Below are 237679 nucleotides of genomic sequence, written 5' to 3' on the forward strand. Positions count from 1 at the left end.
CCATCATACATCACTTGATCAACTGTCCCACCTGCAAACACTGACTTTGGGGCTGCTTTTAGTTTTTAGTTTTTGTGCTGCACACTTGCAACAATTTACAAAATGCATTAACACAATTGTACCTGTAAATCAATTTAAAACCATGATTATAAAGTAGTCCACTTTTTTGTGTATTTATTTTGTTACCTCATAGAGAAGAATTATATAGCATGTAGCATTTTTTTGTTTGGTAAATATGAATTGCCTCACATCTGTTTAGTTAGATCTGACAAGCACACAATATTCATAATGTAACAGTTAACGTTAGACTAGTTAAAGATCTAAAACTTAATCAACTTTTATTTCTATCAAGTGACACCAGCTGATCATGGATGCATCATATAGGATCAGGCCCTATGATGTTTTAATTAAGCATTTCTGATAAAGAGTAATGATGTGAAGGTCTGTATTGTCTGACGATTGAATATAAGACTATTGCATGCAATGGCCATGTTTACAACGGAAAAAACGATAATCCTGAACATATACTTGGGACAATGCCAAATTCAAGTAAGCCCTCACAGATGTCCCACTACAGTGATGCAGAAGTTTGTAGAGACACAGATCGAAAACTCCAAAAGCATTCCATTTTAGCAAAATACCAAAATGTACTGGATTTACAAAAGAAGCCAGGCAGTGTAAAACTGAGTGCAAATTAGCCTGGGAATTTAAAGCCCCATTCTCAGAAATTTTAGCATTCAATACCAACCTGTGCATTTCTTTCCATATAGTCTATTTTCTATAGCATTTAGACTATTTAAATTGTGGGAGAAAAACAGTGGATAGATAGATGGATGGAATGAAGAAGAATGTGAAGGTCTTGCTAGCGCCAGATGCTAGCTATCTAACCAACTAAACAGTCCCAAAAACTCCTTGACTAAGTTGCTGATTTTATTAGACTTTGTCTTGTGAAAAGACATTGCTTTAGCATGAAGGAATGCAAAGAATTAAGTCCAAATATGAAGCTACTGACCACGCTAAGTGAAGAGAACTATAATACTTGTGAACACCACAAGATGGCACCATAAATAAGGCAAATATTCATACACCAATTACACTTTTCAGGGCACAACAAAGAATATAGAATTATATCAGTCTTATCCTTTAAGAGGAAATAAAATGGGGAAACTATATGTTAAAGGGTTTTATAGTAACATAACAAAAACAAACTACATACACACAGTGCATTTACCAGCTTTTTAAGGGCAATCATGTATAAGGCCAAGAAAATTATGAAAAAATATTGCAGTATTTGCTTTACCCTAACACCTACTTGGACAGAATCAAATTTTTACATTGGACAACAATGCAGGAAATGATCTCTTAGGACATCATGTTCTCTGTTATTGATATATATCTATATCAATTCAGAACTCAGCATTGTTAAAAAGGCAGCACAGGCAAGCTTATTGCTGTGTGGCAAAAAAGAGAAAGTGAACTTTAAACTCTCCCTGTCAGCTGACTAGAGATAAAACTACTGTATGGGGCCCAGGCTCAACATGGACAGAAACGTTACACTAATTACTTTCATGCACAGTTCTACACAGGGAAATAACATATTGCCTGAAAAATGCCTGCTGCATTTTTGGAATTTCGTCTCTACTTCAACATGAATAATTTAACCTTTACCTGTGTAAGAAAGTCCAACAGCAAGAGATCTGAGGAACTCTGAAAGCAGAGGGAACTGAACAGGCAATTATTTGTCATGGGTGGCTTTTCAGGTTCCACAACACAGAGAGTTTTATTGCAGAGAGACAGAGAGGCTTGGTAAGGCCAGGTTGAGTTCAGGAATGTCAGCACATAACAGGGTGGTGTAAAGAGAAGGAGGGAGGGAGGGAGGGAGAGAGCCAAACAGAGGAGGGACAAAAATGTGCTTGGGCGGAAATAAGTGAAGTGACTTTCCTGGTTCCACAGGCTGGTTCCACAGGCTGCCTATGTAGCTAACAACACAGCTGTCCCTCTGACAGGAGGAGGAGAGGGCCCAGGAACCACTTCTCTGTTGTCTGAGTTGTTGTTTGTACTCACTCTTGGAATTTATTTGTCACCAGAATTTTTCATTTTTAGGCATGGATTTGCTCCTGGATTCTGGCTAGTAATAATTACTTCTCCCAGTTTCAACATCAAACAGAATTTAACTCACTGACTCACTACCAACGGAAAAAAAGGAAGGGAATTATTTATCATGTCTGTGAGTGCCCTATTTAGGGGCAAGTGGGGCCAGAAGTCACAGGAAACCTCAGAGAAGCATCTAGCAGAGGTGGTTCAACCCAGCCAGGAGGAGGACGATGATGAGGATGAATCTAAAGTTGGATTCAGTAGAGAGCCTATCCGCAGGAACTCACGCTTTTACCGGTCAATGAGGAAGAAAAGGCTGGTCTCATCTGAGCAGTCTGAAAGTAAGAGAACATCAGGCCTCTGCTGTGCTTGCAATTCAACATTGTATTTCTATCTTGTATCTCTACTGTGCCTTTCTACTGTACCTGTGTTCATGTAAGACATGTGAGACATGAACACAGGGAACCCGTGTCTATGGTGTTTGACCGTAGACTTTGCCCAGCATCAAAGGGAGGGGTCAAAGTGATTACTTAATACATAACTAGACACTCAGCATCAGCGTCTTTCCAAATACAAGATGTAAAGTAAAATGAAGTAATAAAACAATAAGGCCTGTTGTCACAAAATCCAATCACCTGAGTATTGGTGACCTGAGATAAAAATTTGATAAAAAAACTGTAATGTGAGTTCCAAATACAATTGAGATATGAAAAATAGAATTAAACACAGGGAACCTGTGTTCATGTCTAACAATTTACATTTAAAATGACTTTTCTGGCCCTAAAGAACAGCAGCATGGTTAGTTCTATGCCTTGGAAATTGAGTTTGTTGTACCTTCTTTATATTATTGCTCTATATTGTTGTCCCATTGACAGTTGTTCTTGAAAGTAGAACAAAGGCTTGGTAGTCCTATCCTTCAGTAGAAATCTACATGAATACATCCTGTGAAACTAGTTCTGCTAGAAAGCACAATAGCCTGAATAATATTTTCTGTGAGAGTGATGTTTCTCTCTTGAATTGTTTTGAGTCCGGACATACTGTGGATGTAATGTGTGCTGATGTACTGTGGGAGTGTTGTGGAGGGTGAGGTGGATAATTGGTTTGAGTTGGGAGTTTCTGGTGAAGTTGGAACACTGTGTAAAACGTAGATAAAAACAGATTGCAATTATTCACAAACAAAATGTGTTTACCGAAAGTGGTTTTACAAAGTGTTCCTGAGACCATGAAGTACTATCCTTTATACGATCATTAGTTACAAAGTGGTGAACCTTGTCCCATCTTTGCATTGGATCGACTGAATCAATGATAATGTCATCTGTTACCAATTAACCTTTTTACCCGTGTATCTTTCCAAACAGGTATTTTTTGAGCATTCCACAACTGTATTTACTAACAACAGTTTTACAAAGTGTCCCATGTAGCCGATGTAGAGCCTGTGTAGAAATATATTTTGCCGCTTGAGAGGTCAAAGGTCATGGGCATTCAATGTCCGCAACTTTCCCAGTCTTTTGTTGTCCCCGTCCCAACTTGTTCAAAACTGGCATCAAATTTAGAATAAGTTTAACAAATAAGCATTTACAGAAAATTAATGAGGTTGATGAGGTAAAACATTAAAAGTCTTTGCACTGAGTATATGTCAAAAAAGATTAGGAAAGTATTACATTCAGTTTTATTTATGTTTTGGGGCGCATCGCAATTTGTTTGGAATGGGTTGTGATTCTCCACAAGTTGGACTAGATTTGTATTGTAATGATGCATGTTTGGAGTTCTTTGTCAGCAATTGGAATTGATTTGGAGTGAATCCCAGCAGAACAAGCATATATAAGGCCACATATAAATGTGGGGTCTTTGATTATGCAAATGATCAGTTCATGAATGTACAATTTTACAACAAATTTATGTACTTAAGAGAGTTACAGAAGAAAAACTATGAGAAGTTATGATAATATTACAACAATAGTCTACATTTCAGTAAGCACAATTAGCTGTTTTTGTGGGCAGAAAGCCAGTGAAGGTTCATATACTTGTCACTGCGTTTGCTGCCCTTGCTGGTTGGTCCATGTGCCTTGACATTGGAGGGTGGAACTCGGGGGAAAATGGGACACATCCATGCATTACGGCTTTCCACTTACAGGCAGGTAAAAAGAAGTGACTGTTGACATCATAAGGCCTCAAAGGTAGCACATGTTTGTCATCAACAGTTAATTTATCAGTGTCAGTGAAGGAGTGAAGCAGGACTGTGACTTTCAAGGTATTTTTTCAAGGTAATTAGTAAAACTAGGTAGAGTAGAAATCTGTAGAAATGTGAAATGAAATAGAAAATATTCTATAGTATAATTAAAACATACATCTTTTCATCAACTCATCTATGTGCATGTTTGTTGGAGATTAAATGCAACCCCTACAGGGTTTCATCCTTGTCTATCTGAAAACAAAGGAAAAGTCAAGAACATGTCAGGGTTTGCAAGGGTTTTCCCTCTAATATAGTCGGTGACCATTATATTCAAATTATTTGGTATCTGGGTGACAGGAAAACAACAGCATTTAAAGATCTGTAGGTTTGCCAGTAGGCCACGGGTGAGAAATCATAGTCAAGTCATGAGCCATTTTTGACATTTGGGATCTCTTAATGCCAAATATTAATATAAGGATTGCAAAGACTCTCTCCCCTCTCTCTCTTTCTCTCCAGATTCTTCGAGGTCTGGTTTGGACCACAGTCCATCCAACAGAGCAAGATCAGTGTCCTCCCCTAATGCTCCATTACCATACAAATCACCTTTGTTGCCCGGGGCTAGACGGTGAGTCTGCATGCCTTCACTGCCCAACCCTACCAAACACACCCAGAACATAATCAAGCACATACAGTGCTTGTTTAAACACTGCACAAGCACCACTTTCATTCTTCATATTTTGTACTCTTAATGGCTTATCATATTTGTGATAAGCACACAAGTTTCTCCAGTCTCTGTGAAGGTTAATTCATCAATTCAGTCATTGCAGCTCAAACAGCAGTTCTGCTCAGAAGACTGCGATTGCAGAAACAATGCACCAATATGTGACAAGTGTATTTTTGATGGATGACGCATCAATCTGCAAAAAGCAGATCAAGCCAGTCAGGAACTCAGACACAAGAATTAAGTAAATTTTCAAAATAAAACATCCTGTGCAGACTCCTGATCATACAGTACATCAACAATAAACCCAAGTAAAACAGACAAAAAAAAAAAAGAAATAACTTAAATATGAAACCTATTTATCCATGGTGGAAGCACAAATATGAAAAAAAAATGAACAAATCAGAAAATCTGAGTGAGTTAACAAAATCAGGCAGGCAAAACTATCTGCTTCTGAAACGGGCCTGCTGGGGTTTGCAGCCAGCTTCAAAATCAAGTGGTTACTTATTTTTAACCGAGTGGTTGTGATCCTAATCCTAATGAGACTATAGCGGCTACAAAAGGCCGCTGACAGGCTGAGCAGGCTCTTACCTGTGACGCGTAGCTTACGAATAATACACATTGAGATCCAGATACACTTTCCAACTTTCTATTTATTTCAAACAATGATGATAAACAAAAGCGTTCCGAATACCTATAAACAAAATGAGTTGTGACGGTCAACAGAAAATATTGAAGCCACACTCACCCTCTTTGTCTCAAAAATTCCGCCCTGCCAGTGAACAGGTGAATATATGAATGAAAACCACACCCCTCACCATCACCAGAAACGACCATAATCACAAGAATGTGCACAACCAAAACATAAATAAATGTGCAATCTAATACTCACTTTGGCTCCTACAGAGACCTTGACCACAGTATTGTCACAATGTAAAATTGAAAATTGAAATGGAAAGTCTGAATGTATGTCCATGGTTTGCAGAAATGTATGATGCCAACAATTATAGTACTGATTGGGTTGCAACCTTCATATAAATGGTTAGGAACCTCCATCTATTGTAGCTGTAACATGATAAAGCCAACTTTCAAAATATTTCAAGACAAATGGACAATTGGTAAATGGACTGTATCTATATAGCGCTTTTCTAGTCTTAATGACCACTCAAAGTGCTTTTACAACACAAGTCAGCTTTCACCCATTTACACACATTTGCTCACTGCTGTCTATGTGTAAGCAACCACAGTCACATACCAATGACACAGCTTTAGGAGCAACGTAGGGTTCAGTGTCTCACCCAAGGATACTATACATGTAGACTGCACTACAAACTTGACATGGAAACTCAGTGATAGCAAATGTCTGTGTGATCTGGCCTTCATCGTGGACTTTACCAAGTACTTCTCAGAGCTGATTAGGAAGTTCCAGCCATCTTCTCATCACCATGCTTTCAAATGGGAAATCATTTGAAGCAAAATAGATGTGGCAATTGCAACTGGACAGGATACAATTTTTTTCAGGATTTTCGTAGACTCTGTTATGCTTGATTGCTTCAGAGGCACTAAGATGCTGTCTGCCATATGGATTTCAGTGTATTACAGGAAGGGAAAAATACCAAATATATGTGTGCCCAGGAGGCACAGAAACATGCTCTGACAATGACTGTATTTATAGAGTCATTGTCTCACTCGCCAGTAGCCTCTCTCAAAGTCATATTAAAAACATTATGGGTAAGTAAAGCGTACATATACTAAGTGAACTGAATTTATATGCCTTTTTGTGATTTCATTTATTCAATGCAGGGATGTTTACATGTAACTTTCAACCAGGTATCTAATTCTGACCACCTGACTGTAGTCATTTACTTAATATCGGAATTATTTAACTTTGTTCATGTTGCTCTCATATTTTATACATGGTTTGCCTAGCTTTGATTTTAGGATTAACTGTATGTACCCTTGGTTTCATTGTGTATATCCTTGTCTAAATGTAAAGGGTATGTAGTGGTGGGACACCCCAGGATGGGGCACTGGAAGATTTTCTGTATTTTCAAATCTTAATGTTGACAGGTATAGCCATTGGCCAGATCAGACAATGATCACAGGGACTGTTTCAGAAGGCAATGACAAAGGAAAAGGTTGGACAACTCAGAATCAGGATCTGCTTTATTGGCCAACTATGCTTACACATACAAGGATTTTATTTTAATTGCTCTGAGTGCACTAAGACTGGGAATAGGCATTACACCTCAAAACTAGGACAACGAAGATGAACAAATAAAGGTAAATAATAGACAGAACTATTATGTACAGTATGTGAAAAAATAGTTGTATATATATGTATGTATATATATATACAGTCAAGTGTTTCTGTAAGTTGTAAACAATACAAATAGTACAAATAAATAATGAACGGATATGCATTGAATGGATGGTCATGTCCAGTATATGCTTATACTGTACACATGTCTACATACAGTATATACAGCATGCAGGGTTTATAGTGACAGTGACAGTGCATGATAATACTGCATATCAGCCCAGTCTCATGCTACAGTGTAATAGACAACTCCACTAGATCCACTAGAAGTGTCAATGTGCCGGTTTGCCTCACCTGTGTGTGAAAAGTACTGCAGTGGGCAATAGCAACCATACTGAAGGAAGGGTGTAATATATAAGGCAACAAAGACGATCTCAGGGTGTTGGTCAGGGTAGTGGAACTTGGTGTAGACTGACCACATGCACAACTTTCATATGGGAGACTAGAGTTTGATTTTTGTGCCCAAACCTAACCAGGTAGTTTTTGTGCCTAACCTTACCCAAACAGTTTTTGTGATGATGATGATTTTCTCTATAGTCCTGACTGTCCGTGGTGGACTATTCCTGTCCTGTTTGGTGGCCGATCCAAACCAGACTGTGACAGATGTGCGGAGAACAGACTGGTGTTCGTTTTTAAGTAAAACTGGATCAGGAGCTCAAGAGGCATGTTGAAATATATCCTATACTGGGCCTTTTTGATGACAGAGTCTATGTTGGATACCCACTTCACATCCGATTGTGGATCCCAGAAATCTAAGGATTCCATAGCAGACATAGTGTTGTCAAGTATGGTGACAGGGAGCAGAAGTACAATCAATATTAAGGCTTTTAGTGTTGTATACTGGGAATTACCTTTGTTCAAGAGGTAGCAACAGCCCTTAGTCAAATCAGTTTTACCCTTCTATCCATCTGCCAAAAAGAGTCTGAGTCTGAGTGAAAAAAACATTCCACACGTGAACCGGTTAATTGGTAAGAGGTGATAGTATCATGAATGAGAATGAAAGGGGCATCCTCAGGAGAGGCTCAGTCCTACACAAACAAGAATGGGGTGGGGACATCTGTTGATGAAGAAAAGCATAAAATGCGCTCAACTTTAAACACATTAATTTACAACAATAAAAATGATACGGTACACAACATATGGCCTTATTATCCTGAGAAAATATGCCTTTCAGCAATTTGAAGAATTTCCCCTCCTAGGTAAAGAAGACTGCTGTAGATGTGTAGTGTTTTTTTTTTGTTTTGTTTTTTTTGCTGTCAAATGTAGCCCTCAGCGTTCACCACAATTCCATCATTTCAGAACTGTGTTGCCAAGCAATGGTGAGACCAGCAGCAGGCACGCTCTGTACAACAGGGATGCTGCGGATAGGACAAGAGGAGGAGTGGGAGGAGGGAGGAGTGTGGACATATTTGCTGCCTCCAACAACCAGCATAGAGATTTTACAGCTGACATGATCGCTTACCGGAGTCACAGCGTTCATAGCAGAGACATAAAAATGCTGTCTGAACAAACAGCTGCAGCTTGCACTGTACAGGAGATCAGAGGGAAAACCATGAGCTCACAACGGCCCAGTTCTAGTGGAGCAGACCAGGAGAACATCAACCTCAGGTCAGTCCAAATTACATGGAAACATGTAGATATAAAGGACAGAAATTAAAAATGATTATTTTTATAAAGCTTAAAGTGAGGGACTTGGCCAACAGTAAATAGATGTGAAACAAGCAAACAAAAATGATTAATGATTTTAGCTGGCTACTTTTACTTGTGAACAGAAAAATACAAATATCAATACACTGGAAATAAAGATGGAAAGACTGGAATGATCGAGGAGGGACTCATTGTGTAGTTAGAGTGAATGTGAATGATGCTCAGATGGATTGCATAAAATCATGTAAAGAATAATTCCATTGCTTGGGTTTACTCTGTTGGTTTTGATGGAGAAAATTGTATAGAGAATTCATAATTCATAATCATGTCTTTGTGCTGAAACAAATAAACAGTACTGCTGAATCAGTTTTAAATAGTAAAATAAAGCATAAAATTAATATATTCTTCCACATGCTTGCCTGCCCAAACAAGTATTTTACTTTTTCTTTCTTTTCAGTTTGCTGAGCAATCGTGATAGCTCCCAGACAATCTGCCACAGCCTCAGCATCATCAAAAACATTGGTGAGGAAAGACTTGTCAAAGGGTGAGGGTAGCTTATATATTCCACCCACTTTTACCACCTCCAAAGCGGCTGCTACAAAATTATCTCCAATTTGTGAATATATTGTATGACTGAGACCAGGCATTAGCAAGACAAATCCACATATGCAAAAAATACAGTTTTCTGAGGAACAATTTATTAACCCTACAATAGGCTTTATGAGGCTTCAGCACTGCCACTGAGCTGTAAGTTACTGCCTATCTCTGACTCTCTAAGATGATACTGTATATCTTGACCCACCATGGTGAGTAGTCTTATGTACACATTATCCAGGAAGTACACAGGATAATGGTTATTTGCAAGGATGAGTCAAAATGTACTCAAGCAGCAAAACTGTAGAGCTCAACAAATGAGTAGAAACACCTCGAAAAATATCGTCCATGGTTTTCATATATAAGTACAGGTACTGTTTCTCTCTTTGTGCATTTCTTTGGCTGTGCGTGCTTGTTTCACTCTCTCTTATGTAATCCTCAGGCCAGTTCTACGCCCACCAAAGCAATCTGCAGTATATGAGGGAGATTATGCAACAAGCCCCCGTTGTTCAAAGTCACCTTCCCTCTTAATATACACATAGCCAATGTTCCCAGAAAAGAGCATCTGCTCTTCTCAGCAAACTTTAGTTTTAGTTGAATAAGCTTTAACCAAACATACCAGTCACAAACACGTTGCCACACATAATGGTAAAGAAATATAGAATTGCAGATATGTCTAATGTCAGACCTATTCTGCAACCTCAATGAGGGCAGCATTATTGACCTTATGCAGCTCACCACTGTTATGGATTTTACTGATCCAGTTTTGTTTCTTAGGTTCTGGTTGCTATTGCTGGCTACAGTGAATACGAATTAAAAAAAAACACTGTCCTGATTGGTTCAAACAGTCACCTATAAATTTCTCAAAGCTGGATGCACACTGTACTTGCAACCAGTTCAATTAACTTACATTAGCTTGGCTTACAAACTTTGGTTGTTAGCATTACTTGCAGTTGTCATGAGCAATCACTAACCAGCTGATTTTTACTTTACTGATCTGGAAGTTATTTTATAAATATTAAATAAACAAATATGAAACTTCACACTCAACTACATAATATGCAATACATATGTATTAATAATATTAATATGAATAATCAGGAAAATTTAACTGTGACTTTGTGTTTTAGATGAAAGAAATGCTGTATTATCACACATCTAATGCTATGCTAATGCTAATACCGGCGGCTAAAGTAGAAGTCAAGCTCTGTCAGTCATTGCACACTGCACATTCCTTTATAAATCAGGACAGGTATTTGCTAAAATGTAGGTACAAGGTGTCGAGAAGCAGCAGATGTCAATTTATAGAAAGCAAGACATTCCAACTGCTGAAACGCAAGATCATTGCAATTGTGTAGGCTGGTGGCACAGAAGCTAGTCCAGAAGTATTGAAGGACCTCTCTACAACAGTTTGTAATTATGACTTGAAAATGTCAATTAGGCATAGTCTGCAAATCCAGACCTTTGCAAAAAGCAAAAAGAAATTCTACATGTGCACCTATTTTGTTTCGACCCTCCAGCCTTCCTGTACCAGGAATACCGGGACACCTCCAAGCAGCAAGAGATTGAGCAACGGCGGCAGCGTGAAAACCTTTCTCACGAGGTCACAGTAGGGACTATGGTGGCAGGGTCTGGTGTCACTTCCCCTCCAGTGATACAGCTGCAACTGAGGAACAGTGCTCGCTCACTGAGCTTGTGGCAGAATCTGGAAGCTGTGCAGGCCAGTGGCCTACTCACCCAGCTACCACAGAAAGAAATCATAATGCAAGAGGTAAGAATTTTTATGAGGGTGTAATTTGGATAGATACAAACATCATTAATAAATTTTGCATTAAAGAGGTAAGCATTGCCAGAAAGGTTTCACTCGGTCACTGTTAAAGAAATCATCTCAGCTGCACCAGAGAGGAGGATTGCACAGTCAGTACAAACAGAGTGGAGTGGCAATGTGGATATGTAATTTTGGATCGCAATATTGATATACACTTAGTTGCCAGTATATTACACGTCACTAAAACTATTCCAAGCTAATAGAAGACGTATGCAATAAATCAGAAAAGGACCCGGCTGCAGACAAGTTGGCAGAGGTCAACCACAATGGTCATGCATATACAGGAAATCAAAAATCAAAATCAAAATTCAGTTCTAATATTCAGGTTTTACATCAACAAGGTAGCAAAAACGTATTTTCTCCACTTCAGAAACATAACTAAAGTGTGACCATTTATCAAGGAAAGAGATGCCAAAAAACTGATTCATGCCTTTATTTCAAGTTGATCCAATTACTGTAATGCAGTAGTTACTCGCCTCCTGAAAAAAACAATGAGAGACTTCAGCTCATTCAAAGCACTACCGCTTGGCTGTAGATACATAAGTGCATTCTCTTGACTCAATTTTCAGCTTGTCAAATGGGATTTCATTCTCCATCTTATTTTACATTAATTTTCTATCCCTGTTATGTTCATTCTGTGTTTTTTTTATGTGAAGCACTTGATTGGTGCATGTGATTTCTTTGTCGTAACGCACCCTAACCCTTTATTTTTGACTAACCCTTTATTTTAACCTAACCCTTTTATTTTACTTTGGCTGAAGCCCTCACAGGTCTTTAGGTCACACTTTTCGTTGTATAAGGGGTGTTCGATGTTAATCAAGAAGTGTTGAGAACCAGTTCGAAATTCTCCAATCCTTTGAATTTTAACAATACTGGGATGTTTTTCTGACAGATGCGCATTGCAAAACAGTGACATCACACTCAACCTTCTGTACATGGATGGCATGTGACTCTATTGTCTGCCATCTTGTCTGCAGCCAGACTCTCTTGCCATATCGAATCTTCATGAAGTTTCTAGTGTTGTTATGTTTGTCAGGTAAACAAAGTAACCAAGCGTAAGAGTTAACTTTTTAAAACTGTCAACCATCCTACTTGAGCAACTCTTGAGCTGGATAGAGCTGTCTCAGTTGTCGTCGACAGATGGTCATGCTGTATATCGGGGGGAGTGGTTTTAGTGTGGTGTTAAGAGACAACTGATGACCTGGTGTTTCTGGTGTGAGGTCATTTGAACATCAGCAACATTTGAACAGAGATGGATTTTGATCTCTACATTTTTATACAACTACCCGTTCCACACACGTAGATCATCTGTAACACGTAAACCAGTTAGCGGACGAAAACCATATAATGTGGCTAAATGTCCGAACTGGTAAATGGACCTTTGAAATTTGATCATCTTGTTAAACAACTTCCATGATCAAATGGACTATTATGTTAGTATTCCTCACACACTGTTTAGTGCATCCATCATTTAAATCTGGTAATTTGGTAGTTTTTCAGTGAATATCAGTAAAATGAAAACAATAAGCCTTACATACATACTGTATGTGACTTAGACAGCTATACCAGCAGGACATCATACTTCGTCAGAATTTCATCATATCATATACTCACTCAATGTAGGGATCCCCAGTCCATGTTCATGTGGCCCTTTTATTTGCTTTTCTGTCTAGGCCATGTTTGAGCTTGTTACCTCGGAAGCATCCTACTACAAAAGTTTGGAAATTTTAGAGACTCACTTCCTACGTAACCCTGTTTTAATCAACACTCTCAGCCAATCCGACATGCATTTTCTGTTCTCCAACATCGAGGAAGTCATGAAAGCCAGTGAAAGGTAGGACAAGGTCTTCATTAATACAAATCAGTTTATAAAGGGAGGACTTGAGAACTGCAAAGTTCCAGAAAATAAGGTTTTGCAACACATTCCTGGATAATGGTCCTGTAATATTTTCAGGTTCCTGATGGATCTTGAGCATCGAATTGAGAAGTCTATTTTGATTTCTGATGTGTGTGACATTGTTTACTACCACGCTGTGGAACACTTCAGCGTCTTCATCAAGTACGTCATTAACCAGGTGTACCAGGAGAAAAACTACAGACGCATTTTGTGAGTACCTATTTTATTAATACATCTGTTACAATGTGGACTATGCTTTCTCCATACACTACTGGTTTAATTGTTGAGTGGGAGGGACTGTGAGAGAGAATTATAAGCCTCATCCAGTCTATGAATGTTGTCAGCCTGTCTCTTTTCAGTAGAGAACAGGTTTCTTTTCGATCATGACAAATGTGATGTGCTGGGTGTGGCTGACTTTGAATATAATGCATCCCTCTTCATTAACCGCATACCTGAGTGAGAGTGTGACATTCCCACATACTTCAGAGGGCAGGTATCTTCAATGGCATAGAATAAATGGGATCTTTGCCAGCTACTGGAAAGACCTGTTGGTTAATACAAGTGAAATACGAAATGGGTTCTGAAAATCACAAGGCCTGTGACCAGTTTATGAATTAACATTTGGAGATGCAGCATTAAGAAAGTCCATATTAGATGCCATCTGTTGTGTTGATGAAAATTATATTATACTAAGTCTATTCATAAGGTTTGGTGTAACAGTCATACTTATAAGGGTGTAAGGAGTAATGTAGAAATGTTAGTTGTATCATCTTAGGAAGAACATGACAGAACTGTACAAAAAAACAATGACTAATTATTTGACACTTGGGAAAAGAAGAGCTGTTTTCCTTCTCTCTCAATTATAAAGCATGTTTCTTCCTTATGCAGGCTGGTACTGTAGATAGTGGTAGAGTTTTTCACTGCCACTCATTCCAGGGCAGATATTTTCCAGGCTGATATCAAAAGCAAAGCAAAGGTGATTTGCAATTTTTGTACATTCTCAAAACTTTTTTCCCATAAAACCTCAGATGCATACTAGATCCACCATGTTCAGGCCAGTTACCTAAGATAGTATAACAAAATGTCATCAGTGTTGATTTTTGGTGAAGGACTTCACTCTTGGATCACAGTTTGTACTTTGAAATATAAGGCTGGTGATTTACTATGTTTTCCTTATTGTTAAAAAAGTCCCATCAAAAGACAAAAAACAATAATGAATCCAAGTATTGCCACAGTCAGTGCAATAGACCTCAATTGTTGTCAATTGACAATTACAGGTACTGCAAAATCAAAATATTGGAATATGTTGCTGGTGTTGTGCCATATATATTTTTCACTTTTATCATCTCAGTTTCTGCTTCTGGCAGGGTTAGTAGGGTTTCCTCATGGGAAAATAATGTTCCAAATAAGGAACAATGATCTTCACTGGACATTACTGTTAATGTGTGATTGACAGTCATTAGTACAATTTGTGTTAAGAGAACACCAACATGTATCTTACAACTGTAGCTTTGGGCAGGATGTGGCTCTCTTTTTCTCTGTCTCATGAAAATATGGTACCCATACAGTGTAATACAGAGTCAGTTTGGTTTATGTGATGAATAGGTTTTTCACAACTTTTCATTTGAGTTGAAAGTGATGATGCTTTGTGTTTTTTTTTGTTTTTTTTTTTGCTGTTTAGGTTCAGGTTGACACACTAAATAAAGGTTTAATAATAGTAAAAAAATAAATAAATAAAAAGCCTTGTTTTTGCCACCTGGATTTGTATGTAATTGAAACCCACATACCTAATTGGGGCCAGATGTGTAAATTACACATGTCCAAAAACAATGCATTTCCCACATAAGGTGGAAATGAAATAGGCTATAAGGTGAGAAATATAGCCTTTGAGTAAGGTTTAGCTTGTTTGCCAATTTTGTTTTAGTCTACACAGCATTCTGTAAAATGGCAATAAAAGGCCAAGTTATTGACCAAGTCAATGAAAATCCAATGTTCCTGATCCTGAATTGTGAAGCACTTTGTAAAGTATGTTTCAGTATGGCCACTCTAAGTTAACTATTGATCATCTCTCTGATGTTAAATAATGTTGTCAGAGATATCACTACCAATTGATTACTGGCACATGTGATAAATTATTAGTACAGGCGCTATAAATAGCCACAGTCATATGTAGCTGTCATGTGGAATGACAGCTGTTCTGACATTGTTGAATAACCTCTGATATGACACAATCTTTCAAATTGTGGAGCGGGCATAAGTATAGACATGCAAGCAAGTGATTCAGGGTGTATCTACATTGATTTATAACTAACTGTGGGAGTGGAAATGAGGCTCATGCAAATGCTGTCAGTTCCACAGATTTATGACACAGAACCAACTGTTCCAATCTAGTCATTTAAAGGACCCAAAATGCCACACTCGAACAGAGAGAGCAGGAGACCAGAGAGAGTCAATAGATTTTTAATGAATCTTCAGAGAATGTGCAAACAGACGCATCTAGTTGAATCACAGAACTTGGAGATCTCAGGGAAGGAAAGCCAGAGAAGTGTTGAATCCATTCCTTTACTGAAGACACCAACTGAGCAGGTCATGAACGGAGACAGGTGGTGGTTAGACACCTAAGATAACCTAAGGAGCAAATCTCCTCCTTTATTCTCACTACATTTCAAGCATTTCGGACATCTAATTTGGAGAAGTGGCTGAAGTGACCTGAATGTAGAGGAGATAAGTGACAGAGGGCATTTATTTTATTTTTTTTACAGTAATTGAATTCAAGTCTCAGAAATCAATACATGGATGGAGTGACTTGTTTTTTGAAATGACGAAAAACCCCATAACAACAGGAGAGGAAGAGGGATGGATAATACCTGCAGCAAGTGAATCCTGGATGTAATTTTCCATGGCCTCCCTCTTCGGGCATAAAAGGTTTTACAAACAACTGGTACGCAGAGGAGCTCCAGGAAGGAGGTCAATGGCGATATCATGTGGGCAGGGGGGGTAAACAGACGGCTGGGCAGGGGAGGTAAACAGACGACCAGCAACTGGTCGCGAGACCAGTTGCTGGCCCCTTTTTTCTTATTTTTTTCGTTTTTCTATCGTAAATAGGCATTTTTGTTTAGCTTTCTTTAAAGTGGATGAAGCATTGTTCAATTGTGCATGTGGGAAACACACTTTCTTTACACTTTTATTTTGTTTGGCACTGTTTTTTGCACATTTTGGAACCGCTCTGGGACCCCTTTTGGATTTAGCCACAGCTCTGGGCTCCTTTGTCTGCACGACCCTTCTTTGTTGTAGGCGGACAAGCCCGATGTCCCCGCGAAGAAACAGAGGAAGAGGACAGGCTGCAGAGGCGGACGAAAGAAGCGGAGGACTTATATTCCCTCTGTCATCATCGGAAACGTCCACTCCATCTCTAACAAGATGGGGGAGCTGGCTGCGCTAACTAGGCAGCAGAGGGAGTGCAGCCTCATGTGTTTCTCAGAGACTTGAGGTGAATGTGAATGAGCAACCCGGCGAATGTGTGTGTGAAGGAACAGCTGTGCACACGGGACCTAAAGCTGCTTGTTGTGGCCATACTATCTACCGAGGGCAAAACACGTGATTGTGTTTTGCATGTACATTCCTCCTTTGGCAGAGGCTTCGGCCGCATGTGAGCAGCTCCACAGCGCTGTCAGCCAGATCCAGACGTGCCATCCCCGGGCCCTGTTGCTGATCAGTGTGGACTTCAATCACGCTTCTCTCTCCGCCTCTCTCCCAACATTCACACAGTACATTAAGTGTCATAAAGAGGGACAATACCACACTTAACCATTGTGAAGGACCTTTACCCCCTCCTCCCCCCTCCACCACTTTGGGCGGTCTGATCACAACCTTGTTCATCTGCTCCCCCAATACACACCCAGGGTGTGAAAGGAACCTGCGCAGAAGAGGACTGTGAAAGTGTGGACTGAGGAGGCTAATGAGAGACAGAGGGACTGTTTCCAGACCACAGACTGGAGCATGCTCTGCAGCTCTTATGGAAATGACCTGACGGCCTCACGCACTACATCACGGACGGTACGGTACGGTACTTCTCCAACAACCATCCCTGGGTCACCCCTGAGCTTAAAGTCCTCCTGAGCCAGAAGAAAGGGGCTTTTAACTCAGGGGACAGAGAGGAGGAGAAGAGAGTCCAGTGCGAGCTCCAATAGAGGATCAGGCGGGCCAAGAAGGATTATGGGAAGAAGCTGGAGGAGAAGCTGGCCCAGAACAACGCGTGGGACGTGTGGAGAGGACTGAAGAACATCTCTGGATTTGGAGTGCCAGAGGGACTGCTGATGGAGACCAGCGCTGGGCAGATGGATTAAACTGTTATTTCAACAGATTTGATTCTCCCCCCACCCCTATGCCCCCCTTCCTGCTCCCCCCTTTCACATGTCTCCAGCCCAGTGGGCACTCCCCCCACTCCCCAGACCACCTTCACCTGCCCCTGCTTCCCCACACCCACACAGACTGTTCCCAACACCAGCACCCCCTCACCCCCCACCCTCTGCAGCACACCCCAATAGACACCTGAACACAAAAACCAAAAAGTCAGGAAGGCAAAACATAGGCCCACCAAAGTACTAAGGCTATCGGTCATTACCACACAGATGAACTGACGATTCAATGAATACTGGGTGAGGCACCAGTGCTTAAATACTGTGGCAGCAGGTGAGTCTTGATTGCTCTGATAAAGAGCAGCTTTGCTCAGGAGGAGAGGAGGCTGGACCCAAACTGTCAGCCACACCCTGCGGTGTGGCAAACTCAAACATGACAGACAGGTGAGAGACAGACCAGAGACAGAAGGAAGGAGAGAAACACAAATACACAATTGGGAAAGGGCAGGGGAAACTGCGAATCCCTACACCGACCAGGTGTTTGTGTTGCTTTATACATCTGCTGTAAAGAGGCAATTCAAAGAACTTTATCTATCCCCAGTTAAAAAGTACAGTATATGCAGCAGAGTATTACATATGCACAAACACACATATCTCAATCACACAGGGCTAAACTAGTCAGGTACTCAGGTAAGTAGGCAAGTATGCAACTCTCTCAGTCACTTCAGTAAAGCAAAATCCTCAGCATAGGAAGACATGGGACAGGCATGTTTCACTTTTTGAAATGCTAGCAGTAAGACATTACACAGAGCTTGCCATTGTTCAACATTCAACTACCACCTTTGTGTGCTTCTTACTCTTTATCACAAAATGGATGATTGAAATTCTTGCAGCCTGTATAAAATGCATGTGTTTTGTCTGCTAGATGTGGATGCAAACAACATATCTTGCACCACATTGCAATCATCGTTTGCTTCTCTGATGAGAAGCAAACGAGCTCAGCTCAGGTTTGGTTTGATGTTTCACCAAAGTAGCTGCCAAATGTCTGCATTCGTCCTTGCAGCTCATTCAATTTAGCATCTTTTGAGCTGTAATGACAAGCCCGGAGGCACAAGGTTTCAGGACTCAGAATGCAGACCACAGTCAAAATAAAGGAAATTTATTAACTCAAAGCGCTCAGGATGAATGGCAAAATACAAACTAAGAAATGTAACAAAGTGCAACAGAAAACGCTAAGGATAACTAGACTAGAAAAAGAACAAAACTATCAAAGGCTCAAAGATGGCTCGATAACAAAGTAGCAAACAAAAGGTACAGAGCTGGACTAATCACCAAAACTAGATACAAAGTAGCAAACAAAAGACTCAAGGCTGGACTAAAAACTAGACTTACAGGGACACAGAAGACAAGGATCATGGAACGCTAGATGGCAAGGCAAGTACAGGACAAGGCCCGAGACAATCTGGCACAGGACAAAGGGAGACGCAGACTATATATACACGAGGTAACAATGAACAGGTGGAGACAATTAGGGCGGGGTAGACAATCAGACAGGCGGGAAACACAACGGGAAGTCAAGGGCCTGAAACGAGAGGAGAGTTAGGTTTCACAATAAAACAGGAAGTGCAAGACAAGACATGACGCTCGTGAACAAAACACATTAACACATTGGCGAGACATGACAGTACCCCCCCCCCCCCCCCCAGGGCCGACTCCTGACGGCCCAAGAACATCAGGGTGTCGTCTGTTGAAGTCCTCTATAAGAGTCTTATCCATAATAAAGCTTGCGGGGATCCAGGATCTCTCCTCAGGGCCATACCCCTCCCAATAGATACTGGAATCCCCGTCCTCGCACAGCGAGCAGTTTTTTCACCGTGTAGACAGGACCTCCATCTACCAGGCGAAGAGGAGGGGGTGGTTCGGTGGGGGGTACCAAGTTGCTTTCCCAGACAGGTTTGAGTTTTGACACATGGAAGGTGGGGTGGACTTTCATGGACCTGGGGAGTTTCAGACGGACAGATACTGGATTAATAACTTTAGATACAGCAAAGGGGCCCACAAACCTGGGTGCCAGCTTTCGGGAATGCACATGGAGAGGGAGATCCTTTGTGGACAGCCAAACCCTCTGGCCCTGAGCATACTGAGGTGCTGCTTTGCGATGTCGATCAGCCGCTGCCTTCATCCGTGTTTCATTTCTTCACAGCATGCTCTGTGCTGCTGCCCGGAGTCCTGTGACAAAGTCCAGAGCGAGGTGTGTCCATGGTCTCTGAGGGATGGGCAGAGGTTGAAGAAGTCCGGTCGGGTTCTGACGGAGAGTCTTGTTCCTGGAACAAATTTCACAAGCCTGTACATATTCCAGTATATCTTGTTTCATAGTGGGCCACCAGAATCTTTGCTTGATCACAAACTGTCCTTTTTACCCCCGGATGGCATGTAAGCAAGGATGTATGTGCCCATTGGATCACCTGCGACCTCAGATGAGCCGGTACGCACAACCGGTCGCTGGGACAGCCTGCAGGGATTTCATCACCCTCAGTAGCTTGTTGCACATCCTTTTCTATCTGCCAGGAGACCCATCCGACCACACAGTTCAGTGGTAGGATGGTTTCGGGTTCCTTGGCGGCCGGTTCCGGTTCGTACAGACGTGACAAGGCGTCCGGTTTAGTGTTCTGAGAACCGGGCCTGTATGACAAGGTGAACCGGAACCGGCTGAAAAACAGCGCCCATCGGGCCTGTCTGGCATTAAGTCTTTTGGCAGTCTTGATATATTCTAAATTTTTGTGGTCAGTCCACACTAGGAACAGCTGTTCTGCTCCTTCCAGCCAGTGCCGCCACTCTTTGAGAGCGGTCTTTACTGCTAATAGCTCCCTATTGCCCACATCATATTTCCTTTCTGCCGGGTTTAGCTTACGTGACAAGTAGGCGCATGGGTGAATCTTATTATCTTTAGCAGATCGTTGGGATAAAACTGCCCCTACCCCCTCGTTCGATGCGTCTACCTCAACCACGAACTGACGTTGTGGATCAGGTACCGTGGGGACAGGAGCGGAGATGAAGGCCGTCTTCAGACGCTGGAAGGCTGTCTCAGCACCGGGAGACCACTGAAACACTGATTTGGCAGATGTGAGAGCATGGAGAGGAGCAGCAACAGAGCTAAAGTTTCTGAAAAATTTTCTATAAAGTTAGCAAACCCCAAGAACTGCTGTAATTTCTTACGGTTTGTCGGGACTGGCCATTTAGCCACCGCACTCACTTTCTCTGGGTCCATCTCAATCTGATTCTTGGTTATGACATAGCCTAAGAATGAAACCTGATTAGTGCGAAACTCACATTTTTCGGCTTTGACATACAGGTGGTGTTCGAGTAGGCGAGACAGTATTTGGCGGACATGACGCTGATGGGAATCCAAGTCAGGCAAGAATATCAGGATATTATCCAGATATACAAAAACAAAGTCATTCAGATATTCTCTCAAAACAGGGTCGGATTATCCCTGACTTAAGTGAAGCTTGGATGTACTCATCCATCACTTTACGCTCAGGTACCGAAAGCGAGTAGAGTCTCCCCTTGGGAAAGGGAGCTCCGGAGAGCAGCTCGATGGCGCAGTCTGAGGACCTGTGAAGAGGTAACGATGTAGCTTTGTTTTTGTTGAAAACTTCCTTGAGATCCCAATAACACCGCGGCACCCGCGCCAAATCCGGATACTGCTCACTCTCCTCCTTCGAGATCCCGATAGCAGCTTTGCTCTGGGTGTTTATGCTGTGGACAGATAAGCATGGAGAGTTCGTCATGCAATCCCTTCCCCACCCCAGGATTTTCCCAGTTTCCCAGTCTAAGTGGGGGTTATTTTTGCAGAGCCACGGAAAACCCAGAATGAGAGAGTGTTGTGCATGACATGTAATGACTTTTGACATTGGCCTTTTGTCATCATTGCAAGCATGTCACTCATTTCTGATTTTAGTCAGACATGCGTACTTGCATACCAGTGATGTGCACCCCAAAAAATACCAGAATAATCAGAATGATTAAAAAAATATAGAAAAGTAAAGTGCATAACTAAAAGTGAAAAAGTCAGCAGCGGTATGTTTTACAGAGGGGATGGGGCAGGTTCAAGTGAGAGGCCAAGTTCTGTGTATGCATACTTTTGTCTTTGTCTGCACGCAGTTTTAGCCATGAATCTACCAAGAGTTTTATGCGTCTGGCTCTTGGCATCTGGACTTTCATGAGGAAAGTTAGAAAAAACTAAACCTAGTTGATTTTTAGCTGTTATTTGATGTTTTAACATATGTATTAGCATATAGCTTTATTTTTTTGTTTTAAACTTGACATTCACAACTACTGTGCATACTGGTAAGAAAAAATACAATTCAATATCAAGTTTCCTATGTTTATAAACACATCAGTGAGCTGCACTATTGCACTGGTTGTCATGTTCCACCATCAACACACTGTACTTTATTTTGATTCAGTCCCATATGCACAGTCCTGCTGCTGGAAAGACTCATTATAGCAGAAAATGTGTATTAATTCACTGTTGAAAATGCCCCCAACGCAGTATTTTCTCCTAATGTTTGCTAAAAACTATGATGGCTTAGTCTTAAAAAACAAACAAATTATTGAGAGATATACTAACGCATTAGTATTGTGCTGCAAATAAGAAATGCATATACCTATACCTATCATTTAACTGAAGTAAGATCTGAAGAAATTCTTTAATAAAATGAAATCACTGAACTCTCAACATAGCCAGTGTGATCTTTCTCCATGGATAATCAGCAGAAACCTAATGATCATTGTAAGTGTCTTTTTCTCTTTCTTTCTCTGTCTCTAATCACTGCATTGAAGAGAGGAGAGAATGTGTGTCTCTGTGTGTGAGTGAGCTTGCATGCTTGCATGTGTGCGCAATGGAGCTATATGGTCAACTAAACATTGTGCTGCCTTAACATGACTGTGCAGAGAGGGAAACCAGCCATTTCGAGAGGCCATGGCTTTACTGGAGAACCATCCACGTGTCAGGGGCCTGTCCTTCACCTCATTCCTAATCCTTCCTTTCCAGAGAATCACAAGGCTCAAGCTGCTAGTACAAGTGAGTTTGCCAACATAAGTTAAAACTTAATAGATATAAAAAGAAACGTTCAGAAAAGAAAAGTTCAGCTTTATATATTTTGAACATGTGTCAAGTAGCAAGTAGCAGTAATAAATAGGTGTTTTGTTGAGGCTTTTTGTTGTTTTTATCTGACTTTGTTTGTCTACACAGAATATCCTGAAAAAAGCAGAGGAAAACTCAGAGAGGGAAGCAAATGCTATAAAAGCACATCAACAACTGGAGCAGGTGAGCATCTCTAAAAAGAGTGGCCCCAGGTTGGGTTCAGAAAGGTAGTTGTAAGGATGATGACTTATCATTTAGAGTATGTACCCACTGCATTGGCTAATCAGAATTATGTGATAAGATAAGATAAGACTGTGACGTTTGGACACCACAGAAGATGGCTGCCTAAACTTGTGCTCCCAGCGTTGTCGCCGCTAATTTTGTTTTCATCTGTTTTATTCGCTTTGTTTTAATTTGGTTAATCAGTCATTGAACTCTTTACATATTGTGGTTGCAAGCAAAATGCCGAATCCGCGAAAGAACGACGTTAATGCAGCTCAACAGCGAAATGGCTCCAAGGCTAATGCTAACTCCAGGACTGGGCAGACTACTTCAAACACCTCGGATACTACTGTAGCCGAGCCGTCCTCCAAGCCGTGATACTCGAGCTTCTTCAGAAGTTATTCGAGGACCAATCGAGGTATTTTACAGAACTACAAAGAGAGCTGTTGGAGACGAGGAGAGCCGTTTCTGCAGTTGAGGAGAAATTAGCCGACGTGCTAACCCGAATGTCCAGTGCGGAGGCTCAGCTAGACATGCTTGAAGATGTGGAGGTGCAACGTCGTGACTGTCCCCTGGCTTTAGCCTCTGATGTCGAGAAGCTGGATGCCAAATTGGTTGAGTATGAGGACAGCGAAAGACGAGGGAACTTACACATTTACAGATTTCCAGAGCATGTCGAGGATAAACCGCCGAGGCCATTCGTGCGTTTTTTGAATTCCAACAGAAGGAGCGGGTGAGAAGTCTGGCTAGGGAGATGGGAGATGTCTGCTGGCAGGGACACAAAATAAGCTTCTATCAGGATTTTTCTAAGGCCACACAGGACCGACGACACTCGTTTTTGGACTGCAAAAGTTTACTTCACTCTGCCAAAATCCCGTTCAGCATTGGATACCCTGCTGTCCTGCAGTGCATTAAAAACTTTTAGACTTTGCTGCGAGAAATGGTATGCTGTCATGGTCACAGTAAGCCTGACTCTCTTTTGCTTCTGCCGAACTCCAGCCCCGGGTAAGATAACCTGAACAATGTTATGTACATTTCTCAGCATGATGGTCGCAGCATTGAATCAAGCTTAGAGCCTCCCCAGCACGTTTCTTTCCTTGTTTTTGCCACAGAACGCTGAGGCAGGGGCTTCAGGAGGTTTGTCCTGAAAAGTGTTTCTGGACTTTAGTCTGATATGCTCATACAGGAATGTATTTGTGCATTTGTGGTTCTTCCTTGTTTATTTTTTAACTCTTCCGTTGCAGCATTATGTAGCTGTACAGTGTTGCTCTTGTTTTTCCCTTTCTGCAACCGGAGTTGATGTGCCTTAATATAGTTTTCAGGCAGTCCCTTTACATGTACAGAAATGCAGGGGCATAAAAATGAACGTTTGTGCGCATGCACATCCTTAAAGCTACTATGCAACCAATTGCATTGGCAGGATATAATATGCAAAGTTATGCAGGTCATTTGTGACTGTGTATTTCTGTTAGTTTTAATTAATTTACTTTCACTGTTGTGATAGTGGAGGCAGATCCACTTTGGTTATTGTGTATTTGTGTTCATTTTATTTAAATTACATTATGGCTTCATTGTTTTTATAGTCATGCCATGATTATAACTGTTATCCTTATAACATGCCTTTTTTTATTTTAATTTATTTATTTATTTTTCTTTTTTTTCCCTCGCATGTTAGTGTGTAGAGAACAGGGATCAACGTCTAGCTTCTGATGCGCTGCGTCAATTGGCGGCTCATGTTGGCGTGGTGGATGTTTGGCGAATGATGAACCCCTCTTTAAAAGATTAGCATTCTCAAGGTTAGACTACATCTTTGCATCCAAAGATCTATTTCAGAGTGTGCAAAATGCCTTTTATATTCCTGTTACTTGGTCTGATCATAAACCCATTTACTGCTCAGCCAGCGTCAGGGTTACCCCTGCAAGGGCTCCCAGATGGCGCTTTAACTCCTCACTACTATGCGATGAAGCATACAAGACTCAGTTTGAAGCCAATTTTAGAGAGTTTTTGGACGTCAATTAAGGTTCTGTGAATGACCCAAGGATTATGTGGGAGGCGGTGAAGGGTTTTATAAGAAGCAACACCCCTTTGTATGTGTCAAACAGGAATAAAGAACGCAGAGCTACGTTGGAAGCACTAAGCCCTTGATGCTACTTTGCAATGTAATTATAGTGACTGTGTTTCTCTCCAAAAAGAGCTAGTTAAGAAAGAAATTAACTCTTTACTCAGGCGCCATTCAGAATTTCTTATGCATAGAACCAGGCAGACTTATTACTTCCATTCCTCCAGACCTAGCCACCTGCTGGCCATGAGGCTCCGAACAAATGAGCACTTTGCTGACATTTTCTGTGTTAAATCCAAGGATGGAACAGTTTTGAGAGATCCTAAAAAGGTCAATGACGTCTTTGCTTCTTTTTATAAAGATTTGTACAGCTCTGTTAATTGCTTTGATAAATTGGAAAGTCTCTCCACTAATGAATCTGAACAGCTAAATGCCTCTATAACCGCACATGAAATTGAGACAGCTGCAAAAGCCATGCATAAAGGTAAATCACCGGGCCCAGATGGGATCCCGCCTGAGTTTTATGTTACCTTCTGGCCCTTAATTGGTCCCTTACTTGTTGACATGATACAGTTTTCGCTTGGAATTGGTTCTTTTTTTAGAGATGTTAACACTGCTTTAATCACCTTGCTTCTTAAAAAAGACAAGGACCCGGTGGAATGTGCTAGTTGTAGGCCTATATCGCTTTTAAATGCAGACTTAAAAAGTGTTGGCTTCGCGACTTCAGGGTCACATGACCAAACTTATACACAGTGATCAGACAGGATTCATTAAATCTAGATTAGCCTCAGACAATGTCAGGAGACTCCTACATGTCATGGATGTTGCCCAAGGCCTCAGCAACCCAGCAGCAGTCCTTTCGCTCGATGCAATGAAGGCCTTTTACCGCCTAGAGTGGCCTTTTTTGTGGTCCGTGTTGGAGGCAATGGGTTTTGGTGCTCCATTTATGAAACTTATTAAGGTAGTGCTTACGGGCAAGAATTGCTCTTCCCCCTTTGTTATCTCAAGAGGCTTAAGACAGGGCTGTCCCCTAAGCCCAATGCTGTTTGCGCTTTCCCTTAAGCCACTGGCACAGACCATCCATCAGTCACCTGATCTATCACCAATCGCAATCAATGGATGTCATCATATTTCATTATATGCTGATGATGTCTTATTGTATCTCAATAACGCTGTGCAAGGTCTCTCACATATTTTGTCCATTTTTGATCGGTATGGTAAATTATCTGGTTTTAAAATAAACTGGCTTAAATCAGCTTTGTTACCGCTAAATCAGGCAATGGTTAATGTCTCCATCCCTGCAACTATTCCAGTTGTCAAAAACTTTACATATTTGGGGATAGAAATTTTTCCTTCAATTCCAGCGACAGCCAAAAACAATTATAACAGTTTACTGTAAAATTACTTCTGACGTAGACAGGTGGTCTACATTGCCAAGCTCACTTCGGAGTAGGTTGTCAATTATTAAAATGAACATTCTTCCTAGAGTACATTTTTTCAGTTCCATGTTACCTGTCAAACCGCCTTCCCAGTATTGGAGTAAATTGCAGACAGTAGTAAAAAAAATTTATGTCTTTCTACAGTGCAGAGGGAGAGACAGGCTGGGGGTCTGTCTCTTCCAGATTTTAAATTTTACAGTTGGGCATTTACACTTAGACCATTATTAAATTGGCTACGGCCTGAGGTGCCAGTGTCTTGGCGTGTGCTGGAGGAGAGCTTGGTGAGCCCTCGTTCTCTCCCAGATCTTTTGTTTTCAATCATATCCATAGCTCAATGTCATCGGGAGTTCGCCCCTATTGTCTCACAAACGTTATCGGTATGGAGATCAGCAGAGAAGCTATGTGGATGCCCCTCTGCATGGAACCCCGGTTCCCCGCTGTATAATAATACTAGACTTTTGATTGGTGGCCATCCTATTCGGTTTCCTTGGTGGAAAGACAGGGGTGTGCGTGTGCTGGGGGACATTTATGGGAATGAGGGCTTACATTCCTTTCAAGAATTATGCTCAAAATTTTATTTGCCACGTTCTTCTTTTTTCTTTTATTTGCAACTGCGATCAGCTCTAAAGGCTAGTGGAGTTCCATTACACAGTCCTCTCACACCACACTCATTGCATAAAATTCTACTCAGCACAAGAAGCACAAGTGCACAATCGGTTAATGTTACAGCATGCACAACATCCCTTGGCATTAGATGCTTTACATCCTTGATCTGGACCCAGCTTTTGATTGGAACAAAGTCTGGTCCAACATAGTATTAGCATCCAGGAATCCTGATCACCAGCAAATACATTATAACTTTGTCTACCCAGTGTACTTGACACCGAGGAAACTTTACTGTTTCAATCCTCAAATGATTGCTGACTCTAATTGTACTCTGTGCTCCATGAAAGCTACTGGTACTTTCTTTCATATGTTTTGGGAATGCTCCCCGGTGGCCAGATTCTGGGGGATTGTAGCCTCCAAACTTTCAAAGATATTTGGGATTGATTGTCCATGCATATTGCTCTTGTTCAGAGGCACTGGATCTCATCTTTTTCTGTATTGCTGCATGTGCATCTGTCAATAAAGTAACAATTTGATCACAAAAAAAGATAAGATAAGACTTTATTGATCTCACAATGGAGAAATGCACTCTTACAGAAGCTCTTCAGAACACACAAGGGGGTGCAAATAGCAAATGGAGGTGCAAATAAGAACAATAGGAACAATGAGGTGCAAAATAAGAACAATAAGGGTGCTAATAAGAACAATAGGAAGAACAAGAACAAGGTGCAAATACGAACAAAAAAACTTTACTTTTCTAAATTAAAAAAATTACACTTTAAACTATAAGAGTTTCAAGTGACCTTTTCCCTGCAGTAGTGGATCTGGATGTTTATAATCAGAGAAGAACAAATAAGAACAAACAGAGCAAACAGTACACATTCCTGTTATATTAGTTGCATTATGAATGCCACAATTTACACTGATTGTTAAGATGAAGGATAAAGTGATGTTGCCATTATAACTTTATGAAGTTGTAAAAAAGAAATGTTGGTGTCTGACAACCTCTTTGGTTTGTATCATCATCTCACCAGTATTTGAAGCAATACACCCCCACAATTTATTGCTGTTTTTTTCAGCAATATATTCATATGGAGGTCAGGTGTGATTGACAACCATACCATGATTTTGTACCCTGTCCAGGTCACAGTTAACTTATGAGAACTTGTGCTTGGTTGTGTTTTGTGATGTTGAAGCTGTGGCTCCACATAGCCATGTTCATTGTGTCTTTACTCTGGATTATTAATTAAATTAAATTATCGATTTGAATTTTTATTCACACATACATGTGCAACATGAGGCCACAATCAAAGATTCACTGGGTCCCACTGTAATTGCAAAAACTCAATTGTGTTAGCAGAGTCAGCAACTGATATCAAAACAGTTTCACTGCACAGCAGTGTACATAGCCCTGCTGGACCAGACCATACACTCATAAACGCAACAAAAGTACACTAATGTTGAACAGTGACAGGTAAGGGAGACCGATTCCTACAAAAACTAATTTTCTATGGCAGCATCACACTAGAGCAATCAAAAAAGGATTTTTAGCCTAACAAAACTGAAATTACTTGATATTATTAATATCTACCATATCATACATGTTTTATTATTACATGCCTGATGTCTTTTCATGCCAGTCGTTGTTGTGGGTGGTGTTGCAATGGACCATGTTGACCTCCACCATCAGCTGCCTTTTGCACTTTATTTTGGACAATCTGAGATAAGTCTGAACTGGCTAGAAAAAGCAACCAATGTTCCCTAGGAACTGAGTAGCCCCGTTTTTATTGAAGAATAAGAAAGTAAATAAGAACGCAGCAAATGAGACTACTACAACATGAATTCAGATTTTCTTCTTCTTTTTACAACTTTAGTGTTTACCAAAATCATATTTTTTTACATTCCATAACAAGAATCAAACATAGATATATGGAAGAAAAAACAATATCATTTGATTTTCCAAGGTTATGGACTGATGGTGTACATTTGTGTCTTCCTCAGATTGTGAAAGAGTGTAATGAGGGGGTGCGAAAAATGAGTCGTACTGAGGAGCTCATCAGCATTGAGAAAACACTGGAGTTTAAATCCAAGGTAAATTCCTATTGTCTTGCATTTCCTTTTGTAATGAACTCAACCAGTTCTGTTTTCATGATGGCACATTGCAGATTTTTGGGTGTTTGTGCCCAGGGACCACTCGAAAGAAATGTGTTAGTCTCTTATTTAATATTAATTTTAAAAATGTTATTTTCTTCTTTCTACTGCTGAAAAAAGTAATTGCTTTTTTTTATTTATGAATTGTCTTGTGAGCCGGATCAGACAGTCTCACAGTCCATTACAAATCCTCTCAATCCAGCAGATTAAGGGGATTAGGGGATTAGTTCAGACTATAACTGTGTCTCAATTTAGAGACCACTTTCTTCATATCTGGGGTCCAAGACTGGATACGTCATAAGTAAATAAAGCTGTCCCATTCCAAAGGTCTGAAAAATATGGCTCTCTTTTGCCCTGTTATGGACACAGGGTTTATCCTTTACAGTCATTTGTATCCTACAGTCTATTAGCTGCCATGATTATTTACAGGTGTGAAGATTAAGTATTGCATGATTACATCATACTTCCCTGCTATTTTACAACATACTTCCTAGTATTTGCAATCAGATGGTGATTAGTCAATGGTACAGTAATCCTTACTTTATACCCCTTTATATCTTTTTTATCTCTGTTAACCCATATAGTCTGTGCCCATCATTTCCCACTCACGCTGGTTGCTAAAGAAGGGTGAAGTGCAGTTAATGGCCGGGCCCAAGAGCACAAGGACCATGAGGAGTCGCAAGCTCTACCAACCAGTCTACTTGTTTCTTTTTAACAATCTGCTGCTGGTGACCAAGCGCAGCTCTAGGTAAGCATTTGTTCAGCTATTCTTTGAAATCCTTGTGTTTTAACAAATGGCTTGTTTTGTCAGACTCTTTACATTCAGCTGCCAGTTAATTAAGTATGCCTAAAGTTTTTGGAGATTCAACTTTATTTTGGAGGATGTTGTTTGTGGTGCTGTTGAACTGTATTGTGTTATACAGAGTGGTGTTTCTCTTATTTAGCTATTCTCATTGACAGAAAAGGTTGTGGAGAAAAAAATAGTGTATATTTACATTCAAAATCAAATTAGTCGATCGCTGCACTGAAAGTGGGCAATATTAATTCAGTAAACATGTTATCAGTGGGGACAAGTTCCAGGTACTTGATTCATGCACACGGGCCATGTTGAGGACTGAAGATCTTGAAGACCAAGGCCAGTTGCTGGCCAATGTCTTTAATCTTAAGCTGCTGGAGAACCAAGAGGAGCGCCCAGTCAGCTACATGCTCAAGACCTCCAGCATGTGAGTATCTCAATCAGAATTAATTTAGGATTCCATTACACGGTTTTGAATGAGATGTGGGTCAGAGAAGTGACAGAAAATGAAGAGGCTGTTTAGGCAATGTATATGTTCATACAAATTATTTGGTAACTATGATAATACGTATGGTGGTGCAGATGCATCAGCATTTTGTTTGTGGGTCAGAAGCTCTGTCAAAGATTCATTTATTTATATCCAATTGAAACACACATTTTTACACTGCACTTCCAGTTCTTGGCTGTTTTTGTCCACATGTTTTAACATCGTAAAATATTTTATTGGATGAGCAGATCTTAAATTTGAAGTCTCCTGGCCAGGCTTGCCATGAGTGGATGTTATTGCAGACCAAGCTTTTTTTTTAGCATGGGAGCTAACTAATGTCAGCCACCACCAACATCACCAAGGGGAACCACAACTAACTAATGTGCTTATCAGATCAATTGCAGCAGGCCCACTCTTTGGGCCTGAGTCTCATCCTACTCCAAGTAGGACCGCCTGTGTACAACGTTCCAAGTCTAATTTCCACTGTGGGCTCACACTGTTGGCCCTTGTGTATCGCCCTGTGCATTGCTCAAGTTACTACACCAAACACCGTTTACTGGCCATAGCTGTTTCTCTTTCCCCAGTGACCACCACAAGTACAAATCATGCCTCCACTCATCTGACTATCCAGATGCAACAGCTGTCTCTGCCTGCCTGAACCATAAAATCTCAGAGCTGGAAGGGAGAATATCCATCCTGTACCAGATTAGGGATAGAGTAGATCCTCGACTCATTGGTCACCAAGGGCCCCCCTGTCACCACCACAGATGCTGGAGAACTGTACTTAACTGTCACATGCCTGGGACATGCACCTAAAGTTAGAGTTCTTGGTTCTCAGCAAAAATTTTAATCTGGGCAAGGCTAGGCTCTTGCCAGATGTACCGGGGACCCTGGTCCCTGACTTGCTTTTAGGCAGCATAGAAACAAATGCACATCTGCAATAAGAAAAGCTAAATCTCATTGTTGTTTATTTTGAATTCCCAAATTGTTTTCGGATTCAGCAAAATTCTGGAAAGCAGCGAATTCTGTAAAACATAGGTCTTTCCTCTTGTCTGTGAATATTCTCATTCATCCAGGTCATTGTAAGCTTTAGGGCATTCAATCGTTCGCAACTGGACCTCGTCAGTTTGTCTTAGAAGACGTTTCGCCTCTCATCCGAGCAGGCTTCATCAGTTCGTACGCAACCAGACTAGATAGGACAGCTCTAGTCCAATGCAATGATGTTAGGTTCAAGTATTTATCCCCTGAGTGAGACCAACCCACAAAAACAAGAATGGTATCACTCTATTGTGAGGCAAACGATCCCCCCATTAAGGCGGGGTGGGGTGCAACCCTTTGGTGTCAACGACAGTCATTAGCCTCGTTAGTGTCCCATTGTTGTCATTGGGAGGCTCCTTGAGCCATGTGTGAATGGCTTTGTTGTTTGTTTTCAGAGGCTAAATCTTTGAATCTCTTAGGGAGAGATGAAAGGACAGCATTGTATGTGGAAGATAGGTGGTGTCTAAGACCTCCCCCTCTTTTCAGAGATGGTTTTTCAACCTTGACATAGATAGCTTCTCTTACCCCTCTTTCAAACCATCTGTCTTCTCTGTCCAGAATATGCACATTTTTATCCTCAAAGGAGTGTGCTTTCTCCTTGAGATGCAGGTAAACAGCTGAGTCCAGCCCTGAAGAGTTAGCCCTTCTGTGTTGTGCCATGCGTCTGCTCAGTGGCTGTTTAGTTTCCCCAATATACAAGTCTATGCATTCCTCACTGCACTGGACTGCATACACCAGATTGTTCTTCTGAGTGTGAGGTGTCCGGTCTTTAGGGTGCACCAGCCTTTGTCTGAGAGTGTTCCCAGGTTTGAAATGTACCGGGATGTTGTGTTTGTTGAAGATTCGCCTGAGCTTCTCTGATACACCAGACACATATGGAATGACGATGTTATGTCGTCTGTCCCTCTTTTCTTCCTCTGTCACCCTGTTCTTTCTGGAAGCAGCTGAACTTTTCAGCTGGGACCAGCTGGGATAACCACAGGTTTTGAGGGCCCCTCTCAGGTGTTTGTGTTCCTTGTCCCTTGCCTGTTGGCTGGTTCGAACATTATCAGCTGTGTTGTAGAGTTCTGATAACACCTAGTTTGTGTTCCAGTGGGTGATGTGAGTCAAAAAGGAGGTATTGGTCTGTGTGAGTAGGTTTTCTGTAAACCCCAATATGGGGTTATTTACTGCTCAGCCACAGTTTAGGGGTGTTCACTGTGAAATCATATAAAGAGATTTGTTTAGATTTTAATAAACATTTTGAATCTGCTGGTAACTTATACAGGACCCTTTCTGTCCACTCTGATCCCGATGGCCAGGTAATGCCAAGGTCTCATTTTACATTACAGCTGTTCTTTTCTGGTGACATGGCCAGTGCAGTATTGGCCATAGACAAAGACTTGACAACGACAATGAATGAAGGGGTGAATAAGATAGGGAGTCATTCTTAAGAGTATTATGCTCTATAAAGATGATAATGCTTTCAGTAACACACTAGTTTGGTCCCACAAAAGAATTCAGTTGATGAGGATAAACTTGATCCCTACTTTTTAAAGCTTACTGCACCAATTATAGTCTGCTGCGTAACAATTTTGAACCGTTATCAGTTTTAATTGGTACGTTTCCTAAGGCCTAGAAGACTGCTTTTGTAACCCCATAAAATAAATGCAGTGGAACAGCCAAACTTAACAATAGGTCTATTTCTAAATTATCATGCAAAAACACTATCATCTCTATTATTAATTAACTTAAATCATTCCTCTCAGCACATTCTATTCTAAGCATCCACCAATTAGGTTATAGAGAAAGCACAGCACTTTCACAGGTTCCACTTTTGTTGAAGATCAGCTTGCAGCTCTTTTTATTGATCTTTCATAGGGATTTCATATAGCCACTCATGCTTGGCTTTTAAAAACGCTTCACAATATTGGATTTAATGACGTTGCTCATAGAATTCAGAATTCATAGAGTTACCTCATAGACAGAAATCATTGCATGCTCCAAACCACAGAAAAAGTCCAATGAAAGGGACAGCTCCCCGAGGTGGGTGGAGGGAGGTCTGGAGGAGGGACTTAGGGGCAAGAGGTCAAGGAGCTGAAGACTGAACTTCACAGGGAATCTCAGGCAGGCAGCCTGGTGACTGGGCAGGGGCAGAGCAGGGAACCTCAGGCTGTTGTTTGAAGGCCAGAGACCAAGGCGAAACCCCTCTGGAGGTCTAGCAGGTGGCCGAGGATGAGAAGGAGGCCAGTGAGAGCGGAACTTCGCAGGAGAACATCGGCAAAGGCAGAACCTCTCAGGGGGACGAGCAGGAGGTTGGCGAAGGCAGGACCTGTCAGGAGGATGGTGGCAAAGACAGAACCTCTCTGGAGGACAAGCAGGAGATCAGCGAGGACGGAACCCCTCCGGAGGTGAGCTGCGGAGGTGGGGTCCCTCTGGATGTCGGCACCGAAGGCAGAGTTCTTTTGGAGACTGGCCTGGAGACTGACAGCAAAGACTGAACCCAACTGGAAATCGGGCTAGAGGCCAACGTGAGGTGTGCCAGGGACAACAACCAGTGGCTGGGAACCCAAGCAGCAAGCTGGCGGGAAGGCAACAGGACAGGAGGCCGCCGACTGGATAGCAGGACTGGAGGCCGGCGACTGGGCAGCACTAAACAGAACGCTGCAGCTCTCCAGCCAAATCGGGAACGGAACAGGGTTGCAGGCCAGAAGGCTGTTGACTAGCTGACTCAGGAACTTGAGCCAGCAGCTGTGAGGATGAGGAGCAGGTTAGCAGTGTGGCATGACGTCATCGGGAACCCTGCTTCCTCATTGTGGGTTCCATCTTAGTCAGCCGTGTCCCACAGAATGGAGACCACAGAAAAATCACAGAATCTCAGAGGAAAAACTCACAGTGACAGGAATGTTTGACATAAAAGGAACGAAGACAAGACTGGGGGGGTAACACGGGGTACATCCCATTTCTTTCAATTGCATCCATGTTTCCCTCACTTGCGTCTTTTCCTCGCAAGGAGAGAAGAAACGAGGAAATACGTTTTAGGGGAGACCTCCTTTCCTCTGAAGCGTCACGTGAAGCAACGTCTGTTTCTGATGACGCGACACAGCTGGATCTGCTGCATTTACCGTTATATTCACACCCCCACCTCCCCCTGCCCTCAATACTCCATTTAGACACATTCACTTATTAGAAAAAAGTCTCCAGCACTAGCAAATTAGTATGTAACACTTTTAATAACGCACATGAGAATTAATTTTTCTGACTTTTCTGACCTGAACTTATCAGCCTCACTGTGTCTTCTATCCCTGTTCAATAAGACACTTCAGAGCTGTCAGTGAAGCCATGAAACACATTATTTCACTCAGATAACACGTAGAGCAAGTGTTTGGTTTATATATCAGTGACAGTTCTGGAAACATAACGTGGCCACGTGAAGGCTTAATCATAATGTCACAGTTTCCGACATGTGAAGTTTGATAAATAACAGAGTGCTGTCGTCTATATGATCAAATATGTTCCACACATGCTTGGAGGCTGCTGTTAGTGAGATTAATAACACAACTAAACAGGTTGTGGATGCAATAAATTTAACTGAAACATGACGGATCCTCATGTTCTTGTATTATTGCTCTTTGGCCCTTACTGTGTTTTTTTACCCCCTACATGACTTTTTTGCTGTCTTTTAGTGTGGGTCCTTACCAAACACACTAAAAAGATTCAATTACATACTTTTACTGAACTTGGAAAATCCAGCCTTTTCTCATTATGCACCTGTAACCTGGAATGACATGCAGAAAAATCTTAAGCTTATCTTATTCCATTGTCCTTGTTCTTGTTTCACTTTCAGCTTTTCTTGTTTTAGTTGATTCATTTGATTTAAAATTAGCTTTAATCAATGTCTATTCTTCCTAATGTTTTATTATGTATGCTTTTTGGTGCCATTTTAACTAAACTTTCTATATGTGTTTGTTAGTGTCTGGGATTTTTGGACTGTTTTTTTTTTTTTAAATTCAGATATATTGTAAATGAAGTCTCTACCTCAGTTTATTTCTGAGTTAATATAAAGGTTAAATAATTGCATGGTACCCTGCTAGTTAAATTTCAAGAGCAGCTAAAACTGCACTATTTTCTCCTACTAATATTTCTACTTCATGAATATTGGCAGTTCATTAAGCCCATTATTTCACTACCGTGACATAGGACTCATGTGATAATTTTATACAAGATGCATCTTTTTTTGTGTGTCTATCAGTTTGTCGTTAATATCAGTTATTTTTTAGTTATTTATTCATAAGCTTTTTGTGACACCAGAGAAGATAAATATACACATAACAGGCATAGCTGTTACCCATTTAACCATTTTAATAATAACATAATTTTTTGTTCTGGCCCAATGTATTTAGGCTTTTGTGACAGGCAGAACAGAAGGGGGCAAAAAATTTTGATATATCAATGACCAGTTTTGCATGGAGAGCACCACTTCTGAAGAACAGGTGTAAAAATACCACAAATGTAAAAAGTGGGGAAAATAAATATGAATGAACATTAATTTCATATAAATCTTAATGACAGCAGGCACAAAGTGAACAAAATAAATATATGAAGAGTTGCACTGCAAAAGGAAACCATGATAAATAAACTCACATAACTAGATATATACAACCCTATTCTCAGATCATTATTATTATTAATGAAAATTATATCTGATTAATTTAAGACAGCAGATAAACAAGTCATTACTGTTTTCGTAAGACGTGCACATTACACTCCACCTCCACCTGCTGTCAAACTCTCTTGCTGTAACTGATAAAAGTTAGTTAAAAAGTTAAAATTAGAATGGACATTTCAGGATTGTTCAGTTTCATACTCACTTGCAAATTAGTGGAGAATAAAGACAAGGCTGATGTCATTCAATGTTTTTGTTTTTGTAAGCAAACCTCATAAAAAGACCAAGCTTAACAATGTCTTTGGCGACAGCCTCGATGCTGTCTGGCTTCCTTACCCTGTTTGTCGCACACTAAGCCCATTGGTTCCTACTGTAGACATAAATCTCAAATCATGGCTCATTGATGTGATTTTAAAGGTACAACAAACTTGATGTACAAATGCAATTGTTCATCATCAATACAATATGTAGGCAAATGTGATGTCCTGCACAATGCATTTGGAATTACAGAAAACCTCAAATAACAGCTGAAAAAAAATTGTTGATTTCTTCTCACAAAAGTCCAGTCAGACTAGAGAGGTTTGGGCCTTTCAATTAAATACAAAGAAAATACAAAGACAGAAAAAAAACGAGGCATAGGTTTGGTGCACTGGTGTCTAATGAATGTTCTAATGACTCAATTCAGCATGTTGGACTGAGTCAAAATAAACTACAAAACAAAATAAACTACTGAGTGTTCATAGTAATGACCGACCGTAACCTACTACAACAGTGTAGTGAGTTTAGTAGTTTTTGGACAACAGTGGAGATTTATGGAATAGAAGAATATGATATATCAGGCAGACAAAACTTCTTAGTAGGATCACTTCATTGTTGGTTTGGTCTTTTCATGTGATTTGTTGATTGTTTATTTTCATTATGCAACCTGTTGATCTAAATAGTTCACTTTATTGGAACATACCAAACATGAATTAATTTTTATTTAACTGATTATTAATCAATGGCATCCTGTGGACAGGAGTGATAAGCTTCGATGGATGTGTGCTCTCACTCCTAACCGACGCACACGCTTTATGTCTACCAGTGCCCATCAACCAGGTGAGACAGAATATCATGCCAACACTGAGTACAGTCCATGACATGGAGGTCTGAATTTAAAACTATTTGTATATATATCAGACTCCCCACAGGTGCAGTGTATTCAGTCATACTCATCTCAGGAGCCAGATGAACTTTCTATTGAGATGGCTGATGTTTTGAACCTCCTAGAGAGAACAGACGATGGTGGGTAGAGGTGTAAATCTGCTTTTAAATCCCCTTTGAAAAATAACTAATCAGAATTTTAGAGTTTAAATATGGCTGTGTCTAGGTTTTTCTCTTATCACCGTCATGTCACCTCTGGGCTTCTGTGTATTCTGTCTTCTAGGCTGGATGATGGGTGAAAGACTTCATGATGGTGAAAGGGGCTGGTTTCCTAGTCGAGTAGTAGAGGAGATCCAGAGCAAGGAGGTCCGAGCTCAGAACCTGAGAGAGGCCTTCAGGATTCAGCAGGCCCAGGAAAGTGGAGGAGGCCCACAAACTGGGGCCAGGATTGGTTTAAGGGTGGGGAGACGCACCCCAAAAACCTCCAACTTCTCCAATCCATAGATCAATAGGGGAGAGCAGTACTGTAAAGTAGGGAATCAGTAACAGTGATAAATGTCACCATTCAGAGCCATATGCACTAAAAGAAAAATAGTCAGACACATGTGACTTAATTCCCACACTCTGACAACTTGTCACTTTGATTTTAGCAGTTTGTGTGGTTTTAGAAATCCCTAGTGGGGTCTCAGTGATCTGGGACAAACTATCAAAGAGAATTATAACTTTGCGCAAGCGATGCTGCATGCCTAATATACACGTGTGTTGAAGGTGTTTTGTAGGCCCACACACTGTGGTGTGAAATGCATGGAGCAAAATTCTGTGTTTGATTAAGAGCTATGTACGGGGATGGCAAGAACCTTGAAAGTTATTGTAAACAGTACTGTAAACATCCCTCAGATGCATGGGCAAGTTTAAATGTCTTTTAATGTGTTCATTTCATTGTAAAATACTTTTAGAACTGAATTATACCCTACACCTACAACACAAACAGTCAAGCATCTAATAAAAAAAAATACAGAAAATCAAATTGTATGCAAATCACTAATGGTTGTTTAAAATGTCTATAAATATTTAAATAAGTACCTCAGTAGAGTGATACTCCACCCAAAATGTTTCTTATGAGTATGAAACTCCGGACTATAGCCAGACTGAATTGCTGGCTGTAAAAAGTTGCTTCATTATGGAGCTGCACACACAATCATGCCAACACACACACACACAGACACACAGAGCTAATAGATAGCTAACATATTCTCCTTATGACCATGGAAAATTGCATATTTCACGTATGAAATTATACATACTGTGCAAGCAGCAAAATATAACTGTCATATGATGAAACACTAGACATTAGACAATAGTATTTACATGTAATTACTGCGTATGGTAAAGTATATCAAAAACAATATCCCATAATAATTAATCTGAACAATTTACAGGGTTAATTTGTTCATAAGGCATAAATATATATACACATACAGACATCAGAATATATGATCACAGTTTTACAGTGATGGCAACCTGTGACACCACTGACATAAATGGCTAGACCACTATGAAGCTTGATCCACTCCTCTGCTGTCCATCATTATGCTCAGTATGTCTGAAATGTGTGGGTCAAATGCAGGTGGTCCCTGACCCCTTACTTAACACCCTGAAAACCTCAAAATGCATTTTCAGGAAGACAATGTTATTATTTTCCATTTATTTACTCTGTAAATTTTAAGGAGCATAATTGTGCTGTTAATTTAACTACATTTCATCTTTGTACTTCTGCTCCTATGCTGCATATTAGAAAAGCCTCATTAAAGTCTATGTGCAAAATGGAAATTCCATGTTATTAGAAAAAATATTTCAAGTCATCCTATAATATTTATGTCTTATACTTATGACAAATAAATAAATACACAAATATAAAATATTTATATATTAAAATATCTAAACATAAAAAGAAATTATAGACAAAGTGGGCTGAGACTACATGCACTTTTAGTCAGTGGATAATTTCAGATAAAGTCCTCACATTTTTTAAACTTCTTCGAATGGTTTTTATTTCTTTTTTTTTTTGGTGAACAATGGGTTATTATCTTCTCTTTTTGGAAATACTGTACCATTCATTTGCACTCACCTTTAAGCCTACAGCGGTTAATACTGATAAATAAATAGATAGATAAAGTGATAAATGTCACTTTTTAAACATGTCAATTCAAGGTGTGCACGCACACACACACATACACACAAGGAATAAATCCTGGAATAGCAATTTAATGCCAAATAACTGCAGTATGTTGTAGTGTATCAACAACTATAGATAAGCATGATTGTAAAGCCTGTGTGTCTAAATACAATGTACAGTAATGCAAACATGTGATGTTTCAAGTAATAATTGCTAAATAAGTGCTATTTCAATTTGTAAGAAGTTAATTATTGTTCATAAAAAGACATTAATCAGAGATGTTGCCTGACCTGCTGATTTAATTATTAATCAATGTCTCTCCCAGAATTTATATGCTTAGCTGTTCTTTTCCCTTTTAACTTCACTGTTTGGGATAGACCACAATTTGGGGCGTGTGGGGGGTTATAGTTAAAGGGTACCTGCAACCTCAAATCCCGCCAAGCATATTGAAAAATGTGGTAGAGTGAGAGAGCAAATACTATATATTTTAATATGATATTTTTTGGAAGGGGTTGGGGGAGGAGGGATATTTTAATTTTATGTGTTACCAAAGAACCAAGGTGATATGATAAGTGGTATAAGAAAAAGAAGCGATAGATAGATAGATAGATAGATAGATAGATAGATAGATAGATAGATAGATAGATAGATAGATAGACAGATAGATAGATAGACAGATAGATAGATATGTGTTATTTGAGAAGAGAATGACCTGATAATTAATGATTTGTTAATGAGTTCCTGAATAACTATGATTCAATGAGCACATTCAAGACAACAGACTGGGAGATACTATATCGATGAATCGTTATGTAATTATAAGTTAATAAATATCTGTGAATCAACATACTGACCACTTTATTCATGACTCTCTCCTGATTAAATATGAGCAGGCCATTACTTCATATTTACTCATGCTTTTTGTGCCACCTCACTTAGTGCTACATCAGACTAAATAGTTTTTAAGTAGTCCCTCATTACTTCATGACTATGACAAGTAGCTACTGAGTTTGTGTGAACTCCCAGAAAAACTCTGCAGCTACTTGTCATAATCATGAAATAATGACAGACAACCTATAACAACCCTGATTCAATTCTAGCCAGAGACCTTTGTTGCATGTCATAACCCTCTCTGTTGATGTTTCCATAGTCACAGCAGTGACATTAGCATTGATTTTTTGTTTTTGAGCTGATGAAAAAACAAAAAAATAAATCTTGACTGTTGTCAGGATTTTGGTGGTTCAAAAGAAAAAAATGAACCGAGCTGTGTCACTTTACAGTTCCTAAAAGTAGTCTAGTCCACGCCAGTTATTCACAGTTTAAACTGTCATAGTTTAACTGCGGTAGACAATGGATGAGTGGATGGATGACTCTATGAATGGATGGATGGACTGAAAGGTAGATGGATGGATAAAAACTGAAAAGGTTTTTAAACACATTAAGAACTGACAATTTCTCACCCATAACTAAATACTAACTAATAACTAAACACATTTATAAATACAAAACTGAATATAATATGTCTGTCAATAATAAGGATATTCCAACATGTAGACTGCGACCACTCTACCTCCTGAGACACAGTCGCCCCATTATCCAAACAACAAAAACCAAGCGGCAACATGTCAGACATTTGCTGTGCAAACAGATACAGTGTAAACATTATTATAAGTGGAAACTAATTTATCAGGTAACTTGCTCGTGGCCTGCACACACATAATCTTAAAAGGAAACCCAAAAATGGAGTAAAAAAAACTATTTAAATGTAGCCAGGCCAAACAATGACATAGTTCACTATGTCGTTTTTTGTTTAGATAGATAAACATCTGGCAGTTAAATATGGGCATAGTAGTGCAGTTGTGCAAAATGACAGTGTGCAACAGTTGGTTTGCCCACACTTGGGTCCAGCATATAGTTGTGTGTGTGATAAAGTGCGTGTGTCCATGGTGTGTGGTGTGAGTGTGTAGTGAGTCCAGAGTTGTTGTGTTGATTACCTCCCCCGAGAGGTGTTGAAGAGCTGGGTGGGGGAGGAACTATCTCTTCAGAGTGTCTGTAGAGCACTGTCACTGAGCTGCTCCTCTGCCTGGAGATGTTGCAGTGCAGTGGGTGATCAGGATTGTCTATTATGGACAGGAGCTTGTTCAGTGTCCGTCGCTCTGCCACAGATGTCAGACTGTCCAGCTCTGTGCCAACGACAGAGCCTGCCTTCCTCACCAGTTTGTACTGGTGAGGAAGGCAGGCTGGAGGAGTGCCCTCCTGTACGCAGTACAGGAGGGCACTCGTGACCACAGACTGGTAAAAGATCTATAGCAGCTTTTTGCATATGTTAAAGGACACCAGCCTTCTGAGGAAGTACAGGTGGCTCTGTCCTTTCCTGCAAAGAGCGTCTGTGTTGGCAGTCCAGGCTGTATTTTCGCTGAAGGGGGTGTACCAGCTCCCTCGCACAGGCCTTCAATAGTCGTGGTGATACTCCATCTGGACCTGCAGCTTTGCTGGGGTGCAGCCTCTTCAGCTCACTACAGACCTGAGCTGCTGTGATTGTTGTGGGTGGTGTGAGGGTAGGAGGGGAGATGTCCTGGTGATGGCTTAGGAGTAGGAGGGTGGGGCCTGCTGTGCTCAGAGGTGTGAATGGGTTGGGGTGATCAAACCTGTTGAAGAAGTGCCTGTGAATATTCTCATTCATCCAGGTCATTGTAAGCTTTAGGGCATTCAATCGTTCGCGACTGGACCTCATCAGTTTGTCTTAGAAGACGTTTCGCCTCTCATCCGAGCAGGCTTCATCAGTTCGTACGCAACCAGACTAGACAGGACAGCTCTAGTCCAATGCAATGGTGTTAGGTTCAAGTATTTATCCCCTTAGTGAGACCAACCCACAAAAACAAGAATGGTATCACTCTATTGTGAGGCAAACGATCCCCCCATTAAGGCGGGGTGGGGTGCAACCCTTTGGTGTCAACGACAGTCGTAAGCCTCGTTAGTGTCCCATTGTTGTCATTGGGAGGCTCCTTGAGCCATGTGTGAATGGCTTTGTTGTTTGTTTTCAGAGGCTAAATCTTTGAATCTCTTAGGGAGAGATGAAAGGACAGCATTGTATGTGAGAGATAGGTAGTGTCTCAGACCTCCCCCTCTTTTCAGAGATGGTATTTCAACCTTGACATAGATGGCTTCTCTTACCCCTCTTTCAAACCATCTGTCTTCTCTGTCCAGAATATGCACATTTTTATCCTCAAAGGAGTGTGCTTTCTCCTTGAGATGCAGGTAAACAGCTGAGTCCAGCCCTGAAGAGTTAGCCCTTCTGTGTTGTGCCATGCGTCTGCTCAGTGGCTGTTTGGTTTCCCCAATATACAAGTCTGTGCATTCCTCACTGCACTGGACTGCTTACACCAGATTGTTTTTCTGAGTGTGAGGTGTCCGGTCTTTGGGGTGCACCAGCCTTTGTCTGAGAGTGTTCACGGGTTTGAAATGTACTGGGATGTTGTGTTTGTTAAAGATATGCCTGAGCTTCTCTGATGTGTATCAGTGCATCTAAAGGAGAAAGCACACTCTTTGAGGATAAAAATGTGCATATTCTGGACAGAGAAGACAGATGGTTTGAAAGAGGGGTAAGAGAAGCCATCTATGTCAAGGTTGAAAAACCATCTCTGAACAGAAGTTTGCCCTTCCCACATTCCCCTCAATGGGGGCACCCTTCTTGGAGCTGCTTTCTTCTTCTGGTTCAGAAGGCCTTTGATGTCATTAGTTATCCAGGGCTTGTTGTTGGCAAAGCAGCGTACAGATTTTACTGGAACAACAGTGTCCATACAGAAGTTAATATAGTCTGTGGTGCAGTCGACCATCTCCTCCATGTTCTCGTTGTGAGAGCCCCGCAATGCCTCTCAGTCTGTGGTCTCAGAGCAGTCTTTCAGAGCCTGCTCGGCTACAGGAGACCACTTCCTGAATGAGCTGTTGGTTGTTGGTAGTCTCCTCACACTTGGTGTGTAGTGAGATTTGAGCGGGACCAGATTGTGATCTGCTTTCCCCAGTGCAGGCCGGGGGTGGCTCTGTATGTATTCTTCACATTTGCATACATCAGATCTATAGTCCTGTTCCCCCCCTGGTGTTACAGCCCATGTAACAGTCCACGGTGAAAAGCAGCCAGTGTATTGTCCAAAGTGACTTGGTTAAAGTCCCCAGAGATTAGCACAAGGGCCTCAGGATGCTGTGTTTGAAGTTTGGCCACAGTGCTGTGGATGATGTCACACGCAGCCTCCGCGTCGGCGCGCGGCGGAATGTAAACAATGAGAACAATGGCGTGGCTGAACTCCCTGGGCAAGTAATGGGACGCAAACTTACAGCAATGAGTTCAATATCCCTGCAGCAGCTGGAGATTTTAATGTTCACATGCCCAGAATTGCACCACCGTTTGTTCACATACAGTGCGAGTCCCCCTCCTTTGCGCTTCCCACAGGCGCTTGTGTCTCTGTCCGCTCTGACTGTGCTGAAGTCCGGTAGCTCCACATTAGCATCTGGGATGCTAGCTGTTAGCCACGTCTCAGTAAGACACAGTAAACTGCACTCCCTGAAGGTTTTTAGGTTCTTCGTCAGCGCAGCCAGTTTGTTGATCTTATTCAGTAAAGAGTTCACGTTTCCTATGATCTTTGAAGGCACCGTAGGTTTGAATCTCCACTTCTTTGCTAGCTTTTAGCATAGCGCCAGCGCTGCAGCCCCGGTACGGCTTCCTTATGTCCACAGGTAAACATGGGACCACAATGAAGCGGGACTTGGCTCTCAAGGCGTATAAAAAGTTCCTTGAATAAACAAGTGTCAGCGTTGAAGTTGAAGAGTCCATATCCATAGGATAGAGTAGTACTTTCCAAGAAACCCAGAAAGAGGAAGAAAAGAAAAACAAAAGAGTGCGAAGATCACATGGAGCAGCTGGAGAGGCTGTCACTCGCGTCAGCGCCGGAAGTTGAAGCATTTAGTGTATAAATTGGCTAGAAATGTGCATTTGGTTTGTCTGGACATCGAAGGAGTTACTTAAAGGAGGCATTGAGCTGAAGTCTGCCTACCTGCACCATTGTTAGTAATACTGTGAGCAGTTTGGAGCTGAGAGCCAAGATGGGGTCAAAGTTTTTCAGGAAAGGTTTTCTCAAGGAGACACTTTGGCTTCACTTTTGATAATTCTGATGTTTTTACAAAAAGAGAGAGAGGGAAAAATTGTTAATAAAAATAATAAAAAGGGTTTAGTTTGGTTATCATCGTTATTATCTTAAAGTTACAGTATTAATGTTGTTCTCACTGAGTGCAGTTGGGGATTAAAGTAACCACAAGTTTGCCCAGTGCCCTGTTCAATTCATTTAGAACACTAGCGCTTCCTTGCAAACTGGTCTCTCCTCTTGGTTGCTCGTCATTTTCTACAGGGCCACAATTGAAAGCATCCTCTACCTTAATGTGACAGTGTGGTATGGTAGCTGCACGGCACAGGAGAGGAAACAACTGGCACGGGTGGTTAAAACTGCACAGGGCATCGTGGGCTGCCCCCTTCCTGACCTAGACTCTATACATGAAGGCCGGGTCAGGAAGAGGGCGAGATCCATCACCACGGACCCCAGCCATCCAGGCCACAGACAGCACACTGCACTTTACACCTCCACCTCCACCTCCACCTCCATCTGCACCTTCTGTGTACTTAACTTTTAGGTACACACATATACTTAACTAAATTATATACATTTTAGTATATTGGCACATTTCATTTTCATTGGTATTTCATTTCATTAGTATATTTTATTGTTTACTGTTTATATACATTTCAGTATATTTCAGCTGCTGTTGGTACAGTTCACTGTGTATATTTTACTTTGCTTGTATATTTCATTCTGTTGGCACATTTCACTTCCATATTTTATTGTTTATTGTTTAGTATATTTTATTGCCTTAGTATATTTTCATTCTTGTATATTTTTAATTGCTTTTATGAATATTTTTATTGCATGTTGGTTTATTTTATTGTAGTTATCTTAATTTTATTCTTTCTAATCTTTCTTATCTTTCTTGTTATTCTGCATGTTTTTTCTTCCCATTTTTCATCTTCCGCCAGAATTTCGGCACGTAACTAGTCCCGCAGCTTTGAGAAAACCCTCGCAAACTATATATCAAAACCTGCGGCTCGATCGGGAATGGTGTGCTACAACTTTTATAGCTCTTTCGTCAATAATTCGCAAAGTTATATGCAAAAAACTGCGAAGAATTTCCCATAAGAAATTAATAGGAAATTTCCTCAAATTTCAGCCGTTTTCTTCGCCATACTTTCTCCTAGAGACTTCATTCAAACTTTAAAGCGTAGATAATTTTGTCAGGTCGAAATGAAACGTGGCACATTTTTTGATATCTCTTACGGTTTTTGAGCTATGACCATCTGGATGACATCATCACTTAGAGTGAAAGAGCCAGTGGGAAATCGACTGAATTTTTTTTCTAAAATTGCCGTATGTGTAACAGTGAGTAGGAGACACATAACTTTTGGATCTTTTTGTAGACAAACCTTTCTTCTCTCATCAAAGTTCAATTTTAAAGGGTTAGCCCCCACCAAATTTAAATAAAGAGGGATCTTGCACCAGCTGCCCTGCTCTGCTGCTCCATTTAAACCCATACAATCTCCTGTTTTCTGAGTCGCAGCCCGCCGGAGTGTGTCTGTTTAAATCAACCATTTAGTCATTTTTCTAAAGAATATCTGGACATAAAACACACGTACATCTGGCCCTCTCACAGTGTAATCGTTTTTTTGATAGCAGCTACCGTTTTGTCACAATCACAAGTTGTTCAGAAGAAACGACAGCAAAAAAGTAGCTGTTCAAGGGGAGAATTGTCAACAGGTGCAACTGTTATTTACACACACATGCCGGCATGTGTCAATAACCCACGCACACACATCTCCAGGACAACCAGCCTGAGAATAGCTGCGTTTCCATTACAGTTGTTCGCAAAATAAAAGCGATATTTCTGAAATTTCGGCAAAGTTCGAATGCGACTTGCAGGTTTCCATTGAACAGTGTTTTGCGAACCAGCCGAAATTCTCGTAAGTTCTCGGATGTCCCGCAAGATGTGTGTGTGTGCTGTGCGTTGGTAAAACTTAACACAAAGCCCTATAATTAAAAAGCACCTGCTGAAGGTGAAATAAAGAAATGATCTGTTGACTTAGAGTGATCACTGATTTTAATGGCCTATTATTGATCACTTTGTTATTACGCGAGCCTCGCTCTGACAGCGTCAGCTCGCGCCGGCGGAGCAGCAGCAGAATACAGGACTGTGAATTACTGAAGTGTCCTTTGAACATATTTTCTATCAGCAATTATGTGTAAATATTAAAGTTAATGGCGTGCACGCGTGTCTCCCACATAGCTGAGGTGCACACACTCATCACAAGTTCATCTCACGATTCATGAAAACGGAATGATTAGATTTTGCAAAGTGCGCACAGGACGAGATCACAGCTGTCGGATTGTCTTTAACAGATCAGCCAGCGTGACAGCTGGAACAGCTGTAATGTTTTTGTCTGCTACTTATTGAGATCCAGAAAACATACAAACACTACAAAATTAACAAGACGTTATATCTGACTGCATGCGGCCGGCCCGAAACGGGGAGTCCGCTGACCTCGGAGACGTGCAAATTCGAAAAAAGTGTTTCCATTACACTTTTGCGATACACCTAAATATCGACACGGCTGAACAACCACCTCATGAGAGCGTAAAAATGTTTTTGCGATATTTGAGAGGATTTTCGAAATTTAGGTGTTTCCATTACCGTTTTTTTATTGCGATATTTAGGATTTGCGCAATTCTAGGGGCAATGGAAACGGAGCTATTGACTAAATCCATTAAGATCAAAGTTGTCCTCTTAACGAGCTCAGTCAAAACAATTGCATTGTTTGAAAACAATCTCCGTCCAACAAGCAGTTAAACTCAGCTTCAGAAAGCGCTTTCCCAAAAACGTTGAGACAGTAGTCACACAAACGCACACACAAACAGGGCTAACCAACAGCTAAAAAGCGATTAAAAACAAGCACGTCAAAACTGAACAGGAACAGGTAAAAAGTGGGAGAGGTAGAGAGGTAATTATCAGCAGGTGGGGCAGAAGTTACACACGCACACACACATTCAGACACACGTATACCAGACACATCTCCATGTAGGAACTGGTTGGGCTGCTTGTTCAAAATAATTGGGACAATTTGAAAAATGTGTAGTTCAAGCAGACACACACACACAAACAGACGAAGACACACACATACGCAGTCACACACAATGACAGATACATACACACACACACAGACACAAAAAATGCTCAGAATTTCTCCCCCTAGAGTGGATGACATCATCACTTAGAGTGAAAGAGCCAGTGAGAAATCGCCTGAATTTTTTTCTAAAATTGCCATAAAATCCAAACAGTGAATAGGAGACACATAATTTTTGGACCTTTTTGTAGACAAACCTTTATTCTCTCGTCAAAGTTCAATTTTAAAGGGTAAGCCCCCACCAAATTTAAATAAAGAGGACTCTTGCACCAGCTGCCCTGCTCTGCTGCTCCATGTAAGCCAATACTCCATGCTCCATGTAAGGTGTGCTCCAACACACCTGATTCAAATGCTCAGCTCGTTACTGGCCTCTGCTGAGGCCTGTTAACGAGCCATTCATTTGAATCAGGTGTGCTGGAGCAGGGATACATCTAAAACATGCAGGGCAGTGGTACTCCAGGACCAGGCTTGAGAAACAGTGGTATAGATAACACCAGCAGCCCCCTTGTGCCACTGTCAAATTTTCGGCGGTGCCGGAATTGTCTAGTTTATTTTGTAATTGCTACTTTATACTTTATAATCCACTACATTTGCTTGACAGGTGTACTACTAGTTACTGTTCAGATCAAGGTTTTGCATAAACAACATAATGAAGACATCCATCACCTGCCTGAATGATTACCAGCCTGTTGCTCTGACCCCGGTAATCATGAAGTGCTTTGAGCGGATTATTCTCAGGTACATCAGAGGCTTCATCCCCTCGGACCTAGACAGCCTTCAGTTCGCCTACAGAGGGAATCGGTCCACAGAGGATGCTGTCTCCATCACCCTGCACACAGCCCTGATCCACCTGCAGCAGCCCAACACCTATGTCAGGATGCTATTTGTAGACTTTAGCTCAGCTTTTAACACCGTCATCCCAGACAAGCTGGCGCTGAAGCTACACGCAGTGGGTCTGCCTGCGTCTCTGTGCCACTGGAACAGAGACTTTCTCACCAACAGGCCTCAGGTGGTGAGAATAGGGAATTCTACATCATCCCCTCTGGTCTTAATTTAATATCTTAATTTTATTCTTTCTAATCTTTCTTATCTTTCTTATTATCTGTTTCTAACATGGGGGTTGCAATGAAAATTTCATTGACATGTCATGCTCCATGACAATAAAGAATCTTGAATCTTGAATCTTGAATAATAGCATGTAGGCTTATAAAGTTAACTTGGTCAAAAAAACATGTTGTTAAAGATTGAAATAAAGCAGTTGGTTTACTTTATATCTGAATCTCATATCTAAATTACATATGATGTTCTATATTATTTGTTAATAGTTCCATCAAAGAAACATTTCCCCTCAAAATGTCTCAGATTGTTGAGAAACTGTTTGAGGCCCATACAGGCCTACAATCCGATAGTTCTCAAGAAAATGATTTTTACTGGTCAACCTAGATAAAACTGAATTGGTTACCTGTCCGTTTATATTGATTTATGTTTAAATCACCTCTTGGTATTGTACCAGCCGACTTGTCTCACATGCAGTTAAAGGGATTATTTAAATAAAAAAATGCATTTTATTTATAGGTTTAGGAAAAATCAAAGGACCATTACAGCACCTTTGACCCTGGTAAATTACATTACCTTGGCATTACATAAAAAACCCCTCTCTTTTTCTTCTTGGATTAGTCGGACAGGAATGCATACAGACAGAGAGGGAGAGAAGAACAGAGGAGCTCTGTGTGTAACTGGAAGTCCCCCGACAGCCTAATCCTATGCCAGCATAACTAAGGGCTTGTCCAAGGCAAGCCTAAACCAGCCTAACTGTAAGATTTATCAAATAGGAAAATGTTAAACCTACTCTTAAATATAGGAAGGGTGTCTGCCTCTGGAACCACATCCTGTGGAACCACTGGAAGATGGTTCCACAGGAGAGGAGCTTGATAACTAAAGGCTCTGGGTCCCGTTCTGCGTTTAGAGACTTTAGGAACCACCAGTAAGTCTGCATTCTGGGTTCACAGTGTTCTACTTACAGATAAACAAATTGAAGCCCTGTAAAATGAACTGAAGAGCTCTGGCTCCCGTTCTGCGTTTAGAGACTTTAGGAACCACCAGTAAGTCTGCATTCTGGGTTCACAGTGTTCTACTTACAGATAAACAAATTGAAGCCCTGTAAAATGAACTGAAAACAGACCCAGAAAACACCAAGGAGGAAATCACGATTCAAATGAGAAACAAACACAAAGAAGACACTGACCAGAAATTAGTAAAAATAAATAAATAAATCAGAGAGCAAATGAGACAGATGTCTCTTTGGTACATGAAGAAATCTAGTCATGGAATCATGAAACAAATTGTGTACTGCAGGAAATCATTAAAGAGCAGAAAATGATGACAAGCCAGAAGATTTGGAAACTTGGAGAAATTTGGAGACAGAGCTGCAAGGACTAGTATGGGTGTCATTACTACATGGGGCCCCACTCTTTATGTGAGGCTTTCCCCCTCAAAAAAGAGCAAGTCAACATTAAATGAGGATTGTTGACAACTGTAGCTGTGTCAATTTGTACTGTTGTTCTATTGAATCAAGAAAATATTCAACATTATATATTTAAGCTAAATGGGAAAGAGAGTTGAACAAAGAGATCCCAGAAAAGTGGTATGATATATGGAAAACACACCACAATCACTGAGATGGAGAGAATAATTTTATCATTACTACATCAAGATGAATTATTAATTATTATTACATTATTGCTACTTTGTTGAGATAACATTATTCCATCACACCCAAAATTAAAGGTAGACAGATGAATGTTCAACATGCATGCTGGAGACTATGTAACCACACAGACTCACATTTTCTGGAAATGCTTGAAAACACAGCCTTTCTGGAATGATACACATTCAGCTCACTGTGGGGTATTGGGTTGTGTAATCCCTAGACCTTGTCTTGTTTTATACCCGGGACATTTGGAAGGAGCTGTGCATGTAGGAGATGAATACCTGATCAAGCTCCTCCTTACAGCTGGAAAGAAAACCATTACTGAGAAGCGGCTCAAGACTGAAGCACAAAGCAATGGCTCTTTATCATAGGTGATATTCTTTTAATGGAGACTGTCTCATATAGGTTTAAGATGAACGAATAATGTTTTTAAAAAGTCTGGGGGAAATGGTTGATTTACTGTATGTCAACTCTTGCTGAAGCAGTTGTCAATTTGCAAAGTGATTTGTCCAGAACACCCTGTCTAAATTGAAACATACTCTCAATGCTGATAAGACAAGCTTGTGACACTTTCTAATGCCAACAGTAGGTCAAAGAAAATCCTTTCTGTGGTTTATTGATCACCACTGCAAGTTCTACTTCCAGGTAAGACCACCTGCTCTGGTAACTCGCAGGCACACACATTGGTTTATTGTTTACAAGGCAACTCTTTGGCTGCTCTCATCCCATTTCACTTTTATATGATGTGTTTTGTCTGTGAAAAATGTTTGTACAGAGAGTGGGGAAAGGGCTTTTAGCTACACCATTCAGAATATGCTGCAGAATGTTTAAAAACTTTCATTTCACATTTCATTTCTTTGAATGTGTTTAAATCCATTTTGTAAAGACCTGGAGACAGAATTGCTGTGGCATTTTTTTGGACGCATTGCTTGTACTGCACTTTGTGTGTGTGTGTGTCTGTCTGTCTGTCTGTCTGTTTCCAGTTACTTATTTTATTTTGTGCTGCCGTCTGTCTTGGTTGGGACTCCCATGAAAAAGTTTTTTTTTAAATCTCAATAGGGCCTCTTCTGCTAAAGTAAAAATTAAAAAAGGATAAGGATAAGAATGATGGCCTCTCAGGTCTTCTGGCACAAGGCCTTAAGTTGTTCCAAAGAGCAGGACAAAAACTGTGAGCAGTTGGAACACTCAGCTGAGCAGCTGAAAGTTTTATCTTTTAACGCAAACCTGAAAACTCTTTAATGTGGAAGTGTTTCATATTGGAAAAGGCAGCCTCCTTGTGCCTTCATATCATCCGCACTTGGTTGAAGTTTCCTCCCTCCCGCTTGGTGTTATGACAAACTGAAAGCAGTATTCATACAAGACAGGATAAAATAACAGTCTGAATCCTGTTTAGGTTCAAACCTCTAATATAAAACTATATGAGCATATGAGCTCTGTAGCAGCCCTTGGCATCAATAATCACAGCGTTGAGTTCGACTGGTACGACTTTATTCTTCCTTTAGGATACCGTGAAACTAACACCACATAGCAAACGAAAAAAAAACTAAATCAATTCCATAATACATCAACATTCAATTCCTTAAAAATCACACACACTGCAATTGGTACAAAAAAAAACCATCTCTAATAATAATACAAAACCCCCCAGCAGCCCATTAATACAAAGATAACACATACCTCTCTTCGCCTATCAAGGGTGCAAACTAGATACAATAGCCTTGTTGAAATGGTCAAATACCGGCGTCGGACCAACTGCACTCAATGATAAACAAAAGAAACACATTCACATAAATGTTGGGCTTATTGTCAAACATCACGAAATCCTAATTTTACTTCTATTTGTTTTAATTTTCAACTTACTTTGTACGATTCACTCTCCCGACCACCTGCTCAGAAACATGCAAACCTGGTGTGTGACGTCACTATTTGATTTTCCCTTTAAACTTTCTGGGGAGCGCCAACCCGGGAACATGAATAATACACAAAAACTCAGGCTCCGCTGGCCACTTACAAGCTCTGTCCTTTTATTTGAAACTTGGTTAGTGCTATAAACCTGCTCTGTAAAACTATTTGTATTCATTATTAAATAATACAAAGTCAAGTTTGTCTCATCATCATCATCCTCACCATTAGGTGAGGAGAGAGCTGAGGTGACTGAAACAGAGGAAATCTGCAGGACCAGACAGCATCAGCCCCAGGCTGCTGAGGACCTGTGCGCACCAGCTCTGTGACTGCAACATGAGCCTCAGCCTGGAGAAGGTCCCTGTCCTGTGGAAGACCTCCTGTGTGGTCCCGGTTCCTAAAATAACTCACGCCAAGGAACCGGCCCACTACAGACCTGTCGCCCTGACTTCCCACTTCATGTAGGCCATGGAGAGGCTCCTCCTCAGCCACCTCCGCTCCGTGGTGAGCTCCACCCTGGACCCGCTGCAGTTTGCCTACAGGCCCAACATCTGGGTAGAGGACGCCATCATCTACTTGCAGGAATGGGCGCTCACCCACCTGGGGCTGCGCTTTGAGGGTCACGTTCTTTGACTTCTCCAGCGCTTTCAACACCATCAGACCAGCACTGCTGGAGGGGAAGCTGGAGGACATGGGAGTGGATGGACAACTGGCTCCCTGGACCATCGACTAACTCACTGACCGTCCACAGTACGTGCGAATGTGCAGCCGTGAGTCTGCAGCACGGGAGCACCCCAGGGCACCGTCCTCTCACCTTTCCTCTTCACAATCTACACCTTGGACTTCACCTACAACACAGAGAGCTGCCATCTTCAGAAGTTATCTGATGACTCCGCCATTGTGGGCTGTGTGTCAGAGGGGAATGAGCTGGAGCACCAGTCAGTCATTATGGACTTTGCGGACTGGTGTGAGTGCAACCACCTGTGCTTGAACACCAGTAAGACAAACATCTGGGGGGAATTGAGACAGTTGACAGTTTCAAGTACCTGGGTGTTCACCTCAACAATAAACTGGACTGGTCCCACAACACTGTCGCCTCCACCTCCTGAGGAGACTGAGGTCCTTCAGAGTGTGCAGACCCCTGCTCAGGACTTTTTATGACTCTGCAGTAGCCTCTGCTATCCTCTACACTGCAGGTTTTCATTCCAACCAAAGAGGCGCACACCAGGCCAACCAATCAACATCAAGGGATCATTAGTTATCAGCTGAAGACTGAAATCAGTCTTATTAATTGATTCCAGCCTGGTGTGCTCCTCCTTGGTTGGAACGAAAACCTGCAGCCACAAGGCCCTTTATGGGATCAGTTTGGCATGCCTGCTCTACGCTGTCGTCTGCTGGGCCCCGGCCAGCACAGAGCAGGACAGGAAGAGACTAAACAAGCTGGTCTGGAGGGCCAGCTCCGTCCTGGGCTACCCACTGGACTCTGTGGAGGAGGTGGGTGAGAGGAGGCTGTTGGCCAAGTGGTCGACTGAGGCACCCGCAGCGCAGGTCCTTCATCCCCACTGCTGTCAGACTGTACAACTTCAATGTATAGTTATCATGGGCAATAACCTCTGTTCCTCTCTGATTACAAACATCCAAACATCCAAATCCACTATTGCTGGGCAAAATACACTTTCTATATTTTTTCTTAAACTTACTGTCCAAAGGATACCTTATTTTTTAATTTTCTTTAAATTTCTCAATTCTTTTTGTGGTTTGCACAGTTGAAATTTATTGTTCTTATTGTTCTTATTTGCACCTTTATTGTTCTTTTTTGCACCTCCATTTGCTGTTTGCACCCCCCTTGTGTGTTCAGAAGTGTTTTGAAGAGCTTCTGTAAGAGTAAATTTCTCCATTGTGGGATTAATAAAGTCTTATCTACCTACCTACCATCTTTTGCAGAAAGGTTTCTCACAGGAAATAAGATAATTTCCACCACAATTCTAAACCATTTCTTAATTAAATTTATATAATATCTTTAATACTGTATCATGATACCGTGATGGAAGATTTTGTCGATATTGCCTACCCCAGGTAGGAATGTGACTCATTGCTGCCCTCTGGTGGTTGGGAGTATTAATAACAACCAGTATAGTGAACCAATTAGTATAGTGATAATGAGTAAAATGATAGATAAAATTGGTCAGTTGTCTAGTTCTACACAGCTAGGATACATACTGTATATACATACACACATACTATAATACAATACTATAGCTATGTGTGCATTAATGAGAGGCTTGCAGCAGACATTTAAAAGTAATGCACAAGCTACTTTCCCTAGTAACTAATGACCCTTAAATACAGTAAATGGTAAAGCAGCTGAATTACTTTTGAGAGCAGTAACTGGTAACAGTAACTAATTCTATTTTTTTATTAACCACAACACTGGTAATCAGTAAATGATACGTTATATAGATAGAGACTGGCCTTTGATCTATGGTTTGCTGTGAGAAGTCACTTTGTTTCAGTGTGTGTCCTCCTGCCTAATGTGTAACTACATTAACAGTCCAGGGTCAATCATAAACCTGATCACAGTTCATGTGCACACTGAGCACAGAGCTTTGTGCAGGTGTTTTAGCTGCTGGTAGATTTCCATTCAGCTGATTCAGCAGGATCCCTGAAAGCTATCACGTACTTTCACGATTCCTGCTGTCACAGCTGCCACAGACTGCTGGAGCTTTACAATATTTGTCTAGATACCACTGTTTCCCTACCAGTCATTGTAAATCTCTGTGGCACTTCAGTTCCCAAAGCAATGTTAATTTCTATATTTTAAAAAAAATTTAAGTGCAAATTCCTATTTCATCTTATTAACGTAATGTAAGCGAGGGATTTTTAGGAAAGGTAGGTCATTTATATTTGGAAGTATTCTTTAACCATCAAATCACAAGTAGCACCTGTTGTTATGATCTGACTGATTTAGATTTAGTTCTGTCATTTTATTTTATGTTGAAGGTTTACCTCATGTGTCATCTTTTGTTTTACTTCCTGTGTTTCCCTGCCCTTGTGATTGTTTGATTTGTTCCACCTGTGTCTCATCAGTCAGTTTGTCTTTGTTACTTTGGTGTAGAGTGTTCCTGTCACTGTGAGGTTTTCCTCTGAGATTCTGTGATTTTGGATTTAGATTGTGAGATGAACAGACTGACAGCCCCTGTCATATAATACTTTCTTCTGCCAGTAAGCCAGAAGTGGCAGACATACAGGCTGGCATTACCTACTCTAGAGCCACAGATATAGCATCTCTAATTATCAAATTATCCTACAATATCTATGATATTTTTAAATTCATTATATTTCACCTTTTAAAAAAAAAAGACACAGGGCTCTTTCCCCACAAGAACCCATGCTTACACAGAAAGTGTTATGAGAATGTATAGAAGCTCCAGCCAACACAGAAACACTTGCCATTGGGCTCAAACTGCATCAAAATATTATATCAAATAGAGAATACAGAGAATGGGACATGACATGACTTAACAAAACCACATCATAATATGGCAACAAGAATAACCCATACAGCAGAAAAACATAACGGCTCGTGTGTGTTGCAAATTCATGCACTTTCATTCATAGTTAAAAGCATGTGGCCCAAGGAAATACAGGAAGTCAGCAAAACTTTACATCAATTCTGAAGGCTCATTGCCAGCTTTTATATTAATAGTCACCATTATTTTGTCAAAAAGCCTTTATTGAAACTACACAAGCACAATTACAAGACATTTGCAGGAATTTTATACATTCATATATATTTGATATATTTACTGCTTTATACTGCATCTCACTGAGGCAGGACTGTGTTTTTCCAATCACAATGGTTACAGGTATAGAAACATCATGTAACGAAAATCACTGTTAAGGTTGTGTATGGACAAAAGGACTGCCATCCATTCATGAGACAAGCTTTCAGCAGAAAATTATTAAAACAACCCAACCATTTGAATAAACTATCTGAACCTTTGAAAAACTTTGGCACCGACACTGTCAGACATTGCCATGAATGACTGACAGCTGCTCTGCACCCACCTTCCTACTGAAACACAAGCAAGACAAACAGTAAAAGCTCACTTTCCCTTCTTCACATCTCTTCTCACTGACGTAACAACTGAAAATGACAATCAAGAAATAGAAGATTCTGAAAATGCTGCACCTTAAAGAGTCATTTTGGATTATCATGTGCATATAGTTCAGAGAGCATGAAAGTTATAAAATACCACACAACCAAGGCTGGCAAGTGATTGGTTTGTTGCTTTGGATTGCTTTCAAGGTTGCTGGAATTGCTTATTGTAATTTCTATTTACAGCAAAAATGTGACAGGGCACAAATTGAACCACCACTGCCAGGCTAAATCTGACCAGTAAAGAAATGTAATACGCCTATCATTGTAGGTTTTAGCAATAAGACATGTAGTTATTTGTAGAGTTTTTCACATTTGTAAAGGAGAACAAAACAAACAAAATAAAAACAAGACTAATATTAATGACGGATAAAAAAAAAAGGTTAAAACTTTGATATGTTTATAGGCATTATACAATTTTGTACATACATACATATCACATGGAAATCTGTATACAGGTTTCTGTACAAGTTCAAATATAGATAGCAATCTAGATAGCAGTTAAGCGGCAGATGTGCCTTGGTATTGTGTGAAATCATCAAACATTTGTCTCATGTCTTTATACTTCCCTGCAGGGCAGGGCACAGACGCATACAGACACAGACAGACTTCTCTGCACCTCTGATGAACTAACTAAATAGACACTGTGACATACCACAACCAATACCGGATCTTTCAGGACGTGTTGTTGATATTTGACAGTTTAAAAATCTGATAATCAAATATCGGCTGATATTAGTTTACTTTGCATGTTTTGTTATGACTTGATAAGGTTCCCTAAAATGTATTTTCCTAATGAGAAATGTACTGGGCAGGATAATTTGCAGTTGAAAAAAAATCTATATCACTACTTTCTGGTGGACAAACTATAGAATCGTGACACCATTTCAAAAAATATCTTTGGCATTTCTGTGCATCAATTTTGTATTTATTGGCGTCATTTATTTGTTTTGTTGCAGAGCAGGTAGCATGTGCTAGCTCACTGGCTAGTGAAGCATCTAGCATCTGCTGTTGCCTATAATTTAAACAACGTGAAAAATTCGCAATCTGCCCATTTCAGGTAGGTGTAAGTGGGTGACTGTGCCATGGTGGTGTAAATACTGTTTCAGAGAAATACAACTGCAAAATTTTGTTTTTCTTCTGAGCCATGAAAATAATGCAATGTAAAGATACTGTATTTCCACAGCATCAGTTTCATAGATCTGCATATTGGCCTTCAAAAACATGCATCCTTTAAACCTCCCATGTGTCTCTTTCCTTTAGCTCACCCACTTGCAAACAGAAAACCTGACATTTAGAGCAAATACCACTGCAAAGCTTCTCACATTAAGTGCAACAGCCATTTCAAGTCAGAGGAAAAGATGAAGGGTTTACTGAACCTGGTGGAGAGATGGCGCAGCTGGAAGAGGAACTGAACACTTATGCCATTGTTCAACTGCATGGTACAGCTCTACCAACTTGCTCTTTTTTGGTGTTCTATTGTCAAATAATAGTTTTGTAGTTACTACCTGGTATTGTTTTTCATATAACCTCTGTCCAGGGCAAGTGAGCTGAACCAATACTAAATGGTGGAGTGAAAACACTGACCAATCGTCACTTGTGAGCAACCACAGTTGTGTGACTGAGCTCTGATGTTGCATTCCCCAAACTCACCACTTTTCAGTGGTCTTTTGTCTTGCTGTAATTAGCCTTTTCTGAAACAAAGTTTGACTCCTAGCTGTGACAAACGGTCATCCCTCTGATAGCCTACATAGTTCCTGTGTTTGTGTCACATTGAAGATAATATCACAGTAATTTCACATGGGCTTGCTATAACGATCGGCTAACAATGCCACTTATGTTGAGGTGATGGTATCTGCAATGAAAAATTAAACCCAGGTACCAGGTATCAAGTTGAGTCATGCTGAGCTGAGCCGTAGCAGGCAGCAGGAATATGGCTAGCACCACTGCATAGCTTCTCACATTAAGTGCAAGAGCCATTTCAAGTCAGAAGAAAAGAATGTGGTAAAGAGAAGCCAGCTGGAAGAGGAACACTTACAGGTACCACATTGATATGACAGAGGGGATGGCAGGCCCCAGAAAAACTTGATCTGGTATAGATGATGCACTGGCTCCAGTACAGTAATTTACTAAAGCACTTACAAAACCAAGTATGTACAAGATAACACAATATCCTGCTGATAGTGGCCGTCCTGGGGGTTTGAGAGGAGGACATGGCTCTGGCGTTTCAGCAAAACTTAACTCTTTTCTTCCTTTCCTGATGAGTTCTATGAAAAACTGTTCCTTTTTCAGATTAATTGGTTCTCCAGCATGCTGCTGCGGCAGATGCAGTTGCATTCGATGGTGCTGGGCTGGTGATTGGGGGCAATTAGATGATTTTGTAGGTCAGGTAGTCACGAAGCGGCGTGGGAATGGCCAGGGCCTCCACCTGCTGAGTGGTCATCACCCGGCGAAGGGCCATCCTGCACATGTGCTGCAGACTGGCAATGCTACGAGGACACTCCCAGAAGTGCACACTACCATCACAAGTCCTTGAACCCCCACCATCCCCCGGAAAAAGAATGATGACAAATCAAAAAGGATGAGGTAGTATAACTCTTGAGCTCAAAACACTGCACTGGTAATTACAAATGAGTTCAGTCTGACATTTCCAAACAAAAATAACCAAAGCTAAGAATGAAAACTGCCTGCCCATAAAGACATTAAGATGAGATAAAACACTGACAACTGTGATCTGTGTGTTCAGGATTGTGTGTGTCTGACGTGCTTACCCAGCAGCAAGGACACTTCCTTCAGCAGAGAAGGCACAGCAGAGGCCATTAGAGAGAGAGGCGATGGCCTGAGGAGCCCTTTCCTCTATGCTCCAGAAACGAACCAGCCTGAGCAGGGACAGAAAAAAAGCAACACAAGGACACTGCTGTCAGAAATCAAACTTCATGCAAGAAACTGGACTAACTTTGTGTTTTTATGGTTAAAACAAACTGTACTGAGTGACACAGACAGGTTAATTTATTCCTCATGGTCATCAAAAAAAGTTTTTCGAAAAAAAAGACATGCCCCAAAACTTTTGTAAGTCACTCCAATAAAATATTTGCAAGGAATTAGAATATTGTTCTGTGTTGGATATTATATGTGGCTTGGATTACAAATTATGTGTCTTTTTGGAAGCCAGAATATCACTGTCACAGACTGTTGGTTCGGTCTGTTTTAGGAACTGGGAGCAACATTAGGTTAACAGTGATTATAGCTGTTTTGTACATGCTATGTATTTTTGGTGTCTGTTATTCTCAATGTCTGACTGACTTTCAGATGAAATTGTAAAGAGTTTAAATGCATTTCCATTTTGGGTGAGTCACTGTGATTGGTGATCTTGTTCACCCGTCAACTCTATGTGATTACATTCTAGGTGAAATCACAGTGATTGCTGATTTCATTCACTTGTTAGCTTACCTCACGCCGTTAAGTGAAAACTGTATCCCTGCATTTGTACACACTGTCGAAGGCCAGATGGCCAAAAAGTTTGAGCAAACATATTAAATGGTACACTACTGAATAAGACCCTCCCTTCTTCATATATGGACACAGACATTTTGAATAACCCAACATATAGTTAGAGCACAGTGGCAACCTTAAATATCACAGAGACAATTAAGTAATTCCCCAAATATCCAAAACTCTACCTAGAGCTAAAAGAGTTGTGTTTCAGTCAGTCAATAAGGAAGCACACAACACCAACAGAGCAAGACTGAAAACTGACCTCAAAAAGCAGAGACATCAACAACACCTAAGATATCACATACTATAAAAGCAGTAGTGTCATGTGAGAGCCCACATTGCCAGATGAGCTTAACACATGTTATGCTGATCTTCTCAATAAGAGTCAGCTGTCAAGTCAACTCTGCCTCCAGAGGACCTGACTGTCCGTCTTCACAAAAGATGTGAGAAGAATCCTGCTGAGCGTGAAGATGAGTAAAGCTGCTGGGCCTGACAATGTCCCTGCAGTCTGCAGTGTCTAGTCTAAATGACTATTGTCCTGTGACACTCACCCTCATTCTGCTGAAGTGCTTTGACAAACTGGTTCTCCAGCACATTAAAGACAACATCCCAGCCAGACAGGACCCTCACCAGTTTGCATTGAAAGCCAACAGATAACAGCATCTCTGCTGCCTTTGAAACATCTACATGAGAATGCTGTGTGTTGATTTCAGCTCAGCATTTGACAAAATCAAACCCATGAAACATCTCTCACAACATATCATGCACTCTGGGCTTGAGGCCGCAGCCCCCAGGGCTGTGTGCTCAGCCCCCTCCTGCTCACACCGTATACCCACAAATGCGATCTCTGGCATGGAGAAAACTCTGTTGTGAAGTTTGTAGACGACACCGCCACCAGCCAGATTTCAAACAACAATGAGAATACATATTCAGAAGAAATTAACAATCTTGCAGGGTAGTCGGGGGAGAACAACGTACTGCTAAACGTTGCACATATTGCACATACTTTCTGGGTGTACACATGTATAGGTACAGTATATATATGTGTATATGAGTAAGTATTATTTTATTTATTCTTTTAAATAGAATAAATAATAGTCAGTATTTTCCTTAAGAGTTTAAATTTTAGCTCGAGTAAAATTGTCTACTTTACTATTTTTCACATGCAACAACTCCAAAGTGTTTGGCCAGACAGCGATCACAATAATATAACTACCTTGTGACAGTCATGTGACCTATCCAAACAGATCTACATACAGAAGTTATGTTCTATTAACACTCATGACTCCCTGTAGGATATAAAAACAAACTGCAGCAAACAGTGAAGCTTTTCTGCTGTACTGCTGTTTACATTTCAGCCCACGTGCATGGCACGGGTTTCAGGTTTTAGTGAACAAACACATCCACTCAAGGGGGGCACAGCAGAACACATGTGATTTTGTCATGGTTCACACTGAAATCACTGCCCATTCAGGATTTGAAGACTTTGAAATATGAATGTTGCAAACGTGTTGATACAGCTAACCTCCTAGAACAGACACCATGAGACACACAATATCCCAGAACAAAAAAAAAAAAACATCTTGGTTTTAAAGAATTCTTCCTGAGGGTACTGGAATGTCAGCATTTTAACATTTTAATTTTAAAAGATACCCCCAAATGCCCCAAGTTTGAAAAACAAAACAAAAAAATCAGTTGTTCTTATAAAAGCAATGGGGAAAGCAATGAAAACCACAAACACAGTAAACACAAAACTGGACACTGAGATAAATGTTATTGAAAAAAGATTTAAGAAACTACATAATGGAATATAACTTTAAATCTGATATCTTTCATTGTCTTACCTGTCATCAGTAATGCTGGCAATGTGGCGGCCGTCAGGGCAGAAGCTCAGACAGCGAACCCAGCGGTCATTTGCCCCTCCAGCAAAAATAGGTGAAGGAGGAGGAAAAAGATGGCTAGAGAAAGATGAGAAAAAGAGTTTAATGAACAATGAACATTCACTGTTTCCTTAAGAGATTAAATATTTTCCTCATGAAAGAACATAGCCTATTGCTTAAATTTTTACATGCCGTTACACACTACTGGTTAAAAAAAGAAAATGGCAGGTAAACAAAATTGAGTGGCTAGTATGTTTTGGAATCCACCTACCACAATGACAGGTGGACAAAAAAAGTCATTAAATTATAAGACTTGTATTTTAATACAAATAGTCAGGATACTCTATAATCATCTATAATAAGATAAGATATACTTTTATTGTCCCCGTGGGGAAATTTTTCCTGGACTCTGTCCGCTGCAGTTTACAGGTGTAAACAGAAAAGAGAGAACTAAACAAGAAAGTGCAGCAGCGACATACTTCACAGAAGTAAAAAAATATATATTTATATATATGTATATAAACAAAAGTATATTAAAAATATATAAATACACACACATGTATATATACATATATACACATTATGTATATACATACAAACATATACTCACCTATATACAAGAGAGATATAAACAGATTATATTGTACGGATAGGAATTTATTGCACCATGTATCTTATTGCACTAAGAGATACTGTTGGTTGTTTAGCAATCTGATGGATGTTGGCAGGAATGAGTTTTTATAGCGGTTCAGCCTGGTTCTGGGGACCCTGAGTCTCCTGCCGGAAGGTAGAAGCTGGAACTCATAGTGTAAAATGTGAGTCGGGTCAGACACAATTTTCTGTGCCAGTCTGGAGACGGACTGCTCATAAAGCAACTGGAGGGGAGGATGATTCCTGACCCCTATAATCTTCATGGCAGTCCGCACCAGACTGGCAATCTGTGACCTTGACTGCACAGTCAGGTTGCCGTACCAGGTTGCAATGCCGTGTCTGATGATACTTTCCAGTGCAGTAGAAGAGCAACATGATCCTCTGCTCCACTCCATAGACCCTTAGTCTGCGTAGAAAGTAGAGACGCTGTTGGAGTTCGGAGCAGAGGCTTCCAACATGTACCTTCCAGCTGAGTGTGTTGTCAATGTGGACTCCTAGATACCTGTATGAACCCACCTGACTGATGTGTTGGTTCTTAATGACGACTGGCCTGTGGTCCCCGACGGACTTTGGGTCAAATATCATCTCCTCAGTCTTTCCCACATTCAGCACAAGATGATTTTGGTCCCACCACTGGACAAATTACTCTATTTCTGAGAAATAGTCCAGTAGGCTACCGTCAGCATGCAGCAAGCTGACGATAGCTGTGTCGTCAGAGAACTTATTACACAGTCATTTGTGTACAATGTGAAGACGACTGCGGAGCTGACACAGCCCTGTGGGGCTCCTGTGCTTATCAATCTTGGTTCCGAGAGGGCGCTGTTGACCCTGACTTGCTGTTTGCGCTGTGTCAGGAAAGAGTGATACCACCTCAGAATATAAGAATTCACATTCATCTCCCTCAGTTTTCCCATAAGCAGGTGCGGCTGCATGGTGTTGAACGCTGAGCTGAAATCAACGAACAACACACGTGCATAAGCTCTGGGGTCCTCGAGGTGTTTGCTGACCAGATGAATGATGCTGTTAATAGCATCATCAGTGCCTCAACCCTGCTTATAGGCAAACTGAAAGGAGTCCAAGTGTGTATCTACTTCCCTCCTGAGCAGAGTCACCATCATCCTCTCGAAGCACTTCATGACTATGGAGGTTAGAGCCACAGGCCTGAAGTCATTGTTGGCCACAGGACATAGTTTTTTAGCAACCGGAGTGATTACTGATTTTTTCCAGAGACTGAGGATGATGTGTGAATCCATAGATCTCTGGAAGATGGGGTACCAAGCTGTTGTAAGCTCCACTGCACAGGATTTGTGCAGAAAAGCAGATATCCCATCTGGTCCTGTGGCCTTTTTGGTGCAAACAGACCTGAACATGGATTGGACCCTATGAGGATGAATCACCAGCTTTGGGTCCTGCTCAGTTCCTGAAATCGACCTCAGGACCTCCTCACATTCAGAGGAGAAGTCCTGGGTTTCAAATCTTAAATAAAAATCCATCAGCTCTGTTGCCCTCTGCTGGTCATTCAGCGTGCTGAGACGTTTTAAAGCAGGAGTCATGTTGATTCTCCTCATAGAGTCCCACATTTGACTGGAGTTGTTTGCAACAAAGTCTTTTCCTATTGTCTCTCTGTTTCTTTTTAGCTTCCTTGAGCATGTGATTCATAATGTGTAGCTCCAAATAATAAGGCATCTGAGGGCAGCAAAGGCCTGGCCTGCATATTGTACCCCAGTTCCAGCAAGATGGTGGCCTTGTGGTGGTCCCACACAATGACCCGGGTGTCATATGAGGCAGTGGCCAATAACGCCCCATCTGGTGAGAACTCACAAGACACCACATCATTGTGGTGCCCTTCCAGCTTCCGGATCAATGTGTACTTATCCATGTTCCATAGGAACACCTGCAACGTGAGGAGAGAACTGTTATAGCCCATGAAATGACTGGGTACAGTTTAGTACAGATGTGCAATTTTACACTAATAATTACTTTATGTACATAAAGCATTCGAAAGTTAAATTAAGCAACATAAATTAAAACAGAATTGAACAGAGTTATGCTCAACTTATGTCATCGTAAAGCTTTGTAACCTTTAACCAGGCCGAACAAACAAAACAGCACATGCTACACAAGCAGCAAGGCTATGTCAAAATACAACACTTTCGCTACATTGACAATTACCATTAACTTTGCAACATTGTTGTATAATAGTCTTAAACTACAGCATCATAATTTAAATGCATACATCTTTCAATATATTATTAAATGTACCACATAAATATTTATGTAAAATTTATAAATATTTTCATAATTTTAACATAAAAAGTCTACACAAAAAAAAAAGAGAAAATAAAACAAGTAGTAACTTAAGGTAACATAATGTTACTCCACTGGTTTCCCCTTTCAGAGTTTTAGTTCACTGTGTTTACAATAGGCTCGCACCTCCGGCAGAAGCCTACAAAGAGAGACAGATACTGCAAGAGAAAAGAATATTTTATGGCCAAAGGGTTGATACCTCTGGCAAGTACATACACACACATACATACATACTGTACACACACATACACTGGTTGAAAAGAGATCATCTGTGGAAGCCTTTTGCTTTTAAAAGTCAGACAGGGTCTCATTTCTTTTTAATATAAACATCTATCTATGTATCATCTGAGAACTAAGCAATTGTGTAACTTCTACACCTTATCACTCTTTGGTAAAAATTCAAAATGCTCAAAAGTGCTGCAAATGGTGCTTGTGAACACCAGCAATATGAGCTACGAGCTAATGGTTGAGATTCTTAACCATGTTTCCTCCTCTTTGTACTCCCCAGTTTTCTTATTTTGTCATTCCCCAATTCAAATTTAAAACATATAAACATAATTTTCTGTTGGATTTTCATCACAAGTATTTTGGAGGAGAAAAGTGGATAAAATACAGTATAATTTACTGTTGTTCCACCGTTGCTGCTGACAGCAGAAACACTCTCTACAAAAGCAGAAAAAGACAGAACAACAGCAAATGGAAAAGTTACCACATAACCAGACAATTTGCTGACTGTTTTTCTACATGGTTTTAAGGCAACAGCTGACATCTGTCAGATACAAGTGCCCTGCAAAGCCACAAAACATTTTCATTTCTATATATCAATAATAATCTCAAACCAATAATTCAATGACATGGGGTTGGTGTAACATTTGTAAAGCACTGGCAACTTGCTGACTAACACTGAAAGTGAAGGGAGGGGACAGGTTGGTTGTTAAACTGTTGTGGCTGGCTGAATAGTTTTCTGTAACTTTCCACTGGCAGCATTATAGTGTTACACTGTATACTTCGAGGGATACATTTAAACTGACAATAGCAGAAATTCTAGAAATAAAAGAGGAGCTAGCATGCGCAGTCTGTTGACAAAGCTATTTAAAGATAAGGGGGGAGGTGTTGAAGTGGTTTTGGGAGATAGGTAGTAGGTGAGGGGGATGGATGGAGGATTTAATAATCCGTTTAATGACAGTTTTAAACTGAAATTAAAATAAATAGAGGAACTGCGACAGCAGAGGTAGACAGACATGGAGCAGCACCTACGTACAGATTGACCTTGCAGGTCAGGTGCCAGACTGCCCCTGGCCAGGCCTTTGGGCATTGTGCACTGTGCGTCCCCAGTTTACACCGGCTGCTCAAAATGTCAGCGCGGCCCTCCGTTCAAAACCAATCACACACTGAGCTCTGCCACCACCTGTGACAGGGAGAGCAAGACACACACTGTAGGGACACACACAGCCTGACAAAGCTACTACCATGTGTACCATTACCACCATGTTCACAACGATCTAGGGCTGCAACACTGTAGTTAAGGTGAACTAATGGTGGCCAGTCTATGAAATCAATATCCAGAAACATGTCGGCTTGAAGGGCTGCAGAAATATGGAAAATCAATTCAACATGTAATAAAATAAGGTAATATTTTTCTTGTATGAACTGATTGACAATATGGAGGCTTTCATAAAGCCAAAATCGTTTTCAAAACTGCAAAAGAATATTTTTTGGAAGCTACATTAATTTCTTTTCAAATTCCCCTGCTGTAATGAATTAAAGGTGTAGTCCGGAAACAAATGTACTTAACATAACAACAGTGAAAACAGTCTGCTCTGCATGCAAACTTCAGAACATGAAAAGCCTTTTTTCCACTGCAAACAAAAACCAAACAGAATCTACGTGCAGGTAGCTCAACTTATTATCACACTGAGCACAGTTTTTTCTAATGTGGAAATGGGAGGGCAGGGCAGATATGGTTGTTTTTTTTTTTTTTATTTGTAGGCTGATTAAGCATAACTGGTCACAAGCAATTGCACACAGATTAGCTAGCAAATCAACAAAATAACTAAGAAAAACTTGTATACATACTGCTTTGCTGGCACCGACAGAGCACAGGATGGAGGAGTTAGGGGAGAAGGCGCTGCAGTACACCCAGTTCTGATGCCCCCGCAAAACCTTCATCATATTACCTACAAGACACACACAACATTATCTCATCTGAAGCAGTACACCATGTTCTTTAGTGTCAAAGCCCACTGCTGTCACATGTCAAACACAATGAGTCAAACGTTTTGTGAAGAGTTTTTTTGGTATTTCTACCTTACAGAGAAAGAAATAACTCAATGTATAGTACTTGTCGAGATTAGTACCAGAAGGCCCATATATTTAAGAATTTGTCATAGACAAAGTTAATAAATTTTACATAGTTTCTACTAACTCAACAACTAGCAAAAAACTGCACAATTTTTTAAGGGAGTCTGGGGACTTGCTACAGGGTCGACAAAGAAGTAGCCTACATTGGTTACAATTTACTGTATTTGTAAAATCTGACGTTTGCCATCAATAAAATGTTGTCTTCTTTCATGAATCTAGTGTAAATGGTGAAATAAGTTGTAACAGTGTGTTCGAACAGCTGCTAAATGTGAAATGATAATAAATGTTAAACACAAGTAGCTGACAGGTCGTAAAGCAATCCCGCGGCAAAGTGACAGAATGTATTTTTAAAGGAAAGAAACAACTTAATGTGTTGCATTTAATGGCTAATTTACAAGCAGGCACAGATGATTAAGAATTTGCTGAAGCGGTTACACTTAGTTAATTTAAACACAAGATACTTGTGCTCAAAAAGAGGATTCATTCTCAGTGAAGAACCTTGGAGCTCTAATCTGCCTCTATACCTGCCAAAGAGCAGTGATTCCTAACACGTCTCTGGGGGTCATCAGGTGGAAACCTCCCTTCAACAGTGTTTCGCCTACTTAGTCCCACTACACCTCCAGGGGTCCGTTTCACAAAGCAGGTTCAACAAACTCTGAGTGTAACCCTGAACTCTGAGTTGATCTACTCTGAGATAGGAAACTCTGAGTTTTCGATTCCACAACAGCAGATTTGAGTTAGTTTGATTAACTCAGAGTAGGTTCACCTCGAGTTAAGCGTGTGCACCGCAACTTTAAAAAGACAGCATCAATGGAACCCCGATTTAAGGATTCACCATGGCAACGGGGAAGCGGAAGGCTGCGTACTTCACGCCACTGGAAATTAGACATTTTAATGCGCTCATACAGCGAATATGAACACGTTTTTAGACGGAAGTCCAACACCGCTGCAGCTGCGAAGGAGAGGGAGACGGCGTGGGAGAACCTTGCTGCTCGGGTCAATGCGTGAGTATAAATGTAGTCCTTTGAAATCACAATAATATTACAGGGCAAAACTGCTTGAATGGTTGCCTATTAATTTATTTCATTTAGGTGCAATCCCGCGGGGGAGAAGCGCACTTGGCAGCAGCTTAAATTCAAATATAAAAACATGGTTCAAACAGGTACGACCTCTGCATGATCTCATGGAGGTAGCTACCTCATTTTGATCATGTTTTACATTGTAAAGTAAATATTAAGTGGCTCCCTTTCATTGTAAAATTGGTTATATTGTGTTCATATAATGTTTTGTTTTTTGTTAACGAATGAAATAAAATTTAAAAATGAAAAAAGTGTTCTCATCTATATCATGTTATGTTAAATAATTAAGCCTATATTTAAAATAACACAGACTTTTACTCAGCCAACAGAAAGAAGGCAGATTCACGAAGAACGGGTGGTGGCCGATAATCAATAACTGTCTGGAAAAGCAAGAACATCATGGTCTGATAACTATCTCCCGACGAATATTTCATTCTCTGCGCAGTATCGCTGCACCTTCATCCACGGGATCATGATCAAAAGACGTTAACATGCCATGTTAACGAAAAAAGTCACCACCTACTGTGCCTAATGGACTTCTCACTGACTGATATTTTTAATGATTTTTTTTAATAACAGACGGCAGAACTATGCCAAAACTCGTCTGCCGACTGAATGAATGAATGAGGAAATGAATGCGGTGTGCGGTTGAAAGAGGGCGGAGACACAGAGAAACTCGAGGTTCCTTGAGTAAAACCTGGTCCCGACCAGGTTAGGTTCATAGAGTCAGTTACTGCGGTAACTGACTCGGAGTTTAACTTACCTCTGTCTGTGAAACAGGCTTGAGTTACCCCTCTTTCTCTGGTTTGACTTACCTTCCTATGTGAAACGGAAAACTCAGAGTTTCCCTCATTTCAGGGTTAACATACTCGGAGTTTTCAGTAAACCTGCTTTGTGAAACGGACCTCAGGAGGTTAGGCAGTGAACTCCGGCGTCCCAGAGTCACCCCCCTAGTGCCAGTTCACACTGCTCCTACACAATCCAAACAGCACCGCCACGTTCAACTGACCCAGAGATGCTCCAGGTAGTGGCCAGTACCGATGCTACCATTTAACTATTGCTAATGCTACTGCTAACCGCTAGGAAGAACAGAAGAAGACAATACAGTTCCGATGCTACCATTTAGCTAATGTTATGTGCTAACCGCTACCTGCTAAGAGGAACAGAAGAAGACAATAACGCTAGATTCACCTATACTGTTAATGTTAATTGCTAGCTACCAATACTAACTGCTAAGATACTATCATACTCTCACTGCTTTAGCTATTGTTAGCTGCTACAATGCTACCACAGGCCTAGATGCCACATGTAACTGCCGATTGCCACACTACCATCATCTACCCCTGCCTCTCACCAACTGCACCAAGAAAAAGCGGGGTGGGAATACAAACCCTGGTTCGGGTAGGGGATAGAAAATTTAGAAGGTGCTGAAGGTGGAGGCCTAAACCACAGACTAGATTTAACAGCCTCTTCTAACATTTCCTTCAAGAAGCAGCAAACCCTACCATTTCCTTCAAAAAGCAAACAGAGCAGGAAAACAAACCCTAACATTTCCTTCAAGAAGCAGACAAAACAGGAAAACAACCAAAAAGATCAAAAAACAAGCCAACTCTGTGTCTTACCACGCAAACTCACCTGAACAGGCCGCATGGTCCCAAAGAGAGACTCTAGCTGGCCACACCCCCACCTTATCTAAACTTCCTGGTTCTCTTCCTATTGGCAGAGCGAGAAGATGGGGCGGGGAAAGCAGAGCAGAGGAGAGGTGTCTTGTTCAGACTTTAACCTCTTCTCTTGCCGGGTTAGGCATGCATGTCCTCTGCCTGCCCCCCCACTGTCCCCATTTCACCCCCCAACTACTATTATTTCTCCTGATCCATATCCACTGACTAGACCTAGCAGCCTCATCTGACATCTCCCTCACTGTCTTTCTTAAATTTTGCCCATGCACTCCCAGCTCCCTCAACAGTGAAACAGCTGACCCTGCAACAAAACCTCTACACCCCACTTCAACCGGACAGACCCTGGTCTTCCATCCCCTCTGCTCAGATTCTGTCTTTAAATCTGCATACTTAGTCTTCTTCCTTTCATAAGCTGCCTCCACTGAATTTTCCCAAGGGACTGTTAACTCAATAAAATACACAGTCTTTTTACTCATGGACCATAAGACAATGTCTGGCCTCAGATTACTATAAACTATTTCCTGGGGCACAACTAGCTGTCCTCCCAAGTCGACCTGCATTTGCCAATCATCAGCCCCTACCAGGCAGCCACCTCCCTGCTTTCTCCCTGACTTAGCAGCTCTATTTTTCTCCCCCTCTCGAACAAACTGCACATCTAACCTCTCCTTTCTAGAACTTCCAGAATTCACCTGCTTCCTTCTCTCCTCAATGCCTGCGGCTAAGCTTCTCAGCACCTGATTATGCCGCCATGTATACCGGCCTTGTGATAAGCTAATTCTACAACCTGACAAAATGTGCTTTAAACTTGCTGTACCTGAGCAGAGTGGGCACGATTGATCGCCCTGTACCCAGAGACTTAGGTTCTGCGGGGTTGGCAACACATCGTATGTCGCCCCTATCAGAAATTTAATACGGCCTTCCTCCATATTCCACAGGTCCCTCCAACTAAGTTTCCTCTTCTCAACACCTTCCCAATTCAACCATTGTCCCTGTTTGGCTTGACCAACTGCTTTTGCCCCTCTTAACAACTCCTCCTGCCTACGCACCTGTTCCACTACAAGCTTTCTTTTCTCCTTTAGACCTGCTTTATTCCACACTGGTTTGCCTGGGCCAAGCCCCAAGCCTCCCCGGCCAAATTGAACATTTCCTACTATTTCTGCATGCCTAAGAGCTGCCTCTGCCTCCTGCACTGCTGCCCTTGGGTTCCATTTCCTCCCCCCAGAAGGATTCGGAACCACATTGCTAACTAACATGTCCTTACTCCCAGATAATAAAAGTTCTGTCCTAACCTTAGTGCATTTAAACTCCTCTGTTAGACTGGATACTGGCAGCTGAAGCATTCCTTTCCCATACAAAGCTACATTGCTTAAGCACCTGGGAGCACCCAACCATTTTCTAATATAAGAGCTAACTAGCCTTTCCATTCTCTCTGCTACAGATAATGGGACTTCATATACTGACATTGGCCACATTAACCTAGGATACAAGCCAAACTGCAAGCACCACAACCTCAGTTTTCCTGGGAGCCCTGATTTATCTATTCTCTCCAGCCCTTCTGCAACATCCTTTCTAAATTGCACAACCTGTTCAACATCATTCAGGTCCACATTGTACCACCGTCCTAGACTCTTAACTGATTTCTCCCTAATTGTTGGGATTTCCTCACCATCTATAGCAAACTTTCTATCACTTACTTTCCCTCTGTATATTGAAATACTCCTTGACTTACTAGGCTTAATCTTCATACTAGCCCACTTGAGATTCTGATTGACTTTATCTAACAACCTCCTTGTACATGGCACTGTTGAAGTTAGCAGTGTCATATCATCCATATAAGCCCTAATTGGTGGAAGACGCATTCCATTCTGCCGTCTCTCTCCACCTACGACCCACTTGGAAGCCCTAATAATTACCTCCATAGCCATTGTGAAAGCTAGCGGGGACACTGTACATCCTGCCATAATACCAACCTCCAATCTTTGCCAGCCTGTTGTGAGCTCTGCGATACTTGCACACAGTCTGATGTCTTGGAAATATGCTTTCACCAAGTTAACAACTATCTCCGGCACTTTAAAGTAGTCAAAGGAACTCCAAATAAGGTTATGTGGCACTGACCCAAACGCATTAGCCAGATCTAAAAATACAACATTCAAGTCTCTTTTCTCCCTCTTAGCTGTCTGAATCTGATGCCAAATCATGCTAGTATGCTCTAAGCATCCCGCAAATCCTGGTATCCCTGCTTTTTGCACTGTCGTATCTATCATACCATTCCTTTCTAAGTATTTAGCCAGCCTCTGTGCTACGATACTAAAGAAAATCTTTCCCTCAACATTTAGGAGAGAAATCATCCGAAACTGGCTAAGGTCCGATGACTCCTTCTCCTTAGGGATGAAGACACCTCCTGCCCTGCGCCATGCTCTTGGAATACTTTGTTTCTCCCAAACTATTCTCAGGTATCTCCATAGTGTCCTTAAGATGCCAGGTGCACTCTTATAGGCACGGTAGGGGACTCCATTAGGCCCTGGGGCCGAAGAAGCCTTTGCACGCCTAACCACCTCCACCACTTCTCTCCACCTAGGTGGGCTCACATCCATCTCCTGCTCCACTTCCCCTAATGGTGGCATGTCAGGTGGAAGACCTATGTTCCTATTCTCCTTTGAATCTGAATACGTCGACTTCAAATACTGTTCAATCTCTGATTTCGTTGCCTTAAGTTGCCCTCCTTTTTCTTGATTAAACAAGCCTTTCACAAAATTAAAGGGGTTCCTAAAAAATGCTGACCTTGCACGTTCCTTCTTCTTTCTCTTCTCCCTAAGGTGTTCTGCCCTTCTGAGTACTGCTAACCTGCTTCTCAGTTCCTCCTGCAACACCTTAATTCCCTCCCTTTCTTCTTCTGTCGCCTTCCTCCACTGCTTTCTTAACTGCCTCCTTTCCTTTACTAACTTCTCTATTTCTCTTTGCCGCCTAGACTTGCCGACCTGCACCCTCTCGCCTTTCCTTTTGACAAGCACCCCAAATCTCTCTCGACCATAGGAGTAGATCACATCTCCAATTTTATCCAATTTCTCCACTACATCTCCTCTAAGCCTGCTTAATATGACTGATAAATCTCTATCAACTGCCTCCCACTCTTTGCTATCATTAGCCCTCGGCCACTTAACTCTAGCTTTCTGCTCCATGCTTCTCTCCTTGGCTGGCCTGTTGCCCTCAACACCAACTGCATCCCCTCTCCGTACCTCCTCCTCTCCAGGGATAGTGTTACTGATATCCTGCGAACTGTGGTTTTCTACCTGTCGCTGGACTTCATCCGACTGATTCGACTGACTTCTCAAGAAATACTGGTCGATGCGGCCACTCTGCCCTTCCACCGCTAAACACTTCCTCCTTCCCTGATGAGTTCTAAGGCCTCGGATTGATGTTATTTTCTGCCAGCCACATGGGCAAACTTGAAGCTTCTTATCCTCTGCTGCACAACTTTTGCTCTCCTTAGTTGCCTTCCCTGTCACCTGAGTACTGCTACCTCTGGCCCTAAGAGATGGGTCCGTGCCCCCATCCCTCACTGAGTCATGTATCCAAGGCATAGTCATATCCGTTATCCTGTTCGTTACCATGCAATCCACCTGTGAGTCATCTTCCACCCCTGCTCTCGCTGACTCTTGGGGTATTTTCCTTATATTGGTTGTAGCTAAGTCTGGTTGTAGCAAGGTTAAGGCTTGCCACTGCTGCCATGGGTTGCTAGCCCATACCAGCACCTGTGGGGTCTTTTCCCTCCTGTCAGCTGTCTTTCCAAGCAGTCACATGGTCTTTCCCATGTTGTCAGCTGCTCTATTCACAACAGTCACTAGCCAAGCTAGTTGTGAGTTAATTTAAACACAAGATACTTGTGCTCAAAAAGAGGATTCATTCTCAGTGAAGAACCTTGGAGCTCTAATCTGCCTCTATACCTGCCAAAGAGCAGTGATTCCTAACACGTCTCTGGGGGTCATCAGGTGGAAACCTCCCTTCAACAGTGTTTCGCCTACTTAGTCCCACTACACCTCCAGGAGGTTAGGCAGTGAACTCCGGCGTCCCAGAGTCACCCCCCCTAGTGCCAGTTCACACTGCTCCTACACAATCCAAACAGCATCGCCACGTTCAACTGACCCAGAGATGCTCCAGGTAGTGGCCAGTACCGATGCTACCATTTAACTATTGCTAATGCTACTGCTAACCGCTAGGAAGAACAGAAGAAGACAATACAGTTCCGATGCTACCATTTAGCTAATGTTATGTGCTAACCGCTACCTGCTAAGAGGAACAGAAGAAGACAATAACGCTAGATTCACCTATACTGTTAATGTTAATTGCTAGCTACCAATACTAACTGCTAAGATACTATCATACTCTCACCGCTTTAGCTATTGTTAGCTGCTACAATGCTACCACAGGCCTAGATGCCACATGTAACTGCCGATTGCCACACTACCATCATCTACCCCTGCCTCTCACCAACTGCACCAAGAAAAAGCGGGGTGGGAATACAAACCCTGGTTCGGGTAGGGGATAGAAAATAAAGAGGTAGAGTCAAAAGATGAAAGTAGGGATTGGATACAGACCCTTGTTCGGGTAGGGGGTGGAAAATTTAGAAGGTGCTGAAGGTGGAGGCCTAAACCACAGACTAGATTTAACAGCCTCTTCTAACATTTCCTTCAAGAAGCAGCAAACCCTACCATTTCCTTCAAAAAGCAAACAGAGCAGGAAAACAAACCCTAACATTTCCTTCAAGAAGCAGACAAAACAGGAAAACAACCAAAAAGATCAAAAAACAAGCCAACTCTGTGTCTTACCACGCAAACTCACCTGAACAGGCCGCATGGTCCCAAAGAGAGACTCTAGCTGGCCACACCCCCACCTTATCTAAACTTCCTGGTTCTCTTCCTATTGGCAGAGCGAGAAGATGGGGCGGGGAAAGTTTCTCCTCACTCAACTCACGAAATTGCATAATTTTTAAGGGCGTGTGGGGAAATAGCAGTTGCTAATTCAATGGTGAAATCCAAAGAAACAGACACTGTGATCACAAACATCTGCTGCTTTCCTTTGCGGATAAGAGAGCCCAAATACAGTGCCGTGAAAAAGTATTTGCCTCCTTCCCGATTTCTGTGTTTTTTGCATATTTATAACACACAAAGGTTTCAGATCATCAAACCAATTTTAATATCACACAGAGACAACCCAAGGATATATAAAATGCAGTTTCTAAATGATGATTCAATTTATTAAGGCACAACAAAAATCCAAACCTGTCTGGACCTCTGAACCTAATAGCGAGTTGTGCCACCTTTGGCAGCAATAACTGAAATCAAGCGTTTGCAATAATTGGTGATGAGTCTTTCACACCGCTGTGGAGGAATTTTGGCCCACTCTTCTTTGCAAAATTGTTTCACCTCTGCCATATTGGAGGGTTTTCTGTCATGAACTGCCCGTTTAAGGTCACACCACAGCATCTCAATTGGATTTAAATCCGGACTTTGACTTGGCCACTCCAAAACCTTAATTTTGTTTTTTTTTTTGAGCCATTCAGAGGTGGACTTGCTGGTGTGTTTAGGATCGTTGTCCTGCTGCATGATCCAAGAGTGCTTGAGTTTGAGGGCACAAACTGATGGCCGGACGTTCTCCTTCAGGATCGTCTGGTAAACAGCAGAATTCATTTTTCCGTCAATCACAGCAAGTTGTCCTGGTCCCGAGGCAGCAAAGCAGCCCCAGACCATCACACTGCCACCACCATGCTTTACTGTTGGCATCATGTTCTTTTTATCAAATGCTGTGCCATTTTTACGTCAGATGTAACAGGCTGCACACCTTCCAAAAAGTTAAATTTTTGACTTATCAGTCCACAGAATGTTTCTCCAAAAGTCTTGAGGATCATCAAGATGCTTTTTGGCAAATGTGAGACGAGCCTTTGTGTTCTTTTGTGACAGCAGTGGTTTTCGCCTGGGAACTCTCCCATGGATGCCATTTTTGGCCAGTGTCTTTCTTATGGTGGAGTCGTGAACACTGGCCTTAACTGAGGCCAGAGAGGCCTGCAGTTCTTTGGATGTTTTTCTGGGTTCTTTTGTGACCTCCTGGATGAGTTGTCCTCGCACTCTTGGAGTAATCTTTGTTGGTCGACCACTCCTGGGAAGGTTTGCCACTGTTCCCAGTTTTCTCCATTTGTGGATAATGGCTCTGACAGTGGTTCGCTGGAGCCCCAGAGCCTTGGAAATGGCTTTGTAACCTTTTCCAGACTGATAGATTTCAGTCACTTTTTTTCTCATTTCTTCTTGAATTTCTTTGGATCGTGGCATGATGCGTTTGTTCTTGAGATTTTGTAGCCTACTTCACTTTGTCTAACAGATTCTATTTAGGTGATTTCTTGATTCGACAAAGGTTTGGGTGTGGCCTGTGAAATTGAACTCAGCTTTCCCAAAACTGTGGTTAGTCACAGTTACTTTGTGAGTTAACAAGGGGGGGGGGGGTTAATGACTTTTTCACTTAGGGTCAGAGGTTTGTATTTTTCCCCCCCTTGGTAAACAAAATCATCATTTAGAAACTGCATTTTATATATCCTTGGGTTGTCTCTGTGTGATATTAAAATTGGCTTGATGAACTGAAACCTTTGATATGCAAAAAACACAGAAATCAGGAAGGGGGCAAATACTTTTTCATAGCACTGTACATAATTTGCATTACAGTGAACCAAAATCAGACAGCGTTCTTCGTGTACATGTACAGGGTGTCAGTTGAGTAGGCAATCCTCATGTGTAGCCCAGGACACATTTGCATACACAATGCTAAAAGAACGTGGTCATATGTGTCACAGACCAGCTGAGAATGTGGTCAGACCGATCGGTTCTCAACAGTAGCAACTCACATTTACTGTTTGCATATGTTGGAGTGGCTGTGGCTCAGGAGGTGGAGCAGTAGTACACTTATCAGAAGGTCAGTGGTTCAATTACAGGCCCCTGGTCTATATGTCAAAGTATCCTTGGGCAAAATGTGTCAGTGTGGTGTGTGTGTGTGAATGGTTAGTGCTAATAACAAGCAGGTGGCACATAGTCACCAGTGTAACTGTGTGTGAAGGTGTCAATGCTGACTCGTGTAACAGCGCTTTAAGTAGTCGTAGTTAAAACAAGAAAAGCATTATATAAATATACAGTCCATTTACCATTTGGGCTATGACCTCCTTAACAATTACAGTAACTGTGGCTCAGGAGGTCTGCTGTCATCTCATTAAAACTGAAGTGAAAGAAAGAAAATGAAAAAAGCACAGGAAAGCAAGTTGAGGTAAATGAAAGGACAGCTCATCTACATACCATCATCTTTGAGGTCCCATACACGGAGGGTTTTATCTCTGGATGAAGAGACCAACACGAGGCTGCCATCAGGAGCAAAGGTCAAGTCTCGCACGACATCAGTATGGTCCATCAGATTTAATAACAGTTTTCCTACAACAAGCCATTCAGTAAAACAGAGGATTAATGAAAAGCTCATCCATAGTGAAGTGCAACAAATCTTAAGTCAAGTTTGAGAACTTGTACTAAAACAAGTGACACAATTTTTAAAGGCACAGAAAGAACTCTGTTCCTGCTACAAAAGTCTCACATAGCGACAAAAATAGAACTACAAGTATAAGCTGGGATGAACTTTTTGAGCTTTTTTTAAAAGTAGCATTAGTGCTGACAGTGCAATGACAAAAAGAACTGTCTGCAGATATATTAGCCTACTGAATCCTAGGCTCTTTTCTGGACATAACCCAGTGTCTACACAGGAGGCATAGCATGAGGAGCATGTTTGCAGAGCAGCAGCAGCTTTAGTACTTTGCCACTTCAGTGAATTCCACCCATGTCCATCCATTGTTGGTCAGTGTCAGTGTCTTAGCCTTCAGTGTGTATGTGCTTTGACATTGTAGTGGCACTTGAATTTTAATATTGTGGCTACAGTTGTCATTCTGCTGAAAGAATGCCAATATGCCACATAGAGCTGCACATAAATCGAGCTCCCTTATTGGTGACTGCCTTTTTATGAGCTTCTGGCAAGTGCCCTGAGGATGGATGTGGTGAAAAGTAGTCTGAGGAGGTTGACATTGCTCATTGTTCCACTTGATTCTGGTGCCTCAGTTGTATCCGTTGCCTCACCTTCACTCACAGGTGGGGTCTGAGAGCAAGTCAGCTGATTTTTCAAAGTCGGCAAACTTCATTCCAAATTTTGGCATCCTCTGCTTAAAATCTACAATACTTTAACACAGCATCTCAGACATTCCGGTGCTGTGATTATCAGAGCAGTACGGCTTTGATCACTAATGTCCTGCTTCTTATTATATTAGTTTATTGATAGGTCAATCATTTTGAGAATGCCTTCTGTACAAAGAAAAGTTGTTTTCTTTATATGAAAGCTCCAAAGAAAAGAAGAAAATAATACTTGATAATCAAGTATGACACAGTATGGTTATTTTAAACTATTTCTTTAACAATTACTATGTTGTGATATATACCGTTACCGTGACATAAAATTACATATACTGTGACAGATGATTTTGGCCACATTGCCCACCCCAATTTGTGTATCAGACTGTGATTTTACATCTTTTTCATGTGGTTGCCAGATAATGACATTCAATATCCAACAAAAGCCTGATTTTGTTGCAACAAAACCTTTCAATACCATGGTTAGCTCATAGCATACCATCACTTTAAACTTCAAATTGCATAATGTTGTTATTTATTACCTCATCTGATAACCAGCTACTTAAGCAGGGAAACTACTTCTAATTAATGACAATGTGTCCTCACCAGTGTAAACATCCCAGATCTTGATGCGACCATTGTTGAGGCCTGTTGCCAGTAGCAGTTGGTCCTGGCCAAACTTGAAGCGGTGCCACTCAATATTAACACAGCGACTCTCCTTCTCTGGCACTGAGGAGCCGAAGGCTAAGCCCCAAACGATGTCACCACAGTCAATGGTGTGTTCGCGGGGCTCACCAGCTGCTGGGATTATTTGGCCTGGTATTACTTGCCGGGGGCTTGAGGCATTGGTGTCCTCTCCACCATGGCCGACTAAACTAAAGCAACAGAGAATGGAAAAGATACAAGAAGAGGTGAACAAAAGACATCCCTGTTCAGCAATTGAGCCTGACTGGCACAGGGATTCTCTACTACATCAAGCCAAGTGCTTGCTCATGAGGGAATTGTTGGGTCTCTGTAGAGTTTGCTTTGTACCTGCTCTGTATGGAAAGTGTCCTGAGACAACTTCTTTTGTGATTTGGCACAATATAAATAAAACTGAATTGAAAATTGAATCACACAGTAAGATAAAATTGTTTACCTTAGTAATTTGTTGCAGGTATTATTATTATAATATTTACAAATCATAGATGAAGATCAATGAACACACATACACACACACACGATTATCAATGATAGGTTCAGTGAAGTACTTCCGCTGAGAGAGGCAGACAAAGAGAGGGAGCCTGAGCGAGAGAGCAAAGGAAAAGAAGGATAGAGAGGAAAAACCAAGGTCAAAGAAGAGGAGTGAGCTGACTGGACAAGTTAACCACCTGATTGCCCCTGTATTGCTCACATTTGAACACATGCACAGCTTCCTACACAGCTGAAACTAACAGTGGTGAATGCATCTGATTTTCATTAACTGTTTCTTTTTTTGACTCATCGGCCCAGCTTTGTGTCGCCATTGATCCCCTATGAAAATGCTCCCAGATCTTACAGAGGGAGCTGATTTGTTATGGATTACCAGTTAAAGCTTTTGACCAAGCCTTCCTTCCCCATAACACCCCTTCCAGAGAAAACCACTCAAGTGCCCCAAATGCCACCAGGGATAGGGCGAACCCCAGTCCCAACAGTTGATTATGTTACTTGATAGTAATATTATCGTGGTGGAGGAGTATTATAGAGGGAGAGAAAGAAAATAAATAAACAAACATTTAAGAGACAATGAAATTATTTGAGAAAGTTAGTCTTACTTGAAAGTTGTTCTTTTTTGCATGCCCTTGTGTTTCCACCCTTTGAGCTGCTGGAACTGTAAATTTCTCTTTGGAGATTAATAAAGTATCTATCTATCTATCTATCTATCTATCTTTAAAAAAAGAATGTTGAAGATGGGGAATATAATGCAAAGAAAAATAATTAACAGGAGTTAATAGATTGGTAGGCAGCAATATAAATAAATGGAGATAAATGAAATACCGTATTTTCCGCACTATAAGGCGCCTTATAATCCGATGCCCCTTTCATATTGATCAATATTGGTTAATTATGGCTATCGTAGTCAGGGGGAGTAGCCGAAGTAAAGGCGGTAAAAGTGTAAAGGGCATTCCACTCTCTGCGTGCCGTCATCCTTTTACTGGCGCGTGCAGTCAGCTGTCAACCTGAATAATAAAATGACTACTTCACTGAACAATGAAAAAATATGAATATATGCTAAATAATAGGCAATTAAAATATTAATCAAACGTGGTTAATGTGATTTCTGCTCCTGAACCTCAGCGCACAGCGTCTGCACATCAGCGCTGTGCGCCGTCACCTGCATCTTTACGCAGGATAAGCTGTCAACTGTGAGCGAGCACAATGTTTGTTTCAAAACAAACAAAAATAAAATACATTTCAATTAAATGCTCATTAATTATTTTAAAGAGCCGCATCAGAGGGATGAAGGAGCCGCATGCGACCCCTGATCTAGTGAATGCATAACGCAACCCCAGACACCACAGTACGGTAGCTTCTTTCTATGAGCCTTATAATGAGGTGCGCCTTATATATGAAAAAAGTTTTAAAATAGGCCATTCATTGAAGGTGCGCCTTATAATCCGGTGCTCCTTATAGTGCGGAAAATACGGTAATTAAATAAGTATCAAGAGGGATGGAATCAGGTTTAGAAACTAGAAAATGAATGAGTGAGGGGTAACCAGATGGAGTGGGGTTCTCTGTGTATTTGATGGAGGTGTGTACATTTTCCATAGAAACATAATCCTAACGTAATTTTTTCCAGTGTAAAATATGTTTAATTTGGTCAGGTTGATTGTTGAAATGTCTCCTAGACAGCAGAGTGACATAAGCATAATGGGATGTGGCAGCCCAGGAAGACAGACGGTGATTCTGTAATTTCTTTCCATTAACGGGTGTACAGTGACAGGTGGCATGAATATAGCTATGTGGGCTATTTTGTGTGTAGGCTGAGTGTGTAACAGAAAATCCCATTTTAAACAGATTTTACCCAGTGAAATTAATTCTGTGGAGTATCTTATATTGTATGAGTTGGAGGTTGGCATTTTCTGTCATAAGGTAGATGTTCCTGCATATCTGGTTTCAGAAGTTGGCATCAGGAGTGATGGATAGGACTCATTTCCATTTTACTGAAGGTATGGACAGAGTTTTGTCGGGACTGTGATATTATTCCATATATTTTGGAAAGGAGTTTTTTTATTGGAGGTGATGTTAATTAACTCTGAGCTTGGGAGAGGCAGGTCAAGGTTGGTGATGGTTACGTTACATTTTGTTCGAAAGCATGATTTAAGTTGTAGATATTCCTGAAATTGATGGCTCCAATTGCCGTAATCCTGGATCAAGTGGGGGAACAAAACCAGCGCATTGTTGTGGAAGATTTTCAGACCATGTGTGGAAATTAAGTGGCTTTCTATTAATTACAAAATCAAGGTTGTTCCAGATTGAAGTGAAATTAGAAAATTTGTAGTGTTTAAGTAGTCTGATTTTGTGGAATTTCCATTAGGCTGTATGCGATGCTGCTATCGTTGATGTTTTGAAGGATGGCATTTAATAGACTGACAGAGAAATGGTAAATTGAAATTTGAATATTTTTACAAACTGTTTGTTCTATATCTTGCTATGTGTGATCTGACTGATTTAACATTCATATACAGTATGTTGTCCTTTCCGTTACCTCATTCAATCTGTTAAAGGCGCCACACATTATAAAGGTAACACCATAGACCTGGTACTCTCTTCTGGTTTCTCTCTAAAATATCTTAATTTGGTAGAAATGTTAGTTTGTCATCACTGACCAGAAATTAATCCTTCATTAATTCATCCATCTCATCTTATTTGTTGCCTACTGCTCAGCATTCAACACCATCATCCCAGGAGTCGTCCACTCAACACAAGCCTCCACAGACAGGAGCAACAAGTGAGGCTAGGCAAAACCACATCCAGCACCCAGACCATCAGCACTCGAGCCCCCCAGGGATGACAGAGACCTCAGAATGACTGCAAACCTTAGCTTTTTTTTTCAGAGTTTAACAGACTACATGGTACAGAGTCCGCATACAGATGGGAGGTCGAACAGCTGGTCATCTGGTGCAGTCAGAACATCCTGGAGCTGAACACACTCAAAACTGTAGATATGACAGGGGACGTCAGGAGAAGCACCTGAACAATGTCCCCTTATCACCATTCTCAACAAAATTGTTTCCACTGTGGAAAACTTCATGTTTCTGACTACCACTACCTCCCAGGGCCTAAGGTGGACCTCAAACATTTTCATTTATCATCAAGAAGGCGTAACAGAGGTACTTCCTCTGTGCGCTCAGGAAGTTAAACCTAGGTCAACAGCTGCTGATCAAGTCCTACACAGGAATAATCCAGTCTTTTCTATGCACATCCATTATCAGTCAATCTAGTTTGGGTCTGCCAACAAACAGGACAAGAACAGACTGCAACTGACTATAAGGACTGCTGAGAAAATGATTCGTGCCAACCAGCCCTCCATTTAGGACTTTAGGACCTCTAGACAGAGGAAACGGGCAAGAAGCATCACTGCAGACCCCTCACATCCCAGACAAAACCTGTTCCAATTTATCCTCTCTGGTAGGATCAGATCACTGAACGAAAAACAACCAGACACAAAAACAGTTTCTTCCTACAAGCTGTTAAGAGTTACCTAGTAATACAGTGTCACTAACCCTCTGACACCACTGACTGGCCATTTCTCATCCATTCATTAACAGTTTTTAACATGTACATTCATCACTCACCGTCAACAAAAATATCTGCACATTGTAAATTTCATTGAATATATTACATTATATGTATATATTTATTACTTATTATTTTGTTTTGTTTTGTTCTCTGGCTTATCTGTGGAGATTCTCATTGACTTGCTTGTTTTCATTTTTTTTGTCCTCGTTGCGTTGTATTGTCCGTATTTTCCTATGCAAGTACAATAAGTGTAAGATTTAAATGGCCTCTCAATCCAAATGCACTGTTAATTAATATTAATTAAAATTAATTTAACAATTAGTGCTGATCCATGCTTGACTAAATTGTACCATTTAAGATCACTAAAATCAAATACCCTTCCCCGGCTGAAAAATATCACTTGAGCCCTTAAGAGACTGCAGACAATCTGAACGTCAATGGTCAAAAAACAAAAAAAAGTCCCTCGAAAAATGTCTTGCTCATTTTGTAAAGACGGTGGAGGATATCAGGTTTCAAATCTGGCCATTCCATTCCCCATGTCAATTCCGCTGCTCTAACCCAGTTTAAACCTATTACAATGTCAATGTTAATACAATACAGTCTCACACTAATCTTTCTGCACCCTACATATTATCCCCACAACACTGCTCAAGGAGGTATTCCCCACTGTTGGCCCTGTTATTTTGCAGATTTTAACAGTTCTTTTGCAGGCAGTTTTCAGCATGTCATTGCTCACCCTCTCCTACAAAAACTAATTTGGACTAACTGTCTCCAATTAAAAACAGATCAATCTCCAAACTGTCTTTTTCTAGAGGTTTTTTTTTCAAAAATTTCTAGACAAAGTAATTCTATCCCATCTGATATCTTTTATGAATAGCAATAATAGTGTTTTCAACAGTTTCCAGTCTGGTTTTAGACCACTTCATAGTACCAGGACAGCACTTATTAATGTTACTAATGACCTACTTCTAACTGCAGACAGAACTTGATTTTAGTTCTGTTAGTTCTGTTAGATTCAAATGCTGCTTTTGACACTGTCGATCGCAGTGTCCTCTTCCATCATTTGGAGATCTTCTTTCTTGATGGCTCAGCTGAATTGTGGTGTCCCTCAAAGTTCAGTTCTTGCCCTCTTCTATTTTCTGTCTTTATTTTGCTACCTCTTGGCAAGGTTATTCAAAACCATGATGTGTTGAGTGTCAATTGAGTGTCATCAGCCATTTTTATGCTGATGACACTCAATTAAATGTGCCTCTAAAACACAGATCTTCATCCTAGCTAATCTCACAACCTGCCACTCTGATATCAAATCCTGGATGTCCCACAATTTCCTTAAATTTAATGATGTTAAATCTGGAATCATTCTGTTCGTTCCCCTAAATTCCAGCAGCTACTTCAGCGCTAATCTTGATGGTCTCTAAAATAATATTATGCAGGCTGCTAGGAATCTAGGGTTAATATTTGAGGCTAAGATCTGTTTTGACAACTCAAGTGTTGTTCAGTCATGTTTCTTCCAGCTCCAGTTAATCTCTAAAATTAGCTAATTTTTATCAATTGCTAATCTACAAAAAGTATGTGCTTTTATCTATTCTCGGCTTGATTACAACAGTGCACTTTACTCAGGTATCAGCCAGGGCTCCCTTCACCATCTCAAGTTGGTACAAAAAGCTGCTGCTCGGCTAATAACTGAAACTGCAGTGAGGAATGCACAGACTTGTATATTGGGGAAACCAAACAGCCACTGAGCAGATGCATGGCACAACACAGAAGGGCAAACTCTTCAGGGCTGGACTCAGCTGTTTACCTGCATCTCAAGGAGAAAGCACACTCCTTTGAGGATAAAAATGTGCATATTCTGGACAGAGAAGACAGATGGTTTGAAAGAGGAGTACGAGAAGCCATCTATGTCAAGGTTGAAAAACCATCTCTGAACAGAGGGGGAGGTCTGAGACACCACCTCTCTCCCACATACAATGCTGTCTTTTCATCTCTCCCAAAAAGATTCAAAGATTTAGCCTCTGAGGATAAACAACAAAGCCATTCACACATGGCTCCAGGAGCCTCCCAATGACAACAATGGGACACTAATAAGCCAAACGACTGTCGTTGACATCCAAGGGTTGCACCCCACCCCGCCTTAATGGGGGGATCGTTTGCCTCACAATAGAGTGATACCATTCTTGATTTTGGGGGTTGGCCTCACTCAGGGGATAAATACTTGAACCTAACACCATTGCATTGGACTAGAGCTGTCCTATCTAGTCTGGTTGCGTACGAACTGATGAAGCCTGCTCGGATGAGAGGCGAAACGTCTTCTAAGACAAACTGACGAGGTCCAGTTGCGAACGATTGAATGCCCTAAAGCTATCCCATTACAGAGACTGGAACACTCCATTGGCATTAAGGGAACGGTATTACGCTGGTTTAAATCCTACTTTTCAGAACAATTTCAGTTTGTACAGGTTAATAATGACTACGCTGTGTACACTAAAGTCAGTCACAGAGTTCTGAGTTTAGATGCCATTTCAAGTGTGCTATTTGTATTTGGAATCTGTTGCTGACAACTCTCAATATGAGATCAAAAGAGCTGTCACTATCAGTGAAACAAGCCATCATTAGGCTAAAAAATCAAAACAAACCCATCAGAAAAATAACATAAAAACATTAGTTGTGGCCAAATCAACTGTTTGGAACATTCTTAAAAAGAACGAACATACCAGTAGGCTCAGCAACACCAAAAGACCCAGAAGATCACGGAAAACAACTGTGCTGGATGACAGAAGAATTCATTCCCTGGTGAACAGAACCCCTTCACAACAGTTGGCCAGATCCAGAACACTCTCCAGCAGGTAGGTGTATATGTGTCAAAGTCAACAATCAAGAAAAGACTTAGTACTTAATACAGAGGCTTCACCACAAGATGTAAACCATTGGTGAGCCTCAAAAACAGGAAGGCCAGATTATAGTTTGTCAAACGACATCTAAAAAAGCCTTCACATTAAATGGTACGGCACCATCTTATTTAAAAGAGCTCATAGTATCCTAATACGCCAGTAGAACACTGCGTTCCCAGAATATAGGCTTACTGGTGGTTCCTTAAGTCCCTGAAAGTAGAATGGGAGCCAGAGCCTTTACCTATCAAGCTCCTCTCCTGTGGAACCATCTTCCAGTCTTTGTCCGGGAGGCAGACACCATCTCTACACTTAAGAGCAGGCTTAAAACTTTCCTTTTTGAGAAAACTTACAGTTAGGGCTGGCTTAGGCTTGCCTTGAACCAGCCCCTAGTTATGCTCCTATAGGATTTAACCATGTGGGGAATTCCAATGACACACAGAGCTCCTCTGTTCTTCTCTCCCTCTCCATCGGTACGTGTTCCTGTCCTACCAACGCATGTTAGTGACTTGGCTTCTTCCCCGGAGTCTTTGTGCTTTCTCATCTCGCAGGTCCCCATGGAGAGTGGTTGAACCTGGACTGTGGATATTTGCTATCAGAGCCCCAACACTTTGGAACTTCCAGCCTTCTGGACCCTGACACTCTTGAGTTTCTAGCCTCTTTTCAACCTAATTGTAAAACATTTCTTTTTGAGAAGGCTTTTGGAAATGCTTGACATCAATTTATTTTGACTGTTTTTGTTCCTATTTATTTTAATATAATTTACTTTTTTACATCACTGTCTTTATTTTTCCGTGTTAATGTCCTTGACCTTTTTCTTATCAACTGATGTGCCTCATCTGGTTTAATTTTTATTTTATTTTTTAAAAGCAGTTTGTAACATTGTTCAGTGCCACATAAATGATGTTTATTATTATCATTATTATTATCATTATTACGAGTAGCTAGCTTTTAACAGTCTCAGAGAGCTAACTAAGTGCTGTGAAAAGGTGTGCTATAGGGTGAGTTTGTGCTATTACTATTAGCACTATGGATGTCAAAAAAAGAGACATTAAGTCTTCTTTCTTGGTAAATGTAAGTAAATGTGAGTTACTGTTGCCTTTCTATCAGCTTGAACCAGTCTAGCCATTCTCCTCTGACCTCTGGCATCAACAAGGCATTTTCACCCACAGAACTGCCACTCACTAGATATTTTCTCTTTTTCTGACCATTCTCTGTAAACCCTAGAGATGGTTGTGCATGAAAATCCCAGTAGATCAGCAGCTTCTGAAATACTCAGACCAGCCCGTCTGGCACCAACAACCATGTCACGTTCAAAGTCACTTAAATCACCTTTCTTCCCCATTGTGATGCTCGGTTTGAACTGCAGCAGATCATATTAACCATGCCTAAATGCATTGAGTTGCTGCCATGTGATTGGCTGATTAGAAATTTGTGTTAACAAGCAGTTGGACAGGTGTACCTAATAAGGAGTTAGGAGTTCCATTCATTTTCATTTGGCTTTGTTGCCAATACAGACCTCAGAGAGACAGAAAAAGAAAGAGAGAAAGCCCAGGTTAGACGGGGAAAGAAAAGAGGAGTGAAGGGGTAAGAATTGGGACTATGAGGTTTGAGCATATCCTTCTGATTTGAGCACAGTTTTATTAATTCATTAATGATTTCATTCATTTCTCCCATCGGTTGTCCTAAAACCACGAACAAAGTGCCCTTTCTGTTTTTGTTTCTTTTAGTAAAGCTGTATTACTTAGTGGTTGCCAGCAGAGAAGAGAGACACATCTGTGCACTGTAATGCTATCTTATTGACCACATCCTTCTTTTGTAATTGCTAAAGAACAGTTTATACCACCTACAAGACGAAAACTAGACAATGTGGTTGTCAGTGACAGTGTATTACATTGTGGTTGTCCATACAGGCATCAGAGAGAGAGACAGAGGCAGACACAGAGAAAAAGCAAAGAATTATACCTTCTGAAAAAACACACTGGTTCAAATAACTAGAATATCTATTTTTGTGTCTCACGCCCTTACAAAGGGAAACCAATACAATGAGAGACATACTACTGGTATAAGTATATTCATTTCAACATAAACCTTCTAGATCCTTCAAGATCTACGCAGCAACAGCTTACAGCAGGTATCGTGCCAGTCCACATGTCCTGGAAGATTTTAATGAAGATTTCAACAGCAGACCAGTCAACTACTATCTGTAAATATAGACCCTATTTTCCCATGTTTTTGTGTGTAAGTGACTATAGGGAAAAACAATTTTTGAAATTTTTCCAGTACTCAGCAAGAATGCTACAGCTGACAGCCACAAAACAGGCTGCAATGTCTGACATTATGGAACAGATTCCTGCAGAGATAGACCTTTTTGTCAAGTGTAAAATGTTTTTGCTTAACCAGGAACAGCCACAAAATTGCTTTCGCCACCTAACTCCATTTAGAGAAACTGTAATTTTATCATTGTAAAACGCACTTCCTTCAAACTCGACCAAAGCAAATCAAAACTCACCAGAACCTTCTTGGTTCATCTTTCACTGTTCCATCAACCACCAGCAATTATTTACGTGTCAAAATAAACCCTTAATTCACAGAATCAGGAGAGGAGCAAGAGAGAGGGCAGACATCAGAAAAACAGCAAAAAAGAGCATGTAGCAGCAAAGTATTTTTAGGTCTAACTGTGGAATTACATTCACTGGACATTGAGATTTAAGTATGTCGGAATTCAACAGATTGTGGCGGTAAAAAAAAAATCAGTAATTACTGGATAACGGAAATTCTGGTTGTGTGACACCTGTCCATGATGCATTGCAGTCAGTGCAGCAGCCCGGCCTTACACAAGAACAGCCACGTTTCTTGTCGTAAGTGTCTGATGACCACAAACAGCTGTTATATGCTCTGGTCAAAGCCAACAGACTCTATTCATAGAAACAGCGATGATATCATCAAAAAACAGAATTCATTCAAATGCAAAAAACTAAATAAAACTCACCAAAACCTTTTTGGTTTGTCTTTCCACTGTTTCTGCAATCGTCGCTAACTCTGGTTTGGTTGAAATAAACTCTTAATTCACAAAGATGAGCAAGAAAGCAAGCGGACATCAAAGAAACAGCGAGGGAAACAGCATGTGGTGTGGACCCGGAATATTCCATATTTTCACAAATACTCATGGACTATTTTCACAAGACATAATAGGAGAGACTGAAAAACATCGGACTTCAACACACTGTGCAGGTGAAAAATACATTTAAAAAACTTGTAATTATTTGACAAACTCAAACAGTAAAAACTGGCTTTATACCCCCTGTCCATCATGCAGTACTGTTAATGCAACTGCCATGGTGGTGCAAATTCATGTCCCGACCACTTTCCAAACAACCCTGCACACTTGCTACCGGTAAGTTTAGGCCAAAGTGTAGAGTTTGTGTTACAGTGCCACCATCTGACCAATTGGTATCATTTTTTTGCTTGAACTCCTAATAAGAATAGTAGTTATAATATAATTTTGAAGAGGGTTCCAGTACCTGCAGTCCTTGGACTTCTATATATTACATGAATGACACAAGAAAGGTGAATTCCATAATAAAATGCTAAAACCCTTAAGGTCCTAACCTAAAGAGATAAGTCATAACATGCTCAGTTTACAATTTAAGGGTTTCAGATTTTTGAAACTATTGAACTAAATCATGAGTATGTATGTTATTGTTTTATTAATCATGGTTCCTAAATTAAAATACTGGTAGCAACTGAGTGTATTTCAGTTTCAAATGATACTTACAAGTTCTTCAGGCATTTCGTCCAGGGAATGAGCCTAACAATTCGATGCCCCTGAGACCAAGCAAAGTAGGAACCATTGGGTGCAAAGGCTACTGTCCAAGCCTCGCGCCCAGACTTCTGGTCAAAGGGAGCAACAGGCACCAGGAGCTCACCAATGAACTTAGCCTTACCTGCAAAAACAACAATACTGTTACTTAAGCTACACCCAATGGAATCACTGATTAACATGTTACAACCTCTCTTCTTATTCAGGCCTGGCCACAGGAATTCCAATCATACCCAAGAAACCTCTTCACTCACAAACAGTGGGCTTCTCACTAATGCAGGCATCTGAGGCCAACTGTGCTAGCCAAACTATTAATACAAAAACAGTGGATGGGGAACATTACAAGATAAACAAGTTGGATGCTCCGTTATATATTGGGTTCTAATAATTACTGAAATGCACACATACATATTAGTAATTTTTTTAATTTGTTAGATGGTTATGAAACTTTCTACAAAACAAACTAAGAGGGATAAACTCTATACATTCAGATTCTTAATCCATGCTTAATTTATGGACCTATACTCAACCCAAGTCAATTTGTAAAGGATAGTCTGATTAACTTTTGTTCTGATGAACAGCAACCATTGGCTTACATCTCCCATGCAAATCTTATAAATTCCATAAACACAGCTAATAGATTGATGGAAACAACTTCACAATGACTGTCTAGAACACACAAGCAGCATTAAGTTTGCTGAGATTATTAACAGCAACTGACTCTTATCTGCTTATCACGCTATACTTAACCCCCTTTACAAGTACCATTAAGTAGAGTTTTTAACAAGGCTAACCACACCCACTATGAGCTACCAAGGCTTAACATTTCACATGTTATGGGTCCATTTCATATTTAATGTGTTTGAAGAGACAATGATAGCAAAGTTAACAAAACTGATGTTAGCAAGCATTCAGCCAGTGTTTGACTCACAGGCAGTTGGGATCCCATTCATTGTTTTAAACCCAGCCTCCCATTCATTATTACCAAACTGTTTCAGCAATGTCCAATACATATTTGCCTAATTTTTTTAAGAGTATTCGTCCAGATCCACTGTCTGTGTGGTTGAATATGCTATAAAAGTGAACCTTTTGTAAACAATGACATTTGTTGTCAAAAAATAGCCTGTAAAAAAATCAATTATTTATAAGCGACCATGATTGCAATTCACATGACAGCTTCTCCTCAGAAGGGAGAATTAGAAAAAAACAGATGGTGACACAAGCAAGTTTATCTCTAAAAAAAATGCAACAGCTCCAGTTTGGCAGCATTTTGGACTGAGATGAAGATCCCCTTCTCTGGTGGAAATCAAACCCCAGCCACATTCCACTGATGTCGAGGGTGGCCTGGAAGTACTTATGCACGTGTGACACAAGCACACCATCAGAGCAAATGATCTGCATCACAGGCGGAAAATTAATGTCACATCCTTGAACCATATTTCCGTTACCTTAGGCTACCCCTTGCTGTTCCGTTTCTGATGTTGCTCAGAGAATAACACTGGAACATGTATCACAGTTTTGTCATTGTTTGAAATAATAATAATAGCAATAGACTTTACTTGTATTGCACCCTTCATACAAGAAATACATCTCAGGATGATTGACAACAAAGAAATTACATGCACTGAAGTGCTTCACATAAAAATAGATATAAAACGAACATAAAAATGGCTATGCAACATAAAATGGAAAATCACAGTTGAACTGTTAAGTGAGTGAAACAGTAACCACCTTGTGGCAAGAATTCAGAACAGCAGGAATTGGAGGCTCCCTCAAAGTCCTGTTATGGCATTTCTAATGAGCTGGTAATATGGTACATTGCGGTCAAAAGTTGGTACAAAAAACCTTTCACTACTGAATTCTTTATACTGTATGTATGTCATAGAATTTTTTCATTCTGAAGACACAAGTTTGCATCTCTGTTTGGGACAACCTCCTAGCGTGAGCAGTTCTTTTCAAAAGTGACTTTTCAAAGGACTTCCTATCTCTCAAGAGACCTTTGTGTCTGTCAACTAACCCAAACCTAGAAAATAAGCTGCAAATAGCATCATCATCACTACCAACTGACATGAGATGCCTCACCAAAGAAAAGCAGTTCCAACCATAGCAGAGTGTGACACATAGCAAACGCCAGGTTGCAAATGTTTGCAACTGAATGTTTGGGGCACGACTCACAACGCTTCAATCAACACTCTGCCATCTTCAATTACAATGCTGTGTAGGGGGTAGGCTTGACTCGATTCTCTATTCACCATTACTCCACAATGTCTTAACATAGCAAACCGTTCTATGCTGCTATTGTTCAAAATCTCATACAGTATAACCTTTAAACCTTTGCAGGCAAAACAAGCTAGCATGCATATCAACTTTAGCAACTTAACCAAACACGCTAACCACTTTAACATTATTTAACTGTTTAAAACAAGTGAGGAAAGCAATGTTACTATGTAAACCTGATAAAAACTACAACAGTTACCAGCCAACAGTGACTAATATTTACATTTGAAAGATATTGTACCTTAGATTATTCAAAGTTTCGGCCAAATAAATTGGAAAGTCATCCAGCCTGCATGTGATACCATGTGACAAGGAGGCTGTGTTTGCAGCATTTCCAGAGCAGCCTACTCAAAATACTCTCATCCATAAACTAGTCTACAATTTGAATATGATCCTAAACATAACTTAGCCCTTTCATATGGTAATTTTCTTTGGGTTGGGGAGCTCTGGTTGACTGCCAAGTAGTTCATTCTCATCTCAAGAACAATAGGAGAATGTTTAAATTATTTTCCAGGACAACACAAGATTTTCAAGGACATTTGACTATTTCTGTCATTTTCATCTCTTTTCCTTGACTGAAAAATTGGTTAACTGTTTTCCAAGTATTCCAGAACGTACAAGAACCATGCTAAGTGTTTTGCTACAGAAAAAGTTCAATGCAATGTAAGTACCTAACTGACATGACAGAAACACCACATGACACCCAAGTAATATAGCTGAAACTTTATACATACATTAAAGGCCAGCACAGTATATAGCCACGTAAAGTTTAGTGTGTGGGCACCCGTGTGACCGACAGTGTTTGTTTGGTACAGACAACAAACTAATGTAACATCATTATTATTCTAATAGTGTTTTTCTAATTTTGGTGAAAACATGATCATCATTCCCACTAATCCTGAAGCATATCGCAATCATACTGCCTTTCAAAATAATCACAATATGCTTTTATTACCATATCGCGCAGCCCTAGCGGTGTGTGATGCGCCATTATTTGCAAATCTTGTTGAGTGTGCTTGTTTGAGATTAAAGAGAACATCTGTGAAACTTTTCCGTAACTGCGTGACGCAACCCTATTTCAAAATAGGTTAGGATTCTAAAACTTCTGCCCAGCTTCAGCTGAAACTGCCTATACAATTTATCAGACATACCGCCACAGACGATGAAACAGACCAACGTTAAACTGTGACGCTAGCTGTTGTGCTAAACCCCGAGGTAACGCTAAACTGCACGCACATACAGAATACACACTGTTGCATAAAAACAATGGCTCGGTGAAGGTTTCCTCAAACTGATTAAAAAAGCTGTGTAGTAGTGAAAGACTGATTACGATAACTGGTATGTTATACATCGGGTTATGTTGTTGTTGTCTGGCCTGTATATTAGTAATATTTTTCAGTTTATAAAGCACCGTTACTCAGAGGCTAACTTCAAAATGTATGGGGACGATGTCATTTAGCATCGTAAATACGTTACCCCGCTGATCCCAGAACATATCCACAGAGAATTTATAAACGTTAGCATTGCTAAGTTAGCTACTTACAAAGAAATGACAAACGTTAGCATATCTAAGTTACTTACCTATATCATTTTCGTTTACAGAGTCTGGGAAGCTTGCCATCTAAATAAGGGCACAGACCTAAGAGAAAAGCCAAGAACAGACTGTAAAACAAAGATATCTAGAGGAAATAAACAGTTGGCGAAGTAAGACGCAGTTTTTCCTCTTCTGATGCCTACTAATGTCGGTTGAATCCCTCCGCCAAGATTAAGGTCCCAGGTGGAAAATACAGTCGTCGTGTGCCTTCCGTAAATAAATGTCGTTTTTCTTTACGTCCTCGACAGTAGCGTTTATTTTGCTGTTCTAAACTATATTTATGATGCTTGGGTGTCACCACCCTCTCGGATTAAAACAGTTTAACACGAAATTTGAGGATCTGATTTTCCAGGCCTGTGTACGAGCCTTAAGAGCTCAATGGCTGCTCACTGTGTGGAACCAAGCTATTTTTCAGCTGAGGGTTGGCCATAAAAGCTTGGGAGGGTTTTCATTACACGTCAGCACAGTTACCCCGGTAACTTCATACTATTAAGCCCTCCCCCTGCCGTTTTTTTTTTTGGTCTGTCTCGCAGGCTGCTTCGAGGCATTGTAGTAGTAGGTTTGTCCTGCAGCTGTGTGTCAGCAAATAGACCTGCTTGTTCTTCTCTCCTATCTTCGTCATGTCTTCGTCATCCTTTGGCAAACAAGGAGGAACATTGTGCATTAAAGCCCATGAGTGGTACAGACTGTGGATATTCGTACTGAAGCATTTTCTACATACTCACACACATATCATACCAAACATATTATTTTAAAAATCGAACTATAAACCTACAACTAAAAGTAAAACATTCTTGTAAATCACCTCTACTTTGGCATATCAGTGCCATTAAGCTGCTAGGCTCAAATCCCCCTTCCCCTCACTCTGCACTGTGTACGTGTAACACTTCGTGGTCCAAGAATTGCCATACAGTAATCTGACTAAACAAAAATAGGAAAAGGCACCATAAATGCACAATATCATCTGAAACAGGCTCATAAAGGTCTGACACATTTAATGAAAGGGCCTCAAGGAAAGGTAATAAGGACCCACCTTAAAGCAGTTATTATTTCAGGTGGTATTGTGCTTTGGCGGTGTATCTTTACAACACAGCCAAGCTGATGCAGGATTTTCAGACTGATACATATATTCTAAAGATTAAAAATAAGGATGCATTACTAAAAACAACATAATCAAACATTTCTGTAAGTATCTTAGAAAATTCGTTATTGAGTTGTGACCAAGATATGCACTGCATGGTACATTTTCAGTAACAGCAAATACAGCAGTACATTTTGAATAGAATATGCCACTGCAAAATAAAATAGTAGTAAAAAAATAACAACAAAAAATGAACCAAAAGTACAAAAACAAACAAATATATACAAATACAGCCAATACAACTTAAAATCAGAACTATAATAAACTATACTGACATGATAAACATAGAATGAAACACTGTATGATGTATGTAACACCACACTATGAACATTCATAATGACATTCATGTTGTCTGAGAATCTGACAGTTCTCAAGTTATTAGTTCATGCATTGATTCTTATGCCATATGGTAAAAAAAAAAAAACATGAATAGACTGATGAAATAAACACAAATACATAATCATAGTCTCCCAACCATATGTGGGCATATATTGTTTCTTTCTCTTCATAATAATTAATAGACTAGAATTAATAATTCCCTTTATGGATGGTGAGATTACTTTTGGTTATCACACCTGTCTCGTATGCACTCAGTATATGATATGTGATGAAAAAGGGATTGTGTTTTATTGATTTGTGTTGTTTTCAAAGAGTATCCAATTCAATAAGGTCCACCTTAGCTTTCTAACCCGTGCTCTATTTAGTGTACAATATGTACTGTACATTCCCTGCTGTCTTCAGTAATTTTTTTTAGATATATTTATTCTGTAAACTCAATATCCAAACTATGTTGAAGATGAAGTCTGCAAAAAACTATTTATGTGATTTATCAGGGGTGACAGTTGAGATCCAAGAGCTTAAGCTGAATATTTATCCCATGTCTGTCTTAGCCTATAATCTTCTGATATGCTAATTTCTTAGAGATGATGTTTGAGGAAAAAACCAGGAGATATCATCACTGGAAGATGTTGAAGCAGAGTTTTGTTGCTTCCCCGAGTTGGTTGATGCAGAAAAGAGTACTCAGAAGACGATGGTTGAATCAAAAGCCTTTAATACGTTGTTTGCAAAGAGCGGAGATCACTCCTTACAGAGAATATCAAAGTATTACACTGCTCAGAGGATCTGAATCTAAACAGCAAATACAATCATTTTATACCGTCCTGGTGTGCCTTCCCTGCTCTGGCTGCTCACCACCTTATAAGGATTTGTTTTGATATATTGATCATCTTTCTTATGCTCTAAGAATACATCTTTGTTCTATCACACACATCCCATTTTACACATGTTGCCAGTTTCACTCCTACCTGTACTTCTGTTGTCCTTCAAATCAGGAAATCTGTTATTACCGCATCCGTGTCTGCTATGTCTGATAAGCTATCTGCCCTTCTAACTCGTTCAAACATGTTTTTCCCTTTTTCAGCAACCCTACAGTAGAACTTAATATCCTTCAAAAATAACCATCTTTTTAAAAATAATATCTGCAAAATAATAACCCTCAATATTTACTCTAAAGTGAATGCTGTATTTTGTAAAAACTATTCTGGAAAGTAATGAAAATGTTGTTTTGTACACTACACATGACTAACTGATAGCATACTGGACTGGAGAAGAACTGTGTGAAGTGTTTTGTTTTGATGGATACACTTGTAGTTCCATCTCAAATTAGAGAGAGGACCTGATCTTATTCCTCAAATGCAGATGCAAAATGTGCTGTTTCTCCGACACAGCTGTACGTCAGCTCGTTCTGCTGGGGAAAGGCAGTCATCAGTTGTGTAGAGTTCTGGGAACACGTACTTAACTCTGGGGAGGAAATGCGTACTCTGTCATTCTTTGATGGTCTAATGCAGCCATGTCCAAACTATTCCATAAAGGGCCGTGTGGCTGCAGGTTTTCGTTCCAACCAAGGAGGAGCGCACCAGACTGGACTCATTTAATCAGCTGATCTCACTTTTCAGCTGATAACTAAGAGATCCCTTGATGTTGATTGGTTGGCCTGGTGTGCTCCTCCTTGGTTGGAACGAAAACCTGCAGCCACACGGCCCTTTATGGAATAGTTTGGACATGCCTGGTCTAATGACATGTGTATCCCACACATAGGTGGTCTCATCTAACTCGTCCTGGAAAAACAGTATATGAGAAATTAAGAAAACAAGTTAACTGATATCAGTAATACAATCTGATATTGTCATGTAGGCCTTAGATAAGTTATGAGATGGCTTGAAATAAAACAATTTCTGATAAGCAAAAAGGCCAGCAAGCTGATTCATGGATTATATGAAACAACCCCATTTTCACTAACATGAAACAATGAGTAACCTTTAAATGTCTCTTTTCTACCATAGTAATCCCACATGACCTATATTTAAATTTATAATTCATGATTTTGAGTGATGGATGGGATCTGTATCAGTGTGTTCTCTACTGATCACAACTTAACAATAGTATAAAATCAACTGAAGTTGCAAAGTGTTTTAATGACCTGTAATGCTGCCTTATTTATTGACCACACACATACAGACTCATCATTGATTATTTGTTCTGTGGCACACCACCTAATGAGCCATAGGGCTCTGTGATCTTATTTTGTAGCAGCTGACTTTGAACAGAATTTACTTCAGGTTGGCCTGTTCAAAATAGACCATCACACAATTATTAATTGTGGGTCCCTTGATAGATCATGAATAAGCAAGATCAACTTCTGCCAAAAAGCAGTAGGAATAATCTTTGGCCCAGTAATTATTGTGCACAATTACTGTGAATTATAGTTATTCAGCCATATTCATATCAGTCATAATGCAATGTCTGCTAATAGGTGAATGTAAACACCAAGTGATTTGTGATGTGTTATGTGGGCTACAGTTTCAGACAGAAGTAGGTTGAAAATAACAATGTCACAGGGTGTGTGTGTGACTGAACCTTTTTCTATTTTGTTTTGCATAAGTCTGTACACTTCCCCCTTCCCCTGGGTGTACATCTTAATTCCTGACGTGGAACACCTGTGGCACTAGGAGAGCACGCCTGCTGCTTGCACTTTGGTTGGGGTTTTTTCCCTCTGAAGGGGGGCGGGGCAATTAAACACAGGTGCGCAGAGAGGAACAAGCTGAGAGGACTCAGAGGAAGCACGAGGGGTGAGCCAGAGACGCTGGAAGAGGACCATAGAGAGAGAGAGAGAGGACGAGAAGGTGAAGCAGCAGCAGCAGGAATGGCAACGGAGGGGCCAACGACACATAGCCCTGTGAGGAAGATCAGGAGGTGTACCAGCAAGGGGGTCCGAAGAAGAGAGAGGCACGGAGAGGAGGCGCACTGAGACACGTGGAGAGGTGAAGCATGGTTCAAAGGTTTAAAGGTCCCAGACTGAGACAATGCTAACGTTTCAGCCAATAAGAGACTCTCAGAAAGCAGACTTTGTTTTGGGCTTATTAGAAGGAGAGGCCAAATGGGAAATTTTGACTCTAGAAAAATCAGATATAGAAAATCAAATTTTCATTTTTATTGTCTGAGTTGTATGGTGATAACACCCATGCCTCCACCTTAAGAACCCAGTTTTTCAACTGTAGGCAAGAACCTAATCAGTAACTTAGGTCCTTCTCTTTACGCCTATGTGAGTTGTTTTTTAGGTTGAGACCAAAAGATGCCATGGGCTTGGAGCAAGGACATGGACTGTTGAGAGACCAGTTCATCATGCGCCTGAGAGAGGGCCCCATCCGTCAAGAGTTACGGCGACAGGTCAGAAAAACCCCACGGTTAACCTTCGACGAGATCAAAATGGAGGCAATGGCCTTAGAGGAGGAACAGGAGGAACAATGGATGCCCTCTGGCTGCCTGGCGGTGAGTAGGCCTGCCTATAGCATTACTAAGCCTGTGGTGGATTGGAAGCAAGAACTTTGCTCTGAAATACTGGGTGACGTGAAAGAACAAATGACTGCTATGAGTAAGTCTATTTTGGATGAACTGAGAGAACTTAAAACACAGACTGTCCCAGTTCCCCAGGCTAACTTTAGAATGTCTGACAATCGAATGCAGAAACCCAGAGCCCCACGTAACACAGCAAAATATAAGTGGGACCCCCAAGGCCGCCCTGTGTGCAACATGTGTGATAAAGTAGGCCATATCAGTCGTTATTGCCCCACCAAAAACTCAAATCAGGATTTTTAAGTGTCCCAGCCACTGCGGGTCAAGTGTCTGGAACCCCTCAAAGCGACCCCACTGGCAAAGATTCATTTGTAAAAATGACTGGAGACTGCCCCTTAGCTGACATTGAAGTAGACAACATTAAAATTAGGTGCTTAGTGGATACTGGCTCCCAGGTGACCTTGTTTAGTGAAAGTGTCTGCAGAGAGTTCTTTGAACATAAACAGCTTAGGGGTAATGAACATTTATCATGGCTAACTTTGAGGGCTGCCAATGGTCTTAACATTCCGTATGTAGGTTACATGGTCGCAGATTTCCAAGTCTGTGGGGTCAGGGTCCCAGCACGTGGCATAGTTGTAGTGAAGGATGATTGTATTGGGGCCAACAAAGCTATCTTAGGGATGAATGTAATTGCTGAGTGTTGGAAAGAACTCTTTAACCATACCAATCCTTCCTCATCCAAGTCACCCCAGTTTCCTAAGGAATGGAATGATGCATTTGTAGACTGTCAGCGAATCTGGGTAGCTTCACAAAGAGACAATTGGCAAGCTTCTGTTAGACTGGCCAGCCGCTATCCAGTAACAGTCCCTGCTCAAAGTGAAACCATTGTATGGGCCAGCATTCCCCCACAACCTTCAGGGCAGTCGTGCTATGGCTTGGTTGAATCCCTGGGGGAAGGAGGATGTGTGGAGGTAGCTAGGGCCCTGGTTAGGGGGGAGACAAATTCCTTTAAAGGTCAGAAATGCGCACCCCTACACCGTTCATCTTAGCAGGTTCCAGAGACTGGCCACAATCTCTGCAGTCGACCCTGAGAGAGAGACGGCAAGGAGCTCTCCATGGTGGAAATCAGTCCAGGCGTGGTGGAGGTTGGCCTCATCGACGTGGGCCAGCAGCTACAGGTAATGCTGAGCCCATTAGAGAGATATTCAGATCAGTGCCGCCTACCCTCTACAAAGAGATACACAGCTTGTTAAAAGATATGCTGAAAGTATTAAGGAAAGCTGTAGCCCCTGGGCAGCTCCTATTGTGTTGGTGTGAAAGAAATGTGGAGCTTGGAGGTTTTGTGTAGATTACCGGAAACTGAACAGTGTCACACACAAAGACCCTTTCCCTTTACCTAGAATCGAATACTTGCTCACAAGCCTCACCAAAGCAGAGTGGTACTCCACACTAGACCCAGCTAGTGGCTACTGGCAGGTAGAGGTTGAGGAAAGTGACAAAGAAAAGACTGCTTTCACAACACCTTTCGGGTTTTTCAGTTTGAAAAAATGGCTTTTGGCCTCTGTAACACACCCGCCATCTTTCAGCGGTTAATGCAAAGGTGTTTGGGGGACCAACTCACAGAATCTGCTATGGTGTATTTAGATGATGTGATTGTGTTTTCCAGGAACTTCTCAGATCATCTCAAACATCTGGAAGCAGTGTTCCAGGCCTTAGGACGCTATGGCCTCAAACTCTGCCCAGACAAATGCCAGATCTTTCAAATGCAGGTGAAGTTCCTAGGACATGTGGTTAGTGGCCAGGGAGTCTCACCCGACCCAGAAAAAGTGGCAGCTGTTGCAGATTGGTAGCCAACAACCACAGTAAGGCAAGTTCGTGCATTTCTTGGTTTTGTGGGATACTACAGGCGCTTCATTAAAGACTTTTCTTTCTTTTTTTTAACTTTGGTTTTTATTAGATTTTTTGCATCCAAATACAATGTCATCCATGCATAAAAACAGAAACCAACAACATGGAAGTATAGTTATAGTAATTATAAAACAATAATAATAATAATAATAATAATAAAACAGCTTGTGGGTCCTTTCATTCATTCTTTCATAAATTCAAACAATCAAGTCTGTCAAGTTATCCTTCAGTCAATGGTATCATCTTCCTCCTTGTACCAAAACCATTTCTCCCATTTCTTTTCAAATTGTTCCTCTCGCATTTTCAAAATGTGTGATAACTTTTCCATGTCATAAATCTCTTCTACAATACTAAGCCACTGCTCTGAAGTTGGGGGGTCTACCTTATACCATGCTCTTGTAATTGCTTTTCGGCTGGCTGCAAGTAGTACTTTAAGCAGATATGTATCTTCTCCTTGAACCTCATCCTATGGTACATATCCCAAATACAGCACCAAAGGTGTTTTTTGTATATCATCCCAATATTTTTTTTAGTGCACTCCACACTCCCTCCCAATACTCCTCTATTTTTTGGCATTTCCAGAACACATGTGCATGGTAGCCTCCAACATAAGCTTTTATCTGGTGTATATCTCCCAGTCATCTTTGGTGTTATGAAAAACCTTATAATGTTCTTCCACCCAAATTCTCCCATATTCTTGAACCTGTAGCTGATTGTTGAGCTTTGCACACATTATCCCAGTTCTCTTCCGTTATTTCTATGCCCAGCTCTTTTTCCCATTTTTCTTTAATATATATAGTTGAATTACCCCCCGCTGGCACCAATAGCTTGATATAGAGCAGAGATAACTCTACATGTTCTTCCTTCGTATGCATTTATGATTATTTTAATGATCCCATTTTGTTCTCTGGGTTCCTTTACTTTAATTTCTTTTAAATAATAATCCCTTACCTGAAAATATCTAAAAAGTTCCCTTGCCTCCAACCCGAAATTTTCCCTTAAAGCTTGAAAGCTCTGCATTTCGCCTCTCTCAACAAGTGTGCATATAGCTGTAATACCCCTTTGTGCCCACCTCTCAAAGCCCTGATCACTTATCCCTGGTTTAAATCTCTTATCATGGGATATCCACCTCAGAATCTTTGTTTCAGCCTGTAATGCATATTTTTTTATTACCAAATGCCAAATCTCCAATGTGAATTTACTTATTGAGCCCAACAGTACTTCTTCTTGCTTGAATAGTTTCCTATTCATCAGTGCAAGGAAAGACCTATTGGGTTGTTCCAAATAGGCCACCACATCATCTGCAAACAGTCCTATCTTGTGTTCCCTACCTTTTACCTCGACCCCTCTGATGTCCTGGTTTTGCCTAATTGCCTGTGCTAATGGCTCTATGAATATAGCAAAGAGGGTTGGGGAGAGACTGCACCCTTGTCTCGTAGACCTTCCCAGGTAGAAGGTTTTTGTGAGACTACCATTCATCTTAATTCTAGGAGATGGTTCTTGATATAATGCTTTAATACATCTGACAGATTTCTTATTAAAACCAAATCTTTCTAACACCATACATAAATAAGTCCAATTTACGCTGTCAAAAGCTTTCTCTGCGTCTACACGAACTAAAATGGCACCTTTTTTTGTACGTTGGGTCTCTTCTACAATGTGTATCATCCTCCTGATATTGTCCTGTGTCTGTCTTCCTTTAATAAAGCCAGTCTGGTCTACATCTATAATATTAGTCATGAATGTCTCAAACCTTTTAGAGATTATTGAGGTGTACATCTTGTAGTCTACATTTAGTACTGAAATTGGTCTATAGCTACTGCATTGCTCTTTATCCTTACCCTCTTTTGGTATAGTTGTGATGATGGCCTCCTTCCATGAAAGTGGGACCTTCCCTTCTTTAATTGTGTATCTAAATGAGGCCAGCAGTATTGGGGTTAATTCTTGTCTAAATGTTTTATAAAATTCTGATTGGAATCCATCATTTCCGGGAGATTTATTATTCTTCATCCTAGAAATTGCCCCTTCCATTTCTTTCTCTGTGATTTCTGCAGTCAATAGTTTATTTTGCTCCTCTCCTATTGAGAGTTTGAGAGTTTCTCATTTCTTGTTCACCTGCCATTGCTGGTTGTGTATATAAATTTTGATAATAATCCCTAAATACTCTTTCTATTCCACCTGGTTCAGTTATCAAGTCATTCGTTTGGGGGTCTCTAATTTTGTATATTGTGTTCAATGCTTGTTGTTTCCTTATACGCCTAGCCAGTAATCTGCTGGCTTTAGCGCCTCCCTCACAGTAAGTTTAATAAATCCTGCCTTCTTTTCCACTTCTGTCAACAATATATTATCAATTTTTGTCTTCCTACGTCCCTCATTTCTTTTCGATTCTCCTCCCTGTTGGACCCTATTTGCTTAGCCACGCTGTCGAAGCCAGCCTTCATGCTAGCTAGCATGTCGTCAATATTTGTCCTGTCTTCGACGTTGTCTTCCTTTTTATCTCCCATTTTTCCTCGCTCTTTTTGTTTCTTGTCCGCTTCTTTCTTAGTCTTATTCATCCCCTCTTTGGTTGTTAACTTGAATTTTCGGCTTTTAAAAGTATAATCACTTCAGCGACCGGGAGCTTCTGATTTCATGTCTAGTCAGCCATTTGCCAAACCGGAAAGCCCATTAAAGACTTTTCAAAGATCGCCAAACCACTAAACGAACTGTTAGCAGGCACTGGCCACAGCAGAGGTCTGCGCTCACCCCCAGTTCATTGGACTGAGCAGTGTGAAAAGCCTTCAAGCAGCTAAAACAAGAGCTTCTCCAGGCTCCCATTTTGGCTAATGCAGACTATACATTGCCTTTTATAGTTTACACTGATGCGAGTAACTGTGGGCTTGGGACTCCGAAGAGGACAGTGGTTTTGCTGCAGGGAAGGGAGACTTTTAGTTGAGGCCCTGTTTTAACTTGTGTTTATCTCAAGTGGCTGGCTTTTAATAAATTTTGTCTTGTTGTTCACCTTGTCTTTCTGCTGTTTTGAACAGAGTGCTCCCTATCAGAGCAGAGTTGATTTAAAAGTCGGGTTCTACCCCGTGACAACAACATCAACAGCAATTATCAATTTAGCTTACCTTCATTGAACTGATTAATTCATGAATTGATTCGAGTTAAAAACTGCATCATTACAAAATGTTTCCAAGATGGCGGTGCGTGCAGACGCAGCTCTTGTGTTTCCATTTTTGTTTGTTTTTACTCATTTCCACGTTCACCACTCTTCTGGAAGCTCTAACACAGTACCGCAGGTCCGAAGTGGTGAACTTTAGAGTACAGTTCGGACTCCACACCCCCCCCAAACTAGACTTTATTCCTCCGGAGCTGCTACAGACCCCAGAGCCCATCACCATCCCCCCACTGCTGCCAAGGAGACGGAGGAGGCACCGTAAACAAAAGCGCTGTTACGGATCTGGTTCAGAGGTTCAAGTGCGGACAACGACACGACAGACAGAGTGTGCAACAAAAGGGGTTTATTCAACAATAAATGATTCTTCCAGGTACAACAAAAACTTGGAAACTATTATTTTGTGCTCACGAGAGGACAGACAGAAACTAACACAAGGTAGAAAATACTAACCTGACTAACAGAACTAACAATAAAACATAAGACTAACTAACCTGGGTTTGTTTAAATAACAAGCTCTATTTCAGGTCAGGCAAGAGACTGAGGCTTACAGACTTGTCAGAATATGGCAGGAAGAAGGTGGGTGGTGAGGCAGCGTGGCAGGTCTGAGAGCTGGAGGGGAGTATGTCCGGGCAGGTGCAGTAGAAGGAGAGAGATGAATGCCAAGGGTCTTTTCCAGGAGGGGTGAGCAGCTGAGACAATGCAGGTCCAGAGTGGCAACAGGCAGCAGAGAGTGTTGAAGCTGAGCAGAACGGAGAGAAACAATTAGCCAGGCGGAATGAGCAACAACAAGCTTAAACTGAGCAAGACAGGGTTAACTAACTGCTGATATTCTACGGTCCGGCGCTGAGTAGTGGTCTGCTGTCGTCTTTTATGGGAGGCTGAATGAATACTGGATGGCAACTCCCTGCTGCCGCTGGAGAGAGTTGGGTTGATTGTAGATAGGCTGCACCTGCCCGTTCCTGCTCACATGCCTCACTCACCAGCACCTGTGGAAAAAGAAGGAAAGTAGGGGAGAGAGAAACTGCCCCTAGCGCGGCAAGAGAGCCGACGTGCGTGCTAGGCTATGCGCTGTATGTACACAATGCCTGGTGTACAGCCACACACACCATCAGCACATTCTGCTCTCCTGATTTGGAATACCTGGCGGTGAAATGCCGACTGTTCAAGCTGGTTAGAGAACTCTCGTCCGTTGTTATTGTGGCCGCCTACAAGTTAGCATTAGAGGAGCTGTACTGCCTAATCGGCGGGCAGATGAACGACAACCCGGAGGCGGCTGTGATTGTGGCGGGGGACTTTAATCACATGGAACTGAACTGAATTTCACAAATACATAAAGTTTCCTACCAGAGACAGTAACATTTTGGATCAGGTTTACTGCAACATCCCTGCTACTTACAAATCAAATCAAATCAAACTTTATTTATATAGCACTTTTCATCCATTTAAAATGCAACACAAAGTGCTTCACAAGATAAAAGAATACAACAACAGAGAGAATAAAAGCGTAATATGACAGACAATATCCCACTTCCAGATATACACACATGCGCTCACACAAACACTCACAAAACACACACACACATATACACACACATACACACACAGTGCTGAGACATGGCAGGGCACTGAGGAACCATGTGAGGAAACACCTATGGGAGCCATCCACACTGGGAAGCGCCACAGCCTGCGTCCACCGGGAGCGCCGCCACAGAGACCACCCAGACGCCGATGGACAGGGGCAGACTCCACACTTAATGCAGAGCCACCCAAGTCCCTCAGGCCCAGGCGGCCTCCAAGCAACGGCCCCTGTGGGCAGATCGGGCATACACCCCAGTGTGGAGGCCCTCACATGAGGAAACACTGAAGCTAGAAATTAAAAGACTAAAGAAAAAATAAATAAATAGATAAATAACCAAATAAATTAAAGATAAAAGCAGGTATAATGCACAAAAATTAGAAGCTTTAAGAAAGTTAAAAATGTAGAGGAAAAATAGACAAATAAATAACTAATAAATACTAAGTAATAAATAAAAGTAATAAGATATTAAGATGTAATACTGATAAAGTGCATGACTAAGAACAAGTCATAAGAAATATAAGAAGTGAAAATAGCATAATAGAAGAATTAGAAGAAGAAGAAAAAGTTTAAAAGAGATCAGTTAAAGGCCAAACCAAAAAGGTGAGTCTTGAGCCTCCTTTTAAAAACATCAACAGTCTCTGCGGTCCTGATGCTCTCCGGCAGGCTATTCCATAGTCGAGGGCCGTAATGGCAGAATGCAGCCTCCCCGTGGGTTTTTGTATTGACTCTCGGAATAATTAAAAGTCCAGTGCCGGAGGACCTCAGGACCCGCGAGGGTTGATATGATAAAAGCATGTCAGATAAATAAGTGGGCCCAAGACCATTAAGACATTTAAAAACTAATAAAAGAACCTTAAAATCGATCCTGAAACACACGGGGAGCCAATGCAGCGATTTTAAAATCGGTGTAATGTGAGCCCGCCCTCTGGTCTTCGTCAGCACGCGTGCGGCTGAGTTCTGTAATAGTTGCAGGTTAGAAATGGTCTTTTTGGGGAGGCCAGAGAGCAGGGCATTACAGTAGTCTAAACGACAGGAGATAAAGGCATGCATCAGCACCTCCGTGTTAGCTTGAGAGAGAAATGGGCGGACTCTGGCTATATTCTTAAGATGATAAAAACCTATTTTTGTTACATTTTTAATATGTGGAATAAAATTCATCTCAGAGTCAAAAATGACGCCCAGGTTCTTTACACATTGTGTTGGTTTAAAATATTGTAGTTTTGGTAAAAGTTTCTCTCTCTTGCCTTCAGGACTAATGACTAAGACCTCTGTTTTGTCCTGGTTGAGCTGTAGGAAATTCTCTGCCATCCATGAATTTATATCTAAAATACAGTTAAAGAGAGCATCAATTGGCCCTGTGTCTTCAGGAGACACGGCAATGTACAGCTGTGTATCATCTGCATAACTGTGGAAGCTGATGCTGTGTCTCCTGATTAAAAATAATTGGACCTAAAATTGACCCTTGGGGCACCCCACAACTTGTTTTATGTGTTCTGGAGGAACATGTATCCAAACTTACCCGGAAATATCGATCTGTGAGATAGGAGCTGAACCAGCTAAAAACAGTACCAGAGAGGCCGACTAGGTATCTCAGTCTGTTTAATAAAATGTGGTGATCTACTGTATCAAAGGCAGCACTTAGATCCAGTAGTACCAAGACTGTGAGTTTATGTGAATCTGCGTTATACCTAATGTCATTTAAAATCTTTAAAAGGGCCGTCTCTGTACTGTGGTTCATCCTAAAACCAGATTGGTATTTCTCCAAAATATTGATACTATTTAAAAAAAAAACATTTAATTGATTAAAAACCAGCTTTTCGAATATTTTACTTAAAAATGGTAAGTTGGACACAGGTCTGTAGTTATTAAAAATATTGGGGTCTAGGTTACTCTTCTTCAGAAGGGGCTTCACCACTGATGTTTTAAAGGCGTCTGAAGAGAGTAATTTACAATATTTAAAATCTGTTCCTCAAAGAAGCCATAAAATGTTTATAAAAGTGATGTGGGAATTGGGTCTAAAAGGCAGGTTGTTGGGTTTACTTGGGAGAAAGCTCGACCAAGTGTCCTTGCGTCCACCAGGGCAAAACTCTCCAGTGTTTCCTCAGGTAAAAGTAATGGTACAGGTGTGTTAAAAAATAAATTCTGTTGGGGTAAAAGACTGGATCTGATATTATCGATTTTATTTCTGAAGTGGTCTGCAAAGTCCTCACAGAGGGCATCTGATGGGGGTTTGGAGGGTTTTTTAAAATTGCTATTAGTTAAACGATCGATGGTGGAGAACAGGAATTTGGTGTTGTTTTTATGGTCTGTGATGAGTCTTGAAAAATGAGAGATTTGTGCCAGTTTGACTGTGTTATTGTAGATTTTCAGCTGTTCACGTAATATTTCATAGTGAATTGTCAGTTTGCTTTTTCTCCACCTCCTCTCTGCACTCCTGCAATTTCTTTTGAGTTTTCTGATTTCGTCGTTATTTCTCCACGGTGGTGTAGGTTTTGTTTTTATGGTTTTGGTTAAAAGTGGAGCGACAGAGTCCAGTGTTATTTTCAGTTTGCTGTTAAAATTGTCTGGCTCCCGTTCTGGCCCATTGATCTCCATTCAGGGACTGAGCAGGATCGATCCACGGCACTGTAGCATCCAGGTCTCCGCTAGCGCCGTCGCCGGTTGTTGCTACAGTGCTCAGACACTGCGCTAGCATAGTGTCGATTAGCCGCTTGTCCTCTCCGATTTGTTGAAGGAGAGAGACTCTTCCCTCCAGTTCAGCGACCTTCTTGTTGAGCTGAAGGCAGCCCTCACAAGAAGCAGATGGGGATGTGAGTGGTGCCATCCCTCTTTTTTGGAAGTTTAGGAAGTTTTATTTTATTTGTTTATGTGTCTTCTCAAACTCCAACGCGCTGCTGCCGTAAACGAGAACTGCCGTAAACGAGAACTGCCGTAAACTGCCATCCAACAGAGCTCTGCAGAGCAAGGGTGCAGCAGCTCCACACCTGGGCATGTCAGACCACATCTCAGTGAAACTTATTCCAGCCTACAAGCCTCTGGCCTGCAGAATGACTCCACCCTGCCTGACACCTTAAACAGCTTCTTTGCCTGATTTGACACATCAGGCAGCAGAGAAGCCATACACCTACCCCGGCTGGAGGAGCAGCACCAGCCCCTCGTCCTGCAGCAGCACCAGGTGACATCCACCCTGAGGAGGATCAACACCCGCAAAGCTACAGGACTGGATAAGGTGTCAGGCAAGAATTTGAGGACATACACTGACCAGCTAGCAGGTGTGTTCCTGGACATCTGGGTTAGCAGCTGTCTATGGTTCCTGAGTGCCTCAAGTCCTCCACCATCATTCTGGTACATAAGAAGACATCCATCACCTGCTTGAATGACTACCAGCCTGTTGCTCTGACCCCAGTTATCATGAAGTGAGCGGATTATTCTCAGGTATATCAGAAGCTTCATCCCCTCGGACCTAGACAGCCTTCAGTTCACCTACAGAGGAAATCGGTCCACAGAGGATGCTGTCTCCATCACCCTGCACACAGCCCTGATCCACCTGCAGCAGCCCAAAACCTACGTTAGGATGCTATTTGTAGACTTTGGCTCAGCTTTCAACACCATCCTCCCAGACAAGCTGGCGCTGAAGCCACTGAATCAGAGAGTTTCTCACCAACAGGCCTCAGGTGGTGAGAATAGGGAACACAACATCATCCCCTCTGGTCCTCAGCACGGGCACGCCAAAGGGTTATATGCTCAACCCAGCCCTCTTTACCCTGTTTACTCACGACTGTGCTGCCATCCACCCCACCAACACAGTCGTGAAGTTCGCGGACGACACTACAGTAGTGGGTCTCATCTCAGATAACGAGACCCACTACAGAGAGGAGATACGCCAGCTCACCCAATGGTGTTCAGCCAACAACCTGGTGCTGAACACAGGGAAGACCAAGGAGGTCATTGTGGACTTCAGGAGGTCCAGGAAGACAGATCATGCCCCCCTCCTCATGGAAGGAGAAGTGGTGGAGCGTGTGGACAACATCATGTTCCTGGGCCTCCACATCACATCTGATCTTTCCTGGTCCATGAACACCTCCCACCTGGTGAAGAAGGCACAACAAATGCTCTTCTTCCTCAGGAAACTGAAATGGGCTGGTCTGTCCTCAGTTGCTCGTCAACTTTTACAGGGCCACAATTGAAAGCATCCTCTGCCATTGTGTGACATTGTGGTATGGCAGCTGCATGGCACAGGAGAGGAAACAACTGGCACGGGTGGTTAAAACTGCACAGGGCATTGTGGGCTGCCCCCTTCCTGACTTAGACTCTATATATGCAGGCCAGGTCAGGAAGAGGGCAAGATCCATCGCCACGGACCTCAGCCATCCGGGCCACAGACTGGACCACTTCCATCAGGAAAGTGGCACAGGAACATCCGCACCATCACCAACAGACTGAGGGACAGCTTCTTCCCCAGAGCTGTCAGAGCTATCACCCCCAGCAGCCCCTCACTGGAGTGAGAGACTGTGAGAACTATGAGCCACTGCACTTTCACACCTACACCTCCACCTCCATCTGCATCTTCTGTGTACTTAACATTTAAGTACACACACGCTTACCTAATTGTCAGCTGAATCTCAGTATACATATTTTGGTGTATTTTCAGCTGTTGTTGGTATATTTTATTGTCTTAGTATATTTTATTTCTGGTATATTTTCCTTTTTATTGCTTTTACGCATATTTTTTACTGCATGTTAGTTTATTTTTGTCAGGCCGTACAGTAGTTTATTGAACACTCAAGAACCAATTCGCGAAGTGTTAAACAAACCGGCTATGAAATTAATCTAGGCAATATAATAAGAAAAATAACAAAGAACAGAAAACACTCACTCGAAGGAACTCTATGGCTATGAAAACTAGAAACAAAAAACACTCCTGAAGGAGGCAAACTCAAACAGCTATGAAAACTGAAATGACTAAACAAGACTAGATAAGGAAAACACTGAACTCAAAATCAACTCCGAAATAATGGAGGAACTAGTAACTAAGAGACAAAACTAATACAACAGAAAATCACTCAAAGAGAAAAACAAATCGGCTAAGAAGAATACTGTGAAAATAACCAAAAAACTAAGTTATCAAAATTACAAACAAAAAACACTCACTAAGAGGAAAAAAGAGCTTACAGACAATAACTGTGGCTGTGGTACGGGAGAAGACAGGCTCGGGTGAATCGCTGACGGACAAAGATACACTGGCACAAGACAAGGGAGACGCAGACTATTTAACACGTGGAGGGTAATCAGGAACAGGTGGAGACAATGGGTAATCAGGGCAGACACACGGGACACACGAGGAAGGGCAAGTGCTCTGAAAAGAGAGGAGAGTTAGGCCTTCAAAATAAAACAGGAAATGACAAGACAAAAAACCCCATGACAAGACAAACCTCACCGCGGTGTGACAATTTTATTCTCTTATCTTTACTTTATTATATTTCTAATTATCTACACGGGGGTTGCAATGCAAATTTCGTTGACATGCTCAATGACAATAAAAGGATTCTTGATTCTTGGTGGTACTTTCAAGGTGCCATAAATGTAGCTTTACTTGTTTAGATCTTAATGGTTTCCTACATTTCCCAATGCCTGTGACAACCAACGGTGCAAGTGCAAACTACTACTGCAATGATACGGTCTCAAGTGGATTTTCATTTTCGTGCCGTGTCAAATGTCAAGCTCTAGCTTTAAATAAATAAGATTTATTTGCAACAAGACACTTTGCAGACCAGGCATAAGAAAAACCAAATAGAAAATAAATGACTGGCGCCCTCTAACGGACAGGGAGGAAGATTACTAATAAACCGAAATACTATCAAATGAAAACCAACACAGTCCTCTAACGGGCTGGTGGACAACTATAAGGATGAACTACCTAACACAATACTTAACCAAACCAGAACTGAAATACTTAATAACTAACAAAAAAAATCCCCTACCGAGGTTTATTGTAAAGACGAACAAAAATGATCTAAGCGCAAGCACATACTTAATAACTAACAGAAAATCCCCTACCGAGGTTTATTGTAAAGATGAACAAAAATGATCTAAGCGCAAGCACATAGGGAACTAGCAAAAGAAAGCCGAAGACTGGAAAGAAGGGCAGGAAAACTTCTGGATGGCAGAGCGTGAAGGTAGATGAAGGTGGACTGGAGCCAGTATATGCAGCAGAGCAGGTTGTGGAATGGCAGGTGAGATGATACAGCGAGGAGGGTATCTGGAGCACAAACAAACCACGGTTAAAGCAGGACAAATCACAAGCCAGAGGATCAAACGTGCTACTGCTAGGCATATGCAGGCAGGCAGGCAGGCAGGCAGACAGACAAAAGAACTTTTACGATCCAGCGTCGAGTCGTGGTCAGCTGGCTTCGTATATAGTGGGCTGCAGTGTGACTAATGGGCCACTCCTCGCCGCAGCTGTAATCATCAGTTGATTCAGGATTGGGAACAGGTGCATCTCCAGCCAGTCAGAATAAGCAGGAACAGGATAACAAAATGCTCCACTAGATGGAGCCCGAAGTGGAGGGCATGACAAGAAGAGCGATATTAGGTTGTTTCCCAAATTGTTGGACTAATGCTTTCAATTATTTAATGTGTAAAAAAAAAATATTTCTGGTCTCTGTAATGACTGACAGTCCTGAATAGTACTAAATAGTCCTAATGTTGTTTTCACCTTTGGAAAATAACCTGTGCTGCATTCTGTATGGAAGATTTGTGCTTGAACGGTAAAACAAAAAATGTAAATGGAGAATTGTTATTGTGGGTTCCCTTGATAAGAGAACAAGTTTCATAAAAGTAAAATCGAACATCAACCAGCTTACAGATGACAGCAAAAACCAGCCAAATGTTGCTAAATAAGTCTGGAGGGCCAGCTCACCAAGACACATTTCAACAGACAACACTATCAGCTGACAATCTTTGCCTTTTTTTTTTTTTTTTTCATTTTTACCCGAAGAGTATTATCAACCAAGGATATGAGAATATGTGGTGATATTATGGATCTGGAATCAAATGTTATGAGGAGGGTGGGTGAAAGGTCATGAACTAAAAACAAAAGTCAGCAATACATTCTGCCTGTGATTCAAGTTGACTGGCTTCTGTCTTTGTGTTTGAGACTGTTTCTTTTCACCATACTACTTTTGTCTTCCTTTTAATATAAATAAATAATTAAATGGCTACTTTTGTATTGAGAGTACATACATCAGTGCAGTGACTGATGTTTTTCATGTGTATGTTTTTAAGGCCCATAATGCAAATCCAATTCCCAAAAGGCAATAATGGTCCACCATTTATTGATTAATTTCACTTTGACTTGATGGTCAACTTGCAGAATTTTCGTTTAAGTTCAATGTTCAAACAAGGTGGTGCAAACGGAACTTTAAAATCAACATCAGTGAATAATTTAACAGTCAAATGGGATAATTTGTGGGATTTGCCCTTTAGCACACTGCTCTCCCCTACAGCAATACCTGAACCTGACAACCTTTCAGATTAGCAACATGACTATTAGTCTTAAAGGACCAAACCCTTGTTTTTTAATATTTTGTCCCACTCATAAAACCTGCACTCATGTCTTTTTGGCCAGCAGACAGGGAAGTGCTTCAGCATTCATTTGGAGTCATAATTTCTAATATTCACTCTATTTTAGCTTTAGCTTTAGCTCCGTCTTGGTCTCCACCAACTCTTTAGGAAAACGTGTGGCTCTTTAGCTGATAAATGCTGCACTGTGTTCACCAGCCAGTATTAAACTATTGTCCATCTGCTGTTTGCTGCAGGGCAGGTAGTGCACACTGGGTTTATCAGAGCTTTCTCACGAAAAAAAACAGCTGCATGCTGCTCCAAGACAATGAGCTAAAAAAGACTAAAAAGCTCAATGAGAAGACATGCACTGCAAAGTTGGTTGTAATTCTCTGTGGGTTTGTCACTACAACACTTTTCACACAGCCATTTGATCCAGTGTTTGTAAAAAAAATATTGATAAATGGAGCTTATAAATTAAAGCCAATGTATACGTGATATATGGTAAATGGTATAAAACATGTATTAATAGCAGACTGGCCCCCAACAAATTCCCTATTTAAAGCAATTGTCAGACATCCAAATTTTGCTCATCACTAAAAAAGCAAATAACATATTCAAGTATTTTCATCAATGGGGATAGATAACATTCATAGACAAAAACAAAAAACTCCAGAACAATTATTGTAAGATTTTCTGAAGTGATAAAAAACACTTTATTCATAAAGGACAAAAGAAAGTTGATTTCACATATTGAAAGTTAATCAAATTCGTCTAGAGCTTAAAATCAGGCAGTTTTCTTGGAACCTTTGCATTGTAAATGTACGCATTTTTTGTGTTCGTCTTCTAACAATTTGTTCACACGGACTACAGCAGATTTGTACATCTTTACTCCATGACAGTTAAACATCTACATATACAATTGAAAAGAGTATTAAAAAAGGATTAAAACCACATAAGCATTTTTTTTGTGTTTTGATTTTTGTCAAACTTCAATCTTCACTTTCAATGGCATCCTATCAGAGTTGGTCCTCACAGGGTGATGATCCATCACGTTTCAGATGCCCCAAACACCCAAACAAACATATCCATCATTCATATAGAAATCACAACAAATTCTCTCATGTCTGAACATGATCCTATTGTTTATAGTATTAACACTGGCATTTAGAAATGCGTTCCCCTTCACTCGAGGAGATGAGATAAACAAAGACATGGTTTGCTGAAAGTCTATAAGGAGAATCTGAGATATGACAATTTTGTCTGAGTGATATTTCTTATTTCCATAACAATTACTATCTTAGGTTTTATGCAAGAGTTCTGGACATCTGGCAGAATGTTAGCAAAGTTATTACTGAAGGAGTAAATGTAGCCCTTTGGGCATGCTCACTCCAAGCATTTCAACAGCAGTGTTTTCAGCCTGGTTTAATAGGCCAGGTGACAACAATGCCATTCCACAAAAAAACAACAAAAAAACAGTAATGCCAAAAAATGCATGTTTGAAGACAAAGTCTCAACTGACAGGTCATGTTCTTAACAATGCAAGGGCTTATTGGTTGGAGGAGGTAGATGTTGACATACGTGATGTACTCGATTTGATGCTACACTTTCATTTTGAAAAAGCATCTCCTTAATGTGTTTGGCCAGCATACCACATTAATTTCAAAACTTTATTGTGGATTTTGTGCCCATAGGTACATATGTTCCGTTGCTACATCTCTGTGACACATAGTGACTCCAGCTGTTTCTTTTAGCCTGCCAGCTCTGGGGATGTAACATGTGGTGATCAAGATTCCCCAGTTTCACTTCTCACTATGGTGCATGCACCCTAACCAACCAGCAGGAGTCACCCGTACAGGGAAAAAGCTGAGCCCAACACTGTAAATGCCTACAGGGAGCAACTGTCTGAAAATGTAGTTATGCTATATTTGAACGATACGCAAATCACGCCCCTCTATATGGAAGCAGCCTTCTCCCCCGCCTTCAAGTGTGTTCATTCAGAACAGGCTTAAACGCACTTGCCTTTTGACTTGGTCGGACAACATTTTGTAGACACTACAATAATTTTTTTCATGTGGACCCTGGCTTTAAAGTTATCCAGACTCATTTCGTTAGCCTTTTGAAACTTGATTGGCGTTCATGTTCATGTTGTCCTTTGCTTGATACACATATTTATCATCCTGATTTAATGCTCTGACAATATAACTGACCTGAATTTTTACCTGTGCAACTGTGCTGTTTGTGGTGCTTCCTAGAGATTGGATGACACTGTTTTCACCTTATCAAATAAACCAAACTAGTAAGCTGCTCCAAATGCAGCAGCATTTAAATCAAATGCTCCAAACATGCTTTCTAAGAACATAGTACTTTAAATGTGATCAACTGAGCATTATGGCCTTGGAGAAGAGTTGAAATATGGCCAGTCCAAACTTCACGCCATATTAAACCGATGCATCAGAATTTCAATTACACAATCCCTGACATTTAGAAACAGCAAAATATTACAATCTGAATAAGAAAACAAGGTAAAAAAAAAACCTCTACATGATCTAGTGTATATAACAGGGCACATGCACACATTAGCGGCACAGCCTGAGCGACCCCAAATAGAATCATACAGCCTGCTACTTTAAAGTACTACAAAAGTAACAAAGGTTCATATAGTAAGGGCATCACTGCACTAACGCTCCTCTCAGTAGATTAAAGGAAGCTTTTAAGAAATACTGGTAATGACTAATGCATTTTCCTTTAAATTTAAAACTATATATAAACAAAGTGTTATAATACAGAGAATGCATTCACAGACAGTGAGCCCAGTGGTGGGAAGAGTCCAGTTACTCTCCCAGGGAAGGAGGGGGATCTCAACTTATTGTTGAGCCTTACAATGGCTGGTTTGGATTAGTATTTGGTGAGCAGGTGGCAAGTGGGAAGAGCGGCAAGGCCACCACCCATGGGTCATGCTGTTGTCGTCATGGTAACCCTGATATGGTACAGCGTGGGAGGATCTGAAATGCAGAAGACAGTCTGGATGATAAGTGTTTTGCTTCCAGAAAGAAAACAAAGATTTTAGATTACTTAGCAGCTTTTGAAGTGAACGTGCTGGCTGACATTACTACAGAGAACACCGTGATCATGTGTGTGATACAGTGCAAAAGAAGGACACTTCTTTTTCATCTTTGCTGAAAGGACAAAGCAGAGAAGTAGAAGAAGACAGTCAGTATATATAGACACAGCCAAAGTCAGACAAAAGACATGTATTTGCTGATTCAACCGTAAGTACTGAAACAATAATAACTAATAAAGAATAAAGAAATATTTCTTATACCATGGTCTGGGTAAATAATCGATTCTAATTGTCTGAAGGTCACCCTTAATACCATAGCAATAGGGTTACTGTCAAAGCCTTGGTTTACAATTTATTGCAACACATTAACAAGTCAACATCTAATTATGAGTGACTTAGCATTTATTTTGGCATATTTGAAGAGTGTGACAAGCTTAATGAATAAGATGCAGCTGAAGAGACAGAGTTTGAAAATAAGTTAAATCAAATATACATTGAAATAGTCAGTAATACACTGAGAGATAAGATAGATAAGATAAGCTTTATTATTCCCCCAGCTGGGGAAATTAGGGTGTTACAGACAGCAGCAATAGAAATAGCAATAGCAAAGGCATTAGAAAATGAAAAAAATACAAAATAAGACTATATATGTACACTTTATACAAAAGACAACAAAAATATATTGCCAATTGAAATAATGAAAAACTGCACATCGATTTCAAAAATTGCACATGGTTGGTATGGATAAATTAAGTACAGTGTTTACTTTAAATAAATGAGTGTAATATTGCACACTGTATAGCATGTTTGAGGTAGAGGGATGCTAAAACAGTGCAAAAAACAGTATGAGTATGGACACAGTGTTACATTATGTAATTCTGTAATAATAATAACAATAATAATAATCTGACAGCTGTTGGGATGAAAGACCTGCGGTAGTGTTTCTTTTTGCTGAGTGGATGCAGCAGTCTGTTACTGAAAGAGCTGCTGAGGGCCCCCACAGTGTCATGCAGGGGTGAGAGAGGTTGTCAGTGATAGGTGTCAGCTGGGCTACCATCCTCCTCTCGCCTACATCCTCAATGGTGTCCAGAGGGCAGTCCAGGACAGAACCAGCCCTCCTGACCAGTTTATTAAGTCTCTCTCTGTCCCTGTCAGAGCTCCCACAGTCCCAGCAGACCACTGCGTAGAAGATTGCAGATGCCACCACAGGGTCATGAAAAGTTTTTAACAGTGTCCTACATACTCCAAAGGAGCTCAGTCTTCACAATAGATGGAGACGACTTTGGCCATTCCTGTACAGGGCATCTGTGTTGGTGGTACAGACCAATCTGTTGTTGAGGTGCACACCCAGCTTTTTGTACTCCCCACGCTCACATGTCCAAACTCTTGATGCACACCGGTGTGATCGGTGACAACTTCCTGAGGAAGTCTTGCTGGTGTTGATGTACAGGTGGTTAGGTTCACACCAGTCGACAAAGTTGGTGATGACTTCATATATTCCAGTTTGTTCCCCTGTTATACACATCTAACGATGGCGATCGGAGAACTTCTGAAGGTGGCAGCTGTCAGTGGTGTGCCTGAAGTCCGATGTGTAGAGGGTAAAGAGGGAAGGAGAGAGCACTGTACCCTGTGGAGCCTCAGTTCTGCAAACTACCACATCTGAGACACAGTCCTGAAGCCTCACATACTGTGGTCTGTCTGTGAGGTAGTCGAAGGTTCATGCAGCGAGGTGGCAGTCAACTCCTTGCACAAAATGAATGGACTCCAACTTTGAAAACTATATAGCTGATATGCTCAAGACCATAAGTCCAACAAGGCAGGGGATGAGTACAGTGTTGCTGGCCTAAGGAGTCTGAGGGTCCACCACCCTCCACCTGAGTCAGACTTCGAATAAAAAGAATTTAATCATCTTTAATACAATACTAACTGTACTCCTTCAGTGGCTCACCCTCTGAACACCACAGGGTGGCAACTGTAAAACACAAGCTGCAAGAAGTGCACTGCCCCTCGGAATTTACTGGTATTTTGTATCACATAAATGATCATCTCACATCCCATTCACTACTTCAGGCTGTAGCCAACAGTATATACACTAATTATTAGTGAAAATCTTGATACTGATTTGAGGAAAATGAAATGGCTGGGTAGCTAGCTAGTCCTATTAAACATACAGTCAAATTAGATTTGTTTGGCAAACATACACAGTGTTATTGACTTTGAATCCTGCTAACATAACATTAGCTTTCTGTCTTATAGCTGGGCCAAGGAGTTCTATGAGGTGACTAGACTAAAAAATATCTCCCATTTCCAAGTCATATCTAAGGTTCATCCTTTTTACTGGAGTTATAACAACATTTCCATTGCATAAGAACCGTATGGGATGGCGATGATTGTTTCTGGCATTAGTCAAAGCCTCAGGTGTTACCATGGAAACTGAGTTAGGACTTGTAAGACAATTTAGATTTTGATTGCAAAACACATGAATACATAAAGTACTGGTATTGATGCTTTTTTTTCTTTGGCAAGTGACCATAGTATAAGCAGGATAATGCCCTTCGAGGAATCCATTATCAGGAATTAACGTAGGACATGGAGGCCAGAACCATGTGATGCACAGCCTCCTCATCCAGCGTTATCCCTTATATAGCGCACAGCACTTTCACTTCTGCCCTCTGTTCCATAAATTATTTTATAACTTTACCATTCGATCACCTCCATCCAGTCTATTCAATAGTGAGATCTTATATTTCTTACAAGATGCCACAAACCAGCTAAGTGAAGCCGAACATGGTAGAAATTTCTGTGAGTTATGTTGATTTCAATCTTTATTTTAACTGACCCTTTGCTAAGCCCTGCCCTCTGTCGTTACTGTTGCTACGCCGGTCAAACTTTCCACTCTGGCACTGAATATATGGAATTTACAGTGATAACAGTGGCAGATTTACCATCAAAATTTGCAATTTGCATATAATCAGAATCGTCACCAGTTGCTGACCTATGTAAAGTATACACGGAGCAACATTGCTTGTGTATTTCAGTGTAGATCTAGTTTGCCCAACAGAATGGTATTTAAAGAAAACATAAAAATAAAATGTAGGCTGATTAAAATGTTACTTGTTCAAAAAATAATCATGTAATTGTTTGAATGCTACTATATAAACAAACCTGGAAAAGCAATACAGTGGTTAGATTTAGGCTGGTTTGGCTGGAGTTGCTAGAGTGTGAACTTCCCCACAAAAAAGAGCACAACTGAGCTGCTATTATTACTCTAAATTCTGATATAGGTGCATGTTGTTGCACAAACTGAGCAGGTATTTTTCTTTCGTAACCTGTAACCCCACAAAATACTGTATAAAGTTGATACTGTGCCTGTTGCTTTTTGATGTTATGCTTGGTTGTAGTTAGTAAACTAGTTAGCCAGACATGCTGCAGCATTTGCAACTTGTGTTAGAGCAGAGAAAGAGTGAGTTCATTCCATTCTTCATGTTCCTCAGACAGTTGATGTTCTTTGGAGGAGTTTAGCAACGGGTCAATTGTGGATAGAGCTCCTGCCTTGACAGCCTTACACGCATTATGAGGTTCGATTCAATTCAATTCAATATTATCTATGCATTATAGATTTTTATTTTTTTTATTTATATTCATGAGAAAGCATTGGGCAACAGTGGCAAGGAAAAACTTCCTTTTAGCAAAGACATTGTTTGTCTGCGTTTAAACATTAGAACAGAGTAGAATAGACAACTTTATTGTCTGTCACAAAGTAACAGAAACTTTCCTTTGATGGGACTCAATAAATAACCAATGCATATTTAAAACCCATTTAAGAACACACACAAACCCACATACAAGCACATATAGGACTAAAAACCTGAAAAACTAGAACTAACAAGCACAGTGTTAAACAGGTCAGAGTGTCTATTTTAATGTTCAGGATGTTGATCACAGAGGGAACAGATGTAGATGTTTTTCAGGGGCAGTGGGACTTGGTATCCATCATCCTCTTTCTCTCACCACCTCCACTAGGACAGAGCTGGTCCTCTTAACCAGTCTGTTAAGTCTCTTCAATACACAGGGTCTCTAGACAATGGCTGTTGCAGCAGGGACTACTGGACATGGGGAGGGACAGATGAGTCATCAAATCTATTCAAGAAAAAAATCAGATCATTCCCCCACTTTCAGTGCCCCAGAGGTCAGGAGTTGGGATTCTTGTAGCCCCTCCAGACTCCACTGATGTTGATCTACTCCAACTGATTCTCCATCTACAAGGATGACATCTCCTGATTTCAGATTTCTCCTGGTTATCGACCACTTCTATCTGTCTTGCAGAAGCGGCAAGTTCTCTTTTGTACAATGCTTCCAAAAGATGTCAGACAGGAACGACATCTGTTTTTTCTTGACATACAAGTCCTCTTAACCTGTTGGTGCGTTCAATATCCAGGTAATCCCTTTCTGCATGAGCATGTCTGAGATTTTTAGAGTGATTCAAACTTTTTATTAATTTGTGCATTTATTTCTCTGCTCCAACCAGGTTTGTGCCATTGTCTGATCTCAGATACCTGGCCTCTCCTAGCAATGAATCTCCTAAATACATTTATGCATGAATCCCTCTCAAGTGAACTGGCAACTTCTATGTGAGGGCCCAAAATAGTCTATTCCTGCATTTTAAATAGAGGCTTGTCAGGTAACAGGCAATCTTGTGGCACTTGACCGTATCTTCCCAATTACAATACACCCCTTGGTGAGGTATGTACCAAACTCTCATCATCAGACACAGTCTTTTCATTTGATATTTGAGGTGCATAGCCGTTATTCAACGGGTAAATAAATATTTATATATGTTCTCTTTCAAATCAGACAACTCTAATCCTGAAAGATGGTAGGTAAATTGTAATTGTCCCTGGCCCATTGTGTGAAGCAGGCTCGTAGTACCCTATTACCTCAGTAGAACACTGCAATCTCAGAATGCAGGCTTACTCGTGGTTCCTAAAGTCTCTCAAAGCAGAATGGGAGCCAGAGCCTTTAGCTATCAAGCTAATCTCCTGTGGAACCATCTTCCAGTCATTGTCCAGGAGGCACACATTTAAGAGTAGGCTTAAAGCTTTCCTTTTTGGCAAAGTTTACGCTTAGGGCTGGCTTGCCTTGGATCAGCCCCTAGTAATGATTTCATAGGATTAGGCTGCCAGGGGATTTCTTCTAATGACACACAAAGCTCCTCTATTCTTCTTGCCCTCTCCATCTGCATGTCTTCCTGTCCTACCAAGGCATGTTACCAAATTGGAGAGTGGCTGAACCTGGACTACTTATTACACTTACCACTGCAACTTCTATTACTTTTAGTTATACTACCATTATTATTAGATCATAGAGCTGTATCATATTCATATACTATCTGCTATCAATATGTAAATATATCACATACATAAATATATCACATGTACTATATATACTATGCCATACGTACATCATATAGCTACAAATCTATTAGAGCCCCCCCTCCCTCCCTCAACCGGTCGAAGCAGATAGCTGCCCACCCAGAGCCTGGTTCTGCTCAAGGTTTCTGCCTGCTAAAAGGAAGTTTTCCCTCGCCACTGTCACCAAGTGCTTGCCCATGAGGGAATCGTTGGGTCTCTGTAGATAAAGAGTTTGGTCTGTACCTGCTCTACATGAAAAGTGTCCTGAGACAACTGAGATCATCGCACCACATCTGTGTGTTTAGTTTTCATGGAGTTGTGACTCTGATAAGAATCAGTATTGTGGTTAATTGTGTCATTCAGGAGACACATCACATCATTACTTTGGTTAACAGTTGCTGTAGTACTGTATTTGTATTTTTTTTTTATCTTTTTTTTTACAATATATTTATTGAAGTTTTGTGCAGATATATCAAGGTCAAACACACATATTTAACAGTAAACAAACAAATAAACAGACATTAGGTACATTCAGAATCAGCATTTGAGTCCATGAGGTGAAAGAAATAGAAAAGAAAAATAAAGTGCAGCTCTTGATTGTGGTCCTGTACTGGGAGTAGTTATGTTGTCCCAGTTTCGCTCAGCAAGTTAGACAAATCTTTGTTCTTGATAAACCAAATATAACCCCCCCGCATTTTCTGAAACATTTCTTGCTTATCTCTCAAAGTATATGTAATTTTTTCCAATGGTAAACATAAAGACATTTCTTTGAACCACTGCCCAATGCTTGGTTTGCCAATCTTCTTCCACGACAGAGTTATCACTCTCTTAGCTTGTAATATTCCTATATTTATGAAGAGCTTTTGACAGCTATCTATGCTCAAACCTGTAGGATATAAGCCCAGAAGAAATAATTTAGGTTCCATATCTAACTCTATTGATAAAATCTCCTGTAATATGGCTCTTACCTCTTCCCAAAATTCATTTACTTTAGTACAGGACCATAGACAATGAAACAACGTACCCTTATGTCCTCCGCATCTGTTGCATAAATCAGGTATCTGCATGTTAAATTTAGTTTTCTGGTGTAATGTACACCCTCATTAGCCAATTAAATTGTAGTAATTTTAGACGTGTGTTACTCATCTGTGATTGGGCTTACAAGCTGTGCTCCATTGTTCCACTGTCAGTTCCTCCTGCAAATCAGAGCTCCATGCATTAAGCTTAGCAGTAGAGTTATGAGGAGATGCTGCCAACAGCAAGTTATATAATTTAGATATCATACCTTTACCAAAAGGGTTTTTAGATAGGATATTCTATAATGTGGACAATGGGAGGGTTTGTGTAAAGTCTTTATGAAAGGACTGAATAAAACTCCTAAGTTGTAAGTATTTGAAAAAATGTTTTCGGGGGATGTTAAATTTAAGGATCAGTTGTTCGAAACTTAAAAGATTTCCATCCACCCCAAAAACATCTCTGATCAGTCCCAGCGCCAAGTCTGCCCATAATTTAAAACCACAATCCGCCCTACCTGGAGAAAAAAAGTTGTTGCCCCAAATTGGGCTGAAAGTGGAAAGGGAGGATTTTTCTTTAAATATCTTTGAGTGACATGCAGAATATAAATCATGTTTTTAACTATATGATTAAGAGTAATCTTCTTGAGTTTGTTATATTTATCAGAGTAGATATATGGAGGAAGAGGAAGCCCAAGATAGTGAGATTCAATATTTCTCCATGTGGGGGGCTTATCTGGAGCATAATAGAACATAATAGTCTTTAATTGGGTTGCCCAATAGTACAAAAGCATATTGGGGCACTGTAACCCTCCTCTGTCAAAGGTCTAGGATGCCTATTATTCCATAAAAATTGGTTAAACTGTTTTTTTTTAATTTTAGAGAAAAAACCTGCTGGTGGTGGCAAGGGGATGTTCCTTGCCTTGGGAGAACATTCATTTTTAGTATATTTATTCTGCCAATAAGTAAAATTTGGAGATTCGACCATCTTTCCATTGAGTTGGATATGTCCGTCATAATTGGATTATAACTATAGTCTAATTAATAATTATAGATGCCTAGATAGGTAAATTTATTCACATTCTTGAAGTGACAGGTGTATTTGGGTGGGTTTCCCCTTTCCACTGAGTTTAAAAACATTATGGAAGATTTTGATTTATTAATCTTGTAGCCAGAAATAGAGCCGAAATTGCTAATTAGGTCTAAAATGGTTGGGATAGATTTTTCCAAAATCTTGAGAAAAAGGATCACATCATCAGCATAAAGAGCTATTCGATGGTCAAGCCCTCCAATTTCAATACCCGAGGTCATTGCGTGGTCCCTTATAGCAATAGCAAGTGGCTCAATAGCAATTATAAATAAAAGGGGGGATAGCGGACAACCCTACCTGCAGCCTCTTCCTGTCTTTATTGGTTTTGATATAATATTGTTGGTAATTATTTCTGCATATGGCTCATTATATAGGAGCCTAACCCAATTGCAGAATCCCTCTCCCAAACCAAAGCGACCAAGTAGTTCTAACAAATAGGGCCATTTTACCCTATCAAAAGCCTTCTTGGCATCTAATGCCAAGAAAGCTGTATCAAGTGACCCCCTTTGTTCATACAAGATATTTAAAACTCTTCTGACATTATGGAATCCCTGGCATCCAACTGTAAACCCATTTTAATCTTCCTTAATAATATTTGGCAAAAGGTGTTCAAGTCTCTTTGAGAGAATTTTGCAAAGTATCTTTAGATCCGAATTTAAAAGGCTGATTGGTCGCAAATTTTCACACTTATCATTCGATTTTCCAGGTTTTGGGAGAAGGGTGATGAGGGCCCCTCTAAGACTGGTTGGAAGCATCCCCTTTTCAGCAGATTCAGAAAACATTTCCAAAAGGGGAACCTTTAATTTGGATATAAATTTTTTTGGAAAGGTCAATAGGAAGACCATCTGGCCCTGCTGCCTTTTCAGATTTCATGCACATTATTGCTTCAGAGATTTCTTCCAAAGTCAGGTTGGCTCTGAGTCTCAAGCTCTCCTCTTCTTCTATTTTGGGGATAATTATGTTATTAAGAAATTAAAAAAAGACTGGAATCTGGTTCATCTCGGGCTACTTCAGAGCTATATAATCTTTCATAATAGGCCTTAAAAGAGTCATTTATTGCAGCAGGGTAGGATATTGTTTCCCCTCTATCATTTTATAAAGCCGTAATTGATCGTTCTAGTTGTATTTGTTTTATACGCCAAGCCAGAATTTTTCCAGATTTCTCCCCTTGGTCGAAAACAGATTGTTTAAGTTTTAGTAAATGAGCTGCAGCTTTTGAGGTAGAGATTTAATTATACTGAGCTCTTAACAGCAGCAAACTTTGGTGTAGCTTGGGACAGGGATTCTGAAAGTATATATTCTCTGTGGCTTTAATTTTTGATTCCAGTAACTTTAGCTTCTGTTTGGCCTTCTTGGACTTGATTATTTGACCTCTGATAAAGGCTTTGAATGCTTCCCATCTAATACAGGAGGAAGTTTCTGTAGTATTCAATTCAAAGTAATCAGTAATTGCAAGGAATTCCATTAAGTCTTTGTCCTTTAGCCATTCTTACTACTGAAATTTCCATTTGGGGGGATCGCGAACCAGCCCTGGGTCCATATAAAACAAGTTGGCTGGGGCATGGTCTGATATGAGGATACTGCCATAATCACAGCCTGTTACTTTAGATCCGTATTATTAGAGACCTTTGCTGCAGATGTTTTACAGACAAAATAAAAGTTAAGAGTCAGTTGCAGGGGTCACAAACTCAATGAGCCAGTAAACACTGGTGAAATAATCCCCGTATCACAGCCCCATATAAGTCTAAAGGAGAGTTCCCAGTTCCCAAATAATTTTATAGTTCGATGTTCACAGGTAACCCCAATTTTTGCTGCCGCTTGACTAGTTATCTACTTCGTTACCGTTATTCCTCCCGTTCCTGCCTCCTCTTGGATCCGTCTGAGCCAAGAAATGGTTTCGACTTCAGCTGGGGTATGTCAAGCGTCTTCGGGATCCAGGTTTCCAGGAAGGAGCAGGCGTCGGCTCCCTACGCCTTCTCCGGCAGATTCACCAGTCTCAAATTAGTCCTCATGGATCTAATTTCCAAATCCATTACTTTATCCTCCATGTCCCTATTTTTCTTTTCAAGACTTTGCACTTTTGCAAGTAGGCTGGTGACCTTATCTTCAGTGTCAGAGATGCGTGTCTCAGCGTTTACCATACGCTGTAAGCGCCCTTCGACTTCTTTTCTCATCCCGTCGATTGCTGTCAGTACGCCGTCTAACTTGTTGGAGAAGTCGGCCTGCATCTCTTTGATTGCTTCGAGAACATGCGCATGGCTCGACCCGTCTTCGGTGTTAATGGGCTCCTCGGCTAAAGTGCTAGCTTGAGCTTTAGCCTCTCCACTTTGTTAAGTTGGCCCAAAGTCAATTTTAGGTTGTGATGGTATATATATGGTGATGGTTGTGATTAAGTATATATGGTGTCCTTATTGCCTATGTATGCTTGAGGATAACTAGATGTAGCCTGTGGTGTTTACCTGTGAACACTGTGTTGGCCATTGCGTTTTTATGGTGACTTTGAAATCATGTTGCAGGCTCATTTATGTACACCAATTGCAAAAAGGTGTGAATGACTGAGAAGTATCTTACCATGATATAGGCTCATTGCGTTGTTCATTCTCTTCCTGAGTGTTTGCTCTTCTGGGCTTACCATCTTCCTCTGGACATAGACACAAAAATATATTAACATATTTATTGGAAATGCACATATAACCAAGTCACTTTCATATAGATTTGTTGAAGAGCAGCAGGGTAAAACAAAAGCCTGAAGGGGTGATTCCTATCCAAAGTATCACTGAGCTAGGGAGATGGATAGAACTTTGTCATCATTCAGTCTGATTTATTATTTGAGTTTGCTTTTATTACATAGCAGTGTTTTGTGGTCAATGCCATCTGACATTGTTGTACTGCCCATCTTCATCTAGATACATTGGAAAATAGAGGAGCAGGTAATGAGATGTATTTCCTTCATTAAGGACAACTTTTTTCAGATTTTTTTTCAACAGGTCAAGAAATGCACTAATTCACCAACAAAGGCAGTGAAGAAGACTGTAAGCTAGTAAAAATTGACGTAACAAATGCAGCTTTCAAAGTTTGACATTTGACATAAGCTTGGCAAAGGCTTTATAAGGATGAAAATACTGTACATTTGGTGTATTTTGGTGAGCAACACTGACTGTAAACACAACCTTTGTTTACAAGAAAACTACAGAGGGAGCCTTTAAACGTTTCAACACATACAGCTCAGTGCAGCTACGTATGTGCTCCCCTTTTACAATGGCCAGTGTGAAATTTCATGCAGTTCTATTTTCTATCTCAACATGGCCCAGACTGCTGCCTACATCCTTTCTATATAATCGAGGACATCCCCTGGCCAATATATGTACATTATTGTCCCCAAATGAGTGTCCCTTGCCCTTCAAATGTAGGTAGACTACTGAGTCTTGACCTGAGTTGTGCTGTGCACGTGGGAGTGGTTGTTTTGTTTCCCAATTTTGTTTCCCCGATTTGCACTGTTATATACCACATTGCTCTGTTTCTTCCTGGGTGTTTTGTCCTTAGGGTTGATAAGTTTCTGCCTCAGGGTGTTACTGGGCTTGAAATAAACAGGGATGTGGTGTGTGTTGAAAATCCTGCAGAGTTTTTCAGATACTCCCACAATATATGGTATAACAATATTGTTCCATTTATGATCCTTTTCTACTCTGTTCTGTGTCTTTTCACGGTCTTGATGAAGGCCCAGTTTGGGTAACCATATGTTCTAAGTGCTTGCCTGATGTCTTTTTGCTCCTTCTCCTTGCCTTTTGTCCTTGTGGGGATGCTCTGAACCCAATGGTGAAGGGTTCCAATAACCCCCAGCTTATGTTCCAGAGGATGGTGAGAATCAAAGAGCAAATATTGATCTGTATGCGTGGGCTTTCTGTATACTTCGATGTTGAGGCTTCTGTCTTTCTCACATGGTGGCAAAGTCCTGGGAGTTCTTAATGTGGTGTGGTGTTGCCAACCAAAGGAGCTAGGATGTTGGCTAGATGTTTGGCAATGTTGTGAGTAACCCAGTTGATGATGGGTCTTTGTGTATCCTGGCCATATCGTTCAGGTTTTCAGAGCAATCTTTGGGCACATACAGCACATACAGAAAATGTATCTCGATTGGAGTTTTTATTGCAGTTTGCAATACACTGCCCTTTTGTTATTAATTTGTTTATTTGACGGGGACAGAGCATGAACAAACAACAACATAATATAACATAGCATAATATGGATAAGGATATGTACATTTATATATATATATATATATATATGAAATATGTGTGGAACTCTTAGGATCTATTGTATTTTGCAATGTCTGTCACTTTACTGTTACTGATCAAGCCCTGAAGTAGAATTCCACTTTGCAATATAACTTTTCTCAGACCACTTGATTATTGGTCCAACTTTTGCTGTATAATAATCCTTAAAGTTTGGTAATGCCATTCTGCCCTTGTCTTTGGCCAGTTGTAGTGTCGAGTATCTTATTCTTGTCTTTTTGCCATTCCATATGAATCTGGAAAACTTTTGAAACCTTTCTTGAGGGATTTTAACCGGCAGAGACAAAAAAGATGCAACAATATTGGGAAAATGTTCATTTTAATCACTAGTTCTTGAATTTAGGTCTAATGACCAGGTGGACCATGTCTCAATGTCTGATCTCTAAATCAAGATCAATTTGTTAATAATTTGTCTTATAAAGTTGAGTTAATTGTTTTGGTTGGTTCATACCAAGGTATTTTATCATTTTTGTGTCCCATTTCAAATGAAAATTTCTGCAAACCCTTCGGGTACTACATACAAAAAAATTCGAATTCATGCCATTGAAAGCCATTTTGGCATCAGGGCTTGCAAGAACTGCACTTTTTTTTTTCCCTTTGTATCGACTTAAATACATGCAGAGTCCACCTAATGTTGTCTTGTGTTTGATATCTAGCAATACACCCTGTTTGGTCTTCATCAATTTGGTCAGCTGAATGTGTTTTCTATTTCTGTGGGGTTATGCCTAAATTGACCAAAACAAAGATCTCTTATTTTGTGTTCTGTATTTGCTAACCCTAACCCGTCTGTTGTTTCATGAGTCTCCTTGCTCATAAGTTAGTAGCCTTGGGGCCTGCTTCATAACATTCCTGTTTTAAAAAGTTTTTTTCTCTACTTTTCCTCCTTCCTTCCTCCTTCTTCCTTAATTTCCCTTTAAATGAGCTTTATGTCTTCTAAAAGTTGTCTTTTGTGACAAGTTTTATTCAGAAGTTTATTAATTTTTCTGTTAAATAAAATATGTGGTTCTTCTAAATTTCTTTTGTGGTGAGGTAAGAGCTATCAATTTCCCACAGAAAACGACCTTTAGAGTATCCCATAGAAAAGTCTCACTACTTCTGTATTGTTTTCTTTAATATATCTTTTTATTTCCATTTTAATTTGCTCAATTATTGTTTTGTTATTCAATATGTTTACATTCAGTCTCCATTTGTTTTTCTGCCTATTATTCAAGTTAATGGTTAGGTGAATCATGTGATATCAGCCACCCCAATTTTACATTCTTTTAACTTGTGTAAATCCCAGCTATTCATAAATATGTAATCAATTCTAGAATTAGTATTATGTGTGGTAGAGTTGCGTGTAAACTCTTTTTCCATCCGATGAAGTTCTCTCTGTGCATCCACCATCCCCTGCTCTTTCAAAAACATATTCATAATTTTGGTTAGGTGTGTCTTATTTGTTTTTGTACTTAAGATAAGAAAAGATAAAACTTTATTTATTAAAAAATACGTATTGGCCCAATAGCTGTGGAAAAAAACAATGTGTGCTGCCTTCAGATTAGAAATAATAAAAATTGTATTAATACAATTGCACAGAAGAATAAAACATACAAAACAGTAACAGATATGCAATATTGCACAAAATGTAAAGGAAATATGTAATATTGCACAAAATGTAAGGATATGAGTGTATGTTGGCATAAATAACGAAAAAAAAAACAACATCAACATCAACACAGTCTCATGTTAAGTGATGCTGGAGTTGAATAATCTGACAGCTGATGGAATGAATGAAATGAAGGACCTGCGCTAAACGGATAGGTGTGGTTTAATAGCACATTCAGGTCTCCTGTGCACATCATAATGCCTTCTGATTCTGGTAACACTAAATTTAAAAAAAAAAGTGCATTGCATTTCTGTCCCGATCTGTCTCTATCTCTGCCTCTCCCTCTCTTTCACCCAACCGGTTGAAGCAGATGGCCACCTACACAGAGCTGGTTTGACTTGAGGTTTCTGACTGCTAAAAGGTTTTTCCTCGCCACTGTCACCAAGTGCTTGCTCATGAGGGAATTGTTGGGTCTCTGTAGATAAAGAGCTTTGTCTGTACCTGCTCTATATGGAAAGTGTCCTGAGACAACTTCAGTTGTGATTTGGTGCTATATAAATAAAATTTTACTTATTTTTATTTTATGTTTTTAAATGTTGGGCTTGTGTCCTGATTGCACTCTCTTGCTGCAATGCCTCTTATTTTATTGAGCTTTAAGCAGCTGCACTAAAGATAAGACTTTATTAATCCCCAGACAGCAAAATTGGGTGTTACAGGCAGCAGGCAATAGCAGTTGGAAAAAAATAACAACAGAAAAGAGAAAACCAATATGCATTGGTAGGTAGAATACTCAATGAGAGTGAAAAAAGAGTAATATGGCACAAGGTAACTTGTGTATGACAAATCACACATCACTGTAAAAACAGTCTGATTATGGACCAAGTGCTACAGTAAGCAATGCTGGAGTTGAACACTCTGACAGCTGTTGGTACGAAGGACCTGCGGTAGTGTTCCTTCTTGCAGAGAGGATGCAGCATTCTGTTGTTGAAGGAGCTGCTGATGGGGGCCCCATTGTGTCATAGAGGGGGTGGGAGGGGTTGTCAGTGATAGATGTCAGCTTGGCTAACATCCTTGTCTCACCTACATCCTCAGTGGTGTCCAGAGGACAGTCAAGGACAGAGCCAGCTCTCCTGACCAGTCTATTCGGTCTTGGTCGATATGCAAACTGATGGGGGTCCAGCTCACTGCTCACCAGGTGACGAAGGTGGTTAAGTATAATCCTCTCCAGAGTCTTCATCAGGTGGGAATTTAAGGCTACCTAAAGTGGTTGGGCTCCCTGGGACGCACAGTCTTTGGCACTGGAACCACACAGGAAGATTTCCAAAGGGCAGGAACTCTCTCCAGATCGAGGCTCATGTTGAATATTTGCAGAACGACCCTGCAGAGCTGGTCAGCACAGTCCAGCAGTATGGAGCTGAGCTTACCTTCATCCTCCTGAGCTCCTTCCGAACCAGATCAGCTGTTATGGAGAGGCTGGGTGGGGGACTCGGGAGTGGCTCATGTTGGGTGAGGGGGGGGCTGGGTCAGTGGTCCATGATGTGGATTTGAGGGGAGTGAAGTGGTGTGAGGACAGAGCTGCTGGTGTCAGGGATGTTCTGTGGTGGAGGGAGGGGGTTCTGGTGGTTGGGAGGGAACGGGGGCTACAGTCAAACCTGTTAAAAAAAAACGATTCAGTTCATTATCCCATTCCCAGTCTCGAGATTCAGGGCCTCTGCCATTTTCACTGCTGTGGCCTGAGATGGGTTTCAGCTCCCTCTGCACCCTCTTCAGCTCAGACTTAAAAACCCCCCTCTTCTCGTTCAATAGGGTTTTCAGTTCAGGGAACACCCAGGGTTTGTTGTTTGGGAAACACCACACCTTCCCAGTAAGCACAGTGTTGTCCATACAGAAGTTAATGTAGTCCGTGATGCATGTTGTCAAACTGTCAATGTCCTCCAAGAGGACTGCACAACACTTTCCAGTCGGTGGTGTCAGAACAGTCTCTCAGTGCCATACTGGACTCCTCTGACTATGTCTTCACATACCTAATGGTTGGCTGATGTTTAATCTTCAAGGGTATGTAACTAGGTAGCAGATGAACCAGGTGGAGGTCAGATCGGCCCAGTGGGGGGAGGGGTGAAGGATGTAAGCATCCTTGGTGTTTGCATACAGTAAGTCCAGTGTTTTATTGTGTCTGCAGTGGCATTTTACATACTGAGTGAAGGTGGGAGTGTTGAAGACAGGGAAGCATGATTGAAATCTCGAGAGATGAGGAGGAGGGCCTAGGTAGTTGTGAGACTACAGTGTGTAGGAGCTGGCATGCTGTTGCAACACCGTTTTTCGGGGAGGTAATACGGCCGAATGCTAACAGCTAGCAGCTTGATGTCTCTCATGCAGTGTTGCTCCTTAACACTGATGTGTCCTGGGTTACACCATCTGTTGTTCACAAACATTGCTATGCCACCACCCTTCCTCTTACTGCTCTCCATCACTCGCCTGTCCGTTCTCAGCAGATGGAAATTGTCCAAAGCGACATGCAGAGTTTGTTAAGCCACGTCTCTGTGAAGCATGTGATACTACTCTCCCGGTACTCCCGCTGCATCTGCTTAGTGCCGTTAGCTCTTCCATCTTATTAGGGAGAGATCTCATATTCCCCATGATAAGGGACAGTATGAATGGTTTATATATGGTATATATGGTTTATACCATCTTGGCTTGTCCTGGCACTTAACGCCAGTTCTGCATCCCCTTCTCCATCTCTTTATCTCTGTGGGAATCTCCCGTCTTTCTGCTGGGAGTATGCTTGTGTTGCTCAGCGCTAACATCTGTTCCAGAGTGTAAACAATGCAGTCGTGGCTGAATGGATCTCCCGATGTTGGTTTGAAAATTCCAAAAAAGAGTAAAAAGAAAGCTCTAGTCTCACCAGTTGTACATCCTTAGGTACGCATGATCGACCGAAACCAGTGACGGATAAAAAAAGAAACACAAGAAAACAGGTTGGACCTGCTGTAACAGGCTGTCCTTCGTGCAGCGCCATGACCGGAACCTTAAGTTGTTTTAGTTTTCATTTTGTGAATTTAAACTGAAGCATAGCTCAGTGGTGGGCTCTCGATCCTCACAATAAAAAGTCCCTGGGTTTAAATCCACTGATAGGTAAAATGGATGGATGAAGATATATTGAAGAGGTGTTAGGCTGGACTATGTGTGAGCCTGATGTCTGAAGGAACCCTTTGATTCTGAAGCTACACCAGTTAAAAACTACTACTGTGTGACATAGTGAAAAAAACGAAATGTTTTACACTACGGGGTTGACATGCATGTCTTACCACAGGGGTTTCCCTCTATATCATCAAGAAGATTGGCTCTGGAGTTGGCTGTGCCCAATCTGAAAAGGAGCTTAGTTAAGAACACTAAAACCCTGGCCTTGCAAGCCTGATCAGTCTCATAATTCAGTCATGAAACTGGACAATGTAATCACAGTTGTGGACAGAACAGAAAGAATATTATGTCTCTTGTTTTTGAAGGACAAGAAGGTGATAGCTGATCACTTTGTGTTAATGAAACATGAAAAATGTTTTTGTTTGCCGAATGAAAGCACATCCACTTGAATGGTATATGATCATCATAAGCAAATACGATTTGGCTACTTTACTACCTCAAAGCAAAAAATTAATGTTAGCCAGATAATGTGACAAAGGTGAAGTAAAGGATATGAATGGTGCTTCAGGAGCATCCTCTTTTTTGGCTTTGTCCTCTTTGTCTTTTCTGAGAACGTTTTGGCAATTTCAAACAGTTTCTTTCTTGTTGCTGAAGGTGAGAAAACATTCCAAGTCATTAACTACAGCAGAGAAAGACCTTAATAGTTATTTGTGACATAGCAGTAGTATTGTAAATCAGGAAACTTACACTTGCCCATGTGTTTGAGTTTGTCTCTGAACAGGGCGTCATCTGAGATGGCCTCCATTGATGCTGCAGAGTACTGTTCTCCTGCACACAGACACAGCAACACCACATTGCACTTTTATTTATTTGCACACATTAAACACATATTAGACTATAGCATCACAAGTATTTTACAGTATGAGTATGATGTCTGTAGTACAAATGCTTGGCACATTCAATGCATAGACATATGCAGACCAGTATTCAGTACAATTCAGAGTGCAAAGACCCAGAAAAGCTTAGCAGAGGAAGCTTAATGAGCGATATCTACCTGTGGAATTCTCCATGATAGATGAATGACTGGACTTTGATTTCTTTGATTCATACTTCAAGCGATCTAAAAACAGAGAGCAGATGTTATGACCAGTAACGTGAGGGATCAAAATGTGATGAAGTCTGGTATAGTGCCCAAAATTCTAAGCCTCCACATCAATTCATCTTGACCAGTGTCTGATGAGAGGAGAAAACTATTTTAGGCATTCCATCGTTGCACCAGAAACAGCCAAAGCAAGCATTTTGCTTATCTGGAGTAGTATTTCCATCAATGACACGGGTGCAGGTTAAGTGCAAAAAAAAAAAGAGTAGTAGTAAAACAATGGAAGTGAGTGCCTTGATCACAAGCTGACAAATGAAGACACATGCAATTAATTTTGTCTACGTAAAGAAAAGCAAAGAAATGTACAACAAAACAAATAACAACAATAGCAACCCAAAACTTGTGACCCAGCCAAACGTGACAAAAGCTTAAATGTTTTTATGTCCATTCTGTCTTTTCTATGTGAAGCACTAACTTGGTGCATGTGGTTTCTTTGTTGTAAAGCACTTTGAGCTGCAATTCCTGTATGAAAAGTGCCATGTATATAAAGTTTATTATTAATATTAATAGTAATATCATTAATACAAATAATAAGTATTAGCAAGTACTAACAATAAGTAGGTGCCATACCGATTTATGAAAAGTACTTGCTCATAACTCAAGATGCTTTTCAGCAATTCTGACGAAAGTAACTGGAGACACCCCTATTTCCTGAACATGCACACAGAGTTTCGTATAAATTCAATAAAGGGGGGACAAATGGAGGAATTCTGAGTGTGCAATTACTACAATGCTGCATGCATAAGCGTGTGATGTCTCATTACTTGTTTAGCAGAATAAGACTTGCTGAAGTGAATTTGTTCACCATTGTGAAGCCTGAAACCATTAACCAAATTCTGATGTGCCATATTGAAGTGCCCACAGCCTATCACACATATGCAAATAACTCAGGATGCCTTCTAGCAATCCATATTTAACTCAATGTAGACAAAGAGTTTCATTCAAATGTAATGTAAAGGGGTGACGAACACATTTTGAGAGGGCAATTATTTAAACGTTACATGCTTACTGCAATTTCCCAGCTTGGGAAAAATAAAGTATATCTATCTATCTATCTATGCTTTGTGATGATGAAACAGTGGAAAGGCAGGGAGAGTGGGGGCAATAGTCAGCAAAGAGTCACAGGTCAGTCACTGCAGTAAGGACACAGCCTTAATACATATCTGAATCTGAGGATGACAGTTTTTAAGCAAATCTAGGCTAACTTTGTCCAAAGTTCAAATCAAAAACAGAAACAGATTTATTGGCCGAACAGGTGTGCACATACTGGTAAGGTGACCCCAGATTCTCATTGCTTTCAATATACTAAAAACAGAAACAAACTACATCATGAACAAAAATGACAAAGCTAAGCAAAGATAAACAAATATTTAATTATAATGTACATACAAGTAGGTGAAAACAGATTACTTTATACTAAATGAAGTATAGATAGATATGATGCATGTATGAGTTGCAAGGTCATGGCCTGTTACTGAGAGCAGTTTTTTCAAAACTCACTCTTGCAAAGATTCTATTCCACTCAAGACTGACTGACCCAAACCTTGAAAACCAGTTGCAAGCTGCATCATCATCACTTCCATACTGTGAAGCAGTCCGTCCCACAGAGCAGGGTAATGTAAATTGGATATGGTGAATGACTGCTGACATGAATTGCTCCTGCTAATTTGGACTTGAAGGGAATCTGGTTACTCGTAACTCAGCATGAATCTACTCAACACAACAAAAAGGCCATATTCACAAAAGTCACTAAGCTAAACCAAAGGGAAACAATGCAGTCACACCCTGCACTGTGGAAGTTTAGAAAACCAGTTTCTTTGGCTTTTTTACATTTCAGTTCCAACATTCTCTAGTGCTAGTAACTTTGGGTTGCTGATATTGCCGGATGGTTTGTAACCATACATTGAAGTTTCATTACTTAGACAAAACTAACTCCAAAGAGACAAGGCATTTAAAGATGCCTTACAGAGTTTTCTTGTATACAAATGTTTCCATTTAGTTTTGCTCAACAAAATACATTATGTGTATACTTTAGGTCTAACAAATGCCTTGAATATATTTCATTCCTACTGAGCAAAGCTGATTTTTAGGTGTAGCATTGTTTACTGGCTAGCAGTCTTCCTCCCTGCCAATGTGGACACATTGCAGTGGAATAGTGCAAAACCATTGCCAGGTCTACATGCATGTGCACAAGACAAAGAAAATGGGGACCCACTCATTGAAAAACAGCCACTGAAACTGACCACATGCTGACAATATGAGCAATTTCTGTGTATTCGAATGTACACAGTCATACCTCTCTCTAAGGCAATGAGGAACTCGTGGTTGCGCTGCAGCTCTCTCATAAATTCCTCGTTCTGCAAAAAGAGAGCAATGCGCTCATCTTCCAGATACTGCTTCGTTTTTTTGTCTTGCTCTGTAGCTCCTGTTGTTAAACCTGGACCTCCAGTGGTCCCTGCAGCTCCAGATCGGCAACCAGACTGCAATGTCCATTGCCTTAGTGAAGAAACCGAGGACGAGGATGACGATGAAGGTTGGGATAGGCTACTTTGAGAGCTCTGCTGAGGTAAAGACAGGAGAGGTTATTGGTTATAATGTCAATTCATGTGGTTTGATTATGTAACACTTGAAGCGGCCCTTCAATATATAATTTTGCAACCATACTGACTTTCAGTGACTCTACATTACAGTACTTCCAACTGCTCCGGCTAGCAGGACCATTCCTGCCTTATTTAACATATACTGTTCAACGCAGAAAATAGGCCTATTCTCTTTCTTGCTGAGTGTTAGTTGAGAAGACAATTATCAATCTCATGTCTGTGTGTTAAGTACAGAGCTGACATCAGGATGTGGTTAGCCTAGATTAGCATTCTAACTGGAGACATTGGGAAACAGCTAGCCTGGCTCTGTCCAAAGTTACAAAAGTATACCTACCACCACCTAAAGAAACATATTATGGATTTCCATAATGTATGGAAATGGAAAACCAATACGGAACCAATGACTGACTGGAATGGTTGAACAAAATATAAAAAAGGTAGGTAGGTACACCCTTTTTTTCCTTTTCAAGCTACAGTCAAAGAGCATTGGTCATATTTCAAGCAACCCTTAATACAACAAGGAGAAATATGCATAAACCTATGGGTTCCTGACCTGACTGCTTTAATGTATTAATTGGCAGTATTTATAGTTACTAAGGCAAAAGAATGTCATTCATGTTAATAAAAATAGAATAAACAGAATATAAACTTGGCATGCAGCTTGAACCTTGGTTTAGTTGAAAGGCATATTAAATGCCAGAGTCATTGCTTGTGATCTGTCTAGTGAGACAGCAAGTAATTTGGCATTTGACATCAAAATCATTCTATTAAGATGATGATTCTATACAGAGTTTCTGTTCAAAGTTGATGCCATTTACAGAAACAGTAATTTTATCATCCTAAAACACACTTCATTCAAACTTGACAGAAACAAAATAAAACTTGCCTCCCCACTGTTTCAACAATCACCACCAACTGTGGTCTGGTTCGAAATAAATCCCTAATTAATGTCAATGTGAACATGTGTGAAAATACTTTGGCACACTGCTGAATGTGCACACACACTTTAAGAAAGCTGTAGGCCTACTTGTTTTCTAAATAGCACTCACCAAGAAACACACTAGTAACAACTAGTAGCTACACTACACCCCAAAAGTAAAGCCCCTTTTCGCACATGCTCTGCTACCCTAAAATTTTGCAGACATTCCCTGGGGGGCAGTTTGCATGAATGCAAACCTCTGAACATTAAACCGACTTTGCCATGCCAACTTCCTAGTACAAAGTCCATTTAATGTCTGATTGAGCACATGTGCAAATAGAGCAGGTCTTTGCCCAGCAAATTCACAGGGAGTTAGTGGCCGTGCTGATGACATTGCACAGAGTGTAGCTGCTTTGTGCCCTCGCCTGAACGAAAGAGTATTCCCAGTAGGTAATGATGCACCTGAAACAACAATCTCCTGTTGCCCTTCATTTGTGAAAGGACAATGTCCAGACCCAATTCTCCAGATGTTGTCTGTAGTTCATATGTGAAAACGACTTAACACTTCTATTGACAACCAACAATGGTAAACTTGTTCAGGTATCAAGGTTTCAAATAGAATAAGCAAAGCAAAACTAAGAAACCAAGTGCACCAATTGAACATACGTACGTTGACATTTTTTACCTTTATGCAGTCTAACTGCTGTGGCAAGATCCGTAGAAAATCATCTGGGAGATTTCCAAGCAAAGGAGGGTTCCAGTTCCGATAGTTTCTGACCTGCTGGTGACCAAGAGGTGGCTCGGTTTCAAATCTATGAGAGCCCATGGATAAACAGGACACATAAGTAATTCTACCAATTGCATTAGGTACATAACCAACTTACTACAAGCTATCTCAAACTACTATTAATCATTTACATTCTTTAAATTGCCCACTCACAAACAAAAGAAAGGAGCATCATGCAAAGGTTTGGGCACCCCAAGAGATTACAGCTCTCAAATAATGTTAAGCAAGGTCTCAGACCTTATCAGCTTGTTATTGCTATGGCTTGATTACAATCATCGTTAGGAAAAACCATGTGATGTAAATTCCAAAGCTTTATAAATACTGACTCCCCAAGCCTTGTCCCAGCAATCAGGTACAATGGGCTCCTCTAAGCAGCTGCCTAGCACTCTGAAAACTAAAATAATTGATGTGGACACCATGAGAAAGCTATGAAAAGATAGCAAAGCTTTCTAAGGTAGCCGTTTCCTCAGTTTGTAATGTAATTCAGAAGCAGCAGTAAACAGGAACAGTGGTGGTCAAGGCGACATTTGGCAGACAAAAAAAACTTTACGAGAGAAGTGCTCTTGCTAGAAAAGCAAATTTAAACCCACTTTTGACTACAGAAGACCTACATGTCTCCAGTCACTGGGGTGCACTATTCTACTGTGCAGCAACACCAACACAAATACGACCTTCACGGAAGAGTCATTAGAAAAAGAGCTTTCCTGTGTCCTCACCACAAAAATCCGAATCAGAAATTTGCAGAGGAGCATTTAAACAAGCTAGATGCAGTTTCAAAACAAATCCTGTGGACTGATTAAGTTAAAATAGAACTAGAAACGCAATGAGCACACATATGTTTGGAGAAAAAAGGCTGCAGAACTTCATGAAACAACCACCTCTCCAACTGTCAAACACAGGGTGGATTGATCATACTTTGGGCTTGTGTTGCAGGCTTTTGTAGCCAGCTAAGGCAGGTAGCCTTAGCTGGCTACAAAAAGCGTTTACAAGATGTGACACTTGTAGTACAGGCCACACAGGGTCCTTTGGGCCCTTTTCCTTTTTGTTATCTTGACAATTTTAGAAGATGGAAATTAAAATATAACATTGCTTTAAACATTATATATATGATTTCTAAGTTTATAGTGTTTGTAAATCAGGACTTCTTTTAATCGTTTAAATTCCCAGTCACTGTATTTGTTTCCCGTATTTCATTAAAAGAAATTAAAAGGATCTTATGAGTGAAGAAATGCCTGATGAGTGCTTGCACATAAACAAGACAGGAACAAAATTGGTAACATTAATAACAACATTAATAACAACAATCTAAACTTGAATATATCAGCAGCTACTAGACAGACATGTATGGTCTCCAGAGAATGAATTCAAATTACTTTGTTGATCCGCTGACATTTCTCAACTTGAGTGAAGTGTCTGGACAACTATTAGATGCAGTGTCATGACATCTGGCACAGATGTCAAAGGTTCCTAGAGCAAGAATCACAATATATGCCTGGAGCAGAATTTGGTACAGACACTCATGATTCCTATTTGGTGCAATAAATGAAATGATCCCCTGAGTTTTCATCTGGTATCCAAAATAGCCAAAAGGTCACTTGGTCCAATACTTGTGTTTGGTAGTAAAGAGCTAAATACTGTATCATGCTAACATGTTAAACTGCGATCATAAACATGGTAAATAATATATTTGTGAAATATCAGCATCTTAATATTTTAATTGTGATCATGCTGACATGCCGCTGTTCACATTTGCTGTAGCTCACAGCACTGTAATGCTTTGCATTTGTGATGTGTTGATTAAGACCACAGCTATTAGGTAGGTAGGTACAACAAACCCCTCTGCAAACATTTCACATACATTTAGGTGAAGGGCAATACAACACAATCATTTAAAAACAAGACTGTACAGTTTTTTAGACCCTCAGTCCTGACCACCTTAGAGGCAGAACTAAGAATGCTTATGTAATTGCAATACAATTGATCAGTTTTTTTTTTTCATTTTAGTGATGAATTCAGTAATAGTTTAGTATCTATATAAAGTGTAAAACATTGGAGGACTAGTGTTAGTGGCCTAAACGAGAAGCAAACATTGCACATCGTGGCACCGGTAGAAGGGCCAGATGACTTTTTATCCATCTACAAACCCTCTATCTATTTAATAAAATCAGAGGCACACAGAGTTTCTTCAATAAAACTCAAACACAAGTACAAAAGACTGAAATATTTTTAAAGTTGATCACAGCCTTAGCTCCTTTTATATAAAAGCCTGTCTCTCTTCTTTACCTTGGTGGGGGTGTTGGTGGGGCTTCTAGGTATTTTCTGTCATAAATGTGCATATCATATGCTGGTGGAGAGTAGACTGGAGGTGGTTCCTCATCTGAACTGTCAGGTTCCAGTGTTCGCTCCAGAATCTAGAAAGAAACCAAGCAACACAAGCTTTGTTTCATTAAACATTTTAAACCTGCCTTACCCTCATGCACCTGAAATTTGCAGTAATCTCAATTGATTCCAATGAGAGTAAGTTATCTGAGGTTTACGCCAGGCAAATATAACAAGCTGAATTTAGACAATTGTGTGATCTTTTATTTATTTATTTTAGTATAAAGCCTGAATGTTCCAGTTGTGCAGCACTCCATTCAGAGGTTGCATCCTTCCTGTCATTGAATTTAGAGGTTTGGACAACAGTTGAGTAACATGCCATTCACATGTCTAAAACGGAAAATGACACTGAGCAGCCTCTCTACATTTAAATAAGTCTGTTTCCACGGCTGAAAATTTGACTATTTGTCAAATACAGGCACATTCTTGCTGTAAAGACAAGTTATGCTCATAGTATAGAGCCTGCACTGCCAGTTTTAAGACTCACACAAACACAAAAATCAGGACGCATATACATGTACTGTACATGTAAAGTGTTTTGAGAGTTTGTGATCAGGGATACAGAGAGGCCAGTATGCAATTCATTACAATTCAATTTTCAGATTCAGATCAATCTTCAAATGAAGTGCTTGGGTCAGCTGCATCTAGCAGATCATAAAGCCCTAGGACAAAGATCCTGTAACTGAATTCAGCCAGCAGGCAACCTAGTTATCCTTGTCAAGGTAGTGCATGATGTTGCATGTGACATAATAACAGGAGAACAGAATTAACTGTAAAATATTTGAAAATAACACCAGCCTTTACTTAGAGTTGTTCATTAACTCACTGCATAACCATAACTTTTGGTGTATATGTGATCAAAATTACATATTGCTCAGTTTGTGGTTTAGGTGTACTTTTGCTGTCCAGAAAAGCTATTGTAAAAGCAATGAGAAAAAATACTCCATTGTCAAAAGGACAATTTATGCTCTTGATTGTTAAGTCCTATAATTGCATGCCATGAGTCAGCAGAGAATTCATTCTCAACAAAAAACAACTTTGGAGGATTATTTAATTTGATAGATCAGGTTGTCACGTCAAAGAATTTCATGAAGGCCTGTGACTACTTACAAAGACACTCAAGAATGTAACATTTTAAATCTTTTCCACATTATCTTGAAATTTTCATCCATCATTGATCCTACTGGTAACCACCATTTGGTTTATACTGTAAGTACTGACAATACATTAGATTCCCCAGTGGTGCCCATGGACCTCTTCCACTGACCTCAGGTGGGATACTGTCATCTGAGTCTGAGCTGTCATCTGAGCCCTGTCCGTCAATGTTCATCTGGAGCAGCTGGTCAATGGTGGCATCCACAGCTCCATTGTTGGAACGAAGCACACACTCAATCACCTCATAGTCCATAGAGGGGAACATAGTCTTGAAGTCCTCCATGGCCTGGTTGAACTCCAGCCGTCTGACCTGCCGGTTGGGCCTGCTGTTGTTGAGCTGCCCACTGCTGCCACCACCACTTCCACTGCTTCTGGAGCTTCCATTGCTGCTGCGCCTGAAAAGACTAGTCATCCTCGGGGGCTGGCCAGATCAGATGCTGCCAACCTACGGATAGGATGGCTCTTCTTATTTCTCACCAATTCAAGCACTTGTCTCACTTGCCTTCCACTTTTCCCCTTAACTCAGTCTCTCATTCCAACACAAATATAGCAGTCTATGGATGGGAGTTAAAAAAATCTGGAACCCCCATCACCCCCCCTCCACCCTACTGCATCCAGCACAGCTGACTGTATTATATGGTGTGCAGGGACTGGAATAATCAGGTGGTGATGGAATTTATATGGCCAAGATCCTGTCACCAGGTAGAGACTAGAGTCAAAATCCACCAGGGAACATACATAGCTACATCACAGTCATCAGCACCTACAGAGAGAGAAGACAGGCAATGTGTTAGTCAGAACTAGCAACTCAAACATAGTTCTACAATTAAATGACATAATTTACTTTCAACTGGGACCGAAAACCATGCTGAATTTCATTCCACTGTAGCTCAAGCAATTTCGAGGGACTTAAGATTCAGTATCACTAAAAGCTACTTTAAGTTGGATCCTAAAAAAATCCAACAGCACAGATATCAAATTAAAAAGTAAATTACTAATTAATTTCTTGTAATTTTTGTCATTTCTAAAGTCAAAAATAAGACAGCAGTTGGCCAGGTTTGCAGGGTTGTGAAAATAGGCTCGGTTTGAATTTTACACAACACCAAGAAGGTCTTTGGGGAGAAACTGTCTCAACGGGCTTGAGTTGAGGTATGGTAAGGGGAAACTCATTCAATAAGGAAACAATAAGGAAACTTCAATGCAACACTAGCCCCAGCAGTGCCCTGGATTCACAGCAAAAATGAAAGAAAATCAATATTGATACCACTTTTTCCACTGTTTTCTGTTTATCGATATATTACTTAATTTGCCTAGCAAACACATGAACAAATTAAACCATTAAATAACTGTTGTCTTCTTATGTCATATATCTCAAATGTCCTGGTCTAGAAGAGACACTGATAATGCAAGAAAGAACCAAGTAACAAAGCCTCACAGGCACAATGGGTGAAGATGTTTAATAATGCATAGATTAAAGTATGCAGACCGAGAAACATTGCTAATGTGTGCTTCAAAAGTCAATGTGCTATCCAGGATGACATCCAGACTCCTAACTTGAGAAGAAGGAAAAAACTAAGGAATAGTCTACAGTCAGAGAAAAGCTGATCAGATCAGACAGAGCCAAAGAAGATTTAGTGCATATGAGGAGAACCTCAGTTTTATCACCATTAAGTCTGAGAAAGTTTTATGAGAATTATTTAATTTCCAGTAAGTAAGAAAGGGAAGTGGTCTTAATAGTGGAAGTAAGCTTGGTGGACAGATAGAGCATCTGCATACTGGTGAAACTAAATGAATTCTAACAATATGGTCAAGAGGTAGAAGGTACATTAAATATACAGGGGCCCAAAACAGAACCCTGGGGAACACCACTGGTAACTGGAAAGGATTGTGATCTGCTAGAGAGATGCCAATGATTCCAATTGAAAGGACCATGAAGAGTATTGCACAAACAAGAATATCTACAGCAAATGGCAGTGTGTAAAAAAATAAAGTGTACCGTGAAAAAAAGAAGAGCGAGCAACAAATAGACTCACTGATCCACACCACCAGGATCAACAGTGATGAGGTGATATCCAAGGCAGCTACAAGTACCTTGGCATCCCACAGGCTAATGGAAACCATGAAAAGGCCACAAGGAAGTCAACCACACCAAATACTTCCAGAGAGTAAGGCAGGTCCTAAAAGTCAGCTGAATGGTAAGAACAAGGTCCGAGCCATCAGTCATCAGATACCCTGCTGGTATCATAAGTAGGGCTGCAACTAATGATTATTTTTGTTGTCGACTAATCTATTGATTATTTTTTCGATTAGTCATGATTATCTTCTGTTTGTTTATAAGCACCTATGTTGGGCTTGTGTTTAACCTAACTTGCTTAATAGACCTTCACACCTGTGAAAGTTACCCTGTTATACTCTAACAGCATACGTTTTTAAACAAATATATTAAAATAATGACACATAAAACATGTATCTGTAACAGCTGATATATTTTTGAACATATTATATCACTGTTAACACAACAAAAAATAAATTAATTAAATAATACAAACTTAAAGTGCAAGTGGTAATAAACAAAAAATCTTTGTAAACAACTAATTCAAAAAAGCTGCAGTTACTGGGGCTGCAACGATTAGTCGATGTAATCGATTACGTCGACAATAAAAATTTGTCGACGCGAAATCATGTATGATAGAAACACACAGTCCGCTTCGTGCTTATCTGTAACTGCAGTGCACTACAGGAAGTGCTGGGGGCAGTATCGCTCACCGTTTACATCGTGCAAGGAAACAGAGAAGAAGAATGAATGAATTATGGCGAAACAAACAGAAGAAGAGGCTCGAAAACTCCGACCTGAACTTTCTTAAAAGTTTGAACATTTCACAGAAAATAATCCAGCGAAACACGTGAACTGTAATTCTGTGAAGCTCAACTGTCATTTCATGGCAGCACAACGGCGATGCACGAACACCTTAAACGCCCGGAGCCACTGGATCAGAGTTCACAAATAACGGTGATGCCGAGTAGATGTTTTTTATTATTAAATTACATTATCACGACCTGGCTTGTAGGCCATGAGAAAAAATGGTGAGACAGGTTCGTAGTAGAGGTTAGCAAATTTATTTAAATCATAAAGCAACTAGACAATGCTAACTGGTTAATTAACCGTCCGCCTATGATGCACGTATAGGTTTGTGTTGTACGTCTATCAGTTGGAAAATCATGGAAGATGCTTGCTGAGGGAACGCTAGTTCACGTATGTTAATGCGTATTTTACAGCAGAAATCAATTAATCACAGGCGAAGCTGCTTTGACATACTTAATTTCAGCCCCTGTCAATATTAGCGTTTATATTGAATTGTAAACATCTTTCACTTATCAACTGTGTGATGTGGAGCATATTAATTCCATATTTAAGCTGTAAAAAATCAGTGATAATTTGTTTCAGGTATTTTAACTGCCAACTGTCAAAATGGATGTTTTGTTTTATTTTTTATTTTTTTTTTACTTTAATGGACTTAATTGCTTTAAGTAAAAGCAACTCCTTAGTTGGTTTAAACATTATTGTCTCTTCAACCTGCAAGGCTGATGTTTTTGAGTTAGTTGTTACAAAGATTTTTTGTTTACTACCACTTGCACTTTAAGTTTGTATTAGTAAATTTATTTATTTTTTGTTGTGGTCACAGTGATATTATATGTTCAAAAATATATCAGCTGTTACAGATACATGTTTTATGTGTCATTATTTTAATATATTTGTTTAACGTATGCTGTTAGAGTATAACAAGGTAACTTTTAACAGGTGTGAAGGTTTATTAAGCAAGTTAGGTTAAACAGAAGCCCCAAATGGGTGTTTGTAAACAAAGATAATTGTGACTAATCGAAAAAATAATCAATAGAATAGTCGACAACAAAAATAATCATTAGTTGCAGCCCTAGCAGTTACCCAGCCTTGCAGGCTGAAGAGACAATAATGTTTAAACCAACTAAGGAGTCGCTTTTACTGAAAGCAATTAAGTCCATAAAAGTAAAAAAAAATAAGTGAAAGATGTTTACAATTCAGTATAAACGCTAGTATCGACAGGGGCTGAAATTAAGAATGTCAAAGCAGCTTCGCCTGTAATCATTGATTTCTGTTGTAAAGTACACATTAATGTCAGTGAACTAGCGTTCCCTCAGCAACCTTCTTCCATGATTTCCGACTGATAGACATACGACACAAACCTATTATTTACGTGCATCATAGGCGGACAGTTAATTAACCAGTTAGCACTGTCTAGTTGCTAACCTCGACTACAAACCTGTCTCACCATTTTTTGTCATGGCGTACGAGCCAGGTCGTGATAATGTAATTTAATAATAAAAACCATCTACTCGGCATCACCGTTATTTGTGAACTCTGATCCAGTGGCTCCTGGGTGTCGGCATTTAAGGTGTTCGTGCATCGCCGTTGTGTGTTGTGCCATGAAATGATAGTTGAGCTCCACAGAATTTACATTTCACGTGTTTCGCTGGTTTATTTTCTGTGAAATGTTCAAACTTTGGAAAGTTTAGGTCGGAGTTTTCGAGCCTCTCCTTCTGTTTGTTCCGCTATAAGTCATTCATTCTTCTTCTCTGTTTCCTTGCGCGATGTAAACGGCGAGCGATACTACCCCCCGGAACTTCCTGTAGTGCACTGCAGTTACAGATGAGCACGAAGCGGACGGTGTGTTTTCATCATACATGAGACGCTTACATTTTTGCGTCAACAAATTTTTATTGTCGACGTAATCGATTACGTCGCCTAATCGTTGCAGCCCTAATCATAAGCTGGCCAAAGGAGGAGATAGAATCCACAGATATTAAGACTAGAAAGCTCCTCACCATGCACAGCGGGTTCCACCCCAAGTCCAGCACCCTGAGGCTATACACTAAAGGAAAGAGGGAAGCCAAGGGCTAGTGAGCGTCAAGGCCACAGTCCAGGATGAAACATCGAAAATACATCACAAATATGGCCCCAAAGGCTGAACTGCTAAGTGAATGTCTCAGGCAGCAGAACCCTGACAAGAGTGTAGGAGGAGGAGCAGACAACCTGGAGGGACAAGCCTCGACATGGCATGTACCAGATAGAGGAAGTGGCTGATATCAAGAAATCCTACCAGTGGCTGGAAAATGCAGGACTGACAGACAGCACAGAGGCACTAATCATGGCAGCACAAGAACAAGTCATAAGCACAAGAGCCATAGAGGCCAGGATCTACCAGAGTATCAGACCCAAGATGCAGACTGTGCACAGAAGCCCCTGAGACAGTCCAGCACATTGTTGCAGGATGTAAGATGCTAGCTGGATCGGCATACATGGAGAGGCACAACCAAGTGGCTGGGATAGTATACAGTAACATCTGCAACCAGTATGGAATAGAAGTACCCAAATCCCAATGGGCCATACAAGTTATTGCTGAACTTCACTAAGGGTATCTCCATACCCTTAGGGCAGGGATGTCAAAGTCAAATACACAGAGGGCCAAAGAAACAGATTTGCTACAAGCCGAGGGCCGCACTGGTTCAATGTTTATTAAAACATATTTTAATGATTGCACATAGCCTATTAAACTAAGATCTAACACAATGTATATTATTTAATGATTAATTGAACAATCCAATATTCTTTTATGGCTCTGTCAGCAATTTCAACTGTAAACATTTTTCAACAGGCACATAGACAAAAACAAACTTCCTTCAAAGAAAAATCACATGTCCTGTGCATTAAATGAATATTTTCTTATGGCTCTGTCAGTAACTAAGGGAAAACATTTTCAACAGGCAAACAGCAAAACAATAAATGTCCTTCAAAAACAATAGTAAAATAAGAAAATAAAAATAAAAAATCAAATCAATTGTATTCCTTCTCATGGCTCTTATCTGCAATTTTCCCTGAGTTCAACTGAAAAATAAATATAAATAAATTTAATAAATTAAAATACAAAAATTTATAGGACACAGACAAAACAATACTCCTTCAGAGAAAAATCACGTCTTGTAGAAACACATGTAAACATTTAACTGAATTAAAAACTAGAAATACATGAATGCTCTGTGATGCTCACTTCCCTGAGGCTGAGCCTGATTCTTGGTGGTGTCTCATCTTTTGTACAAGTACATCAATGTTTGGGGTCAGGCTCTGAGCTGAGGAAATCCTCAGGATTGAGTGAAGGTGAGTATCAGTAAGACGGCTCCTGTGTGATGTTTTGTTTAGCTTCATTACAGAGAACAGTTGTTCACACAGGTATGTGCTGCCAAACATAGAGAGCGTCTGAGCGGCTTGGATGCGTAGGTTTGGTGGTGCGCTTTCCACGTCAACTGCAAAAGGATTGCCGAGCAGTTCAAACCTGCTTTTTTTGGGCTTCGAAGTCAGCAGCAAGTATGTTGAGCTTATCGGCAAACTGTGCACTCGGGAACACAGCGGTAGAGAGCTTCTCTTTCATGGTCTGGCAACTGGGAAAGTGTCTCAAGTTTTCTTTCCGCATCTGTGTCTCCCACAGACTCAGCTTAGTTTTAAACGCCTTTACTGTGGTGTACATATTAGTGATGATGTGCCCCCATCCCTGCAGCTGCAGGTTCATCACATTCAGATGGCTCGTGATGTCGCACAGAAACGCCATTTCACAAACGTTTAATCTCTGAGCTCTGTTGTGTCTTTCCCTTTGCTTCCCTGGATACCTCATCATACAGATCTCGACCTGTAGTTGTGCCATGCATAGGACGTAATGCCAAAAACTCTTGTTATGCTCAGGCTGGAGTCCACTCCACGGATGAAAATTGACAGCTGCGCAACGTCAGATATGTCGGTGCTCTCATCCACAGCAAGGGAATATGCGATGAAATCTTTTCCCTTGCTCACAAGCTGTTCTTTTAGATTGGTGGAAAGCTGGTCTACATGTTCAGCCACAGTGTTTCTGCTCAGGCTCACGTTAGAAAATAGTTGCCTTTTGTCTGGGCACAGTGCGTCACAAACTTTAAGCATACAGTTTTTGATAAACTCTCCCTCTGTAAATGGCCGAGGTGATTTTGCGACCTCTTCTGCAACAATAAAACTGGCTTTGACAGCAGCCTCGCTTTGTGATTTGGCTTTTGTAAACAGTGCCAGTTGGGACTTAAGACCTCGTTTTAATTCCTCCACCTTCTGTAGCCTTTGTTCCGTGTCCATATTCTTGTCTTTGTCTGTGTGTTTCTTAGACGTTTCATGGTGCCTTCTTAGATTATATTCTTTCATTACAGCCAAACTTTCTCCACACAGAAGACACACAGGTTTGCCTTTTACCTCCGTGAACATATACTCTGCCTCCCACCTGGTTTGAAACCCCCTGTTCTCAGCGTCCACCTTCCTTTTAGCCATTTCTTGGGAGGAACATCTGTTCTGACTGCTGATAAATAATGAAGCCGATGCCCGTTTGCCGCGCTGCAGTGAGTTCGTGGGCTACTGTTGCATTGTGGGGAATGTAGTATTGGTGCGTGCAAAACACCAGTGGGCGGCTGCGGCCAGTTGTAATACAAATGAAATATCATCTGGGGGCCCACATATAAATCGGGCCTTGACTTTGACATATGTGCCTTAGGGTGTCTCCATAGCGCAAAATGAGCAAAAACTGTTTCATGTCCATTTCACTACAAATCGATGGGGCAAATCATGCCACTAGCTGCCATTAACTTCCTTCACACTGGACATTTAACATTATACATAACAAATCTGTAGCATTCATTTCATTCCGGAATATCAAGAATATTGATTTATGTGCTCTTTCTAGTAGAACTGATGACGAACTCCTGTAACTCTTGTAATAACCCTTGTTAAAGTTTGCATGAGGTTTCTTATCTTAATACAATTATTGACTGTTTTGAGAGACAGTAGAGAGACATTGAGTTCACAGGACACTTCATGCTTTCAACCTATGTGTTAAACCTCCCCCATGGACCCAGTTGTCAGCTACCATTGGTTAAGTGTGGCATATGCCCTATGGTGCCATCTTATCAATAAAACCAGCAGACAGACTCAAACCAGCTTCTCAGTGTAATGCTCCAACTTGCGTTAAGAGATGCTCTCTGTTATGCTGCATATGCTAAAGGTGATACCATCCTGACCAAACAAAGGAACAAAGAACAGGACACCACATTGTTCTATCTCACCAGTTGGTCACTGTAGAATAATATTAACTTGGCTTTGTTTAGGACAGGAGAAAATTTATTAATATCCAGTTGATTTTCCACAAAAAGATTTGTGTGGATTTTCTTTTTGAAGAAACGGAATGTTGGCCAGTTTCCCTTTTTATTCGTTTTCTTCTTCTATACGGACAACCACCTGCTTCCCCTCCATGATTGTCCAAGGTCTTAAGCCAAAACAGACCTGACTCCAAGAAAACAGACAATCTCAAGCCATCAACATGCTGATGTAATTTTGCTTATAACTAAATTAAGACTTAATTAACAATAAAGACATAATCACAACAAACACAACAGTTAAACAATAAAGTAAACTGAATTAAGTAAAATCAAGTAAGGAACAGAAGGTCTTGTTCTGTTGCTGATGCAGGGATGCTCTAGAAAATATACAAGGACAACTCTGCCAACAGACCCTAGCTGTGTCCAATGACTTGAATCTGTTGCAGTCTGTTAAAAAAACAAAGAAAAGTTTGATATATCACTAATAAAAGAACAAAATTCTTCACAGATTTATACTGTGCGATCAACATGATTAGAATACAAACATTGTATTTCAATGGTGATGGAAGTGCATGCAGGCGCGGTGGCCAGTAGATCCCTCAAATGTTTTTTTGTGTTAAGTTGTTATTTTTATTCCTTTTTAACTGAAGCATGTGACACTTAAGACAGAATCAACAGTAATCAGTGTCAGAGAGGGAAGTGCAGGGATTGGATTAATGCAGCCGACCTTGAGATGGTCAATGCCCACAGTATCTTACAAACACCCAGCCAGACCAAGCAGTTGCACAAGCAGTGCAATTCCCCCAAATTCTCATGAACATGGATGTTGCTGCAAAGGAGCTACAAATTCTACAATGTGGATGCGTCATCTTAAACCCAAACCCAGAAGATACAATACAGTCACTACAGTTTTAAGATGAGTATCAGAAATTCAGTGTCAATCAAAACATGAAATATGGTCACAATGTCTCCTTCTGCTACTGAGTTAAGGCAGAAAAGTGTTTTTAGCAGAACATCATGATGCCACAGTGAACTTGACCTTTGACTTTGTTGATATAAAATGTCTTCACTTCATCTATTTATCCTATTAGACATTTTGTGAACTTTTGTCATAAGTAGCATACAAAAACATGTTGTCACAGTGACCATGAACTTTGAAAACCAAAATCTAATAAATTCTTTGAGTCCAAGCGGATGGTTACTGCCAAATTTCAATCGTCATCGCGCCGCACAAGCGGCAGCTTTTTACAGCAGCTCTGACTGTTTTTCTTTGCAAGTGCTGGCAGTAGTGTCTCTTCTTTTCCGACAGCCAATAGCCCAATGTTCACTGCTGACCACCACATGTGAAGCTACAGTCTAACCAATGCCAAAAGAAGAGATTCAGGCATGTCGAAGAGAAGATGAACTGATTTGTAGAGTAATCACTCTAAAACAACAGAACAAACACCTAAGATATAAAGATAAGATCAAAGAGTCAGTGGCGGTGAAATGCCTCCTTCGATGATAGACAACTTCCTGCACTCAGTTTGTAGTTCCTGAAAAGCTAGCTAGCTAGCTCTAGTGGAGCTAGAGCTGTCCTATCTAGTTGTCTTCTAAGACAAACTGACGAGGTCCAGTTGCAAACGATTGAATGCCCTAAAGCTTACCGATTAAAAAACCTGGGATTTTTGGATTTCAATCAGTTTAACTGTCCTAAGTTTCACAAGATAACAATTTCAAAAATGCATAGAAATATAACAAAAATGTAAATGAGCACCTTTAGCATAATTGTTTTAGTGTTTTCTACAACATATAAAAGCATTCTTATGGTATTGTTTCAGTAAGTATTGTTTTCACAATATGTGATATATTTTGTCCCAAAAACATATCCACAGATTATTATAGCTTTTTGGAATATAAGTGAATTTAGGGATTTATATGTAAATGTAAATGTGTGTCTGTGTTAGACTTTTTCCACACTGGCCAGTCATTTGAATGCACAGTACTTTAGGGCTGTCAATGAATATGCTAAATTCAAATTATATTTTCGAATGTTGATACCTTCAAACGGAATCTTAAGACACATCTTTTCAACATTGCTTTCTTCTGAAGTGTCTTTTCATTTTACCTGATGGCTGTTTTACCTTGCCTGATCCTGTAGTTTTAATTCTAATTAATGCTTTTATTTTATTTTCTGTTTTATCACAAATGTTTTTATTTTTGGTTTTTATGCAAAGTACTTTGTGTTGCATTGTATGCAGGAATTGTGCTATATAAATTAACTTTAATATTATTATTAATGCTGTGTTTTCATATTTACTGAAACATGGCTTAATGATAACATCTTGGACTCGGACCCAACTAACATGCCACCAAGCGGACAGAGCCTTGGTTAAGGGAGGGAAAGAACATGCGCTGGTGGACTGTGTTTACACCAGCAATGCTTGTTGTTCTAATGCTATGGTGGTGTGCAAACACTGTTCACCACTGACAGAGTTTAGTTGATGTATGTCAAGTGCAATCTGTCGAGGGAATTAACAGCAATTCTGTTGGTCACTGTTTATTTATTCCCCTCAGACTCAACAACAATAGAAAGGAGGCACTCAGGGAACTGTATCAAGCCATCAGCAAGCAACATACGGTCCACACAGATGAATTTCTCATTCTAGCTGGGGATTTCAACCATGCAGAACTTGAGAATGTGCTTTCAAAAACACATCAGCATGTTGATTTTCCAATAATGTGAAATAATACTCTGGACATGGTTTATACAACCCACAAAAGGGGTGACCCCCTCCCCTACCTTGGCCTCTCTGACCACATCACTGTTATGCTAAAACCAGCATACAGACAACAGCTGAACCTCACCAAACTGGTTCAGGAGGTACGTGTGTGACCAGAGGGGGCCTCCTCTGCACTTCAGGACTGCTTTGATACCACAGACTGGAACTTGTTTAAGCTGGCAGCCACTTACAACAACAACACTGACATTCAGGAGTACAGGCCTGGAATGTTGCCTTCAGACCCAGGGACACAGCTGGTCTGGCATCAGGAAAGCCAAGCATCAGTACACAAAAAAAGATAACTTGCCATTTCAGAGACAGCAGAGACATACTGAGCCTGTGGCAGGGTATTCAGACCATCACAGACTACAAACACTCACCACAGGCCTGTGGTAGCAACATTTCTCTGCAGAAAAGCCTCTACCAGAGACAGTAACATTTTAGATCAAGTTTACTGCAACATCCCTGCTGCTTACAAGGCTGTAGCAGCTCCACACCTGGGCATGTCAGACCACATCTCAGTTAAACTTATTCCTGCCTACAAGCCTCTGGCCTGCAGAACAAAGCAGACCACCAGGACAGTACAGATATGGACTGAGGAGGCCTCCTCTGCACTTCAGGACTGCTTTGAGCTGACAGACTGGACTGTGTTCAGAGAAGAGGCAGACCTTGAGGAGTACACATCATCTGTATTGTCCTATGTTCAGTTCTGCACTGATGCTGTCCTCCCAGTCAAGACCATCACAGTGTTTCCCAACCAGAAACCATGGCTGGACAACACAGTGCGGTCCCTGCTGAAAGCCCGGGATACTGCCTACAGAGCGGGTGACAGGCTGGCTTATAGCAGGGCTCGAGCAGAGCTGAAGAAAGGAATCAAGCAGGCCAAGCTCCAGTACAAAAACAAAATTGAAGACCACTTCAAGAACAACAACCCCCAGAATATGTGGAGAGGCATCAGGACCATAACAGACTACAAGCCTAACACTCAGCTTGCCAGCCACGACCCCACCCTGCCTGACACCTTAAACAGCTTCTTTGCCCGCTTCGACACATCAGGCAGCAGAGAAGTCACACACCTACCCTGGCTGGAGGAGCAGCACCAGCCCCTCGTCCTGCAGCAGCACCAGGTGACATCCACCCTGAGGAGGATCAACACCCGCAGAGCTGCAGGACCGGATAAGGTGTCAGGCAAGACTTTGAGGCCATGCGCTGACCAGCTAGCAGGAGTGTTCCTGGACATTTTCAACCTGTCCCTGCAGCTGTCTACGGTTCCTGAGTGCCTCAAGTCCTCCACCATCATTCCGGTACCAAAGAAGACATCCATCACCTGCCTGAATGACTACCGGCCTGTTGCTCTGACCCCGGTAATCATGAAGTGCTTTGAGCGGATTATTCTCAGGTACATCAGAGGCTTCATCCCCTCCGACCTAGACAGCCTTCAGTTCGCCTACAGAGGGAATCGGTCCACAGAGTGTGCTGTCTCCATCACCCTGCACACAGCCCTGACCTACCTGCAGCAGCCCAACACCTACGTCAGGATGCTATTTGTAGACTTTCGCTCAGCTTTCAACACCGTCATCCCAGACAAGCTGGTGCTGAAGCTACACGCGGTGGGTCTGCCTGCGTCTCTGTGCCACTGGATCAGAGACTTTCTCACCAACAGGCCTCAGGTGGTGAGAATAGGGAACACAACATCATCCCCTCTGGTCCTCAGCACAGGCACGCCACAGGGTTGTGTGCTCAGCCCGGCCCTCTTCATCATGTATACTCACGACTATGCTGCCATCCACCCCACCAACACAGTCGTGAAGTTTGCGGACGACACTACAGTAGTGGGTCTCATCTCAGATAACAACGAGACCCACTACAGAGAGGAGATACGCCAGCTCACCCAGTGGTGTTAAGCCAACAACCTGGTGCTGAACACAGGGAAGACCAAGGAGGTCATGGATTTCAGGAGGTCCAGGAAGACAGATCACGCCCTCCTCCTCATGGACGGAGAAGTGGTGGAGCGTGTGGACAACATCAGGTTCCTGGGTCTCCACATCACATCTGACCTCTCCTGGTCCATGAACACCTCCCACCTGGTGAAGAAGGCACAACAAAGGCTCTTCTTCCTCAGGAAACTGAAACGAGCTGGACTCTCCTCTCGGTTGCTCGTCAATTTCTACAGGGCCACAATTGAAAGCATCCTCTGCCTTAGTGTGACAGTGTGGTATGGCAGCTGCACGCCACAGGAGAGGAAACAACTGGCACGGGTGGTTAAAACTGCACAGGGCATTGTGGGCTGCCCCCTTCCTGACCTAGCCTCTATATATGAAGGCCGGGTCAGGAAGAGGGCGAGATCCATCGCCACGGACCCCAGCCATCCGGGCACCAGACTGTTTGTACCGCTACCATCAGGAAAGCGGTACAGGAACATCCGCACCACCACTAACAGACTGAGGGACAGCTTCTTCCCCAGAGCTGTCAGAGCTATCACCCCCAGCAGCCCCTCACTGCAGTTTGAGACTGTGAGAACTGTCAACCACTGCACACCGCACTTTACACCTACACCTCCACCTCCACCTGCACCTTCTGTGTACTCAACTTTTAGGTACACACATATACTTATATTATTTTTTACTATATTGGCACATTCCATTTTCATTGGTATATTTTATTGTCCACTGGTATATTTTATTCTGTCGGTACATTTCACTGTGTATATTTTATTCTGCTTGTATATTTTATTCTGTTGGCACATTTCACTTCCATATTTTATTGTTTATTGTTTTGTATATTTTATTGCCTTAGTATATTTTCATTCTGTTATATTTTTAATTTCTTTTACAAATATTTTTACTGCATGTTTATTTAATTTTATTGTAGTTATCTTAATTTTATTCTTTCTTACTATCTGTTCCTAACATGGGGGTTGCAATGAAAATTTCCTTGACATGCTCAATGACAATAAAGACTCTTGAATCTTGAATCTTGAATTGAATCTTGTGTGCCTGTCCCAGCCAGCCTGAAGAGGTCACTCTCCAAGATCAACACCTGCAAGGCTGCTGGTCCAGACAATATACCCAGGCCAGTGTTGAAAGAATGTGCTGAGGACCTCAAAGATATGGATATGGATATCTTCAACACCTCTCTGAGCCAGGCTGTTGTCCCCACTTGCTTTAAAGCCTCCACCATCATACCTGTGGCAAAGAAGTTAACTCTATGCTGCTTCACTGACCTCCACCATCATGAAGTGCTTTCAAAGTCTATCATTCAGCAAATAACATCCATCCTCTCCCCCATCCATGGACCCATTCAGCTTGCATATCGGGCCAACCGGCCCGTCAAAGGTGCGGTCTACCTTGCCCTCCACTCAGCCCTCACCCACCTGGACACAAGAGACTCTTATGTGAGAATGTTGTTCATAGACTTCAGGTCATCATTCAACACTGTCATCCTTCTGCAGTTACAAACAAAACTAGACCGCCTGAGCACCTCCCTCGGTCATTGGTTGCTGGACTTCATCCAGAGATCACAAGCAGTTCAGTTCAGCAACAACACATCAGGCACTATTCTTGACCACCTTGGGCGGTCTGATCACAGCCTTGTTTATCTGCTCCCCCAATACACACCCAGGGTGCAAAAGGAACCTGCACTTCAACAGATTTGATTCTCCCCCCACCCCCTCTGGCCCCCATCCTGCTCCCCCCTCTTAAAACGTCTCCAGCCAAGTGGGCACTTCCCCCCTCCCCAGACCACCTTCACCTGCCCCCTGCTCCCCCACAGCTAAACGGACTGTTCTGCTCACCTATCTGCAGACCGCCGGCTGCGCTGTGAGGGTTATGTTCTTTGACTTCTCCAGCACTTTTCAACACCATCAGACCAGCACTGCTGAGGGGGAAGCTGCAAGATGCGGGAGTGGATAGACATCTGGCTGCCTGGACCATCGACTATCTCACTGACCGTACAGTATGTGCAAATGCGCAGCTGTGAGTCAGAGGTGGTAGTCTCCAGCATTGGAGCACCCCAGGGCACCGTCCTTTCCTCTTCACAATCGACACCTCTGACTTCACCTACAATACAGACATCTGCCATCTTCAGAAGTTCTCTGATTATCACCATCGTGGGCTGTGTGTCAGAGGGGAAAAACTGGAGTACCGGTCAGTCATTATGGACTATTCACATCATGGATGTGCAGCCGACAAATCTGCAGCAACTGTGTGATGCGATCATGTCAATATGGACTAAACTCTCAGAGGAATGTTTCCAGTACCTTGTTGAATCTATGCCATGAAGGATTAAGGCAGTTCTGAAGGCAAAAGGGGGTCCAACCCGCTACTAGCAAGGTGTACCTAATAAAGTGGCCTCTTCAGCGTCCTACCATCAGGGAGAAGATATCAGAGCCACTGTGTGAGCTCCACCATCACATCTATCATCACAATGAGCACAGGGGCCCCACCAAAGGACTAACCCACAGCACCAGTCACCATGGGCATGACTGTGGTGGGTCTCATCAATAACAATGATCAGACCAACTATAGGAATGAGGTGAACCAATTGGTCATGTGGTGCATAAATAACAATCTCTCCCTGAATGTGGGAAAAACATAGGGGATTCTCCCTCCCACCTACCATAAACGGTTCTGCTGTGGAGGGGGTGAGCAGCCCCAAACTTCTGGGTGTGCACATCACTGAGGACCTCTCCTGGACAAACAACACAGCATCACTGGCTCAGAAAGCCTCTACTTGCTTTGCGAATTAAAGACAGCAAGAGCCCCAGCGCACATTACATGCAATTTCCCCCAAGGCACCACTGAAAGTATCCTGACAAGCTGCATCACTGTGGTATGGGAGCTGCACTGCCTTAAACTGTACCTTCACTTCGCATAGTGCAGCTGAAAAAATCATTGGTGCCTCCCTTTCTGGATATCTACACCCCCCTTAACCACAAAGCAATCAGCATTGTGGGTGGCTTAACACATCCCTCTTCACACAGCCTCTTCCGCATCCTACCATCAGGGAGACGATATCAGAGCCACTGTGTGAGCTCCACCACTGAGTCTGCCTTCCTGTTATTTGTAGATGGATGTCCTCAGCACAGTCTTACTGCAGATAACAACACTGTTAAGAAATTGCATCCTAGTGCTGTATTTATTAGCCTTTAAATCATCCAGACAGCACTTAGGCAGATTTTGGATTGGTTCAACCTGATATGTTTTCTACACATTCCATTTGCCAGTGTATATATATATATTAGGGGTGCAACAATACATGTATCTGTATTGAACCGTTCGATACAGTGGTCCCGGTTCGGTGTGCCCCATTAGTCGAACGATACGCAATTGCAAATTTTTAATCAACTTCTGACGAGGAGCTCTGCGCTGACCTCAGTGGATCTGCGCTCGACTACTCCGGGCTGCATTGTCGAGCGCAGATGCTAAACTACGTCGGTGGAAACACAACAAACATGAACACACATTTACGCCGACATTACCCCGGTGTGACAAGTGGAACCAGACAGAAACAACAAGCAGCACACTTGGTACAAACTTTACCCGAGTCATTTAGACAGCCATTAGCACAAGATTCAAAGAGGGCAAAAGAAATCGACCGGGCGATAGCGACTTTTATTGCTGTCGACATGCGACCCTTTTCTGTTGTGGATAACGCCGGGTTTCAGGAAATGCTGCGGACACTTGAGCCCCGTTACAAGATTCCTTCACGAACCTATTTCACCGATACTGCAGTCCCTGCTTTGTACAACAAGACCAAAGCCCAATTAGAGATAGCAGTGTCCGCAGCTCCCGCTGTTGCTCTGACCTCAGATGGCTGGACATCAAGAGCTACACAGAGCTACCTGACTGTTACTGCACATTATATTACTGCGGACTGGGAGATGAAAAGCAACGTGCTTCAGACACGCCTCCTCGACAGTCACACTACTGATGATTTAGCCAAAGGTCTGACAGAAGCTGTGGAAGATTGGAAGTTAGTGCGGCCAAATGTAACTATACCTGTGACTACTGACAATGCCAGGAATATAGTTAATGCTGTCACAGCTGCTGGGCTGGGGCCACAGATTGGATGCTTTGCGCATACAATTAATCTAGCTGCTCAGAAAGGAATGACAGTGCAGCAGGTTTCCCATCTCCTAGCAAAGATGAGAAAAACTGTCACCTTCTTTCACAGAAGCACAACAGGAAACAGTGTGTTGAAAAGAAAGCAGCAGTTGTTGCAGCTTTGTGAAAACAAACTCATCCAAGATATTCCAACCAGGTGGAACTCCTCCCATGATATGATGGAACAATACCTCGAACAGCAGTCTGCAGTATATTCTGCAATGACAGACAGCACTGTCAAGAAGAGAATAAAGAACAATCAGTGTCTATCTCAGGACGACCTGAAACTGGCTGAAAATCTCATCAAAGTCATAAAAACCCTGAAAACTGTGACAATCATGATGTGTGAAGCATCATCTCCGACAGCATCCATGATCTTGCCACTGAAAATGAGCATTCTAAACTCTATGGCACAGTCAGATGATGACAGCCCAGCAGTGAGAGATGTCAAAAAAGCCATCAGGAATGACCTAGAGCAGAGATACACAAATCCTGCCCTTCAGGATTACCTACACAAGTGCACCGCTTTGGATCCACGATTCAAGTCCATGCGACACTTGGAGGATGCCACTCACCAGAGAGTCTATGGAGCACTCACCACAGAGATTGTGGTGATCATTCAACAAGTAAGAATAAATCTTTTATTATTAAGAAATTTTATTTTTCTAGCATATGAATTGTAAAAATTATTTAAATTAAATATTATATATTTGTTTTTATTTAAATAAAGGATATATATTAATAGCAAATTTTAACATTAACAAACATTTTTGTTTGTTTCCTCAGGACCAAGCCACCGCCACCACAGAAGCAACCACCTCCACAGAGACTCAACCAGCAGAATCATCAGATTCATCATCAGCATCTCCACCAGAGAAGAAGTCAGCCATTAAGGAGTTGTTTGGAGAAAGGTTCATGGCCCAAGAGCCAAGGACCAGGTCTGCAGACGAAGTGGCAGAAGAGGAGATGAACTTGTACAAGTTAGCGGACTGCATTCCCACAGATGGTAACCCACTGAGATGGTGGAAGAAACATCACAGCTCATACCCTCACCTTGCCATTTTGGCACAGCGTTACTTGGCTATACCTGGAACCTCTGTCCCCAGTGAGAGGGTGTTTTCCACAGCAGGTGACATTGTCACAGCAAGCAGATCTATACTGTCAGCAGAAAATGTGGACATCCTAATTTTCCTGAAGAAAAACATGAAAATTGAGTAAAACTGATTTGTTTTTAAGAGGTCCTTTTATTTAAGTTGTTCATGTTTTATATGCAGCCAAGTTTACTAGTAGCACTCCAGAAGATAGGTGAGATGTAGCTCCACCAAAGAAATATTTATTTTATAAGGAACTGTTATTGTTTAATATGCTGCTTAGAATATACCCCAGAAGATGGGTATAATATAGCTTTTCTTTTGTAAGGACCAATTTATTTGTATTATATACACTGCTGCTAAGAATGCACTACAGAAGATGGGTGTTTCTCCATCAGATAAATTATTATTTTTTTATCATTCTTATATTTTATATGGTGATTTAGTTTTATGCGTTTCTTAGTATGCACAGCAGAACATTTGTCAGAGCTGCACCAGATATGTTAATTTCTCAATAAACAAGTAAAAAAAAGGCAAGGAAATTTCTCTTTTTTATGTATCGAAAAGTATCGAACCGTGGCAAAAACGTATCGAACCGATGTGTATTGTTGCACCCCTAATATATATGTGTGTACACACACACACACACACACACACACACACACACACACACACACACACACACACACACACACACACACACACGAGAACTGTGAGAATTGTGAGAACTTAGGTACACACTCAGTGTATGTAATGTCTTTGTTCTTGTTTGTCTGAGCTGCATTTCTTGTAAGAAAGGTGCTACACAAATAAAGTCTATTACTCGTATTATTTTCACACAACTCTTTCTAAACCTTCTGCAGCACCTATCCACCAGAACCCAAATATTCACATAAACTTATGCTCAATGCGGATGACATATCGTGGCTTGCCTTGGACCTGGTTAGGTCTGTTCCAGCAATTTTGGATAATACTGAATTGTTCTCCAGGGTCGTTTCAGTGGTTTACTGATGGTTTGAAATATCATGGTATTCTATTCCCGCAACAGATTGAAATTGAAAAGAATACGGAATAGAAAAGATACGGAAAGGTGGTCACCATCATTTCTATCATTAGATAAATAGATAGATATACACTTTATTAATCTCCAAAGAGAAATTTACATTTCCAGCAGCTCAAAGGGTGGAAATGCATGCAAAAAAGAACAACTTTCAAGTAAGAAAAAAAAAAAACATTATGGGCAAAAGTCAGTGTCAATGTATGGCAAAGCTAAATAACTTGCCTCAAAGCCTTCCTATTGCCATACCCCATATGTACCTTAAAAGGTTTGATCATATTTGAAAAGATGTTCAATGGAACGGTGACATCCAAGGATAAAGTTAAAAAAGCTTGTGGCAACCAGTATGGGCATCATGGGTCTACCTAAACTATTCTTCTATTAGCTCAATTCTTACAATTATCTCAATGGACACTGCCACCTGAAAGGGCCCCATTCTGGTTTGACATTGAGCACAGACTCTTCATCCCACTAGGGGTGGGCAATATAATCAAGAATTTATATATATATAGTATTGTGGTACATTTTTTATTTCTGATGTTGTTCAGAGAATAAAACTGGAACATGTATCACATGTTGGCCTGCAGTGAATGCTGCATTCAAGTGACGTCAGCATAATCAGAAAAACTCTTTCTCACAGAGAAAAATCAAGAATACCCCCTCATGCCAGAAAACAACTCGTTAACTCGGTCATAATTTTGGTAGTTGCTGACTTGAATTGATATTCACATTTTTTTCAACATGTTACACAAAAAAAAAAATTACATGAACTTAAAATGGCTGAAAGAACGACTAGCAAACGAGGGAACAGGGAAATTTTCATTACACCTTGAATGCAGCATGCGGCACAGCATGCTTACGAAAACAGAGTTCAGACTTCTTCAGTGTTTCCAAAGAAGACAGTTTGCAGGTTATTTGTTAAAAATGTTCTGAGTGACTTCCACGAGGAGGGAGATATAGCACAAGCTTTAATAATTCAAACCTGATCAGCCACCTAAAACATAACCATCGCTTCGACAGTTTGGAAATCGCATGAGGACACCCGGCCTGCTAAAGACACTAATGTTAGCAACCCAGCTGCAAATAAGCCACCGGGACTTACACACATCAGCAAGGCTTTTGAAAAATCCATAAAAAATTGGCAAAGATGACCCACAGGCTAATGTTATTGAAGATTTAATCATGGACAGGATGGCGCCTGACTCACTGTGAGTGCCCTTTTTCAGTTTGTTTACATAGACAAGTCTAACTTGTGTCAGTGCATATTTATTTTTTGTAAACTTCTGGAATGCAATTTTTTCAGTTTGTAATCCTGATGCAAGTATTTGCATCAGTTCAAGGGGCCTTTATACTTTATATAAGAAAGTAATGCACCTTATTTAAATTGATGTGAGATATCAAATAGGTTTGTTTGATAGCTTTAAGAAAATGTTTGAGAGGCTTTCCAATAGTTTTTCATTGGAAAAAATATATATCTCTTCATTTAAAGAGTCAAAACTGTTTTTGTTTTTTTTCATAGTATTGATGTCATGATCTTAGGTATGTGTGTGTCATTGGTTATCGGTATCTGCCTTTAGGAGTTGAAAGTTATCGATTATCTGTGTCGGTTTTAAAAAACAGTTATCGTGCATCCCTAATCAAAATATGTCTATATGTTAATAATTCATATTTTGGGTGATAGCTAGCTAGAGTATATTAATGTGATTTCCACTGAAAAAAGGAGAAAAAAGAGTTTTGTTTTTCGATATTCGTATTTGAAAATGTGCAATGAAAATGAATTTACTTTCTCAGTGTCTCTAAAAATGTCTGAAAATACCTAAAAAGTTGTTGTTCAAATGGATTATAATTTCAGTTTGAATAGTGAAATAACATCCAGTTTGATATAAAGAAGAAAAGCTATGCCATGGTCTTTGATATTTGCTATGAGTTGTACCATGCTCATGAGACTTGCATCTTTACAGATGTCTTGTAACCAGACACTGAGCCATATTCCTCTAGGCAACAGCTCAATTTGGGTTAAGATTGGGTTTCTGTTAAATCTTCTTTGTCTCAGGATTGTTCATTTTGTAGAGAGCACTGTCTGCTTAAATTAATTTACTTTAACTTACCAACTTGCCAATATCTGTTGGGTAAAACAGGTTTCTTTTGTATTTCCTGTACATTTCATCTAATTTTTAACTATTTTAAATGATTGTTTAATATTTAAGACCATACTATCTTTATTTTCTCTTTGTTGCTGCTATAATTGTAGTTGCAGTTTTTGTTTTCACAGTCAACAAATATTTTAAATTCAAATTTGTGTGTATTTCAAATTTCAGTTTCAAAAATCCACACATGCCATTGTGAATATTAATATTCGAATGTGGCAACAAAAAAAAAATAGTAGCACCACCGCTGCGATTGAAAGCACTGTCTAACGAACAGGTGTCACAAAACTAGCTTCTATTCCAGTTCAATAAATACTGTTTTTTTTATTGTTTCTTTTACCAGGAAAATCTGTTTAAGTCTATGCATCTATTTAAATGAAGATGCAAAAATATAGCAGCTCCACGTGCTGTTGAATGAAGTGAGTGTTGTGATAATAACATCACTGTTTCTGTGAATGGAGTCTGGTGGCTTTGGCCAGAGTGATATAACAAAACGGATCTTACTTTATAACAAGAAGTACTGAAAAAACTTTCAAAATTGTTGTCTCTATTAGTCACTTGGACACAGAAAATATGGGAAAATAGGATGCTCCTGTTTGTCTTCCAGGCATGTGGACGACGGCACCAATTGCAAGCTCTGCACAAACTTCATTATTTCCATGACTCGACACTTTTCCTCAAATTGCCTCTCATGTCACAACAGCTGGCCTCAAAGGTGAGTAGGGCAGATGGGTCCTTCCTCCATCTGTTTAATTCACCTCTCTGCATGGCTCACAGACTCAATGGACTGTTCCGGGGAGATCTTAGCTGATTTAATCGTGTAAACTTCTCGTTGTTCTTCCAACTGAACGTTTCAGGTTCGAACAGTATTGTTGCACTTACACTATCCTTGTCTTGCATTTTATGCTTGCAGTAAGCATAAGTATTAACCTCACTGAATTTTTCACTGTTGAAGAAATTCTGCTCTATGTCTTTGTTTCTCCCTTTGAAGAACTTACTTTTTTCCTTTTCAATTTGTACTGTGATGACCCATTTTGACATTTAAAGTCAATCTCACACCACTTTTCAGTCATTTTAAAAAGAAGAGTGGAATTGGGTTTTGATGGGTTGCCCCTTTATCGACAAACAGCCACCATGTCACTTGCCAGAAATGGAAGTCCTACCGATTTTCAAGCAGATTGGTTTGTTACAAAACCAGTGGTGGTGTTGTTGTTGATTACCAGACAGAATGCTTGGTTTGATTAAAAATGCGGGTTTTCACACCAGAATGCTTTAGCTTATACATAGTAATAGTTCAGAAATATAATATTTAAGATTAATTTACCCTATGTACTTTACTCCTAAGTATATTACTTTTTCTTAGTCATGTAAACTGGCTGCGATGATATAATTTTGCTTATTATCTTGAAAATAAATGATGACTTAGTTTGATAAATCAGACATGATTACAACAGAAACACACACATTTTAGAAACTTACGTTTCACCATGTACATCTATTTGTCCATAAGGAAGGTTTAAAAACAATTTTTAAAGTGTAGCATAACGTGACCAAACACTGCATGCGGATACCCAGTAGGTCACTGGCGTTACTCTTCTGCAACTAGCCTACTCAGAACTGTCAAATGTTGATGTAAATATCGTGATTTAGTCGCCCGAATCCCAAAACGAAACTATAACGTTGACCTTGTGCTACAATAGCTAGTGTTAGCTGCGACCTTTATTTAAACAAACTCTAGCGGCGATATGTTAGCTGCTATAGCTAACTAATCACATCCAGGCACATACCTAAGGTCTTCCGGACAGGGAATTGTCATCCAAGGCCTCGGCCAGTGACTCTCAATCGCAGCATCGAACCTAAATTAGTTCTGTCCAACTGTGTCATCGAATTAAAGACACGAACGTTAAGATTTCCCCTCATTTTCAGTCTTAGAAATATATACTACTGAAGACAAGAATACTCTTCCATCGCCTTGTTGGTGATTACAAATAGGAGTGGTAAACTAGGCTTAATATTTACACTCAATCAACTTACGTTAGTTAAAGCGGTGTGTTGTCAAACAAGTCTTTCGGCCTGGAAAAAAACAACAGACTAATGCTAGCTTTAGCTTACTCACCGCGAAAGGTGCAGAGGATTCAGTCGAATACACAAGACCCACAGCGTACTGAAGTGTCGACAGGAAATACAGTCAGAAGACTACTTTTCCTCCGAACCGGATATGTAGCCACGACACACTCAAAGCTTCAAAATAAACTACTATTTACGTGTATATGCGGTTTGTGCTATGCAATATTGCAATATTTAAATCAAATTTAAAAAAAAATACTCAACACCCATCACAGATGTAAGTACATATACATTCTTGCAATAACTTTAAATAAGTATATATGTAGACCAATTACGTGACTGGTTACAATATGATCTAACTACAGCACATTTTTTTTCTTTTTTTTTGAGAGTAGTCTACTAACAACAAGTGTTTAATGTATAATAATAGTAACGTCTACTTTAGGTTTAATTAACCACTAATGATTGCTTGCATAAACGCATAAATATGAACAGTGTAATTTCTCTTTTATGGATAAATCCAGAATCGTAACAGAAAATTTGTTGCTGTGTACAGCATACTATGAAAAGTAACTAAATACGTAAGTCTTATTCTTGCATGCTCATACACTCATGTTGTGCAGCTAACCCTTTTTCAAACCCACTGAACAATATTCAGAATTCTAGTGTAGATCCGGAAATTTCTAAAAGATACCAAATATGATTTTTGGAAACACTGGTATAAAATGATACAAAAGATATTTTGAATATCTTCTTTTGAATGGTATAGCGTAAAATGTATGGAATTCTAAGGTTTCATATTTCAGGGAGTGTAAGCTTCATAACGCGACTGGAACAAGAAGAGACCATGCTCATGACATATATTGTCTACTGTCACAAAGTGTCGAAAAGTTCTATTCAAATCAATTTTACACAGAAACAGAGCGGACCTATTCAGACCCTGTCAGATGTCTCCTTACATGTAAAACAGCCTTGTATTTTTAAAATCTCTCATCTTTTTTTTTTTTTGTTTGTTTGTTTTGGATATGGTCAGGAAGAGGGGGGCAGGAAGAAACTGAACAAGCTGGTCAGGAGCGCCAGCTCTGTCCTGGGCTGCCCACTGGACTCTGTTGAGGAGGTGGGTGAGAGGAGGCTGCTAGCCAAGCTCACAGCCATCATGGACAACATTTCTCTGAGGGTAGCTTCAGGATGTCAGCTCAAGAACCTTAATATATCCCATGCTGGAGGTGACATATGAAGGGAAACTTATAAAAGATCTGCATTTCTTTTCGGTCCTCAGGGGGCTCTCTATTATTGCTCTCCCTCAGCTAAAAATTACCTCTAAGGTTTCCTACCAATGAGGTTTTGTCACAGCTCTTTGACAGTGAAAGCAACATATAGTGGAATGTGTCTCAGACTGAGGCTGATGTGATTTTTAGCTCATTATGAGGCATTCTCCTCTGATGAGAATGAGACCCTTTCTAGTGAGGTTTGTAGTGTTTTCTAACTTAGCAGAATTATTTTAAATGCTACCCGCTTTGCCAAATTGATGAAGAGGCTTCCTTAGTTGCTTAGTGCTTGTGTTTTGTCTATTTATATTTTATGAAGTCCTCATGCAAGTTGAGCTCTCGGTACCACCATAAAAATCTGAAACTTGCTTAGAACATTATAGCAATACTATTAAACATATAATCAAGGATATTTCAACATGCAAAAACCTAGTCTGTTTGTTCACAGAATCAGTAGTGTCTCCTTAGTGCCACAGGTTGTTAGTGGGTTAGTCCACAAAAAGGACACCAAATTCAGCCCCAACAGCAACCCCCTTCTCGTGCTAATGCCCATTGTATTGCTTCATCTGGATCCAGATCACCTACTTTGCACCAGCAGTCTGCCTCTAGTATATGCAAAAATGTTGATGTTCTTATCAAATGTCCATTGACCAACAAAACAATGTGACCAAAACTTCACATCCCATCCTCAATGTAGTCATAGAAAAATAAAGTCCATGAACACTTTCAATAACTTTTATTTTTTCCCCCTAATGCATCTGTACAATCACCAAATCAAACCTAAGATGAGCCCAGCAAAAACTGATCTGTACATGTTAAATGCTTTCAGGTGTAAGAGTTTAACACCCATTTAAATAATCAAATGACTTAAACACTAAAAAAAATCAGTCACAGCTTGAGAACACTGACTCTGAAAGAGGGGAGGCAGGATGATGCAGAACAAATCAAACCAAAACAAAAAAATAATGTTCCCTTTATAACTTTCACTCCAGTGTTATAGAAAAGTACAGTCAAACATCTTATTTACAAAGAAATTAACAAAACTCTTGTTTGATTACACAGATTTTAAACGTGGTGAGGGTCTCTGGGTTGTCTTAAAGAGGGCGGGAAATATAGTAATATGTCATATTTAATTTGGATTAAAAAAAGAAAGAAAAAGGGACAGATACTTCATGTTAAACTGGAAAGATGCACAACAACAGACAATATGGCTACTGCTCTGATTCCAGCACCAACATATAGACACCTTCTTAAAGAACTTATACATGTCCTGTATGTAATTCATTGTCAAAATGCCTAATTTCCTAAACATCTGAATTTTATCTTTTCAAGCAAAATCATACCCCCTTCCTCAATCAGATATCCCAAAGCATGTTGATCCACAAATCAAACACCAAATTAACCATTCCTGAGATATATTGTTGAAACTATGTATTATTGAGGAACATTTAAGTGGTTTACTTTATGCTTGTTAACAGTTACGCAGTTGACATTTCTAGTTCTTTGTCAAATGTACCACCTAAACCCACCCTTTTCCCATTATGTCCTTCAATTTGTCAAAATAAAGCTGCCTTATTGCTAGAGTAAAAGTGATTTCATTTCCAATGAAAACACTCAAAATCTGAAATACATAGGAGTTAAGAGTATTGAGTTATTGTGAAAATGAATCCTTAACACAGTTCATTCAGCCCCTTAAGACTTCATGACACTACACATTAATATTTAGTGTCTGAAAAAAATATTTATACCACAGTGACAAGGCTTTCAGATGCAGAGTGAAAACCAAAGGTGAAGATGCTGTTGTAACATGTTGCAGAACTGTGGTTCTCTCTGCTCAGCTCTGCTCCCTCCTATTTTTCAAAAGTGGTTTTACATAACCAAGAGTGGTGTTTCATTCAGACAGATTACCAGGTAAATCAAATTTATTTTCAGTTTGATAAAGTGTAGTGTGGTAAATGATCCTCCTGTTTGTTAGAAGGGGATCATTTAACACTACATCCTTGTTTGGTTAATTTTCAGGCTGATCCACACTTTGTCTATGTTCATTAGATGCTTTTCAACTAATCTGACCACTTTAGCTTTGCTTTGAACTGAGTTAATCAAAATGTAATATTGGTTTGTTGGGTTCACTCAAGTCAAGCAATAAACCCTGCTCTTATGATCCTTTTTTATGACACTCCCCTCAGGACAACCTGATGTTAGCCAGCTAAAATTATTTTGTTAATTTTAATCCAGTAGGTTTAGTTTGTCAAAGACAGTTTGTCAATTTTGGATTGAGTTATTTTGGGTGACACTGTGCTCTTATTTTCAAATTAAGGTAACACATAATTCACCATAGCATCTTGATGATTCTCAATAATTATAAATGTTCTCATCTGGGGTCTCTATCAAAGTCAGATTAGTGGGTTAGCTGGCTAGCTTTTGGCTCGACTCAGGTTTCCTGGCTCACTTTAAACTGAGGTAGACTACCATGGTAGATCACCAACAGCCACAAAAAAAATTGATAGATCAGTACAATCACTTTGTTTCAGGATTTCCAAGTATCCACTCTTTAAAACAGAGCTTCTAACAAGCAAGGGGATCATTTACCACACTAAATAGCCTATAAATAATGGTAATTACGTTAGCATTTTGATTGTGGATTGCTTCATACCTGACAGTGTTGATGTTTTATTTAATCACTTCAGCTAAGAATAACATGAAGTGACTTTGGGATGAAAATGACAATAAAAGATACCTTCTGTCATCTTTTATTAGAAAAAGAAATCCACACTCTATTAATTAGCTCCTATTCAATTATAAATGTATATGACAAATCCAGGATTTTTGTTAATCTTGGGAGATACTGTGGGAGAAAGCACAGACACACACACACGATCATTAATGATAGGTTCAGCGAAGTCAGGGGTCCCAAAGAGAGCGACAAGTTGACCTTGCTTCATGATACAGGCCCCTGAAATCAGAATTCTATTAGAAATCAGATTTGAGGTTGAGGACTTGGTGCTATAACAGCAGCTCTCAATTAACTTAAAGCCAGCTTCAAAGAAAATGAAAATGTGAAGAACAAGGTCCTGCTCTATAATGCATCACAATGCACTTAACACAGGCTGATTGGTGACAGACTACCGAGACTTTCAACACTGAGTTTACCACAAGTGTCTACACAGTGAAGAGCACCAAGCAGTGGTGCTCCTGGGCTGGTTTACCATGCATACTAATGACACAAACTGGTTCTAGATTAACAGTTAATATCAGGTCAACACAAAAGAGCAGCACTGCAAACTAAATCTTGTGCAATGTTTCTTTCCCATGTCAGAGTTTTTAGTGGTTCCCTCATTGCATTAAGTCCTTGTACAGCTCAGAGTTTCAGGATAACAGCAGCTGTCTGCTACTCTGTTCCAGATGAGATAATCACAAGCAGTATATGAATGCTGCATTCAGCTCAAAAAAATAATCCTATTTCTTATCATCAGACCAGGACAACCATGAGACAATGTTTTGAACAACATGAAAGATTGGTAATGGTACATCAGTGAAGACTAGTCAACACAGACCCCTAGCAGCTTTGTTTCTCTTCAAATTCAAATGTTTAACCATTTGTTATAAAGTCTATGATAGAGTCAAAATAAACTCAGTTGTGGTGCTGTTAAAATGAAAATTTCAATTGCAGTAGTTGCAGTAGTAGTTGTTTTATAAATTAATCTTTGAGGACACTACATTTTGGGATCTGGAGGTGCTACAATAAATTCTGAACCTCTAGAGTCATGTCAGTCTTTAGAGTCAAAACCAGAATATATGCATATGATTAAAAAACGTCCCTACATAATGATCTGTATCATCAGACATATGCGGCCTTGCTGATAGGCTGTCAGAAAAATGCATCTTGGAAATACTGAGTAAAGAAAATTTTGTCAAATTTTGAGTTCGTATTAAAAAAACAGCTCAACTGCATTTTGCCCAGTAGGTTGGTGGAAAAAAAGTGGAGCAAAGGCAACCACCACACTCCTGTCTTATTTAGAAGTGCAACAGCAGCTCTGGATAGAGACCCCAGAGAGTCCTTGTCTCTTGAGGTCACAGGGCCAAGTCAAACCAACTGTGCTTTGCTCCACCAGGGACCACCCTCTACTCTTTATTGTGCTAGCACCCATCAGTTTCTATACCTTTTTTGCACCCCATATATTATACAAACAAGAACCCCAACATATCTGCTAAATCAACTGGAATTGTATAGACATACACATTAGACTACAGCCTCAGTGTCAATGAAAATCAAAACCATTTACAAGTGACTACACATACCGATGGAGATGTGTCCTTCCACACAGCATGATGATCCACACTCAGTGAGCCAAGGCCAAGAGCAAAAAATATGGTAGGATGAGGGAGGAAAAAAATACTGAAACTTTATTTAGTTACAATATATAGATTTTCTGTCTTTCTCTCTCTCTCTCTTTTTTTTTTAAATCTGTACCTCTTCCTTTCCTTCTTTAATTTCATTTTGTGTACAAGAACAAAAGGGGACGGGTGTCTTATTCTGAAGCAGTTGCATTCTTGTACATTATGCCAGCAAATAATTTTAAATTCATTTTGAAAAGAATCGGAGGGGGAAAAACAATCTTCTTAGATCCATTGGTGTGTGCAGTGGGGATCATCCAAGAACCCAGGATGATCTTGGTTCTTGGACTGGTAACAAGACAATACAGGGATGGAGGTTAGGGGACGGAGTTCAAAATCCATCCACCCAAACACCCAGGCCTCTCTCTGCCAGCGTACGGTTCACTGATATTATCTGGAAGAGAAACATTCAGATGATTCAAATGCTGGCTAGTTCAATTCAATTCAAAACAAGCAACAACAAACAAATAAAAATAAATAACAAAAAATAAATACAAACACTGTTTGTATTTGCTTATTATTTTCAGTCATCCCTTCTTTGTCTTCCTTTCAATTGCTGTTGAGCCAACATAAATTAAATTCAACATTTCCAGCAGATGTTTCACATAAAGACCTAGCGGAAAAGGTAGAGATTATGTCCTTGATGTTTTTCATTTGGTGTTAAGCATTTCCATGTCTGCACTTGTTGTCATGTTTGACAGAGTGGAATTAGTGAGCGCGAACATTACGTTTTTATTTTAAAAAAAAAAAAATCATGAATATGACATTACTCTGTTCTTGCACTTATGGAAATGTGATGTTTATGTACTATTACCAAATGGGTAAACACAAGCAAAGAACATCAACAGCAAATTAAAGCAGAGGTAGATAGGAATACAGATGTGTGACTAAAATATTATGAAATAATAAATACAGATCTGTGTTCAATGTAAGCATGTTTCACAAAAGGTGCAGCTGATGTACAAAGTTTAGAAATTTGTAGTATGCAACTTTTATGGGAGTGCAACATGGTCCAATTTATTTCCACTGTAGTGATACTGATTTCTATATGCTGACACTACTGCTTTTAAGACAAAGCTGTAGCATCAACATGTCTGTAATAACAGTATGGAAGAAACTAGAATTGTGCAAGAAAGTAGCCATTTAATTGCTATTCCACATGGGTACTGAGAGCCTCAACCTTGAAACTACCAGTACAGGTATCCAACAAAAATGCTATAACCCTAAAGAAAGTGCATGTGACACACAGTATGGAACAGTGTATTTTGAAGGTAATTTGCAAACTTGGTGTAAACAAAGAATTGTACCTCATCTCCAACCATGTTCCACAAGTGTACGAGTGGAAGGCCTGTGTTGTTATCGTAGTTTGAAACCTTTATAGAGGGAAAAAGACACATGATAAGTTCGTTAAAGCTGATTTTGAATGTGGAGTGGCTTAATGAGGAAGGTGGACCTACCTGTGCAAGCAATGCCACTCCTCTGGTCATCTCCTCCAATGCTGATGTAGCCTCTGGTGAAAAACGATCCTCTCCTGATAACGTTTACACGTGTCAGAACAACAGTATGAACATCTGTTCCACACAATATCTGCAACTTTCAGACAGCAAAATGGGGACTTGTTTTGTACAACCAGTTTTGAAGGAAAAAAACAAGCACACCAGGCCAACCAATCAAAATCAAGAGATCGCTTTGTTATCAGCTGAAGAATGAGACCAGCTGATTGATTCCAGCCTGATGTGCTCCTCCTTGGTTGGAACGAAAACCTGCAGCCACATGGCCCTTTATGGAATCAGTTTGACATGCCTGATCTAAAGTTACACCATTGAAAGAACCGAAACTATGCTGGATATACTGTAGTTCACGTACTTAAAGTGATCAATAGACAACCAACTAGCACCACCACTGTCAAACTGGCATTGGATGCTTACATGCAGGTTTTAAAATTATGTGTTAACACAGTGTTATACCTGGAAGTGGGGCGATGTTATCAAGCAGTACTTCAGCACCTTGAAAAGGTAGTGTTACAAAATCCGACCTGGAAAACAAAAAGGAACAATCCCTTTAAGAAAATTAATGGAAATATTATCTCATACAGTACACACTTACATACAGACTGTAGTCAAAAAGTTTTTTTTTTTTTTTTTTTTGGTTAAACCCACAGAGTAGTAATTACTGCTATGACAGGTATGGGGTCTGCCCTTTACGTCACAGATGTATTTTAGTCAGTATGATGGGATAATGGTAATTCTTAGAATTAGAACTGAAATGTTTAACCTGACAGCGGTAGTAGAGGAAAGGTCAAAGTGTCACTAAAAAAACAGATTCAACCTCTGAGAACACTGAATGTTTGTAAATGTGTGATGTATAGACATTTGCATGAACTCTAAAATGTGTTATTTCACTTCGTACATTCTATGTTTCAGTATTCAAGTGCATCAGTAAACTGTCAGAATGTCAATCATCTTTATTCATTTTGTGGAATTAAACTTAAATATACTTAAAAACTAAATCTGACAAAGTGTAATATTGCTCTTGTTCTCTTTCACTGCTTCTTGGACACATCATAAAGTATAGACTGCACAGAGGCGCAGTAGCTTGAGGCAGGACAGGGAGAGGGTATGTCAACAACAGCTCCACAGCCAGCTGCGAGCAGGAAAAGGAAGACAATGCAGAATGGGGACATAGTGGAGCTATACTGTGAGAGGATTGAGACCAGGGAGCAACACACAGAAAACAGGTGACGCTCTTCAGTTTTTAATGGGTCCAGCTCTCAGTTTCTAGGAGACTGCCAGTACAATAATGGGTCAGATACAAAATTCAGGAGGAATTCAGAAGAATACAACAACCCCAGGAACTCAATCGGATTTTGTTAGAATTTTTACATCTGTTGAGAAATATTTTCAAGTCCTTAATGTTATTAATGAGTAATGCTATAATATTTGTGATAATGGGATTTATTTTACACTAAGAAAAAAGAGAAATTAATGGAAAACAAAAATTAGGCAGCGCATTTTTGTGATTATATACATATAGTTTAGATGGTTACCTGGATAGGGATTGCACTTGGTCCAACACTGAAACAAAATTCAATACATAGATGCATTTTAAAACATCTTGAGTCTAGGACTAGTCTTAACTTAAAAAACTGTCCCAGATGGCAGAGTTTGATATACTTTTCCCATGGCAACAAAGCCGATAATGACCAGCATTGGAAGGACACTATATTCAGAGAAGCACTTAATTTGATGTATTCAAAATTGTTTTGTTCTTTTGGATTACACTGTTTTAATACAGTGAGATAGATAGGGTGTGGCAATATGGAAAAAAATATGATCACAATACTTTTTTCATATTGGTAATTGTAGCAATATACAATTTGAAATAATGTTGCCAGTTTAAAGAGTATCCTGATAATGGCTCAAGAAACCAGGATGTTCGAAGTTAAACTTTAGAATATAGTATTAATATACAAAATGGAATAACATAGGGTAAACACTTGACTGTGCAAACATGGGTTGGTTTAGAACATATTTGTTAATAAAAGACTACATTTAAAAACATCTAAATGCAAAAAGCTCCCTTTGCAAACACTTTTTATCTGCCTTTACAAAACAATACATGGTAGCTTTCTTTGTAACCTGTTAAAATGATCCAGTCACTGGGATATTAAATTTTCAAGTGATGATAAAACTTTGTTGTGTTTCCTTGTCTTAGATGGCACAGACGGATGGCACACATTGCAGACTGTCTAATCTGTGCTCTGAAACTTTTGAGATATCCACATAACTGACGTCAAGCTACCTTTATTGCCAGCAATGTCCTCAGCTTTGGAGGATAAGGCAAGTTCACTTGCAGCACTTTTAAGGTAGGGTTGTGTAAAACAGACAGGGTGTGGACTTAAGAGGGGCATAAAGTTGCTGTGGGAAGGGTTGCCAAAGACGTTAAAAGTTTGTGTTTTGCTTGTTCGAGAGGTGTTTGATAAATTCATCATACTGTGTCTCTTTTATGGATAATGACTGTTGTCCTCAGTGACTCCAGTAAAATATATCCTCAGGTCTGTTTCATTCCCTCAACTGTGGCTCTGCTCTGATGTTTCACTGTTAACCACTGTGTGTGAAGAGCTCAGCGAACAAGAAAGACAAAGAGTACAGAGACAGAGAAACAAATGCCTCGTTGTTGTAGGCTTTTGTGCCCCTCAGTTACACTTATTTTCCTCTTTTCTAGAGGAGCTTCACCGGTAGCTCAAACAATCTTGCGCAGTAGGAAGTGGGGTATACTTTCACATGCAAGCCAAAAACTGCAGACTGACTGGCTGTTGTCACGTTTACATCTGTTATTAGACCTATCCATAGAGTAAAAATGTCAGATTAAAAAAAAAAAAAGGTTATCATTGTCGTCAACATGAAATTTATTATGACCCCTATCGAAAATGTTTTATCACCCTATCTTGCAGTAAGATCTCATACTCACCTTATTTGCCGTAGTAAGTCAGTCTTAACTCTGTCATAGCCACCATAATCAACGTATCTAATCTCCACTTCATTTGTTTCTTTGTAGAAGGTGATGACCTGAGCTCTCCACCAGGCTCCTTCCACTGCTGGAGCTGCACAGATCACACCAACTGCAGACAGACAAGCACAGAAAGACCATCAAAACTGCAAGAAAAAAAGTGTTCAATTTAATACAAGTACACACATTTTCAAAATTCTAAAATGCACAAAGCATTATCTGCCGTCCTCTAATAAAGTTATTAAACAGCTAAAACACCTTGTTGGTTGTAAGATAAGACAAAAATACCATGTTTTTAACCCTCTTGCATTAGTTTTCTCTATAGTTTATTTTGTCTTCATCTAGTTTACAATGAAATATATCACCAAAGAGAAAAATGACATGGAAGCATCTGCATTCATTATGTTTGTTCACTCATTCATTCAGGTTTTTCCTTCAAATCGTCACCTGTATGTACTCAGGTGCTGCCTGTCAGGGGTCCCACTCTTTTCCAGATATCAATTTCCCAGGACATTTTTAATGATTATCTACCTTGTGTGACAGACAGGGATTGCGCCAAACACTAATATGTTCCTCTCTGTGGCAGGCATAACCTTTAATGTAGCTACTTTTACTACCATCTTGTCTTACTGTTAATAATTTTTTTTGCCTTATTTTAATTCTGTTTTAACATCATTAGATTGTGTTTTGTTTGTTTTTATAGTACTCCATCATGGCATTTTATTAAGAAAGCCCTTTGTGCTCTATGCTTGTCAATGTAAATAAAATGTATCAATATTAGTATTAATTCATAACCTGAATCCCCTTTTTTTACGAATTACATGACCCATTCTTGTGAAGATTCTCATTCATCAAGGTCATGGTGCAGTGCTTTACAAAGGTAACTAGATTTGCTTGAGGTTCTAGAACCTCACGCAAGTCGAAATATATGAACCATCGCTGCCTGAACACCAATAATTGATTAGCCTGAACACCAATAAAACAAATAGTAGCACACAATTTTGCCTTTTGACAAATCTAGGCTTAACTTAACATACCTAAATGTACGATAGTTGTGCTATACTACACTGTCTTCTTGTATCAAAAATTGTTAGATGCCTTCCAGGCCTGGAAAAGTGGTCCTAATGTTTTTTTCATTGTTCCCTTTAAGCACTACGTAAGATTTCTTTTCCAGGTCTGACGAGGTCAATGATCCCTGCAACAGTGAAGCCATTTAACATCAGGTAAGTTGTTGGTGTTATCCACTGACAAAAGCAGGTTGTAGTTTTTGTTTTCAACATCAAGGTAAAAAACATTGAATTGGTTTTAAGAAAAGCTTGTTATTTGTGAAAAGCTCAAATACATTAATTAATTTATTAACACATTTTTCATGCTCTGGCTCAACCTTAACAATGCTGTTTACTATAGTGTGGATAAAAATTACTCATCTTTTCAGTAAGCTATGGTGTTGATAGGAGTTTTTGAATGCAAAGGCAACAAATGGAGGATAAGTCAGTTTTTTACTAGGCAATAAATGGCTAAAACAGTAGAAATATTTATCAGTGTGCATTAACCCCATGGTGTGACCAAGGCTACCTTCAGCAGGTGAAGGGAGAGCAGGGGTGCCCGGCTGGGAATAACAGAGGAACATCTGCTGGTCGAGGCTTCTCAGAGCATGGTAGGTGGGATGGGTGTGCTGCTGGACGAAGACGTGACCAGCTGACACAATGTTCACCACTATCACTTCAACTGTCACTCCACTGGGGAGAAGAAGCTGAGAGGAAAAAATGACATTAGAGTGTTAATCTTCTAGTAAATGGCTTCCATGTCCAGTTCCAGTCTAAGGCAGAACACATTGTAATATGGCAATTTTGCTGTTAACCTTGAAAACATAGAGACGTACAATAAAATTACTGCTGTTGTTTTCACTTTCCAGAGTACAGTCCTATATAAAATATGAGTAAACCTGTGTGCAAAGTGTTTCTGGCTGATGAGCCTACTAATTGGAAGATCTGGTTTGTATTTCATCTTTTCACCAGCACTCTGCAGAACAGACTGGTTGTGTTTTGCCATATGTCTACTGTTTCATTACCATTTTGTAAAATGTGAACATAGAATACTGAATCCACTTTTTCCAAATAATCCCATATCAAATCGTTTTCATAGTGTGTTGGGTGGGGAGTGAAGATAAATAATGAAGAAAAATATTTCACTCAGCAGCATACCTAAAGCATACACTCCCCTCCAAAAGTATTTGAACAGTGAGGCCAATTCCTTTATTTTTGCTGTAGACTAAAAACATCTGGGTCAAAAGATGAATATGACACTAGAGATCAACATTTCTACTTTTATTTCCAGATATTTACATCTGCATCTGATACACAACTTCGAAAATAGCATTTGTAACGAAACACCAATTTGTTTTGGTGAGCAAAAGTATTGGAACACAGACTTACAATGGATTAAAGTGAATGAGAGTTAATATTTAGTTGTAATAACTGCATCAAGCCTGTGACCCACTGACTTCACCAAACCTCTGCATTCTTCTTTTGTGATGATTTTCCAGGCTTTCACTGCAGCCTCTTTCAGATGTAGTTTGTTTTGGGTAGTTACTCTCTTCAGTCTCCTCTTTAGCAGGTAAAATGCATGTTCTTTAGAGTTTAAGTCTGGAGATTGATTTGGCCAGTCTAAAACCTTCCACTTCTTACCCCTGGTGAACTCCTCTGTTGTTTTGGCAGTGTGTTTTGGGTCATAATCTTACTGCACGATGAAGGATCTCCCTGAAGGATCAGTTTGGTTGCATCTTTCTTTAAATTGGTAGACAAAAACATTTCAGTGGAGTTCATTTTGCTGCTGCCATCATGTGTTACATCATCAATGACGATTAATGAACCTGTCCCAGAAGGAGGTATGCAAGCCCAATTGATGATATTACCTCCACTGTGTTTCACAGATGAGCTTGAATGGGATCATGAGCAGATCCTTTCTTTCTCCAAACTTTAGCCTTTCCATCACTTCGGTAAAGGTCATCCCAGAATTTTGGAGGCTCGTCTCTGTACTTTCTGGCAAATTCCAGCCTGGGCTTCCTATTCTTCTTTCTAATGAGAGGTTTGGATCTTACGGTGTAGCCTCTTTACTTTTGTTCATTAAGTCTGCGAACAGTAGATTGATACCTCCACTCCTGCCCTCTGGAGGGTGTCGCTGATGTCAGTAACATTGTTTTAGGGTCTTTCTTTACAGCTCTCACAATGTTTCTGTCTATCCATTTGCCATCTGTTACTTAGTACACCATTGGTTTTCTTTCTTCTTCAGGACATTTCAAATGGTTGTACTGGCTTAGCCAATGTTTATGCAAGGGCTCTGATTGATTTTCTTCTTCTCTCAGCTTCACAATTGCTTGTTTTTCACCCACAGACAGCTCTCTGGTTTTCATGTTGGTTACATCTCTAACTATAAATAAATACCAAAACCTAAATCTGAAACTGAGCATAGACATGCCCTTAAAGATTTCAATGTCCCAGACAAATGGGAGAAATTCTGATCACATATCTGATTATGGATCCTATTTTCCCATGTTTTTTGTGTCCAAGTGACTGATAGAGACAGCAATCTCTTTCCAGTATTGAGCGACAGCACTGCAGCCATTAGCTGCGAAACAGGCTACTATGTGATACCTACATGCATTTGGACACTATCAATGTATGTCCACTAAAAGTGCTTGTTATTGCCAGTGAGAGGCTCAAACTGTTTTCAAGAGTCTGACAACATTGATCGACCATTTTGTTACAGAGTAGGATCCTTTTTATTTAACCAAAAACAGCAGCTCTATTTAGAAGACTCCATTTACAGAAACATTGATTTTAGCATTGTAAAACACACTCCATTTAAAGGAGACAGAAACAAAACATAACTCTCCAAAATCTTCTTGGCTCAAATTTCCATTATTCCAACAATCACTACTAACTCTGGTTTAGTCAAAATAAACCCTTAATTCAGTGAATTGGGAGGGGAATGAGAGAGAGGGTGGACATCAGAGAAGCAGCGGGGGAATTTCCCCCCCATGTTGCGAGTGCCCCCCAATAAATACTTCATCTTGCAGTTGTTTTATCGACCTTGTTTTGGTTTTGGAGGTTTTGGTGAAGGGTAGTCACACTTCAGAATGTTTAAGTTAAGACAGACCATCATGCTCAGTCAGCCGTGTTGACAACTTGTTGCTGAGTTAGCACCTGTTTGCACACATCATTGTTTTTCTTCCGTGCATGTGTCTGTATTGATTATGAAAAAAGGTTGTGAATGAAAGATCTAATATAGGATACGCTGGCCTTGGATCTGAACACATCCAGGCATTTGGCAACCTGGGACTGAATTCAAATTGGAACAAGTTATCACAACCCATTCTTTACAATGACTGAATGCACTAAAGGCTTTCCAAATCCAAAACAAAATGTTGGGTTACAACTGCACAACCAAGACTAATATGAAAGTTGTGAAAATCATTTTCCCCCCCAAGCTATGGCAAACACTTCCTAATAGTGGTTAGAACATTACATTAAAAACTACTGAAACTTGCCCCCTGACTGGGAATTCTGAACCTTTAGACACTACAGACACAATTATGCAATAAATAAACTCCAATTAGCACTGAAAAAACATTTTGCAAAAATGACAAAGCCTGACTCTCGCTTTTGGGTTGACATATGCTGGAAAGCGTGAAAAAGAAGGCATTTTCAAGATACTATCAGTCGTTCCAGCCTATATGTATATTGTGCTGGCTAAAAATCAAGTCTCAAAATAAACAGTGGCATGAAGCAGCCAGACAGCTCATCCTTACCCAGGAGGTCATGGGAAGTGATGGCAATGTGAGTGGGGGTGCCGGAGGTGCATACAGGTTGGTCAAATCCAGGTCTTTAAACTTCTTCCCAATCAAAGACAGGGCTTTGTCAACCTGCTGCTGCGTACCTGGAAAGAGATCAGACACAAGCCAACGTTCAATAGATTTTTTTTTTTAAATGCTCAAACCCTTACCAAGACATTAGGCAATGTGGGGACCTGGTTCTCCTGACTCACCCTCTATGTGACAGATCTGAAACTCCTGTGTATAAGGCAGGGTGGAGATGTAGATCTTCGCGCCAGAGTTCTGCTTCAGGAAACTCACGTATCTCCCTTGTTTCCCTATTAACCGCCCTACAAGATGCTGGTAAAGCAAGACAGGCAGAAGACAGAATAAAACGTCAAAAGCAAGTTCATTTACACAAAACAATAGTGTGTAACATTTTAGAAGAATGTGAACCAAACCCTAGGAACCTAGCCATAAGTCTGACCTTACTAAATAGGCTGCAAAGAGGCTGCAGCTGCTCTATATTTTTTTTTTCTTATCGTCACAATCTCATGAGCAGACCCAAACCAACAATGCGATAGTCCATCTCTCACTACTTAATACCTTCCCTGTCTGTGTCATTCAGCCTTGAAGCCCATTGGTTCCTACTGAAGATGTAAATCTTTACAAGCTGCTCATAAATATATAGTTTCACTTTTAAAACAGGCTAAAACAACTGGCCACAAACAAATGTTACTCAACAGGTGGAAATAGTTAATTTGCCTGGGGACTACATTCACTGGTCAATGTAATGTAATATACAAGGCATCATGGTTCATATATTTGTCATTTTACAACACAGGGTAGCACAATGAAATGAAGTGGTAGCCCCTTCATGCTACATGCACATTTAGCACATATACAAACATCTCATTTCCAAAAGAGTGTTACATTATACAAGACTATTTTACTGGGAAAACTCTCAATACACTGTCACGGTACAAAGCTACAGGGTTTCCTGGTTCTGACTGCCACTTTTGGAGGGTCATCTTGCCAACTTGGAAGAAACAGAGGCTGCCATTGTTGGACTATTAAGTCTTGACTTGTGAATATCAACTGATTATTGGTATTATGCCCCGACAACGGTCGTTTACAAAATCATTTTTAAATTCTTCTTTTAAAAGATAAGGCATACACCACACTAAGGCCATACGGTCAAATTTAAGTTGTATATTTAAAATAATCAGCCAATGTGAATTTAAAACTATTAACTAATCTTAACCCAAATAGGGCCGCATATTTTCAAGTGACTGTATTTCCATACTACTGGCATTCTCTCAGCCAGCTTCATGAGGTAGCCACCTGTGCATTTTTGCTTTTTTTTTTTTGGGCGATATACTAAAATAATTTAAATAGTTTATTTAAAATGTAATAATACGTTTCAAAAGTCAATTGGGAACAGCCACTACGCAGCAGAAGTGTGCTTTACAACAACAACTTGATTTTTTCCACCTGCAAAAAGCCACCACTCCCTTTTAAGGTAAGGGGCCTTGTGGGTAACCTTACCCACATTGCCGCAGTCACAGAAAAGTGCATGCTTTTCAAGTCAGCCATATGTGGTTAGATAAGCAAAATAGTTGACTGATACAAATGTCAATCCAGTTTTTGATTTTTGAAATTGAAACCTCGCTTTGATAAATTTTTGATTTAGTATCGAAATCATGACACCTTATATCAGGCATGTCAAACTGATTCCATAAAGGGCCATGTGGCTACAGGTTCTCGTTTCAAGGACAAAAATTGAACTTTGGCCTCAGCCATTGGACCTGCTAGCCACCACATACTGTCAATTTCAACTAGTTGAGGGTGTGACAATTAAAAATGGAAAAAACCTCCATTGACTTAACTATCCCTAAGGGGTGTGCACTGGTGTCCACGGTGCCTAAGCTCCATCGGACTGTACGGGAATGGAAAATTGAAATTACCAATCACAGGTCTCGTGGAGGAATTTAAATGCACCAAAGCAAGGCTGGTCATGACCCTTTCTGAATCTGAGGACACAGTCATTCGAACAGCGGCCCCCCGGGTGGCAACGGGAAGAAAGTGGACTCCATCAGAAGCTGTTCAGAGTGCAAAGTCTGCTCTTCACTTTAGAGATGTGCTTGGCCAAGTCCAGCATGGGAGAGCGGGTCTTGGGCTCATCCCAAAAGCTCCTCTGTGGCACCAAGCAACACCAGCGCAGAAGAGACAGCTTGTGGTAGAGGAAGTCAGGAGGCAGGAGGAGGTAGACCGACATGCCAAAGCTGTCTCCATGGCTAGGCAGGGGAGATGGACCAACTGGGAGAGCCTAGAGAGGAAAAGTCTCAGCTGGCGTGACATCTGGCAGATGGAGGGAGCGCGGCTGTGCTTTACCATCAGAGCAACGTATGACCTGTTACCTTCCCCTGAAAATCTAAAAATGTGGTATGGAGAAGATCCCGCCTGTTCCCTGTGTCGAGCATCAGCATCCCTTAAGCACATCCTGTCAGGATGCACTACAAGTCTTACCCAAGGGCGCTATACTTGGAGACATAACCAAGTACTCAGAGACTGGCATCTACACTGGAACAGAAGCGAATCACCACAAATCAGCTTCCACAAACAGCAACAGGAAAGGTCCACTTCCTACAGTTTGTCCCACCAGGCCAATCTCAAGAACACCAAACAACACCAAAGGATGCCAGCATCCTGCAGTCTGCTCGAGATTGGAAATTGGAAGTGGACATTGGCAAAAAGCTCGTGTTTCCCCCAGAAATAGCGGCTACAACACTCCGGCCAGACATGGTCCTGTGGTCTCCATTAGCAAAGCTGGTTTATGTTGTGGAGCTGACAGTACCATGGGAAGATGGGGTTGAAGAGGCCTATGAGGGATAGAAAAACAAATATGCTGACCTGGCAGCAGAAGCATCCCAGAACGGCTGGAAGACCACCATCTTCCCAGTAGAAGTGGGATGCAGGGGATTCGTTGCAACATCTACCATCAGTCTGCTGAGGAAAGTGGGGGTGAGGGGACGCTCCCTTCAACAGGCAATCAAGACCGTGTCAAGTGTTGCCGAAAGAGGCAGCAACTGGCTCTGAATAAAGAGAAACGACAACAACTGGGCACCAAGATAGCGACAGATGGTATGCGGCCAGGCATACACCTGGCCCAGGGAGAAGGACACCCCTGCCATGCAGAGTCCATCGAGGATCATAGAGGGTATGGTATGGAGGGGGGTGTGTTTCAATCAACGAAACGTCGATGAAGCAGGGCACCCACCTGATGACCCCAATGAAATACATACCCTCCTTTTCACCACTTCACACCGACTGCTATGTTCAAGAGTTACCTACTTACCAAGGGATTAAAACATCTAGTCCTATTAGCTTTACTCTGACACTACCACCAGGAGTCACCAAAGTCAGAAAGTTTCAAACCCTTCCCATGTAATCGTATCCTAAAATTGAAGACTAATACAATACTTACTACTGCAAGTAGTAAAAATGTTGTGCTTATTTATTATTTCACTTAATATGATCAATACCCTTTAATATAGAAAATGACCTTTGTTATACCAAACATTAGCATTTGGTAAGGCTGTAAAAGCCTTTCATGTTATTTTTGAACACAGGACATTAAAATACTTCTGAGACTGGAAGCTGCTTGCTTCCATTTCACACTGAAATGATTTATACATTTACTTGTTGTGTCAGGTGTCCTGACTCACCTTTGGCACCTCAATTTCCCAGATGACAAGCTCAGAGCTCGAGGAGGCAGTGTGATTGCTCTGGCTTTCCCCAGCACCCATAGTGCAGCCGCTATCCACTGAGTCCATACTGTTCACATCAGAGCCTGGATGGATGGATAGGGACATACATACATGCATACGTGAAATCTTCATCGGCTTCACCAGCAATACTTACAGCAACAGAGATGTTTCAGGATACAGTGCTCATCCTGAGCAATTTGTTCACAAACAGCCCACTCTTGACAGTGTCCCTACTGTATCCTTTAACAGAAATCATTGTTTCAGTCATGAGACGTTAGCACGATACTGGAAAGAACAGCATGTACATACACTATTTTATGTCGCATGGCACTAAGTCACGTTTAACAGGAAATTACTTTTCCCCACTCTAATCTTCAGTATCAAATCATGTCCTTCAACAAGTATTTAACATTATGGATAGCATAATCTCTCCACTTGCAGTTACTTTTTAATGCAAACATAATAATTCTTGTCACTGCTTCACAACTCAAAGCTTTGTTTTACATAATACTATTGAAATTCAATATTTAAAACTACTACAATAGAATAATTTTTAACTCCATTGCTCTATTAACTAACAAGTAATCTTAACCCATAGAGGACCACACGTTTTCATGCAACTATAGTACCATTCCTGAATCACATAACAACTGAACCAAATAAATGAGCATACTCTGATGAAAACCACAAGCTGTCAGCTCCAGAAAATCTGCAAGTTACAATCTGTAGTAACATTACTGTTGCTACAGTCTGGACTGAGGTTTCAAGGCCAAATATTTTCTAATATTCAGGCAAGAAGCCTTATATTTTCTCACCTCCTCGACCACTTTTTAATTTGCTGTGAATGCAAACTTAACACTTAAAACATTCAGTCACAAGTTTGGACAACATCTCATTCAATGTTTCCTCATTTTTATAATTTTCTGAATTGTAGATTAATGTTGAGGATATCAAAACTATGAAATAATGCATATGGAATTATATGGTAAGCAAAATGTGTAAATAAAATATGTTTCATATTTTACATTCTTTAAAGCAGCCACCTCTTGCTTTGACAGTTTTTTTTTTTCCCCCACGAGCCACATGGCATCCTTTTCAACAATCTTGAAAGAATTCCCATATATGCTGAGCACTTGTTGGCTTGCTTTCCTTCACTCTGTGGCCCAACATATCCTGAACTCTTAGTTTGGTTAAGGTTAAGTGATTGTTAAGACCAGGTCATATCGCACTCCGTCACTCTCCTTCTTGTTCAATTAGTCCTTACACAGGCTTGAAGGATTTTTTGGGTCATTGTCTTGTTAAAAACAAATGGTCCCATGACACACAAAGCAGAGGATATGGCACTGAGCTGTGGTCACCATGCTTTTTAAGTGCGTCTTCAATTTTTAATAAATCACCAACAGTAACACCTACAAAGCACCCACACAACATCACACCTCCTTTTACATGCTTCATGGTGGGAACCACACATGCAGACACACACGTGTCTCACAAAACAGCAGCTAAGAAAAAAAAAGATCTCAAATTTGAACCAAAATACATATTTTCACTGGTCTAATGTCTATCCCTTTTGTTTCTTGGCCCAAGCAATTCTCTTCTTTGTGTTGGTCTCCCTTGGTAGTGGTGTCGTTGCAACAACTTGACCATGTAGGCCTGATTTATGCAGTCTCCTCCAAACAGCTGATGTTGCTATATGTCTGCTACATGAAACTCTGAAGCATTTATGTTGGCCCTAATCTGATCTGCAATTAACTGGTGATTTCTGAGGCTGGTAACTGCAATGAACTTACGCACTGCAGTGGAGATAACTCTTGAGCTCTCATGAGAGCCAGTTTTGTCAGCTTTAGATTTTTTTTGTAACTAGACTTGAAGATACAAAATTCTTGAAATTTTACAGATTGATTGACCCTCATGTTTCAATGTAATGGTGGACTGCCGTTTCTCTTTACTTAGCTGAGCTGCTCTTGCTATAATATTGATTACTCTAGCAGTTGAATATGGCTATTTACTGTATACCAACACTTTCTCAGGACAACACAATTGATGATCTCAAACGCATTAAGGCAGTAAGGAATTCCATTAATTACATTTTGACACAGCACACTACTCATTTAAAAGCATTCCAGGTGATGAGCTCATGAAGCTGGTTAAGGTAATGCCATGAATGTGCAAACTGTCATCAAGGCAAACGGTGGGTACTTTGAAGAATCCAAAAATATAAAACATCTTTTATATAGTCTTCATTTACACTTTTTTGGCTTACTACATAATGTGCCAAGCAGGTGACGGGCTGAACTCATTTGTAATGTTCGTCAATAGAGTTAGTAACTTTATTTAAATAGCAGAACATGAAAAAGTGCTTAAAAAAAGAAACAAAAGAAACACAGACTATTGGATTATAAGGATTATCAAGACACCTGGAAATGGAAACAAATTGAAATAGGAGGATAAGAGGACTTTGCAGTCGCATCTGGTTCAACATTCAGCACTAGAACTCAGAGCATCGAGCAGCTAACAGAAACAAGTTGCACTGTTATGTGTTTTAAGTTGGACAAACATTCATTCAATCTGTATCCAGCGGCACCTTCTTTTCTTATTCAGTTTCAGCGGGAGTTGAAATTAAGAGTTAGCTGACCTCAAGCCCTCAGTGATGGTCCCTAAGTGAAACCCCAATAAATTCCCACTGGAGTGACAAATTATTTTTTAATGCTTTTGTGCTGGCTCATGTAGCACACATGATTTTTTAAAATCAAAATTCAGCATTTTTTCCAATAGTTTTCATGTTACATTGGAAAGCTCCTTAGGTCATTCTTGTCTTCACTTTATCCATCAGGTTCTGTGACCTTTTGTTTCATCAAAAAAATAGAGGCAGGAGAGTGAAATGTGCACATAAAGTTATGGTATAATAGGCAACTGAGGTTTTGTGTATATTGATACTTAAATAAATTAATCGCAATCTTTGTGTTCAATCTTAGTATAAAATTCAAATCCCTATGGACACTTTGGTCTGTCAATCATGATCAGTTTTTCACTTAAGTGAACAACATTCAACAGTTGAGGTACAAAATGTGTATGCCACACATGCAATGTATGCTCTTCCAGCCTTTCACCTTTGTCTCAAAAAAATCCAGGGAAAATCCTGCTACTTACACTAAAAAACAGATTGAACAGATTGATGTCTCACCTCCAGACTGGTCTGTCTCCACCTCACATATCCCATGAGCTCCATTCCTCATGCCCATTCCATTGAGCCTCTTCATCTCACACACAGCATCCAATGAGTTTTTGTCAGTTTCAGTCAAAACCCTGGCCTCTGTGGCAGTCTCAACCAGTGACTGAGGCTGTGTGGCTTCTCTTGGTGACAAGTCTGTAACCTGAATCACATCCATTTGGTTGTCAAATATGCTGTTCTGGAGGTCCTCATTGGTGATGCCATCCTCAGAGTGGCATGTGCTGCAGGCTGAGTCCTCAGTCAACACGGCTGGTTCATCACCTTTCAGTTTCACATTTAGCAAAGGGACACTTTGTGCTGCTTGGTGTGATGATGTTGGCCAGTGGCCTCTCTGTGCACTGTTTGTCTGATGAGCCCTGCGACTAAGCAGGGAGCATCCATTGGGCATCACTTGCTCTTCTATGTCTGCTGCCTCTCTAGACTCACAGCCTATCTGAGAGGGGCTTGTCAGTAGCTGCTGTGCTGCTGTGCTTGGCTCCTGTTGGGAGCACAATCTGCCACTACCCTGTGTTGTGCTGCTACTGCAGCTGGGCTGGCTGTTGTCTGTGACCTGGCAGCTGGTAACACCAAGGATCTCCTTGGTGGCTGCTGAAATGACCTCTGTAATGAGTCCAGATGCCAGAAGCTCCAGATCTTGGTCCTCTCCACTACAATTGTGTACGTCAAAGTCCTCTGGGGTCACTGATGTGGTGGTGGCATCTTGGATGGTGGTCAGGGCAGGGAAGGTGGGTGTGCTGGTTAGAATGTGTTGGTGGAAATCCTGCGCTGAAGGAGGTGTCTCTAAAGAGACGGCCTCTGATGGGATCACTCTCTGCACTTTGGCTGGGGTGACTGCACAAACAACCATGTCATCTTGTGCATTAACAGTGCTGAGGTGCTCGGCAACTTCCCCCTCTGGTTCAGGCCTCTCTGCATCAGAAAGGTCTGCTGTTGTGGAGGAGGAGCACGTAACTTTGGTAGACTGGTGGGGCAAGATGGCCTCTTCGACTGTAGCTGGATCTTTGCCTAGGTGTTTCTCCAGTTCTTTTACCAAGGCAGGTGATGAGCTTTTCTCTGGGTCTTTATGGTCCTTCAATGACACCTGCAGGCTATATTCTTTGCCAGGTGATGGTAGAGTCAAGAGAGAGGGTTTATGGACTTCCTTTTGTGTTACTGTGACAAGGTGAGGGGTACCTTCATTAGAACTTTGTTCAAGTGAAGGCACCTTCACACCTTCACTGGAACAAAGTAATTTTGCTTCAGTGTCCTGGACATGGACCTGGGAAATATTTTCATGTTCTGCTGTCTGGTTACTGACCTTTGGTGGTATGTGGGTGGGGCATTCTGTGTCATTTGTGGGGGATACAGTGTGTTTCTCAACCAAACCGTTGCTACCCTCTGCTAGAGATGACCTAAGGCCCATAGCAGTTGGAGCCCCCTCTTGGCTGTCATGGATGATGAGCCGCTCTTTCTTCCGTGAGATGTACCACCACCAACTGATAAGTGCCAGGACTCCAGGCAGTGTGTAGGGCACAACAGAGCGAAACCTCAGTGGCATTTCCTCAGGACGCTAACAGCTACACCTGAAAGTTACACAAGACACACATATTTGTATTAGTTGAAGGACGTCCCATAGTGAATATAATTTTTCACAAATCTGGAAAAACTAGTCAGGATCTGCCTGTTGATTGCAGGTTGATTTAAGAAGACTAAGCAGGTGTGAATCTGTTTTATATTATGAAATCTCCTGAAATCCTCTTGAAAGTATAACCCGAATGCATTCCATTTGTACATTCACATGACAACTTGCCAACTGATTGCTGAGGTCATGAAATATTTAGAACCCAAAAGTGGGGTTGCGACACACACAAAACTGAGAAAGTCTTCAATAGGCTTCTAAAACAATAATATACTTTACATGAGGGATGTTCTCATCAAGTTTTTTGTCTCATTCCCAATCCAAAACTTTCATACTGAGTATCTGCCAACCCCATGTCCAAACTGTAACCTTCTACATAATACAGCTACACGGTAAACAATTTGCCTACAGTGGACACTTTAGTATGTAGTAATTTTGTTGTTTTAGTCAAAACATTAAAAGAACTACATTGATTTCCCATGATGTATACATTTTTATTTCACATTTTTCTTTGAATCCAGTGGTTTTATTTGTCATTTATGAGTGGAGTGTCATTTAAGTTCTATGACAGGGAGGTTTCTGTCCCTTTTCTTCCAACATGAGGAAAACATGAAATTCAAATGCAGTTTTGATCTACCTGGCTTAGTGGTTATTGATGACGACCATGATGCACAGCATTAGACGATCCTACAATTGGCTTGGGACATCCTTACTAACAACTATAAATAAAAATCAGGGAAATGTCAATCCAACCCAGCCAGTACCTTCCTATAAATCAGTCAGCTAGGTTGGGAAAATGCAGCCAGCCTGGCATAAAAGTTGAATCTGGCTCAACTTTTGCCACAGCGCAGCACAACATCATCCACCAAAGTGCTGCATTGGCCATGGAAGGATTTCTTTGCAACATGTATGCCGCATTTGTATGGTTTACCTTGTGACTGTCGCAATGCAAGATAAAACAATTATCCCATGATAACTAAATTGTTAAATCCTGCTTCTGAATATTAAATAATAATAAACCACTGTGCAGTGTTTTAGCATCAGATAAACCTTCAAATTCACTGCTTTGTGATTCAACTGGACTTTCTGGATAGGGATGTGCCATATCATATCTGTTCCAACTTGAGCTTGTTAACGGATACACAGTGGAGAAGTTTATTAAAAATAGGGAAGCAACTACAGTGGTGTGGAAGTAATGTGGTTAAAAAAGATTGTATGCACAAAATGCAGCTATGACATGGCTGTCATTGGCAGCTGCTCTAAGTTTATGTGTGTGTGTGTTGTATAGTACAGTACATATATACACATACATACATATATACACATATATATACTTCCATATATATATAATGTACTGTGCAAAAGAGCAAACACTGTACTGTCAGTGTTCAACTCCAGCGTAGCATCCATATTCAGACTGTCTTTTGCACTGATGTATGATTTTTTTTTTCTTTTCGTACACAAATTACCTTGCAATAACTTTCTTTATTCACCCTCATTGAGTACTGTACCTATCAATACATACTGGTTTTCTGTGACATATATTTATTATTGTGCAATATCATCAATGTTGTAGTCCCCTTATCCACCGTTGTGCAACTTGTGTAAAATCTGTGAAATTCCATAGCATTTTTGTTAGCGTATTTTTACGCCAATTCTTCTTACAGTTCTTGGCAGCAATACAGATATATTTTTTTGGTTTAGTAAAGGTATAGAAAACCAACAGGCAGATCCAACCGGTGTGACGTGCTGCTGATTCTGTGAAACTGAATCATTAACTGAAAGGGGCGTGTTCAAAAAAATAGCAGCAATGAGTTAACTTAGTGAGGTCATTGATTCTGTGAAAAAAATAGGTGTTAAACAGGTGGCCCTTATTTAAGGACCAAGGCAACTGACGCTGCATATGCAGGCTGTGCATTTGTCCTTGAATAAGAGAGTAAAATGGGTTGTTCAAGACACTGTTCAGAAGAAGAGCGTTCTTTGATTAAAAAAATTAATAAAAGAGGGGAAAACTTATAAAGAAGTGCAGAAAATGATAGGCTGTTCAACTAAAATGATATCAAACGCTTTAAAATGGCAGCCAAAACCAGAAAGGCGAGGCAGAAAAACGACTATTCGAATGGATCGGAGAATAACAAAGGCTCATCCAATGATCAGCTCCAGGAGGATCAAAGAAGATTTAAGGTTGCCTGTGAGTACTGTAAGTCCCATTGTCAATAAAAAGACGTGCTGAAGCGGCTACAATTTGCCAGAGAACACATTGACTGGCCTAAAAAGAAATGGCATAATATTTTGTGGACTGATGAGAGAGAGTAAGACTGTTCTTTTTGGGTTTAAGGGCCACAGACGGTTTGTCAGATGTCTGGCAAACACTGAATTCAAGCCACAGTACACAGTGAAGACAGTGAAGCATGGTGGTGCAAGCATCATGATATGGTTTCTCATACTATGGTGTTGGTCCTATTTATCTAATACCAGAGATCATGGATCAGTTTGAGTACATCAGAATACTGGAAGAAGTCATGTTACCGTATGCTGAAGAGAAAATGCCTTTGAAATGGGTGTTTCAACAAGACAATGACCCCAAACACACCAGCAAGCAGGCAAAATCATGGTTCCAGACAAACGGCATTCAAGTAATGGAGAGGCCAGCACAAAGATATGAAGCAGTTATCAGGTGGTTATGCAACTAAATACTAATTTATGATTCTCAGGAAAGTTGAATCTTCAAGCATTTCTTTTATACAGTACATTTTTGAGTTTGTAAAGACAGATGTCAACACTGCTATTTAACATTATATTTCTTGACTTTCTATAAAATATCATCAAATTCAATTACTTTTTCCAGTTTTCTTGCTTTGAAATAGAATGTGCACCTTCTTAAACACACTGCTATTATTTTGAACACAACTGTATATACACACACACATATATACATACATACACACACACATATATATATAGCTCATCGATGTTTTCAGTTATTTCACCTTTTTTTGTTAAGTACATAACTCCACATGTGTTCATTCATAGTTTTGATGCCTTCAGTGAGAATCTACAATGTAAATAGTCATGAAAATAAAGAAAACGCATTGAATGAGAAGGTGTGTCCGAACTTTTGGCCTGTACTGTGTGTGTTATATATATATATATATATATATATATATATATATAAAGACCTGATCAAAATCTTAAGACCAGTTGAAAAATAGCTAGAATTGACTTTTTGCACATTTGGATCTTAATGAGGTTTTTAAGTAGAGCTGTGTGACAAAAAGCACTTTGGAAAAAGTGCCCTAACCCTAACCCTGAAAACAAGTGAAAGTAAACTGAAAATAGGCTCTATGGGTAAACAGAATGTTATGTGAGCGCTAGTCATTTTACTTAGGACCATTTTGAGAGCCAATACAAGGCAGTATTTGCTTCAAAACTGAAGCTCAAGGATGGATCAATATCATCCTCAAACAAACACTTGCTTGCCATATTGGCTTTGTAAGAGCAGAGAGCACAGCTTATTGTTTAACTAGCAATGGAACTTAACACTTTTGAGTACCTCTGTTTGACTGACAGTTTTATTGATTCCTAAGATAGCACTTACTTGGAATTAAATTAGTTGTGAACAGAAAACAGCTTAGCTTGCTACATTCAATGTAGAATAACTGGTGGCTTGGCTTAGCTCACAACATTTTCTAACACCAACACCCCTCTGTGTATGCCATATGTAAATGTATTTGACAGACATACCTACGGTCCACCAACAATTGTACTGATATAATATCCTTTGGGTTTTTTGCCAAATAAATGCTGCTGAGATGCCCAAAGCCACTCCTTGAATAACTCTGACAATGAACTATAATTCATAATTAACCTATATTATGGGGCAGGTTAGTCCTTCCAAAGCACATGTAGGCCTATACCTAATTTTCATTCCTATTTGGAGCCACTAAACACCTACAGTTTTTAAATCTTCCTTTCTTTGCTAAGAAGTGTTGCCTTACATTATTAATACAGTGAAAAGAGGTAGAATGTTTTGAGTGGAGTATCCCCTTTGTTTTTGTGATACTGTGATATAATACACCATAAAAACTGTGAAAAAAACAAATACATTTTCAATCATATTGCCCACCCCTAATTTAAAACCTGAAGTAAAAGTGACTTAAAGTATCAATAGTAAAAGTACACACTCCAGGTCAAAAGTTTGGACACACCTTCTCACTCAATGGTTTCTTTATTTTTATGACATTGTACATTGTAGATCCATACTGAAAACACTGAAACTTTGAAGGAACACATATGGAATTATGTAGTTAATACAAAAGGGTTAAACAAACCGGAATGCTTTATATTTAGTTTCTTCGAAGTAGTCACCTTTTGCTTTGATTATTGCTTTGCACACTCTTGGCATTTTCTCAATAAGCCACATGACAAATAAAATACTTTGGCCTAGTGCAACTTCAGAAAATATCAAAATATTATCTATAACAAACAGGTCTCAGTAAATGTTATTCCACTGCACAATGAGTTTGAGATCAGAGCTGCCACACACATGCCCTGTCAGAAATACAGCCTTTCATTAGTCAAAAAACTCAAACCAAGGCATCATGGGATTGCCAGTGACTGTCCAACAGCAACAACTCAATATATATTGCAGAGGACAATCACTGTTGGACTTAGAGTTATAGATTTATTTTACAAAGTCTCCAAAAAGACACTGGAGTTCAACACTGGATTATAAAGCTTCTGAAAGGGATATGATTGCAGTGGAGTTCGTATGGGAACAGCACAACGATAATATTCACCTTCTGGGCAAAGAAAAAAGGAACTCTCTAGCATGCAGTGTAATAGAGATGCAGTATGTAGTATTTAGTCATATTCTGATGTTGTATACGACAATGCCAACCCGAGGAGGGTAATCATGTTGTAACATTGCTTATTACTAATGCAAGATAAGTTTGATGTAACACCATCGGCACAGGTTGCTGATGTGGGCCATTCTTTAATTTGCCAGAACATCTCATAATTACAAATGGCAGTTCAATCTGTTTACAAAAACCAAACTGGTTTATGCACCAGAGTGACCAAACCAGAGACCACCAGAAGACCTACAGCACAACCAAATTGAAATGGGAAGGTTCATTTTTCACAATTCAAAGAACATTATTATTATTACTATTTGTGCAAAACATAATTTCATAAAATTGACAAGTAGAGGACATAATTAGATGGGACAGGGATTATACCACAGCCAAACAGCTAGTGCCATGGATGCCCAGAGGTATGGCCATAATGCCCCTTCTACCGCATGGCCAGTTTTTTGAACTGGTCATTGTGCTCTTAAAATATAGTTGTAGATTTCCTCATTTAAAACCACATGTGATGCAGCAAATTAAAAAAAAAAGTAATGTTTCCCTGTGTCTCTCTCATCACGCTGGACAACAACAGTAGCGCAAGATTTCTCCCACGCTAATTCACTAGCTAACAATTAACATTAGGTGACAGGCACATATGGCTAAACACTGTACAGTGTAAGGATTAATACACGTGTTTTAAAGTATACAAGTGTATTGCTGCAGTGTTAGCTAATAACAAATGACCAGAGTTCATAGGTTGCTGTGAGATCTGACTTGCCACTTATCTGCACATTGAATTCAGCAATTTTCAACTTCCAGATATTTTAATAGGTATGTGGCCTTCATTAAAATCAAAACTGATGCAGCAAGCTTCACATTCAGGGAAGGTCCCATTTAATTAAAATAATGTACATATATTTTTAAACATTTTACACCACCAAAGAGGTAACTGCTAGAGTATGATAAGGTTGTCTGACATTCACTGACTGTGATTAGTTATATGTTTGATTAATGGTTTACAGTCTATTAGAACACGGCACTCTTAAATACTCAATTCTGATCAATGGTCAGAATTGAGTCAATGGAAATGGTCAATCGCCAAAATTCAACAGTGTTTATTTCCCGACAGACGACCCCCTGCTCAGGAATTCCTAACTGTCATTGGCTAAAGGGGCAATCCGTTAATGTACCAAGCTCAATAACAAATTGCCAGCTGATTTGAGGGGCAAAATATGGAGCATTTTACAGACATTACTTTTAATTTGTTTGGAGAGGACAAAACACTTGGCTGGAGAGTGACATGTCCCCAGCAAAAAAGACGAGAAAAGTAAAGAACAACGCTGGACCGACAGGAGAAGCGATAGTAAGGCACAAGCAACTTGAGGATGCAGAGAGTGACCAGGTTGAAGGCGACAGACACGAAAATAACACCAAGAAAAACACAGCATAAGTGATTTTTTTAATGTATGACGCTGAACGTCAAAATCAGCTGCTGTGGGACTTTTATCCATCAGTACAAAATAATAGTGGTGAACCAAACTGTCTCCAGCTACGTCTCTCTCGGGTCTGGGATCCCGTCACTTCTTCACATTTGACATGATTTCGCTGAATAACTGTAAAGAAATAAGTTTTCCTGCCTGCCGGCCTGCGCACGGTGTGGGATGGTTGCTACGCAACGTACGTGTTTACTTTCAGAACCGCTACGCAGTAAGAGCGGTGACAGACGAGAGCAGGCTCATTTTAAATCAATAAAATATGTTTTAATCACTATTTTGTGTCACATTATTGAATGCTGTAGTAGTAAGCCATGTTCTAGGCGGAATAATGTTGGGTTTATTTCTCCATAGGAACCTGCTCACTATAGATTATTCCCCACATGTGTCTGTATTGATTGCTGGCAGTGGCTGATCAGGCTAATTATCAGTTAATTATACTCAGCTTCCAAAGGCAGTATGCAGTAAATCCTTGCCCTCTGTGTATATCAGGCATGTCCAAACTATTCCATAAAGGGCCGTGTGGCTGCAGGTTTTCATTCCAACCAAGGAGGAGCACACCAGGCCAACCAATCAACATCAAGGGATCCCTTAGTTATCAGCTGAAAAGGGAGATCAGCTGATTAAATGAGTCCAGCCCGGTGCGCCCCTCCTTGGTTAGAACGAAAACCTGCAGCCACACGGCCCTTTATGGAATAGTTTGGACATGGCCGGTGTATATGTTTTTTAATTATTTTATAAACATGATGTGCTTGATGGTGTTATTACTGACTCCTGATGAAACCTGAAAGCTCAGCAGTCTTGTTGGTCTTTTTTCAGCTTCCCCTTTATAAGTAAAATCAACATTTATTTACCAAGAAACAGCTAATATTCTCCTGTGTAATATCTCCTCTGTCAACTGTTGTGTCTCCAATGTATCTAGAGACAAGAAGAGAGGAGCAGTCTCTCAATAACTTTCTCAGCAGTGTGTTTAATGTTTAACATGTAAAAAAAAAATGTTTAGTCATTTTTGTGACTGCTCTTATATTCTCAGACCCAAATGCTAATCGTTCCATGGGTGCTAAAACTTATATACATATACATATAAAGATTTTATCTTATTAAAACATAATGAGCTGTTCACATTTTCAAAAAGAAATTTCAGCCAGGATTTTGTGGAAAAGCCAAACATTCAGGTTACAGTTTTGATAAACTCAGTAATGTTTTTAAATACACTGACTACTGGTGATTGGATGCCATTTTGTCTTCATTATATATAATTCCAACTGATTACACAATTTGTTTTGGCCCCAATAAATTTATAGTTATCAAAGGCCAAAGTGGCCTAGCCCCCCCCAAAAAAAGATATTTTAAGAATTAACAGTATTGTTTTTGTTGTTGTTTTTTTAATGTAGAGTACACCTGGGCGTATCTTTCACTTACATGCATTACATCAAGAATCAAAAACATCTTCGAGTTCAATCAACAACAACAAATAAATGGGGTCTCAACATCATTGTCCATGCCTCATGAAGGTCCTGCAACCCCAGATTTAGTAAGAATTATCTCTGTATGAATGTTAAAATGACTCAAGTAATTAAAGCAGTCACCTGTATTATTAAATGTCCAATACAATTTAATATCAAATCAACAACTGAAATCTGTCCAGTTGGGCACCCAAACTAAAACATAAAGGTAGCCTACCGATAGCCTGTACACATGAGTCTATGAAATAGTGGCCCACACTACATTCACCTTGGACAAGGTTAAAATAGAAGTTACAAGCAGTTAAAACAAATCTAGAGCCCTCCTTGCCAGCCAGATTTGTGTTTTTCTTGATCTTAAAGTCAAGAGTCAGACTGTGACCTTGACGTTCAGATAGGAGAGAGGCCAGGCTGTATTTACATTTTACATACCATACAACATGCTGAGCATATACAATACAAAGCAGCCTTAGTACATCTCTTCTATTAAAATGTATCACTATGATATAATATTGTAGATAATAAACATTACATATTGTTTCCTGATTCCTCGAGGTGACATTTTATAACCATTAAGACCAACGTAGAAAATGCATGCAAGCAGAATTGTAGAGTGGCCCTTGTTCCAGTACAATTATCCTAGCCTTTCACTAGAGACTTTATGGAGTCTGTCTCTGACGATAATGCATCAGTATGCTGTCCAATTTTGCACGCAGTCTAGTCAAAAGGACGGAAAGTACAGAGATGCTACAGTTAAAGTTTTAATTTAACAAGCGTTGATACTAGCTACAACAAAAGGATAAACCTTCAATTTAATTCAAATCAGAACGAAAATCTTATTTTTTTTCCGTTTACAAACCCATAACACGATAAGAAGTTGCACCTTGTCTCTCGTGTACAGTAACGTCAGACAACACAGTCAACTTTCAGTGACGGACTGGCTAATGCCACACCACTTCAGCTAGCTATGTGCTAATACCTACAATATGATTTTGTGTGGCCAATAATTATTAATCCCGTTGTCATTGTCTCGTGCTGTGTGTGTCGCTTACCACTATCTTTAAAAAAAAAAAAAAAAAAAAAAAAAAAAAACCTTGTGTACGTTCATTTCACATACACATACCAACGACTGACAAATTATATTAGCTAGTTAGCTATCAAGAACACAGCAGGATTCTGGCCGTTTAATGTTTACTTGTGGGGATCAGTATCATAATAACTCAAATCGTTTCGCTCCTAATTCATGAGTGTCTTTATCATGGCACATGTCAATACACTATCACTGCTGCAAAATTGTGTGCCTGTGCTAACACAGTATAACCCATCTTTGAACGTATAAAGTTAGAAAAACTGAACCTTCGCTAATACGTGCCGCTAGTTGCCTCATTGAACGCCAAATTTATCAGACAACACTGAACATCCTTAGAGGAACTTCTGTCCAGCAAAAATTTCACAACATTTTTCCCCAGTAAGATAGGAAGCATTAACTGACAGGGAGTTTGGCGTAACATTGTCGAGAAAGAAATCTGCTATCAGTGATGGCTGTGATCTACCACTAGCCTCACACTACTGAGTACAGCATGGCTGGTACGGAGGCCGCACTGCAGGACACAGCGTATAAAGTTAGCAAGCTAGCCATGCACATCGTTCAATAGTGGTAAAACGTTTATGAACTAACACGAATTAAAATATGACTAGGCAGCTAATCGCACATTCCCTCCACTGCGTTATTTTTTTTACCCAAAGACCCATGACCGTGGGTTGGTTACATCATTAACGTTAAGCCTCGTGTTAAAGGCCACTTCAAAGTTTAATTTCACCGACAAACGTTAACCATTGCGTTAGGCCACAACATAAAGGCAATGCGTCGCACAGGTTTAAAATAGACCAAATGCACCAATAAGGGCTTATGCCAGACTGACGCAGTGTTAACGAACATGTTAAGATAAAGAGTGCTTCTGCATGGGCCGCAGACCTTCACGTTAGCATGCTAGCCGGCCTGGTGAAAATGATAACCAACTGCATTCATACTTCTCACAACCTACACGCATTTGTTAACTTTACTATTCATGACACATGACCCTGTTTTTAGCAAGTGCGAGAAAGAAGGCATTAAAACGTGCTGGCTGTTAAATTGGAGGAAAAAAAGAGTAGGCTAGTTGTTCAATGACATGGGATTAGTGCACTCAGACGGTGACACAGTAAACTGTAGACAGTTTGCAGAGACGCGTGGAATTATCAATGTTGTTTTGTGTATGTGTGTGTGTATACATATATGTACATATATACATATATGCGTACATGAACTGTGCGTGTTTTTTAACCAAATCACACCGTATGAACATGATGTAGATGGCTATCGGCGTGCATGGTGTTTCCCCGTAGTTGCTAAATACGCTCTTTCCTCTCCAGAGTTTTTCAGTTTACTTACGATATTTTGGGGTCCTCGGTGCCGCCACGATGAGAGCAATACTATTACGTGAGATTTCCAAGCGTGTCCCTGTGGAAAGTCAGTCTCTCCTCCCCACGTGTTCACCGACCAGCACCAGACTAAAAAAAACACAGACGAATCAGCTGATCAAATCTCGCGATGCTCAAACGTCCAAAACGTCTTCAGTCTCGCGGCAACCTCTTGCACCCTTTTAAGTTGATCTGACGGCAATTGAGCAGGCTGGTATCTCTGAATAAGATGACTCATTATTATAAGTATGCTTAAAGTTATAAGGGAAAGTGTAAAAAGGGGGATAGTTTTTGTTTTTATTTATAATTCAGAGGACACTTAACTTAAACTTCTATATGTTCTACCTCATGGACGGTATGTTTAACACTGACTTATATACTAACGGATATTTTTCAAATTTTTCAGGGATAGAGATCATTTTTCCTATTTACTTGAAACTCTCTTTTACACAGAACTTGTTCTTAGTATTTCTTTGTTACATTGTCTTTTTCTGCTGTTTCTCTTAAGGCCAGGGGGTTAAGATAGAACGTTAAAAGAAAAGCTTTATTTTTATTTGCAAAACAACAAAAAAATGATTTTTCTTTCAGGAGACACACTCACTCAAGAATGATACAACTTTTTGGAAGGTTCAATGGAGCAATGACATCTGCTTATCTCATGGTTCAGAATGAGCAGCAGGTACAGCGATTCTGAAAAAATCTTTCAATGGGAAAATTTTGCACAGTGAAGCTGATACTAAAGGTCACTTTCTTATTATAGTTCCAATGATACCATAATTCTATTAGTTAACATATAACACATATACGAATATACTATTCGGAGTTTTAGAATCTCGCTTCCTATATTGGCTCTCTAAATATCCAAGCGCAATGATAATAATGGGCAATGATTTTAACATGGCCTTAACTGTCTCCAAGATAGGTGGCCTCCACGTTCTAACCCCTCATTAGCATCTACTCTAATATAATTCATGCATAAATTTGATTGAGATGTGGAGAGAAAAAAATCCTGGAATGTCATTATATACTTGGAATAATAAAACCAATACTAGCCTATCACGAATAGACTTTTGGCTAATTTCCATTGGATTTGACAAAAATGTCATTAATGTCAATATCATTCCAACTCCTCTTACTGACCATAAAGCGATATCAGTACAAATCCTTCTAAACCCTCATACTTGTTATAGGAATTCTTACTGGAAATTAAACAGCTCTATTCTTAAACATGAAACTGTATCTAAAATCGTCCAATCTTTAACTGATCATTACTGGCAAAAATCCTTACTAGAAAATAATTTTTGCAGTAACTGGGAACTTTTAAAATTCAAATTATCAAAATTTTTGAGAACATACAGTTGTTGAAGCGAAAAAAGCTGAAGAAGAAAACATCATCTCAGATATGACAGCCTTAACGCAAAAAAAACAGAGCCAACTTATCTGAAAGTAAATCTCATCTCTTAATACAGTTACAACTCAAATTAGATGAATTATATAGGGCGAAAGCTGAATGGGCTTTTGTTAGAAGTAGAAGGAGGCGGATGGAGGAAGGAGAACAGAATACTGCCTGTTTTTTTTTACTTGAAAAATTTCATGCCAAACTTTATACTATACAAAAACTAAACATTAATGGTAACATCACAGACGACCCCCAAAAGATAGCCAAATATTGCTCGGACTTTTATACTAAACTCTATGATTCTAAGTACTGTGAGGACCTAACCAGCCACTTTATGGTATCTCTCACAAACACTAAGTCTATTGACCTCGACCTAAAAGAATCTTGTGACAAACAACTAACAGTACAAGAAATTATATTTGCTATACATCATCTCAAATTAAATAAATCTCCAGGTACAGACGGCATTACCTCTGAATTTTACAAAGCCTTCTCTAAGCAATTAGCATCCTTCCTCCTTGCTCTCTTCTCAGAATGTATTCATGATGAATCCCTCCCTCCAACTCTAACTCAAGGCCTAATAACTTCAATACCCAAACCCAAAAAAGAGTTACTCCTCATCAATAACTGGCACCCAATATCATTACTAAGCCCGTTGGCCCGTTTTTTAGAAGTGCTATTTAAACAATGTATAAAGATGGAAACTCCTCTATCAAACTGCATGCTGGCACTTCCCCTTGATTTCCTCTCAGACGTGGGGTAAGACAAGGATGCCCAATCTTTTTCTTCTTTGCACACAGCTTCTCACTGACTCTATTAAGCTTAGTCCATTGAAAGGTGTCCTAATAGCAGACTCACAACACTCTTTTTAAAAAAATAGTTGTCAGATACTTCTTGCTATTGATGTGGTCAACACTTTCTTTCTTGCCTCCGGGCTTTGTTTAAACATAAAAAAAATGTGAATTACTTGCCCTCAAGACTTGTAATATCCCCTCTTTATGTAACATACCTATAAAAAACTGTGTCTGTCATAAAGATGGGAAACTAGATGTGATTTAAATTTTAACCCTAATACCGACAAAACTCTGAAAAAGCTTAATCAATGGCTGCAAAGGGATTTAACTTTGAGGGGCAGAATTTTATTAACTAAAGCTGAAGGCATATCACGGCTCACCTATGCTGTCTTATCACTTGGTGTCAACAAAAACATCTGAAAAAATATCGACAAAATGCTCTTTAACTTCGTATTCACTATATTAAAAAATCGGTGATAATGAATTCTTATGACAAAGATGGCCTCAACTTTTTAGACTTCCAAACATTAAACAGTACTTTCTGGATCTGGTACTTACTGGATAGGAGAGATATGAATACAGTCATTGGTGGAGAATTTTCTGTGGCTCTCAGGCACATTTATGCTTGGCAGATTTGCCATGCTGGCTCACGGAATTTTTCCCTCTGTGTACTACACTAGAATCTGTGTGGCAAAAGATAAGATAAGATAAGATACACTTTATTAATCCCCAGCTGGGGAAATTCGGTTATTACAGCAGCTAATGGCAGTTGAAAAAAAAATAGCAATAGAAACGCAAACTGATGTATAAAGTCTCTTAATACATCATTAATCATTGCCTGAAAAACTGTGGGGGCATTGGTGAGTCTGAAAGGCATGACCAGGTATTCATAGTGACCGCTGGGTGTATTGAACCTGTCTTCCACTCATCTCCCTCTCTGATTCTGACCAGATGATATGCGTTTCTCAGATCTAGTTTGGTGAAAATTTTAGGCTGCTGGAGCTGGTCAAAGACGGAAGACATGAGCAGGAGAGAGTAACGGTTCTTTACCGTGATGTCGTTAAGGGACTGTAGTCAATGCATGGCCTAAGGGACTCGTCTTTTTTAGCAACAAAGAAGAACCCCGCTCCGGCCGGACATGAGGAGGGACGTATCAGACCTGCCTTAAGCAATGTCTGGATGTACTCAGTCATGGTGGCTCTCTTGTCCCTTAAGAATGGTGGAACCAGGGATCAGGTCTATGGCACAGTTGTAAGGTCTGTGTGGGGTAATGACAGGGATTTAGACTTGCTAAAAACTTCCCTTAGATGATGGTAACAGGCGGGTACAGTGTTCAAATTGGTCTCTGGGTCTGGGTCAAGAGAAACATTGTTAATCATGTAAACATTATTTTCCGGGATCGGATGACACTCAACATGATCAGCAGTCTTTACCCCACCCCATAATTGTCCCTGTTCTCCAGTCTACTTGATGATGTTTGCACAACCAAGGGTAACCTAAAACCTGAGTCTGTGATGAAGAGTGGAACAGAAAAAAAGTTCATAGAGTCCTTATGACCCTGGATAAGTGTTTCCAGAGGCTCTGTGGCATGAGTAATCATAGGCTCTTGCCGTCAAGAGCCCTAGCCCGAACTGGAGTAGCCAGAGGCTCGGACTTGAGCCCCAGCTTAGCTGCCATGTCCCAGGCCATCAGGCTCTCATCGGCCCCTGAGTCTATGAGCGCGTTTAGGTTCGTGGTGTCGGTGCTGTGTTTTACCTGGATCGGCGTGAGTGTAAGGGGCGCTGCTGCTGATGGAGGAGGCTCAAAATGAGGCTAAGAAACAAATCTCTATGGCTATGAAATTAGAAAACAAAAACGCTCCCAAAAGAGGAAGAACACAATGGCTATGAAATGATATACTGAGCAACAAAACAAATCAAATTAGAAAGACTACCAAAACAAAATACAAACTGGAGGAATGAATGACCTGCGGTAGCGCTCCTTCCTGCACTGAGGGTGTCTCAATCTTCCACTGAAAGAGCTGCTCAGCTCTTCTGCAGTCCGGTGCAGTGAGTGAGAGCTGTTGATGGCTGTGAGCTTGACCAACAGCCTCCTCTCACCCACCTCCTCCTCAGAGTCCAGTGGGCAGCCCGGAACAGAGCTGGCCCTTCTGACCAGATTGTTCAGTCTCTTCCTGTACTGCTCTGTGCTGCCTGGGGCCCGGCAGACGATAGCGTAGAGGATAGCAGAGGCTACCACAGAGTCATAAAAAGTCCTGATCAGGGGTCTCCTCAGGAGGTGGAGGCGACTCTGGCCCCTCTTGTACAGGACGTCGGTGTTGTGGGACCAGTCCAGTTTATTGTTAAGGTGAACACCCAGGTACTGTTTCAGTGTCCTCCCCCTGGATGTTCACTGGTGTGTGTGGCAGTGGCCTCATCCTGAAGTCAACCACCATCTTCTTTGTTTTACTGGTGTTCAAGCACAGGTGGTTGCGCTCACACCAGTCCACATAGTCCATAATGACTGACCGGTACTCCAGCTCGTTGCCCTCTGACACACAGCCCACGATGGCGGAGTCATCACAGAACAGAAGATGGCAGCTGTCTGTGTTGTAGGTGAGGACCGAGGTGTAGATGGTGAAGAGGAAAGGTGAGAGGACGGTGCCCTTGAGTGCTCCTGTGCTGCAGACTACCACCTCTGACTCACAGCTGCGCATTCGTACGTACTGTGGACGGTCAGTGAGGTAGTCGATGGTCCAGGCAGCCAGATGTCCATCCACTCCAGCGTCCTCCAGCTTCCCCCTCAGCAGTGCTGGTCTTATGGTGTTGAAAGTGCTGGACCGGCGGTCCCAGATGGGTGAGCGCCCGTTGCAGCAGGTAGATGACGGCATCCTCTACCCAGATGTTGGGCCTGTAGGCAAACTGCAGCGGGTGCAGGATGGAGCTCACCACGGAGCGGAGGTGGCTGAGGAGGAGCCTCTCCATGGTCTTCATGAGGTGGGAGGTCAGGGCGACAGGTCTGTAGTGGGCCGGTTCCTTGGCGTGTGTTGTTTTAGGAAACGGGATCAAACAGGAGGTCTTCCTGGGTACCTTCTCCAGGCTGAGGCCCAGGTTGAAGAGGTGGCAGAGGACCTCACAGAGTTGGTCCGCACAGGTCCTCAGCAGCCTGGGGCTGATGCCGTCTGGTCCCTGCAGATTTCCTCTGCTTCAGTCCCCTTAGCTCTCTCCTCACCTGATCTGATGTGATGGAGAGGGAGGAGTGAGGGGGGGACTGGGGTGTGCTGCAGAGGGTGGAGGGCAGAGGGGGGCTGGTGTTGGGAACAGTCCGTGTGGGTGTGGGGGGGCAGGGGGCAGGTGAAGGTGGTCTGGGGAGGGAGGAGGTGGCCTCTGGGCTGGTGACGTGTGAAGAGGGGGGAGCAGGAAGCGGGGCATAGAGGGTGGGGAGAGAATCAAATCTGTTGAAGTAGCACTTTAATTAATCCACCCATCGCTGGTCTTCATCAGCTGTCCCCTGGCACTCCAAATCCAGAGATGTTCTTCAGTCCTCTCCACACGTCTCGCACAATGTTCTGGGCCAGCTTCTTTCCATAATCCTTCTTGGCACGTCTGATCCTCCATTGTTGCTCGCGCTGGACTCTTTTGTGTTCCTCTCTGTCCCCTGAGTTAAAAGCTCTTTTCTTCTGGTTCAGGAGGGCTTTGAGCTCAGGGGTGACCCAGGGGTGGTTGTTGGAGAAGCACCGTACCCTCCGAGTTAGCACAGTGCTATCCACACAGAAGTTTATGTAGTCTGTGATGTAGTGTGTGAGGCCGTCAATGTCTTCTCCATAAGAGCTGCAGAGCTCCAGTCTGTGGTCTGAAAACAGTCCCTCAGTCTCTCATTTGCCTCCTCGGTCCACACTTTAGCAGTACTCTTCTGTGCATGTTTCGCACCCTAGGTGTGTATTGGGGGAGCAGATGAACAAGGTTGTGATCAGACCGCCCAAGGTGGGGGAGGGGGGCGGAGGTGTAAGCATCCTTCACATTTGCACACAACAGGTCCAGTGTCTTATTATCCCTCGTATGACACTTAACATACTGTGTGAATGTTGGGAGAGAGGCGGAGAGAGAAGTGTGATTGAAGTCCCCATTGATCAGCAGCAGGACGTGGGATGCTGGGAGCTGTGGCTGAATCCAAAAGGGATCCCTGATGCAAATCCAAAAAATGGAGAAAACAGTGCCAAACAATATAAAAAGTGTAATAACACTTTACTTCACTTCTACACACTGCCATTTGCTGTAGATAGTCTTGTTTGTGCAATGGTTTTTCATTACTACTGTTTACTATTTTGGTATTTTATTATTATGTATATAATCTTTTTACTGCTTGCTATTTTGATATTTTATTAGGTATAGTCTGTTCTTTATAGTCTTATTTCACATTTTTCACTTATTTCACTGTGTGTAATGCTGCTGCTGCACTGCAATTTCCCAGCTTGGGATAAATAAAGTATATCTATCTATCTATCTATCTAAAAGTGGGTTTCCCACGTGCAGAGTTGCATAATGTCTCACCAACTTTAAAGAAAGATAAAGAAATGTGTCTATTTACAATAGAAAAAAGGAAAAGTAAGAAAACGGGTCAGAGCAACTGTAACCAGCTGCTGGTCATCCAGTGCCATCTTGACTTTTCCTCAAGCTAAGCTTGAGCCTGAACAAGCAAGGTTGAAAAGGTCAGACTTGTGTACAAATTACCCCACCTTTAATGTTTATCTTAATCTGTGCTTAGTTGCAAAGTTTAAAGAAATACACCCAGGCATTTTCTTTTTATTGTTTGAGCATTTAACAAATTCACATAAATGGTCTGATGCTGAATGCACCGTGTGCTCATTGACAAGGCCCAGGAGGCAGTGTTGCTGACAGTGCTACCAACCACTTGGATAAAGTTGATGTTCTTAAAGACTATGGCTTGTTATCAGATGCATGAAAGGATAAGCAGACACACACCACATTTGCTCATTAACAACTGACTTTAATCACTGGTGTACTGCTTCACATGATGAAACATCAAAAGATATGTCAAAGCTGATTGTGTTAGAGCAGTTCACTCCTAGACCATATTGTTACATCTATAAATGAACAAAAGGTGTGCACTGTTTCAGAGGCTGCCCACTTCATACATGATTTTGCTGATGGCCATTGAGCCGTCTGCAAACTTCAGGAGTTTAACATATGGGTCTCCTGAGGTGCAGTCGTTGGTGTAGAGCAGGGGTCGGCAACCTTTAACACCAAAAGAGCCATTTGAACCCGGTTTCCACAAAAAAAAAACACTGAGAGCCGCAAATACTTTTTGACATCTAAAATGGGGAAAAAACGCATTTATTAGAAAGTAAAAAATAAACTAAAACTTATTAGTGCTTTGACTACCCTTTTGAAGATGGGCTATAAAGTGTTGCTTATGAAATCCACAAAGTGCTACAGAGAAAATTAAATTAAATTTCTAATGAACACATTTTGAACATTCTGAGTTCTCGAAAAATAATAACAATGTCTAAATGTCTCTTTCAAATAAATTAAAAGGCTGAACTTAAATAATCCATGTAGCAAACAAAAGCAAAAACGTGCTACAATGTCATCATAAGCTTTTCTCTTCTTGGATTTCAAGCATATTTTAAATTCAAGCACCATCTGTTTATCTTTTAATAACTGCATAACAACATTTGTACAGAAATTCACATTCAATCAATTCACATTCTTTTACTTTTTTTGCAGTTTTTGCTGGTTCCTTAAAAAAAAGTTATATTAAACATTGCTCATTCGAACAGTTGTTGTTGTTTTTTTTACTGTTCAGCAGAAAGAAAAAAAACTAATTGTTCAAGAAATCAATGAACTTGATCAAATCTTTTACACCCTCTCAGAGCCAGAAAGCCTGAGCCACTGTTTGGAGAGAACTGCCACATTCAGGGTATGTAGCGGCGCCTTGACCTGAATTAAAAAAATAAATTGGGGAAAAAAAGCACTGTGTCACTAAACAATGAAAAATAAATATTTGCTAAATATCTGCATAAATCTTTATTTTACCTGGTTAATGGGACTTCTGCTCCTGAACCTCTGCGCTCAGCGTCTGCAAATCGGGGCTGTACGAAGTCACTTTCATCTTTACGCAGGACTGTAAGCTGTCATCTGCGAGGCGTGAACTGTGTTTGTTTTTAATGTAGTTCATGGTGGAGAATAGCTGCTCACATGCATATGTAGATCCTAGATCGACAGGACTCCAAAGGCATATTTCTTCACATTCATGTAGGTGTTGGGGATGGCATTCCAGGTTTCAAACACGAGTTTGTCCGGTCTTGGAAGGTTCTCAATATCACTCCATTTGTGATTCTGAGCAAGAGTGGCCTTCTGACGGGCAACATCTTCAAGATCATCTGTCAAGCGTTTGAATTTGGATACCCACATGTCTTTGTCAGCTATGTCAGCCAACTCCAGCTCCAGATCAGGTTGACTTACACCTGCAAATGCAGTCACATTTAGCAGGGATGGATCGATGTTTGTTGTTTTTTCCTCTCTGAACTCACGGAATCGTTTTTCAAATGACGCTTGCATTGTGGTGATTGCAGACTGCAAATACTCTGAATTGATCAGCTTGTGATCTTGTTTGAACTCCCTTAAAGAGGGGAAGTGAGACAGTGTGCCTCTCTGCAAATCTCTGGATAAAACTGTCAGTTTGCGCTCAAACGCCGACACCTCCTCCAGCATGTGTAGCGCTGTGGCTCCTCTCCCCTGAAGAGTCGTGTTCAGCGTGTTCAGGTGTGCTGTCATGTCCACCATGAAGTGCAGCTTTTCCAGCCACTCTGGCTGTTCCAGCTCAGGAAAGGAGAGTCCTTTGCTTCTCATGAAAGTTTTCATCTCTTCCAGACATGCAGCAAAACGTTTCAGCACCTCTCCTCTGGACAGCCACCGGACTCAGTTGTGCAGCAGCAAATCAGAGTACGTGCTCTCCACCTCATCCAATAATGCACGGAATTGGCGGTGATTTAAACCATTTGCCATTATTTTATTGACAATTTGAATAACAACATTCATGACCTCTGTGCATTCTGGAGGGAAAGTTTGCGCGCACAATGCCTCTTGGTGCAGGATGCAGTGAAAAGTCAGAAGCTTTCTATCGAGTGATTTCTGCAGCAACGCCACAAAGCCCCTGTGCGCTCCAGTCATACTTGGTGCCCCATCGGTAGCCACTGACACTAGGTGGGTTGTTTTTATTTCTTTGGCTTGTAAACACTCAAAAACAGCCTCACAGACGTCCTCCCCTCGTGTCTGGCATCTTAGTGGTATCAGCTCAACCATTTCTTCCTGTGGTCCAGTGTAGTTCACATATCGGCAGAACAGCGCTATTTGTTCAATATCATTTTTGTCTTTTGACACATCACAGGCGATTGAGTACGCTGCAGCTGAATTGATGTCTTTAATTTGCTGTTTTGTGATATTTTCTGCCATTTTTATGGTTCTCTCTTTGACAGTCTTCGCAGAGAGAGGCATCTCTCTGATTTTCTGCACAATTTCAGACTTGTTTTTAAAGTCCGCGAATAGGTGTTCTGAAATCTTAAGGAATGATTCTTTCATATATTCTCCATCTGTGAACGGTTTCCCATGCCTGACTACTTCCATAGCGGCCACAAAACTTGCATATGTAGTTGAATTTGAAGACTTTACCCACCTCTTGAATTGATTTTTCGTCAGATCAGCCTTCCGCGTCAGTTCCTTAACAGCTTTTTTTCTCTCTTCTCCCTCAGGATATTTTTCAGCAAAGGCTGCGTGTGTATTGTTGAAATGTCTTGCAACATTTGACCGTTTATTGTTGGCCAGTTTTTCTCCACAAATTAGGCATACTGGTAGGCCACTCTCGTTAGAGGTGAAAGCAAATGAATCTGCCCAAGCATCATTGAGCGATCTATTTTCCTCTGATATTTTTCTTTTCTTAGATTTCTCCATATCTGGCCTTTTTGGGGTTGAAAGTTGGGATGGCGTTCGGGCGGAAATACCGGCTTTCGCGAGTATGACATTTATTTTGAGCGACAAAAAACAATAAAATATACTTATTTTATTAATATTTTAATATTTAATATTTCAAGATCGCATCAAGATCTTCCAATTTAGAACTAAAACACTAAAAAAATAACTAACAAATAAAATACACATAAATACTTTTTTAAAGTAATTTATTTTCCCAAGCCACTCGGAGCCGCAGTGTAAGGATGAAAGAGCCGCATGTGGCTCCGGAGCCGCAGGTTGCCGACCCCTGGTGTAGAGAGAGAAGAGCAGTGGGGAGAGCACATCCCTTGGAGGCGCCAGTCTCAATTGTCTGAGTGCTGAATGTGAGTTTGCCCTTTGAGCCTGCCTTGTCTGTCAGGAAGTTTGCAGCCCACTGGCAGATGGGGGCTGGCTCAGTCAGCTGGGTGAGTTTAGAGTGGATTTGTTTTTGCTGACCAACAGTCTACAACCCAAGATATTCAGTTTACTATGATATCAAACAATAACTGACAAAATCTGAAAATTCTCACAATTGAGGGGCTGGAACTGGAAAATGTTTGGCATTTGTGCTTGAAAATCATCATGAATTAATTACCAAAATAGTTTCTGGTCATGTTTATGTTGATTAATTGACTGATCATTGCAGCTCTAACGAGTATTATCAATATAATACACTAATAATTGTTACTTCTGTAAACAAAATAGCTTTTAGATGTCCCCATTTAATTGCATTATTAATTGCATTCATTATTATGTAGATAATGAAAAACAAGGCATGAGTCAGCTGAGTCATGCATTTGCCTGAGCCACTGCATGTCCTCATTAACCAACTGTGTCCCAGCTCAGAAGAACTTCAGCACACTGTCTTAATGATATATTTAGGCGCTGTGGCAGTTACCAAAAATATAGTATGCAGCCTGTAAATACTTTAAGTGTAGCAAACGGACGAGATGCTATATTTCCCTACCTCTCTCCTTTATTTCATTTCACTTGCTGTTTATCACTTTTCTTCTTCTCAGAAAGCAATAAATCCCCAAAAGTGGTGATATGAGGTTTTCCTCTTATGTAACAATCTCAACAAGTTAATCTCAATAATTATGGGAGAGTGGTAGACTTCCTGAAATCAGTGATAATTTCTTTGGTTTTATCTACATTGACAGGTTATTTTCTTGCCACTACATACCTCCATATTAAAGGCATTCTCTTTGTTGTCATAGGGGCAGGAATCACTGTTGCATCATCTGCAAATGTAACAATTTGGTTGTTAGAACATTTGGAGACACAGTCATAAGTGAACAAACTATAGGCAAGACAAGATTATATAGAACATTCCAGACACAAGGAAATTCAAACTGCCTTACAGGGGCATAGAACTACATTAAAAATAAGACATTAAGAAAACACTGAAATTGCATTTAAAATACAATGAAAACCAAGAGCAGGCATATCAATAGTTACATTAAAGTTATGTCAATTTCTTTGGAAAACTACAGTAAACAATATTTAAAGCCCTGCCATGGACATAGTTGACTTCATTTCCTGTTTTATTTTGTAGCTACTTTTCTTGCATTACATGACGTTTTACTTCCTGCCATTGTTCACTTTCCCTCCAGTTTTGCTCATCACCTGTTCGATTATCCAATCAGTCCTCCCAGTACATTTACTCTACCACTACCTGTTTGCCAGATACATAAATGAGCTGACAGTTTTACCAGACCTCAGGTATTCAGGAAGCTTGCTTCACAGCATAGAAACTTAACTGCTTCATGTGGCTTGGTTTTGTTCCTGGGAAGACCAAGTAAACCTGTCCCAAATTAACTGAGGGGTCTATATATTTCATCAAGTAAATCAGATATATTTAGGCCCGAGGCCATAAAATACTTTATCGACAAGTGATTTTAAAATCATCTGACACACAGGAATCCAGTGCAGTGATTAAGGCCTTGTCGTGACTCAGAGGCTCAAGTGCAGATGGAGAACTTAGTACACAAATCACTTTACACAAGAATTTATTTACAATAAGTGAATACAAAAACCCCAGAGTGCTACATACACAATAGACAGTGAAGTGAAACCAACAATTCCTAGTAAAATATTTCCACAATTTCAATTACAAGCCCAAATGGCGATAATACTGGATGGGAACATATAACTCAGGAGAAACAAGACTAGCAAAGGAACATAAAATGCTGAACACTGGAAACCAACAAAGGAATAGGGCACACTATCAAATAACTAGGAACAACTGAGGCCACCAACAACTAACAAAAACAGGACCAACGAGAGAAAGGGTTGCAAAGGGTTTACTGAAGGAGGTTGAGGGATAGGCTTGGACGGAGCAGCTGGAGGTGAGGCTGATGGCAGCGGGTAGGTGTAGCAGAGGCAGTGGGTCAACTGGGAAATGGGCTGGAGAGTTGGGGAAGCCGAGTTGTCAGGAATCAGAGGTGAACCAGGCAGAAGGCAGCAGAGGTGATCCAAACTAAGGCAGAGCAAAAGAAAGCAGAATTACTTTCAAGCACAAAAGGCAAAGTGCAAACTTACTACTTTCGAGGAGCTGGTAATAACGGAGTGTAGCTTACGGTCCAGCGTCAAGCCATGGATTGAGGTCGGTATTTATGGCAGAGGGAGAACAATGGAGCAGAGGTAGACCATGCCCCGCCACAGGTGAGTTGAGCTACTAATAGGCAGATTCACCGCACCTGTCTGTGCCTCACACACCAGCCTGCACACGCCCACCTGAGGAAAGAGTGTGAGAGGAAGAGGGAGAGATAGGAGGGGAAAGGGGAGAGGGATTGCCACTAGGAGAGGGCAGAGGTGGAGGGCGTGACAGGCCTAGTGTAATGTGTTCCACTTTCTTGGTGTTAGTGGGCACTTTGACAGCAGCATTTTGGACAAACTGTAGCTCTCTGTTTTGCTTTTTTTCTAACCAAGACCTGTGAGGACATCATTACAATGGCCTGCTGAAAAAATGCATGAACAAATGTTTTCTGTTTCTTGTTTAGAAAGAAATCCTTAAATCTTGCTCTGTTTTGAAGGCGGCAGTGGACTGGTTTTGTAATTGTCTTTAAGTGGCTGTGGATATAAATGGTTGCCACTGGCTGGTCTCCTATACTTCCCAAGGACCAAAATATGTGAATCCTTGCTAAATTGTCCAAGAGCAGGGGTGGAAGAAAGAAGTGCAAGCAGCATGTTAGGTCTGAGACAAGGAGGCATGGACAAAGTGGGAATCTGTCGAACAGCAAAGGGTCACCTGGGATAACATCCTGAAGGACTCGGCTGTATTTCCTACCCTTTACACACCTGTAAATGTGTGAGGATACCATATTTCCACATCCTATGATCCATATACCATGCGCTCGTAACTCGTTCATGGTCATGCCTCTTCCTTGGTGATGTACACACTCATGATGATGTTTGATGAGCAGGGTTGACACATGAGATTTCTTGGGAAGTATAGCAGGGTGTTTTACATCATAGTGCAGGGCTGACTGAGATAGCCTTCCTCCCACCCTGAGAACATTGTCACTGTCCAAAAAGGGATTTAAGCGATGTAGCTTGGTGTACTTGTTCAAAGTGCCTTCCTTTTGGAGTTTGATTCTCCAGATGGCTTCAGAAAAGGCTTCTTCTTGCACTAGCTTAATAATGAAGAGTTCTGCTCCTCTTCTTTCTTCAAGGTTAGTTGCTTCATTGGTTTTTGGCTGAAGTCCTTTGAACTCTCTTACAAACCTCTTGAGCCTGGCCACAGCTCTTACTACTCTGGACCAGTCAGAGAACTTGGTGAGGCGGTTTACAAGTGAATTCACTTCCTTCGTCTTAACTGTGTGTGCGTGGGTCTTGCGAAGCTCAGGATCTGTGGTTTCTACTTCTCCCACCATCTTCTCTTCACATGGAAGAATTTTCTGCCAAAGAAAGTCTGGACCTTTCAGCCAGTTGGAGTCCTTTAGCTGAGCTGCACTCACTCCTCTTGAGGCAGAGCCAGCTGGGTTGTTTTCAGAGCTGACATATTGCCATTGTTTGGGGCTTGTACTGGATCTGATGTGTTGGATTCGGTTGGCCACAAATGTGTGGAACCTCTTTGCGTTGTTATTCACATAGCCAAGAACCACCTTTGAGTCAGTCCAGTAATAGTCTTGCATGTTCTCAATCTCAAGCTCTGTGCAGATAACATCTGCATTGCGGACAAAGTCACAGCTGATGAAAGCTCAAGTCTTGGGATAGTCATTATTTTGGTAGGGGCTACTCTTGCTTTCCCAATGACAAGTGAGCAGCTGATCTGTCCTGTTTCACTTATCACTCGAAGGTATGAACAAGCACCGTATCCAGTGCAACTGGCATCTGAAAAGTTGTGAAGTTCATATTGTGTGATCTCATCAAAGCTTGCAGGGAGGTAACTTCTTGGGATCTTTAGGGCTGCCAATTGAGGCAGATCTCTTAGCCATGACTCCCACTTTGGAAGAATGTGCTCGAGGAGATCATCATCCCAGCCTACTTTATCTCTGCATAGTTCCTGGAGGATCTGTTTGCCAACTAGGATGAAGGGGGCTACAAACCCTAATGGATCGTAGACGGAAGTGAGAGGAGAGAACTCCTCTTCTCGTCAGTGGGTTGTCCTTGATGATGACCCTGAATTGGAATTCATCTGCTTCGACACACCACTGGACTCCAAGGGCTCGCTCCATATGCTCTCCCAGTGCCATGTCTAGATCCTTGGTTTGGGCACATTCTTCCGGTGGTATTGTGGCAGTGACGTCCTTATCATTGGACACAAACTTGTGTAGTCGCAGTCTTCCTGTACTGCACAAGGCTCTTGCCTCTTTCACTAGATGTATGGCTTCGGCAGGTGACTTTAAGCTTGTTAAGCCATCATCAACGTCTCTTTCTGAATCGACACAGCACGCCCACTAATGTGTTAGTCAGGTCTGGTCCTGTCAAAAGATGATCATTCAGAGAGGTTTCTTGAAAGCGTGCTGAACAATCGAAAACCACACGGATCTTCCCGGGTTTGTGGGGGTGGTAGACTCCGTGGTGCGGTATGTACCATGCTGGCTGGTCATTGATTTCAGGCTCTGGAACTTTCTCGGCATCTCCTCTCTCTATTATGTTATTCATGTAATGGACATAATCCTTGTAATATTCCTCATTTCTCCTAAACGCTCAAATGAAGCAAGCCTGTGAACCGCACATGGTTTATTGTCTGGGAGACTGGGTTTTTCTGTCTTGAAAGGAAGCGGGAGCTCATAGTGGCCGTCTTCCTTTTGTCTTATTCCCTCCTTCACCTTTGACAAGAAGACAAGGTCTTCCTGGGAGACAGGATTGTCGTCTGTCGTATGATCCACAAAGTCGGACTCAAGAACCTTGATTATGTCTATTGGATTAATCTCTTTGACTTGATTTCTACACACAAAGTGCACTTCTGTCTTAAGCTCATCTGATGGCTGTACAGTAGGGGTTACTTGTCGCACTATGATTCTGTGACTAGTTCCTATTGCATCACCATAGTCAGTTGCTGGATTTGAGCAACCCACAATGCTCCAGCCAAGATCTGTTCGCTGAGCATATGGATAATTTTCTTTGCTGGACAGGATCTCTCTTGGAAGAAGGGCTTGCTGACAGTTATAGCCAATTAAGAGGCCTACTTCACAGTCCAATGGTGGTGGTATTTTGTCTGCCAGTTTTTCCAGATGAGGCCATTTTTGAGCTGTCTCTGAGGTTGGAATGTGCGTTCTGTCAGCAGGAATAAACTCTCGTGTAAAGAGTGGTGGCAATGAAATCCTCTTCTGTAAGTTGTATCCTCTCACTTGTAGGTTTGTCAGTTTCTGACAGGGGATAACTGTTGACTTTGTTGACATTGTAGATAGCCGCAAACTGACATTTTTCTTGCTTGTGTTTAGATCCTGGGCCACTTCATCTAGGATGAAAGTGTTGTCACTCTGAGTGTCTAAGAGTGCATAGACCAGGACTTCATGATCTGGCTCCTTTATGGATGAAACCCAGACTGGAACTATGGAGGATGTTTGTGTGCTTCTGCCCCTTTGTATGACTCTATTAGTGGTTGCTGTTGCATCTATTTCTTTGGAGTCTGTTTTGTTCTTTGAGTGGTCATTTCCCTTAGGTGTCAACCTTTGACGTTCTTTGAAGTTATCATCGTGCAAACTTGTTGGGTGTCTCTTGTGGCACCTTTCGCATGTATCTTTGTTATCACACTTTCTTGAGTGATGACCTGTCTTTAAACATCCAAAGCAAAGCTTCTCTGCTTGCACAAACTTGACACGATCTTGAACTGTCCTTTCAATGAACTTTCTGCACTTAGCAAGGGCATGACCTGTTCTTTTGCAGTAGACACATGATGCTGTGTTGTTCTGTGTTGTATTTGTGGACAATGTCTTTGCTTGAATGGCTTGACCTTTGGTATGTTTCAGTTTCTCACCCTGTATGCTCTTGAGTGCTTGTATGGATACAGGATCACAAGCAAGCTCTGCTTCCTTTGATAGGAAGTTTACCAACTCTTTGAATGATGGGTAACCAGCATTGGCTTGTCTGACTTCCATGACAGTACGATTCCATCTTGACACCAACCAATCGGGCAATTTCATCAGATTTTTTTGACTCTCATTGCAGTCGTTGAGGATTTCAAGAGTCTTAATGTGAGGCATTGCAGCTTCGCAGCTCTGGAGGAAGTCTGCAAGTTCTCTTAGCTCACATCCATCTTTAGAGGATATTTTTGGCCATCCATGCAGCTTATCTCTGAAAGACTTCCCAATAATGAATGGGTCTCAGTAGCGTTTTTCTAGCAACTGCCAAGCTGAGTCATATGCTGCTTCAGTACCTACTAGGAAGAATCCTTCAGCAGCTTTTCTTGCAGCACCGCCTAGGTACTTTCTTAGGTAATACAGTTTTTCATTCTTTGGAATATTTTTTCTGTCTATCAGTGTCTTGAAAGACAGTCGCCAGTCTTTGAACTTCAAAGGATCTCCATCAAATATTGCAGGCTCTGGTATTGGAAGGCGATTAGCACTTATAGCTTCTGCTAGCACATTAACCAAATCAGAGTTGTTCTGCACTTGACACATGGATGATGAAGTTGGCGGAGCTTGAGGCACCAACTGAAAGCCTTGGGAAATGTGAGCTTGGTTTGTGACTGATTGAGACTGGGGTATGAATGGGGGACTTGAAGGGTCAAGATCTTGTGCTGTGGCTGGCAGAAACTGAGGAATGAATTGGGAATTTGAGGAATGGAGGTCGTGAGGTCCTTTGGTTTGTACAACATCATGCAGCAAGTCAATTGCATCAGAGTTTTCTTCAACTTGGTAATAGACCTTTGCTCGAGCTCTTGCAGCATTTAACTTCTTAAGTTCTTCAAGGCGCTCGAGCTTTCTGCGCTTATCTTGCATTACTTGCTGTCTGGCTAGGTTCTCAGCCTCCAGCTGTTGTAGTTCTGTTGCCTCCTTTTCTTGTTCCTCCAATACAGCCAATGCTTCCTGAGCTGCAGCAGCTTCAGCCACGGCCTCAGTTTTCTTGAATGAGTGAATGCTTGATAGAGCAGAGCCACATTTTGATCGATGTGAGGGTGGCCTTGATAATGAACCTGTTGAGTCCAGAATCGATCCAACATCAGGCCAAGGTTCTTCCTCTTCATCTGCTGTGTGCCCTTTGAGTTGCCTTTCTGCCCTTTGAACCATGAAATCTGAAAGTGCTACGCAGGTGTCAACTCTGCGTCACAGGTCTGGCTCAGGCATTTGTATACGACGTAACTCTTCACATTCCGTCAGCTTTCACACTAAAGCAAGTGCTTTGCACATTCTCAATGGTCTCCCTTAATTCATCCTCAGAAGCCTCATCAGTCAATATTTCTTTTCCTATTCTTGCTTGAGACTTCCATCTTTCATAAACGATTCTGTACCGACGTTGTACATTCTTCAACCTTTCCTCTTGAAATTCCTTTCCCTTTTCAGTCAGGGTTCGAGCTCTTTCACTTCTTCGTAACTCCTCCCCTTCTTTTGCAGCTTGAATGTCAGCGGCTTGGGGTTGGGCTGTTGGTTCAGTGTTTTCATGTCGGGTCTTAGTGTTTGTGTCAGACATTTTAAGTGAACTGAATAACCAAATGTGTATATTCAGCTTGAATTGGATTACACTAAGGCTATGTGTAATGCCAGTTACAATATTTTCTTCAACAAGTAGCCAATAGGATTGCAATTAACTGTATGAAAGTTGGAGCACTTCCTGGCCTCGTCCTGTGGGGTTGCGTCTTCAACACGGTCTATGATCGCCGTTGCTTGGGGTTGCTATGCCGACAATACGCCATGGGCTTGGTCATCTGACATGTCGGATGCTCGTTGCGTCGTCACCCGCTGTATGGTCCGGTCGTCTCTCCTACCCGCGCTGAGCAGGTGAGTTCTCACTGTAGCTCTCTTCACAACAACAGACACAGGTCGGTTCTTTGAAACGGGCGTTTTTAATGAGCAGGTGTCTTCTCATCAAATCTCCTTGACGCCGTGAGAACTGTGATAAATTACATACAAACAGTCCGTGTCACAAAATACAATCCATCACGTCATGTTGTAAACATATGCAAATAAAACTTAACGAAAACGTGAACAACAAAAAATACCTCATTGGCTGCTAGTCATTAAAAGAGGTCCGTTGGCCTCACATGCGACAGTTCTGCTTAAACAACGTGAGCTGTGCGTTCACAACTTTCTCCAATGTCCTTCAGTTAATACTGTCGTAGCCACTTAGAGGCACAAACAAACTTTAGTTCCGCCTTGGGAACAACAAAAACGTACACAATAAATTAATTAACCTGTAACTAATTAATCAGCTCAGTTTAATATTTTAACACCTTTTAACCTGTTTTTAACCTTCAATGAAAAAACGAGGGTACTCGTGGAATGAAGAAACACTCCTTGGTGTCTTTATTAGAGGGTTGAACACACAATTAAAGGATGAATTAGCCACACTCTATATTCCCTCGAATTTATAGGCAGTAGTCACTCTGGTTGTCAGATTGGACAATTTTATCAGAATGCAACAAGAAGATCCTTTTAACTACCAGGCAGACCCCAGCAGTGGAGGGGCAGCCGTCGCCTCTCTGTCTCTGTCTCGCGAGGAGAGACAGTTCTGCCTCCAGAAAAGTCTGCGTTTGTATTGTGGTGAGACCGGACATCGCATAAGGAACTGTCCTGTGCGGCCAAAAGATCGGGCTCACCAGTAGCTGTGGGAGGATTGATGAGTCCATTCATAACTCCTCACACAAATCTGAGCTGCAGTAATCTGCCACCTTGAGCTCTCAGTCTCTCTCCTTCCAGCTTCAAGCATTGGTTGATTCTGGGGCAGAGGGCAAATTTCTTAATAAATAAACAGCGGAACAATGTGGACTACCACTGGGGTTAACAGAGCATTTAGTTACAGCATCAACAACATGGTTAATTTTTAACACTGAATTACACATTATAATACAATGCAAAAATGTCAATTTCTGCAAGGGGTTCATTTCTGTCACTTTATCCAGCATTCTCTTCAAAAGTCCAACATTTTCCCCCAGATTTGGACACATACATGTGTCACATACATCGCAGCTCTCATTCAAAGCCAGAGAAAAGTAGTCAAAGTCGGCCGCTCTGTTCTTCAGCTAAAGCTCCAATTTTCCAGCGTTGTTACAGTACATCGGGAGAGTGGCACAAGTCCAAAAAGCACTCCTTAATGAACTCTCCATCAGAAAATGCCTTGACAATTTTGTGAGAAATTACAAAGCTTGTCCTGAGTTAGTAGCGCATCAGACTCCAGACAGATTTCTGTATTTATCCTCATGTTTGGTCATGTAGTGGCGGTTCAAATTGTAATCTTTTAACACAACGACTTCTATAAACAAGTTCTTGGCAGTCCATGTCTTGTTGAAAACAGGGCATTTGTTGTCAACTTTTCTTTTCTGGGTGTGGGCCAACATATTGAGGGTAACCTGGCTCACATCAGGTGTTGCTGTTCACCTTCACTCTTCGCTCACATACTCATGAACATACCGCTTTTCAAAACAAAAGCAACACAGTTGTATGGCATATTTATGATTATCCTCATGCGGGCCAGACAGGAACGCACAAAGGGCCGGATGTGGCCATTATTTGCCCAGGTTTGCCAAAGCAGGTTCTCTGCAAAGGAACAAGAGGCAGCAGCAGAGCTAGCTGCAACTGAAGCCACACTGAGCTTGAAACCCTTGAAGCTGAAAACAAACAGAAGTTTGCACTACAAGAAGCAGAAAATGCTGCAAGAAAAAAAGCATTAGAAGAGAAGCGCAGGCAGATCGGATAGACGGTTAGAGACGCTGCAAAGGCTAGACTGCAAGTCTATGAACAAAAAGTGGGCTCTGACGAAGAGATATCAGACATGCTCCATAACTGCAAGGAAAATTTGCTCCTAACCCAAAAGATCGTCCAATGCATCACACTGCACCACCACAAAATTCCACTCATGCACAACCTGTTGTGACTACACAAACAGGCACAAGAGGGCAGCCTGCTACTGATGCTCAACAGGAGGATAGCACTACAACACTTGCAAAGGCAATAGCAGAGTCCATCAATGCAAGCCGCCTCCCAGTACCAGAACCTTCTGTTTTCAGTGGAGACCGACTTAAGTATAAAGACTGGAAAATGTCTTTTCAAACATTGATAGACAGGAAGAATATTCCAGTAAGTGAGAAAGTCTGCTACTTACCCAAGCATGTCGGCTGGCCTGCCAAGAAAGTCATTGAGAGTTTTTTCCTGTTAGGCACAGATGTAGCCTACTATGCATCATGGAACATCCTGGAGGAATGGTATGGAAGCTCCTTCGTGACTGTTAAAGCCTTCAGAGATAAGCTCACTTCATGACCCAAGAAAGGACCTAAGGACAGCATTGAACTAAGAGAATTCTCAGACTTCTTTCAAGGCTGTGAAGCAGCAATCACAGATAAAGAGTCTTGAAGTCCTTAATGACTGTGGTGAAAACCAAAAAATGCTCACTAAGCTTCCTGATTGGTTAACAGCCAGATGGAACAGGAAGATCATTGAAGAAGAAGTAAGCAAGTCATTCCCAAGCTTCAGCCAGTTTGTTGAGTTCGTCTCAAGGGAAGCTAAGACCTCTCTTTTTGCTCTTAAGTTTAGTGATGTTGAAAAGGTGAAGACACCCAAGACTTGGAGCGTGGGTGCAAAGGTGCTGGCAAGCAGCTCAGAGGAAAAAACAGATAGCAACGGCTGTGTTTTTTGTGAGAAGTCAAACCATGGTCTCAGATCTCAGAACAAGCCGAGTTTGTGCAATTGAATAAAAATGTGTTTTGGATGTTTGAAACCAGGGGTCCGTTTCACAAAGCAGGTTCAACAAACTCTGAGTGTAACCCTGAACTCTGAGTTGACCAGCTCCTCTGCCTCAGTTAGATTCCTCTACCTCTAACTGAGGCAGAGGAGCTGGCCCAAAGCCAGAATGTAGGAGGGAGTTCATCCTCTGAGACCACCACCCAAGACACAAGTGCCTTCATAAAATGTAATATGCATTGGCCTATATGTAGCAGTAGGGCTGTAGCTGTGTGCTGCCTTAATTGATGATGCGGTCTCAGCTTGTCTCTGCTTGGGGCGCAGTCTATAAAGGTGGGTGGTTGTGCCCTGGGAGCTCTCTGGCCTGAAGCTTCCGGTTGCCCCGCCTCCACCAGTTGCTCACCTGGTTGCCTCATGCCGGATCGCTCGGCTCGCCGGTCCTCGGTTCCTGAACTTAGGTGTCCCCTCTCCATGGTCGGAGACAATCGCCGCCCATTGAGTGTCTCTCCCTCTGCGCCTCGTCTCACGTGCTGTAGCGTGGAGGTGGGTGGTCCACGGTCCTCGGCCGCATTTGTGGTCGCGCCGCTGCGGCGCGGAGCTCTCCTCTTCCTCACCTTGTGATGGTCATTCTCCTGACGGGTGCATGTGTGTGCAGTCCGCTCTGCCGGCTCTAACTCCGCCCCTCTGCACGCCGCGTCAGCTACCTGCTGTTTTGCCGATCGGTGTTACCTGCTGTTTTGCCGATCGATGTTACCTGCTGTTTTGCCGATCGGTGTTACCTGCTGTTTCGCCGATCTGTGTTACCTGATGTGTTGCCGTTTTGTGTACCTGCTGAACAATTATATGTTTCCATTCATCTAACCGTGCACCTCCAGCGTTGCTGTTGCTGGCACTCATTAGGGTGGTTGCTATTCTTACCCTGGGCAGTGCACATCTCGACTGATTTTTCTGACTTTCTCTTTTAATTGAGTCGCATGTGTATTGGGGTTTAGTTAGTTATTATCTTAGTCCTTTGCCTTGCGTTTGGATTGCTTTGCATGTTTATTTGCTTTACTTCTTCTTTATTATCATCTTTCTTTGATTGCTTTGCATGTTTATTGGAGTTTATTATTTTTGATAAATTCAAGATTATTTCTGATCTATCTTGTTTATCTGCTGTGGGTTATTTGACCATTTTCTTTTGTTTGAATGGGTTTGGTTCTGTTAATTTGTGTGGTCCAATTAATTTAACCCTGATTTAACCCAATTTAATTATTTGTCCTTTGTTGTGTATTTTGTGGGGTTTTGTTAATTTGTGTGATTTATTAGGTTAACTATGAGTTAAGCCCAATTTAGTTATTTGCCAATTTAATTATTTGCTTTTGTGTTTATTTTGTTGGGTTGGTCTCGGGAGTGCTTGAATGTGTTTGTGTGCGTAACAATTTTATTGATGAATTGTGTTAAACTAATATATTGTTAAATAAAAGAACGTATTATTTATACTGGACCCAGTCTCAAGCCTTCATCAGTAAAACGAACTTGTGTGCTATATCTACTGTGGAAAGGGTTAGCATAATTCTCCAGGTGAAATTCCTGGGGTGGCGTTGTTGGTTACTATTGTCAATTTGACTATCAATCTCTCCAACTGTTTGGGTGTGATTGGCCTAATCAAAATTTGCGTAACAGTTACTAGATTAGATCCATCATTCACCCCGACCCCCTCTGCTGCCACATATATATATATATATATATATTTTAAAGCCTATTCATAAAAATATTTATTTTCCTTTCATGTCTTTTTTTTCTCCGTTTGTCCCAACAGATTCTGATGGTACTGTCTGCCTGGTGGAGCCACCTCAAGCCACAACAGACCTTGTAACTGTAAGTAGGCAATACTCCAAAGATTTTGCAAAATGGTCCATTTAAGTATACTGAAACACATCACTCATCTAGGATGAAGACCACAACGAAACTCTGTCTGCTGCCTTCACAGAGGGGGATCCAGAAAGGCCTACAGAGGTAACATCTTCATATGTTACTGATAAGTTGCCTTCCCATCCATCCATCCATCCATCCATCCATTCTCTTCCGCTTATCCGGGGCCGGGGCCAGGTCACGGGGGCAGCAGTCTAAGCAGGGAAGCCCAGACTTCTCTCTCCCCAGACACTTCCTCCAGCGTGTCCTGGGTCTTCCCCGGGGCCTCTTCCTGGTGGGGCATGCCCGGAACACCCTCCCAGGAAGGCGTCCAGGAGGCATCTGGGAAAGATGCCCGAGCCACCTCAGCAGGCTCCTTTCGACGTGGAGGAGCGGCTCTACTCTGAGCTCCTCCCGAGTGACAGAGCTCCTCACCCTATCCCTAAGGGAGCGCCCCGCCACCCTGCGGAGGAAACTCATTTCAGCCGCTTGTATCCGAGATCTCGTTCTTTCGGTCATGACCCAAAGTTCATGACCATAGGTGAGGGTAGGAATGTAGATTGACTGGTAAATCGAGAGCTTTGCCTTTCCGCTCAGCTCCTTCTCTGGCCTCGGACTTGGAGGTGCTGATTCTCATCCCAGCCGCTTCGCACTCAGCTGCAAACCGCCCCAACACATGCTGGAGGTCCTGGTTCGAAGAAGCCAACAGGACAACATCATCCGCAAAAAGCAGAGATGAGATCCTGTGGTCCCCAAACCAGACTCCCTCCGGCCCTTGGCTGCGCCTAGAAATTCTGTCCATAAAAATAATGAACAGAACCGGTGACAAAGGGCAGCCTTGCCGGAGTCCAACATGCACTGGGAAAAAGTCTGACTTACTGCCGGCAATGCGAATCAAGCTCCTGCCCGGTCATACAGAGACCGGACGGCCCGTAGCAAAGGGCCCCCGGACTCCATACTCCCGAAGCACCTCCCACAGAATGCCACAAGGGACATGGTTGAATGCCCTCTCCAAGTCCACAAAACACATGTGGACAAACACCCACGAACCCTCGAGCACCCTGCGGAGGGTGTAGGGCTGGTCCAGTGTTCCACGACCAGGACGAAAACCGCATCGTTCCTCCTGAATCCGAGGTTCGACTATCTGCCGAATTCTCCTCTCCAGTACCCTGGATTAGACTTTACCAGGGAGGCTGAGAAGTGTGATCCCCCTGTAGTTGGAGCACACCTGTCAGCTGCCTCAGGAGTCCCATGAACCAACCACGCTCGATAGGACTCCTTCTTCAGCTTGATGGCATCCTTTACTTCCGGTGTCCACCACCGGGTTCGGGGATTGCCGCCACGACAGGCACAGTGAGATGAATATTCAGTAAACATCAGAGGTTCAGTCTGTGGAATTCGTGTGCAACTGTATCATTTAATGTCCTCCTTATGTATTCCCAGTTACCTGTAAAAGAAATCTACAAAATCTATCTCCTGATAAAAATACAAAAAACTGAAAAAGACATGCAATACTTGGACCGCAAGATAAAAATTGCAGACCTAGAAACTGCAATACTGGAGCACAAGTTAGAGGTGGGTGCATGGTGAACTATGTTAATTATATTAACTATTGGAACATTAACTAAACAAGCTCTTGTGTTTGTAGGAAATAAAGAAGACCAAATGAAATTTGTATTATTGATTTATTTGACTGCTGTGGTGGTGATGATGGTGACTTAATCTCGGAAATGATTATGGCATGTGGTGTCTCTGACTGCTCTGCCATCCTGCATAGCTGGCAGGTGGAAGGGGTCATCGTCATTGTAAAGAAAACTCCCATTTGGACTACGGCTGGTAAAGTAGCAAATGTAAGGACGGATTAGATTATGTATGTAGATAATGGACTGTGCCATGAAACGGTACCGCTCAAAAAGAAACTGTCTGGAAAAAGCAAGAACATATATGCGTGGTCTGATAACTATCTCCCGATGAATATTTTATTCTCTGCGCAGTATTGCGGCACCTTCATCCACGGGATCATGATCAAAAGGACATGCCATGTTAACGAAAAAAAGTCACCACCTACTTTGCCTAATGGACTTCCAACTGACTGATATTTTTAAAGATTTTTTTTTTAATAACAGACGGCAGAACTATGCCAAAACTCATCTGCTGACTGAATGAATGAATGAATGAGGAAGTGAAATGCGGTGTGTGGTTGAAAGAGGGCGGAGACACAGAGAAACTCGAGGTTCATGAGTAAAACCTGGTCCCGACCAGGTTAGGTTCATAGAGTCTGTTACTATGGTAACTGACCCAGAGTTTAACTTACCTCTGTCTGTTAAACAGGCTTGAGTTACCCCTCTTTCTCTGGTTTGACTTACCTTCCTATGTGAAACAGAAAACTCAGAGTTTCCCTCATTTCAGGGTTAGCATACTCAGAGTTTTCAGTAAACCTGCTTTGTGAAACGGACCCCTGACAAAATATTCCTACAACCAAAGTCAGCAAGGGCATGGCCTTACTTAGAGCACCTTGCTAAAGAGATTGCTCCTTTAATTGAATCTGACGTTGGTCTGCTCATAGGTTACAACTGTTCTCAAGCCCGGCAACCCAGCGAGGTTGTGTCAGGCAAAGTCAACAAGCCATTCGCTCAAAGAACAGATCTTGGCTGGAGTATAGTTGGATGTGTCAATCCCTGTGGTGACGCAATTGGAAGTAGCCACAGGATTGTTGTTTAGGTAAAGGAATTAGTCACTCCACCAGATGTGCTTGAAACCGACTTCAATGAAAGAACTGAGGGCACTCACTTCTTCCAAGAGGATCTACACTTCATATCAACAATGGAGGAAGGAATCAAAATCAGTGCAGATGGTCACTGTGAAATGCTGTTGCCATTTAAGGAAGACAGGCTGAGTCTGCCAGACAATAGGAGATGTGCAAATCACTGTCTCAAATGTTTGAAAAAGAGATTTGAGAAAGACAAGCAATACCTTGATACTTTGTAAATGAAGACCTCTATCTTTGCAAAAGAAGGCGTACAGTGCAATATTTAGCCAATTAATTCTGGTCTAGATGGAAAAAGGAGTACCTGCTAAACCTGCAACAGAGACAAAAATGGCACAAGACGCACTGAAATGTAAAGATCAACGATATAGTGATTGTACGAGACGACACTGCACCACGAAATGAGTGGAAGCTGGCTAAGGTTACTGAAGTGTACCCCAGTCAAGATGGATGTGTGAGGAAGCTACAATTGCTGATCAATGACTCAGCACCAGATGACCAAGAAAAACGACTCACCAAGATAACCTACCTAGAGAGGCCTGTCCATAAGCTGAAGCTGAGTGATGGCAGCTTTGCTGTCTTCTTAGAACATGTCTCAGAAATATTTGAGTTAAATTCTACACTTTTCAGTTCATTCGGGAAATCACCAGTAATTTAGATAAGATAAGGTAAGATCTACTTTTATTTTCCCTGGATATATATAAATATATATATATATATATATATATATATATATATATATTTCTCTTGTATATAGGTGTGTATATGTATGTATATACATACATACATCAGATTATATTGTACGGATAGGAATTTATTGCACCATGTATCTTATTGCACTAAAAGGTTGTTTAGCAGTCTGATGGATGTTGGCAGGAATGAGTTTTTATAGCGGTTCAGCCTGGTTCTGGGGACCCTGAGTCTCCTGCCGGAAGGTAGAAGCTGAAACTCATAGTGTAAAATGTGAGTTGGGTCAGACACAATTTTCTGTGCCAGTCTGGTGACGGACTGCTCATAAAGCAACTGGAGGGGAGGATGATTCCTGACCCCTATAATCTTCATGGCACTCTGCACCAGACTGGCAATCTGTGACCTTGACTGCACAGTCAGGTTGCCGTACCAGGCTGCAATGCCGTGTCTGATTATACTTTCCAGTACAGTAGAAGAGCAACGTGATCCTCTGCTCCACTCCATAGACCCTTAGTCTGCGTAGAAAGTAGAGACGCTGTTGGAGTTCGGAGCAGAGGCTTCCAACATGTACCTTCCAGCTGAGTGTGTTGTCAATGTGGACTCCCAGATACCTGTATGAACCCACCTGACTGATGTGTTGGTTCTTAATGACGACTGGCCTGTGGTCCCCGACGGACTTTGGGTCAAATATCATCTCCTCTGTCTTTCCCACATTCAGCACAAGATGATTTTGGTCCCACCACTGGACAAATTACTCTATTTCTGAGAAATAGTCCAGTGGGCTACCGTCAGCATGCAGCAAGCTGACGATAGCTGTGTCGTCAGAGAACTTGTTACACAGTCATTTGTATACAATGTGAAGAGGACTGGGGAGCCGACACAGCCCTGTGCGGCTCCTGTGTTTATCAATCTTGGTTCCGAGAGGGCGCTGTTGACCCTGACTTGCTGTGTGCGCTGCGTCAGGAAAGAGTGATACCACCTCAGAATGTAAGAATTCACACTCATCTCCTTCAGTTTTCCCATAAGCAGGTGCGGCTGAATGGTGTTGAACGCTGAGCTGAAATCAACGAACAACACACGTGCATAAGCTCTGAGGTCCTCGAGGTGTTTGCCGACCAGATGAGTGACGCTATTAATAGCATCATCAGTGCCTCAACCCTGCTTATAGGCAAACTGAAAGGAGTCCAAGTGTGTATCTACTTCCCTCCTGAGCAGAGTCACCATCATCCTCTCGAAGCACCTAATGACTATGGAGGTTAGAGCCACAGGCCTGAAGTCATTGTTGACACAGACATTGTTTTTTAGCAACCGGAGTGATTACTGATTTTTTCCAGAGAGTGGGGATGGTGTATGAATCCACAGATCTCTGGATTTGGATGGAATGTAGCTACCATGAGAGTCAGTTAAACAGTTTAAGTTCTTTAAACATTTATGAAGTAAATTTAAGAATAATTTAAAATTTAGCAAAGAAAAGTTTTGTTGACAAATAAATAAACAAATAAATGGTAACATGTCTAAGAGGCTGTCATATATTGTCATGGCGGAACTAATGTTCCTTTGTTGTTGTGGGGTCGGCGGGTTTTGTTGCTGCACCCTACGCATAAGGTGGAGGGGAGGAGCAGAGCACTCACTAGGCTCGATAGAGAGCACCTGTGTTGTTTGAAGTTACTTTGCAGAGAAAGTTTTATGAAGACACTTGAAGACTTGTTATGCCTTAAGTTTCCGTTCTTACTCTCTTTATAGCTCTGTTTGTTCTTATTTTGCACCTTATTGTTCCTATTGTTCTCATTTGCACATCCATTTGCTGTTTGCATCTCCCCCTTGTGTGTTCTGAAGAGCTTCTGTAAGAGTGAATTTCTCCATTGTGAGATCAATAAAGTCTTATCTTATCTCTCCTTGAGTTAACGCAGCCAATGAGTTCTCGCTGTGGCTTCCCTCCAGTTGAATCATGAGCACAAAGTCGTTCTTCAATTACGGGGAATTACATCGATGTGTAAATAAATGCCCGTACTCGAAGAACGCCTTTGTGCTCATGATTCAACTGGAGGGGAACTACAGTGAGTGAGCATGTGGAGGTGGGGGTATGTAATAAAAACTAGCATAACAGATCTGTAAGCAGCACTACTTGCTAAGTTAGCTGAGAGAGAGCAAAATTTTACAGACACACTCAGGTCAAAAACAAAAACGCAGTTTTTGCATGCAGACACTGTAATATTCACACAGAATATGAGCTATGAGTTAGCAACAAGCATTCCTATTGGTTGCTGCGTGAGACTAATTGTGATTGGTTCACAGTGTATGCAGACGCAGTCAGTTCTGGCAATCAATTTGTGTGAAGTTCCCCTTCATATTGTTTAGCCATCCATGTGCATGTCCACAACTGGAATAAATGTTATGAGTTACAGCACGTCGTCGTATGAATATGATTGTACACCAACACAGAAACAAGACATGGTGTCAGAGTGAAAACGACTTTTATGGACGAGGATGGACATCGCTGGAGTACCATCACCCTGTATGGACTGGGATGCGAGCAACCTGCCAGAGGTATGGCAAAAATTCAAACTTGACGTGGATTTAATGTTTTCTGGTCCCTTCAAGAAGAAAGGAGAGGATGACAAGTGCAGCTACCTACTCCTTTGGGTCGGAGACAAAGGCAGAGACATTTACAACACGTGGACGCTCACAGAAGAGGAAAAAAAGGTACTGAAATCGTACTATGATCGCTTTGAAGCATACGTCATGATGAAGGCTAATGTTATTTTTGCTCGTTACAAGTTTCATGAGAAAGTGCGGGCTGCTGGCGAGCCATTTGAACAATTTGTGACAGACCTAAGACTACTTGTGAAAGACTGCAATTATGCTAACAGTGAGGAAATGATAAGAGACCGTGTGGATTTTGGGATTCATTCACCGCGAGTTAGAGAGAAGCTACTACGTCGGGTCTGAGCTAACTTTGGATAAAGCAATAGACATCGCCAGGTCTCATGAAATTGCACAAGCACAGCTAAAAACGATTGCTGGCGGCAACACTGGCACACAGGAGCAGACGATGCATGCACTCACTCGGCACACTTCAAAGGATGCAGCAGGAAAAGGAGCTACGATAAGACAAAGAGAAACCCAGGAAATGCTCACAATGAGGAGAGAGACACAGATCTTAAAACATGTGGCTACTCTGGGAATAAAGCTCACGGAGTGAAAGGCAGCTGCCCGGCGAAAGGCAAGCAGTGCAAAATATGCAACAAGTGGAATCACTTTGCAAAGGCATGTCGCTCCAAGCAAAAGAAAGAAGTACACACAGTAAGTGGAAAAGAAATTGATGAAAATACAGACAAAGAGGAATGCAGTAACACAAGGAAATGACATTAAATACACTGAGCAAGATATTATGCAGATATTCAATTTGGCCCTAACAAAACTGCAGTCAGCTTTAAGTTAGACACAAGAGCCTCAGCTAACGTCATTCCCGCACGTGTGTTAAAAGCACTAGGATTAAAGTACGTGTTGCAGGCCTCCAATCACCCACTTTATGACTATGGTGGTGAACAACTAACCCTCAGAGGCAAGTGTAGCATTAAATGTCAGTACAAAGACATCCAGTTGATGCTGAAGTTCCACATCGTAGACACACTGTCACCCCCAGTGCTAGGACTAAAGGCCTGTTTGGACTTTGGTCTCATCAAACTCATACTGTCCGTCAATGGCACTCCAGAGGCACATATAATGGAGGAGTTTGCAGACATCTTCACAGGTATAGGACTTTCCCCAGGTGAATGCACAATCCACATCGACCCCAATGCTATACCTGTGGTGCACCCACCAAGACGTGTTCCTCTTGCCCTGCGTGATCGCCTTAAGGCAGAACTACAAAGCATGGAGAAGCAGCAGATCATTGTAAAAGTCACAGAACCAGCAGAATGGGTCAATTCAATGGGTGCAGCAGAAAAACCATGCACAGGCAAGCTGAGAGTATACCTGGACCCTAAAGACCTGAATAAGGTTATCAAACGACCACATTACCCCTAACCCACTCTCGATGACATCACATCTAAGCTGGCAGGAGCCTGCTACTTTAGTGTCATGGATGCCAGGTCAAGCCACTGGGCTATCAAGCTCACAGAGGAATCATTCAAGTTCAACACTGTTTTTGGTCGCTACAGATTTCTCTACCTTCCCTTTGGACTGAAATCAGCCCAAGATGAGTTTCGGAAAGTCTATGAGACCTATGAAGGTCTACAGGGTGTCATGGCAATCGTTGATGACGTTCTTATATATGGCAAAAGCAAGGAGGAGCATGACAAAAATCTCCAAGCTATGCTACAACGCTCCAGAGAGCGAGGAGTCAAGCTCAATCCAGAGAAGAGCACAATCTGTTCCACAGAGGTCAGCTACTTTGGACATCACATCACCAAAGATGGAATCAAGCCAGATCCAGCAAAGATTGCTGCGGTACAAGACATGGAGCCATCGAAAGACAAAGGTGAACTAGAGACTGTCCTTGGCATGGTTAACTACTTATCAAAGTTTGCCCCTATGCTCTCAGACATCAATGCCCCCATGCGTCACCTGCTAAAGGAGTCAAGTGAGTTCATCTGGGATGCACAACATGGCAAGGCATTCAGGAAAATGAAGGAGCTGGTCACATGAGAGCCAGGTCCAAAACGAACCTACTTTGACCCTGTAGCAACCAAAAACATAATAATGGCCAATAATGTAATAACTACCAATAACGTAATCATTTTAGCCATTTTAAATGTAATAAAACCAATAATGTAATAACTTGCCAATAATGTAATAAAACCTTTGAGCCAATATGGTAATAACTTTTTGCCAATAATGTAATACGTTATTACATTATTGGCTGATTATTACGTTATTGGCCTAGTATTTAAAAACCCTTTGAAAATGTAATAACTGGTGCTGATAATGTAATAAAATTATATATGACTGTTATTTTTTTATTTTCACTGTCAAATATGTCTAGTTTATGCTCAGGTTGATGCCACTGAATGACCACACAATGACTTCAACACAATTGTGAAACATTTTAAGTTCTGCACTGCGTGCCTGTTTCTAATCTACATTGAAATGCAAACTTCTACCATGCTAATTATATGTTTGCAAATGGATGATGCTTAGTGTTATCTCTAGAACACTCATAGTCACTGAAGTTGCTAATTAAGTGGCAGCACAATTTTACCCATTCAAAATTCCAAATTAATGAGTTTGCTCTAATCAAAGATATATCAATGCTTGGGACATTCAATCAAGTCTCGCGCTCATTCCAGGCACTGTCGGCAGCATTTTATCCCAACCTCTATATAAGAGAAACACTTGAGGATAGCCTAGAGCTGGACAAAGAAAATGACTTCACTGTCATGTCCCGCCGTGTCTGATGTGTCTGTTCACAGTGTTTAGTCTTGTCGGGCACTTCCTGTTTTATTGTGAACCCTAACTCTCCTCTCGTTTCAGACCCTGACTTCCTGATGTGCTTCCCGCTTGTCTGATTGTCTGCCCCGCCCCGATTGTCTCCACCCGTTCATTGTTACCTCATGTATATATAGTCGGCGTCTCCCTTTGTCTTGTGCCAGATTGTCTTGTACGTCATGTGCCCTGTGTCTTGTCTTGCTATCCGTCCTGCTAAATATATTTACACAGTTAATTGCCTTTGATACCTTAGCGTCCTTAGTTCTCTTTTGAAAGCGATTTTTGTTCTTGCCTTTGACACACCTCTGAGCCCTGAGTTTTTGCCTGTATTGCCTTTTTGCCTTTTTGTTAATAAATCAGCCATAGCGCTCACTTTTTGTTGGAACTGTGTTTGGTCTCCTGCATTTGAGTCCTGACTCCTTTGAGCCCTTGGGCCTTTCAGTACAATCTGGCCAACTATGGACTCAGCGGAGCCAAACCAATTCTGGAATGCCCTGTCTGCCCAAGGAAGTCTCCTCCATCAACATGAGGATCAACTCAGGAGCATTCAACAGGGGGTCAAGGCACTCGCCGACCGACAACAGGAGCTTCAACACATGGTCATGAGTCAGGTAAACCTACTCACCGAACAACTCCTGAAAATCAGTAACCGTTTGGACGATCCCCCTCAGACTCCCTCTGCCGCGACCCATGCCGAACCGGCGGCCAGTGCTCAGCCGATCAGCAGTCCGACCCGGGGAGCCCCACGCCTCGCCTCCCCAGATAAATTCTCCGGAGACTCCGGGGATTGCCGGGCCTTCCTGGTGCAGTGCGACCTCCACTTTAAACATTACCCGGGTGCGTATCAAACTGAACTTGCTAAAGTCGCATTCACAATCTCGCACCTCACAGGGAGGGCAGCAGCCTGGGCTACTGCTGAGTGGGCAAGAGGGTCAGCCTTGTGTCATGATGCTAAGGTTTTTTCTAAAACAATAACAACTATTTTTGACCATGAGTCCCCAGCCAAGGACGCATCTCGAGCGCTACTGCGCTTGCGGCAGGGACGCCGCCGTGTGGTAGACTATGCCATCGACTTCCGCAGACTTGCAGCCGACAGCGGCTGGAATGGCCCAGCTCTGAATGACGCCTTCATCCACGGACTCTTGGATGCCATAAAGGACCAACTCGCCCCGTTGGAGCTGCCGCCCGACTTGGAATCCATCATATCGACCGCTGTACGCATAGACTCACGGCTATGCGAGCTTGAGCGAGGTCGCCGAAGGGAGGCGTTCCCCATGACGGAGAGTTGGAGAGGCCGTTCAGGTATTGCGGGGGGACAGCGCGCCCCTCCTCCGCGGGATCGGAATCTTAATCCGATACCGCCATCTACTGGTCTCGAAGAACCCATGCAGGTGGGACGGACAAAGTTGAGTCCGGAGGAAAAGATGAGACGCGTCACAGAAAAGGCGTGCTTCTACTGCGGGGAGCAGGGCCACCAGGTGGTAAACTGTCAGGTAAAAGACTGGGCTCACCAGCTGAAAGGAGGGAGGTGGTGAGCCGTGCTAATGACTTGTCTAGACCTCCCCGCATATTGACCAGAGTAATGCTGCGTGTCAATAACCAGCTGATAGAGCTCGAAGCCCTCATAGACTCAGGGGCTGATGATAATTTTATGGACTGGCAATTAGCCAGAAAATATCAAGTTGGAGTTAGAAAACTGTCCAAGCCCCTCAACGCCAGTGCCTTAAACGGCAGATTCCTTTTTCAAGTAACTCATATCACGGAAAACTGTGAATTGACTGTCGATGCGAAGCATCAAGAGACTATTTGTTTTCATTTATTTAATTCTGCCCATCACCCCCTCATTTTAGGTTACCCCTGGCTTAAGAACAACAACCCTCAAATAGACTGGGTAACGGGGAAAATCCAGGGGTGGGGTGGGAGAAGCAAGAGTAATGTGTTTTCTGAGTCTGTTCACAGTTATGACCCTCCTAAGCAGCGTTCGGTCCGACCAGCAGAGGGAGCGGAGGAGCGTTATCCCGACTTGGCTAAAGTGCCAGAATGCTACTGGGATCTCAAGGAAGTTTTCAATAAAGAGAAAGCCACCTCTCTGCCACCTCATCGGGCTTCTGATTGCCCCATTGATCTACTTCCAGGTGCTCCCATCCCCAAGGGCCGGCTCTACTCTCTCTCTGGACCGGAACGTAAAGCCATGGACGACTACATTCAGGCGTCTCTGAAAGCCGGCATCATCCGTCCTTCCTCGTCGCCTGCTGGGGCGGGGTTCTTCTTTGTGGAGAAGAAAGACGGGTCCCTCAGACCTTGTATTGATTATAGTGCCTTAAATGATATCACAGTAAAGAACCGTTACCCTCTGCCTTTAATGGACACTGTTTTTGAACTTTTGCAACAGGCTCGCTGGTTCACGAAGCTAGATCTCCGAAACGCTTACCACCTGATTCGTATCCGTGAGGGAGATGAGTGGAAAACCGGGTTCAATACCCCCAGTGGCCACTATGAGTACTTGGTCATGCCCTTCGGACTCACCAACGCGCCTGCAGTGTTCCAGGGGTATGTGAATGATGTTCTTAGAGACTATCTGAATGACTTTGTCTTCGTCTATTTAGACGACATATTGATCTTCTCCCCGGACATAGACTCACATAAGCGCCACACACGGCAGGTGCTGTCCCGCCTGCTGGAACACCATTTGTATGTGAAAGCGGAGAAGTGTGAATTTCACAGCAACCAAGTTGGGTTTTTGGGATATGTTATCTCTGAGAATCAGATCCAGATGGACCCAGAGAAGGTGAGCGCAGTAGCGAATTGGCTGGTTCCATCCAACCGTAAGAAACTGCAGCAGTTTCTCGGTTTCGCCAACTTTTACCGCAAATTTATCCACAACTTCAGTACGGTTGCTTCACCTCTCCACCAACTAACTTCTGCAAAGTCCGTTTTTCAGTGGTCCTCTGAAGCTGGAGACGCCTTTCAGCGTCTAAAGTCTGCCTTCACCTCAGCACCCGTTCTCACCGTGCCCGATCCACAGCGGCAGTTCATAGTCGAAGTTGACGCCTCTAATGAGGGAGTGGGGGCGGTCCTATCCCAGCGTAGCGCACAGGACAACCGGATTCATCCCTGTGCCTTCCTATCCCGTAAGTTGTCACCTGCAGAAAGAAGGTATGATGTGGGAAACAGAGAGCTACTAGCGGTGAAAACAAAGCCTGTCACCTTTCCACTGTGTCTACGGTTACCAACCCCCGCTATTCGAGGTGAACGAACATGACATCGCGGTGCCATCTGCTCACGCTCTCGTGAGACGCTGTCGGCGCATCTGGGCAGCAGCCAGGAAGGTTCTGCTCAGGAGTCAGGACTGGATGAAGAAGGCTGCTGACCGCCACCGCCGGGATGCTCCGCAGTATGCTCCAGGCCAGAAGGTCTGGCTGTCGACCCGAGACCTCCCTCTCCATGTTCACTCTCGGAAGCTATCACCTAGGTTTGTAGGTCCTTACGAAGTCGCCAAAATTATTAACCCTGTGTCTGTCCGACTGAAACTTCCTAGGTCCTTGAGAGTGCACCCGAGCTTTCATGTGTCCAAGCTGAAGCCGGTCCACGAGAGTCCTCTGGTCCCCGCCACCACACCGCCCCCTCCTCCTCGCATGGTTGATGGAGGCCCCGTCTATACAGTCAAAAGACTCCTCGCGGCACGACGTCGGGGCCGAGGCTTTCAGTATTTGGTGGATTGGGAGGGATACGGACCAGAGGAGAGGTCATGGGTGCCGGCAAGTTTTGTGATGGACAAATCTCTTATTACTGACTTTGAAAGACGCCAACAGAACGAGCCTGGGCCGTCAGGAGTCGGCCCTAGAGGGGGGGGTACTGTCATGTCCCGCCGTGTCTGATGTGTCTGTTCACAGTGTTTAGTCTTGTCGGGCACTTCCTGTTTTATTGTGAACCCTAACTCTCCTCTCGTTTCAGACCCTGACTTCCTGATGTGCTTCCCGCTTGTCTGATTGTCTGCCCCGCCCTGATTGTCTCCGCCTGTTCATTGTTACCTCATGTATATATAGTCGGCATCTCCCTTTGTCTTGTGCCAGATTGTCTTGTACGTCATGTGCCCTTTGTCTTGTCTTGCTATCCGTCCTGCTAAATATATTTACACAGTTAATTGCCTTTGATACCTTAGCGTCCTTAGTTCTCTTTTGAAAGCCTTAGCGATTTTTGTTCTTGCCTTTGACACACCTCTGAGCCCTGAGTTTTTGCCTGTATTGCCTTTTTGCCTTTTTGTTAATAAATCAGCCATAGCGCTCGCTTTTTGTTGGAACTGTGTTTGGTCTCCTGCATTTGAGTCCTGACTCCTTTGAGCCCTTGGGCCTTTCATTCACCATCAGTATTATGAAGCTATACAAGGCTGCTGGACGCAGTGGTCTCAGTGCACGGATAAGGGAGTTGTTTGGCAAACATAGCCAATGGATGAAAGCCTGGCTAATTCTAAGTTATCTGAGTTTTGGGCAGTACAAAGTTAAGGATATCTACTGGAAAAAGTAATGCCAGTTTTATGTTAATTTTTCCTCCTTCATCATCTGTCTGAAGTTTGTTTTGTTGTTTGGTTTTTACATTTGAGTGAAAGCTACTTTTCATTTGAGAAGGAACGGTTTTAATTAGTGACATGAGGCAACGCAAGAGCCACTCGCCTCTATAGCTCAAAGAGCCTCTATAGCTCAAAGAGCTATAGAAGGCGAGTGGCTTGAGCGTTTTTTCTTCCCATTTTTCATCTTCCACCAGAATTTCGGCGTGTAACTAGTCCCGCAGCTTTGAGAAAACCCTCGCAAACGCATCAAAACGTGCGGCTCGATCTGGAATGGTGTGCTACGACTTTTATAGCTCTTTCGTCAATAATTTGCAAAGTTATACGCAAAAAACTGCGAAGAATTTCCCATAAGAAATGAATGGGGAAATTTACTCAAATTTCAGCCTTTTTCAATTGTCCGCTGCTTCGCCATGCTTTCTCCTAGAGACTTCATTCAAACCTTAAATCATAGATAATTTTGTCGGCTCAAAATGAACCTCAGCACATTTTTTGATATCTCTTACGGTTTTCGAGCTATGACAATCTGAAGACCATAAAGTTTCTCAAAAAATGCTCAGAATTTCTCCCCCTAGAGTGGATGACATCATCACTTAGAGTGAAAGAGCCAGTGAGAAACCGCCTGAAATTTTTTTCTAAAATTGCTGTAAAATCCAAACGGTGAATAGGAGACACATAATTTTTGGATCTTTTTGTAACAAACCTTTCTTCTCTCGTCAAAGTTCAATTTTAAAGGGTTAGCCCCCACCAAATTTAAATAAAGAAGAATCTTGCACCAGCTGCCCTGCTCTGCTGCTCCATTTAAACCCATACAGTCTCCTGTTTTCTGAGTCGCAGCCTGCCGGAGAGTGTCTTTTTAAATCGACCATTTAGTCATTTTTCTAAAGAATATCTGGACATAAAACACACGTACATCTGGCCCAGACTTGTCCGCATCTCACAGTGCAATCGGTTTTTTGATAGCAGCTACGGTTTTGTCACAATCACAAGTTGTTTGGAAGAAACTGACAGCGAGAAAGTAGCTGTTCAGGAACAAGTAAAAAAGTGGGAGAGATAGAGAGGTAATTATCAGCAGGTGGGGCAGAAGTTACACACGCACACACATACACATACACATTCAGACACACATATATCAGACACATCTTCATGTAGGAGCTGGTTGGGCTGTTTTTCAAAATACTTGGGACAATTTGATAAAAGTGTAGTTCAAGCACAAGCACACACAAACAGACGAAGACACACACATACGCAGTGACACACAGTTAAATACACACAGACAGCCTCATATACATAGACAGACACAACGGCGTTAGCTCTCTTAGCGCCGTTAGCTCTGCTACCCCTATTAGAAATGTTAGCACATGTTAGCTGTTAGCTCCATTAGTGTTAGCTCTGTTAGCTCCGTTAGCTCTGTTAGCACCATTACCGTTAGCGCTGTTAGCATTAGCACCATTAGCATTAGCGCCGTTAGCTCTTTTTCTATATACACACACACACACATATATATATATATATATATATACACACACACAGTATATATATACATATATATGCAGTTCAGCTTTTTGGAATGCACATACTGTGAAGCCATTTTTCATTTGAGGATGAACAGTTTTAATTTTATTTTTGTTGGTCACACAATATGCTGTATATTGTATGTTACAGTCGAGAAGTTTTGATTGGAAAAAAATAATAGTACAAGAAAAAGATATTGTTAATTCATTTGACACCTCAACATCGAGAGAGAGAGAGAGAGAGAGAGCTAATGAAGAGGTTTGGAGTGGAAGTGAAAATCCTCCATCAGCTTACATTAGATGGATATTAATTGATGAGATATATATGAACAATATAAACATATATTTTATAAAACAGCGCCAGTTCCTCACAGAGTCCAGATGTGATCTATAGGCTGTTATATCTATCTTTATATAGAGTTGTGCTAAACCCTCTGTTAAACACCTGGATGACATCACAGGATGTTACAGGATCAAATATCATTTTTATCTGATCAATATTAAGAATGCGAGAGATCAGGCAAGAGAGAGAGAGAATCTAAATCTTAAATTTGTCCACTGTACTTATTTTAATTCAGTGAACTGCACAAAAAAGTGTATTATTCCCAAGAACTGCAGTCATATATAATATTATTACATTATCAGCACCAGTAATTACATTTTCAAAGGGTTTTTACATACTAGGCCAA

General features: G+C 41.1%; 4 protein-coding genes across 7 annotated transcripts; 1 reads left to right on the top strand and 3 right to left on the bottom strand.

Moving 5' to 3' along the window:
- Positions 1–1971: 1971 nt before the first annotated feature.
- Positions 1972–39820, top strand: ngef (neuronal guanine nucleotide exchange factor). Its single transcript, XM_041940020.1, has 16 exons — positions 1972–2183; positions 2214–2435; positions 4784–4892; positions 8608–8916; positions 9413–9477; positions 11070–11320; positions 13051–13211; positions 13332–13484; positions 22589–22718; positions 22890–22964; positions 29109–29198; positions 29843–30006; positions 30323–30481; positions 37243–37322; positions 37404–37508; positions 37651–39820. The coding sequence occupies exons 2-16, from the start codon at positions 2222–2224 to the stop codon at positions 37869–37871; spliced, it is 2286 nt and encodes a 761-aa protein (XP_041795954.1). The 5' UTR covers positions 1972–2183; positions 2214–2221; the 3' UTR covers positions 37872–39820.
- A 16262-nt stretch (positions 39821–56082) lies between these two features.
- wsb1 (WD repeat and SOCS box containing 1) lies at positions 56083–93973 on the bottom strand. Its single transcript, XM_041940021.1, has 10 exons — positions 93729–93973; positions 93573–93630; positions 89670–89838; positions 78849–79117; positions 77373–77504; positions 66999–67099; positions 64337–64509; positions 61929–62042; positions 59361–59468; positions 56083–59120 (listed from the first exon to the last, which is right to left on the bottom strand). The coding sequence occupies exons 2-10, from the start codon at positions 93610–93612 to the stop codon at positions 58958–58960; spliced, it is 1269 nt and encodes a 422-aa protein (XP_041795955.1). The 5' UTR covers positions 93613–93630; positions 93729–93973; the 3' UTR covers positions 56083–58957.
- A 19502-nt stretch (positions 93974–113475) lies between these two features.
- cuedc1b (CUE domain containing 1b) lies at positions 113476–164906 on the bottom strand. Of its 3 annotated transcripts, none has more exons than XM_041940025.1 (11): positions 164848–164906; positions 141490–142140; positions 140127–140254; positions 137742–137868; positions 135834–136098; positions 133433–133498; positions 133126–133206; positions 132933–133026; positions 132546–132604; positions 125938–126007; positions 113476–115793 (listed from the first exon to the last, which is right to left on the bottom strand). In XM_041940025.1, coding segments are annotated over exons 2-11 (1191 nt in total). In that variant the 5' UTR covers positions 141790–142140; positions 164848–164906; the 3' UTR covers positions 113476–115792. The 3 variants fall into 3 exon arrangements, with proteins under 3 accessions (XP_041795959.1, XP_041795958.1, XP_041795956.1); XM_041940024.1 differs by lacking the exon at positions 113476–115793 and adding an exon at positions 115800–115967 and having other exon boundaries at positions 135834–136095; XM_041940022.1 differs by lacking the exon at positions 113476–115793 and adding an exon at positions 115800–115967.
- A 1881-nt stretch (positions 164907–166787) lies between these two features.
- Positions 166788–198745, bottom strand: akap1b (A kinase (PRKA) anchor protein 1b). 2 transcript variants are annotated; one of them, XR_006006971.1, is made up of 12 exons: positions 198641–198745; positions 186738–188347; positions 183512–183636; positions 180017–180143; positions 179781–179908; positions 176546–176723; positions 174932–175082; positions 172429–172496; positions 171919–171992; positions 171769–171834; positions 170366–170855; positions 166788–169019 (listed from the first exon to the last, which is right to left on the bottom strand). XR_006006971.1 is itself a non-coding variant. In XM_041940019.1 (11 exons), exons 2-11 carry the CDS (start codon positions 188320–188322, stop codon positions 170793–170795), a joined length of 2565 nt encoding a protein of 854 aa, XP_041795953.1. In that variant the 5' UTR covers positions 188323–188347; positions 198641–198745; the 3' UTR covers positions 166788–170792. The 2 variants fall into 2 exon arrangements, 1 of the variants encoding a protein (XP_041795953.1); XM_041940019.1 differs by having other exon boundaries at positions 166788–170855.
- Positions 198746–237679: the final 38934 nt, after the last annotated feature.

This window comes from Chelmon rostratus, chromosome 7 (assembly GCF_017976325.1).
Source record: "Chelmon rostratus isolate fCheRos1 chromosome 7, fCheRos1.pri, whole genome shotgun sequence".
NCBI lineage: Eukaryota > Metazoa > Chordata > Actinopteri > Chaetodontiformes > Chaetodontidae > Chelmon > Chelmon rostratus.

Coding starts and splice junctions, on each gene's coding strand:
- cuedc1b (XM_041940022.1), bottom strand. CDS start 141,789: ATGACTAGTCTTTTCAGGCGCAGCAGCAATGGAAGCTCCAGAAGCAGT. Junction 133,499..135,833: donor CCTCATTGCCTTAGAGAGAG/GTATGACTGTGT, acceptor CTCTGTTTTTAG/ATCGCTTGAAGTATGAATCA. Junction 132,605..132,932: donor ATGCTCCTGAAGCACCATTC/ATATCCTTTACT, acceptor GCTCCTTTTCAG/ATTGGGCACAGCCAACTCCA.
- ngef (XM_041940020.1), top strand. CDS start 2,222: ATGTCTGTGAGTGCCCTATTTAGGGGCAAGTGGGGCCAGAAGTCACAG. Junction 11,321..13,050: donor AAGAAATCATAATGCAAGAG/GTAAGAATTTTT, acceptor TTTTCTGTCTAG/GCCATGTTTGAGCTTGTTAC. Junction 13,485..22,588: donor AAAAACTACAGACGCATTTT/GTGAGTACCTAT, acceptor ATGACTGTGCAG/AGAGGGAAACCAGCCATTTC.
- wsb1 (XM_041940021.1), bottom strand. CDS start 93,612: ATGGCAAGCTTCCCAGACTCTGTAAACGAAAATGATATAG. Junction 77,505..78,848: donor GATCTGGGATGTTTACACTG/GTGAGGACACAT, acceptor GGCTTGTTGTAG/GAAAACTGTTATTAAATCTG. Junction 64,510..66,998: donor CTGTCGGTGCCAGCAAAGCA/GTATGTATACAA, acceptor CTCACGTTGCAG/GTGTTCCTATGGAACATGGA.
- akap1b (XM_041940019.1), bottom strand. CDS start 188,322: ATGCCACTGAGGTTTCGCTCTGTTGTGCCCTACACACTGCCTGGAGTC. Junction 183,637..186,737: donor GGAGACAGACCAGTCTGGAG/GTGAGACATCAA, acceptor CCATCCATCCAG/GCTCTGATGTGAACAGTATG. Junction 170,856..171,768: donor GGAACATGGTTGGAGATGAG/GTACAATTCTTT, acceptor TTTCTCTTCCAG/ATAATATCAGTGAACCGTAC.